The sequence below is a fragment of the Hyperoodon ampullatus genome (genome assembly GCF_949752795.1).
Source record: "Hyperoodon ampullatus genome assembly, chromosome: 11".
Taxonomy (NCBI): Eukaryota; Metazoa; Chordata; class Mammalia; order Artiodactyla; family Ziphiidae; genus Hyperoodon; species Hyperoodon ampullatus.
Genome location: NC_136924.1, coordinates 8411656 through 8700013, shown reverse-complemented (window position 1 = coordinate 8700013; position 288358 = coordinate 8411656). Strand labels below are relative to the sequence as shown.

Below are 288358 nucleotides of genomic sequence, written 5' to 3'. Positions count from 1 at the left end.
GTCACTGTACAAACACCACAAAATACCAAGCAGCCTCTCTTCCACTTAATAAGACTGGCTGTTGTTTCTTTACTAATTATAGCTTTAGCCTCATTCTAGTCTGCCCTCCCTCTAGATAAGATTAATTGAGATAATCATAGACTTGTCCTGACTTTCTGACAGCACCCAACCTAGTTCAAAGTCTTACTTCCTTTGACTCTCCCCAAAAGCAACCAATCAAAGCTGAAATCCTATAACAGGGAGTTAGAAATGAACCCTCTTACTGAGGCACCTCATGGCTCCCTGTGGTATGAACTCTACTTTGCTATAATGAGTCATAAATCCAACCAGTTCAACTACATGTGCATTCCTGGTGCTCCTTGACTGAAAGTCATTGACACATATAATCCTTGAAGTTAAATTGTGTAACAGTAAGGTAGTACAATTAAATTTTGAGCAATGTTGGTACTTGTTCTTTAAAAAGATTGCACCCATCTAGGATGGGTGAGGAGGTCTGTTTCCTCACAGCTTTGCCACATTGTATAACACCAACTTTTTTGATCTTTGCTGATCTAATATATAAAAAAATAACATCTGCTTCTTTTTTTTTTCGGTATGTGGGCCTTTCATTTTTGTGGTCTCTCCCGCTGCGGAGCACTGGCTCCGGATGCGCAGGCTCAGCGGCCATGGCTCACGGGAACATCTGCTTCTTTTGATTTACATTTCTTTAATTATAACTGAAGTTAAGCATTTTTTATATTTTAAGTCATTTTTTTCCCCTCTTACTCAGTTTCCTATTGGGTTTATCTTTTCTTTTGATTTGTAAGTATTCTTTAAAGATTAAGGCTATTATTTCTTTGTGTGTTATATGAGTTGTAAATATGTTACCAGCTTGTTACTTGCCTTATTTTTAATAAAATTTTGTTATTGTAGTTTTACGTAGTCAAATTTATTTTGCTTCTTTATGGCTTCTGAATTTTGTATGTTAACTAGTTCTCAATTTAAAATTATAAAAATAAAAATTATTCCATGTTTTCTTCTAGCACTTTTAGAGTAAGTATTCTCTGTTCTTCCATGTTTTTTCCCTGTAGCAATTGCCTTTGATCCCCACACCTTCCACATTGAAGATTTCACATTTATTGGTACTAACTTTTCTTACTTTTTTCCCCACTAATTTGTATTTTACTTTCAGTTTCTTTAATAGTTTCCCCCTAATCTGGTGTATAATTACTGTTTGTGACTCTATTTCCCTTTCCCTACAGCAGTAATCCCTGAAGAAAATGGTGTGAAACTACCCTTGCTATTCTCAGCTATGTATTATTGGGTTGGGTTGCTCCAGAGAAGCCCCTGAAACTCTCAGTGGCTTAAGTTAACTGGTGATTCCATCTCCTGGCCATTATGGTCCAAGGTAGGGCCCACAACTTCACTGGAGGTAGTTACATACAAAGAGACACATTTTGCCCTTTATGGAAGGAGAAATTTACTCTCTCTTCTGCAGGAGCTAAAGAACCTATCATCTCTCAGTAGGTAGAGTGTGAAGATGTGAAGTTTAGAACATGGCAGCTACTTTTCAACTCTAATGGACAAGCCTGAATATACTGAGGTCACCATGTAAACCCTGAAGGGTGAAGCAGACACCTTAGAAAGATGAGGGAAGGACTGGAGAGAAACGATGCTGACATCATTTGAATTGCTAGATCCAGCCCTGCCTGAATCCAGTCCTACATCTGGATTTTTCACTTAGGTGAGATAATAAATAGGTCCCCCTTTAAAAAGCCAATTGGAGTTGAATTTTATGTCATTTGTAACCAAAGAATTCAGGATACTTTTTTTCTTTCTGCCTGTTATCTTTTAATGTTTCTAACATTTCTGTCTTCTAATTTCATTTCACTCTAAGTCAGAGTTGCACCTGGTAGGTTATGCCCTGATTTTGGATCATAGCTAATTTCTTGCTGGCCCACACAGAATAGACCTACAGAATATACTTTTTTCTTTTAATTTGAATTAGTTACCAACATTTAAAAATGGAAAAGAATTCTCATAAATATGCAGATTTTTCAAACTGGGCTGGCCTTTAATTTCAATTTGTTGGAACTAAGTAACAACTATGATATCAGGCACATGTCCCTTTGTTTATTTACCTTTCTGGTTTCCCTGGGCTTTTGGGTATGGGATCCTCATCTACACCATGATAGATAATAGGGATGAAGAAGAAGATAGGGGTCTAGGATTGTTTCCAAGTAGAATAAGAAAACTGCGACCCCCTACAGGATGTCTTCACTACTTTAGACTAATCTCTGTTTTTCTCAAAGTATTCAGTGAATTGCCAGTCATACAGGGAGTCCTTAATAAAAAGATTAATTGAAAAATTAAGAATTACTTTTCCAAAACCTGTAAAATGCAAAGCCAGTTAAAATAAGACGTCTTAAAGTTATTTTCTTCTGCTTAATTTGATATATTATATAAGCATAAAAACCCATCTCATAATTGAATGCTACTTTAATGAAAGCGTTAATGGTGGCTTAAAGCTTTTTAAATTTAAAAAGATCTAAAAATATCACTCCATGCTTATCTCTAACACATTCTACTTTATATCAATACAGCTTGACTGAGTCTAAATGACACTCCATGGCACACTTTAGTTCTTTATAAAAGGCTGCAATAACCAGCAAATGTAATCACAAGATGCTATCAGCCCTTCCAAGCAGGAGAATGAAATCAGTCCTAGGCTGGTGACGTGTCTGGAAGGATTGCCTGCCTTCTCTAAGTCAAAGGGGACAGGCATATTTTCTAAGAGAGTCTGAATTCTGTCCTGGTAAATGACCAGGCACCCTGACTCTTGGTGGATTACAGCTGGCAGTTATAAAAAGAAGCATTATACAGATAAGAGCTTTTATTTTTAAAATAAAAATCTATCACACTTAAAATTTTGTTTTGGTATGATATGGGCATTTTAATAACATGTATATCTAGTAAGTACTTTTAGTATATACTCTCCAACATTATATGTGAAAATGCTCTTTCATAGATATTCTATAAATATTTTATAAATATTATTCATGTTTTATTTTCTTAGAAGGAAGATATGTTTATTTCTTTGTGTTAAAATTCAAGGTCAAGAGCCAGGTTAAAGGCATATAAATTGTTTAGTGTTAAAAGTCTAATCTTTTCACTGATGAATTTGAATATGGAGTTGGGCATGATAAAGAGGAAAAGTGAAGTCAAAGGCTGCTGAATCATAATAATAGCTACCAATCCTGAGTACTTACTATGTGCCAGGCATGGTATTAAAAACTCCATATTTCTCACAGAGTCTTTATAATATATCCTTATTATTCCCATTTTTCTTGCTCAAGGACTCTAGAAGCGTTTGAAATGCTGTTCTGTTTTAGGGGCATGTGGTCTTTTTGAGAAGCCTGGTCCAGAGATCAAGAGGAAGATTTTCAGGAGAAAAGTGCAAGTTGGAGATACATTTATGTACTAGATTGTTCAGTAGTAAGTTACTTTCTGTAGTATTTTCATTTAGTTAAGTCTTAGGCAAATATTTCAGGCCATGTGAGCCTCACTAATTTACATGCTGTCTTTGTGCAAATTAGAAAAAGGACTCCCCTCTGGGCAGGTAAGGCTGGCCAGGGGAATGTGAGCTGTATTTCTACCAACACTAGCTCAGTTTGTCGGGAGCCCTTGTGCAGAACACAACCTAGAGAACCATTTCCTGTGTCTCTGGCTGAGGATAATCCAACAAAGCTGAAGCAGTGGCCCTGAGGTCATAATGGTAGTGGCACAATGATGTGTCATGACATTCAAGAGGAAGCTAAATCTCAGGGTCAGTCGATGGCTCAGTAACCCCTGTTCACATAGAGATTGTTTTCATTTGAGAGACTTGGGAAGCCTGAATTTACTTTTATCAAGGAAGTTATAGCATCCTTTTTAGTTAGGAAGACTGCCTTTTAGAAGATAGGGACCTCAAATAGATTAGGAGAAGTAAACTACATTAATATGAAAAAGCAAAGAAATTGTTAACTTTTTAACTACAAACCACGGAAGGTCACATCATGATCTGCTTGGGAAGCTTCCTAGAGAAGAGGTGATTAGGAGAGCCAAAGAAGCAAAAATAGCAGATCAGTGTGAGGAAATTTTGAACAGGTGCTTTGAAGATATCTGGAAGTGGAAAACTGGGCAAGGATATTGGGACAAAAGAGAGATTACATGATATGGGAGCATTGAACACAAACAACTTGAAAAAAATTTTTATGGTACGGCCGTCTACACATCAAGTCCCATCTTGATTATTTGCTATTTGATCTTAACCAAAGCACTTGGCCTCTTTCTCTGAGCTTTTGTTTATGCACCTATAAAAGAATGTTAAGGATTAAAGGAAGCATCATAACAATATCTACCTCAAGTAGTTCTTTTGATGATTAAATCAAGTGATGTATGTTGAAGTGCTTTGTAACCCATGATGCACTATGTCAAGTGGTATCTCTATTTATATTTTACCATTCATTTAAACAGCCCCTCCCCATAAGGCAGAATGTCAGATCCTGAAGGATGTCAACTGCCAACTCTCAAAAGACATAGATAACCACCAGAATAACCTGGTGATCAGGCAAACCTGGGCCATTATCTACTGTTGTTATTATATTATTATGTCCTTACTGTTAGAGAGAGTATCACCTTGATAGAGTCTTAATAGGGTCTCTGAAGGAAGAGATCAGAGATGGATATTTACAGGGGTTTAAAGTCTGGGCTCCTGTGGTTTAATCCTAGTCTTTCAAGTCAGGGATCTCTTTGAGACTGGAAAAACTTCATGATATAAATAGTTTAAGACTGGTAGTCACAGACAGGTAGAGATGAATATGATTCTTGATGAATAAACGATTATTTGATCAGCAAGCATCTTGCCAGATGAGCAAGCTATTGTCCTAAGAAGGCAACTGGCTGAATAGCTTATTTTTCTGAATGAATTTTCTTGAAGTCCCTGAAGTAAGTGAAAAGTAGCAGAATGTGCCCTCTCCTACCCCTCTAATATGCTTCTTTGGTATAAGGATTATTTTGTGCTGATTATTTTTAAGAAACTGCAGACACTGGAAAAGCTCTGAAAACACAGTAGAGTTACACTTTTGTAAGGAAAATCTATATTTATAAAGGAAATTTACATTAGAAGGTGGGCTTGTATCAGGAAGAGACTTATTACCAGAGATAATCTTTTTACCTGAGAGGCTTATCTGCTTGGCAGGATAACTTTTGTTTACCAAATATTTGCTCTTCTCACCTTTCCAGGAATGGCCTTTCCCCCTTAGAAGCCTCATTCCCCTATCCCTTGCCTTTGCTCAGGATGATGTATAAGTCTCAATTGTCTGGCTGCGTTCTGAGTCTCATATCATTGTGGTGCTCCCCTATGTGTTTATGTAATTTAAAAAATGTTTTTTCTCATGTTAATCTGTCTTTTATTACAGGGGGTTCTCAGCCAATAACTCAGAAGGGTAGAAGGAAAATTAATTTTCCTCCTCCACAAAGCAATGAAGTAATTTGCTGGTTTGTAGCCTTATCTTCCTGGAAAATGATAGTAAAGTCATATTGATGTAGGCAACCTTAGTTCTGTTGCAATAACCATCAAGGCCCAAGACAGAGCTGTCCTGCCAAGACTGCCACGTCAGCAAATTAAAATCTGGATAATTTTTGTGTCCTTATAAATGTTCTGCTTGACCAGAAACACACTATAGCCAGTCAGCCTGAAACTAAGTCCCCCTAAAACTGACTTCTTCTACTGAGTTTATGATTAATCTCTCTATTCAAAACTTTACTCCCTTTCTTGTCCCATCCCTGTTGCCCTCAGAACTGAGGAATAGCAAAGAAAAGAGGGGATTGAAAGGGAGAAGGACCCTATGGGGCCTCCCCAGGTACAAAAGCCCCTGTGTGTACCCCATTTCTTGTCTGTAGAAAATAACTTCAGTCTCCCAGACCTTCCCTCAGTTCCAAAGAACAGACTCAAGCAGTTAATGATTAGAACAATAGAGTCACAGGACTCATAGTTCTTCCTGAAGGGATATAGGTAACAATCGGATGCATATCTTTGAGTTGTTCTGCAGAAACTAAGACCCACCCCCACCTGGTGGAGAATGGTGATCATATGCTGACCTACAAGCACGTAGACCTCAGACTGGTTGGAATCAGAAGGTTGATGATTGAGATACTTGAAACATCACCCAGTTACCTCACCACCAGCCAATCAGAATAAGGTCCACAAGCTGATCATACATCCTACGATCCTCTCCCCTAACACTTTTTTAAAAAAACCTTGCCTGAAAGCCATCAGGGAGTTCGGGTCTTTTGAGCATGGGCTGCCCATTCTCCTTGTTTGGTGCCCTGCAATAAACACTGTACCTTCCTTCACCACAATCTTGTGTCAGTAGATTGGCTTTGTTCTGTGCAGGCAAGGGGACCCGAGTTTGATTCAGTAACAAGCCATTCCTCAAATGCCAAACCAACTCTGGGCTTTTTACTTATTTCCTTGTTCTTTACTCATTTTCTAGTTTTCTCTTCTTTGTCCCTTATTCTTTCCTCTTGAAATGCTTGCTACTTTCTCCCCTGCCTTACTGCTCTCCAAATGGAGACTGTCCACTTCATGAAGTATTAAATAAAGCTTGTTTGTATCACCTAAATTCCCTTCTTTAATTATTTTTAATAGCTTTTAGTCTTGGTGGTGAAGTTATGTGGCTATGTGCAGTCTTATTTTCAGGGATATATAAAGATATTTCAAGGGAAAACCTAGCACCATGGAATTAACTGAAACTTCGGACCTACTGAGTTCTGGTTATAGTCCTTGGAAAATTACTAAATTTCCTCATTTTTGAAAATTGAGACCAACTCTGTCAATATGACTTAACTATTTATTTCAGGTAATTCTTTTCCAGGAAGATAAGAATGTAAACTAATGTATAATTTCACTTTTTGCTTTAGGAAATTCTTGCAAATTAGTTTTCTGGGCAAAGAGTTTGCTTATTCTGGCCAGCAGTTCTTCTATCAGAACAATAGATTACTCATCTAAGCAAACAACTCACCTACCAGAAAATTTTACTATTAAGACTCCTATAAGGGACTTCCCTGATGGCGCAGTGGATAAGACTCCATGCTCCCAATGCAGGGGGCCTGGCTTCGATCCCTGGTCATGGAACTAGATCCCACATGCAGGCCACAACTGAGAGTTCGCATGCCAAAACAAAGGAGCCTGCCTGCTGCAACTAAGACTTGGTGCAACCAAATAAACAAGTAAATAGATAAATATTTTAAAAATAAATAAAGCCTTACACCATTTCTAAAAAAAGAAAAAGACTCCTTTAAAACCTTCATCTAGATGTGTCTTCTAATTTTGAATTATTATGCAACAACTTTGCCCAATTCCGATAAATTTCCTGCAAGGAAAGACCACACTAAACCACTTAATCACAGACTCCAAACCCTGTAAATACTCTTCCCTACTCTTTTAAGACTATGTCAAAATGGTGTTCTCCCTTACTGCAGTAAGTCTATTAACTTAGCTTCACTTAATCAACAGGTTCTTAGAAAGGTCTCCCTAGGGTTCAATAATCAACAACTTAAAAAAGAATGATAATAAATATGTGCCAGGCTGGTTATAAACATTAGAATATGTACACACAAAATAATGAGCATGGTGTCTGGCGTATGACAGACACTCCTTAAATGATGGTCATTATTATTACAGGTAAGTTTCAGAAAGATTCTACTCTGCTCAGCAGCCTAAGACCAGAAAATATGTCTTTTTCCATATATAAGTGTTATATTTCTGAAGATCCCACTGGTAGAATTAATGGATTTAAGAATATAAGATATTAGGAAAAGGAGGATAGAATCTTGGGAGACTAGATTACATGTGAACAATGAAGGTCCTTAAAAATGGTTTGTTTTTTTTCAACATGTTTATTGGAGTATAATTGCTCTACAATGGTGTGTTAGCTTCTGCTGTATAACAAAGTGAATCAGCCATATGTATACACATATCCCCATAAGCCCTCCCTCTTCTGTCTCCCTCTCATCCTCCCTATCCCACCCCTCTAGATGGTCACAAAGCACCGAGCTGATCTCCCAGTGCTATGTGGCTGCTTCCTACCAGCCACCCATTCTATAATTGGTAGTGTATATATGTCCATGCCACTCTCTCACCTCGTCCCAGCCCAACCCTCCCCTCCCTGGGTCCTCAAGTCCACTCTCCACGTCTGCATCTTTATTTCTGTCCTGTCCCTAGGTTCTTCAGAACCATTTTTATTTTTTTTTTTACATTCCATATATATGTGTTAGCATATGGTATTTGTTTTTCTCTTTCTGACTTAATTCACTATGTATGACAGACTCTAGGTCCGACCACCTCACTACAAATAACTCAATTTCATTTCTTTTTATGGCCGAGTAATATTCCATTGTATATATGTGCCACATCTTCTTTACCCATTCATCTGTCAATGGACGCTTAGGTTGTTTCCATGTCCTGGCTATTGTAAATAGTGCTGCAATGAACATTGTGGTACATGACTCTTTTTGAATTATGGTTTTCTCAGGGTATATGCCCAGCAGTGATATTGCTGGGCTATATGGTAGTTCTATTTTTAGTTTTTTAAGGAACCTCCATACCGTTCTCCATAGTGGCTGTATCAATTTACATTCCCATCAACAGTACAAGAGGGTTCCCTTTTCACCACACCCTCTCCAGCATTTATTGTTTGTAGACTTTTTGATGATGGCTATTCTGACTGGTGTGAAATGATACCTCATTGTAGTTTTGATTTGCATTTCTCTAATGATTAGTGATGTTGAGCATCCTTTCATGTGTTTGTTGGCAATCTGTATATCTTCTTTGGAGAAATGTCTGTTTAGGTCTTCTGCCCATTTTTGGATTGTGTTGTTTTTTTTTGATGTTGAGCTGCTTGTATATTTTGGAGATTAATCCTTTGTCAGTTGCATCTTTTGCAAATATTTTCTCCCATCCTGAGGGTTGTCTTTTCGTCTTGTTTATGGTTTCCTTTGCTGTGCAAAAGCCCTGAACTTTCATTAGGTCCCATCTGTTTATTTTTGTTTTTACTTCCATTTCTCTAGGAGGTGGGTCAAAAAGGATCTTGCTGTGATTTACGTCAAAGAGTGTTCTGCCTATGTTTTCCTCTAAGAGTTTGATAGTGTCTGGTCTTAAATTTAGGTCTTTAATTCATTTTGAGTTTATTTTTGTGTATGGTGTAAGGGAGTGTTCTAATTTCATTCTTTTACATGTAGCTATCCAGTTTTCCCAGCACCACTTACTGAAGAGACTGTCTTTTCTCCATTGTATATTCTTGCCTCCTTTATCAAAGATAAGGTGACCATATATGCGTGGGTTTACCTCTGGGCTTTCTATCCTGTTCCATTAATCTATCTTTCTGTTTTTGTGCCAGGACCATACTCGCTTGATTACTGTAGCTTTGTAGTATAGTCCAAAGTCAGGGAGCCTGATTCCTCCAGCTCCGTTTTTCTTTCTCAAGATTGTTTTGGCTATTTGGGGTCTTTTGTGCTTCCATACAAATTATGAAATTTTTTGTTCTAGTTCTATGAAACCTGCCATTGGTAGTTTCATAGGGATTGCGTTGAATCTGCAGATTGCTTTGGGTAGTATTGTCATTTTCACAATGTTGATTTTTCCAATCTAAGAACATGGTATATCTCTCCATCTGTTTGTATCATCTTTAATTTCTTTCATCAGTGTCTTATAGTTTTCTGCATACAGGTCTTTTGTCTCCATAGGTAGGTTTATTCCTAGGTATTTTATTCTTTTTGTTGCCATGGTAAATGGGAATGTTTCCTTAATTCTCTTTCAGATTTTTCATCATTAGTGTATAGGAATGCCAGAGATTTCTGTGCATTAATTTTGTATCCTACTACTTTACCAAATTCATTGATTAGCTCTAGTAGTTTTCTGGTAGCATCTTTAGGATTCTCTATGTATAGTATCATGTCATCTGCAAACAGTGACAGCTTTACTTCTTCTTTTAAGAATTGGATTCCTTTTATTTCTTTTTCTTCTCTGATTGCTGTGGATAAAACTTCCAAAACTATGTTGAATAATAGTGGTGAGAGTGGGCATCCTTGTCTTGTTCTTGATTTTAAAGGAAATGTTTTCAGTTTTTCACCATTGAGAACGATGTTGGCTGTGGGTTTGTCATATACGGCCTTTATTATGTTGAGGTAAGTTCCGTCTATGCTGACTATCTGGAGGGTTTTTACCATAAATGGGTGTTGAATTTTGTGAAAAGCTTTTTCTGCATATGTTGAGATGATCATATGGTTTTTATTCTTCAATTTGTTAATATGGTGTATCACATTGATTGAGTTGTGTATCTTGAAGAATCCTTGCATTCCTGGAATAAACCCCACTTGATCATGGTGTATGATCCTTTTAATGTGCTGTTGGATTCTGTTTGCTAGTATTTTGTTGAGGATATTTGCATCTATGTTCACCAGTGATATTGGCCTGTAGTTTTCTTTCTTTGTGACATCCTTGTCTGGTTTTGGTATCAGGGTGATGGTGGCCTCGTAGAATGAGTTTGGGAGTGTTCCTCCCTCTGTTATATTTTGGAAGAGTTTGAGAAGGATAGGTATTAGCTCTTCTCTAAATGTTTGATAGAATTCGCCTGTGAAGCCATCTGGTCCTGGGCTTTTGTTTGTTGGAAGATTCTTAATCACAGTTTCAATTTCAGTACTTGTGATTGATCTTTTTATATTTTCTCTTTCTTCCTGTTTCAATCTCAGAAGGTTGTGCTTTTCTAAGAATTTGTCCATTTCTTCCAGGTTTCCATTTTATTGGCATATAGTTGCTTGTACTAATCTCTCATGATCCTTTGTATTTCTGCAGTGTCAGTTGTTACCTCTCTTTTTTCATTTCTAATTTGATCGATTTGAGTCTTCCCCCTTTTTTTCTTGATGAGTCTGGCTAATGGTTTATCAATTTTGTTTACCTTCTCAAAGAACCAGCTTTTAGTTTTATTGATCTTTGCTATCATTTCCTTGATTTCTTTTTCATTTATTTCTGATCTGGTCTTTATAATTTCTTTCCATCTGCTAACTTTGGATATTTTTCTTCCTCATCCTCTGATTGCTTTAGGTGTAAGGTTAGGTTGTTTATTTGAGATTTTTCTTGTTCCCTGAGGTAGAACTGTATTGCTACAAACTTCCCTCTTAGAACTGCTTTTGCTGCATCCCATAGGTTTTGGGTCCTCGTGTTTTCATTGTCATTTGTTTCTAGGTATTTTTTGATTTCTTGGTTATTAAGTAGTGTATTGTTTAGCCTCCATGTGTTTGTATTTTTTGCAGTTTTTTTCCTGTAATTGATATCTAGTGTTATAGCATTGTGGTTGGAAAAGATACTTGATATGATTTCAGTTTTCTTAAATTTACCAAGGCTTGATTTGTGACCCAAGATCTGGTCTATTCTGCAGAATGTTCCATGAGCACTTGAGAAGAAAGCGTATTCTGTTGTTTGTGGATGGAATGTCCTATAAATATCAATTAAGTCCATCTTTTTTAATCTGTCATTTAAATCTTGTGTTTCCTTATTTATTTTCATTTTGGATGATCTGTCCATTGGTGAAAGTGGGGAGTTAAAGTCCTCTACTATGATTGTGTTACTGTTGATTTCTCCTTTTATGGCTGTTAGCATTTGCCTTATGTATTGCGGTGCTCCTATGTTGGGTGCATAGATATTTACAATTGTTATATCTTCTTCTTGGATTGATCCCTTGATCATTATGTAGTGTCCTTCCTTGTCTCTTATAACATTCTTTATTCTAAAGTCTATTTTTTCTGATATGAAAACTGCTACTCCAGCTTTCTTTTGATTTCCATTTGCATGGAATATCTTTTTCCATCCCCTCACTTTCAGTCTGTATGTGTCCCTAGGTCTGAAGTGGGTCTCTTGTGGACAGTATATATACAGGTCTTGTTTTTGTATCCATTCAGCCAGTCTATGTCTTTTGGTTGGAGCATTTAATACATTTACATTTAAGGATACGTATGTTCCTATTACCATCTTAATTGTTTTGGGTTTGTTTTTGTAGGTCTTTTCCTCCTCTTGTGTTTCCTGCCTAGAGAAGTTCCTTTAGCATTTGTTGTAAAGCTGGTTTGGTGGTGCTGAATTCTCTTATCTTTTGCTTGTCTCTAAAGCTTTTAATTTCTCCATTGAATCTGAATGAGATCCTTGCTGGGTAGAGTAATCTTGGCTGTAGGTTTTTCCCTTTCATCACTTTAAATATGTCCTACCACACCCTTCTGGCTTGCAGAGTTTCTGCTGAAAGATCAGCTGTTAACCTTATGGGGATTCCCTTGTATGTTATTTGTTGCTTTTCCCTTGCTTTTAATATTTTTTCTTTGTATTTAATTTTTGATAGTTTGATTAATATGTTTCTTGGTGTGTTTCTTCTTGTATTTATCCTGTATGGGACTCTCTGTGCTTCCTGGACTTGACTATTTCCTTTCCCATTTTAGGGCAGTTTTCAACTATGATCTCTTCAAATATTTTCTCAGTCCCTTTCTCTTTCATTTCTTCTTCTGGGACCCCTATAGTTCAAATGTTGGTGTGTTTAATGTTGTCCCATAGGTCTCTGAGACTGTCCTCAATTCTTTTCATTCTTTTTTCTTTATTCTGCTCTGCAGTAGTTATTTCCACTATTTTATCTTCCAGGTCACTTATCCGTTCTTCTGCCTCAGTTATTCTGATATTGATTCCTTCTAGAGAATTTTTAATTTAATTTATTGTGTTGTTCAACATTGTTTGTTTGCTCTTTAGTTCTTCTAGGTCCTTGTTAAATGTTTCTTGTATTTTCTCCATTCTATTTCCAAGATTTTGGATCATCTTTACTATCATTACTCTGAATTTTTTTTCAGGTAGACTACTTATCTCCTCTTCATTTGTTTGGTCTGGTGGGTTTTTAACCTTGCTCCTTCATCTGCTGGGATTTCTCTGTCTTCTCATTTTGTTTAACTTACTGTGTTTGAGATCTCCTTTTTGCAGACTGTACATCTGTAGTTCCTGTTGTTTTTGGTGTCTGCCCCCAGTGGGTAAGGTTGTGCAGTGGGTTGTGTAGGCTTCCTGGTGTTGGGGACTGGTGCCTGTGTTCTGATGGGTGAGGCTGGATCTTGTCTTTCTGGTGGGCAGGACTGCGTCCAGTGGTGTCATTTGGGTGTCTGTGAACTTATTATGATTTTAGGCAGCCTCTCTGCTAATGCATGGGGTTGTGTTCCTGTCTTGCTAGTTGTTTGGCATGGGGTGTCCAGCACTGGACCTTGCTGGTCGATGAGTGGATCTGGGTCTTAGCGTTGAGACAGAGATCTCTGGGAGAGCTCTTGCCAATTGATATTATGTTGAGCCAGAAGGTCTCTGGTGGACCAGTGTCCTGAATTCGGCTCTCCCAGCTCAGAGGCTCAGGTTTGACAGTTGGCCAGAGCACCAAGACCCTGTCAGCCACATGGCTGGAGAAGATGGGATGAGTTGGGTGTCAGCCACTGCCCTGTTGTAGCTATGTCTCAGCTGTCTCCAAAGGTTACCCAGATACATTGGGTTATTCCACCATTCCTCAGAACTTGCAGATGCCAGTCTTGGATTTATAGATGTCCTCCTGATACTCTTCATTGAATCACCTTGCATTCACGGTGGTGAAAAATATGCTAATAGTGTTGGTTCTCTTCAGTTCAGAGACTGGGACAATCTGAGCCTTCATGTGGCCAAGTCAGGAGCAGCTGGACAATGGTCCCAAAGTGATAACATGTCACATTCCAACAAGGTTTTCCGCAGTGCCCAAGCAGTAATCCCAAGCAGCTGCTCTGCTCAGCAGCAGCACTCTGACCTGGGAACTTGCTGGAACCCTCAAACGAGGATTTCTGCTGGCCCTAGAACCTGACTTGCCCATCCAGACAAGGAACTGAGGAGAGAATCTCCCGGCCCCGTCTCACCAGAGGAGCAGACACCTGGAAGCTGCATGGCCAACAGCACAGGAGCTGAGAGGTGGGTGGGTGGGGCTGACAGCCTCCCAAGAAAAGCCACAATCACGTGGAGGGTTCACGTGCTACCGTCCAGGTGGGGGGAATTAATTCAGAGCTGAGGCTGAAGGTAGTTCCTGGCCCACCCTGCCTGGAAAGCCTGGCTTTTTTTTTTTAACATTTGCCAAAATAAAACAATGGTAACATATAATACATGCACTAAATTACAAGAGTTATACTTGTATTTGCATGTTTTAAATACAAGAAATTTCCGGTTACCAATCCCAGATGCCTAGAAGAAAAACCAAATTTTATTTCTCAGTTTCAAGGAGGTAATATTCATTTCACTTGGTTGAATACAATATGCTATTCAGAATTATCCAGACTCAAGGTTAAGGCCACAATCTTCCAGACTGACAATTCAGTTCAAGACTTGACACCAACTGCAAGTTTGGGGATTTCCCAAAACTATCATCAGTTTCAATAATTCACTAGAATGACTCACAGAATTTAGGAAAAAGGTATACCTGTGATTATAATTTTATTATAGCCAAAGGATACAAATCAAAACCAGCCAAAGGAAGAGATGCACAGAGCTGAATCTGGGATTGGGCAGGCTCCAAATGTGAAGCTTCTGTGTCCTCAGGGACATCTTACCCTTCCCAGCATCGAGATGTGATAATACGTACATGAAGTTTTGCCAACCCAGGAAGTTCATCTGAGCCTCAGTTTCCAGAGTTTTTACTGATACCTTATTACGTAGGTGTGATTGAAGTACTGTCCATGTGGTTGTACTAAGTGTCTACTCCTTTCCATTCCCCAGAGTTCAGGCTGATAACCCATGGCTCAAAGTCTCAATCCTTTCATCAGATGGTTGGTGTCTGAGTGTGCCCAGACTCCATCTCAAGTCATCTTGCTAACATAAAGTATCCAGGGTGATGGAGACACCTCATTACCATAAAATATCAGGTGTGGTCTGAGAGACCCACCATGAATAAGAAAATTGCTCTTATTACATGGGAAATTCCACGGATTTAGAGTTTACTTCCCAGGAGCAGGGACAAGGACAGACTGCTCTTTGGGTAAAGTTAATTCTTCACTATGCATATGCTTAATACTAATATTTATAAATTGTTGAGCACCTACAATGTGGCAAATACTTTATATATTATTTCTAATTCTCACTAGGATTACTATGATAAAATCTTATGTCACATTTTGATAGTTAAGAAACTAAATGTTTTACCTTACCCAAGACTGTAATCTAGTATGTAGCTAACCTATAATTAGAAGCCTGATCTGTCTAGCTTCAAAGATCACACCCTTTCTACTATCTCTAGCTTCATTTTATTGTCAATAAATATAAACAGACACTATATGTTCCACCATGATCCCCATTCCAACATCTCCTATGGCTGCTCAACCATCCAAATATTCAATACCTTTCTGCCTTTTTTTTAAAGGTAAAAATACCTAAGTTATACTCCATAGATAAGAACTTGGAGTGATAACAATATACTGTAAATTATTGCAGGTAAGGGAAAGTGCATATGTAGTAAAATTTAAGAGATGCATTTTTCAGTGTTCTCTGATTGTAAGGAACAGAAAACACAACTGGATAACCTGCTAAAGGAAATTTCTTGGAAAGCTATGAAGTAATTCACAGAATTAAAGAAGACGCCAAGGAACCAAGTATTAAAATTCCCTGGGCAGAGGGGCCATTGGTTTAGTTTGAGTTACGTCCCTATATCTTGACAGCCACGAGCAGTCTTCACGAAAAGGAAGAGGGGTAATTCCCCATAGAAAAATCAAAGTGCTGCTATTGTAAGGAGGAGGAATGTATGCTTAAGGGAAGGAAAAAAAAAAAGAAAAAGAGATTTTATCACCAAGGGGAATTAGTAATAATGGAAGTATATACACACAAACAAGAGAGACAATAATCACACACTCCATGGAAAGATTAAAGAAAAAAAAAAAGCCCTAACTTTTATGTACACAGAACAAATTAAAGAAAAGACTCACAGTATTAGGTTAGTGGTAGTGGAGAAATTGGCTTAGATAAATGAAGTTCTGAATTACTAAAATATACCAAAACTTGAACTGCTTTGTCTGATTTTTCCATGGTGCTTTAAAATATAAAATCATGTCAGTAGTGAGTGTGCCACAAAGGAGATAGCATCACACCTCCCTTAATAAATATATAATGTACATAAAAGCAGGGTGCTTGCTAAGAAAATATAGTCTTATGATACACCCTCCCTCCCCAGTTTCCATTTCTACCAGGGTTGCTGTTCTGTGTAGTGGATTCATTGCAAAAACTGTCTCAATTTCTACCCATCTCTCTGCCACCCTTTTGGAGATATGACTTTCCAGTTCCTTCCATGGAGACCTAGAGTCTGTCTCCCAGCCTTGGCCCCAGGCTATAGACTTGTGGCTTGCTTTGGTCATAAGTATGTTGTCATAAGCCAAGTAATTCCAGTTCTGAGCCTAGGTCTCAAGGGGTCTTGTACACTTCTGCTTGCTTTCTTGGATTCTTGCCACCACAATGAGAGTAAGTCCCTTTAGCCTGCTAAAGGGAAGTGAGAAAACCTTGGGGGTGAGCAGAGTGGCTCCTGCTGGGGCCATCCTAGGAGAACCAGCTCCTAGCTGGCCTTCCAATTGGCTGAAGAAGCAGAAGCAAGACCAATTCCGATTGGCTGAGCCCAGCTGAGATCTGCAGTACACCAGCCAAGTGCTGTACTCGTAACAACAGAAATCAATGCTTACTGTTGTATGCTTCTCTGAAGTGTCGTGTTTGTTATTTACAGGGCAATATTGTGGCCATGGGTAACTGATTTGCCTCCTGCTGTCTAGCAGCTACTGAGAGGGAAGAATCAGAGGCCTGCTCTGGTTAGTCCATGTTTTCTCTTGCCAATACTCACAAATAAATAAAAAATGAGAAGTAAATTTTACTATATGACCATCATGTTTTCATGAAGCATTAAGAGGAACACAGGCAAACCAACTAAATTTTACAAAGCCAACTTTCATGTACAAACACATAACCACAGCCTAAATTTACTTGATCACTGTCAACTTTCCTCTACACTTTGTGGTTTCCTAGACCCAGGCACAATGTTTACTTAAAATAAAATTCTCATTAGTAGGTATCTTAAAAACATATAGCTGTGAGTACATTTTTAAAGAGATATTTTCATTAAAAATTATTTGCTTATATGATAAGTATAAAAACTGTTCCTTTCTGGGCTTCCCTGGTGGCGCAGTGGTTGAGAGTATGCCTGCCGATGCAGGGGACGCGGGTTCCTGCCCAGGTCTGGGAGGATCCCACATGCCGTGGAGCGGCTGGGCCTGTGAGCCATGGCCGCTGGACCTGCGCATCCGGAGCCTGTGCTCCGCAGCGGGAGAGGCCACAATGGTGAGAGGCCCGTGTACCAAAACAAACAAACAAAAAACTGTTCCTTTCTAGTCCAGACAACAAGCCAAAAGAACCTCCTCAAGCTTGGAAATTACTTTTCCTGAAATAAAAAAAACCATATGAAACTTGAAATCAGAGCTGAGAATTAAAACTTTAAAATTTCCAGGTGATATTTATTAATATCTATTGCATGCTAATGGGACATTCAGAACTATATATACCCATATACTTCCATCTTATTTTTATAGATCTTGGACTCAGCTTCTTTTTTTAGGTTCCTTCTGGAGCAGAAGTTGCTCAGCACCTTGCATCCTCACTTATAAATCTTTTCTGTTTTTATTTGCCCCAGCTAAAATCTCTATAGAGATTTTTGAGTCTCTTCCTTTCCCAACCTTCATCTTTTTCTTAAATACATCAAGATAATTTTAAAAGAAAATGAATAACCCCTCTTAAAGGAAGTGATAAGAGTTTCTAGTTTCCAACTGCCTTTTACCTGAGTGCTCCGTGGCATGCTATTTTGTTCTCTTTACTCCACATGGTAGCAAATTTTTATAACTGGTTAATACATAATCATTGGAAACCAGATTATATTCTGGATAAGCTAGAATGAAAGGAGTCAATTTCCTGAATACAAATAGATGACATTTTTCTCTTTGAATACTATGATACCAAGTTTTTAATTATGGACTTTTTATTGTAGTTTTCACCCTTATCAAATAATTGTTTTCCACCTAATTCTTAGAGCAGCATTCCCAAAGGACTGAATTTGTTAATACACATTTGATAGAGAGCTATTTTGTTTTGCTCATTTACATGTTTAAAAGAAGGGACTGGGATAGAATATACACCCTGTGCCCCACAGCAATGATGAGAAAGAGGAGCTGCTGTAAGTGGGGAGTGAGGGGAGAGTTCATGCGCTGGAATAGGACGTACAAGTATTTCAGAAAGAGAGCAATGGAGAGGTCCAAGGACAAATTGATAATTTGTCTTTTAAGGTGAAAATATGCCTCATGAATATCTGATTTGGGATTTGGGAGGGTGATGGGAATGAAAAGGAGATATTCAGATCTTATGTCGAAAAGGTCCTCTTGGCTGTAGGTCTTTCCTTGAGACAGTTGGTACCCCAGGGTCTACAACTGTGGAATGGTAAAGGTTGTTTTCAAAGAAGGCTTGAAAGAGGAAAATGATAACAAGAAGATAATATCTAGGGACAGTCAAAGAAGTTAGCATCTTGGGAACAGCTGGAGAGCTGGGCCTAAAAATACAGATTGAAAAGAAGAGACAAAAAAAAAGACTATTACTTGGGTCTGGCCTGGGGAAGAATGGCAAATATGGTCAAGAGTGTGAGTGAATTAAAGAAGTAGAAAAGAGAAGTCAGTTAAGAATATACCTGTGACCTTATCTGGGTAGGATCAAGCTCCTATGGAAACCCAAAGGAAGGCTAATAAATCATCACCTGGACCCAGAACAGGAATGAGAAGTTGCATGGGCTATTCGAACTTCTGAGACTGCACTTGCAGAGTAAAGGGGAGCAGATATACAGCATGTGAAATGATTGAACTGTGTCAAAAGGCATGGCATTAATCAGGCTTATGGCCTTGCATCATAACCCTTGGGTGTAGTTTCTTCTCTGATAAAATGAAAAGGTTGCACGAACTCATCCCTTAGGTGTCAGCTCTCATGTCCAAGGAATCTGACACTCTCGTAAAACCCTGGTTGCATTTAATCTGTGGACCCATGTTTCTCAATGGTGGGGGGGATATTTGGCAATATCTGGACATTTTTAGTCGTCATAACTTGGGGAACGCTACTGGCATACACTAGGCACAGGGCAGGGATTCTACTACATATTCCACAAGGAACAGGGTCCCCCTCCTCTCCCAACAAGGAATTGTCTAACTCACAATGTCTATAGTGCTGAGGTTGAAAAACTCTGTTATAGGCCAAAATTTATTTGCATCCAATTCTTGTTTACCAGTCACTTAGTTCTTCAGCTCCTCTAATTGGTGTAGAAAATACTGGCATTAGCATTCCATTAGAGAAAACAGGCATAAGCTGGGATCATTCTGAAGGAAGAAAGCTTACCCTTGAAACTATCCACTGATGAAGCAAAAATGTCAACAACTATATTTATCATAGAATAGCAATGGAAAAATTATTTGTGTCCTTAATTCTCTCATGAGGCCTATTCAGCAGTGGGAGCAGATTTTAGGAGCCAGGAGATATGGATTCCAGTGTGTTCTGTCATTAACCCATAGTCATTGGACCAAGTCACTCAGTCACAGAGATTTGATAGTAGTATAGAATTAATATCTGTTTTACCTTACATCAGGATTGCTATGAAAATCAAATGAAAGAAGATCTGAAAGCGACTTGAAAAGTTAAAAGTGCTAGAACTATATAAAAAGTGATTTATGCTTATGTTTGACATTATTTCAAGCATATTCTCTAGCTAAATTTTGTGATATATGAAACTGAGCTCAACAAAAATTTGAATTCCAATTTGGAAAAGCACTGTAATAGATATTATCCACACTACAAACAGGAAAACAAAACAAAGTTTCTGTTCACTAAGTGCTGAAAGTCTACTGTGGGAAAGGTATCAGTTATCTATTACAACAATAAGGCTGCACAATAAACCATTACAAAACCCTAAGTGTCCTACAACATTAAATCTTTATTGCTCAGCTGTCTAGGATCAGCTGAGGTTTAGCCAGGTGGCTCTGTCTTGGCTTAGCTCACTCATATATCTGAAGCTTGGCTAGCTCTCAACTAACCTAGGACGCCTTGCTGGGGCAATTGGCTCTGCTTCATGTGTCCTCATCCTTGTGTAGATTAGCCTTGAGCATGTTCTCATGTTAGTAGTAGAGGGCAAGCTTCTGCTTACAACTTGTCTGCTACTGTCCCACTGGTCAAAGCAAGTCATGTGACTGAGCTCAAAGTGTGGGTGCAAACTTTCACCCACAGTGAGTGAACACTGTAAAGTTACATGGCAAATGATGCAGATGCAAGGAGTGGTCATGATTTTGGCCAATGATGCAATCTACTTTAGGAAACAAACATAGATACTGGATGATGAAGAGTTACATCCATACCTGATGGAGAGGATTATACGTCATTGAAATTTTCAGAACTTTGAGTTGGATGAAATTACTGAGTGTAACTCTGAGTTGACTTCCTTGAAGGGGTAATGATTTTGTTTCATATCTAAGAAGAAAGGCATTCACAAATGTTTAGTGGTGAAAGGGATGGATGGTGGAAAAGTCCCTTTCTCCCTAAATCTATATGGAATTGTATGACTCACTCTTGCCAATGGAATATGAGCAGGAGTAATTGTGTCATTTCCCCAATAAGATAGTTAGGAAGTAGGTGTACATTCCCTGTTCTTTCTTTCCCCTTCCCGTGGCTGGAGGCAAAGTACTTCAAGGCCCTAGGAGATGATGAGCCACAGATGGACAGAAGCTGAGTCCCTGAATCTCCATATAGAGGAAAGTCAACTGCCAACCATCAATAAACGGCATTGGACCAGTACCTGAGTTAGAAAGAAATGGTTGTGTTAAGCCACTAACATTTTCAGACTTATTTGTCACATTGGCTAGCATTATTCTAATATCACTCAATTTTAATATAACACTGTCACCAATTTAAAAAAATTTTTAAAGAATTAAAATTGTTTTTTCTTAGAAGTTTAATACAGCTTTTCACCCAAACCTAAGAAATTAAATCACTAACACCAAGTGATTAAATCACTTGGTGATTAAATCACCAAATTAAATCACTAACACCAATTTCTCACCAAGTGAGTATCTAATCTGTTTGAAAGTTTCCAGCAATGGTAAGCTTACTAACTTCTGAAGCAATCATTTCTCTGTGAGAAAATTCTGTTTATAGGAAAAAATTTCCCAAGTTTGAGTTGTATATCCCTATATATCTACCCATTTGTCTATTCTAGAATTACCAGGCTTAAACTTATTCCCTTATTCTCTCTTCTAAAAGGCTGGTTTAGGTTGTTTTTTCCTTCCTTTTCTTTTTTTTTTTTTGGCTGTGCTGCGTGGCTTGCGGGATCTTAGTTCCCTTACCAGGGATCAAACCTGGGCCCCAGCAGTGAAAGCGCGAGTCCCAACCGTGGGACTACCAGGGAATTCCCAAGGGCTGGTTTTTTATTTCCAGATATCTATACATTCTACCTCCAAACTATGTCTTTTCTTCACAAATCAATCATGCCTTAAAGAAAATAAATTAAACTTTAAACTATCTTTGGGAAGCCCAGCAGCAGTAATTACATATCAAGCTTCAATACTCTTTGTAAACTGTGATAGCCACTAATTATACTAACTCTGTGACAGGGTAACTTATATTGTTAGTTGAGAAAACTAATACATTAAAAAAAAATCTAACATACAGAATGAAAGTCACAGGATATTTTGAGGCAAAAACAAACATTTGAGATTTTTAAGCATTCCAAACATAGTGGTAGAAAGAGACCACAAAGCCATTTACAAATATACGGATTTTACCATGTTGGGACTGATAACTTTTTGAGGTTTTTGTCCCAATATTTTGACATAAAGAAGGATCTGTATTAACTAAGTCAACTAGAAGAATTTTTAATGTATTTCTAAGAAATTCTGTTTTTTGAAGTTCTATAACACCAGCATCTTGTATCCATTATTTGTATTTATACTTTTTTTTCTCTGACTTGAATATTGATTCAATTATGCAAAACTTCCAAGAGGAAAGCTTCATATTGAAAACTTCTGACCCCTTTGTGCAGTTTTTACTAACCAATCAGACTTTTCAGGAGTTTTTTTCCTCCCCCTAAAATGCTAGAACATGGTACATGGCGACCTCTACTGGTTCTCAGATAATGTAGCCAAAGTCATTTTGACAATTTCAGCAAACAGCAGCTGCTTTTGTGAGGCCTAGGGAAAATTACTAGCATGAATTGAAGAGTAAATATTTAAGAAAAATAACAGATCTCTGCTAGCTTTAATGCAGTTTCAAATTCTATATTCAATAATTTCTTCAGTTTAAGAAATGTGTTGGGTTTTGACCCTCACCTCCCACCTGTGTTTTACTTATTTCTGAGAATGAAAGCATAGTTACTATAGAGTCAGGAAAACACATATTTCAGATTTCAAAAACAATTCTTGATAATTTTACTTATTACAAAAGGAAGACAAGCTTGTTGAAAAAAAATTCAAACATTCATGAACTGATACCAGTAAAAACGTGAAAGTCTCTTCATCAGCATTTCCCCTTCCTAGTCCTACTTTCCAGGATTCAGGTTAATTTCCCATGGGAAAAAAATATTTTTCGTGTGTGGACTACCTGGCTTGGGATTTTAGGCTTAGTTTATGTAGACAGAATTTAAGCATATGTTGGCTTTTAGAGTAACAGGGTAAGGAGGAAAAAACTACACTCTCCTTCCTTAGCCTTTAATCATTTAATACTCAAGAAAATTGCTCACAGATCTTGCCAGAGGAAAGATTTAGCTAGTTTTCTTCTCCTAAAAGTATCAGGGTGCTAACATTAATTTTCAAACAGGTGGGAAAAAGAACTCAGTGTGCTTGAATATAAGTATCCCAAATCAAGGTTTTCAAAATTAAGTACACGGTAAGAATTGTACTCCACCAGAATTAATAAACTTATTTTTAAAATAGGCCAAATTCCATTTAGAAATGTTGCAACATCAAAAAAAAAAAAAAAAAAATCTCTGAATAGGGACTTCCCCGGTGCGCAGTGGTTAAGAATCTGCCTGCCAATGCAGAGGACACGGGTTCAAGCCCTGGTCCAGGAAGATCCCACATGCTGCAGAACAACTAAGCCTGCGAGCCACAACTACTGAAGCCCGTGTGCCTAGAGCCCGTGCTCTGCAACAAGAGAAACCACCACAATGAGAAGCCCATGAACCACGAGGAAGAGTAGCCCCCGCTTGCCGCAACTAGAGAAAGCCTGCGTGCAGCAACAAAGACCTAACACAGCCAAAAAAAAAAACAAATCTCTGAATAATAAGGCTTCTTAATTCTTCACTCATAGGAACATTTAATATTAGACATCTAACACAAACACAAGACAATGCCAAAAAACAAGCAATCTTAGTAGTTTCATGGAGTTCATGGTATGATTTAACCTATAAAAAAGAGTATTAAAAAAGCTTTTTTATTCAGGATGAAAAAAGGAAAGCTAGAATTAAGAGTATTTTGTGCATGTAAGTTAGAAGTTTACTAGCATTTCAAGATAATAGTTTTAACTATTAGAAGATGGGTAAAATCCTAGCTATATCAGGTCCTTGAAAATGGAAATTAAAAAAGAAATTGTTTTTCAAGAAATTTATTGAATGGGTACAGAATAAAACACCATTCTCCAATAACTGTAACATTCACTAGAAGATTTAATCACTTTGCCCTAAATTACAGGAGTTTGCTGGATGTTGGAAGTTTTTGAATTAGATTTTTTTTTTTTTTTTTTGCGGTACGTGGGCCTTTCACTGCTGTGGCCTCTCCCATTGCAGAGCACAGGCTCCGGACGCGCAGGCTCAGCAGCCATGGCTCACGGGCCCAGCCGCTCTGCGGCACGTGGGATCCTCCCAGACCGGGGCACGAACCCGCGTCCCCCGCATCGGCAGGCGGACTCCCAACCACTGCGCCACCAGGGAAGCCCTGAATTAGATTTTAATGGTTGCTTAGGATAGAGAACTAGCTTGTGCTAATGAAGTGAATCAGGCTAGTGGTTTTCAGCTGTGGGTCCTCAGACCAGCTCTGGTTTGCCACAGTATTTCCCCTGGTCCACCATGAAATCAGAACACTAAGATAAACCAAGATGATTTTTCATGAAACTAAGTACATTAAATTTAAAGAACTGCACTTTAAACTTTGTGTTTGTGCTATCAATTATCTTTTTTATGAAAAAGATAATAATGGAACAAAATAAGTAAAAATAAAATTAAAACTGATCTTATTTGGCAAAAGAAAAAGTTGACAATACTCTGGTTCCCCCCTCCCCAAACTTTTGAAATTTTTTTACGTATCTTTAAAACACCAAAGACTGTTGTCACTGCCTTGTCAGTCCTTTAAGTTTTTCAAAATGGTCATTTTACCCTAACATCTCAGGTATGCAACTTCTGAACCAAGTTTCCTCGGGTCAGAGTTCGTATAGCACTTACAAAATCCCCTATTTGACAGTAAGAATACGGCTAAAATAACATGTGACTTATCATAATTCCAAACTATTATAGAACTTCTGCATTTTGTGGAAAGATTTTTTTTTTTGTCCTCTGGTTTTTGAGAAACACTTGTGAAATCCACATGTATATCAGTGGGATTCATCTTTCAGAATTCGGAAGATATGTTTTGCCAGTCATAAATGAACTGTAATCCCCACAGGCTCAAGTTTAATTCAAAAACACTCTCTCCAGAGCTGCTAAATTTGGCAATCCACAGTCTCTCCTCCATATGCTCTCCTTAGGGGATTTTACATACATTGTCCAAAATGGTTTCTACTAAGGATGTCTGGAAAAGTAGATATTATGGACACAGAAGGGCCATTAAAGGGAATTTGAAAACAGATCCATTAAGTTGAAGTATACAATTGTAAGAGTCTTCAAGTTGGATGGACTCTGCTAATTGATATTCAAGGAATAACTCCATCTACCCACAGTTAATATCATAGTGTCTAACTGCTCATGCTTGTATTGCTAACCAACCTGGTTTGGTAGTCTCCCTGGAGAGAGGAATATTAGCAGAACGCGGTGAGCATAAAAATGAACAGCAGATAAATAATGAATTATCCCTAAACGTGGGCCTCATTTCCATTCCATTCTGTTGTTCAGCGCCTTCACTGTTTCAAATAACCATCTTTTTTTTCATTAATTACATCAGCTCTGCCTCTGTTATGTCTCGTTGGAAAAGAGAAAAGAAAGTTTCCATTATTTCCCTTCTAGACTGTGGAATGCAGCAGCTGTTGTGTTCTGCAAACATCCAGTCATATCTTAGAATCTCTGGTCATTTTTGAGTGGATTTAAAAACACTTTTCTGTATTGTTATGCTCACTGTCCCAAAACTTGTGAGCTTGTGTTTCTTTTCTCTCTCTGCTCATCTTTTGTGGCCTTACTCCCTTTTCCTCCACCTGGCTCTCATTTTCAAGCTTTGTCATAGTTCTCAAGAGCAATGCAAGTATCCCAAAGGTTTCTCTGCTGGGCCCTGTCTCAGCCCTACAACACTATTTCTGAGGGGTTTGCTTTGTTTTAATTATGTTACGTTTCCTTCCGTTTAAATGACTTTCAGGACACAATCTCTCTTCTGCCATGCATGTTGGACAACAGCACTGTGGTCCTTGCCATGCGACCCTTGGCAAAGGCAGAGTTTGCAGTTTTACCTGCAGCAGCTGCCTTCACGGGTGGGGAATCACATAGTCATAATGATTCCCTGAATGTGGACAGTACTTTCTGGTTTTGAAAGTTCTTCACCACCCATTGTCCCATTTGACACCACAAGGATCCTACAAAGCAAATAGGATGTCTGTTTTTCTTCCCATTTGATAGATGAGGAGAAATATGGCCCTAAGAAGTCATGGAATTGGATCAGCAAACTCTGAGCACTGGTGAGAGATGGAACAGGAACAAGAAGTCTGGCTTCTGTCTTTGGTGTTTTCTCCCAGTGTTTTTCCTCCGGTCTCTCTTTCTTCATCCGTAAAATGGGAAACATACTACCTTTGTGTTATGAGGAAAGAAGGAAAGAATCCGGGTGAGTGCCACTCAGTAAGTGCTCGGGAACTGTTTATGGTGATCCTTTGTCATATAAATCCAACAGCTAAATTGGCTGAATAACATACATATGCAGCTGCTCTCTGGCTGCATGCATCAGGATGTATTGCTCCTCCAAGGAGAGCTTTTGAGCAGCCACTGACTGAACTATGTTAATTAGAAATTGATGTTTGGTTCCAGCAGTGCAGCAGCAACAATCCTCCTCCCCTTGCTCCCACAAGGAAAATGATACATGTAGCTTGATTCTTCTACACAACACAACCAGCTAACCCAACACAGTATGGTGCACATGTGGATAACAGATTCTGCATTTATAGTATCCAGTCTCATGATTTACAAGCTGTATGATCATGGTCTGGACAAATTATTTAATCTCTCTGTGCCTCAGTTTTTCCTCTCCATAAAATGTGGATATTGAGGCTTATCAAATGGGTTTGTCAAGGGGAATAAATGAGTATAACAGGGATGTTTAATTTAAAAATTTGACCAGGGCACCAAGGTATGGTAGCTACCAGATATAATAGATCTCCAAAATGCAAAATTCTCGAGTCCATTGTAAAGAAAATACTCGAGTCCACTGACGTTATAGCCCTTTACCTGGGTCCTTCACTAAAAGCAGCGATATGAAAACAACAAAAGGGCTGGGATTTGGAGAGGGTCTATCAGGAGATTTTCCTGGGTGAGAGCTGCATTCTTACCTCCCCCCGCGGGGAGGGGTGTGGTCGTGCAGCCTCCCCAAGGCAGACCTGGTGAGAGGGGCTTCCCTGGAACCACTCAGAGAGTATGGTAGGTGTTCCTGGGCCCCACGGACTGTAGCTGACACCATGCCTGAGAGAGTGAGAGCAGCTGATGACAAGAGAGCAGAGAGTTGCCTCTGGGCAGTAACTGCACCTGCCCAGTATCAAGTTAAGGTGTATGGAACCTGGGGACTAGTTGTGGAAACTATGGCTGTGAGGTCAGCCTGCGGTTGTTTTTAAAGGGATTCCACTCGAGTACATGGTCCGCGGGGAAAGGAGACGGCAGGACACGTCTAAAGCAGGATGGAGAGGCTCAGTCAAAGCTGAGGCCCAGCCCATGATAAGAGAGTTTCAGCAGAGGGATCTGGGAGGGAGTCCCCAGGGATGGAAAGGCTCCCGGGAGAAAACGTGTGAGCGCCTGTTGGGGAAAACTTTTCCTGTTCCCTCTTCCTCCTTCCAGGAGCCTTCCTGCACTGTAAGTAGCCAAGCAAAGGCAGACAGACCAATGGGGACGCAGAGGCAGGAGAGTTTTCCCTACCTAGTATAATTGCTTTACATTGTTGTGTTAGCTGCTGCAGCATAACAAAGTGAATCAGCTATACATATACATATATCCCCATACCTCCTCCCTCTTGTATCTCCCTCCCACCCTCCCTATCCCACCCCTCTAGGTGGTCACAAAGCACTGAGCTGATCTCCCTGTGCTATGCGGCTGCTTCCCACTAGCTAGCTATTTTACGTTTGGTAATGTATATATGTCCATGCCACTCTCTCACTTCGTCCCAGTTTACCCTTCCCCTTCCCCGTGTCCTCAAGTCCATTCTCTACGTCTGCGTCTTTATTCCTGTCCTGCCCCTAGGTTCTTCAGAACTATTTATTTTTTTTAGATTCCATATATATGTGTTAGCATACGGTATTTGTTTTTCTCTTTCTGACTTACTTCACTCTGTATGACAGACTCTGGGTCCATCCACCTCACTACCAATAACTCAATTTCATTTCTTTTTATGGCTGAGTAATATTCCATTGTATATATGTGCCACATCTTCTTTATCCATTCATCTGTCAATGGACACTTAATAACATGTTTTAAATCATAAATTAGGTTGTGTTTATGACTTGAAGTGAGTGTAGGACTATTAACTAAATAGAACTTGTAAAGTCACAGGCTGGCCCAGGACGCCATCCGAATAGGGAAAGGAACAGCCCCACTGAGGACTGAAAGGAGAGAAAGAGAGACAGAAACCAGGCTATTCTATAATTAAATCTGATGGCTTCTGATTAAGGTCAGTTAGATAAAGAATCTTGAATATAGAATGTTCACCAAGCTATTAGTATTCTTTTTTCTTTACTCTGAAAGCCTATTTTCTTACATGAAAAGTAAAAAATTTGAATGTGAAAGAATATTAACAAGTAAAGTTTAAATATTTAAAATCTCTGACCCAATAAAAAGAGAGCCATCATTACTTCCAGTAGTAAGGAGCTCACTACCTCATTAAACTATTAGAAACCTACAGATGCTACAAAGTTTGTTCTTATATCAAAACAAAATCCATATTCGTGTAATTTCTACCCATTTGTTTATGTTTTATCCTCTGGAGGAACACAGATCATGAAATTCTGTGGTTTTCAGGTTTTCTTCTCTCTTCCACATAATGTTAGAAAACAGTTACATCTTCCCTTATTCTTTATTTTCAGCCTAAATATTACTGTTTCCTTCTACTCTTTTTCATATAATGTATCACACTTCTCATCTTGATCTCCCTCCTCTGCAGGTTTTCCGGTTTGTCAATTTCCCTCCTCCTGAACTGAACACAAGGCTGGATCTCACCTGAGAGCAGATCTACTTTAGCCATCATATAATGTGCGTGTTAGGTTTGTGGTCAACTCAGACGTCTTAAGTTATTTTCTTAGGAAATAGCCCCCAAAGTCAGGTCTCTTTATTCTGTACTCATACAGTTGGTTATTAAAAAGTGAAGCAAAAAAATGTACTTTGTTATACTCCATTTTGTCAGTTTTACCCTAGTGTTCCAGGCTTCTGAAAATATTTGGAATCTCTCTTCTGATTCAGACCGATTTTTTAGAAATTATTTTTTCTCTATCCCAGCTTTGGCCATTTGATAAGCATTCTACTAATCTGTATTTAAGGCACTGATTTAAAAAAAATTGAAGAGGACGATTATTTTCCAATGAACATCCTTGGGTGTGTAGATACTTGTGCACACTCAGTGCATTTCACCACGGCATATACTCCAAAGTGGAATTATTGGGTGATAAAATATAAGTATTTCATTTTATTAGACGTTGATAAATTGCACATTTTTAAGATGTTAAATACAATTTGGTTACAATTAACTTTCTTTACATGAGGGAGTTGTTGTTTGTGAAGTCACAGTTTACACTGACTGTGTAAAACAGGTCATGGAATGCATGTGACAATGACACCCAGTGTGCAGGGCTGGACGAGCCAGCTGCACGGTCCAGATTCCCATGAAGGCAACAGTGCTGATCTTGTCGCACTGGCCTGTACCATGATTTTGGCTTTGGTCTGACCTTGTTTCTGCCCACATTCTAAGCCTGGTTATTTGGCTTCATGGTGCTTCTATGAGCTAAACTTTATTCATTAAAAAAAATTCCATTTCTGTTTAACTGTAAGGCCAGAATTATTTTCTGTTGCTTACGGCTAAGAGGGTATCGCAACTCTTTTCCTATTTCCACTTAAACGCTCCTTTCCATTTCTTTCCCCAGCAGTTTCAGAGTAAGATTTCACTCTTTTGTTAATACGCATATTCATACATATTTGGATACTCCCACAAACTGAACAACTGCTATCCCAAATGAGATCCAGTTTTTTTTCTATGAATGTCCAGGCTGCTTCTTCAGGTAGGAAATTCAGCAGAATGGGGTTTCCCAGCCTTCCCACACTCTGTATTCTTTCTTCTCTTCTTTTGTACTCTGCTCTTTGTTTCATTTTGATTTTGTTTCCATGCTTATTTCTCACACAGGCAACGAAACAAAACCCAGAAATAAAGGAATATGGTATCAATGGCCGTTAAAGTTAGCAAATTTAGCAGTGATCAATACTTGGAGGAGAAAGTTGCATGTGGAGGAAAAACACACTGTAATTCTTTTCCTGTTGGAAGTAAATATTTTCAGCACCATGCTTAAATGGTAAGTCACAAAAGTAAAATAATAAGAATGCATTACATGCTTGTTGTCCTGCTGGACTTAAGCTTCGTTCTGGCTCCTTTAGTTTGCTTTGCAGATTTATACTCTAATCCACTGATTGTATATCTTATAATTTGTTTCTCAAAGGACAATTTTATTTCCTTTACTTGCTAGTTTTTAGGAAAGGGAATGTCATTTTTGTTATACAGCTGCATTTTAATAGGAGAATTTTACACAAACATTAAAAAGTGGTCGAATTGGGAGTATCTCTAAAAATTCTGGTCACCAATTCTAATGTGTGCATGGGGGGTTTCCACACCAACAACAAGCAATTCTCTGACATCATCTGCATGGCCTACACTTCAACTCCATTCTGACCCTCCCTAGAGAACAGCTTGAGCTCCTACAGATTAAGGGCTCAGTCCCACAAGACCCCCTTCTCACACATCAGATTCCAGTCACAAGCCCAGGTTGTTACCTGTGCTTCTGACCAACCAGCTATGGATTGGAGGTTCCAATGAACATCTCACAGAACTCAGAAAAACGATTTACTCGCTAGATTACTGGTTTATAACTAAAAGGTATAACTCAGGATCAGCCAGGTAGAAAAGAGTGTAGGGCAAGGTATGGAGAAATGGTGAGTGTGCCACTGTTTCCCAATCTCCACGTGTTCACCAACCCGGAAGCTCTCCAAACGCTGTCCTTTACGGTTTTTATGAAGGCTTTATTACATATGTGTGATTGATTAAATCACTGACCACTGGTGATTGATTCAACCTCCAGTCCCTCTCTCCTCCCCAGAGGTGGGGGGGGATTGAAATCTCCAACCCTCTAATCACTGAGTTGGTTACCCTGGCAACCAGCACCATCCTTAAGTGCTTACAAAATTTACCTTATTTACATAAACTCAGGTGTGGTTGAAAGGGGTTTGTTAGGTATATTAAGACACCTTTATCACCCTTATCACTTAGGAAATTCAAGAGTTTTAGAAGCTCTGTGCCAGAAACAGGGACAAAGACCAAATACATATTTTATCATAATATAACATTCTTGTTAGTTTCCAATAAGTTGTATCTGAAAAGACTGAATCTCAGCATTAGGTTACCAAATAAAAAAGAAGAGTATCTCAGACCAGAGCCTCTGGTCCTTACATCCTCAAAAGGCTTCTGAACAAAGCATCTAATCTGAATTGCTGAGGGTAAGCCTCTGCTATCTAGTTTTTACAAACCCCAAGTCATTTCACTGCACAGCCTCTGTTGACAATTAGTGACCTAGTAGAAGGTTAATAACAAACACTGTGGTGGACTTACTGGCATTGCTGGCCTGGCGTCCCTTCTCTCTCCTGGTGCAGCCATCCTGATTTCCTTCCTGGGAGACACGCTCCTCCACGCACAGCCAATAGTTCAAAAGGGGCTGACCCCAGGCTGCCTGCTCCGGGTGTGTGTGTGTGTGGGGTGGGGGAGTGAGATATGTAACTCAGGTTTAGCCAATCCATAGTGATTGGTGCAGGGATAGGTATCTGACCCAAGCAAGCCCTGTAAGGCTTGATTGCAACCCTTCTGTTAGAACTGTGGGTGAAGAGATTCATTCTTCCTCCTGGGATTTCATTAGGCTCATGCGCCAGAATCACTAGGATCAGCTAGTGACCTAGAATTGCTCGGTCAGCTTGAGGGGTGGGGGGCATGTAGAGGAGGCTAAGAATGAAATCAATTCAGAGGAAAGCAGAACAAGAGTGGGCGAAAGGGCAGAGGGAGGGCAAGAGAGAGTGAGAGAGCAAGAGAGAAAAAGCTAGAGGATTATATTGGTATTTGAGCCCCTGAATCCATCTGTATCTGAACGAGATTAGCCCTAGGACTTTTCAGAGCCATAATGTGTCTTAGTCTGCTCAGGCTGCCGTAACAAAATACCATACACTAGGTGACTTAAACAATAGAAGTTTATTTCTTATGGTTATGGAGGCTGGGAAATCCAAGATCAAGGTGCCAGCAAAGTGGGTTTCACTTGAAGGCAAAGTGGGTTTCACCTGAAGGCCTCTTCTCTTGGTTTACAGGCAGCCTCTATGCTGGTGTCTGCATGTGTGTGTGTTTGTGTGTGTGTGTGTAAGAGAGAGAGAGAGAGAGAGAGAAGAAGAAGGAGGAGAAGGGGGAGGGAGAGAAAGAGAAAGGTCTCTGGTGTCTCTTATTTTAAGGACACTAATCCTATCATACCAGAGCCCTACCTTTATGATCTCATTTAACCTTAATTACCTCTTTATAAGCCCTATCTCCAAATACAGTCACATTGGGTGTTAGGGCCTCCGCATTATGAGCTTTGGGGGGATAAAATTCAGTCCAAAGCATGACACAATAAATTCCCTCTCTTCCTTTATTCTGAAGGCATTGGGTTGGATTTTCAGTCACTTAATATGACAGAGTTCCAAATGCTATATAGCCACTGCTGTTGACTTCAGCACTCAACTCATTCCATTTCTGTCCTATGAGTCTGCCTTCCTAAGCAGACCAGTGCAGTGGGCAACAAAGCCTTTAGGACCGAAGAGGCCTTCTAGTGGGGAGGTTCAGAGCATGGTCTCTGGAGTCTGGGCTGGGTTTGAGCTCCAGCTTCGTCATTCACTTAGCCTCCCTCTGGGTGTGTGAACTCACCTATAAGTGGTATGGACAAAAAGGCCCTACCTCTGGAATTATGAGGATTTGATGCAGATTTTTTTTTTTTTTGTCACCACAAAGGATGTCAATAAACATGCACATGTTCTTATATCGACAAAAAACACAAAATGAGATTTCTCTAATGTGCAGTGATTTTAGGGTAATTTCAAGATGACACCACATCCTTCCAACACAGTAAAACGAAATAATGACCTTTGTGAACAGGAGACTCTGAAAAAAAAAAAAAAAAAAAAAGAATGTAAGGAATACATTTAAATAATTTAGGTCACAAGTGATCCCATTCACTTTTGCAATGTGGTGCGTGTTGTATTCAACCTCTGTAAATCATTTCTAGTTCTATGAAGAGGGCCATGAAGTCTCCATACTCATTGGAAGGCCGTGGGTAGTTTCTCAAAGTATGGTTCCTAGAGGCACACTGGTGGGGATCACACACATGTTCACAGTAAAGATTCCACTGCCCACCACCTGGAGTTTTTTATTTAGTGGGTTTGGAGTGGGGCCCCGGTAGCTTCACATTTCAACCAAAAATTCCCAGGTGGAATTCCCAAGTGAAAGCATTGGAGTTTGTAAGCTTGGGACTAGATTGGGGGTCAGCCAAATTCAGCCTTCCACCTGTTTTTTATGGCCTGTGAGCTAAGAATGGTTTTTACATTTTTAAATGGTTGATAAACAATCAAAAGAATAATAATATTTCATGATATGTGAAAATTAAATGCAATTCAAATTTCAGTGTCCATAAATAAAGTGTTATTGGAACACAGCCACACCCATACATTCTGTATCTATGGCGGTTTTTGGGCTACAACAGCAGAGTTGAGTAGTTGCCACAGAAACCATCTGGCCACAAAGCCAAAATATTTACAATCTGGCCTTCTATAGGAAAAGTCTGCCAACCCTTGGACTAGATGGTCTCTAAGGACCCTATCATTTCTGAATGTATTTTATTCACTGTCTTATTTACCTCCTTCCAAATGCAAATGCACTGCCAAACCCTAGAGCTGGCACAGACCCCTGGAGGTGCAGAGTGTGGGTGGAGATCAGACACCGGGATGAGTTATAACTTAGGAGGCAATGTGAGCCACGTAGAATAAATTACACATTAGCACAGTCAGAAAGTGAATACAACTGCACCAGCAAATCCTTTCATGCCACATTACACGTACCGGGCTCTGGTTACAGTGCTCCCACACGCTGGCTCATGGAATCCTTGCAACAACTCTGTGATGTAGGTGCTATCTTTATCCTCCTTCTATAGTTGAGGAAACTGAGGAATGGAAAGGTTAAGTAACTGGCCTAAGCGTACATTATTATAAGTAGCAGAGTGGGAATGTGAACCGAGGTAGTCTAGCTGCAGTGTCTGGGCATAAAACCACTAAGCCATTACTGCAGGCGATAAGGTAAACGTCATTTAAAGGTAAAAATCACCATGTTTGGACTCATATCTCAATTCCAGTTTGAAAGTCAGGGTAGTGCGATGCTACCTTCTGGTGAACATGACCTCACCTTTTTACCCAGGGTCACAAGGTCAAATATCCTCAGGGCCGGTTGGGAGCATCACTGAATGAGGAACACTGCCTTCACAAACACAGCTGTTTTTCTTACTTTGAAGAGGACCGTGGAAACATCCTTTCCATCACAGGAAAACAGCTGTGTGAGGAGTGATGGTAACTGGCAGTCGAAGGGCAAGGAAACAATCACGTGTGGTGAGGCCTGCGTGTGGCTGGAGAGGAAGCGCCCCATCGAGAAAGGGCCTGCTCATCCCCTCTAGCTTCTTACTGACATGTAGAAATGAGGGCAATCCAGATTTGGGTAGTGTGACCTCCCAACATTTCAGAGTTCAGCAATTAATTCAAATATTAAAAACAAAGAAAACACACTGTCTGGGCCAAACAAAATAAGATTTCAAGTCACCAGTGTGGGACCCATGCTTTAGTAATTTTCTCTTTAGGCTAAATCATCTTAATGCGAAGCCTTTCCAAACGGATTTGTAGGCCCAGACCTTTAATCAGAGCATGGCTGCCCCCTTGAACTGGTGCCAAGTTTTGCAGTCAACTGTAGTTGATGAGAGCTACAAAGTTACCTTCAGATGTCCGAGTCCTACCTGGCAGATACTTATGCTGTGATCAAGCTTAATGCCCTCTTTATGTATGTTACAAGAAATGTCTGCTTTATGTTAGTAGACAATCTTTACCAGGACTGGCAGCATTGATAAGTGCTTTTCCTTAATGGAAGAGCATATTTTCATAGCTTTTCCAGGAGTATCTTGGTGCTTTTAATGGAACCATGATCCATCCCCTTAGTTATTCTTCAATCACACAATGCTTATTTCATTGAATATAATGGCTCATCCCCATTCACTGATGGCCCCCAAATAAAAGCTCTTTTTTGAAATTTGAAAGTGCTCCAGAGTAGAGTACACAACAAGGAAAAGAACAAAACAGAAAAATGCCAGTTGTTCAGTTGAAGCAAGAAAAAAAAAAATGTTCGGAGTACTGTAAACTTGAGTGATAAATCACTGTTAATAAAATAATTTAAAAACTATCCGTCACTCTGACAATCTGAAATCGTATTTAAATCGTTTAGACATTCTATGAAAAGTCTACCTAAAGAACTTTCAGATCCCATAGGAAACAATTTTTTATAAAACAATATTTTAAAATATTTTCCGTGAGATTCTACACAGAAAAATAGTGCCTTAAATGGAATTTCAAAATCAATCAAAATTTATTGCTCAAATTTGACGTTTATGTGTTCCAGTTGGAGTTCATGGACTCTGCACAAAGTAAGCATTATTTTGAATATTTTCAGTTACTTTAATATATAGTGTCATAAATAAAGGACAAATTGTCTTCAGAGGCCTACCTAGGAGTTTGGAGTATGAAAAACATGACACTTTGGCACTCAAAAACAATTCCCAAATGAAAACTAAAGGATTATATAGAAGCACAAACAGGACACTGAATTAAGAAAATGCGAAACTTTACAAAACCTCAATTGAAAAAAAAATCACAAAACACTTAACACAATATGGTATCTTGGATTAGATCATGAAACAAAAAGACATTAGTGGAAAACTACTGAAATCTGAATAAAGTCTGGAGTTAATACTAATGTACCAATGTTGGCTTCTTAGTTTTGACAAATGCATGGTCTGAATGTAAGATATTAACATTAGAGGAAACTGGGTGAGAGGTATATGGGAAGTTCATTTTTGCAACTTTTCTGTAAACTAAAATTATTCCAAAATAAAAAGCTTACTTGAAAAAAACCTCCACAAAACAACTGGTAGGAGTATTAATCTGTGCCCTTAAAGCAAACAACAGAATAGGGTAGGCTGATAAAACTTACTTGCCATTAGTGCCATCTGCATACGCACGTGTGGGTGGTGTATGTATATGTCAGGGGACAGGTGGGGATGTGTGAACACAGGTAACATACTTCCATCTTTTTCTCAGTTGACAGTCTGCTACTCCAAGTGTGAAAGGACAGAAATGAGTGTGGGAAGTGAGTTCTTAAACATTCTATTAATAAAAATATGTATAATAAAACATATTAATACAATATATTAATTATATTTATATAGACATTAGGAATTCCTGAGTTAAAAAAGATAGGTCATTGTAATTGGACAATGTCCAACTTTGGCTCTTTTGTGTGTTTTTGATTTTTTTAAACAATTTTATGTCTTTTGGTTGTATCTTTAAAAATATATACCAATGAAAAGGATTAGAGTTTGTTTCCAGACTCTATAAAGCATACTTTTATACTCACTTCTATCCCTTCACCAAAGAAGCTACATTGTCACGTTTCCCTTTTGCTGTACAGAACAGAGGTGTTAATGAGGTCGAGTAGACATATACCAGCATGTTAAAAGTAACTTGAATAGGTCTGCTTTTGGGCAGGATGTAGTAGGTCATAGTAAGCCAACACTTTTACTGCAACCACCAAAAAAAGGGCAAGTAAACTACAAAAAAAAGCACATATTTTAAAAGATATCAGAAAGTAAGGAAACGGCATAAACAAAAATTCCAGAAAGAGGACAATCACTTCCTGAAATAAGCTGGCAGTTGTTGGCCATCGTTTTCTTTAAGGTCTGAAGATTGATCTTGGCTGAGCCAGAGAGCTTCTACTGGGGGAAAGAGATCCTAGCAAATCTTTCAGCTTTCTTCTGGGGCTAGAGGAATCAAAGGGAAACATGAAGCGTCTCAGAGATAGATGATAACAGTGGAACATTTGAAATGCAAGTAGAGAACCTGAACTGTGCCCAAAGATGTTTTGATATGGTTGAGATCTCAAGAATCAGGATTGGGACATCGGGATCCAGCTGACACAGATTCTATACAGAAATGAAGGGTGGAACAGATTTGAGATGGTCGATCCCTCCTACTTCATCACCTCCTATGGCTCCAGCAGCCGATTATGGCGCCCGTCCACCTCTGCACCAGCACCAATTCCTGTGTCAAAAGTTCGAGCAAATGGGAACCAGCAGAAGGGCACCGGGTTCAGCGGTGATGGTGGTGTGTAGTGAACCAGAGCGAAGCTCCTTCCTGGAGACTGAAGGAACCTCAGATGGAAGCACAGGGTGAGCTCATCTACAGATTTACCATTGGGTGCCTAGAAGTTCCATGGTTCACGAGGAAAATGTATGCCAGTTGTCAATTTGACTCCATCCCTGATGACATTAAGACCTGATTTCTGTGCTAGGCCTTCAACACTCTGAGTTAAACAGATATGACTTTTTCTCACTCAGTAAACATGAGTTGAGGACATTTGCCTTGAGGGAGCCAGAATCCTTAATTTTTGCATGAAGCGCGTTACAGAATAACAGAGCAGCTCTGTGCTGAAATTGTCCAAAGGTGAGAGAAAAGCAGCGCTGCAGCTAGTGAGTCACATATGGAATCTTTTCTTGCTGGATTCAGTCACGATTTTTAAATTTGTTTCTAAACCCCACTATTCTTGGCATTATTCTAATGTGCACTGTTCTAAGAAGCTGCAAAGGGAAGGTCAAATTCTAGTTTCTTGCTGTACATCATTTGTCATCATAAAAGAACAGCTTAAACCTGAGTCAGCAGGATCTGTTAATTTTAGTGAAATTGAAGAATTAAAACGCCATGTCATGAAAATGGAGTTTTAGGAAATATTAGGAAATATTTTATCCCCTTTATTTTGTCCTCATCTTGATGTATAATCAGCTGCATTTAAGTTTGGGGTTTATTTATTGAAACAAAGCAGATATAAGGCACATGACTTAATCTATAAACAACTTCATTTTGGCCTATTTGGCATTCAAGGTGTGTGCTCAATTTAGAATGGCTTCTGCTCACTCAACTCTCTCTCTCACGTGCTCAGTGATTAAATATTTAGATTTACAGCAAGCTCTTGACACCACCATAAAAAAGGCCACATTTAAAAGAACTGCAAAGTGCCATAAAGACCTCAGAAAATCAAATATAACCTTGAGAAACACTGTCAATATATGGGAAGACAGTATAGTGTATATTTTTATTTTGTTTTGTTGTGCTGATTATGTATACTGAGTTCTCATAAATGAAAAGAAGTCATATGTTCTAAAAAAATATCTGTCAAAGTAGCCTAGATTTATATGCATCACATTGTTTTCTTTAATAACAGGCTCAATTTGAATTTTGATATAAAGAATTAATAGAAAATTGGGGCCATTTGGGGAGTTAGTCTGTGGCAAGTTTTTCTAGTTACAAGGAAGCATTTAATTTATACACTTTTATTCTAATAAAAGATGCTAGTAGAGGAAAATAAAATACCAAACATCAGTAAATGTGATATTAGCAAATATAATTTCTATCATTCACATATAAAACAGATGGTATGTAAGAATTAATATATTTGAACATCAGCCCACTTAGAAATATTATCTAGATTTAGTAATTTTTACAGTGCTTTCTTCACGTGGGTCAGCTGGAAAGTCTAAATAGTTGCTATACATTAAAAATATAATATTAGTTGCAGATAATTTTTAGAATCAACTCAATCTTTTAGGTTCCCCTGTTACTTCCTTTCATAAAATCCTGTTTAGCTCCTTCATTTTATTTGTTAAATTATAATAATTGACTAATTAATTGTGTAACTTTTGTTGTAGTGCCTTTCTTGTTACGTTCTGGTCTCCATGAGAGCTGAGACTATGTTTCTTGCTCACTATGCTAAACTTAATATTTAGTCCAGTGCTTAAAACATAGATCTGTTCAAAAAAGATGTTCTTAATGGATAAAGGACTGAATGACTGGCACCAGCACTGGGCAAACTATGGTTCAACTCCAGCCCACTGCCTGCTTTTCACCACCTGCAAGTTAAGGAGGTTTTTTCCATTTTTAAATAAATCTACTTTTCAAATGGTTATATAAGTGCCTAAACAGTAACCTCAGTTTTGCCTGTTGGCCCATAAACTCTACAATATTTACTATCCGGCCCTACATGAAGAAAGTTTTCTGACCTTGATCTGGACCAGCACCGTTCACTAGAACTGTTGTGATGATGGGAATATTCCATAGGATAGCCATGGACCACACGTGGCCAGTGAGCATATGAATTTGTCTGGAACTGTTTGCACGGAACTGAACTTTTTATTTTATTCCATTTCATTTTAACCAATTTAAATAATCTCACGTGGCTAGCAGCTAGTGTGTTAGATGGCAGTAGACCTAGAGATACAAAAGAATAAACCTCATGTGAATACAGCAAATAATTACTCAGAGATCAAGTATAGCCGCAGAAAAATATAAAAATATGCACTAATCTAGCAGTTTAGTTAGTCTTTCTGGCAAAAAAAAAATAGAATATAAAAATAAACTAAATTATCTACCGGTAGTTCATTAAAACAATCAATGTTATGACAATACTTTTAAAAAGCACAAAGGTAAAAATTAATTCATTTAATTTGATAGTTACACAGAAGCTCATTTAAAATAAGTGGTGGTTCTTCATCCTATGAACTGTAGTTGAGAAAAGAGCTCTTTTAGATAAGGAAGATAATGTTAATGTTCTATGAACAAATAAAAGAAGAATACTGCTTTAATGAAGATTTTAAAGTTTTTCTTTGCTTTATTGAAGGACACACCACTTATCTGCAAAGAAATTCTTGAAGTACATAGAATTCTATTAAAGCAAAACGTTCTATAGAACAGTAGGAAGACATTAGAGCCCCAAAACAAGTAAAATCAATGATATAATCTGATGTTATCCTCAAATAGCATTGAAGTAGGTATTAAGGTGGATTGAGGGCTTCCCTGGTGGCACAATGGTTAAGAATCTGCCTGCCAATGCAGCAGACACAGGTTCGATCCCTGGTCTGGGAAGATCCCACATGCCGCGGAGCAACTAAGCCCGTGCGCCACAACTACTGAGCCTGCGCTCCAGAGCTCGTTAGCCACAACTACTGAGCCCATGTGCTGCAACTACTGAAGTCCGTGTGCCTAGAGCCTGTGCTCTGCAACGAGAAGCCACCGCAATGAGAAGCACGTGCACTGCAATGAAGAGGAGCCCCCGCCTGCTGCAAGTAGAGAAAGCCTGCCCGCAGCAATGAAGACCCAACACAGCCAAAAGTAAAATAAAGAAAATAAATTTATATTAAAAAAATGGATTGAGAAGATTCAAATGGCTACGTGAAGTTTACAACACCCACATTAATAAATGATTTCAAATCTTTAAGTTGAGAAGCTCTTAAAAGGAAATCTGAATTTTGTGCTATTTAGCATTGAAATTGTTTGCTGCTGTTATTTATAACACTTGAAGTTAAGATAATTAAAAACTGGAGTAATCTCCTTTTCTTGCTTATGCTGTTTCTGACATGTCTATGTATGAAATAATATCTCCCTGAGTAAAACTACTTTGGCTGCCCTCTTATTTCAAATGATTTTATCATTAGGGAAAAATGTGAAATCACAGTGGACAAATAATCCCTTAATGCTTTTCCTGGCTAGCAAGTAATTTGTCAAAACAATCCAATTTCCAAATGGCATACAAAACCAATAAGATACTGAGCCAATACATCTGTTCCTCTCTGTATTTAGAGTATGGACAAGTGCCTTTCATTTTGGGTGGAAAATCCTGATTTTGGATTCTTTAACATGACAATTTAGCTCTAGTAACAAAATATCATTTATCATTTCTCTTTGATAAAACTTTAGAATTTTTTAAAAGTCGGGTTTTATTGAGATACAAGTCACATGCAATAATATTCACCCTTTTAAAGTGCAGTTCAATAAATTTTGACACACACGCAAGTTGTGTGTTCACCACCCAAATTAACATATGGGACATTTTCATTACCCCAGAAAGTTCCCTTATGCCCCTTTGTAGGCAATGCCTCGCTTCACCCACAGCCCAGTGGCAACCAGTGACTGATCTGTTTTCTGTTTCCACAGTTTTGACTTTTCTAGAATGTTGTATAAATGACATATAAGTACAGCATGTACAGCAGGTGTCTAGCTTATTTTGCTTAGCCATTTACTGTAATGCTTTTGAAATTCACCCATGTTGTTGCTGGTATCAGCAGTTCATTGCTAGCTGTTGCTGAGAAGTATTCCATTGTATGAAGGTACCACAATATTTTTATCTATTCTGCTGTTGATGGATTTTTGACTACTATGGATAAAGCAACAATTAACATTTGCTGTATGGACCTCTGGTTTCATTTCTCCTAGGAAAACATCTATGGAATTGTTGGGTCATATGCTAAGTATGTTTAACTTTATAAAAATCTGCCGAATTGTTCTCCAAAATAACCGTATCATTTGCATCTCCATCAGCAATCTTTAAAGCTCGGGTTGTTCTACATTGTCTCCAACAGTTAGTATTATCAATCCTTTTAATTTTAGCCATTCTAAAGGGTGTGTAGTGATTATCTCCTTTTAATTCATCTTCTCCTGTTGATTAATCATGTTGAATAGTTTTACATGTGTTCATTGCTGTTTGCATATCTTCTTTGGTGAAATATTCGTGCAAATCTTTTGCCTTTTTGCTGAGTTTTTGTTTTAATATTTACGTACTCTGCCGATAAGCTCTTTATCAGGAACGTGCTTTGCAAATATTTCTTACCAATCTGTGTCCTGCTTTTCATTTTCTTAAGTGTCTTTTCAAGAGCAGACATTTTAAATTTGATGAAGACCAATTTGTCAGATTTTTTGCTTATGGTTTATGTTTGTTTGTGTCCTAAGGAACCGTTCCTTAACTAAAATATTTTCTCCTACATTCTATTCTAGGTTTTTAGTTTTCTCTTACATTTAGATCTAAAATCCATTTCAAGTAACCTTTTGTATGTGATACATGGTAAGCTTTTTTTTTTTCATTTTGATACCTAATTATTTGTTAGCACCACTTGTTGAAATGAGTGTTTTCCCCCTTGAATAGCTTTGACACCTCTGTCGAAAATCAACCGCCTATATATATGTGGGCCTATTTCTTAACTCATTAGTTTGTTCCATTCACCTATTTAACTCTCTTTAAACAAATACCACACTCTCGATTACTATAATTTTATAGTAAGCCTTATAAATTTTACATTTTAAATATATAAAGGAATACTGATATCCTTCATAAACCTAAGTACTCCTGAAATAGTTGTTTATCATATAGTGTAGGTAGAGGCTTACACTGATTTGGGGAGATATCATTCCTCTAAATATGGAAGAATTGCTATTCATAGTTGTTATTTTAGGTGGTCTGTTTTCCTGTGTTCTACAGGTAGAGGGTATACTGAACCCAGGGGATCCACAGATAGAATTCAGGGCATCCATGATCGTGGATCTTGGAGAAAACCTATTACTTTATTTTCACTAACCTCTGATTGAAATTCAGTGTTTCCTTCTATTATAAACGTGGACAAAAAATCTCAGTATGACTGGTAGTACCTGAAACTCTTGCCAATAGAAGGTGCAGATATTTTCATGTCACATTACAGCTGTGGCTGATATCTTCAAATATTGCTCACATTTATTGTTACTTCAAAATCATAGTAGTTTTTATTATTTATTTTAAAATATTTATTTATTTATTTGTTTGTTTTTGGCTGTGTCGGGTCTTAGTTGCGGCACACAGGATCATTCATTACAGCACGCAGGCTCTTTGTTCCGGCGCGCGGGCTTCTCTCTAGTTGTGGTGACTGAGTGGGCTCCAGAGCACGTGGGCTCTGTAGTTATGGCACATAGGCTCTCTAGTTGTGGCATGTGGGCTTGGTTGCCCTGTGGCATGTGGAATCTTAGTTCCCTGACCAGGGATCGAACCCACGTCCCCTGCATTGGAAGGCAGATTCTGAACCACTGGACAACCAGGGAAGTCCCCATAGTAGTTTTTAGAACTGCTGCTTGATCTTATTATTTAATGAGTAATAAACACACATATTACTAAATTATCATTTTTAAAAGCTCTGTTGTTAACTATCTCTATATGATTGGCTTCCTTTGTCAAATTATGTATTTTACTATATGTTAAAAAACATTGCTTGAGAAGGGGCCCAAGGGGTCTCTGGCACAGAAATGGTTTAGCTCTGCCCTCTGTATTCCCATTTCATAGACTTACTGCTTAGGCTGTCCTCCAGCCTGAGAGGTCCATTCAGAGTGTCTTTTATGCTTCAGTTTAGAACACTGCAATATTACAAGCTTTGGGTTATTTCATCTTATATCATATATAATATAATTATGATATATAATATATTATATATTATAAAGGTTCAATAAACCTTAATTAAACATGCGGGACTGAACAATGCTCCACGTCAGAATCTGGAGATTCAATGGTGTTTCTCATGGTTCCTGCCTGTGAGTCATTCCGGCCCCGAATTGCAGGCAGATAAGGAAGTAGGCCTGGCAATGTACTGTTCACGTGCTCTCCACATGGCAGCCACCTAGATGATGTCCTTACTCCTCACCTGGGTGGCGGTGGAGGTGTAGGCAGAATATCAGCCACTGCTTCTCACAGGAATTGACACATATGAGGAAACCTAGAGAACAAGAAAGCATTAACCAGAATGGGAGGAGACTCACTCAGAGGAAACCTGTGCGAGCATGAAACTTACCTCTGCCTGCAGCCTTGGGGCAGAGGAATGGCCAAGGGGGGAAATATGCATGGCCTGCCTTCCAACTCTCCCGGATGTGTCGGGGAAGACAATCCTTCTCACCATGCACAAGTCAAGCGGCCTCCCACTCTTGATGAGAATATTCAGCTTGCATTTACTATTTTATCCCGGCAGGCGAAAGTTCTTTCTCTCAGGCTCCCTCTTCCCCCCACAGCAGTTATTAGGTGCAAAGCCCTTGGCCGACGCAGCCCTTCCGGAAGGGCCCCTCCCCACTTCTTGTGCCTTCCTCAGCGCCTCTTCCACCCAAGAGCTCTCTCAGTGTGCATCCTTGGCTTCAGCCAGTTCCTTCCCTCCTGGACTCGTGAGGGGTACCTGAGAGCGTGCTTAGATACCATGGTACAAATGGGAGGGACACCTGCGGACAGACTCACGGTCCCAGTTTCTCCTCCAGCACTTCAGCCCATGGGACCCAGTCTAGAGGGAAAGAGGTCTTCTCCCACCTGGATTAATTATGAAAAGACATTCCCTCAAGCCTTTCCTCAGCCGGCCAGCAGCAGGGGCTGCTCAGCTAGTGAGGGACTAACTGACTCTCCAGCACTGTTAGCAGCTGGGAGGGAGCCTTTCCTGCCTGTGTCTGCTGGGGCACTGGGCCCATTCCTTTGTGATGGGCTCTATTTTTCACTTTGTTTACCAGGGTCTAAATGGAGCAAATTCCACCCACACATCTTGGTAAGATAGGGGTATAGATGAAAAATCTTTATATTTTTGAGGGTTTCTGTTTACTTGAGGAAATTGCTTCATCTTGCTCAGTTATCCTTATGGGAAACAGGCTGCCTGTCTTTGAGGGGTTCCTGCTTCCAGTTGCTGACGTGATATTATACTTTCTGAGGAAGAGGATGGTGCTCTTTCTTGCCCTCTGTAGGAGAGGTTTTTTTTTTGTTTGTTTCTTTTCTTTTTGGAGGACATTTTAAATTATGACCATAAAATTTCATGGCTTCACTTATTGGGCACTATTCGATTCTCTCAGAGGACAGGATAGTTTCCTTCCCCCTGGAGGATCAGTGTATTTACTTCCTTCCTTTCCTCGCCAGCATGCTCTGAATGCTTTCACTGCTAGGCACAGGACAAACAGTAAAAATGATAGATTTCCTGCCCTTCTAGGTCAAATAGAGGAATACAAACATTTTAAAATTAAGCGCAATAAAGTGATATTGATGCTGTCACAGTCATCTGTGTGGAGTACCACTGGGGCCTAATAAAAGAAGAGTATTTAAATGTGGGGGCGGGCTCATAAATACTGAAGGACAACACAGGAAAGTGTTGGCAGGAAGAGAAAGGGATGCTAGCCTTCCTGGAAGAAGGATCAGTGAGAGCAAAGTCCAGATGGAGGCAACACTTGAGATGCCGTGGGAGTTGCGGCAAGTCTGGATCATTTGAAACTGGGGTTAGATGGAGTGCAGAGAAAGACTATACGAATTAAGTAGGCAAGGGAAGCATCATGGAAGATTTGGACGCCCTGCTTAAGAGTTTGGATTTTCCTGTCAGAAAACTGGAAAGCCATAGAAGAGTTATAAGCAGGGGTAGGAGACTGATGCCAAGGAAACAAAGGGCAGTTATGAGGCTCTGAACTTAGTAGCAGTGGGACTGGAGAGGAGAGGCAGTGAGAAGAAAGGTAGGAGGTTGAATGAACATGACTTAATGTTCCAACGGATTGGAAGGAGAGAGAAGTCTAGGGTGATTATAGTTTTCAGCTGAAAGTTTACTTCACTGAAAAGGAGTATTAGAGGAAGAGTAGGTTTGACCGCAAGTTTAATTTTAGACATGTTGATTTTGAAGTGCTGGTGGAATGCCCATGGGAGTGGCAGTGTCCATCAGGTAGATGAATAAACAGGTCTAGAGCTCAGGAGAGAGAGGTAGCCTAGAAATTCAGATCTGAGCATCATCAGATACAGGTCCTTTTGGAAGCCAGGACCATGTCCCATGGAAAGTATGTAGAATGAAAAAGGCCCAAGGACAGAGCCTTCAATGGAAAAGACTAACAGTTAAAGGACAAATAGAGAAGAGGCTTCAAAGAAGGCAGAGAGAGAGAACAGATAGTGGAAGGAGAACAGTCTAGGAGCAGTGGCTCTTTTGGCTTCTGGGAAGCAACTCTTGGGGGTCAGATGTTCTCCCCATCTCCCTGAATCTTATGGCCTTCCTGTTTCTGTGTATTGGCTTTATCTCTTCTAATGACCTCTTTCTCTGCTCATTCAGTTTCTGACCCTCATAACTTTGGCTTCACATGGTCAAACACTGCCCCTAGAATCTCTTTATATACCATGACTTTTCAACTTCCACCCCATACTTTTGTCTATTTCAAACTCCTGGGAAAGGGAGACTCTGATAGGTCTAACTTTTCTTCAGGTCACATCAAGGATCTAGGTTGCCTTGACCAGGTGTGTACTCATGCTCCCATCACCTGTGGTCCTGAGAGTCTTGGGTATAAAACATGGCTGTCTGTGTTCACCCCTCTGACAGGAGATATGGGCAAGGAGAAAAAAATGTGGTTAGTTAGGCTGAATGATATCTGTAGCTTTAGAAAGTTTACGGAAGGGGTTCCTCAACAATGGCAGACACCGTAGTATAGTCAAGAAAGTATCCTGTGGATCTGGTGATGTGGATGCCAGTTGCTGGGATGGGGGGAGGGATCTGGCTGCTGTGAGTTGGCAGTGAAGGAGGGAAGGAATTGGAGACATAGAGCTGTGGCTTCCCCTTAATCAGGATCTTTACCTCAAACTTTATAATATAAAGGAAGGGGTGTGATGTTGATACAGGACGGAGTCTAGTGGTGGTTGTCCTTTCTTTTCCTTCTCAAACATGATTATTATTTAGTTATTTGCCCTTGTTCTGTACTAGAGCAGTGGATTTGGACCTATGAACACAGATAACAGAACTACCCTTAGAAAAAGGAGAAGGGATCCCTTTGAATGAGACCGTGGGAGGGAGGGAAGGAGAAGTGACGTGGGTAAATTGCAGGAAAGGTAAGAGGTTGGCAAAGGGCCCTGAAGTCCACTCTGCAAAGTCCTTCCCCCTCCACTCCCTCACTTCTCCTCTCCTCCCTAAGAGTTAACTGATAATTGAATGATCCTGCAGATTCTGAGATATCCTAAACAGATCCCACAGAGAATCCAAAGTAGGGTAACTGTCCTGGTCCTTTAAGACTGAGCAGGCTCTGCTGTTGAGGGCAGCACACCAAGGAAAGCCAGGCTGCTAGTAGGCTTGCTTTATGCTATAGCTTTCTTTGGAATCATCTGTAATGCTGATCTATTAGCAGGGGTTTCTGTCAGCCCTACCAGCATTCTGGGGCAGCCCACCCAGTCTGCATTCTGCTCCTCAACCTAGCGATGGCCATGGTGTCATGGGCTACTTATAAAATATCATAGAACTCACTGACTCTCATTATATAAACTCTCTCATTATGTAAATAAAGGAACTGAGACCTGAAGAGGTGAAGTGACTTGCCCAGGGTCACATACTTGGTGGCAAAACCAGGAATAGAACATAGGCTCCCCAACTCAAGGCTCAATGTTATTATTATTATTGTTTTAGCGTGATCATTTTCCCACTAATTGCTTAATATCCTGCCAATATCCATTATGTGCTCAATGAGAGTCCTGGTTTTTCCTGAGAAGGTGATATTTCAGGTGGGTTGTGAAACGTGAGCAGAGCTCACCAGGCAAAAGGTAAGGCAAAGGGTTTGACTTGGGCTAAGTGTGCAACATCTACTGCCTGGGATGAGGTAATTATCATGCACAGAGACAGAAAGTGACCATCAGAGGCCTCTCATGGCCTCTGTTTGAAATACCAAAAGCTTGGAACTACATGCCTTCACCTGGCCATCCTTCCTAAGTGGACAAAACACACGCACCACCCATCATCTTGTCCGCTCATGCTCTTACATGTAACCTACTGTGTTCTTCCCCCTTCTCACTCATTCTCCCATTGCTGTGATCCTTTCCACCGAGGGCTTCTGGAAATCCTTACTTAGAGAAAACCAATGACCCTATACTATCACCTTATTCACCAAACACCTACCACCCTGAAGCTTGGTTAACTCTCAAGGAACCACTTGCCAGTCTCTCCAGTGCCGGATGCTTATTTTCTCACAACACATGGACCATGAGGAGAGGCTGGGAGGCTGAGTGGAGGAGAGAGGGGTTAGCCTCCCCCTGGTCCCCACTCTCTGTCTCATCGTAAACTCTCCACTGTTGAATAAAAGCTGGATGTTAGCTGGCTATAGCAGTTGCCATCTAAAAAATTCTTTAACATTTGAAGGAGATTTAACATTTGTCTGTTGTCAACTAATGTTATTTTCCTAGATAATCTCTCTGAATGACATTTTTTTTCAATACTCTTCTCTCTCTAGATATGCTTCCTCAGTAACCCCTTGAACAGTCATGATTTAAACAACCATTAATAGATCTTGAGCTCAAAGTTTCCTATGGGTTCTAGGTTGCATATTGGATATCTTCAACATGTGGGTATTTCACAGACACAGCATATCCAAAATTGAACAATAAGCAACCCCTAATTCCCAAGCAACCCCTTAGACCTTTGTTCCTTCTTAGACTTTCTTCCTCAGTAAATGGCTGTGCTACTCAGCTAGTCACCCATGCTAGAAACTTGAGGGGAGGTGAAGGGTGAGTATCCTAGACTTCACTCTGTCTCTCCTACAATATAGAATCAGTAACCAAGTCATGATCATTTTACCTCCTTGACTTAACTTCTTTTCCATTTCTACTTCCTCTGCCCTAATCAAGGCATTATCTCTTTTCATTTACGCTTTTGAAATGGGGTCCTAACGGCTGCCCTGGCCTTCAGCTTGATTCCACTCCAATCCATCCCGTAGGCTATATAGTCAGAGCAATTTTTCTAAAATAGAACTATAATCACATCACTCTCTTCCTAAACTCCCTCAGTGAACCTTTTATGCCTTGAGAGGAAATGTATCTCTTTGGCATGCCATTCATGGCTTCCATGCCTAGGACCCTGTCAACCTGTCTGGTCTTATCTCCATACTCACCATTCACATTAAACAACTTTCAAGCCCCTAATGGAGTCATGCTCTCTCATGTTTTTGCAATAATTGTTGCTTGTCCTTATCGAGACGTTACTATATACAAGGATCTCTATTACTTGATCTCTTTCTGCTCATAACTGCATGTGGTTACTGTTTTTCCCCCAGTTGACAGACGGAAAAACTGAAGCACAAATAAGTTAACTAATCTAACTAAGGTCACACAGCTAGTGGGGGACACAACTGCGATTTGAACTCTTATCAGTCTCTCTCTAGAACCCATTCTTTTTTTTTTTTTTTACAACTTTATTGGAGTATAATTGCTTCACAATGGTGTATTAGTTTCTGCTTTATAACAAAGTGAATCAGGCATACATATACATCTGTTCCCATATCTCTTCCCTCTTGCGTCTCCCTCCCTCCCACCCTCCCTATCCCACCCCTCCAGACTGTCACAAAGCACCGAGCTGATCTCCCTGTGCTATGTGGCTGCTTCCCACTAGCTATCTACCTTACGTTTGGTAGTGTATATATGTCCATGCCTCTCTCTCGCTTTGTCACAGCTTACCCTTCCCCCTCCCCATATCTTCAAGTCCATTCTCTAGTAGGTCTGTGTCTTTATTCCTGTTTTACCCCTAGGTTCTTCATGACATTTTTTTTTCTTAAATTCCATATATATGTGTTAGCATACGGTATTTGTTTTTCTCTTTCTGACTTACTTCACTCTGTATGACAGACTCTAGGTCTATCCACCTCATTACAAATAGCTCAGTTCCGTTAGAACCCATTCTTTCAACCACTATTTACAGCACTATCACTCTGTCCCTCCTCCTGGAAGACCCTTCTTTCTTCCTTCACTTAGCTTAATTCATAATTACCCCTCGGCCATTTATTCTGGCTTCTGCTTCCATCAAAATTCTGAAAAAATCCCTCACAAAAAATGTCAATGATGGACTTCAGTGGGAATTTTCCCATTCTCTTCTTACTGGATCTTTCAAATGCTTCCAACCATTGGTTACTCCATAGGCCTTGAAATAACCTCTTCCTTGATTCACATGATGATCTGCTTCTGGTCTTTCTGCTTTATCTCTGGATGTGCTTTTGCAGCCACGTTTATTGCTCACACTTCTCTATAGAAACTTCATATTGGAGTTTTAGTTTCTCCATTCTTTTCTCCCTATGCTTTTTGCACTGAGTGATCTCATCCATGTTCTAGCTTCAATTTCCATCTATATCTTGATAACTTCTACATTTGTATCCATGCTTTCCCTTTGTTCTACAGACCCTTTTAGACCAGTGCTTCTTTAATATTCCTTGAATCTCTCAAAAGTATCCTGCACTCAACATATCTGAAATGGAATTTTTAGTTTTCTCCCCAATATTGCTCTTCAGTGTACTTTAGCACCACCTTCCACCTAGAGAAACAATCTAGAAACTTTTATAGCCCATCAACCAAAGAGCACTAAGAACAAAACTGTAGTCCGAACTAGATTTATTTCGCTGACTGCAGCCAGGGGGCACGCATTCCAGGAGAATGGGGGGTTGTCTCAGTAAGAGAGAGTTTTTAGGGACTTCTTATAGGATTTGGGCTTGTAATGCACGGTTGCAGGGAGGATTTAAAAACATGAGGTCCAGTTTTGAATTGGAGGTTGTCAAAAAGCTAGGGAAGGGCTTCCCTGGTGGTGCAGTGGTTGAGAGTCCGCCTGCCGATGCAGGGGACGTGGGTTCGTGCCCCGGTCTGGGAAGATCCCACATACCGCGGAGTGGCTAGGCCCGTGAGCCATGGCCGCTGAGCCTGCGCGTCCGGAGCCTGTGCTGCGCAATGGGAGAGGCCACAACAGTGAGAGGCCCGCGTACTGAAAAAAAAAAAAAAAAAAAGCTAGGGAAATTCAATAACTGTCTTACTTATTCTTTTTTTTAATATAGAAGGCAGGAGGATTAAAGTGGGTTGAGAGTAGTCACGGCTATGAAGTTGGAATTACATGTTAGCCAGAAGAGAGATGCTGAGAATGGGCTTGCCTGTCTTGTTCCAGACATGTCACTGAGTGGCCTTCTCTGAATATTGTCTATAATTGTCATTTATTTTGAGTTTTAGTAACTCCCAGTTTTAGTTAGATGATTTTGGAAAAAGTGATTTTAACTCTTAGCTTTAATTTTCCAATATAAAAAATAAAGCAAATATCTATTACTATTTGGAGCAGAAAATTCAAGAACACTTTACTTATGATTTTAGTTGTACACATATTTCCCTTCATTTTAATAATGAAACTCTTTTTATGTGTCTCAGAAAAAAACAAATATTTTTCCTGCCATTTGCAAAAACAGTTCCATCTGACTGGTAGATTATGAGACCTATCCTTTAGAGGCAGGACAACCAAGAAATCATCAGTTACTTGAAGTTTATAGGATTATGCATCCACCAATATCCTGACTGTCTCAAGAGGAAACCAAATAATTAAGACCAACACAGAAGACCCTCCAATAATCAAGAAGTAAGACAGTATCTGTAGTGGCTAAGCAGTTAGACTCTGAAGCCGGATGCCTGAATTTGAATCTTGACTTTACCATTCCCATGCCTCCTCCAACTTGGAGCAAGTTGCTGGACCTTTCTGTATTTCAATTTTCCCTTCAGTAGAGCAGCAGAAATAATATAGTCCCTTCCTCTTACGATTGCTATAAAGATTAAGTAAGTTAATAAATATAAAGTGCTTAGAACAGCACCTAGCATAGAGTAGGCACTCAATAAATATTTAGTTGGCATTATTATTATAATCCATCATGTCATTTGGAGTTTAAAAAACCTTTTAAAATTTGAGTAGTTGCCAAGGACACTCTGTATAATGGTACGTAGGTACATAAGAGAAATATAAAGTTGGAGTAACCTCTAAAATTTTTAAAACAGATCTGGCTACTCAAGAAGACTCCTTCAGAGAGCCCTCAGATGCCAACACACTTGAGAATAGTGAATCTAGAATTATGTTAACATATTGGAAGCTTCCATGGAGACTACAATGGTGAAAGAGCAATTTGAATAGTAGACTTTCAAAACTGTCAAAGAAATTGATGATGTATCCCTACTTGCCAGAAAGGGGCTTATGCAATACCTTTGGACTGCATATAAGAGGAACTACTGGGGGCGGTTTCATGAAATCTATAACTGAAGTGGCTCCTTCTTCTCTTCCTGTCAAGCTGGCCATTCTGACATCTATTAACTAATACATGTAAGTGGGATAAAAATTTTTTTGATTATGACATCTGTTTAAATTGGCCTTCTGTGTCTGTTCATAATTTCAGTTAAACTCTGTGCTTTTAGCATTTACTAGACTGGAGGTGGATTCTTTGGGGAAGAGAAAAACAGAGGTTACAAAAAAGATTAAATTGTAGGTTATTATTATTTTTTTAATAATCAAATGGGGCACATAAAAAAGTTCTTTGTATTTATTCTTATATTTGGTGACTGGTCATTTGTGCAGTTTTGGAGGGTATCTTTGAATTTAATTTATTGGCACACTTATGTAGACCTCAGTTATCTGAACTGATTTCTGTCTAGTCATTAGTAGATTGCTTGCCTATGTTTCCTTATATTTTATGTACAAATATCTAGGCAGGAGCCTATTCAGGGTTTGCAGTTCATTGTTACTGAAGCTGTCTGTGGATTCTATGTTTAACCATCAATGATTTCCCAAGCTGGAAGCTTTTATGAAAAGAACTAAATCCAAATTTGGCCCTGGATTGAAAAAAGCAGAGTTCCTAAATAGTTAATGTATATGATACACTTAATAGTATTATCAACCTTTAACTAGCAATTCTCCTTCTGGGAATGTAGTCATACAGCGTAAATGATTGAAGAGGAGAATGTCATATGCTCATATGTATTCACAACAGTCTGAGGCACAATAGCAAGAGGTTGGAAGGTCTAACAATAAAATAATGGGTAAATAGAGTATATGTCATTAGGATGGACTCTTAGGTCATTAAAAATGATCACGATGAAGGCAATGTAGAATTATAGGGAAATGTTTCTTACATAATATTAAGTAAAAGAGGCAGAATATAAATGGTATGTTGATTGTTAAGGCAGATATAAACAATAAATGCATTTGGACCGACTGAAAAGAACTACTTGGTGGTGGGAATGTGAGTAATTTAACTATACTTTCTTCATTTTTTTTTAAAACCAAAAGAGAGAAAGTAAAGAGTTTTTTTTTTTTTAAAGAGTTTTAAATACCATGATCATATTATTCGAGAGCCAAATTCCTCATTCATTTTTCATGGATTTGTAAAAATGACAGCTTGTATGTTAACTCAATTTGAGGTTTAGCCCAGGAACCTGATTTGTTTGCCTTAATAGATTCACTGTATCTTGATTTTTAAAATAAATTCTATGAAAATTCCAATGCCAACTGGTTTGCTATCTTTATGAATAAGAAAAGATCGCATGGGTGAAAGATACCCTAATCAGAGATAAACAGAAAAAGCATGGAATAAAATGTGGAGCATCTACCAAAAGATATGACGGCCTTTTGAAGAGTTGTTCCTAATTTATATATATAAGTTAGAGTTTTATGGTAAATATACAGATAATACAGAACATTTTCACATTCTTAAATTTTACTTACAAACTAAATCTTTTACATTATATTGAAAAGACATAGCCTTAGTCAGTTGTGAGAAATGGCTGCAAAAAACCCCACAATCCAATCCCCAAATTTATTAACAAGTCCTGTTGGAGTAACGCCTGTTAAAAAATGTCAGCTGAAGGCAGAAGGGATTTGTGAAATTCTGGTATCCTTGTTATTTATTCTTTGGCAGTGACTGAAGAGAGGGAGGTCTAATATTCTTAGGTACAGACCTCTCAAGCGTGAGGCAAGATGTGGTCCATTTAGGGCAGGGCTGTGAGTGAGCACCCTCGGGATTTGCATGCTCCCTAACCTTGGAATGCAGCAGATACTAAGGGGCCTGGCAGGGTCTTCTGTGTTCTTGGGCATAAAACTCTCTCAGAGGAGCCTTAAAGAGGCTGTCTTCTCAAATGTTAAGCATTTGGGGGTCCCTTAAAATACCTATTCTGACTGAGTAGGTTTGGGGTAGGGACTGAGATTCTGCATTTTTAACAAGTTCTCAGGTGATGCTGATGCTGTTGGTCTGCGGAGTGCAATTTTGCATAATAAGACTCTAAGCTCAGCTTACTTGAGGAAAAACAAGTGATGCAGGGAATCTCCTTCTTAATCTTTGCTTCCCATATTATTTCTAGGACTGGAAGCTAATCTTTGGACAGGGAAGCATGCCACTGGCGTGGACTTCAATGTAAAAAGAAGTGTTATTACATACTGGAATAATTTCTTACAATTTTAACTTATCACTCTGGTGTCCAGAAAGATCAGTACTGGTAACTAAGAAATATACTCTGTAACTCATATGTTGAAGTTTTAAGCATTGCTATATGCCCACCAGCTTTTTGGAATGTTATTATCCTAACAATATGCTGTGTGGTCATCTATTTGGTTAGCTGTTTTAAAAATTTTCTTTGGAATTTTCAAATTTCATTTACAGGCCTCTTTATAAAACCCCCTCTCTGATTCTTCTGGGGTGGCCCTTGTATATATGATATATAAAATGTCGAAGTAGTTGGTATTTAATAATTGGCAATTATCTTTAGGTTTATTTTTAGTAATTATCTTAAGATTTATTTTAAATTTTTATTTATTTTTTATTTTATTTATATATTTAGTTTGGCTGCATTGGGTCTTCATTGCTGCATGCAGGCTTTGTCTAGTTGCAGCAAGTGGGGGCTACTCTTCGTTGCAGTGCATGGGCTTCTCATTGCGGTGGCTTCTCTTTGTTGCAGAGCATGGGCTCTAGGCACATGGGCTTCAGTAGTTGTGGCTCGTGGGCTCTAGAGAGCAGGCTCAGTAGTTGTGGTGCACGGGCTTAGTTGCTCTGTGGCATGTGGGATCTTCCCGGACCAGGGCTTGAACCTGAGTCCCCTGCATTGGCAGGTGGATTCGTAACCACTGCGCCACCAGGAAGTCCCAAGATTTATTTTAAAATTAAAATTAATATCATGGGCAGGAAGCTTCTTGATTTTCACTGATCTTCCTAAGTAAGTTAAAACTAACCATTATCTGGCACATATATACAATGGAATATTACTCAGCCATAAAAAGGAATGAAACTGAGTTATCTGTAATGAGGTGGATGGACCTAGAGTCTGTCATACTGAGTAAAGTAAATCAGAAAGAGAAAAACAAATACCAGATCCTAACGCACATATATGGAATCTAAAAAAATGGTACTGATGAACCTAGTGTCAGGGCAGGAATACATACGCAGACATAGAGAATGGACTTGAGGACATGGGGTGGGGAAGGGGAAGCTGGGACACAGTGAGAGAGTAGCATTGACATATATACACTACTAAATGTAAAATGGATGGCTAGTGGGAAGCTGCTGCATAGCACAGGGAGATCAGCTTGGTGCTTTGTGACCACCTAGAGGGGTGGGATAGGGAGGGTGGGAGGGAGACGCAAAAGGGAGGGGATATGGGGATATATGTATACATATAGCTGATTCACTTTGTTGTACAGCAGAAACTAACACAACATTGTAAAGCAATTATACTCCAATAAAGATATGAAAACAAAACAAAACAAAACAAACTAACCACTATCACCGGTGTTCAATTCTTTCAAAAGTGGCCTCGGGCTGCCACTTTTAACTTTAAATTGCAAAGTTCTGATTTTAACTTAGCATATACTTACAAGACAATAAAAGCCAAGTAGGAATCTATTATCCAAAGTAGTAAAAACAAAATACATTATTTGGAATGTCAATGGGATTCTTATCATTGAATCTTTTTTTCTTAAATCTATGAACAGTGAGCTGAGAGATCTCTTAAATGTGTTTCCTGTAAGAACACATTTTTATAGAAATTACATTTACATGGTTATTTGTTTAGTTTTGAATATAGTACTATACACCTCAATTCTTTGACCCACCAAAGTCTGGAGATCACAGGGTTAGACAAAAGGAAAGAACAAGAAGAAAGTCTGTAAGCAGACACTGGGCACTGAAATCATTATGCTTTCAAGATAATAATTAAACCCTAGAGGGAATGAAAAGTGGGTGAACTGTTCTCAAGTATTACTGCTTGCTCCTTGGGTGTATATTACTGTTTGGATACTAACAATCTATATCCCTAATACACGCTATTGAATTAATTTGTTGTACTGAGAATTGAGGTTAAGTGTGAAAACACTGGTTTATAGATGTTCAATAAAGTTTTGTTGGACTTTATATGTCTTACTTGATCAGAAACACATATACTCTGTTTTTGGAAAAGTCACAGAGATTTCATCTTCTGTTTCCTATTTTTCCAAGATGGCATTTCTATTTTGGCCCTGACAAACAGCTATCCTACCCTTCTTATGCATTTGCATCTTGTAGACAGTTTAGAATCTAAAAATCAAGACATAAATTAAATGTGTATTTGATGTAACTCCACCAGGCTACTATGACCTTCAGAAGCTCTGTAACACTGCTTTATTTATTAACTAAACAAAGCTCCAAGAGATATAAAGTTTTAATTTTCATAATAATAGAACAGTAAGGAGATATTGGTTGAATTTACTATTGTTTCATTAATCTTAAAGGTAGGAGGTGTGCTATTAACAGCAGCAATTTTAATGAAATCCTTTCTTCTCTAAGCATCTGCAACCCATTTATTAGAATGAAAACACATTACCAAGAATCTCATTAACAAAAGTGGATATTAAAACTGTGCTAGAGATCTAAAATATGAAGCATATTTTAAAAAATTCAGATGTTTATTTTCAAGAGAAACGGACAGTATTTGCTATTAATTAGAGAAAAGTTATCCAAGAAAATCATTTACCTTGCAAAAGCTTTCAGTTCTTACACTGTAAATGTTGATCCTCAAAACTACTAAATATCACTCTTCAGTACAGTAAAACCTGCTGTGAAGGGATGACTTCCCAAACATAGTATAAGCTGGTAACATGAATGTAAATGTGGAGCCTTTAAAGGCATTGTTTACATACGTAAAAAGATGGTCAACATCCTATACATTAAAAGTGAACCCTCTCCTTTGCCTTCAATTTTATTTTTAGTTCCTGTCCTTTTGGATTAAAGTGGAAATAGAGCACTAACATTTTTTCTTTATGATTTAAAAATCTGTCCCTTATGCCTTTATTCACAGAGGTTTACCTGCACAGTTATATTGTCTACTAAAATTGGAAATAGTCTGAAGTCACCAGAGCACCAGAGATGTCTGTTGTCATAATCAAATGGATCTGGAATTGTTTTATCTTTCCCTTTAAACACATTATTTGAGTATAGTTTGCTCGATGGAAAACCACCATCAACTAATTTTCTTAAAAGAGTTGTGGCAGTATTAGAAGAATGGATTCTTTCCTGAGAGGGCAGCTAACTCTGAATACATGTGCATTTAGTTCAACATGATTAGCTGATGCACACCAAATCCCATGTTGACTAAATGGAAAGCAATGTGTTGAATTTCAGGTTGGAATTTGCATAATTCCTCTATTTTTCTAAAATCCAACATGTTCAATCATAACTGTCTGAGTACAAATTAAAGGCTTTTCCTCCCATGAATTTTAAATACACGCTACTCTGTTCTGTGCTGAAATGTGTTAACTCTTTTATTCTGGATTGTTCATTGGAAAATTCTGATAAAAACAGTACAATTTAAAAAAAAAGGTCTTTCATTGACAGAACATCTGCAAACTTAATGAGGAAAGCCACTGAGATAAATACATCAACTAATAAATTCCCATACATGTAGCCAGTAGTATCACTGGCCAAGTACAAATCATCTGGGAAGGTTTGGAGACTTTCAGTTCCTTTGGTCACAGGTTAACCAGAGCACATATTTCAAATAACAGATAATTTCTTAAACAGTCCTCTCCTCCACGAAAACAAGCCATTCTACTGACCACATTTAGAAACAACCCAAAGGAAACTATAATTAAGGGGAAGAATGGGACAGAAGTCAACAATCTAGGACATAGTCCATGGTAAAGCATTGTGTGTTCATGTAGACACTTTCTTCTTCTCCTCCCAAACGTCATTATCTAACTCTTAACTCTTCCATATGCCTCTCATATGTGTTTCAATGACTAGATTATGAACTCCTGAAGATTAGGAACTATCAACAGCTTTTAAATCTTTCTCCCCAACCTTAAGTGTTATAGTCACATAGTTGCGAACTAACAAGATAGCAGGTAACAATTACATTTAACATCCACAAAGTACTTTTATTGAGATGTAGGAAATTAATAGAGGATTAATTGCAGATTCAATATAACAGTTATATGATTATTTATGTTTTATTTTTCTTCTTTTGGCAATTTTGGCATATTGCATTTCTTTGAGAAAAATTTCCTTTTTACACAAATGTTCAAATTTATCAGTATAAAGCTGTTCAAAATATTCTTACTACCGTTCTAATTTTTGTAGGATCTATAGTGATGTTCCCTTTTATATTCCTTAGTTATTTAACTGTTTTATTTTTTTTAATGACTACTCTTTCAGAGTTGTATCAATTTCATTAGTTATCTAAGAACCAACTTTTAGAGGCATTAATTATCTCTCTGTGTGTTTTTCTTCCACTAACTACTAATCTTTTGATTTTTGGTCTTTTTCTTTTCTAATATGTGTTCACAGCTAGTGTTTCCTTATATCATGGTTTAGCTCATCTTACAAGTTTTGATGTCTAATTTGTAATGAAAATTACAATGATCTGTAATGAAAAATTATAATTTTTTCATTATAATTCAATTCAATTATTTTCATTATTATTCAAAATATTTTCTGATTTCCATTTTCTGCTTTGACTCGAAAGATATTTAGATGTATAATTCTTAAATTTAAAGCATATGGGACCTTATCAAAATACCAATGGCATTTTTCACAGAACTTGGACAAATAATTCTAAAATTTGTATGAAAACACAAAAGTCCCTGAAAAGCCAAAACAGTCTTGAGAGAGAACAACAAAGCTGGGGGTATCACGCTCCCTGATTCCAAATACTACAAAGCTACAGTAATCAAAACAGTATGGTGCTGGCACAAAAACAGACACATAGATCCGTGGAACAGAACAGAGAGTCCAGAAATGAACCCACACTTTTATGGGTAATTAATCTCCAACAAAGGAGGCAAGGTATACAATGAGGAAAAGGCAGTCTCTTCAACAAACAGTGTTGGGAAAACTGGACAGTTATATGCAAAAGAATCAAAGGGGACTACTCTCTCAAACCATGCACAAAAATAAATTCAAAATGGATTAAAGACTTAAATGTAAAACCTGAAACCATAACACTTCTAGAAGGAAACATAGGAAGTAAGCTCTTTGACACTGATCTTAGTAATATTTCATGGATATGTCTCCTCAGGCAAAGGAAACAAAAGCAAAAATAGACAAATGGGACTACATCAAATGGAAAGGCTTTTGCACAGCAAAGGAAACTAACAACAAAATGAAAAGGTCACCTACTGAATGGGAGAAAATATATGCAAATGATACATCTAATAAGGGGTTAATATCCAAAATATACAAAGAACTCATACAACTCAACATCAAAAAAACCCCCAACAACCCAATCAAAAATGGGCAGAGGATCTGAATAGACATTTTTCCAAAGTAGGCATACAGATGGTCAAAAGGCACATGAAAAGATGCTCAACATCACCAATCATCAAGGAAATGCAAATCAAAACCACAATGACATATCACCTCACACCTGTCAGAAATGGCGATCAATGAAAAGAACAAAAGTAACAAATGCTGGAGAGGGTGTGGAGGAAAGGGAACCCTCGTGCACTGTTGGTGGGGATGTAAATTGGCGCAGCCACTATGGAGAACAGATGGACATGCCTTAAAAAACTAAAAATAGAACTTCATATGATACAGCAATTCTACTCTTGGGTATTTACCTGAAGAAAACAAAAACACTAATTTGAAAAGATAAATGCACCCCTGTGTTCACTGTAGCATTATTTACAATAGCCAAGATATGCAAGATATGGAAGCAACCTAAGTGCTCCTCAGTAGATGAATGGAAACAGAAGATGGACACACACACACACAATGGAATATTACTCAGCCATAAAAAAGAACGAAATTTTCCCATTTGCAACAACATGGATAGACTTGGTGGATATTATGTTAAGTGAAGTAAGTCAGACAGAGGAAGACAAATACTGAATGATTTCACTTATATGTGGAATCTAAAAAGCAAAACAAATGAATAAGCATAACTAGACAGAAACAGACTCATAGATAGAGACAACAAACAGGTGGTTGCCAGAGGGGAGTGGGTCAGGGACAGGGAGGGAGAGAAATAGGTGAGGGAGATTAAGAGGTACAAAATTCCAGCTGCAAAACAAATGAGTTATGGGTATGAAATGTAAAGTGTGGTTGGCAAGGGTGGGGGGGTGGGGAAGGGATGAACTGGGAGTTTGTTGGGGTTAGCAGATGCAAACTATTATATATAGAATGGATAAACAACAAGGTCCTACTGTATAGCACAGGGAACCATATTCAATATCATGTGATAAACCATGATGGAAGAGAATATATTGATAAAAAAAGAATATATATATATATATATATGTATGAGTGAATCACGTTGCTGTATAGCAGAAATTAACACAACATTGTACATCAACTATACTTCAATTAAAAAAAAACTATGCATTATCTTTGTATGGTGACAGATAATAACTGGAGCCATCATGGTGATCATCTTGAAATGTATAGAAATATCAAATCACTATGTTGTGTAACAGGAACTAACATAGTGTTAACTGTAGGTAAATTATACCTTAAAAACAAACAAAAACAAACAAACTCATAGAAAAAGAGATCAGGTTTGTGGTTACAAGAGGAGGGGGATGGGGTGAGGGGGAATTGGATGAGGGCAGTCAAAAGGTACAAACTCCCAGTTATAAGATAAATAAGTAACAGGGAACATAGTGCACAACATAAATACAATTAACATTGCTGTATGTTATACATGACGGTTTTTAAGAGAGTAAATCCTGAAAGTTCTTATCACAAGGAAAATGTTTTTTTCTTTCTTTAATTTTGTATCTACATGAGGTGATGGATGTTCACTAAACTTATTGTGATAAATATTTCATGATGTATGTAAGTCAAATCATTACACTGTATACCTTAAACTTAAACAGTACTGTATGTCAATTATATCTCAATAAAACTGGAAGGAAAAAATGAAGCATAGGGAAATTTCATGTATTTATTTATATATGTACTATTCATATGCATATATGTGTATACACACACACACACATATGGAATGGAATACTACTCAACCGTCAAAAAAGAATGACATTTTGCCATTTGCAACAAAATGGATAGACTTGGTGGGTATTATGCTTAGTGAAATAAGTCAGACAGAGAAAGACATATACTATATGTTATCACTTATATGTAGAATCTAAAAAATGAAACAAACTAGTGAATATTTGTTCACTAGTTTATATTTTGTTTAGAATAACAAAAAAGAAACAGACTCACAGATATAGAAAACAAGCTAATGGTTGTGAGTGGGGAGAGGGAAGGAAGGAGGAGCAGGATAGGGGTAGGGGATTAAGAGGTACAAACTACTATGTATAAAATAAATAAGCTACAAGGATATACAGCACAGGAAATATCAACAGTATTTTATAAAAACTATAAATGGAGTATAACCTCTAAAAATTGTGAATCACTATGTTGTACACCTGAAACTTACATAATATGTAAACCAACTATATCTCAATTAAAAAAAAATAAAAACATGTATTAAAAAAAAGCAGTCAGTTTAGCTCATAGACATCTAGGAAAAAATGAAACCTCATGCCTCATGACAAAGACTTTGGAATAACTATGCATGTTAAAGAGGGTAATAATAATAATTATTATTATGCACAGTAGCTAGAAACGCCAATTAAAGAACAATCATCAGATGCATGTAGTGTGGGAGGTCTTTTGCATAAGTCTCAGCATTTATACCTATAGATACAGAGCAATCACTGTTAGAAATTAATCTAAAAATGAATTTTAATCTTAAAATAACAGATTATGTCAGCAAGCAAAATTGCTGGGAAACATACTACTGAGCATAAAGTAATGTTCTTCATCCAGTAATCAAATCCACTTTTTTTTTTTTTTTTTTTTTTTTTTTTTTTTGCGGTACGCGGGCCTCTCACTCTTGTGGCCTCTCCCGTTGCGGAGTACAGGCTCCAGACGCGCAGGCTCAGCGGTCATGACTCATGGGCTGAGCCGCTCCACGGCATGTGGGATCTTTCTGGACTGGGGTATGAACCCGTGTCCCCTGCATCGGCAGGCGGACTCTCAACCACTGCGCCACCAGGGAAGCACTCAAATCCACTTTTAAATGTGGACAATTCCTCAAATTTTGAATGGGGACACTAAAAATCCATTTGTAAGTTGTCTGATTAGAATCTAGAACACATTATTTTTCCCTACAAAATCTATGTCATAACTTATAAATAAGTTCCCATTTCTCTCCCTCTAGGACATTTAAAAAACACAACTATTGCTTTTATATTATGCATTATGTGCCAGGAATTAAGTATTTTACATGGAGAACCACAACCATCTGCATCAATGTGACAGAGCTATGGGGTCTAAGAACTGAGACCACCTGTTTCAACATGATTTATTTGTTTGTTGCAAGAAAACTTTCCCCAGGAAAGATAAGACTGTAAACCAATAAATAACTTCATTGTTTGTTTCAGGAAATTCCCATATATTAATTTATCTCAGACAAACAATCTGATTTCCTTGGCAGAGAGTTCACTTATCAAGCAACAGTTTACTTATCAAGACTTGGTTCAAGACCCTCACCTTGCTATAGATACTAACCATAAAACTTATGTCATGAAATTTCCCCAGTCTGTTCTCCACCTTAGAAAAGCTGCCTTAAGCTCCTTGAGCCCAGACTTCCAAATCTTATAAATATCCTTTCCTGACTTCCTCCTTCAGAGACAGTCAAGACTGTCAAGGGGAAGTCCTCTATTGCTGAAGAGAATTCTAATAAATTTAGTTTTGCTTGATTAAGAGGGTGGCTGGAGATATTCTGGGGGAGTTGAATAACATATATTTAGTCCGTTAATCCTCTTAAGAACCTTATGAGTAAATTCTTTTCTTACGTTATTTTTTACAGATGAGAAAACTGAGGCACACCGAATAGTTAAGTGACTTAGGCAAGGACACAAAACAACTTAAGTCACATGAATCTAAACTACGGTACTAATATTACTGAGTCCTCCTTCCCCCTAAGTCTATGGATTTGAAGATACCCTAAAGAATCCTATGCCCTGATCCTCTCAGCCCTGTTCAGTAATTATAGTTCTAATTAGTGTAATTAGTAATTTTATTGTCTTCCTCACTGAACTCTGAGGACAGGGACATGTCTTGTTTGCCTCCATACTGCCAGTGCCTACTAGCATAATCTCTGACACATGGTAGGCATTCAATAAATGTTTATAAAATAAATATTAAATAAAACCCTACTTTACAAATGAGGCTCTGAGATATTAAAGAGTCTTGCTTTAACTCACCCAGAAGGTAATTGTCAGAGTTGGTGCTCCTGCTAATGCACCACTCTTTCATTCAACTTGTAAAGGAGTTCTCAAAGAGCAGTTCCGTTTTTTTTTTTTTTTTGCGGTACACGGGCCTCTCACTGCTGTGGTCTCTCCTGTTGCGGAACACAGGCTCCGGACGCGCAGGCTCAGCAGCCAGGACTCACGGGCCCAGCCGATCCGCGGCATGTGGGATCTTCCCGGACTGGGGCACGAACCCGTGTCCCCTGCATCGGCAGGCGGACTCTCAACCACTGCGCCACCAGGGAAGCCCCAAAGAGCAGTTTTTATGAGATGAGTCTACAAACAGTGCAACAGGGATTCACGTGTATAAAGTCCTACCAACATATTGTATTTCTTTGCTTTCTCCTGAAATGTTGTCATCTCAGTGTGACTGTACAGATCATCTCATGTTGATTAGATGCTGGAATCTCACATTTGTCTCTGATTAATAAAAAATGGAAAGCTTTAATTGGTAAATGCAATTTCTGACAATGTTTTGAAACACTGGGAAGTTACTACATACTTTCCTTGGTATTAAAACATCTGTAATTCACTTCTCTTTACCCATATAAGTAGCGCTTTACCCATATAAGGTTCTTTTTTTCTTTATTATAAGGAGAAATGAATGTTATATAAATATTTGGGCATCAGAAAAAAAGTTTAAAATTTTACATAGAAGTTAAAATTATGAAAGGAAAGAAGGTAGGCTTGGAATGGTTTTCTGCTCTTGAGATAGATACTCATATAGCAAAGAACATAAGGAAATAAAATAGAATAAAATAAGCAACCTAAAGAGATGCATCAACCAAATGCAAATGTGTGAACCCTGTTCTGACTTTGAATTGAACCAACTGATATAAAAGACATTTTGAGCTAATCACGGAAATGTGAATTGAGGATAAATAATAGATTATTATGGAAAGAAATCCTTAACTTAGAAATATATATTTACGTATTTATGTGAAATAACAAATTGCTTGAGATTTACTTTAAAATTCTCCAGGGAAGGTGAGTATGGGTGGCAAATGTGTGTCTGTGTGCACTTCCATGTGTGTCCTGATGAAACGAGATTGGTAAAATGTTTATAATTACTGAAGTTTGTGATGAGTACATGGGGATTTATTATACTCTATTCTCCACTTCTGGACATGTTTAAAGTTTTCAGCATAAAAAACTTAAAAAATGGCTAATTTTCCCAGTGTTGTACTAGGTATACAAAGCACCTGATCATTCACACATATACTGGCTACAAACCCAGTATCACAACCCAAAGCAAAACATTATTCTCATCTGTGTATAGACTCTAAAACTTAAGAAAGCAGTTACTTCTTCTTCTGGGAGAATATTATGCAGTCTCTAGCTGAGAATCAAGGAAGCTTTTTCCCAGTTGTCCATCTCTTCTGTGTGTATTAGAAACCTCAAGTTTTCTGCTAATGAAAGGACTCCGTACCACACGGGGCAGAGTGTGGGTCTTCTCTTATTCACTCCTGCTTCTCCTAGATTGTTTTTTTACAGAGTACCAGATGATTCATAAAGTGCCAACCCATCTTTTATTTTAGTAAGATAAATAGCCCCAAGAGTCCTTAAAGTGAATATCTCAATTATAAGACACATATTCCTTTAAGGACACAGAATATTTCCTTATGTAATTTAGATTAAAACACAGTATAAAATATGCATTATATTAAGCACCTTTTATGTCCGGCCTGCTTCCTGGGTATTTATTTAAGCGTGACTTTTTCTCTCCTGATAACATGAAAAATCCTTCCAAAATGTGAAAGAAAATGCTAATGATCTTCAGGACCAACTAGTTTTACTGTATCTATACCTATACCTTTCATCTGATTTTAAGTTGGTAAAAAGTCAAAATGTGATATGCAGCAAATAGCAAGGGTCTCAAATACTGAACAGGAAACAAGGCTCAGATTACAATGTCCTATAGACGTACTCACTCAGAAATGTAGGTCAAATCCTTTTATAATATTTTCATGAGTTCTTGATTTTTTTAAATTAATGCATGCTTTGACAATGGAAAATGGATTAAGGCATTCTGTTGTTAGCTATTATTTTATTGCCTATTTAAAATATATAGCAATGTTTTTCAAATATTTATGTAACATGGCATTAACGTTTAGAAAAGCAAAATTAGCAATTGATTCCACAAACAGATACATCTAATACCTTGCTTCAATTGAAATCACTGCTGCTTCTTCAGCGCAATAATGGCATAACATCTGGGAGATTTCACAGGATCAAACAACTTCACGAGCGCAGACCACGCAATATCATCCTGCAAACGGTAAGTGATTTAAATAGGCAACTACTTGTTGAAGATAAAAATGAGAGATGTTAGACTACATACTGGAATATAAAAACTACATGAAAAACAAACTATATAAAAGAAAATTATTCTTTGTTGAATAAAATTAACATTTAGAAATTCACCTTCGGGAATTTATGTTGAGGAAGTAATTAAAGATGTGCATAGAGAGTGAAGCACAAGGCTACTCCTTGCTGCAATTGTGAAAACTGGAAGTGGCTAGAGACAACTGGGTATTACTTAAATAAATTATATGATGAAACATTATTCAGCTTCTGTAGTACATTTAGTGAGATGGAAAAATTCTAAATAAAACAAATGAAACAAATTAGATGCAAAACTGCATTGACAATTTGATTCCAATTTTAAAGTAGAAATAATATGCTCATACATATACATGCAACAAACATATATTAGAAGCTCTAGAAAACATATCAATAATTTAATAGCTAATGCTGAAAGGTGAGATAATCATTACTTTTAATTTTTTTTATATTCTTCATTTAAAATTTTCTAACATAAGTATATATTACTTTTATAATAGTAAAATATTATTTAAAATATTAACAAAATGAACAATTATATGATTTCTATCACTTCATTACCAATCTGTTAAACTTGGTGCATACTGTTTTGCCTACCTATTTTATTTAGGTCACTGGAAATTGTTTTGAAAGGGAAATGATGAGTACCTAGTAAAATAAGGCTGATTCTGTGACCTAACAAGTTGAGAACCAAAAGATTCCAGTGATTTTGAATTAGTTAGTAGCTTAGGAAAGTACATAATTATCTAAATATTTAAAAACTGCCTTTCTCCATAAAAATACCAATTATTAAAATCCATTTGTTCCAAGTAGTTTGCTAAAAACAAGTAAAGCTCTCCATATGATAAAACAAAATTATTAAAATAAAGTTTATACTGGAAACAAGGCTGAATCCACAAATGGGCTTAATTTTAAAGAGCTCAAAAACATAATTTTGATCATAGCTTAGAGTAGAATCTGAAAAACACATTTTTCCCAAAGATAACAAAAAATCATATTTTTTGGTCATTCAACAAAAATAAAACAAATAAGACTGTGAAAAAAACAGAAGCAATTATCACTGATGAGAAGGAAATTTCTACACTGCAGAGTGCATATGTCCAAAAATTCAAAAGTGAATTAAAAGGTGATTCTTACAAAATGAAGCATAAAAATGATATCTTTTACATCTGGCCTTTATTAATTTTAGCTATACAATATGTCATATATGATGGTTTGTGTGCATCGTCTACTGTATAGTAATTACCATAAAATTAAAAGAATGTAAACTTTATTATAGTAGCTTTGCTGGAAACATCTGTTGTACATATGTTTTTGCTTCAAAAGAGATGGAAAGAATATTTAGACTTGGAAAATATAATGAGAAAAATTATCTTACTAGTTTTATGTGAAAGAATGTTATCCTAGTTATAAGCAGATCCATATTACTGGGTTTAATAAATATATTTGTTATGCATTTAAAATTAACATAATTTACCTGCTCTTTGAGGTAGCAAAGTCGATCCAGAAGAATCAATGTCTCTATGCAAGGAGCCAGAACAACTTTCAACTAAAAGAAAGTGTAAGATAGGACAGTGGTACTTTAAAACAAACAAAAATACTAGCTTAACACTTGTTTAAGAAAATGTATCTACAGAAACTCATATAAGGCCAAATCTCCAATACCCATTGTACATCTTCAGAAAATAAATACTTCAGAGATCAAAAGTTTTTCTTTAATAGTAAAAGGAGAAGAATGTCCTTTGAGTGACTTTGGGGTAGAATCCAAAAGCAATCATACGTATGTGATAGAAAGCTTTTAAAGGGGTACTAAGAATGAAATTCATTAAAAGGAATGCTTGTGAAATAACTGCATTGAGACCAATATGTGTTCAAAGAACTCTAAAACTTCTTTCCATGCATTTATAATACACTTTAAGAGAAATCTACCATGTGTTCTCTTTATTACATTACTGACACCTAATATAGTTTTAAAATAGGAAATGATCCAAAACGGTTTTTCTACATTAAGAGAAAAACAACACAGATTGGTTGGCCCCATAAAAAAATTTAATAGGATCCTACTCAAGTCTAGCAACATATTCAATTTAGTATGTTTAATTCTGAGATTTACCATATTAAAAGCCTCCAGCTCATTCATTCTAGGCTTGTACTTCTCGTAGTAGTCCATTATAATTTTTTCTGGCAGCTTCAAGATAAAACAATAATAAATTTAATAAGTTAAAAATACTTTGTTCTAATCAAATATACCCTAAAGTAAAACAAACATAACAATTTAAAACAACCTTAGGTGGCTGAAGAGCTCTAAGGATATTCATGAAGCAAGTCAATATAACTAAATTCTTTCATTTAAATCTTCTGTACCAATATAGGTTATTCAGTATATCCTAAATAAAATCACCAATAACAACCTATTAACTTTGTTTGATTTCAACAAGTAGTGATGAAATACTTACTTTCACTTGTTTCTATGCTTGGGGTGCACAGTATATCCAGTTTCCCCTATTATTAACATCTTACAATACAGTTATTTGTTATAGTAAATGAACCAATAATGATATATTACTATTAGCTAAAGTTTACATTTCATTCAGATTTTCTCACTTTTTACCTAATGTCCTTTTTCAGTTCCAGGATCCCATCCAGTTTACTACATTGTATCTAGTCCTATTGGTTGTGACAGTTTTTCAGACTTGTCTTTTCTTTTAGTTTTTATTGAAGTATAGTTGACTCACAAGACTTGCCTTGTTTTTGATGACCTTGACAGTATTGAGGAGTACTAGTCAAGCATTGTGTAGGATGTTCCTTCACTGGGATTTGTCAGATGTTTTCCTCATAATTAGACTGGGGCTATGGGTTTTGAGAGGAAGACTACAGAATTAAGTATGATATTCCTCACATCATATTAAGGGTACGTACTATCAATATGATTTAACACTGTAGATACTGACCTTGAGTACTTGGCTGAGATAGTATTTGTCAGGTTTCTTCACTGTAATGTTCCTCCTTTTCCCCTTTCCACATTGTATGCTTTGGAAGAAAGTCACAACTTGCAGCCCACACTTAAGGAGTGAGGAGTTATGCTTAAGGAGTGAGGGTGCAATATCCAAATAAATTATTTAGAATTCTCTTCCATGGAAGATTTTTCTCTTCTCGTCCATTTATTTATTAAAATCATCTTTTTATAGATCTATATAAGGGGGCCCAGGTACACAAAGGTGGACCATACTTCAACTTCATGGGGAATGGGTTGTATGATTGGATGAGAGATACATAGTTGTTCAGAGATTCTCCCCACACGCTACCTGATCAGAAGATAGGTTAGCAATTGACCTTATTTTCACCAGTAGATGGTAGGACTGAGGCTGCTGATATACCCTTGGCTAGAACTCAAGGTAGGTGGATGTGGTACCAAATTGAGAATGCAAAGGAAAATTTCTTAAAGGAAATTAAAAGTGCTACTCCAGTGAACATATGAATGATATGAAAACAAAAGTCTTACTGCTGATACTGAGAAAGTTGCAGTGGTCTGGATAGAAGATCAAACCAGCCACAACATTCCCTTAAGCCAAAGTCTAATGCAGAGCAAGGTCCTAACTTTCTTCAATTCTATGAAGGCTGGGAGAGGTGAGGAAGCTGCAGAAGAAATTTGAAGCTAGCAGAGGTGGGTTCATGATGTTTAAGGAAAGAAGCTGTCTCTGTAACATAAGAGTGCAAGGTGAAGCAGCAAGTACTGATGTAGAAGCTATAGTAAGTTATCCAGAAGATCTAGTTAAGATAATTAAAGAAGGTGGCTACATTAAAGAACAGATTTTCAATTTAGATGAAACTGCCTTATATTGGAAGAAGACGCCATTTAGGACTTTCATAGCTAAAGAGGAGAAGTCAATGCCTGGCTTCAAAGCTTCAAAGAACAGGCTGAAATCTCTTTTGTCAGTTAGGGGCTAATACAGCTGGTGACTTTAGGTTGAAGCTGACCTCATTTACCATTCCAAAAATCCTAGGGCCCTTAAGAATTATGCTAAATCTACTCTGCTTGTGCTCTATAAATGGAACAAAACCTGGATGATAGCACATCTGTTTACAATATGGTTCACTGAATATTTTAAGACTATTGTTGAGACCTACTGCTCAGAAAAAAAAGATACTTTTCAAAATATTACTGCTCATTGGCAATGCACCTCAAGAGCTCTCATGGAGATGCATAATGAGATTAAAATGCTGTTTTTATGCTGCTAACACAATATCCATTCTGCAGCCCATGGATCAAGCAGTAATTTTGACTTTCAAGTCTTATTTAAGAAATACATTTTGTAAGGCTATAGCTGCCATAAACAGTGATTCATCTGATGGATCTGGGCAAAGTAAATTGAAAACATCCTGGAAAGTATTCACTATTCTAGATGTAAGAACATTCATGATTCATGGGAGGATGTCAAAATAACAACATTAACAGGGGTTTGGAGGAAGCTGATTCCAACTCTCATAGATGACTTCGAGGGGTTCAAAACTTCAGTGGAGGAAGTAACTGCAGATGTGGCAGAAACAGCAAGAGAACTAGAATTAGAAGTGGAGCCTGAAGATGTGACTGAATTGCTGCAACCTCACGATAAAGCTTTCACAGGTCAGGAGTTGCTTCTTATGGATGAGCAAAGAAAGTGGTTTCTTGAGATGGGATCTACTCCTGGTGAAGATGCTGTGAAGACTGTTGAGATGACAACAAAGGATTTAGAATATTATATAAACTTAGTTAATAAAGTAGCAGCAGAGTTTGAGAGGATTGACTCCAATTTTGAAAGACATTCTGCTGTGGGTAAAATGCTATCCAACAGCATTGCCTGCTACAGAGAAAATGTGAAAGGTCAATCTGTGGGTCAAACTTCATGGTTGCCATATTTTAAGGAATTGTCACTGCCACCCCAGCCTTCAGCAGCCACCACCCTGCTCAGTCAGCACCACCTACATCGAGGCAAGACTCTGCACCAGCAAAAAGACTAGGACTTGCTGAAGGCTCAGATGATGGTCAGCAGTTTTCAGCAATAAAGTATTTTATTTTTTGAATTTTATTTTTTTATACAGCAGGTTCTAATTAGTTATCTATTTTATACATACTAGTGTATACATGTCAATCCCAATCTCCCAATTCATCCCACCACCACCCCCGCCACTTTCCCCCCTTGGCGCCCATGTTTGTTCTCTACATCTGTGTCTCTATTTCTGCCCTGCAAACCAGTTCATCTGTACCATTTTCTAGTTTGCTCATATATGCGTTAATACACGATATTTGTTTTTCTCTTTCTGACTTACTTCACTCTGTATGACAGTCTCTAGATTCATCCACGTCTCTACAAATGACCCAATTTCGCTCCTTTTTACGGCTGAGTAATACTCCATTGTATATATGTACCACATCTTCTTTATCCATTTGTCTGTCGATGGACACTTAGATTGCTTCCATGTCCTGGCTATTGTAAATAGTGCTGCAATGAACATTGGGGTGCATGTGTCTTCCTGAATTATAGTTTTCTCTGGGTATATGCCTAGTAGCGGGATTGCTGGGTCATATGGTAATTCTATTTTTAGTTTTTTTTTTTTTTTTTTTGCGGTACGTGGGCCTCTCACTGCCGTGGCCTCCCCCATTGCGGAGCACAGGCTCCAGATGTGCAGGCTCAGCGGCCATGGCTCACAGGCCCAGCCGCTCCGCGGCATGTGGGATCTTCCTGGACCAGGGCACAAACCCGTGTCCCCTGCATCGGCAGGTGGACTCCCAACCACTGCGCCACCAGGGAAGCCCTTATTTTTAGTTTTTTAAGGACCCTCCATACTGTTCTCCATAGTGGCTGTATCAATTTACATTCCCACCAACAGTGCAAGAGGGTAGCAATAAAATATTTTTTATTAAGGCATGTATATTATTTTTTTAGACATAATGCTATTGCACACATAATAGACTAAAATACAGTGTAAACATAATTTCTGTATGCACTGGGAAACCAAAAAATTCACGTGACTTGCTTTATTACGATATTTACTTTATTGCGGTGCTCTGGAACTGAACCCAGTCTGAGGTATGCCTGTGTTATTAGAGTGGTTGTAAAAAGCAGCAGGAACTTACTTATGGGAATAATGCACATGTTCTTTGCATATCACCAGAGATGACAGGCTTCCTATATATTTAAACTGTATCAGGAATTCGCTGTTTCTTTAGGGTCAGATGACCTCATATAACGTAGATCATTTCTGGACACAGTCAGTCCTCCATATCCATAGATGTGGAACCCACAGATACAGAGGGCTGACTGTACTATACCATTTTATATAAGGGAATTGAGCATCCTTGGGTTTTGTTATCAGTGGGGGGTTCTGGAACCAATTCCCCACGGATACCGAGGGACCACTGAATATTACTACATGGAAGTTTATGAGCTCCTTGTATTTTTTGTTGCCCTCCCACTTGTATTGAAACCACCTAGTGATTATGATTACTGCTAATTAACTTTGATCTAATGTCCAAAGATCAGTTTATTTGGTCTCTCCACATGTGCCTAGTCCTTTGGCCTCGTCTCTCCCCACTGTCTCCTCTACTTGCTTTATGCTCCAGCTGTGCTGAGTCCAGAATCATGTTTCTTACTCTCTGTGGTTTTGTACGAGCTATTCCCCCCAACACACACACCTGAAATTCCCTGCTCCCTACCTTCCCACCTTGTTTGCTTAATGAACTCCTATGCATCCTTCAAAACCAAGCTAAGGCATCAATGTCCTCTGAGAAATCTTACAGGCAGAGTGAGTCACTCCAAGCATACATACTTTATATATGTCTACTGTTGTAAGTTCATGCTATGATTACTTGTTTTCTTTTCTCATGGGTTATGTCTTAATTATCTTTGTAGCTCCAGAGTTTCCACTCTTCTTGGCACACGGGAGATTCTTCAAAATAAATGTTTGCTGGTGAGTAAATGATTTTGGTCTCAAAAGTTTTGCTTTTGCTGGCCAGTTTTGGAGAAATATTGGAGGATAATTTTCTGAGTTATCCTCTATCCCTTCCATTAAGGTTCTAGCTTAGTGATTTTCAACTTTGTCCATTCAACAGCACACACCCCACTCCCGTTAAATCACCAGTTTTATTGTCTATTTCATTCTCAATATCTGAGAGTAATATTTATTTGAATATTCATCATATGTATACAGCACATAAACACACATACATGCAAGCTCTAGAACATAAGCTCCTTTTATTTTCCCTTCTTATGGACAAATGCTCCAGTTCGTTCTTTGTCTAGCAAGCAACAGTAGTTTTGCTGCTTTTAAAATCTGATGCTTCAAAAATTTATGGATGTGTGTGTGTGTGTGTGTGTGTACGCTCATGTATCCGTGTGTGTGCAGTACATGCATGTGGAAGGAGAAAGAGAGAAAATTAATACAAAAGAAGAAAAAAATGCTGTGGACCATGAATATGAAACCTTGAGTACAATTTTAAAGGTTTTCTGAAATCTGGTGAAATGCCAAAGTTTGGGACAGAAGATAAATTTTAAAATATCTAGTTTTTTTAAGGTCTAGGTAAAGCTAATCACTAGGATTTTGTTATTTTAGACAATTGTAAAGTTCTATTAAAATATTTTACAAAGAAGTAATTGAACTTTACTCAATTACAAGGAATATTACTGTAAAATTTCATTCTAAGCAGTCCATCTATTATAAACAGTATACTTGCTGATATAAGGTGGCTGATGTTCTGCCACAATTTATTGTTTTCAGTGGCTTGGCTTTACTGTGAAATCTAAACACTCTTCTTAAACAGAACTGTATCTTATGCAGGGGTGAAACAATATCACCCTTAAACGGTTAAGGCTATAAAAGATTAAAAATCAAGGAGGGGATCATTTTGATAAAAAGCCTTCAAAATATAAGAACAGAATCACTGCTTTTCCCCACTTCCCCACTCTATGTTTCTTGGTGTAACATGGCATTTCAAGATAATATGGGGTCTATAATGGGGATGTTAATGGAATCACTAAAATGACAAATGCTTGAAGACAGCATACCTTAACTGGGGGTGATTTTGACCCTCAGGACATTTGTGGCAATGTCTGGAGATTTTTTTAAAATTTATTTATTTTGGATTGTTACAATTAGGGTGCTACTGCGGACACCTAGTGGGTAGAGGTCAAAGATGTTAAACATCCTCCAGCGCATAGGATAGTTCTCCACAATTAAGAATTATCCAAATGTGCTGAGTTTGACAAAGTCCTGCTCTAAGAGAAAATGTCCAATGCTGTCTGTCACAACTGACTACAGGACATATGGATTGATATTTTAAGCTGTGTATGAACCACGTATATATCCAGCACATGCTGTTCTGTTCTGGTCTTTGGAATGATGATTTGTCTGGGAATGTTGTTTTTCCTCATGTTTACATGATTTCTTGTGACTAAGAAAGTATCAGAGCATGTTAGGAGATTTCTAGGCACTTCACTTGCTTACATAGTTTTGAATATGAAGAGATGTGCTTTGAGAGATCAGAAACACATCAGCGGTATTCACTACACTTTCAACTGTATATAAAAGTTTGTTAATAAATGATTATAGATTTAGTCAAAGATCTTTTAAACACTTTTGTATATCTAATATTTTAAATTTAAGTGGTTTTGATACTTTTTAGTAATTAGAATCTTGTGAAAGTTAATTTCATTTTTTAAATAAAACTATTCATAAATCTCTTCTTATTGTGTTTGTGGTCAAAACCTTCATTTTAGCACTGATATTTCATAATGTGGGAGAAAAATAATAGGATTTTGTATTATATCAGAAATATAAGCTTGGTTTTAATAACTTATCCTATTTCCAAACACTCTGGCCTGACAGACACAACCCTCAATTCCTTTTGTTTAACATAAAAACAAACAAAAACCCCTCAAAACACATACTCATCTATTTGCTTCCTCTCACCCCACTACCTTTGAAATGCCTTATTAGGTTCTGTACTCTCCTCCCCTTCCAGCTTGGGTTTCTTGTTCCTTTTCTTTTCCTCACCCATTTTATCCAACATATTTATCTTTCAATGAACTTAAATAGCTTTAAGAGAAAAATCAGCAGGGCACTATTAATTGTCTTTACTAACTAATAAAGGTAATCATTTAAGACTGATATTTTATGGTGATACTTATCTACATTAGTCTTTTTCCTTTTGTTTTTAATTTCACTTCTCAGTACAGTGGTGGTTGACAGTGGAGGTTCTGACGAAAGTTGAATCTGCGTTCAAGTTCCAGCTCTGCCACTTGCTCTTCAACTCTGAGAAAATAACTTGCCTTTTTGTAAGCCTCTCTTTCTAGATCATTACATTGGGAATAATAATAGTATCTTACTCTTTTAGTGAAGAGTAAATGCGATAATGTTATGATGTCTTTAGCATAATAACTATAACATAGTAAGTGCTTAGTAAATATTAGCTATTATTAATATTCTAATCAGTAATATAATAATCATATTAAGAAACATTTACTATGGTTATTATTAGAGACAAACCTGGGAAGAGAAAGCATCACGAAAAATAAGTAACACTCTTTCTGGATTTTTACAGTTTGGTTTTTGACAAAGGATAATACATTTTTAGTTTAAGTAAAAACTTAGATCTATATTTGTAAAAATTATGCTTAGGTTTGTGTTCCTGATAGTAAATGTAAGACGCGGAATTGAGACACGAAGTAAACATATGCATTAAGAAAGACTAATTGGAAGGAAGACCAGTCGGATTAAAAATATTAAAAAAAAACAGAAATAAAATAAGTAGGATAACACTGTCTATTCTTACTTATTTATGCAAGACTAGAAGGACCTTCATTTTGGTGACTAAATAAAAATGTTTATAGGAGTCATATCAATTGTATTATTATAAGCAGTACACATACAAAGATAAGAATCATAAAAACTAGTATTATTTAGTTAGCACTTACTATGTACATTGTATTCAGCATTTTATGTCTATTACCTCATTTAATTTTTCTTAAATCCTATGAATTAGAAATGCTTTTTCAGAGCTATTTTACAGAGGAGGAAACTTATTAGTACCAGTCTAATTGCTTTAAGTAATAAAGCAACTGGGGAGTAAATGGATAACTGGTACAATAAATAATAATACCCTCTGGCTTTGATATAACTTAATCATATCTGTATAATTTTTCTCTTTCAAGAAGAAACCTTAACCACCTTAATCACCATTCCTTAATCAACTATTTTTTTCTTTATTTCAATTTATAATCAATTCAAAATACCAAAGTGATCCAGATTCAACTTAATATTTTAGTTAATAACTCATTTGAATCATGTTGAGAGTTATTTTTTTCTCAGTGTTAGACTATTTATTACCACTAGTCCATCAGCTTACCTTTTGTGTCTTCAACAATATGTTCTCAATTATTACCTTGGGCTTTCTTTGACATTACCACTTTCCAGGATTCTCCCATTCAAAGGGTTTTTGAATTTAAGATTTTTAATCTTAATGCATTATACAGCCTTTAAATACATGCAGTTTAAAATTAAAACCATCGTCTCCTGATGTACTTACAATTCCCATTTGCTCTTGCTTTTTAAGTCTATTTTGATTTGAAAATTGGTACAAGTTTACCTGAATAAACCTGAAAGGGGAATCACTCTGGAGGTGTACAACAGCAAACTATCCGTATAATATTGACAGAAAAGGTGAACTGGAATAAAGGTAACTGGAGTTTGGTTTCAATATAGTTTAGATGTTTTTCATGAATAAGAGAAAAGTAGAGGGCAAATAATTTTGTATTATCTCAATTCATAACCCTATAGAAGTTCTCTTGTTTCTTATAAAAACAATGGGTAATCATATACCAACCTTGGACTCATCTAATCCAAGCTTCTTTAGAGACTTTCTGACATAATCCAGAAAGGAAGAGGATTTGGAATAAATTTTACCAATATGCCGATCACTGCAAAACAAAATTGAATCACTCTTTAGTTTTTCCAATTTAAATTATAGATGATTTTAAATTCAGTCATGAAATATTTTTAAATACCTTCTGTGCATATGGCACAAGCTCCACATGTGATAATAATGTAGTAATATTTTTGTGAACACTTTTAGTTTACATATTACAAAAATATTCGGGATCTGCTTTTGAGAATTCCTTCAACATACAACAGTGGAAGACATATTATGAAGACAATACTATGAGAAAGAAGTTGTAAAGTTAGTATTAAAAAAGCCTCATTTTTAAAGGGAACTATAGGTATTTCGAAAGGTTCCACTGTGCTACAAAGCACATTTTCACTTTACTGGCTCAACATTACAGTGCACATTTCATGGTAACACCTGCTAATAGTGGTGACATCCAACAGCCATGCAAACAGAACTTCAATGCCAGCCACTGTAAAAGCACCATATGCTGCTGAGTTGGGTCTGACTTGATCTCATTTATGCCCTGCAGATTTTCATTACAGTATAAATAAAATATGAGATGGTTTTAAATTTAAATAATGCAATGCTGGACTATCACATCTCACAATTTTGGTTGCATTTAGGTATAATGTAAAAATCAAGAGAATAAAAAATTTACCATCTCCAAGTATCAAAAACAATGAATAAAAGCTCATTTACTCTTGGCAGTATAAATATTAATCCCTATGCTTAGTCAGACATGAAGCTCTATCAATTCTTCCATTGAAATATACCTCAAATATATAACTTCAGCTCCACTTCTAGATGGCCACTTCAATTACACTTGTTATTACCTCATGTCCTAATTATTACAGCTACTTCCTAATTAAAGCTGATGCTTGTCTCTTCATTCCTGCCTACATTGTCATGCTATTTTGTTAGAAGAGCATTTTCATTTACCACTTTCCTGCTCAAAAAACTGCTTTGAAATAATAGTCATTTGAAAAGGTATAGGTTCCAGGAAACAGAAATTATATTTTTTATTAGTTTTTGTGTAATTCTCAGATCCTACACATTTATATATAAGAGATATCATATAATCGATATGGACATCTTATGTATCACAGTATATTGAAATGATAAACTGTGTAGCCAGAAAAAGGAAAAAAGCCATTTAATATTAACTTCCTGCTCCTCATCTTAAAAGGTTTTTAAACTTTTATTATTATTATTTTTTAATTCAGAGGGGCAAGCAATTCTTTCCCATGAGATAGTGACTTTGGTTATTTTATACCATCTATCACCACCTAATAGAGTAGCTTAAGAGAGAAAGCAGAGCACAGTAGATAAGAGTGTAGCTTCCAGTATGTTTCTATCACCTACTAGCTCCCTGTTTATAAAAACGGGAAATTAATAGTCCCAATTTCGTAAAGTCACTGCGAGGATGAAATTAGGTAACACATGTAAGGTGCTCAGAACTGTGCCACCATGTGAGTCATTTTCTTTGCTATCATGATTGTTGTTTTTATCATAATTGGAATTATCATTTGGATTTTTCTTCGATTACAAAGTTAAAAGAGCCAGAGTGAGAAGCTCACAGGAAAGTGCTAACCATTGTAAGCTGTAGACAGTAGACAGTATAAGTGTAGGTGGTATCGACTTGTTTACTGGGTTTTGTATTTCAGATTGCTTGAAATAAGAGAAACATTTAAAATTTTAATTTGCCCTCATCTTACTTTTTCTTTTCGGAATATACTACCCCTTTTCTGTTACAAAATCTCACAACTGATTATGAGATTACTTTTAGTGTATTAAACAATAATTTGCTACATAAGACTTGTCCCTTAAATCCTTTGTTGAGGTATACTATTTCGGACCTGTTTTTAGCAGCAACCAGTAAGGGAGAAAAATATCATCCAAATAGAAATAGAAAGGTGATTATCTGATCATGTTACTTCTCTTTAAATTCCTCCTGAATTTCCCATGACTCTTAGAATTAAGATCTAAATGCTTAACATAGTATATAATAAGCCTTGTACCACCTGGTCCATTCTGACAACCTCTCTAACACTCCTAGGACACTGCCTCTCCATTCACAATGACAGTCTTTCTAGTTTCTTGAACACATCATGCTTTTGTCTATAAACACTATTTGTGTTACACTTCACCCCTGATCTTTTTGCCTAGGGAATCCCGAACTCATCCTTTCAGATCCTATCTTAAATGTTGCTTCCTTAGGAAAGTCTTCTCTGGCCTCCCAGATGAAGTTAGGCTCCCGACACAGAGAACTTTTCCTTCACATGCTTACTCTTTTTTGTTTCTTTGAGTGTCTGTCTTTATTTTTAAGTCAGTGGACTCCAAAGAGGGGTGAACATACCCCAAGGGAAAGAGAATATTAGAATTTTAATTTCTATTTATATTTACCTTTTTAATTTCAGTTTTTCAGTTTATTTAAAAATTTATACAATAGACTAGTAGAAAGACACATATACCACTTATAAATAATTAAGTATTCATTTTGGGGGTGCATGCTCAAGAATGTTTATGACAGAGGTGTGAAATTTAAAAATATGTTTGAGATCACTGCTCTGAGCAGCTGGAGAGCAGAGTTTCCACCTGTTTTGCTCATGACCGTATCCCCTGTGCCTAGTGTAGACACTCCAATATAGCAGGATCTCAATAAATGGATTAAATAATTAAATAAATATCTCTTGCAGCTTGCAGAAACCAAAACATCTAGTCAGACTATAACATGAAATGCGCTAATACAGTAAATAGATCTATTTGCTAATCAAGTAGAGTTAGGAAGGCAGGCTTAACTATACAAATAAACAAGTGTGATTTAAAAAATATATATAGAGAGAACTACTGAACAAATATATAAGGAACAGTGCAATGTAAACAAAACAAATAGTAACAGTTAGTATTTATTTCATGTTTACGATGTGCCAGGACCTCTAAGTCCTTTGCTGCATTTACTTATTTAATCCTTACTACTACTCCATGTGGTAGGTCCCACTATTATCCCCATTTTAAAGATGGTGAAACTAAAGAACAGAGAGGTTAAGTAAACTGCCCACAGTTTGAATTCAGGAAGTCTGGCTTTAGAATCTGAGATATTAACTACTATTAAATAGTAACTCTGGCAGTTCTTCAACAGGATTTATACTCGATATTGTTAAACTGCAGATGAAGAATGTCTACCTCTGTGTTATAGACAAACAGAAGTAGGCAGACTCCATGGGAACTCAAGACTGAAATAAGTTTGATTCCTTGCTCTACCATGTATTTACCGCTTAAAAACCTCTCTTTGCCTCTCCTTGTTCAGCAGTAGAAGGTTGAAGATGAGAGTCTATGTATGTACCATGCTTGGCTCAGTGTCTGACAAACACTCAATGAATGGAGGTCATTTTCCTGTTATTGTGCTGGGTTCTAGGGGTAGAATCATCCACAGTTTATAAAGGAAGACAGGTGAACAAATGCTATAATTCAATGTGATAAGCAAAAGATGGTGCTCAGAATACAGCACAGAGTAGGGAGTGCTTTAGCTGCTGGAATTGACTAGGGTAAGCTTTCTTAGAGGAGGAATTAAGTTTCAAAATGTCTCAGTTTCCAACAGTACTGCGAACAGCAATACTGATAAAACAAATGATAAAATTATAAAAGTAACATACTAAAATTAGGCCAACACGTAAAATATAGAAATAGGTTACAACAATTTTTTTTAAACTGTTCTCCTTAAGGACTCAAAAGAGGTACTTTAAAGGGTTACAATTTTCCATAAAATATGAAAAGGATAATTGTGTAAGAAATAAGTCCTTTTCTAAAATTTATTAAATTTATTTGGTTCTATGTAAGGCTGTGTTTGAAAATAGAGTGCTATTGTTAAAAAATTCAGAAAAAATGGTTTTATTACTTTCACGGTATAGAAAGAGAAGGGAAGTACCAATAAGTCCATTTTGGTTTAAGAAAAAAAAGTATATTTTACAGGAAACAGAATGTCAATTTAAATATTATTACCAAAGCAACACAAGATTTAGTATAATGAATCAGGCTTTTAGAACTTTTGGAGGTAAAAGGCTACTTTTGCAGGACATGGCACTAATCTCTAAAGTCTGGGTGTCTTACAAATCAACCTTCTTAAAAATAATAGCTGTAAAGAGAGTTTATGATGTAGAATGCAGTCTGCTCTTTTGAAGCTACCAGAAAAAGAATATTTCACTCATCAGACTTTAGGAGGGTCTATAGTTTTAAGGGTAAATACTGTAATTCTAGTAATTAAGAAACAAGAGAAAAAAGAGGCAGGTGCAAGAAAGGTCTGAAAAGTTACCTATATAGAAAGTAAAAGCACAGAATAGGACTGTTAACAAATGGAATATGGGGCAATCCCATTTTTAATTTTAATTTTTCGTAAGTGCCTATTGCATTTTTCTCATTATTTAACACTAAAGATTTGGAGTCTACCTTTTACAGTTATACATTATGACATCACAGAATCACTGCAGTCTTAATTTTTGCTGACGTGTGTGAAGATAAAGAGAAATCCTTCTCTATGTTAATTAGTTAATATAATTAATATAATATATATATAATATAATTGCTTTCTGTAAGAAAATGCCTAAGATCAGGGATCTGGATGCCATCTTGTTCTGCCTCCTCTGATGTATCTTCAACTTCTCTTTACTCACTGAGTCTTTACTCTTATCATCGGAAAATGCTCAAGTTTCTCTGTCTGAAAAAACCAAGCAAGCAAACCAAAATCCCCCAGGCCAAACAAAACTTCTTTCTGATTCTATATTCTAAAACTATCTACTAAGTGGTGGTTGTCACATGACCAAACGACAAAGAGTTGAACATGAGTCTGCCTGTCCAATCACATAAGTTAGTTCACGTGTCTGGCATACATTGTCATGTGCGTTCATCCTCTACAAGTGGTTGTGCTTTTGTGTATTTTACTATACAGTACTGTATAGGGTACAGTAGTACAGTATCTTTATTACAAGCCCAGGATGTCCAGAAGCAAGTGTAAAAGCAGCGGTGATGTAGCTGGTACTGCTAAGAAGCGCCAAGTGATAATGACGGAAACAGGTGAAAATAATCGAGAGAGTGGAGTGACAAGAGGAAGAAGTAACTGAAGAACTGAAGAGATTCATGTCGCAGGGAACGGCAAGGGGATTTTCTTTATTTGAGGAGGCACTGTTTCTGTTTCTGAGGCACAGGACCTGAACGCAGAATGGTACACAAAGGTTGCATCAGCTGTTCAGAATGCAATCCATTGTTATAATGTCTTCTAGGATGAGAAAAAAAGAGCTACTACTCAGACATCACTGGATCATTTTTTCAAGAGGGTAGATAGAATTGAATCCAGCAAGGAACCAGAACCTGTGCCATCAATGTCAGGCGTAGTGAAATTGCAGCTTGCCCTCTGTCTCCGATTGTGATGATCCTTCAGCTCTACCATCCCCCACCTCCTCTCCCTCCTCCAGTCAGTAACTCTTCTTGCCTGTTCACTCGATGCCAGCCCCTGTATGCCAGCTGTTGTACTGTACTACTGTGCTTTTCAAGGTACTGTACAGTAAGATTAACAATGTTTCCTTTATTTTCTGTGTTTGTTTTTTATGTATATTTGTGTGAAAAGTATTATAAGCCTATTATAGTACAGTACTATATAGCCAACTGTGTTAGCTGGGTACCTAGGCTAACTTTGTTGCAATTACGAACAAATTGGACTTAGAAATGCCCTCTCGGAACAGAACTCGTTCATATGTAGGGGACTAACTGTATGGCAATAAGAGCTAATGAGAAGCTGATGACAGAGGAGAGAAAGCAGGTAAGAAATGTTAGCGAGGAGTGATGGTGGATATCATAGAGATAATAATTTTGAGTAAAGAACTAAAGAAAGAGAGTGAGCTAGCCATGTGGATATCTGGTGAGGAGCATTCCAGGCAGAGGACACATTACGTGGAAAGCCTCTGGGGGTAGAAAGTGTTCCTGGTATTTTCAAGTAATACCAAGGAAAGCAGTACAGACATAAATAAATGGGAAAATAGTAGAAATGAGATCAGAGAGATAATGAGTAGCTCCATCATATAAGGCTTTGTAGGTCATAGTGAAAATATTAGCTTTACTTTCAAGTGAATAAGAAACCATGGGAAGACAGTGAGCAAGATCTCACTTAAAAATATTAACAGGATCACTGTGGCTATTGTGTGGAGAATAGCCTCTAGGGGGCAAAAATAGAAGCAGGAAGACCAATTAGGAGGTTATTACAATAATCTACATGAGAGATGATGGTGGCTTTGACCAGGGTGGTGGCCCGGAGGATGGTTAAGAAGTAGTAGAATTTTAGATATATTTAATTAGACAGACTATAAAATTGTTGAAGAACTGGATCCAGGCAGTGTGAGAGAGAGAGGTCAAAGTTATCCTGGCCTGAGCACCTAGAAGAATACGCTTGTCATTAACTGGACTATAGATTTGAGATTCACCAGCATATAAATGGTACTGAAAGCCATGAGACATGATGAGATCACCTAGGCAGTAGGAACTGATAGAAAAAAGCACTCCAAAAATGAGAGGTCTGAAAGAGGAAGAGGAGTCAGCAAAATAAACTGGAAAAAAAAAAAAAAAAAAAGAAAAAGGTGACTATCTTAAGAGGGACTTTCTCTAGCAAATGAAAGTAAAAAGTGGTAAATTGTGTGCAATACATATGGCAGGCTAAGTTGAGGATTGAGAACTGACCAGGAGATTTAGCCACATGGGGTCATTAGTGCCCCTGAAAAGGGGAGTTTGATGGAGTGATGGAAGTAAGGTCTGACTGGAATTCAAGTGAAATGGGAAAGAAATTGGCAGCACTTTCAAGGAGTTTTCCAGTAAAGGAAAGAACAGATATGGGATAGTAGTTGGACGGGAAAATGGTTCCAAAGAGGGTTTTCAGAATCTGTGCTCTTAACCACTATGATAGATGACTTCAATTAATAAAGCCGAAAACTGGCCATCGGGGCTCACCAGGTGGCAGAGGAGCAGACACAAACAACTCATTGTACATTTAGATTCAATAAGAGCAGTGAATCCCAGATTAAGTACTATGGGAGGAGAGAGTGAGAAGAAGAGAAAGATACCAGAGATGTCTTCCAAACTGGGTTTTAAAGAATGCCTAGGATTTCACCTGCCAGAGGTCAGGGAAAGAAAAGATGCAGAAATGGGGAGGAGAATATTTCAGGTAGGCAAAGGAGCTCCAAGGAAGCATATGAGGTCCAAAAATAATTGCATGGAAATGATGAATAATCCAGTATAAAACAGTGTGCATGGGCAGCTGCTTGGGGTGCAGAGAAGGAAGAACGGGGTGATGAATTAGTCTGGAAAGGACATTAGTGGCACCTTAGAAATGGCCTTGAATGCCATAATAAGGACATTTTAGTTTTTGAGTATAAAGAAGAGAAATTATCAAACATTTTGAAGTGAGAAAAGTGACATAACTGTTTCTGAAAGATAAATGATGGGACTTGAAGAACAGATTAAAAGGGTGCCCTCTGTCAGAATAAAGCACGGTTAGCATGCTAAAAAGGAATCAGTATTCTTTCTTTTAATAAAAGTGAATGCACTAGATCTAATTAAAATTCTACTCAAGTGAATCCAACACCACCCACATGCTTTCCCCAAAATACAATTGTAAGAACATGGTTTCCTTGTAGCATTTTCCAGAGAAGCAACATTAGTTTAGGAAATTATAGGAAAAGGTAAAGTAGACATATACTAAATAAAAATAAGCACATGAAGGACAGAAAGTATCAAAGTTCAGTTTCTCCATCATCAGAAAATATTTATGAAGTTATTTATTTTGCATTTTATATGCTAATACCTGCTGAAAGACTTAAAGGACCTTTAAGTATTTCTTAAGACTTAACATAAAATTTTGCTGAAAATGGCAATCACTTAAGGAAGTTACAAAAATCTTCAAAATACTCTTCAATGTAAAAGATACAGACTTGCTAATCTGACCACACACTATGGACTAAAGAAGTAGCTTTAATTTGGTGAGCCAGTTTTCATGGTCTGGTTTTTCACATACTTATTTGATTACTGCAAAATCAAAATGAAAGTTAAATTAATTCATAATTATAGGCACCAAAATTTATGTATTTCTTCTACAGCTGTTTACAGTACTCATTATGAAAGAGAATAATAAAGTAAGTAAAGTATACACATCAATTTCTCTGCTCTCTTTTGAAGTGTTCTAAAGGATTTTTATCCCATATCCCATTAAATGCTTTCTTTGGCATTTTATTCCCTTAGAAAGTTTCCAGATAAGGACTAATTATAACATTTTAAAAATTATATAAATTATTGAGTTTTAACATAAGTGTTAAATGCTAATTCACAATTACAATAGAGTAAAAATGCTATAGTTTTTAAGTCCATGAAAAAAGTTTACTTCTAATCTTATGTTATATAAACAATTAAACTTAAATAAACTTTCAGAACAATATTTCAAGTAGTCTGAAACAGTATATCACTTGAAGACAATTTATTTAATTAGCAAGGCAAGCTAAACAAAATGCAGAAGAAATAATTCAGTGATCTTATTTTCTGTCTTTAGTAATCTTGCTGGCCAGAGATTCCAATCAAGTTAACCTTGTTAACAAGACTAATACAAGGAGACCTATAACTCCACTCATATTAAAAATATCCCAAAGAATTTAAACTAAAAAGAAGCATGGGATAGCAAAAAGAAAACTTTTGTGGACTATATGAATTTGGTCCTAGCTCTGATTCTTTTAGGCTGTACGACTTAAGACAAGCTTTTAACCACTTCATCTTAATTTTCCTTATTACTATAATGAGGTGACTGTAACAGATACTAGGAGTATAATATGTAGTTCAACTAACCCTGGGGTGTAGCCTGAAATGAGTTTACAATTTCACTGCTGTTGAACACAAACAAGTATTTACAAAATACTATGTATAAGTTATAAAGAATGTCCATAAAATGAACACTTATATGCAACACCAAACTTGAGAAATAGAACACTAACAGTCTCTAGAACTTCCTATGTGCCCCTCATCTTCCCCACCTCATCGCTTTGTCTACTCAGTTGTCCTCCCTCCCATAGGATACTATACCACTGAATATTGCTTGTGTTTATCATTCTTATGCTTTTCTTGATTCTTTACCACATATTTACATTCCTGAATTAATTATACCGTTTGTGCTTGTTTCCAAATTATATATGAATTTTTCTATAATGTTTAGATTCACAACACTCATCCACTTGGATGCATGTAGTTGTAATTCATACATTTTCACTATGTCACAGTATTCCACAACAGTTTGTCCATTCTCCTATTAATGAAATTTTTATTCCTAGACTTTTGCTCTTATAAACATTGCTGCTATTGATCATTCTTTTTTGTTGTTGTTATTGCTGTTTTATTTTATTTTTTTAAATTTGGCTGGGCTGAGCCGCGCGGCTTGCGGGATCTTAGTTCCCGGGCCAGCGGTCGAACCCGCGCCTGGGCAGTGAAAGCGCCGAGTCCTAACCGCTGGACTGCCAGGGAATTCCCCTTTTCCGTAGTTAAGAAATGGCATCTGGGGGAAAATGAAGCCCTAAAAGCTGGCTTCATTTCTCTTGGTTTCCATCTTCTCCTAGATATTTGTTGTGTAATTTTTAATTTCCTTGATAGTCTCTGATGTTCTCAAACCAATTAAAAACAAATTTAAATACACACATACTTGCATATACACAAACACACATACTTGTACACACACACCACACACTTGCATATATACACATCTCTAGCATTTTTAGTTTTTCTCAGAAGGAGGGTTAGCCCTAATTACTTAGTCTGCTGTTACTGGAAGCAGGTTTCTATCATTTTCTTTGGTTTCTGCACATGCCATCCTGACTAGAATATGGAAGACTCCTGTGTGGACACTACATCCTATGCATTCAGAACCTGACAGGCTGCCTGCCCCACAATGAACAACCACTGGGTTAAAAAATATAACATGTGCAAGTCTTGGCAACTAATTAGAATGTGTGGTTTGATGATAAGAAAAGAATCGAATATGATTTTAAGATTTCTAAAGCTTGATAATGGTCATGCAATTCCCCGGAAATGACAAAAGAAGTCAAGAGACAGAAGAAAGAGGAACAGAATTGGTGGGAAGCTGACTTTGTTTTCTGGCTGTGGCCGAATCTGGTGTATTTTTAAGGTGCTTAAGGTACTTAAGTGAGGCTGTTTAGAAGCTGTTGCTCTATATTGAGAAATAGAGATTTGAACTTCAGAAAAGAGGCAGGAGCTGGATACATGATTTAAGTTATTTGTTGTGAGGGTAACTGTTAAGAGAAAGAGGAAATATAAAGAGACAGCAGCTAAGTAAAAAACACTAGAGAATTTCTGGATATACCAAGGGGATGAGTAAGAAGAAAAATGCTTACAGAAGACAGATGAGAGTTCAAGGTAGGAAAGGAAACTTAGAGGAATGCAGCTTAATGGAAGACAATGAGGATAGAGTTTGGAGAAAACAATTATTACATGATCAAATATGGCTGAAAGGGCTTCCCTGGTAGTGCAGTGGTTGAGAGTCCGCCTGCCGATGCAGGGGACACGGGTTCGTGCCCCGGTCCGGGAAGATCCCACATGCCACGGAGCGGCTGGGTCCGTGAGCCATGGCCACTGAGCCTGCGCATCCGGAGCCTGTGCTCTGCAACGGGAGAGGCCACAACAGTGAGAGGCCCGTGTACCACAAAAAAAAAAAAAAAAAAAAAAAAAAAAAAAATATATATATATATATATATATATATATATATATATATATATATGGCTGAAAGCTCATTAAAGATCTGGATTCAAAGAAGTCTTAAATAACACCTACTGAGTAATAAAGGCAGGCAGGAATGCGGAGGATTGGAGAAATTTGAATTTTTAAGTGAGAAGAAAGGTTCAGAAAAGAGTGTAGATGATCTTAAGTGGTCATCAAGAGAACAACAAACACAGTAATGAACAGATTTGATGTCTTAAAGGAAGGCAGGCAGTCAATATTTGAGTAGACATGAATTTGCACAATTTTGTGACTTTTTCCAATAAGGTTAGCATCTTGGGGTGAGTTTAGAGAAAGGAACCAGTTTTCAGGAAACCATGAGAAATTCACTTTCAGACATTTTGAAGTTTAATATATGGAAAAGAGAAAGGAGATAGGGACACAGATTTGGGAGTTATCTACATAGAAATGACAATTAAAATCAATGGTATATGTAGATATTTGTATGTCATAATTTCTTTTAGTAAAAAAATAGACTATTTTTCTTAGAGAAATTATACCTAATCTGAAAATAGCTTCTATTTCTGTTAATAAGTTTGGATTTGTTTTTGAGAACTTGAAAACTACCCTATTTTAGTTTGAAGAATAATCCTATTATAACGAAATGGCAATAAGAATTCTAAAATTATAACTAGTATGAAGAAACATTCATGAAACTTGAAGGGACTGCAGATGTATGCTTGAGTATGGCACAGTTGTTAAACCAATATTATGAAAAATTCTCCTAATCCTTGCCTTTCTGTAAAGGCAGCCATTATCTGGGGAAAACAGAAACAAAACATATGCAAGGCTACTATTCTACCAGTACAGACATGAATGGCCAACTGGCTATTTAAGATTGATATCTGTTCTAATTAGTTAAGTGTTTATGCTATAGTGGTTGTCAAATATTTTAAATATAACCCCTGCTCATATTATATTCACTGAATTACTTACATATAACATTTCAATACTTCTCAAATTCTGAAGTACATTTTACATATATTTCTTTATCATCACAACAACATTTCAGGACAAAAGGGAATCATTAGAACCCTTACTTTAATAATGATTAACCTAAGATACGGTTGCTGCATAGTTCTTTGTTACTTATTGAAATCATGCTCAAATTCAAAGCTTCTTCTGCTAATAACAGTGACCCTGAATGAATTCACCTGAAAACTAAAAGTCACTTCACTTCTAATACAGGATAGTTATTCTTATTGAAATGAAATCATCATACCATTTGGTGATGCCATAACAATCTTTAATAATATCCTGAAGTACGGCACGATAGAAGAGAGATTCAGTAGGCAGCTGAAAAAAATGCAGATATATATGAGCACAAGAAATAAAAAACAGAAATCAAATCAATACTTGAGGGTCAGAACCATAAGTGAATGTTAGAAACCTGAGCTCATTGCTAAACATAGGGGATAATTTTATAACTTTTCTATTCTAAGTTACAATGTACTTGGAGGCTAGTTCTCATTGAGAAAATAGAAGAAACTATGAAAGAAGTAGTAGTGAATGAGGAAGACAAGGAATAATCAAAGAAAAATTAGCTAATGTCCCAAATGGAGTGTTTATCAGTTAAAAATGTAGAAATAAACTTCATGACCAACCAAGTCAGTCCTGTATAAGAGAGCAGACATGTAGGATGTGTGCAAAAGAGATAAGAATGTGCATCTTTCCTAATGGTGGTGGATAAGAGATATTACCAAGGATTCACAGCCAGAGAGAGAAGGACATACTAAGTAAGGACATACTAGTATGTCCTAAGTAAGGACATACTAAAATATGTCTGAGGCCTAAAAGATCACAGCATTGCTACTACAGAGTTGAAAAGAAGGGCCTTGGAAAGGACATGTGATCAGAGACTGAAGTCTCAGCAGGACTTCATTTCCTGGGGAAAAAGAGGTGGGAAGTGTCCATGAAGGTGCAAAGGTAGGAAAAAAGGAATGGCTGAAGAGAAGGTCCCTAATGACGCATAAGAGTTTCAAAGTAGAAGGTAAAAAAGTACTATGCATAAAAGAAAGAGTGCTCCACTGTAGCAATGTAAGAGGTACCCTTAGACTAAGAAAATACAAAAAGTTGCCAAAACTCCATCCACATCCCCATCCAACAGAGATATCAGCAACAACCACCTTGCTTCCATGCAAAGTTATTATTGAAAAAAAAGGGAAAAATGAGCAAGTATGGAGGGAGGTTGGCAATATTGAATGCTTTTGAGAAGTCAAGTAAGTTAAAAACTAAAAACTCTCCAACTATGGGTAAAGTTTTAATGATAGAGTTCAGTGGAATGTGTACTTCACTGAGTTATCCTTTTGTAACTTCTATTCTCCTTCTGAGCCCCAAATTGTTATCTTCATTTGTTTTCAATGAGAACACATCTGGATTCAGGTGGAGTTTAACAGAAAACAAAATTTTGCCTGTGTGCTCAGGCAGAAAACCTACTCCACTGTCCCTTTCCCCCATCTACCATCGAGTTCCTACACTATGGGCCCCAGGTGCTGAGACTACAAAAAACCACAAGTTGGGAGTCGAGGGTCAACCATTATTTCTTGGGTCTCCACCCAATGGCACTGCCTTCTTAAGTCACTGGAGAACGTCTGACTCGTAGGGTCCTGACAGAGCACTTTGAACAACACAAGTTATATCCTCTCTGGATGCTCACAACAGTGAGGAGGGTGATTACAGTAGGAAACGGTGTTAGGGATACCACAGTCCCCAACTCAACTTCTAAAATAACTCAATGAAAGCAGATACAAATACACACTTGAGTGCTCACACTCAAATTTATAACCTTCAAAAGGCACGCTCCTTATGTAAGATCTCTTTCCAAATGCAACTTCTTGAGACAAAATCTGATTTCTAAACTTTCCTTTCCTGAAGATTTCTCCAAACATTTCATTAAGAGTTTCCTCTCTCTGGATATATTTTCCATTTGATGTTTTTTCATCTTGAGTAATTTTTTTCTTCAGTACCCCAGATCTCTGCTTTAACATCTGCTCCCCACTTTCCCCAAATCCTTTCAGTTCTCTCACAAAAATGCTGAAATCCCTTTTCATATATTAACACCTACTCTTATACTGTTCTACTGAAATTCAAGGCATTTTGGGAAATAAACTATTACATGAAGTGAAATATTAGTATTATAAATGGCTTACAAAGTTCTTAACTTTTTAGTTGATTAGCTATAATAGGTAGGAATTTCATTTTTATTTATTTTTAACATCTTTATTGGAGTATAATTGCTTTACAATGGTGTTAGTTTCTGCTTTATAACAAAGTGAATCAGTTATACATATACATATGTCCCCATATCCCTTCCCTCTTGCATCTTCCTCCCTCCCACCCTCCCTATCCCACCCCTCATCACAAAGCACCGAGCTGATCTCCCCGTGAGGAATTTCATTTTTATGTAAATTTTATATGAAACTCCTAAAAATAGTCGAGCTGTTATTTGAACTGAAGAAGCCTAGCTCTGATGTCCCAGTAGTACCAAGTCATGATGCTATTTTGCCTCTCTGACACTTTGGCAGGGATAGGGTGTCATTCATTTTTTAATTAAATACTTTCATTTAGGAAAGCAAAGAAACTCTTAAAAATAAAGCTCTCCTTTCCCATGCCTTTTAGAAAAATTATGTAAAATGGTATCCAAATAATTTAGAAATAAATGTATATTTATATTGTTATTAAAAACTGATTGTAGAAAGGCCACCAAAAAAGATCAAGAAATGTATTTTAAGCAAGAGAACATAAAAAAAATGGACTGCACAGAGGAACACAAACAGGATAGAATAAATCATCATTCCCAAGTTACCCTGAGTAAATAAGAGCTTTACAGCTGTTTCCTAAGAGAAAGGAGAGTTATGAAGTGCCTTCAAATGTGCATTCCTGGAATAACTAGGACTATCCATCCTGATAAATACAGATGGGGGTAAGTGGGAAGGAAGTCAACATCTCTCGAGCAGCCTGTGCCTGACTACTCCAGGAATAAGCTAGATGTGGCTCAGAGTTTACTTTCTTTCCTTCACAAGTGATAAATCAACTTAACAGTTTAATGCATTTTAAAATGGGAGGGAGCAGAAAGAGTACACCCTTAAAGTATATATGTGTGTGTGTGTGTGTGGTGTGTGTGTGTGTGTGTGTATATATATTAGACATGCATTTTACAGGTCTAGTGGAAAGGGCACTAAGCTGAAAGAACTCTGCAATTAACTGAGCTAGAATGCACTTCTAAATTTCTGCTGTATATCATGTTCTCATGTAAGTTTGGGGAATACCCAAGTCACAAGATGGACTGTAAACATGAACAAGCCCTTGGGAAATTGAAAAACAGAGCACAAATGCATTGGGGCGCTATTATGATTAAGGCTCTTTCCTCTTCCAGACCCCAAAGGAACCAGTATTTTGATCTGTACTATAGTTAAGAGCTAGGGCTCCAGAGTCAGAGAGTCAAATCTCAGTGTTCACTACTTAATAGTTTCCTCATATGTATCGTGGGCTAACATTCCTGATCTCACAGGCCATGTATGCAGCACTTTAATTGATGAAGAAAACTTTGAACAGTACTTTGGTAAGCTCTGTGTGAAACTTAGGTATTATTTTCATGATCATAATTATTAACCACCTGTAACAGTAACAACAGTTGATATTTATTGAACACTTACTACGTGATAGACATTGTTTTAAGCATTTTACATCTTTCACTCATTTAATCCTCACAAAAATTCTATGAGGAAGGTATTATTGTTACTTATTTTTTTAGTATTATTATTATTATTTGTATTTTACAGATAAAGAAATTAAGCTATGGAGAAATCATGATGTGTCTCTGATCACTAAGCCAGTAACTGATGAAGACCAGCAGACTGCTGATGCAAACCAGCAGTCTGAGACTAAAGCTTACACACTTAAACAATATGCTCAAATGCCTTTAAAAAATCAGTTTTTATCAAGTTTCAGATAGGTATAATGAGTATTTAAAAAAAACCCACACAAAGTTCTTAGCATTGTGTCTGGCCCAAAGAAAGCACTCAGTAAATGATACTTGTTGCTAGTATTATGCTACTATTATTTTTAAAAATTCAAATTGACATATTAATCCTCCCTGAAAATAAGCAAAAGAGAAATTTCTAAAATTCAGGTCCAATAAGAAAACTTCTGTGAAAAATTTAAAAGGAACTCTTAAAAAAATACTTTAAGGGGCTTCCCTGGTGGCGCAGTGATTGAGAGTCCGCCTGCCAATGGAGGGGACGTGGGTTCGTGCCCCAGTCCGGGAAGATCCCACATGCCGTGGAGCGGCTAAGCCCGTGAGCCATGGCCGCTGAGCCTGCACGTCTGGAGCCTATGCTCAGCAGCAGGAGAGGACACAACAGTGAGAGGCCCGCGTACCGCAAAAAAAAAAAAAAAAAAAACTTTAAAATTCCTAATATGTTTCATAAATCTTAAGGTAGAGGAAAAGGCAATTACATGAATATGTGAAAGATACATTTAACATCTGTTTATACGTAAAAACCCATTTGGTTGTTGCAACTAATGACTAATGAAGTCAATAAAGAAGAAAGTTAAAAAACAACCAACTAAAATGTGTGGTTTGGACTATAGTTAAAAAGTAAATTGAATGCTATAACTTGTTTATCTTTGCTTGAACTAAGCCCATAAAAGCCTGACAGTCAGCAATAACATTCTTTAGAAATATTTATAGACTGTTTAATATAGTATGAATAAATGAGACATTAGTACAAGAGTATAATGTGGAAGTTTTCCTAAAAGTTCAATTTACTTTTCCTGAGAATTCACTTCTCTTTTAAAGTAAACTTACAGAAAATGTATAAGTTTGAATATGAATAGGTGACAAGAACAGGTGATATTTATAAAAATCCATCAGGTTTTAGTTTCATCAGCAGGTCAAGTATGAAGAGTATTTTGAGAAAAACTATCACGTTCATCAGTTGGATTAGAGTAAACACGCTCACTCACCCCTTGGCCAACTGCAACGCGCTCCAGTGCCTTTAAGGAGAAAAAAATAAGACAAAGACAGCTGATATATTTAGTCTTGTCTTATAAGACTTATAAACACACTGTATAAGGGCTTCTAAAAGTGACACTTAAAAAGATTAATTAAATGATAACATATAAGTTTATACACTTAAAAGTGTTAATATCATTAAGGAATGTTAACTGGTGCACTTGTGTAATTTAGGGCTGACATATGGATGTGTGTCACTCACACAAACACATACACACCCCAACTGTATACACTCCTTGAATTTTAGAAGGAATTAGAAAACAGGAAAGAAATAAAATGACATATTCTTGGCTCACTTTTATTGCAGCTAAAACAATCAAATCCAAAACTATTATTATGTATAGACATACATAAACATATTTATATACATACTACTTTTAAACTTATTTTCTTCCAATTTTTTATAAATGTATAATTTCATCTTTTATTAAACAAGATTATATTGAACTGATTATAGTTGAAATCTTAGTTTAGAAAAGTACACATATTTTTGGTCTGCATGGTCAAATTCAAATCAAATTCACGTATGATCAAGTCACCATAAGAGAAAGTAATACATATTTTTGCAATTTTACATGTAGCTGCTTTTACATTGATATTTATTTAAAATTCAAAACACTCTTATAAAAAAATTTATAAAATTTTCCCAATATTTATAATATTTTATAAAATTTTCCCAATGTTTCTCATAAATACTCATAATCTAACATACATGAAAGGATTTGTTATAATTTAAAAATGGAATAGGGCTTTCTGAAACTTTCAATTTTTTAGACATGCATTTCTACACTTATGTTGTTTTCTAACTAAATTAGATATAACATTTTAGCTAAAATTTTATTTTTAAAGTTTTTGTTGGAAAATATTTCAAACATAAAGAAAAACAGTAAAATGTAACAGTGCATATACTTCCTACTCAAATTTAAAGTACTCATATTTGCTTCAGATGGCTATGTCTTCATAAATAATACTTTTTAGATACAGCTGAATCATGTACTTTTAAAACTGAAAGAAAATGTGCAGATTATCCCAAGTGCAAATTTCTCAGATGCACAAGGTCACTGACAATGGCGGTGTCTTGACTCAAGCTGCACAGCTAGTTAGCAGGTGAACAGGAACTAAAAACTTGTTTTCTGAACCCCGGTTTACTTTTCATGCCCTCACACCATGAAGAGTTAGTGGGAAAATGAGTTCATGGTATAAAAGCTTGCTTTAGAGAAATTTTTTGAAGAAAAAAAATGTAATTTTTCCATTGACTTCAAGGATACCTTCATGAACATCTAGAACCAGAGTGTTATGAATACAAAAGATAGTTATTATATAATTTTTGTATTAAATTAAGTAGCAACAGGCCCAGAACAAGTATGTTATTGAAGAAAACACTGAGTTTTCATTTACAGTACTGGTTGTGTTCATTTCAAATTAAATTTTTGTGTTACTTGCTTTGCTAAAAGGCCAAACTATCAATAATAAAGAAACAAAAGTTTTTAATAATAAATGATTTGGCATCAATAAAAATATATAACACAGGACTACTTTTTGTTATGTGTTGCTGATGTGTTTGTTTTAGAAATACCAATGATAAAATCTGATTACATAATAAAAGATAATCAGGTAGGTGATAAGCAGTTTCTTACAAACATTAATAATTTTTCTTGGCCAATAAATATACCAAGTGTTCATTTCATACTAATCTAAAATATTTTACAGTTTTATCAGGCTAAAAGTATGCTGACAAGATTGCACTAATGTAATTAATTTTTCCCCTCTGGTTAGTACCCTTAACAATTTATCTGAAAGTGTCACCAGAAAGGTATACTTCTCTCTCTCTCTGTGTCTCTCTCTCAACCCCTTAAGCTTTGAATAGTTGTAGAAAAGGTCAGGTATGGAGCAAAAGGCAATAAAACAAGATGCACCAAAAGAAATATGTTCCTTAGACTTTCCTAGATTACTCTAGCATCAAAAAAAGAAGTCAAGGTGAGCAAAGACAGGGATAGAGTTAAGGAGAGGGGCATTCCATGAGAAGCTGACATTGGTCAGGCAAAGTTCTTAAGTGCGGCACGGTTGACAAATTCTACATTTTGGAATATATTTTTCAAAAACTCTTCTTTTTGGTTTGTTGAATGTTTACTTTTATAGCAAACATTTTTATTTTGTGGATATATTGTATCATTTTATCTTTCTAAGGGATACTAATAGTTATTTTATTTTACTTTGGATAGTATCCATTTCCTCCAAGTTGCTACTTTTCTATTTGTTTATCTGATCTCTTTTCTTTCATGTTAGACTTTCTTAGACAACTAATGATTCTTGGCTTTTTGATAATTAAAATGCGGTAATCATAAACTTGATTAGAAGCACTGTGCTTATGAGTGAGGACTTTTAATTGTGGGTCTCACCACAAAGGTCCTATTTCATTGTGAAATCCCTAATGCCAAAATCTTTAGTCTTTTCTCTTAGGCTAATCAGATTCCCTATAAAAGACTATTTCAATTTCTTGCCTAGAAGGTGTAAGCTGCCAGCATTCTGGGAACCAAGTCATTCCAAGAATGACCTCCCATTCTAACAAGACCCTAAATGAGTATCATTTACGAATATAATGAAAGAAAGACAAATTCCCAGAAAAGTATTTTAAGATGACTCACAAAAGGAAATCATTATTTGAGCATAAATAAGATTTCGAAGTTAATTCTCAGATATGTGACCCAGAACACTGGAACACATTTTTATATTGCTGTGTTATTGGCAATATAAAAAATATTGAGATAATGACCACAAAATAGTTAATTTATCTTGGGATTGGACATTAAACACATTATTTTAAAAGCTATATTTTAAATTTATGATGACAAAGTCCATTTATACCATTTAACTGGCATCTGTTCCTTTTTAAACCAACATAACACCACAAAAAGAGAAGACTGTGGGCTAAAGTGTTCTAGGTCTAAGGACACGAGCTAAATAAAGATTTCACTTAACTAGATAGTTACTTCATATCCCAGATAGCTTAATAATATTTTTCCCATTTTATAAAAAATTAGGAGGCCAAATGATCTGCTACAAACAAACACAAAATACCACAGAGCTGTGGATAAAGCACTAAAGTAATTCTGTGTTTAAGACTTGGTTGTTGGTACATTTTATATGATAATTAAAGTAATTATATGTAAGAAATTAAGTACTATAATGTAGAATTATAGTATAATTATAAATTGTTATCACACTGCATGCAGAGTGAGTAATGTTGGAAAGGTAAGTCATTTTTTTCCTCATAATTTGCAATGCACAAAAACATTAATAATGACACTCTGCAAAATTTGGCATGTAATGAAGCCAAAAATAAATAAATAAAATTCTGCAACATCTGGATAAAGCTCTAAGTCCAGGAAAAAAAACAGTCATACCAAACATGCTGACATTCTGGCATTCCGGCCACAGCACCATCTCTCTTCCTTTAAATAGTGGCACATTGGAAATCCCCACTTTTCTTGGGTACATTCTGCAGATGGAAGAAAAATATGGATTATTTAAATAAAATTCTTCCTCTTTTAGTTAAAGTAAATAATCTATCGAGAAAGCAAATCAGTTATTTGAAAGTCAAACAGTAGTTAAACATGTAAGTGGTAACGTTTAACAGTTCATTCCAGTATGTTAATTAAAAGCATATTAATATTATGAAAATGGTATTTTCTCAACAACAGCTGTTTTGTATTTAAGCTCCAGGTCTGATACCAACCAATTTGCCAAAACTATTTCTCAAATATTTAGCAAAAGCAATTTAAAATGGAAATACTTTGCATGTTCAGTGTAACTACAGAAGATAAGTAATGAGATACTGGGCATTTACTGCTGACCCGACTTCTAATAAAATGGTTTATTAAATGTGACATTTGGCAATTTATTATAGAACAATATTAATTCATTCCTAACAATGTTGAAGCATCAATTTTTTTTCCAGCCACGATGTTCACTTTCCAGAAAATGAACAGCTGTATAGGCTCTTATTTTTTCACTACATTGACAGGCTGTAAGATTTTCAACTGTGATTCAGTTTGGCTCAACTGCATTTATGGTTCAAGTAACAACAAAAAAATCAACAGTTTCTGCTTAATCACAGGTATCTGCTGCCCAACTCACTAACAGAGTTACACGTGCAACTTGCAGATGTGTAAGCCCCTTATGTACAACTATTAACTGCACAGGTTTCTCAAAAGGAAAAAAAAAATTTCTATTTTAAATTAAAGTCTAGAAAAGCTTAAGCCCATCAAAACTGTGGCAATTAAAAGAAAACTGAGATGAATATAAATTTTCTATTAGGTTAAGTAAAACAGAACTAGAATACAAGAAAATGCTTTAAAAGAAAATACTGTTGAGGTAGATTCCACTAAATAAACTTCTGTGTTATGAAAGGTCAAATGATTTTTTATTAAAATAGAGAAAATTTAAATTTCATGCAGATCATAAGCCTGTGATAGTGATTTCTTTCAGGTATTAAAGTAAGATTTACAATAGACATTATTGATACTCAGATGGAAGATACTGACCCTGCCCTAGGAATATAAATAATAATAATGCTAGTATTTATACAGCACTTAATATTGTTAGGCACTATTGTAAGTGCTTTAAATGTAATAACTAGTTTTAAATGCTAAGAGCGCTAAATGTATTAACTAGTCCCCACAGCAGTTCTGTGAAATAGGTACACTATTATTCTCATGTTTCAGATAGAGAAAGTGAGCACAGGGAGGTTAAGGAAACTGCTTAAGTTGCAAATCTAGCACATGGCAGAGGTGGAATTTAAACCCTGGCAGTCTGACACCAGGGGCCATGCTCTTAACCACCAGGCTATATAAACAATTTCACTTTACAAGTGCCCAGGAATCATGGAGCCCTTGAAGCCTATCCAGTAACTAGGGACCCTGGACTACTTCCTCTGTCAATTTCCAAGATGCCTTGAAACAGCGTTTGAGTTTTACCAAAGGCTTTATGATTTAACTGAAACATGATTATTGCTAAATCAAAGGGTTACTCTAAGTACTTCACTTTTTTTCTTACAACTGAAGAAAGAAATATCTAAACTTTACTGTAAAGGGTAAGGGGCTAGAGAAATGGGGTTGTGGTCTTTTATTGAGAGTGTTAGGAAAAGTGCTAACCAATAAAACAGTTAGTTCTTTCCCTTCCCCCATCTGTTCTCTCCTTCTTCCTTGTAGTAACAGCACTCAATTTTTACCTGGCTATTCAGCTGCTCGGGTTAAAGACTGCAATTCCCAGACTCCCATGCAGTCACTAGGATAGCTAGAGGGTAAGTTTTGGCTAACTGGATGTGGGCAGAAATGATGTGTGCAAATGCTCAAAGAGGAGTGGGGGGGCATGATCTTTCCCCCACACTTTCCACCTCACTTCATCCCTCCCCTGTCTGGAATGTGTTCATGTTGGCAAGCAGACAGTGGAGCAACAAAATAGAAGGATTCTGGGTTCTTGGAAGGCTTTTTGGTGCAGAGCTCCTTTACTAACTCTAACTGTCTACCGCTGGACTGAAACAGAAATATCCATCTGTCTTGTTGAAGTCACTGTTACTTTGAGTTTGAACCCATTTTGCACCTAAATCTTTATCTTAATTTAATGCTTCCCAAACTTTTTTTGTAGCTCAGCCCTCTGGTAATATGGCAAATTTTGTATATCGCAGTGGAATAAACAGATAACTGTGTAGAGGCAAAACCCATGGGATGAAGGAAGCAGTATCCCGGGAACTCCCATACAGCATCCACAGCACACTAGTTGAATAGTTCTGCCCTAATTAATACAGAAGTCTTCTTTGAGGATGTGATATTTGAGCAGAGATTTAAACGAGGAAGCAAGCCATGCAAATATTAGGGGAAGACAAGGAAAAACAAACAAACAAAGTGCTTCCAACAGGATACAGTTAATCTCCAAAAACATAATACCAGAACATTTTACCATTTAAAATGATTAGCCAGCAATTTCTCAACTTATAATATCCCAACCAAATACCTACAAAATAAACTTCTAATAGGGGAAAAGAAGAGATGAAAGTCAACTTACTACAGAACACGAAAAGAATCCCACTTAAGAAACAAGCAATGCATTTGTAATGAAAAGTATAATTAGTGCGCCATCATTGCTCTGCAATTCACCTTATGTTGCCAGGAAAAAAGCAGGTCTACTTGTCTGAAAACAGGCAGAAATTTCCTCTGCCAACAGTAATCTAAAAAAACTGACTGAGAAAAATTACAACTTAACATTAGATTGAAATGGGAAGAGTATTTCTGGAAAATATATTACAATGGAAGGGGTACATTATTTCCAGGAAAAAAAAAATCTAAGAAATCCATGCCAAAGTTACTCTCAAATTGTCGACCTACAGAAACTGTAAGAGATAATAAAATTTATTCTGTCTCTAAGCCATTCAGTTTTGTGGTGATTTCTGAAACGGCATTAGATGATGCATACAGTCTTGAAGTAGCAATCGAGAGGCTAATTACCTCATACAAGGGAACCGAGACAGAAAAATGCACTGCTCGATGAGGATGGGAAGTATGCTTCCTCAGGAAAGAGCTAAGTTTTGATTAGACAGTAAAGAAATTTTCAGAGAATAGGCTGCAGATAAAGACACTTTTAGTAATGAATGACCAAATTCCAGAAAATTTTGGAATTGAGGAGAGGCAGAAGACTAGTCAGAACAAAGGACATATAGAGATACATTTGATGAGAATCCCAGAAATCAGGAACGAATCGTGAGGCCAGGGTTTCTGGTGAGGGCTGACATGAATGGGGATCAAAGGCACGATGGGATTGGTCTTTACCATCCCTAGAGAGATAGTGGTGAAGCTGTGAGTGTTGTGGTAGGGGCGGAGGAAGGAATTTTTCAGGGGAATACAGAGTTCTGGGCTTGACAGTTGATAAAGGGAAGATGCAGACAGGGATACACAGGACTCCTGGCATTCCTCTTGATTTCAGATGATATAGCATGGAAGCCAGCTGGGGAGCAGTCACACACTGAGCACACAGGGCTGTCACTGGAGAAATGGAGGCTGCAAGATGGCAAGCATGTTCCCTAACTTGTGTTGATGAAGGTGATGAGGTGGGGAGGAGGGTTACCGTCTTCCTTAGGGCTCATAAAACTTCTCTTTGCCACCACAGTGAGGGCCTACAGAAGGGTACCCTTAATCTGTGTGTAAGAAAGTTCCCCCTTCAACTCTACATAACTGTGTGAAGGACAGCTGAAGGTCAGTCTTACTCCATGCACATGGCTCCCAATCTCCATCCAAAACACCCATGAACTTTAAGGTCCTAGGGCAGTTTACAGCAATTGCTAGCCTTGGCTCAGGGCTATGTGAAACCACATTAGAGACTCACTCCTCTGGACACCCAATGATTGTGTAATCACCTTGAAGTTTTCTGAGTCTGCATCACAGTTTCCTCTTTGATTGAGGTCACAGTAGCCTCACAGCTCTGTTCAATTTGTAAGAGAACAAGTGCAAAAAACTGATACTGAGAGACACCCTCAAACAAAGCCTTTCATATACTGATTCAATATAATCTTTAGAATCTATTTCACCAGCTTCATTCTGACTGCAGTGAAGAATGAGGCTCCCTTCTACGTCCTGAATCAAAGTCACTGTGTTCACCATTTCTATTGTTAAGTCTTGGTCTCCTATTTAACTGTTTTCATATACTTGTATTCAAATCTACTTAAACTGGGCATTAAACTTCCTTATCAGTGAATCAAGTTGCTTTCCTTTACGAGCACTTTCATGCTATCTTTAAATGATAATTTTGGAGTAGATGAAGCCTCTTGTTCTTTTCTTCTATTTCATTTCTTAGTCTTTTTTTTACATGAGATACAATTTGTTTTTATTGGTTATCTATTTTATACATATTAGTGTATATATGTCAATCCCAATCTCCCAATTCATCCCACCACCCTCCTGCCCGGCATTCCCCCCTTGATGTCCATTCGTTTATTCTCTACATCTGTGTCTCTGTTTCTGCCTTGAAAATGGGTTCATCTGTACCATTTTTCTAAATTCCACATATATGCGTTAATATACGATATTTGTTTTTCTCTTTCTGACTTACTTCACTCTGTATGACAGCCTCTAGGTCAACCCACGTCTCTACAAATGACCCAATTTCATTCCTTTTTATGGCTGAGTAATATTCCATTGCATATATGTACCACATCTTCTTTATCCATTTGTCTGTTGATGGGCATTTAAATTGCTTCCATAACCTGGCTACTGTAAATACTGCTGCAATGAACATTGGGGTGTATGTGTCTTTTTGAATTATGGTTTTCTCTGCAAATATGCCCAGTTTCTTAGTCTTTGCTGGCTTTAGAAATGCATTACTCTTGTAAATGTAGATGTTCTACTAGTTCTTCCTTCTTGTATTAATAATATTATCCACTTAATTAAACAAGTTTGAATTTTAGAACAATCTTTTATTCTCTCCTTTAATCTCCAAGTTCTTATATATGCATCCTTTTAATTATATCTCCTTTTCGTTTTCAATCTTCATTAGCTCTTGACTGGGTAAATGTAATACGTGCTAAAAAATTCTTTTTCCCTTTCTTTTTGTCTTCTTGTCCTTCCTCTATATTAAGAGGAACAGTATCTTTCTGAAAAGAGCTACATAGGCCACTCAAACAGCTCTTGTTTCCATCATCACCAGCATCTGAGACCAAACCCAATGGGTATTTTTCTTACTGTAGATTTTTGAGAGCTTCTGATACTCCCTCCTTAAAACATTCTCTTCATCTGGCTTCCATGGCATCATTCTCTCTTATTTGTGGCCTAATGCTCTTCATAGCCCCTTGATAGCTCATTATTTTCTGTCTATTAAATGTTCTTAAGGCTTAATCCTCTCACTCCCCAAGCCCCTTTTATACTTCTTTGAATAAAGGCTTATAAACTCACATGCCTTCATCTGGTAAAAGTATGAAGTGGCTAGGTAGAATGTAATGGATACTAAAAATTTTGTACGGTAACCAAGTGTCACATTTGCCTGGTCCTACTGCTTTTTAAAGTAAAATTTGGGCACAGTAAGTCAATCTAAATTGCCTAAAATTAGTCTGAACTCTTGCCCTATCTATACTCTTTCCCTAGGCAATCTTGTCCATATCTCAATACGTATGGATGATCCCTGTAATACATTCTGAGGGCTGCCATAACAAATGGCCACACATTGGGTAGCTGAAAACAACAGAAATGTATTCTCTCATGGTTCTGGAGGCTAGAGGTCTGAAATCAAGGTATCAGTTGGATCATGCTCACTGCAAATGCTCTAGGAAAGAATCTCTGCTTGCCTCTTCCTAGCTTCTGGTGGTTGCTGGCAATCCTTGGCTTGTAGATGCCTCACTCCAGTTTCTGGGCAATTACATCTACTCCTTTAAATTTAATTCCCACATTATTTCAGTCTGAACTTCTTTCTGGATTTTGACATAAGAAGTTAAACTATTTGCTGAACATTTCTAAAATGAAAAATATGCAAAACTAAACTCATTTCCTAAGCCCACAAATCTGATTTCCCCCATAATGATATATCATTATGTAGTCAACCAACCTAAAACCCTGCCATCATCTTTAGCCTTCACCACCACCCTCACCCCGACCCTACCACATTTCCCTACCATTGGTTACCATGTTAGTTGGTTTTATCTCTGAAAAGGCCTGGTAAATTGTTGTCTCCTCCTACTGTTCTTATCTAAAGTATCCTCGCTTTGGAGTCTTATAACTACTCCCTAACCAGTCTCCCTGTCTCTGATCTAGCTCCATGTCAGTCTATCTTCTATTATGTGAAAAATTACTACTTTTCAGAAATGTAAATGAATGTATGCAACTCTTTTGCATTAAACACTCAAAAATATTTTTATGGAACAAAGTATACTTTGCTTTCCACTGAATAATATTCTGAGACCTCAGTATAGCATTCATGGCTCTCATAATCTGGCCCTAATTTCTTTGTTCATCTTTCTAAATGAAGACCAAATGTCACCTTTTTTAGAAAGCTTTCCTTTATCCCTTAGTTATGAAAAATTACTCTCTCTTCTAGTCTTAATAGCATTTGGTTTATACATCCATCACTCATTACTTCTTTCATTCATCTTTTCAATAATTCATATCTGTAGTTGATTAAGATCTATGGGTCACGAATATATCACTCTCAGACATGCATGAAAGTTTTACGTAATTGCTTGTGAATTCCTCACTACATCATGAGCTCCCTATGGGGAAAGAGAGTATCTCACTTATCATACATCCTCTACTGCCTACTACAGAACCTTGTTGAACTGAATCAACAGAATTACACAGATGAATCAAGATTATCTACACGTCCTCACTCTACTTTGAAAATACACACTTTTAAAATTTCTTTAGACCTAAATGAAATCTGACATATAATTTTATCTAGGAAAAATAAACAGGTATTATGCTGTTAGAGACAAATTTTTGTCACCTAAGTTAATAATCTCAACTTACATTATAGCTTTGTATATAGAGGGTTTTAGACTATCTTATTTAAAACCACAATGACTATTATTGAAAGATAGGAAAATAAAGATAAGGAAAAATATATAAAGTGATTTTTGAGAGATTTTGCTTTACTCTTCACATATCTGACCCTCCTCTCCCTGTTTAGTTTTTCTCCTGTTTATAACCTGACATTATGTATCTATTTATTTGTTTTTCTATTCCCTGATGCCTTCTATCAGAGTATAAACTTAATGAGGGCAGGGACTTTTTTTTGATCAATCTTGTATCCCTGGTCCCTAGAATAGTGACTAGCATGTGTCAGGCATCCAATAAATATTTCTTATATGAAGAAAAAAAACCCCAACAAAATCCTTAGGAATAAACCAAACTAAAACTGGGCAAGATTAACACAAATATCTGAAACAACAACTAAATAAATGAAAAGATAATTTATGTTACAAAGAAAAAAAATATCAAAGACAAAATTTATTCCCATAATGATCTTTAAATTCAATGCATGTCGATAAAAATCCCAACAGGCTTTTTTTTTTTAATGGACTTTAACAATCTGACTCTAAAACTCATTTGACACACAAATTATCAAAATCAGCTTTTACTTTAAATCTGGTCAGCAATGTTTATTATGATTTAAACATTATAAAGAAAATGAGATGATTTAAAAATCACTCTTTTTAAGCATAAAACATTTTGAAACTTTTCTATGAATTTGCACTGTAAACCACATATACTTTAATCCCAAATGAAAGACTCGAGTAAACTTTTCTACCTAAGCCTTATTAAATTGGTGATGTGATCAACATTTCAATTTCCCTCTTGCCAAGATCTCTGGATAAATAAAATATTTCATCATCAAATTTTAAAATGCTTCCTAATTGTTAATATTAAATAAGCTTTTTAAATATTAATTATCTCCTCTAAAAGATGGTCTACCCTTTTTGCATCTACACTAGAAATATTAGAAAGAGCTCTAGCAAAATATGAAACAAAAGCCTTATTGTTCGATTTTCCTATCTGGCATTGTTCACCATACGTGCGTGCACTGAATATTCTGGCTTCCATTGCTGAGCCCAGACAATAAATGAGCTGCAGTCAGCGAGCCCTTCGTGACTGAAATCTCTTCTTTGGGGAAACTTACTCAGTAACCCTATATCTGGTCTCTAAAAAATATAAAATTGCATCTGTATGTCTTACACAGACCAATGAAGTAAAATGGTCACTCTTTTTAAAGTAAATAAATAAGTAAAACTCATATAAAAGAGAAAAATGCATGAGGTTAGCTAAGAAAATTCTGAAAAATAAGAACTTTGGGTGACTTGCTCTACTGGATTTCAAAGGTTTAAATAAACGACAGTAATTTTAACAGTATAGTATTATCACAGGAACCAACAGATTAAAGGAAAAGAAGAGAACCTAAAAATACACTATCTGAGAAAGGTGTCATTTCCTATCAATGTGTGAAAGCATGGATTATTCAATAAATAGCATTCATAAAAATATAAAATTAGAACCATTTTGCAAATCATAAACAAAAATAATCCAGATAGATTATGGGCTAGATAAAACAAAAATTATAGAGGAGAAAATTAGAAAACAAATACCATCAATTTAGCATAAGCAAAATAGAATATGGTACATCCATTCCAAGGAATACTTTGTCCTGTATTAAACAAATTTAGTAAATCTATATATGTTAACAATGGAGAGAGCTCCAAGATACATTGCTAAGTAAGAGAGCAACACTGTACTGTTCTTCCTTATTAGGTCACCGTGCTGGTCCTCCTTATCTTCCCAAACTCCTTTGGAATATGCCTAGGTTCAGTCTCTGTACTTCAACATTTCTGCTCCCTAAGTGATCTCAGTCAGACTTACTATCTATATGTTAATAACTCAGGGATTTATCTTTAACCCAGATTTGTCCTCAGAAACCCAGAATTATCTATCCACTGATAATATTGCCTGCACACTTGAATTTTTAAAAGGAAGGTCAAACTCAACCTGTCCAAAACTAAACAACTTCCACCTCAATTCTATTCTTTCAGCAGTCATAACCAGTTCACTAAATGACAACTCCATTTTCCCATTGTTTCAGGCCAAAAATCTTTGAATTACACTTGGCTTTCTTCTTTCCTTCACACCCCCATTGAATCTGTCAATAATTTCTGCTAGCAATACTTTAAAAATAATCTCGAGAGTTTAACCATTTCTTCTACTGCTCCTCTCTGATCTAAACCACCATCATCTCTCATCTAGATCAGCTTGCTAACTGATCTTCCTGCTTCTGATCTTGACACTTTGTTTCATCCATACTGGTGTCTGCAGTGTTCCTTGAAAAAGGCAGGCAAGCTCTTCCCTTTGGGCTTTTTACTTGCTGTTCCCTCTGCCTGGAACACTATTTCTCCAGAATAAGTGCATTGGTCCTTCTCTCAGCCTTCAAATGTCTGCTCAAATGTTATGTTAACAACAAGGTCTTCCCTGGCTGCTTCATATAAAACAGTGTCCCTTCACAAAAAAAGTCTCAACAAATTTAAGAGTACAGAAATTATTTCAAGCATCTTTTCTGATCACAACAACAGGAAACTGGAAATCAACCACACAAACAGAAACGAGAAGAAAATGATTACATGGTGACTAAACAACATGCTACTAAAAAACCAATGGGTCAACAATGAAATCAAAGAGGAAATTTAAAAATACCTTGAGACAAATGACAATGAAAACACAAACATACAAAACACATGGGATGCTGCAAAAGCAGTCCTAAGAGGGAAGTATACAGCAACATAGGCCTTCCTCATAAAGCAAGAAAAATCTCAAATAAACAACCTAACCTACCACCTAAAAGAATTAGAAAAACAAATAAAACCTAAAGTCAGCATAAAGAAGGAAATAAATAAAGATCAGAGAGGAAATAAATAAAATAGAGATTCAAAAAAATTAGAAAAAAATCAATAAAACCAAGAGCTGGGTTTTTGAAAGGATAAACAAAATTGACAAACCTCTGGCCATTCACCAAGGAGAAAAGAGAAAGGACCAAATAAACAAAAAAAGAAATGAAAGAGGAGAAATAAAAACCAATACCACAGAAATACAAAAAAAAAAAAAAAAACCATAAGAGAATACTATGAACAATTATATGCCAATAAATTGGACAACCTAGAAGTAGTGGACAAGTTTCTAGAAATATACGGCCCATGAAAACTGAATCAAGAAGAAACAGATAATTTGAACAATTATCACTAGACTTGAAATAGAATCTGTAATAAAGAAAAAACTTTACAAACAAAAGTCCAGGACCGGATAGTTTCATTGAGGAATTCTACCAAACATACAAAGAAGAACTTATACCAATTCTTTTCAAACTCTTCCAAAAGACTGCAGAGGAGGGAACACTCTCAAAGTCATTCTATGAAGACGCCATTATCCTAATACCAAAACCAGACAAAGATACTACCAAAAAAGAAAATTACAGGCCAGTATCTTTCATGAACACAGATGCAAAAATCCTCAACAAAATATTAGCAAACTGAATGCAACAACACATAAAAAGGATTATATACCATGATCAAGTTGGATTCATCCTAGGGTCACAAGGATGGTTCAACATACACAAATCAATCAATGTGATACACCACAGCAACAAAAGAAAAGACAAAAACCACATGATCATCTCAATAGATGCAGAAAAAGTATTTGATAAAATTCAGCATCCATTCACAATAAAAACTCTCACCAAAGTGGGTATAGAGAAAACGTATCTCAATATAATAAAAGCTATTTATGACAAATGCACACCAACATAATACTCAACAGGGAAAAGCTGAAAGTCTTCCTGCTAAAATCTGGAACAAGACAAGGATGCCCACTCTTACCATTTCTATTCAACATAGTATTGGAAGTCCTAGCCACAGCAATCAGACAAGAAAATAAATAAAAGGTATCCAAACTGGCAGGGAAGAGGTAAAATTGTCATTATATGCAGATGATATAATAGTCTATATAGAAAACGCTAAAGACTCCACATAAAAACTATTAGAACAGATAAACGAATTCAGCAAGGTAGCAGGTTACAAGATTAACGTACAGAAATCTGTTGAATTTCCTTACTCTAACAATGAAATATCAGAAAGAGAAAGTAAAAAAAAAAAAAAATCCCTTTTAAAATTGTGTCAACAACAGCAAAAAAAGTAGGAATAAACCTGACCAAGGAGGTGAAAGACTTACATGCTGAGAACTATAAAACACTGAGAAAGTTAACTGAAGATGATTCAAAGAAATAAAAAGATATCCCATGTTCTTGGACTAGAAGAATTAATATTGTTAAAATGGCCACACTACCCAAAGTAATCTACAGATTTAATGTGATCCCTATCAAATTATCCATGACATTTTTCACAGAACTAGAACAAATAATCCTAAAATTCATATGGAACCACAAAAGACTCAGAATTGCCAAAGCAATCCTGAGGAAAAAGAACAAAGCTGAAGGCATAAACCTCCCAGACTTCAGACAATACCACAAAGCTACAGTAATCAAAACAGTGCAGTATTGGCACAAAAAAAGACATAGGATCAATGGAACAGAATAGAGAGCCCAGAAATAAACCCACACAGCTACAGTCAATCTTCAACAAAGAAGGCAAGAATATAAATGGAGAAAAGACAGTCTCTTCATTAAGTGGTGTTGGGAAAGCTGGACAGCCACATGTAAATCAATGAAGTTAGAACACTCCCTCACACCATACACAAAAATAAACTCAAAATGGCTTAAAGACTTAAATATAAGACATGACATCATAAAACTCCAAGAAGAGAACATAGGCAAAACATTCTCTGACATAAATTGTACCAACGTTTTCTCAGGTCAGTCTCCCAAGGCAAAAGAAATAAAAGCAGGAATAAACAAATGGGACCTAATCAAACATAAGCTTTTGCACAGCAAAGAAAACCATAAACACAATGAAAAGACAACCTACAGAATGTGAGAAAATATTTTCAAACAATGCAACCGACAACAGATTAACTTCCAAAATATATAAACAGCTCAATATCAAAAAAACAAACAACCCAATCAAGAAATGGGCAGAAGACCTAAATAGACATTTCTTCAAAGAAGACATACAGATGGCAAATAGGCACATGAAAAAATGCCCAACATCTCATTATTAGAGAAATGCAAATCAAAATTACAATGAGGTATCACCTCACACCAGTCAGAATGGCCATCATCAAAAATTCTACAAATAATAAATACTGGAAAGGGTGTGGAGAAAAGGGAACCCTCCTGTACTGTTGGTGACAATGTAAATTGGTGCAGCCACTATGGAAAACAGTAAGGAGGTTCCTTAAAAAACTAAAAAGAGAGTTGCCATATGATCCATCAATCCCACCCTTGGGCATATATTTGGAGAAAACTCTAATTCAAAAAGATATATGCACCCCAATGTTCATAGCAGCACCATTTACAATAGCCAAGACATAAAAGCAACCTAAGTATCCACTGACAGATGAATGGATAAAGAGGATGAGGTACATATATACAATGGAATATTACTCAGTCATAAAAAAGAACGAAAAAATGCCACTTGCAGCAAAATGGATGGACCTAGAGATTATCATACTAAGTGAAGTAAGTCAGAGAAAGACAAGTATAATATGATATCACTTATATGTGGAATCTAAAAAAAATGATACAAATGAACTTATTTACAAAACAGAAACAGACTCACAGCATAGAAAACAAATGTATGGTTACCACAGGGGAAAGGCAGGGCAGGGTGTACATTAGGATATATACAGATAGATAGATAGATATAAATCTATCTATCTATCTATCTATTTGTTTATTACTCTGCTGTCTCTACCCACTAGGATCGAATGACAGGACATGACAGCAGGAACATTTTTCCTTCCATTTCTCTAGCTCCTAGAAAAGTACCTGGCACATTGTAGACATTCTATAAATATTTGTTAGAAGAATAGGTAAATGAATTAGTGACTCATTACATTTATCTTAAATCCTAAATATATGTACATATATGTATTTTTATATGTACATGGATAGAAAGAAGTATGAGAAGGCAGTGTCACTGTGGGTAGTGGTGCCAAAAAAGGGCTTTAACCTTTTATTGTACATGTTTGTATACTGTCAGAATCTTTTTATTAATGATAATATAACTATGTATTACTTACGTTAAGAGGTAAATAAATAATTGCTTAATATTTTTAGTTTATTCACAGTACAAAGTACTTTATTAAAATTTATTTTTGTGTGTGTGACATGCATCTGTGTCACTTTTATAATGTTTTATAATAAAAATAAAATTTAGGTTGATAGGCACCTTATAGTTTCTCACAAAAAAACATTTTTTTAAGTCCAAATATATATCATTTACCAACCCTTTTGTTTTGAAGTTCAGTCTGTTCCTTATTATCCTTTTCAAGGATCAACTAAGACTCCCTAGGCTTCCTTACAAATACTCTTCAAGGGTATCTGAAGACTTGCCAGGTAGAGACTGACACACTCTCAAGTAAAGATAACTTTTGAATTTTAGTTGTAAAAGTTTGGAAACTTATTTCCCACCTTAGAACGTTATAGCTTAAAATAAGCATCAAAGGCTATAGCACAATTCTATGAAAATTTCTTGATATTCATTTTAGCCTTTAAATAAGGTTAACTGTATATGGTATTCAAAATATTATCCAAGGATAACAGGCATATTGAAATTATACTGAACTGCCCAGATTTCTGAAGCATTCATATCTTACCAGTTTCTTGAATATATTAAAACTAAAAGGATAAATATAATTCAACTATGTAAATCAGACCTATACTCTTGTGAAATAAAATGTGTATTGTATGTCAAGACAAGAAAAATTTAAACATAAAAAAGTCTTCTCTGTCCTTTGGCCTCTTCTCTCCCTGCACTGTGCATTGTGTATCTGCATCATGCATCGACCAAACCTCCCCCCACTGGCAGGAATACCTGCTCAACCATAAAGAGCAACATTCTCCTAGCATCAACAAGACAACTCCTTAAAAGATAACTTGCCTTCTTGATCTTGTAAGGGGTCAAGATGACGCTTAGATCTGGATTGTGTAAACTGTCAATAATATGCCATTTATTTATTTATTTAACATCTTTATTGGAGTACAATTGCTTTACAATGGTGTGTTAGTTTCTGCTTTATAACAAAGTGAATCAGCTATACATATACATATATCCCCATATCTCCTCCCTCTTGCGTCTCCCTCCCACTCTCCCTATCCCACCCCTCTAGGTGGTCACAAAGCACTGAGCTGATCTCCCTGTGCCATGCGGCTGCTTCCCACTAGCTATCTATTTTACGTTTGGTAGTGTATATATGTCCATGCCACTCTCTCACTTTGTCCCAGCTTACCCTTCCCCCTCCCTGTGTCCTCAAGTCCTAATATGCCATTTAATGTACATCTCAAAAAACTAACTGTGCCTTGACTTTTAATGGGTAGAGCAGTTTGCAGAGATTTCTGAGATGCTGTTCCCAGGTTATAATCTTCAATTTGGCTTGAATAAAATTTTCCATTTCTTTCTTAGATTGACTAATTTTCATCAACACCCTTCAGTTAAAGAATAAATTCAAACTAGTATAACAAGAAGAGGAATAACTAGATAATTTAAAAGTAGATAAACTCTAAAAATTGATCCACTCTCTTAAAAATGCTTAGAATAAATATGGGTATAAAAATTTGGTAACTTAAAAATATAAAAGTTATGTGTTGCTCTCGATAAAGATTCAAGTCATAAAAGAGGTACAGAGAAAGATCCTAGAATTCAAGACATTTAAAGAAAATCACAGCAGAGCAATCATATGTTCACATTAATTAATTAATCAATTCCATAATATGAACTGAGGCCCTACTGTGTCCTCTCCTTCTGCCTTCACCGGAAAGTATCTTCAATTTAAGTCACTGAGATATATATTCCTTGGTCTTTTGTTTCATAGAATACTCTAAAGAGGATAGCTGGTTAGTCAGTGGTAAAAGAATAATTTATTATTTCTCATTTGTTTCTCTCTAGACAATACCAGGTTTAGCCCTTTTTACATCATCCTTTTTTCTGCTTCTCATCTCCACTTGTAGCTCCATTACATAATCAGTGTATTAATATTTCACTTATCCTTTGGTTAAAAGCACAGCTGGAAATGTAATCTCAAAGGAATATGTAAATTATAATATATACACAAAAGAAAAACACCTAGTTTAAAATGTATATATTGCTTTAATAGAGTCATACCTACATTCAAATATTGTTTCTTAATGAATCAGTCTAGATAGTACTGCCTTGGTATTTTTATGCATGACTATAAGAATGGCAAAGTTCAGCTACTGACAGAAAACACTGCATTGGTCTGGCAAACACTGTGACAGCAACTTCTCACTGTGCATGACAAGTTTCCTCTGCTGCTCTTGATACACTCCTTATATTCAAGACTCCAGTCTTGATAAAAGACTTTACACTGAGACACATATGGACCATCTGAAACATTAAGTCAATGAGAAAATCTTTACACTAATATTATGAATCACATTGTAACTTCATTCCTATGAAAATTTTGCTCATTGTGCCAGACTGATGAAAGAAATTTAGACAACTTGCTTATAATTTATCATGTGAAAAAAGATATGTGAGAATACAATATTTATAGCAAAATATTTTTCAACATCCTTTGCTATGGTATACAAATCCAAATTTGTATATAAAACTAGTAGAATGTAGTTTTTTTTTAAAGCCTGTTTTATATTAGTTTGATTGTAAACTTTCTGATAAGAATTTCTATCAGCTTTGATTTCATATTACCTTATATTTGAAGCATATACTATTTCTCTTTATTACTTCTTTTAAGTGGATATATTAATTTTGTTTTAGATTTAATTACATTCACGAGCACAGGGAGAACTTGTTTTTTGCTGAATAAATACAATCTGCACGAGCTTCTAAAACCAATTTCTATTAGTCACAAAAAGTAACGAAGCGCAAATTAAAGAAAAGGGAAAATGTATTAAAACTCCATGTCTAACTACTTGTAGGCAGCAAGAAGATGTCCTATGGCAAAAGTAAAATCAGTGCCAATACTCTAGAAAATGCACTGACTGAAGATGCAGATACAGCTGTCTGTGTGAGGTGATTGTGCACAGACTGCCAAGTACATCTAGAAATCTCTGCATTCACCCCATGTTAACTGGCAAGAATTTTCCTGAGACATAAGCCCAGCTGAACAGTGAGAAGTAATGTGATGTTGTAACTAAAGCTTATAAACAGCGAATCTACAAGGTCAACAGTAGAGTCCACTTATCTGCTCTAAGATTACAAGAGTGACACCTTCTTCAAGCCAAGATAGCTCCTGATACTTACTGAGTTTCTGAACAGGTTAATAAACTATTAATACTGATAGTTAAGAAAATGAAAACTTAAATATGAGTTTAACTAGGAATTACTGTTAGATAATTATACCTCAACATAAAACTTTGGGAAAATTTATGGCCATTCTTACAATGTCATAGATTTAAAAGTATGATTTTCAAAAACTCCCCGTTATCCTACTCCAAATGCAGAATCAAAGCAGGAAAGCACAGTATTTGTTTATGCAAAACCTATATAATTAAGAAGAAAAGAAACTAGAACTAAATCTAAATGTTGTGACAAATATAGGTGAAGTTCAGTTTAAATAAAAGACACGTTTTGGAAAGCTACATTCAAGTCACAGAATCATATTATTAGAGTCATAAGAGAGATCTCCAAGATCATCTAATTTAACACCTCTCTTTTTACTAATTTACAGGTGATCCACAAAGGCAAACTGATTTATCCAAGGCCATAGCACTGAAGAAACAGAAGTCAAACTCTAGTCAGTTAAAGCATCTCCTCCCTACAGGGTATTTTTGGACTGCCCTGGGCATTTACATATTACTCTCTCTGTGCAGCCAACTCTAAGACAGCACGTATCACACTGTATTACAACTGTCTTTTGTTATTTGTCTTCCCATTGGGTTGTCAATTTCTTTATACTGTCTTATCTAGGTATCCCTGGTGTCCAGCAGAGTGGGCAGTTGGTGGGTACACAGTTTCCTGAGCGTCTCCTACATCTCAGCAATTTCTATGCTGAAAAAAATGTTCATTGATATTCTCAATGCCCAAAGTTGTTGTTACTAAATCAGTTCTTATGTCTTCATAATTTCAGAGAATCTTCATTTTAATTTCAGGCTGATTTTAAATTAGTCAGACTTGCTAAAAAATTTCCATGCCCCAATCTCCAGATTCTGGATCAAACAGTAATGATTTATAGAAAGACTAAAAGAAAGTTCATTGAAAAGAATTAATTTGAAATATTACCAATCATTTATAAATTACTTGTGTTTAAAACTTTCTTTTTGGGGGGTGGGGGAGCAAAGGATCAGGAGTTTGAGAATTAGCAGATGCAAACTATTATATGTATGATGGATAAACAACAAGGTCTTACTGTGCAGCACAGGGAACTATATTCAATATCCCGTGATAAACCATAATGGAAAAGAATATGAAAAAGAATATACACATGTATAACTGAATCACTTTGCTGTATAGCAGAAATTAACACAACACTGTAAATCAACTATACTTCAATAAAATTAAAAAAATCTTTCTACAAAGAATTATTTTGAAATACAATCACTTATAATTTGTTTTAAATAATCATTTGTTTTCATTTTCTCAAATTTTAGGCTAAAATTCTTTTAAAAATTTTAAGTAATGAACATGTGATATAGCAGGAAGTTATTAACAAATCTGAAAAATCTCTGTGAGGATCAGTGAGAAATTGAAGTCCTTATTTGAAAAGTTGGACAACTGAAAAAGAAACAAACTAAGGAAGACATAAATATTCCTTTATATTTGTCAAAATAAAGCAACTCATTCTTTTAAGAAATATATATTCAGCATCTGCTATATACCAGACACTGTTTGGGATGCTTTAAAGATAAGCTGATTTGCAGCTTAAATGAACAAATTCACTTACATATAACAAACATAAATTTATGTTTATTTCAAACTGTGGGTTAAAGCCAGTGGTGCAGTAAAGTTGGCTCCAGAGAGAGAGAGACTGTGTCATCTCTTCCCAGTTCAGCATTCAGTGACAACAGGTTGATAGCTTGAAACTGGCCAAACTGGGTGTATTTATATCATGGAAATCAGGAAACGCTACATATTAGGGCTTTTATTCAGGGATGGAGCAAACCATTAAAACATTTAGCGTCACACCACTGGCTATGACCCACTACTGGATCATGAAATTAATTTAGTGGATTGTGATCAATATTTTACACAATAGAAAGAAATAGAATAAAGAATACCAGCACACATTGTGTGTTGTGAGACCCAGTACCTTTCAAAGAACAAATATTAACTAAAAAGAATAAAAAGTACTTTTTAATAAAAGTTCAGTACCAGTATTATTTATCTATTTATCTATCTATATACATACTAGGTAGTGATATAAAATGTATTTAATGTGGGTCTGAGTAAAACAAATGCAGAATCACTACTAAAATCAAGAGAACAAATACAATTTTCTTCCAAGAACACGGTTTACAACTTTGTGGTCATCATATGCTTTGTGGTTAAAGATAACATGCTTGGGAGAAAAAAATTTTGTAGTTAATAGGTGAATATCTGTAATCTTTTTGTTTCTTCTCAAGGAATAATAAAGAGAAGAGTTATAATTTATAATCTGAGGTTATAGAGATTTAAAGTTCAATAAGACCTCTAATCTCACCAGGGTAGTGTGTTTTCATCATTTTGCTCTAGTGATCTCTGGAATGTAAAACTTCCCTAACCTGTTTCTTAACTTTGCTATGAAGGGCAAAGCCAGCCTAATACCTTTAATTCTCAAACCACTTACTTCAACATAATTATTTTTTCTCAAGATGTCTTATCAAATACTTTTGTTCCTTCTTTAGTTTTAAACAGTGCTGAATCAGTTTTTCCTTAATTTATAATTTCATTTCATGACATTTCTTTAATTGAGCACTTACTATAATACCACATATTACGGTGAGTGTTAGGCATTAAAAGAAAAATTTTAAAGATAAGCTTTTTGTCTTAGAGGAGCTCAGAGTCCATCGTGAGAGATAAAAACTAAACCACCTATGGTTGAATAATGTGGTGCTACCAAAGCAAAAGAATATATGGAGAAATCACTGCACCTCTCCTTTAGAGAGTTATTCCTCTCAACCCCCAAAATCAGGACACAGAGAGAGGAGACAGGGAAGAAGGAAGGAAGGAACTGCTGGTAGGGTGGGCCGGGGGGAGAAGAAAAAGGATGTTTCTGCAGATCCTTTTAGAAGCTATTCAGTCATTTTTAACGCCTGTCTACTCTACTTGCCCCAAAACGGAAACTGAAAAAGTCAAATATTCACTTTGTCAGACTCCTTTGCAGCCAGAAGGTACCCTGTGAGTTATGTCTAGACAATGAGACATGAGGCAATTCTGCTAAGAAATTTCTGGACGGATTTTTTTCCTCCTTGACAAAAGGAGAGAGATGCTTGAGAAGAAAGGCTCTAATTCATACCTACTTCTCATGAAGACATGATGCTTACAACTGCAGCCGTCACCTTGTAGCCCGGAGAGGGAAGGCTAGATGTGAGCCCAGTGCCCTGATGTCAGAAAGCCAGTGAACCAACGCTAGAACTGCTACCTCCTGACTGCTGATTATGTGAGATAATGACTTTATTGCTTATGCCACTGTTAAGTAAATTTGCTATTATTTGTAGGCAAAAGTATTTAAACTGATAAAAGTATGGTTAACCACTCTCTTGCTTTCCAAGATGTGGCTCTTCAGAAGTCACATACCTCTACATTATAGGCAGAATACATCCTGAAGCTTTCTCAACCTCCTTTCTCTCAGTGCCCATGTAGCCCACACAGACAGGAAATGATTAGAAATGAAATAAGAAGCTAATTATGTAGTACATGCAATAAAATCAAAAAAGGAGAAATTAAAATAGGATAGAATTATTAAAGTCATGTCAATTTAATAAAATCTTAATTCTAATAAACAAAATAGCTGATATCTGTATAAAAAGACAGCTTATAGAAAAAGTGGGAGATGCCGCATTTATCTTATGAGTACCTATATTTACTGAACCTTAACACAAAATAAAGGCTTTAAGGATAGTGCTGCTCCTTCAGACAAAAGGTGAGCACTTTTACATGAGCTGGGACACTCAGAGACACCTCATCCTAACCACATTCCAGGGAAGGAAAACGGCATCAGGTCACTTTATTCGACTGTGAACAAGTTATACAGTACAAAACTGAAGAGAGGGAGGCAGGGATTAGGGAACTGTCTTAACCCAAAGGACACATTTACCGATCCCTAAACTGTCTCAGTCTCTGCCAAATCAATGTCCCTACCCAGTTGCTAAACTCAAACTAGCCAAGCTTTTCCATATTTAAGGAGCACTGTTCTTAAACCCAGGTGAGGGCTAGAACTAGTGCTTGGCCTCTATTCTGTACCCTGGAAGAACTAGAGTTTGTGTACTCCCCGAGGAGCATCTTCCCCTACTCTCCCCTATTTATGCCCACACAGTCTGCCTATAATTTTGTCTCAGGTTCTCATTTAGATTCTAGTCCTCTGATAAAACTGGTACCATTCAGAATGCTAACACACTGGGTTATAGCCCTGATGCTTTAAAATTTAACAGAATCTCCCCAGAGGCCAAATCCTATCCCTCTACCCCAGCTCTGAGTTTGAAGAGTGAATCCAAGCCAGAATGACTGGGCTAAAGTTCTAACTCCTTCACTTATTAACTGTGTGGTCTTAGACGGGTTACTTAACCTCTCTGTGATTTAGTTTTCTCATCTGAAAATAAACATGACGATAACAGTACAGTCAGCCTTCCATATCCATGGGTTCCACATCTACAGAATTCAACCGTGGATTGAAACTATCTGGAAAATAAATTCCAGAAAGTTCTAAAAGGCAAAACGTGAATTTGCTGTGCACCAGGCAACTATATACATAGCATATGCATTGTGTTAAGTGTAAGTAATCTAGAGATGATTTAAAGTACACAGGAGGATATGAGTAGGTTATATACAAATACTATGCCACCTTATGTAAGGAACTTGAGCATCCATGAATTTTGGTATCCACAAGGGTCCTGGAACCAATCCCCTATGGATACCAAGAAATGACTGTACTACTTTACAGAGTATTATGAGGAATAAAGTAATTAATAAAAGTAAAGTATTATATTTGAAATAGTACTTCACTCATAGTAAATGCTAATCATTTTTTTTTGTTTTAAGTAGAACTCTTTCATTTTCACTGTCCAAACGTCAGTCAATATACTGGGAGAGCCAGAGAAAGCCCTTGCCATAGTATTTATTAACCATCACGTATAGTTTTACAGCTGATCAGAAACCCCTGCTGCGTGTGCTCCAATTTTCCAATAAGACCCTTTGATAACAGATGTCAGCTCATATCTGACTGGAGTTTGCCTTTTGAATACCAGCGTCAGCATCTAGCTACCTCCTTTGGGGTGAATGCTTCTCTTGCATTAGTTCTCCTAGCCTTGGTCCCACGATTTCAGGTTTCCCCACTGTTCTACTGCTAGGGTCCCAGCGAATCTCATGGTTGAAAAATCACAGGCCTTAACAACGTCTGCTTTTGGTCATGTTATTGTTCTGCTCAAAATTCTCATTTCCAAAATGGACTTTCCATATGAGGTCCTTTTGAACTGACTCCTGCTTTTCTTTTCCACCTCATATCACACTTCTGTACTTTATATGAATCAGGTTATCACCTAGAATATTCAACCATCTCCAATGAGTGCCCTGCCGTGCCTTAACCCACCTTGTTCCTAATACTTGGAATGCTCCAAGTATCTCCACATTTTTGTCTACCTAAACCCTACCCCACAAAGCTCAATTCAAAAGTTACTATCTTCACAAAGCTCTTCCTGATTTCCTAACAGGAAATAATTTTTACCTTCTGGCTGGAATAGCTCTTTTAACACTTATCATAGTCTCTTTTTTTCTTACCTCTAAGAAATCACTTATAAATCGTATATATTCATATATATAAAGTTTGTTATTCTTTGTTGTTGCAATTATTGTTGGCTTGTTGTATATTCATAGTGCCTAACAGTTACAGTCTCAAGGTAAAAGTTTCACCAAAGGAGAAGCATTCAGAACAAGACCTTAGATCTACCTGTACTAGATAGGGTACCACAAAAGAGCTCAGAACATAGGTCTTTAAATAAGATAGAAATCTTTTTCTCTTGTCATAGTACAGAGAGAGGCAGGCAGTATAGAGCATGTTATCCAGAGACCCATATGGGTCAGGCTGCTCTGACATCCTTGAAGAGTTAGCTACCAACTTTAGTATCAAGGTGATTGTTATTCCTTAGCCAGTAGGAAGAGCGAAAAAAAAAATAGGGGGGCAAGCAGTTCCCTTTTAAATAAATTGCACACATTATCTGACTCACATTCTACTGGCTTGAATTTTCTCACATGGAAGACAAGGACTCTAGCTGTGTGTCTGGGTGATGTTTGCTCTACTAAAACTAAGAGGAGTTATATTATTAAAAGAAAGAAGAGGACAATGGATATGATTACATTCTGTTACATGTACATACTGTTATATTACCCACACTCCTTATCACTCTCCCCCTTGCAGGGACCTATTCATGCATTAATATTACACATGTGTATACACACACACACACACACACACACACACACAGAGGCAGACAGTGCTAAATGCCTACCAATATCCAGTTTCTCCTTCTTCGTTACTCACAGAATCTTGATTTCATTTGGAGCTGCAGTGTGCCCATCTAGAAGGTTACATTTCCCAGCCTTCTAGAGATGGCCTATGGAGGAGAGGAAGTTGTTGGGTAGAATTTCCAGGGAAGTTCTTTAAAGGATGCTGTCTCACATGGGAAAAGTTCTTCCATCTTCATATTTCTTTCCATTTGAACTACAATGGCTGGAGCAGCAGCAGCCATTATGTAACCACAGTGAAAGGCCAATAAAACTGCAGAGACCTTGGCCCTCACACCCTTGAACCATATGAACCAATGTCAGCTACTACCTTACAGATTTTCTGGAAAATAAGAGAAAAATAAATCCTATGTGATTATGCTACAACAGTTCCATTGCCATGTATTTAGATGTCTGTATTTATAAAACTTCCCCAAAGTAGGATCACTCATATAAAGCAATCTCAAACTATTAAGCATGTTCAAAACTTTGCCCTGAAACTTGGTCCTTCCTTAGTTTTTCCCATCATGTAAGCTGTACCATCACCTACCCAGTGGCTTGGAACCGAAATCGGATAATAGTCCTTGACAATCCTTCTCCTTTATCTCTACTCCTCTACATAATCTTAAATGTTTCAATCTACTCTATTTCTACTACAGCTGCTCTAACTTTAGTCCTTATCCTTGTGGTCTCAACTTACGAGAGTCTGTCCTATGGGACTCCTCTCTGTGTCTGCCTAAGTGCAAGTTTTATCATCTGTAACCCACTCCTTGCAGGGCTCTGAAACCAAAGCTCAAGTTTGCCACCATGGTATACAAATACCCTTAGTAGCTTCAGCATTTTCATCATCTTTGTGGACTCCTACCTCCTCCTGTATATTGACCTGATAAATACTACGTATCTTTCCAGTATTTCAATGCTTTTAAGAAATGAAATTTAATTACATTCAGTATTATTAGTTGAATGGGGTAAGGGGCAGGCAGGATACCTAGCCAGCCAGATTTGGTGATTTACCTATTTTTTTTTTTTTTTAAGTTCTGAGCTTACATTTGGTACATTTTAATCAGTAGAAATTCCAAAGGCCAGAATTTGGGAAGTATTCCCCCACAAAGATTTGAATTTGCTTCGGCATGGGACTGACGGAAGACTGCCTTGTCTCATTCAAGGTCATGGCTTAGTATGAGCTTTTCAGGTCCAGCTCCCCCACCATGTAGGAGGGCCCAACGTTAGTCTCTAGGTCCCAATGGGACCAGCATTGGCCTCAAGACAATACCATCTGCTATCTTATGGCTCACAGTTCCCTGCTCTAGTTTCAACTCCTCTTCGTCTCTCTTCCCTTTCTCTCCTTTTAATTTTTTGGTTTTGATTTTTCTTGATCCATGGAGATTTCCCTTATTTTTGTAGAGTCAGCAATGCTTAAAAAAATAACATGTTTTAATTTAGGCAGGGTCTAGCTGAACTATAGCAGGAGAATTCCTCAGAAAAATCATACATGGCTGGAAATGGAAGTAAAGCACATGCTCTTTTGAAAAAAGAGACCACACTTTATTCTTCTACATCCTCCAAACTTCTAGCATTAAAAGATGAAAGCAAACAAACAGGTTTGTTTAATAAAATACATATTATATGCGATAGAAAATACTGTTAAATCTTTACTGAAAAGACAGCAATTGTGTGCACTGCTGCAATGATGAGATTAATTCACTGCTATTTACTTGACTAAGAAATCAGTCATATCTTTCTGTAGCTACAATACATGGTGTAATGCTGATATTAACTAGCTAATACTATCTTAGGAGTTTTTAACAGCATATACTGAATATCCAAAAGATCTCAAAATATAAGATATACTTATTTTTAAACAGTATGTTACAATTTCAAATAACATGCTCAGAGTATTGTCCTTCAACATCCAGATACCTTTTCAGGTGAAGTACCTCTAAATTTAAAGCAGTGAAACCAATTGTTAATTCTAAAAGGCACTGAAGATGACTATATAAGAATCTAGCCTCTTGCCTTAAAACTCCTACTGGTGACATATTGAGAAACAATTTACAGTAAGAAAGGTATCATATCCCCTTAACAAGTTTCTATTTGATACAGAAATGGCAGGACCAGATTGAAAGATGCCACTACAGGATGATCTACAGCCCTCCTTTGGTTAAAAAAAACGAAAGGAGATGGAGGACTCTAGGGAGGATCACCTTAATTCCCCGGTAGAACATTAAGGCTGGGGTAAACATGAAGGTAGGCCACAGGCTTTCAAGGGTTACACCACTTATATTTGACTCTGCAGATCTGCAGTATTTGGAGGCCCTAATGACATTAGCAGACTCCCGGACACTGGGCTGGGAAGAGGTAGGGAGAGACCAAGCACAAGTCTCTGCCCAGACAAGGGCTGCTTCTAGAAGGAGCTCCTATTAAGGCCACTCAATAAGCTCTATGAAACCACCTGATCTGACTTTCTAGGACCCCAACTCTTTCTCTACTCGTGTGACACTCCTAGGCCTCAGATATGATCATGTAAACATACAGGAAAAGAAAATTACCATTCATGCTTCGGACTGGGCCTGAATGACTCAGTTACAGCACTAACATCAATTTCTGACAGAATACATAGCAGGTCGATACGTTAGGCTGAAAAAACACATACAGATGATACAGTCCAGAGGCAGAAAAAAAGCGCTGCTTCTGTCTTGTGTTCACTTTTAACAGAAAAAAAAAAATTTCCTAGAAACTCTCTAGTAGATATTCTCCTCATTGATAAGAACCGTGTCTCATATCCTTTCCTAAATAAATGGAATTACCATAACTAATTCAGATTGAGAGTCACGTGTTTCTGAGGCTATAGCAGGGCTCAATCGTCCTAATAATTGATGCTTGAACAAAATCATAGTTCAGTTAGCAAGGAAGAAGAGAGATGTGGATCTGGATAGGTAACCAGTAGTGTTTCCTCAGCATGTTTCTACCTTTATGGGAAAAACAACCAAAAGAAGTTCTCTCCAACTTCAGGGGGAAGAAATAATATCAATATTTCAAATTAATTATGATAATGATAATCAATATTAAGACAAAACACTGAAACAAGTCAAGCTTGGGAAAACATACATATTCTATAAAGCACTGCAATAAATAATACTGTTTCTGGTATTTCGTGTTCTCCTAGGAACTACTGGCTTATAATGTATAAATATTTAAAGCAGTTTTTAAAACATATGGTAGAACTTTGGTATTCATAATTACTCAGAGAGTTTTGAGGTATTTTTGAAAATTAACATTCATGACAGACCACCTCTATGGTCTACCACGGCATACTGGGTAAACATATTCATGTAAAACACGTATTGTTTACATAGTACACATCATCATAAAAAGTTGCAGTGTACATACCAGACTTTTCTACTGTACTATGTTGGGCTATTAATAACTCAAATTTACATCCCAAAGGGCAACACTGCCCCAATCCAAACTTAAAAACAGCTGTGCAAACAAACTGAGGGTTAGAGGCAGGTGTGTAAGATATGAAGGGAGAGACACATGACATACTTGATTATTCAGAAATATAACTCCATGGAACCTAGTCCTAGACATATGACAGGAAATACTCTAACCTTGTCCATGCGAACACCTTGTCCTATAAGTTAGTTATTTTAATATAATGATCAAACTGTACAGTGGTGGACTTCTATTTTAGCAAGGAATACTAGGACTATATAGCATATGCTGTATAAACAAAATAAGACCACATCCATATTCCATCTTTGCAAACAGTCACTGCTAAATAGACAAGAACAAACTGTTTGCTGTTGTCTGCCTTCACACACACAGACATCACTGCTCATCAGTAAAGTTAAGCTATCAAAATTCTAGTGGTGCTCATAATAATTATCTTGGACATTCTTTTCTTGTTCTACATTTTTCCCCTTGATTTTGTCTAGTTTCTAAACTTTAACTTTATTGGGCATTTATGCCCTCTATGTTTGGTTTCCCCGGGTTTTCACTCTGAGCTCTATGTTTCAAGGACTTTTGTGGGGGTGGTTAATTACTTTGCACTCTAGACTCTGATATACACTTCTGGACCCTTCTGGGTTCAGCCTTTGGTTTGGATATGCAAACGAGCACATGAGCAGAGTCCACCTAAGTCTCTGCATGGGAGAGGTTAAAATAACTACAAATAACCTTGAATATATTTCTACAGAACCTCTTCTAAAATTCTGTCTTCTTAGGAACCATAACAAACACTTGTTTTCAACGATGCTGTTCATCAGAATTACCTATAGTGCTTCTTAAAAATACTTATATTCAAATCCCATCCTTAGAGATTATACATTAGAAGGTCAGCAGTGGGTCCCAGGCATCTAGACACCGAAACTGTCATATACGATCCAACTGGGAAGCCAGAATTGAGAAACACTGTTATAAAAATTGCAGGAGATGGTTCATACCTTCTCTCCTTTTACTATAGCCAAGATAAGGCAAGAAAAATGGAAATAGGGGTGTGGGAAAGAGAGAAGGGCGTGAGTTTTGCCATCTAGCTTTTGAGATGAGAAAACGCGGCAGCCCAAAGCTAGGCAAAACTGCAGCATGAACCAAGGTTGCTTTTGTTATTCCTATCACTTATTTTTCTCCTATCTCTTGGCTTTCCAACTGTTTCTTTCCAAAGTATTTGAAGGTACTCACATTGCATACATCTTCACCTAATTCATCATATCACTCAGTCCTGTTTCTTCCTGCTTATTCTTTGCTTTTCTGACAAGCAAGCCTCCCAACCCTCTGTTCTTTTCAGGTATTTATGAGGAAATCAAATAACATTAAAGTATTACTATTAGCTTTAACCACTTAAGTTTAGTATTGTTTACTTGATAATCTCAATGATTCTCAATGGTTAAGATATTTTTGACAGGAAGGCCTTTCCATGAATTAACTCTGCCTGTAAGAAGGGAAAATGAGAGTTTGTAGCTGCCAGTCACTGTCATTAACAAACCTTTCCGACACTTTTTCTTGCTTGAGTCCTGGGCCCAAAGTCATCCTATCGATGCAGTGAACAAGGCAACTGCCACTCAATTATCTATTCAACACACATTGTACAAACATTGATCAACATGAACCATGTTTGAGGCAATGTGCTTAGTTCTGAAGATACAAAAGTGAATAAAAACTAGTGTCTACACTCAACTCATAAATCTATCAAATCTTCCCATGGCAGAAACAAAGTGGGAGAGGCTGAAGATGTGGATGCACTAATCTTTCTTCTTCCTTCAGAATGTGCAAAGGCCTCTCTATTGAACATGCCTAATTCAAAGATATTTCTCATTTCAGTCTGAATACCTGGTCAATAAATACTTCTAAACAATTTAATGCAATAGTGTGTTAGAAAAGGTAACTAAAGTGGTCTCATTACCCAAAGGTCTCTCTCTAATCTTTTTATTTAGCTCTAAAACTATATATCTTCCCTTATGTTTGTTTACACTTTATTAAAACACATTATAAATAAGTATAATTAAGAATATTATGCTCGTCGCTCGCGGGCCGGGCCCGGCATGGTGCGGGGTCGCCGCCGATGGCGCTGAGGCGGAGCATGGGGCGGTCGGGGCTCCCGCCGCTGCCGCTGCCGCCGCCGCCGCCGCCGCCGTCGTCGCCGCTGCTGCTGCTGCTGGCGGGTCTGACCGCTCTGCTGCTCCCCGAGCCCGCGGCCGCAGGTGACTCAGGCCCCAGGAGGCTGGGAGGTCCTGGCTGTTGTGGTCCCTGTGCCACCTTTTACCTGCCTGCTCCGGGACCTGGCACCTGCCACCAACTATAGCCTCAGGGTTCGCTGTGCCAATGCCTTGGGGCCTTCTCCATATGCTGACTGGGTGCCCTTTCGGACAAAGGGTCTAGCCCCAGCCATTGCTCCCCAGAACCTCCGTGCCATCCACACAGACTCAGGCCTCATCCTGGAGTGGGAAGAAGTGATCCCCGAAAGTCCTTTAGAAGGCCCTCTGGGACCCTATAAACTGTCCTGGGTTCAAGACAACGGAACCCAGGGTGAGCTGACAGTGGAGGGGACCAGGGCCAACCTGACGGGCTGGGATCCCCAGAAGGACCTGATTGTGCGTGTGTGTGTCTCCAGTGCAGTTGGCTGTGGGCCCTGGAGTCAGCCGCTGGTGGTCTCTTCTCATGACCATGCAGGCCAGCAGGGTGCTCCCCACAGCCGCACGTCCTGGGTGCCTGTGGTCCTGGGTGTGCTGACAGCCCTGGTGACGGCTGCTGCCCTGGCCCTCATCCTGCTTCGAAAGAGACGGAAGGAGACACGGTTTGGGCAAGCCTTTGACAGTGTCATGGCCCGGGGGGAGCCGGCAGTTCATTTCCGGGCAGCACGATCCTTCAATCGGGAAAGGCCCGAGCGCATCGAGGCCACACTGGACAGCTTGGGCATCAGTGATGAGCTGAAGGACAAACTGGAGGATGTACTCATCCCAGAGCAGCAGTTCACCCTGGGCCGGATGTTGGGCAAAGGAGAGTTTGGTTCAGTGAGGGAGGCCCAGTTGAAGCAGGAGGACGGCTCCTTTGTGAAAGTGGCTGTAAAGATGCTGAAAGCTGACATAATTGCCTCAAACGACATTGAAGAGTTCCTCAGGGAAGCGGCTTGCATGAAGGAGTTTGACCACCCACACGTGGCCAAGCTTGTTGGGGTGAGCCTCCGGAGCAGGGCCAAAGGCCGTCTCCCCATCCCCATGGTCATCCTGCCTTTCATGAAGCACGGGGACCTGCACGCCTTCCTGCTCGCCTCCCGGATTGGGGAGAACCCCTTTGCTGGCAGAAGACATGACGGTGTGCGTGGCCGACTTTGGACTCTCCCGGAAGATCTATAGTGGGGACTACTATCGTCAGGGCTGTGCCTCCAAACTGCCCGTCAAGTGGCTGGCCCTGGAGAGCCTGGCTGACAACTTGTATACCGTGCACAGTGACGTGGTGAGCAGGGCGGCCCAGTGAGACTTGACGGTAACACAGTAGTGCGGACTAGTGCGTGGGTGGACCTTTAGCACTGCTCTCTGGGCTTTGGCCGCCCCGTTATGAGGCCCCGGAGCCCCAAGATATGCTTGCCTCGGGACTCTGCCTGGCTCAGGAAGCCTGGTGACATCTCCCCTCCAACCTCGATTCTGTCCCAGTGGGCCTTCGGGGTGACCATGTGGGAGATCATGACTCGTGGGCAGACGCCGTATGCTGGCATTGAGAACGCTGAGATTTACAACTACCTCATCGGCGGGAACCGCCTGAAACAGCCTCCGGAGTGTATGGAGGACATGTATGAGCTCATGTACCAGTGCTGGAGCGCCGACCCCAAGCAGCGCCCGAGCTTCACATGTCTGCGAATGGAGCTGGAGAATGTCCTGGGCCGCCTGTCTGTGCTATCCGCCAGCCAGGACCCCTTGTATATCAACCTTGAGGGAACCCAGGAATCTGCCGAGGGAGGCAACCTGGAGCTGCCTGGCGGGGACCCGGCCAGCAGTGGGGCTGGAGATGGCAGTGGCCTGGGGGCCGTGGGGGGCACCCCCAGTGACTGTCGGTACATCCTCAGCCCTGGGGGGCTGGCTGAGCGGCCTGAGCAGGAGGAGCAGCAGCCAGACAGCCCCGTCAATGAGTCCCAGAGGCTGCTGCTGCTGCAGCAAGGGCTACTACCCCACAGTAGCTGTTAGCCCACAGGCAGAGGGCATCTGGGGCCATGCGGCTAGCTCTGCTGGCCACTGTGCTGGCTGACTAAGCCCTGTCTGACCCCAGCCCAGGCAGCAAGGTGTGGAGGCTCCTGTGGTAGTCCTCCCAAGCTGTGCTGGAAGGCTGGACTGACCAAATCACCCAATCCCAGTTCTTCCTGCAACCACTCTGTGGCCGGCCTGGCATCAGTTCAGGCCTTGGCTGGGTGGAGGTGGGCCAGGCCTGGTTGTCTAAACCCAGGCAGCTGGCAGAGGGGGTGGTTATGTTTCCATGGTTACCATGGGTGCGGAGAGGAGTTGGGCGAGGGTAGATCCAACCTTGTGGGCCCCTACTCTCCCAGCTGAGCTGCCCCTGCTGCTTTAGTGCATGCATTGAGGCGTCTCTGGCCTGGAGGCCCATCTGTGCCTGTGCTTGGGGTTTAAATGCCCAGGTTTGCCCCTCCTCCCAAAGAGATGCCCTTGTGTTATTCCCCTTTAGGTGAGAATTGGTAAGGGATTGGTACAGTCAGGTCCCAAGCCCTGTAGCGGGAGGCAGTGGGACCCTCAGGGCTGAATCTTCGACACCTTCCTGGTTACCCACCCTGTCTAGGCCAGGAGTAAAGTGCAGCTGACCAGGTCACAGCAAGGCATGCTGAATCACACAGGCTACCATTTGCCCAGCTTCTAAAGGCAATGCACTGAGCCCGGCAAGAGGAAGGGGTGCTGTAAGGCTTGCCCAGGAATGATTGAGGCCAGAGAGGAGTCCAGGAGCCCCTCTTCGAGCCCTCCCGCAGTCTGTCTGAGCATGCTACCAAATCCCAAAATATCCTAAGACTAACAAAGGCAGCTGTGTCTGAGCCCAGTCCTTCCACACAGTGCCCTTTAGTGCCATCTTTCCCTCTAACTGGAGATCCTCTTCTGTCCCAAGTCTCCAGAGATGGAGAGAAAGTAGGCTTGATGGCTGGTGTGGCTGAGGGGGAGTTACTGGAGCCTGGACCCCAGCCCTGGGTGGGGGAGCCTCTGGGAGTGCATGGGGCAGGCCCTTGCTGTTAGGGACTTTTCCAAGCCGTTAGATGCTGTTTAAAAACAGAAATAAATTGAAGACTAAAGACCCAAAAAAAAAAAAAAAAAAAAAAAAAGAATATTAAACAACTATTTGACTAGGGAAAAAAAAAGGTACCTAAAGACTGACATAAAATGGACAGGCACAGGAGCAACTGGTCACTCTCTTAATTTTTTTCCTACCCTGGCAAGTAGCTTCTGCCAACCCCCTTAAAGAACAGAACTGAAGAACCAGACATCAGATGAAAAATGTACCAATGACATTTCCTGGTTGTCATAAAATAACGATAGCCACTTAAATCTGAATTTCTTTACATACTCAACAAAAACCAGACAGAGAATAGATAAAATTACTCATAAGCCACATGTACACTACGTATTTTGATTTAAATGTAAGTGAAGAAATAAACATCTCAAGCCAGCAGAACCAGCTCTGGGGATCACTCCAGAAGGAGAGTCAGATGTAGAAAAATGTGTGTGACAGAGAACAGAGCGCGCTGCCAAAAGAGAGGATCCCTCTCATGGTGTAAAGTACAGAGATTAGGTCTGAGACCTGATACTGAGCAATGGCTGCAAGGGTCCAGCCCGACCAGAGATGGCAGTCTTAAGACGTATCACCTAAAGAGGAGAGGGAGGCCCTTTGGAAGGGGAAGGCATTTGGGGAGGCATGATGATAAAGTGAAAGAAGGAAGTGGGCAACTGAAATTAAAGATCTCACACTGTAAGACGGTATCTCTGAATTGAAAGACACACCAAGTGGCTACACCTACCCTGAACTAAGCCAGTTATTAAAAAAATCCATTTCATTGTACCTATAGAACAAGAAACTCTTGAACTAAGAACAAAACCTTCCCTACCCCAAATTTTATGATTGCTGATCCAGGAAAACACTTTGCATTTAATATTTTATAAGCTGTACAACTGTGATTGTATTAAAGGTTGTTTTTTTTTTTCATTTCTTTTAGGAAAGATGCACAAAAAGGGCTAAAAAGTAATGTAAATATTTGGGTATATACTTTAGAATAAATAATTTTTTAGGTTTACTTTTCCCCCCAATTTTTATCTTGAAAATTTTTTTTTTTTTTTTTTTTTTCAGTACACGGGCCTCTCACTGTTGTGGCCTCTTCCATTGCGGAGCACAGGCTCCGGATGTGCAGGCTCAGCGGCCATGGCTCACGGGCCCAGCCGCTCCACGGCATGCGGGATCTTCCTGGACCGGGGCACGAACCCATGTCCCCTGCATCAGCAGGCGGACTCCCAACCACTGCGCCACCAGAGAAGCCCCTTGAAAATTTTTTTACTCGGAGAAAAGTTGGAAATAATGGCATGACAAACATATATTCTTCATTTAAATTAAACTATTGTTAACTTTTTGCCAATTTGCTTTCTTTCTCTCACTCTGTGTATCTCTATATATTGGCAATTTTACTTCTGTGTATTTTTCCTAAAAGATACTTTTTAGAACCTTGACATAAAAAATTCAATTAACTCTTTTCCCCAAAAACCTTTGCCAGTTTCAAGGATGACCTGTTTCACCCAGGCAATTTTCAGTAGAATCATACAATCATCATTTTTACCTGTTGGAAATGACTAAATGACAAATAATCAAATTTTTACAGTCATCTGGGTTTTAAAATTGAGAAAAAGAGCAAGCAATACCATCTATATTCACACAACTTCCTGACCTAAACATTCTTAGCAAGGGACACTGGATGTTGATAAACACTTCACTAAACTAACAGAAAAGAGAACTGCTAATATTAATAGATAACCATTTAACCTGAACCAGTGGTTTTGAAACCATGTGTCTAATAAGAGATATAACATATAAAATGGATCAAAGAGGAACTTCAGGAGCTGCTCTGGATGAAGGGTTGTAGGTGCTTTCAGTCCTGTCAACGTACTCTGTACTTTGCTCCTCAGGCACCTTCTCAGCCCAGGGAGCACAGTTTGAATACTATTATTTTCATACAATTGCACAGTTTTCCAGCTTTTAAAAATCATAGTATTTTGACCCTTCAAACTACAGTAAGAAACTTTTTGAGGGGACAAATATCAATATTCGTTACAAAATTGAGAAGGCTTTGGAAATGAAAACAAACCTTGCCCGTTCTATATTTATGACAAAATAACTTAGCTTTACTACCATAGTAAATGTATATCTTACAAATATTTTTAAACAAAAGTTCTCTAAAAATACACCACACAAAAATTTCACATATTTGCAGTTTTCGGCATTCATTAAGACCATACTATAACTAAAAAATCTATAATAAAATACAATGCAAGTGATAGTTCATCAAATTTCATTTGATGTAACATTTCTAAAATTGCAAGAATATCAGATATTATCTCAAATGTTAATTCAAAGTGACAATAATGTCAACAACAAAAAAAGGAGAGATACAAAGCAGCCATTATGCTCAAATAAATAAAATTACGGGATATGAAGAACTTGTACCTTTATGTGGGTTTTCAAACTCTTCAGATAAGAGGTGGTAGCAACAACCCACACTGCAAACTCCCTTGATTTCAGACTTGGAAGTAAATATTCGCAGAGTATTTGGAGCAAGATCACCACAAGTATGCAGACCTACCATCAAACAATCCTTAAAAAATGAGAAGAAAAAATAAATTTTGGAAATTAAAAGGAGGGTTAAGAAACATTTAAATGTTTATTAAAAGATGTAGAGCTTTTTAAAATGATGAAATTTTACCTAGAAAGTATTGTATGTCTTTTATTTTCATAACAAATAACTATTGCCTTTAAAGGCAAAATGACTGATCTTTTACCAAAACTGACATAACTTTCAGTTGATTTTCTAGTGTTTTTGGTTACTTACTCATTTGAATTTTCTCTGGTTTCTTTTACAACTAATATTTGCTTAACGACTACTCAAATTAACGCTGGATCAATACAACGTAGCCTGCATTACTAGGACAAACTTATGATTTGAGACACATTAATACCTTACTAGTCAATTTTAAAAATTCACTTCTTCACCCATACCCATCAAAACTTATAAAACATTGTCATAAAAAAAAATTAAGTGTTGCTAAATCGGCATTTTTACTCCAACACCAAAAGTTTACTTAGTTCATTCACTGCATCAAATATGGCAAGATTAAATTCAATATAAAGTTTTTGTTCTAAATTTTATAACATGAATGTTATGTAAAAATTCTATGAAATGTTCTCCTAATTACCCAAAGCGTACTTTAGATGTATACACATACAGAATGGGTGCATAGGCATGCACTCACAGAATCTTGATCAATATACCATTTGTTTGTTTTAACTCTTCAGTTCCTTAGCTTCCTCTTCTGTAAAATGAGGCTAATAATAGTATCTCACCTCAATGGGTTATTGCAAGACTTTAATAAGTTAATACTGGTAAATGACTTAGTACAATCTCTGGCATCCAATAAAATTCAGTAAATGTCTTCTATTCTTACATCATCATCATCATGTTATAAATTCAAAATAACAGACATTAAGTTGTAATCAAGTATATTTTTATAACTACCTTCAGAACAAATACAATTTTTTCACTTAAGTTATTTTACCAAAAATGTGATTTTAGCCCATATAATGTAGACATAGACAGGGCTGACGTGTTACCTTTCTAAAGAAAATAACTGTACCTGTAAGTTGCTTCAACCTGATAGAACATTCTGTTGCTTCAACCAACATTCTCTTCAAAGCACAATTTCTGGAGTGTTGTGCAACTATTTTGCTTTTCTCAATGATTACATAGTTTGGGTAGGTTTTATTTAGACATTATAATGTTATAAATAAAAAAGGAATTCAGAGAGAAAGGGCTTATTGCTAATTAAGGGTAGATAACAGAGACATAAATCTCTTTTAGGCTAGTTCTCCCTAAATATAACACCAAAATATTTAATCTCATTTTTCAGTGTATTAGTTACACAAGGTTAGTTAAAAATACCAGCAGGTGGCAAACAAAAATACGCAATCAGCATATTATCCTAACAGTAAAATATTTAAGTATTGTATGTGTGTGTTGTAGGGTGGGGAGGAGAGGAGATGGGAGGTATTGGTTAATTCTGGTTACTAAATTGCTACTTAACTAAGGACCCAAGAAATAATCTTCCAGCATATCTTTTATAAGTCAAATTCTTATAAAAGTCTGCATATAGTTTTGATCATATATTTTCCAGAAGACTTTTAAAAACATAAATATATGATAATAAGCACTAAAAATATATACATTTTTAAGTCAGGATAAAGTAATTGGGGCCGTTTAACCCTAACAGAAGGTTAAGCTATAACTTAATTACTGATTTCATATATAGGAAAAACAGTTAATGAGGATTAACCAGTTTCCCATAATTAGTGAAATCCTGAAATACCTGGGAAAAAGAAAAATTCCCCATTCTAAAATGACAGAGCAACAAAACATTGGTTAGCTACCAAACAAGGATTTGAATTTATAAAGAATTCTGGTATCTTTTGTCTATTCATTCTTTAGGGAAGAATTTTCAAAAACTTTAACAAGAGTAGAATAGTATAACTTCAAAGGCTACCCTGTTTTTTTAAAACAATGAGTTAGGCCAAATGATTTCTAAAAACTCCTCTACAATATTGTTTTCACATACAATGTTGCCTTTAAGATATATTATCTCTGCATAACTTGACATACTTGTACTTTAGAAAACGTTCAAATTTTTTAAGAATACACAGAAGTTGGTCTTGCTCAAGAAAACTGCAAATTTGGTTACCAAGGCTAACATTAAACGTAATATTGCCCTAGGTACATCTTTACTTCAAATTTAAATAAAATGTAAGAGCTTTCTTGGATTGGAATTTTAACAACTCATAAATTGCATAACGAGAACTTAGCTGACTAGCTTTTGGATTAGTACTTCTGTTTAATTTAGGCTTACAAATGAGTGGAGGGTACTCCCTTCTGGAAAATCATGATTGTCAGATTGTCAGATTTTGACAGCTGTGGAAATCATGAAAGCCTGAATATAATTTTATTTTCTTGGTCCTTTATATTAATGTAATCAAATAAAATATGCAGGTTAAGTAAGCTACCATTAAAACTTAATTCTATGTCTTAGAACCTTTATATATAAATGAAATTAAGGAATTAAAAAAATAAAATTACCTCCAGATCTTTAATAATATCATGTAGTTCTGAATCAGCAGTGATAAAAGATGTTAAAGGTGAATATATATTGGATTCATTTGACTTTGATGTCACTTTTCTTCTCTCTTTATTTGCTTCAGACATTTTTCTCTTGGGTATACGGGATGAAGAAGTAGGTTCTATGGCATTAATAGGCAAAAGGTCCCTAAGAGAAAAGGCATTTTCAAAACACAAATTTTCTTCTCGATATGAATAAACATGTAGGTTTTCCATTTGTTTTCTGATGTTAGAAATTACAGAGCCTGAAAAATCTTGCAGAAAGTCCGAGGTCGACATCTTTTCTTGATTTGCAGTACTGCTGTTACATACTCCCTCAATATCGGCTTTAAATTTAATTTCATCTTGCGCTTTCCTTTCTTTTGTCATTTGTAATGCCAGTCCATTGACATCTAATTTTGACCGCCTACGATAGACTTTCCAGTGTTTCTTCAGTTTCCTGTTTCTCTCCTCAGCTCCATGAGTATTGGTATTTGAGGAATCAATTCCATAAACTTTTAAGCCATACTTCAAGGACAAAAAGGAGCTTAGGTAGCCTTTTCCAGAACCCAGGTCAATTATCTAAAGAAAACCAGAATGAATTAAAAGGATTTTAGTCAGATGGTAACAGAAAGCATTTGTGATATTTTTTTAAAAAGCAAGTAAAGGAATGTATAATTTATACAACCTGTTATGCTTTTTTTAATTTTAATTTTTGATTACTATTAAAAACCAACAACTCTCATTATTTTTATTCAACATTTTAAGAGAAGTTCTAAGCAGTATAATAATAAGTCAAGGAAAAGATGTAAAAGACATAAATATTGAAAGTAAAATTGTCTTTCTTCATAGATGACATGATTGTATCTGTAGAAAATTCTAAGGAATGCATACAAAAGTTAAAAGAACTAGTAAGTCAAGTTAGCAATGTGTGAAGATACAAGCTCATTAGAAATGAATAATGAACCATCAGAACATATGCATTACAGTAGTAAAGAACAATTAGAAAATAAAATTTAAAACCAATTGAATTAAAATAGCATACAAATAGAAATCTAGGAATAAATTTAACAAAGGTTATGCAAGACCTATACACTGAAAACTATAAAACATTGCATAGGAAAAATTTAAAAGAGCTAAATAAAGATATACCATGTTCATGAAATAGTTAGACTCAATATAAAGATGGAAATTCTGCCACACTGACATATAGATTCAATGCAATCCTAATCAAGATCCCAGCAGGGTTTTTAAAAGAAATTAATAAGCAGATATTAAAATTTATATGAGAAGGCAAAGTACCTAGAATAACCAAAACGATTTTGAAAAGAAAAAATTTGAGGATTTACACTGATTCAGGAATCAATATAAAACTACAGTAATCAAAACAGTGTAGTGCTGGTATAAAAATAGATATATAAATCCATGGAATAAACAGAGTCCAGAAATAGACCCACAGTTATATAGTCAACTGGTTTTTGACAAAACAACTAAAGTAATTCAAAGGAAAAGATAGTCTTTTCAACAAATGGTGTGGGTATAACTGGATGTCTGTATGGGAAAAAAAAGATTTTTGCATGTCATATGCCAATCAGGCATATCTTTAATTCCTGCATATCTTTGTGACATTGGGAGGGAAAAAGATTTCTTATGTAGGACATAAAAAGCATAAACTACAAAGAAATAATTGAAAAATGGACTTCATTAAAATTAAAACCTTTGCTATTCAAAATACATAGTTAAAAAGGGTAAGAAATATTTGCAAAACATATATCTGACTAAGGGTTTGTATCCAGAATATATAAAGAAGTCTAACAACTCAATAATAAGACAAGCCACCAATTAAAAAATGGGCAGAACATTTGAACACACACTTCACTGAAGAAGATATACAAATGACCACTATAAAAAGATGCCCAATATCACTACTCTTTTGGGAACTGCAAACTAAAATCATAATGAGATACACACAAATGTAAAATGGTACAGTCACTTTGGAAAACATCAGCAGTTTACCATAGAGGTAAAGCATACACTTATACTATACAACCTACAAATCCCACTTTGGGCTATTTACCCAAGAGAAATGCAAACATGTCCACAAAGTCTTGTATGTGAATAAATTCATAGAGGCCAAAAAAACTGGTAACAACTCAAATATCCATCAACCAAAGAATTGAAAAACAAATTGTGGTATATCCATACTGTAGCATACTACACCCAAAAATGAGGAACAAAGAGTCAATGCACATAAAAATATTGATGACTCTAAAAACTATGCACTAAAGGATAGTCAGACACAAACATCTACACACTACTTGATTCCATTTATACGATGTTCTAGAAAAGTCAAGCAGAGCAGTAATTCCTTGAGAATGGAGGAGGAAATATCTTGCAAAAGGGTATGAGGAAACTTTTTATGGTGACAGAAATATTTTTTATTACAGTGGCTAAACAACTGCACACAATTACCAAATGCATCAAAGTGTACACCTAGAATTGGTGAATGTATAAATTATACCTCAATAAAACTAAAAATGATAAAAGACATATAAAATTACCAAGATTGTTTACTGTATTGTCATGTCATTTCATAAGAAATAAATGGACAATTACAGAAATATTATCATAGGAAATCATTATCTAATCTCATCATATCTAATCTTTAATTCCTAAAATCAATTAAATCCTGATATAAATATGAGCCACTCAAGGAAAATTTCCTATATTTGAAATAATGCATATCATCAATGAAATCCTCAAAAATTTCAATTCAAGCAAAATTGCAATTCATAGGTAAAACTCCAATAAATGATGTCCACTAAATAAGTGTCTAGCTTACAAATAATTCCCTATGCCCCCTTTTTAATGTTAATCTCTAGGCTAGGTATTATGGGAAATACAGAAGCATTATATATCTTGATCCTAAGGAACTACAATCTAACTGAAGATAACACACTCATGAATACAAGGGCTACAGAGTAGAAATTCTATTAATCAATTTCCTCATATCTGAATCTCTAGAGAAAGCAAAGCTCTCCATTCCCTTCCTTCTACAAAAACACATTCACGGATGCCAATGGCAGCTTAATGCTAGCAACCAATGGGTTGCTTGTAAGCACCAGGACATTTGTTCCCCCCAATACAGATGTTTTCTTACCAAGAGGTAATTGAGTTTGTTCCCAAATCTGCATATAACGATTCCACTTGTGAATGAGGAAAATTTTGGCTGCAAGTAACAGAATATCAAATTTCCATCACTGAGAAAAACTCACCTCACTTAAGAAATCTGGCAGTAGAGTAGTTGAACCAACCAGAGGCTCAACCACATATGGCCTTTGGGCCAATGTATTTGTAATTCCTCTGGTTGCAAGATGGCTGGGGAAAATCTAAGAATCATATCTTTACAACATAATATCTGAAACCCTTTTCAGTAATAGGCAAAATTTCCTAGAAAAATCTATCAGCTCACTTATATCTTACTGACCCAAATTGATTTTTATCCCTCTCCAAATTGGCCTTTCAGTAATATATACAGTGTTAGCAAGAGAATGGCAAACTCTGCAATTAAAGGTTACATAAATCATCATATTTTTGCCTTCAAACCCTCTTATCTGAGTAGCAAAACCTCCACAATCCTGATCTCTTACCCCTTACTCACAACAGTCTTTTCCTTCCTGGATCATCTTATAGGTTTGAAGATAGAGGAGTCTCCAGTGTAATACCTGGTGGGAGGTATCTTCCTTGTTTCCTAATTCTGCTTAGAAGACTTTCTCACAGAAATATTGCTACACATAGTGATTACATTTCTTAATATTAGTATTAGTATGGTACTATACTTCAGATAGGAGAGTTATATTTTGTTGACTGACCTGGAGATCTAACTACTATTATAAGCTAATGATTTTCAAATTTACAACTCCAGTATGGAATTCTACCATGAACTTCATACTCATATCCAACAGTGTATAAGTTAATGACTTTCAAATTTATAACTCCAGTATGGAATTCTACCATGAACTTCATACTCATATCCAACAGTGTACCTAAACATTTCCACTTGAAAATGTCTTATGAGCATCTCAAATTTAACATGTTCAAAACTAAGTTCTTGATAGTCTCTGTAAAACCTACCCCTCCCATAATCTTCTCCATCATAGTTAATAGTCTCTCCATACTTCCAGGTGGAGAACAAGACTCCTTTCTTTCTCTCATACCCTCCACCTGAATTGTGAAAAAATCCATAGTCTTACCAAGGGTATTTCATACCAACTGCATCCTAAGTCTAGGTTATTGCAACAGCCTCCTCAATGATCTCCCTGCTCTCACCTTCCCTCCTTGAGTCTATTCTCAAGAGAGCAAAACAAAGACTGATCATACCACACCTCTAAGTAAAATCTCTCATCACTTCCCTAAACTTATCTCCTGCTACTAACCTCCTTTGTTACTAAGCTTTTTGCCTCAACTCTGGAAGCTCATGCTCACATGAGCTAATTTCTGAAAAGAACCAGCTTGAATGTTTACAAAGACTATGGCGAAGAGTGCAAAGGTAATGGAAATATCGGGGTGGCCAAAAAGTTCGTTCGGGGTTTTCCGTAAGATGTTACAAAAACCCGAGCAAACTTTTTGGCCAACTCAATATTTGCTTCATAACACTCCTCAACACGGCAGTCAGAGTGATCCAGTGGCTCCAATGGCTTCCCACCTCATTCAGGATAAAAGCCCAAATCATCATAATGACCTCTAAGACTCTACAACTTCATGATCTGCTTCTGCCACCCCAACCTCAGCTCCTACTACTCGGTCCTTGCTCTCACCACTGGAGTTAATCTGGCTTCTTGGCTCTTTCAAGAATACAACAAGTGGGGCCTCCCTGGTGGCTCAGTGGTTAGGAATCCATCTGTCAATGCAGGGGCCATGGGTTCGAGCCCTGGTCCGGGAAGATCCCACATGCCGCGGAGCAACTAAGCCCGCGTGCCTAGAGCTCGTGCTCCACAACAAGAGAAGACCGTGCACCACAACCAAGAGTAGCCCCCTCTTGCCACAACTAGAGAAAGCCCACACGCAGCAACGAAGACCCAATGCAGCCATAAATAAATAAATTAATTAATTAAAAAAAAAAGAATACACCAAGTATATTCCCGCTTTAGGGCCATTGAATGTGTTATTCCCTCCATCTAAGATATTTTTCATCCGGATATTCTAATGGATAACTCTCTTACCTCTTGAAGGAGGTCTTAACTCAAATGCTATCTTTACAATGAGGTCTTACTTGCCCCTCTCTTCCTAATCAAAAGCTTTAATCCCCCATCCCTGAATCAGCTACTTCCTTTTTATTTTTTTTCTCCTTAAAGTATATCAACATATACAATAAAATATAATGATTTTATTATCTATCTCTCCTCATTAGAGTATAAATGCCATAAAGGCAAAGATATGTTTTGTTTTGTTTTGTTTACTACTGTATCCTCAGCATCTATAACGGCACCTGTCACATGGTAGGAGCCAAAGAAATATTTAATAAATGAACGCATGCATGCAAGTGTGAATGAATGAACATATTTTAGAAATAAAAATTAAGAAGTAAGAAGGCTTGGTAATGGGGATGAGAGAGGCAAAGGTTTTTGGCATGTAGGGAGCAATGTGGTTGAGGCAAAAGTAAGTTGTTTTTTTTTCTTCTCTAGTTCTTTTTGGTCACTAGTAAAGTTAAGATTTTAGTATCTGGGTTTCCAACTATCCCCATGAAACCTACATTTATTAAATCTGCTTCTTAAAAGGAAAAATAGTATACACATAATACATTTCAAACTTAACTATTTTGAGAATCAAATATTGCTATTCAGTAATTTCAAGAGAAAGACCCTGTATGTCTTTAATACAGGTTTTTTTCACTCACTAGAAACAATCTCCATCACCATGAAAAAAGTTCCCTTAGAGAAGGTCTAACATGAAACATTATGCTATTTCAAATTTTTTTTCTCTGCACTTTAGAAATAAAATAAGTCCACTTTGTTAATTTAAAGTTATTTACTATGTAATATTTCATATAAATAAAAGAATAAATGTAGTTGAAATGTAAAGTTATAAAGCACAATAATACCCCTCGAAGATTTAAGTATAAGTGATTTATTTGAGAGGTGAAGAAAACACTGACAGGAAAATAGAGAAGAGAAAAAAGAGAAAGGAAGACAGCCCAGTAAAAGGTATGTTCTTAAGGAAAATACCACTTTAGGACAACCTGGGTTTAATCACACTGAGAAACTTGGAGAGCTACTGTAGAACACATATCTCATAGTCATCCCACCTGGAAAGTCCAGGAGTTGATGTATCTGTTTATCAACGTGTATTAGTCATTAATTCAAGGATGCTCACAGGGAGGAATTAATCCCCAGAACTTGTATGCAGGAAGTGCCATGCTTCAGCAGACAGAGAAAACCCACAGGAAAAGAAATGTAGAAACTGCCAGGTAGAAAGCAGCCTGGCACACCATGAAATGGTGAGGCCCAAGAGTATCTGAATAAGGCATCCAGTAGCGTCTGCTATATCCATGAACCTACTAGCCGTCCTAAGGACTAGAATGTTAGTACTTCCATTCCATATAACTATGTTTTCTTTCCATATCCCATCTCCCTGCTTCCCCTACCAGAGGTAACAACTATTCTCAAATTATTGTTTATGATTCCCTTGCTTCTTTAATGGGTTTTGTGCATATATTTTTTGCATTAAGAATATACCATTATTTTGCTTAAGAGCTTTTTAAATATGATACCATAAAACACGTAGTCTTCTGTAAATTGCTTATTTTTCCCGTTCATTTTTATGTTTCTAATATTCATCCATGTGTTACGTACAGCAGCAGTTTGTTAAATTTTACTGCGCACTTGCCCTTTTTACTCCGGTTGAGTATTACTGTCATGGTGAGCCTGTTACCGATCCTGATAGGTACTGCTTAGATATGATACACTGGAGAAAAGGCTGAAAACTATTACCTCAGCTCTTGCCTTTTAGTTCCTACTCTAGGGATCTATGTTGCCATAAGTGGTTCTGCATACCTGGCGCAAGCTGTGATCGTTTTCTAATCAATCTCAAACTCTCCACAAGTCTGAAAGAATACATGGAAAAGATTCTAACACCTAATAAAAACTGAAGAAGGGAAAAAATCCTCCATTACCCCCATAGATGTTCTTGTAGGGGTAAGAAACATAACTTACTATTTTTATAGGCCAATGGAGGCAATCACTGATTTTATTTTAACATCTATGTTCAGACATTACTAGCCTTCACAAAGGCTATTTTTTTACAACAGGAATGCATTATAATTCTGACACTATGGAAGAATCCAAGTTTCTTTATGTTACAATAATGAGGCAGGTGCCCCAGACCACAGCATGGTAACCAAGGTCCTTGAGAACACCTAGTGGTAAACAATTTTGCAGAATGCCATCTTCATAATGCTGCCTCAAATTGGAGTTACAACATAAGAAAAAGAGAATTACCATAGCTTCTGTCCACTCTGAAAAGAGTGAAATTTGTGGCAAAACATTAACAGTTATATCTTATTTTTAGTATAAATTTGTTTTTATTGCAGCATATTGGGAAATGAGAGCATTTTTAAAGGATCAGATGTGATGTGACATCTCATATCAGCTATTACTTAATGACATTTTAAAGGCTAGACAGTGATAGTAGAAAAGGACATTTGAATGATACCCCCCAAAATGGCAATAATTTTAACACATGAATGTATAGGGAAATACTCTTACCTGCTTTATTCCACAGTAATCAGCAATACTGCTGATGAGCTCTGACATTGCCTGAACTTCATGAGATTTTTTCAAATTCATAAACTCATCTAGCTTCACATTTTCATCTGAACAAAAATAAAACAAAATTAAAGTACTGCTACTAAAGAAACAAAACTTAATAAGAATCATCAGTTGATGCTCATATTTTCTATAAATAAATATGAAAATAATACAGAGATCCTATTGCAGTGTCTGTATGATGGATCTCTATTAGTTTAGCTGCTATGAATCATATTTAAATTAATAAAATGAAAAGACTCATATAACATTATTAAAAATGTTCCTTGAAATATAAAACAATTAACTACAAAGGAAAAGACTGATAACTAGACTACGATGTAGGAAAAAAATGTGGCGATCTATACCTAAGTTTTCTGTTTAATATGGTGCATAAGAAAACCTACTCATTTAGAACAAATCACTCTATCGGGGCTCATGATATAAGGTCTAACAATAAATTAAGAACATGTTGGAAATGTATACACATATGAACAATATATTGCTTCTAAATGCCTAAAAAACATACATACACACACACAAACACACCTACCAGTTCTCTGTTTTTGATTTCCACGAAGGGCTACAAGCAACTGTTCAAAAGGAGTACATATTCCCAAGTTTTGTACAGAATAATATTTAGCAGCCAGAGCGAAGGCTTCCACACTCACCAGCTTCTGGGAAGTTTCACAAAATATTTTTGGAAAATCAGTAATATCTAAAAAAATCAAGATAAAAAGAATTGTTAGCAACAAAATAAATAATCACTAGCTAATTTGTTGGAGATTTAAAAAACAAAAAACAAAAATCACCGATCTTATAACAAACTATAATATTTTCATTTTGGTGTGAATTTTGGCAATATCACTAATGGTTCCACTATATTTGTTATTTAAACTATTAGCTATTTGTAGCAGCCAGTTTCCTCTTTAATACACTATACCATTATACACTTAGATTCCAAATTAAAATTTGTCCTTTTTGTTGTTTCTTTAAAAGCCAAAAAAAAAAAAAGAAAGAAAGAAGTTTAATACCGTGTTAAACTGTAATGTACTCATTAAATTTATGAATGGTCCTGGCTGACGTACAACTGCGAATTTAAAGGAGGTCAGTCCATCAAATGTTGTTACTCCCTGTCCACACTGCAGGTAGAACAACAGCAATATTCTCAATGGTATAAATGTTATTGTAAAACAGCTCCTGCATCATTTGGACCATGTAGAATTGTGTGGGTGTGTGTGTATATGTGTTCAACGCACTGTCAATACGACTTCTAAAACTAATCTGGTTATGATTAGGTGAAAACAGTTCATTTTCTTCCCATAGCCAGTTTCAAACCAGACATTGTCTAAGCTTCATACAGAAACTACTGATAGTTGCTGAATGCTCACTTTAGAAGAGTAAACTGCCACACTGTTTGCAACATCCAGTGTCCCTCTCTGCGTGAGGATCATTCACCCTGTTGAACTCAGATGTGGTTACATCTCCCAAGGTGAACTATGCCATTTTCAGGCAGAAGTTTTAAAAATATCAAAAGAGTCACTACATTTTCTTTGCCCAGAGGTGCAATTGTCAAGATAGAACCTGCCTCAGCCTGAGTCCCCAAGTGACGACAACAAAGGCATCACTGCTGTCAAACTACAATGAACATGTGGCATACATGAATAGTAACCTTCACTGTTTTTAGTCACTGAGTTTTTAGGCTTATTACTGTAGCATAATCTTGCCTATTCTAATGGATACACATCAGTACAGATTTGCTTTTTATTTGTTCAGTTTCATTTTCCTACAGCCATTTTTAATGCATATTAATTTATTTATGAAGGTTTAAAAAAAGGCATTCTGATATGTATTAGTAGTTCAAAGAAACTCTTTGGATGGAGTAGTCCATTTACCGAAAATTATTTTTAATAACTAAAAAAAGTACATCCAGTGGTTAAATAAAGCATTTAAAATGTTCACCTTACAAAAGCATGGTGCAATTCTGGGAACAACTTAGGTCCTATCAGAAAAATCATACTATATGCTATGAAGTTCATTCTAGCTAGCTGATACTCCAAAGTTACCTATGAAATTATAAAAACCTGCTTAAACACAAAAAACAGTGATGCTCCCTGGCAAAAATTAAAAGCAAGAAAATTGAAGAAGGCTTGCAGAATGCTAACTAAATAACTAAAAACTACATGTTTAAGACAGTACCTTTTGAAAGCTAATATCTATTAAGTTGATGGTAGCAATGTTTACCAAATTAATTAACTAGAAAATCAGCAGAGATGTATAACTTCCATTTCTGAATCTATTAAATGGAAATTTAAACTACAAGATTACTATAGTGCGTTTATGTAAGATACATTTTGTGTATTATATAAAGTTCTTTCGACATTTTACAAACTGAATTTACTAATGCAGCCAAAAAGTAATAAAATCCACATCAAAATATTTAGGCATGATACAGAGGGGAAAACTCAGTCCACTATTAAGCGAGCCTCTCAGGTTTAAGGGCAGTCTCAACATCCCCAAGTTCCAGGGTGCAATTTCTTAGCATGTGATAGAATAAGAGTAGGAAATTTCAAAGTGCAGAGGGGCTATTATAGTAGTCAGTTATTGGACAATGCTGCCAACAGAAAGACATGTTATGTTTCTGTTGGAAAAGTAAAGCTTCAAATCAATTTAACTATCCTACTGAAAATATTTGAAAAAATTCCAATCCAAGCCAAATTAATGTTGTTAATTTGCTTTTAATTATAGGCCTCCTAGTAATTTCAGAAATTTGGAGATCTAAACTGCAAAGATATTAAATTTTTAACAATGTTTCCTTTTATAAAAAGGTTAGTGTTCTGATTCAGTCCATTGGTTTATGTCATTTAAGGCTACACCAGTTTATTCAGATAGTCTAGAACTCTGTGAAAAAAATCTTTTTGAATTATGAAAATATAGCTTTTGTAACTTTGTTTTCAAATGATCCAGCTTCCATTACTTGCGATTTTTAGAGATTCAGAGAGATGAAAGGTGTCAATGATCTTGTCTTTACTTCTATCTCTGAAACAGTATGTGAGAAAAGTTCCGTGGTGATGGTAATAGTATCCGTAGTCCTCATAGTGCATTCCCAGATACTTGCACACTGAGTTTGGGTTTGGCAACTAGCAAAATAAAAACCACAGTGTTACCCAACTTATTACTTAACTTCTTAATTAAATTTTTTACACAGGGAAAGCTTCATTTTTAAATTTGATACCCATTGCACCTGCATATTCTGCGGTTTGATTGTTTTGCCAATATCTCCCTCTACTGGAAGTACTTGTTCTGCTTTATTACATGCTCTGTCTTTATTTACTCTTATTTTTTGTACACCCACAGAAGTTTCTTACAAGACAGGTTATTTGGGCATGAGGGAGCAAAGGCACCAGAGAGGCAAGGGAGAAGTTAATTCTATTAAATATGATATCAGTATATCCCTATCCTTTTTTTTTTTTTTTACAGCAGAGATCAATATACAAGGAAAGATAGAAAGGTTATACATACACATGTTGGATTATGAAAATTTCAAGATAGAGAAATGAATAATAATGTTTCTAAGCTAAAAATAAAATAGAAACAATCAATGAATATATAATATTGACATTTAAAATAAATAAAATTTCAAAACTAAATGTCTGGTATTTTACTTGAATATTATCTAGCACTTTAAGGAAGACAGAGTACTGTTAGGATTCACAATTAACTCACCACTATTATTGCTAACATTTATTGCACGTATACTATGGGCCAGGCACTGTGCCAAACAGTTGACATTGAATGGAACGGACTTATAAGCTAGGTACATCGTGCTCATATCCCCACTTACAGAGGCTGCAATTTAGCCAGGTTCACACAAACACTAAGTAGCAAGGCATGTGAACCAAGGCTGTGTGCAGACCTTGTTCTTTTTTTTGTTGTTGCTGTTTTTGTTTTTTGTTTTTGCGGTACACGGGCCTCTCACTGTTGTGGCCTCTCCCGTTGTGGAGCACAGGCTCCGGACGCGCAGGCTCAGAGGCCATGGCTCACGGGCCTAGCCGCTCCGCAGCATGTGGGATCTTTCCCAGACCAGGGCACGAACCCGTGTCCCCTGCATCGGCAGGCGGACTCTCAACCACTGCGCCACCAGGGAAGCCCCAGACCTTGCTCTTAATTCCCACATTTGATCAACACGCCACTGCAGTGAGTAACAAATGAAATCAGGAAAGACAGCAGTTAAAAAAGTGCTAGGCAGACTGACTGTCAGAATCAGGTCTAACAAGAATTCCCTCTGGCAGAGATCAATACATGGTAATATCTTAAGACAGTTTCAAACTCATTTATCTTCTTAATTCTTTCACTTCCCTCACTCCCCTCAACACCTCCCTCTTTACCAGAAGTGATTTTAAGATTTCATGAAATAAAAAGAGTAATTTCTACATTTAAAACAACTGATAAGTCTCTGAAAAGAAAATTAAAAGTTTTTATGATAAGATGTTGTTGTAGTTATCCATTTCTAGAAACAAAGTATCCCTACTGCCTCACGCCCAGTTGTAAGGCAACAATACCTTGCATATACCAGGTATTCAGTAAGTAGGTAACCAATGAAGGGATGAACGAAAGAAATTCCTCAACACATTTACTACTGTAGCATCACCAGGTACACTGAGAGAAACAAATGCTAAGATTCCGGGGTAGTAATTTTCACTGAGGCTACTACAGGGACTCCAACAGCACTTCTGAGCCTGTTAGAAGAACGTAAAACCTCATCTCAGCCCTAATGCTTACAATCACAAGGTGAGACAAAAGTGATTTAAAACATTTAGAATGTGATATAAACTACAATTATGTGCTAAATTCTGACGTTTAACTGTGTTACAGGGGTTAGGGCAAAGGTCACTACTGTTATTATCACACACCCTAGAAATGTCCTGTGGTCCAGAATTTCAAGAAGTCAACAGTGCCCTCTTAATACCAATCTTCACAAGGACATAGAAATGTTACGGACTCATTTCTACGTGTCCTACAATGTCTCCAATTCAAAACGCCCAAAACGGAGCTGAAAGCTCTCAAGCTCACCAAACCTTTCCCTTTTCCTATTTGCTATGCTGTTTCACAGTGTCATCAGTGGCCCAGTGCTCACGTGAACAGTCTACGCCATCTTAACTGCTCCTTGTACCCTCAATGCATACCCAGCCGCCCATTACACCTAATGTGGGAATGTCTTTCATTTGGGACCCCCACCACCGCCGTGGGTCCAGCTCCATTAGTACCGCCAGTGTTACCACAGTAGTGATTTCCTTCCTTATCAGGAGAACTCCCATAGCAGAAAGCTCAGTAAGTGTTGGTTGAGCTGAGTTGAACATGTTTTCTAAAATGGAAATCTACTTATATTCAATGCAAGTTTAATTATACATTTTAAGGCTTTGGCTTCTACCAACGGTTGACTTTAGGCTTCAATCTTTTATACTTGTTTAGTAGACTTCAGTCAAAAGTTAAAGCTGTCTTGCTGAACTATGAAAATTATATATAGGATGTGTTAAATTTTATGAATGCTTAAGTATATCCATAACCCTATAATCTATTTAAGAAAGAAACAGAATATATACTGTTGCTTTTTAAAATAAGTCAATGTATATCACTCCATTATGTGCTAGGAAACTTTTTGCATAAGCTCCAACATAATTTATGGCTGCATATGAAATGAAAAAATATGTTATCTCAACATGTAAACCATGCTCTTAGAAAGAATGATATGATTAACAAAAATTGACATGCATATCCTTATTGTGCCAATATTAACATTACACTGAATGTTCCATTACATGGAACCATTTCAAAAGCATTTTCACATTTAACTAAGTTTTTATAGAAATCAAATTAAATATAAAAACAGGAAAATCTAACCACAGTATTACTACTCTAACAAACCCTTTTCATAGTTTAATTAGAAGGAAAGTAAAAATATACAAAGAAACAGAAGTTTAGAAAATTGATTTCGTATATAAAAAATAAACTTGTTAAAAAGTAAACAATTCTGGGATGCCTACTATGTGCAAGGTAATAACTGAACCTGATAAAGCTAATCTGTTAACAACTCGTGATCCATCTACGGGATATAGTGTCTTATCACTTACGAGGCATGTGGGCAACGAATGTTCAGTGTGGATTCCAGGGGGCTCAGCAATTCCCAGTTAGAATTCTTTTGAGATGCCACATGGGATGCGCTTACTCAGGTCTTGGCACTTGTTTTTTCCTCTGTCTGATACCATCTTCTCTCAGATAGTTTCATGGTTCTCTCTCTCACTTCCTTTAGGTCTTTAATCAAATGTCACCATTTCAGTGAAAACTTCTCTGACAACCCTATTTAAAACTGTAACCTCACTCAACTCTCATTCCTCACTGATCCTGTATCAATGTTTTATAGCACTTATCACCATCTGACATAGTAAGTAACATGAAGGAGGACACAGATTTTTGTTTACTGCTGTATCCTGAGAACCTAGAATGATGCTTGTCATAGCACATACTCAATGAATGAATGGGTAAATGAATGAGCAAGAACTAGGTCTGAATTCTGGTTCTCAGACTGCCTCTCCCTCTGTGGCCATGAGCAATCTATTTATCTGCTAAGACTTGATATCTTCATCTATTAAATGGGGGCAAATATCTACTTTACAGTATTTTAAGGAATACACATATATATGCACATAGGCATATATGTAAATATGTACATATACATATAGACATGTAAGTATTTAATTACACACACACCCGCACACACACACACACCATCCTAAAACAGTGCCTAGAATATAGTAGGCAACTCCCAAAGCACAAAGCCCGAATTAAGTAACTGAGTGTCCTAACACAGCACTTGGGACTTTGTTGGAAGAATGTAGGGCAGAAAATACTCAAATATTTAGGCCCAGAATACCATATAGGCTACTAGAGAAGAACTTGAAACAATGATCAATACAAACATTCAGTTTCTAAACACGGGGCCTGCTGGGAGAAAGGAAGTTTGGGCTCTGGAAGTTGGATGCAAGCCCTCCATTGTTAGAATGAAAGCATGACTAGGGACAGGTAAGTTGCAACTTGAGACACAACGTGCAAGTCCAACAGCCAGCACTGGGTTCTACAGTGTAAGTAGGTTGAAAGCAAGAATTTCTCAGTGTTTGGGAGCCCAGTGGTTAGCAGTGGGCACCATGTCCTAGAATCAGCTTGAAAGCTCAAGGGAGAATTCTATTACCAATGATATTTCTTACTAAATTTGAAGTGAAATTCAGTAGATAGATTATAATCCTGACCATGCCTTAAAGACCTAATATAGTTTCAAGTCTGCTTTACTATAGTGTTTTAATTTCCTACATCAGAAGTCTCTATTTTCAGAAAATAACCAAAACCAAGAGATAGATTACTAGGAATTCCACAACTTCAAACTCCATTTAAAATTAGAAGCACTGAAGAATAAATGAAATAAATATTTGTAAATATTTTCTGAAAAATAAATTCAATTTAATAAACCAAATATGATTTTGTTAGCAAAATACAAAATAAATTTTAGATTCTAAAACTTTAAAAATTGCTTTATAATTGTAAAGAATAAAAACGAACCTATTTCAGTGCAGTAAGTGCTATGAAATCAATCTCTCTGTTCTTCTCTTGTTCCTACCACAGAGATCTCATTTCCTATTTTCGCTGCCATTTTCTGACCACCACGGCAGGCTCTGCTGCCCCACAGTGCCTCAAGGATGGCAGTACCTTAGTAACTAACACTGCCATTGATCTCTTACTGAGAAGACCAGTATTTCCTTTCTATACACACGTTGACTTGGGCCTAGACTTCCAGGCTTTCAAGAAAAAAAAAAGACTTTACAGTTTGTTTATTACTGAGGCAGGAAAAATAAAGGACTTTTTGTCCCAGGTAAACAGTAATTGTAAGTAAAATTAAGTTACTAATAAGGGACTTTGAGAGTAAAATTAAGTCACACCTGTCTCTTAAAATTGCACTTCTTTCCATTGTACATTTCATTAACTTGAGTTTAATTTCATCTGCTATTCTTATTCTAAACGCCATTACTTACATTTCAACATTAACACAAAATAGATGTGTGTCTATTCTACTCAGCTGAATTCAGTTATAATCATTTGCCAAGTAAAAGGAACTTGCAAGAGGAATTTGCATTAAATATACACTTTCTCTAGTTCCTACCGTACCTCCAGCAGATCTTGCTCTTTACTTGTTTAATTTTTGTAAATGATGTGTATAATTCATAAAAACCAGATCAATTTTATTCTTTAGGGACCATTATTTAAGGTGACTGCAATAGAGAAAAAACAAATACAAGGCCCACCTAAACCTTACATTCGCCACTCTGATTTTAATGATCAAGAAAGAGGGAAGAATTCATTTTCAGTAATTGTTATTGGTATTGCCTAAAGATACCAGTCTAATACTCTGCAGCTATATCGGAAATGCAGTTCCCCTCACAAGGGAAGTTTCAGAACTTCATAAAGATTAGTTAAAGAAATGTTTGAAAATATATATCATAATAAGGAACAAAAAGCGACAAGGAAAAAAAGAAGAATGCGTACAAGTGCTGGTCTAAAGCAAGATGAAGTCAAAGAGCTTTGTAATACTAATAATGCTTTCAACCAGCGGTTCTTATCCTGAGGTCTAAGAGCTACAGAAGCTTATGAATCACCGAAAGCTATCTGTAAAGTTTTACATCTATGTGTGAGCATATATGCCTCTTTTTAAGGAAGAGGTACGATAGTGTTCATTTGAATTAGCCTTTTATGGGATTTGTGACCTAAGATTAAGAATCACTATCTTTTACTCTTCCTCACCTTTTACTTTACCCAATGTTAATATTATAACAGACAATTCAACTAAGTATTTTTTCTCTGGCTTCTAGAGATCATTTTAAATACTTAAAACAACTTAAAGTTATTGTTTTATTCGTTGGTAGATAGCTGTTAATTCTTAATATAAATTTCATAGTTTTAAAATTAATCTAACTTTGAAAAGATAACACTTTTCTCTCCAGTATTTTTAGTACTAAACAGATCCTCTCTTATTGTTGATGGTCTAAGTTACTAGTCTGAGTTTTTTAGATAATGCCCATCTAACAAAAATAAATAAATAATTTAAAGTACCAAGCGACAGGGCTTCACTGGTGGCGCAGTGGTTGAGAGTCCGCCTGCCGATGCAGGGGACACGGGTTCGTACCCCGGTCCAGGAGGATCCCATATGTCGCGGAGCGGCTGGGCCCGTGAGCCATGGCCGCTGAGCCTGCGCGTCCGGAGCCTGTGCTCCGCAACGGGAGAGGCCGCAGCAGTGAGAGGCCTGCGTACCGCAAAAGAAAAAAAAAAAAAGTACCAAGCAACATAAAGTGAATATCTAAACAAAAAGAAGACACATTTATTCTGATTGGCTAAATATAAGCATAATTTAAGTAGAATGAGGGAAAAAAATGCCATAGATAAGAGGAATTTCATGAACTTTGTTTTACTAAACTTCTAAATAATTGAGTGATATGGGGGAAATCAGAAGTTGGGGGGGTAACCATTAAAAACTAGAATATAAATTCAAGTTCTAAATGGCCCTATCTAAAAGGAACAATCGGAAAGCACTTTCTATATATCAAATAAATAAAATATGATGACAAATTATCCTGAGTTCCCAAAGATTTGCTTGCATTTTTGTCACCCTTACCCATAATTACAGCAGCAACCCAGGAACTGGGCTGACAGCTGCCACTATCTTTTTGTTGTGTGAAATTATTTCCACACTTGAAGTCTGCTAAAAAGACCCAGAAAAATATAAAAAGGGAAAATAGAGTTCAGGAAAATACATATGGAAAGTGAAAGGATAAAAGTTAAATACAACAGAGTAAAACAGATGACACTAATTATTTCTCTGTTGTTCTCACTTTCTACTTCCAACGTGCTTTCTGGCTTCATGTGTTTCAAATTAAATGTGAGCACAATTTCAATGCACCATAATCACCACCATCACCACCACCAAGAAAAAATTACTTAGAATGGCCAAGAAGCAATTTAATTTATTGAGATGCAATAAAAATACTTTAAGAGAAACCGCAACAAAACAGTCTATCATAGGCAAAAACTTCCTGTGTTGTTCAATTAAAATGATAGTAAATTAATTATGCAGATGCTCACCAAAAGGAACCAATTCTAAACATTTATTCAGCACCCAATCCTGGTAAGGATCATGTAAGTGACGATAACAAGAAACAGGAGAAGTAGCATATGGCCTCAAGAAGCTGAAAGAAGAGAGTCAAGAGAGGCCCTGGAGGCTCTGGCAGTCTTAGAGCAGCCCTGGGCTTTGGCAGAGTCACAGAGGATGGCTTCGCAGGCACAGAAACCTGGATTTCCTGAGAGCTAAATAGGTTTTCCATAACTGATTCTAAGCAAAGTTATAAGAAACTGACTTTATAAACTTATTACTTTACACTGAGATAACCCATATCATTCATTTGATGAGACACTGTCTCCTAATTTTAGAATTACAACTAGAACAAATAAAGACAGATATTCTTAAAGAAAATTTTAATCAAGCTGGGTAGCTGTTGGAGTGGCCTGTGTAGTCATGATCTATTTTGGTTTCATAAAATATTTTGGCTCTCCCAGCTCAGAATCTCTTCCGTTTTGCCTTTTGGAAGATTTTTCTATACTTATGAAGACCAATTAACTCCTGAAAACCAAAAGATAATTCACTTGAGCATGTTACAGATTCATATATGTAGTCATTACTTCCTAAGGACACAGCCTAGTTCCCCTGAAGTGGGGAAAACAAAATCTTAATCCCTGAGATGAGATATAGGAGATTGTTTGTTTTATCAGTAAAGTATTTAGAAGCTATCACTACTGGCTTTTTTCTCAGATGGTTAATCTCACCCATATATGTGATAAACTTTCAGAAATTTTAGCCTGAAATGATGCCTGCCTTGATTTTATCTCCAGATTCTCATGGTATCTTTCTGTAATTTTTTTTTTTTTTTTTTTTTTTTTTGCGGTGCGCGGGCCTCTCACCGCTGTGGCCTCTCCCGTTGCGGAGCACAGGCTCCGGACGCGCAGGCTCAGTGGCCATGGCTCACGGGCCCAGCCGCTCCGCGGCATGTGGGATCTTCCCGGACCGGGGCACGAACCCGTGTCCCCTGCATCGGCAGGCGGACTCTCAACCACTGCGCCACCAGGGAAGCCCTCTTTCTGTAATTTTCAATGTACTGAATGAAGTGCTGCATTTTCACACAGGAAAAGAATAGAATTAAGTTAAAAAACCTATAAGTTGGATCGAGTCATACAAAAACAATGATGACAAACATAATATGGACAGAAATCACACCACAGCTATCTAGTTCAGTACCATATTTCCACGGGTACCTTCAATAACATTCTTTATAGGTCTATGCTTCACTTCGATCTTTAAGAATAATTTACTCATCGATATGCCAGAAACTGTTCAATGTGCTAAGAACACAAAACTGAAAAAGGCAAACACTGTACTTTTGTTTTTAGAGAGTTTATAATCTAGCTGCAGATAGGGACAAGCCAGTGGACAATGACAACAGGATGACATGTGTGGATATGGGAGAGTATATGGGGTGTTATAGGAGCACATACATTTCCAGAAGTTCTTGACCATTTATTTTTTCCAAGGAAAGAAAGACCTAATTACACCATCACCACCAACATCATCATTACCACAACCCTCATCATTTATTAGCCACAACTTACTGAATCCATGCTATATTCCCAGTTCTATGTTAGGAGCCATATTACATCATTTTTCAGCTTTACTACAACTTTGTAAGATAGGTAATACACTGTGAAAAAGGAAAAAAATAACAACAGTAACAATCAGCTGTGACAGAGAGATAGCAGCTTATAGCTGGGGTGGAACTGGCGCTGGCACACAGACCACACTCTTCCCTATAAAATATGAAAGCGTTTACAGTAGTACACCAATATCAGACCAAGTCTGTGACCATTCGAAGTCCACAACCATGACTGAGCACAGACAAAAACAAGTACATTGTGCAAACACAACGCCCTCCATGAAAGGAGCCCCACAGAGAGGCTCACATGGTGAGAAGCTGAGGCCCTGTGCCAACAGGCAGCACCAACTACCCCCCTATGTGAGTGAGACATTGTGGGGGCGAGTTCCCCAACCTCAACCAACTTCAGCAACTGCAGCCCCACCAGCAAGTGGACTCTGAAACCGTGAGACCCTAAGCCAGGTCCATCCGTTAATCTGTTCCTGAATTCCTACCCCACAGAAACTGTGTGACAGCGTGTTATCAGCAACAGGTCATGTGTAACATTAATATAATTGTCAATGAGTGTGTACTCTTCCAATGAAAACAATTATAAGGGAGGTCGTATAATTAATATTAATACTGTGTTTCCCTTTAACTCTTAGGCTGTTTCCTTCTATTTCTTTGAACATATTTACGATACCTACTTAAATCCAACATCTGAGCCCAATCAGGATCGGCTCCTATTAGCTCATTTTCTCCCCCCTTGGGTCACACTTTCTTTTAATTCTCCGAACACAGCTACTTAAACCCAGCATCAGGGATCACCTGGAATCAGTTTCCTGAGTATGAGTCATACTCTCCTGTTTCTTTGCACATCTAGTAGTTTTTGGTTGAAAAGCAGAATTGTGGATAATTTATGGTAGTGGATCCATTTTGCTTTTCTAAGGATTTTGTTGTTGTTATTCTACTAAGAAGTGAACTTGCTTGGACTCAGACTGAAATCTATCTCCCCCTCAGCGTGCAGCAGCTGGTGGCTCTGCTCAGTTGCTGATTAGCCTGGCCCCTGAGGGTATCCCTGAGCCTGTGTAGTTCAGCAGGCAGATAAAGATTTGGGTGGATTTGAGAGTCAGACGGGGGGGCCCATCCTCTCTGTGGTTACATTTGTTTCCAACGCTCCCCAGCCTAAATTTCCAGTTGCTCTGCCAGCCCTGAATTCTGCCCATTGATACAGAAATTCAATCAGGCTTTTGATTTTTGCCACCCAAGCTGTGTCCACAGCTTGGGGAATATACTCTGTCAAAGGTGCAGCAAGTCTGCACATCTTGCCAGGAGCTCTGTCTTTCAAGGGTTCACCATCCCCCTAGTTTCGTCAGTGTTTTTGCTGGATTCTCTTAGTCTCCCGTGCCCGCATGTGCACATGTGTGTGTGTGTTTGGGAGGGGGGGTGTGTCTATACTTCATCCAGGGTTTTAGCCAGAGGTTATCCTCACATCTTAGATCTCAGCCCTTCTGTGGCCCTCCTTCCACAATGTGCTCCTTAAATTTCCATCTGCTCTCGTCTCTGAACTCTGTTGTGGCCATCTTGAGCTGGGAAGAATGTCGTTTTCCACTGCCAGATCTAGGGGGGGTTGGAGCACCCCCAGCAAGAAAGTCATGAATTCACAGTTCTTCCCAATCAGTAGCAGTTTTCCAACAGCAAACTCTGCTCGTATTTCTGTCCCGCTTTGGTCACCTTCCAGAACCTTCCAATAGTTTTTAATAATCCGGTCAGTGTTTGTCACTGTTACCTGCTGGAGGAACTGCCTGACCTCTTCAAGCAGCCATTACCTGAAGCCCACCCTGGACTATTTTCATAGCCTTATCCTGTCCTCCTGCTTCCACCCTCACCTTCTCCACAAAGAAGCCAGAGTCATCTCTCTGAGACATAAATCACACAGCATACCCCCTCATGAAGTCCTTGAAGAGCATTCCATTCCACTCAGAGGAAAAGCCAAGCCCTCAGTATGGTTTGCAAGTCCCACATGAAGTTGCCTCAGGCCGCTACGCAAACCTCACCTCTGATCAGTCTCACCCGGATGGCTCTGCTGTGCCCCCAGCACACACAGCATGTTCCCACTTGGTGCCTGCTATTCACCTGGCCTGACATACTCTTCCCTCAGATAGACCATTTTTCTCTTTCCCTTCCTGGAAAACGAGTGTGTGTGTGTGTGTGTGTGTGTGTGCGTGCATATACAGTTTTCTGGGTATCAACCTTCACTAAAACATAGGCTCCACACACGCAGGGATTTTATTGTGTGCAGTATCATAACAGTAGGGTCTAGAACAGGGCCTGGTAGGTAGAAGGCACTCAGTAAACATGAGTCAAGTGAATGCATGGGTTAAGTGCTGCTCTTTGTTAGGCATTCCGCTTAACCCTTACCATGTATTTACTCACATAAGTTTCAGACTGCCCCATCAAGTAGGTACTGTAATTATCCCCATTTTATGGATGAGGAACTGAGGCACAAAGAGTTGTAGCCCAAGCTAACCAAACGAGTAAGTGGTACGGCCAGGACTTGAGCCAGGCAGTCAGTCTGCAAAGCCCATTGCATTAGTGTGCTCGAGATGCCATACAAAATACCACCGGCTGGGTGGCTTATACAACAGAAATCTGTCACAGTCTGGAAACTGGAAGTGCAAAATCAAAGTGCTGGCAGAGCTAGCTGGTTCCTGGTGAAGCCCCTCTCCCCGGCTTGCAGACAACTGCCTTCTCACTGGGTCCTCACATAGCTTTCCTCTGTGTGCACCCTTCTGGTGTTTCTTCCTCTTCTTATTGGATTAGGGCACCACCCTTTTGACCTCTTTTAACCTTATTACCTCTTTAAAGACTATCTCCAAATAGAGCCACATGGGGGGTTATGGCTTCGAACTATGAATTTGGGGGGGGACACAATTCAAACCACAACACCCATAATTTATGCCCTTAAAATACAGTTATTTTCACCATCTTTCCTTTTTAATTGTGGAGAATTAAGATGGTTTTCTCTCTAGTTCTTTTTAGATGAACAGAGGAAAAGAAACTTTCAGGACTCTGACCAGGCCAGAATATCACCTGGCAAGAGAAATCGACTGAAATGGCTACACTGAGGATTTTCAGAAACAACTTGGTCTCATAAAATGCCAAATGACTTTCACACACTGTGCATTAACTCAGTGCAGCTCGGGGAACTGTGTTTATCTGTCACTCCTCATATCAAGCTGGCAGAAAACCACACTTCTTGGGAGACCCTAATGGAAATCCATTCAGGGCTCCTTGTTGCTCCTGGAACACACCACGCCTGCTCCCGCATCAGGGCCTCTGCGCTCCCCGTTCTCACTATCTGGAATGCTCTGCCTCCAGATAGCTTCATGACTCAAGTTTCTCCTTGTTGAGATTTTTTGTCCAGAGTTATTTCCGTGAAGTGTTGCTAGGACGACCTATTTACAATCGCAAACATATCTTCCTCCGACCCATCCCCTTATTTACTCCTCTCTTTGCTACTTGATTCTTCTCTGTGGCACTTTAAAAAAATTATTTCTATTCCCTCTAGAATGCAAGCAAGAGGAAGATACGGAGTTTTATTTGCTTTATTTACTACTATTTCCCTAGCTCCTAGAAAAGTACTGGCACACAGCAGACACTAAGTGAATGTTCCCTGAATGAATGGATGAATGAACAAACTTCCAAGGTCACAGAGCTGGTAGAATTGGAATCTGTACCCTGTCTGACTAAACAGTATAAAAATTAAGTGCTAAATTATACTTATAGAGAAACTAACAATTCTTTAATAAGATACAAATCTGGTCAAAGAGCAAAAACTACTCTTCTCTGACACAAACAATAGACTTCATATAGTAATGGAGAAAATGTCCATATTTACATAATCTTTACATAAACAAAAATTAATATTCCTTACAAGCATACATTATAAAAAATTCATTATTTTTAATACTGGAGGTGGCAGACCATTTGTATAACTGAATATCTTGTATATAAAATTTGGCAGGGTCAGAGACATTTCAAAGGTGAATAATCTAGTCTGGATTCCATTATTGTTGAATTGACACAAAATTGGTTGTGTTTCCCAAAAGATGTATTTTATTCCTAGCTGAGAGAACAAATAAGTGGTATTTTTCATTTATTTATTCGTCAAGTATTTATCAACCACCTACTCTGACCAGGCACCATTGTAGGCATTAAAGATACAACAGTGAAAAAACAATTCTTACATTCTTGAAGAGAAAACAATAAAAACAAAACAAAAAATAAGAAATGTATCCATGTCATCAAAATACCAGATTTGATAATAAATGCCCTTTGTAATTCAATCTTAAATAATCCAGAAAAACCTTTATCACAGTGGTAAAGACCTCAGACTGTGGAGTCCGATGACCCATGCTTGCATCTCCATTACAAGCTGTGCCCCTAGTAAATCACCTCCTCAACTGGCAATTTCACAAATGGGGAAAACAGAACACATCTTGCCAGACTAATGTAAATATTAAAAGGGAAAATATGCAAACAAACAACACACTGCAGGGACAATAGTAAATATCAATTAATCCTATTATTGTTATTATTAGGATATATAAACAATCTAATTCTTCCATTGTATGAAGCCTAGGCTAAACCCATATGAAAGTCTTGGGTTTCATATTTAATTAGTTTCTTTTACTCTTTTGAAAGCCAGACTGAGTCATTCGTTAACTCATTCAACAAATATTCATTGAGTATTTAATTATGCATGCTAGGTATTTTACTAGGTGCTGGAATACAGCAGGACAGACATGATCTTAAACTCTTTTGGAGTTTAAGTTGCCATGTTATCATAGGTATTAGGCATTATGACAGTAAACTGAAGAAGTGCCTGGTTGTTTGGCCTGAGGCGACCCAGCACTGGAGCCTACCCGACTCTTTGGTGGGGCTAATGGCAGACTCTGGAAGGGCTCACGCCAAGGAGTACTTCCCAGAACTTCTGCTGCCAGGGTCCTTGTCCCCACGGTGTGCCACAGCCATCCCCTGCCTCCACAGGAGACCCTCCAACACTAGCAGCTATCTGCAGGACCCTCATCCCCCGTTACTTGAGCACTGTGTTTGTAATACTGACCTGTATTACATTCTCAAACACTCAAAAGAATCCTACCACAGCTCATCCATCACAGTGGACTGCGACCAGCGTGCGATGGTCACCCAGCACGGGAAGCCCATGTTTACCAAGGTGTGTACAGAAGGCAGACTGATCTTGGAGTTCACCTTTGATGATCTCATGAGAATAAAAACATGGCACTTTACCATTAGACAATACAGAGAGTTAGTCCCAAGAAGCATTCTTGCCATGCATGCACAAGATCCTCAGGTCCTGGATCAGCTGTCCGAAAACATCACCAGGATGGGGCTAACAAATTTCACCGTCAACTACCTCAGGTTGTGTGTAATGCTGCAGCCAATGCAGGAACTGATGTCCAGACATAAAACTTACAACCTCAGTCCACGAGACTGCCTGAAGACCTGCTGGTTTCAGAAGTGGCAGCGGATGGTGGCGCCGCCAGAACCCACAGGGCAACCGACAACGAAACAGACAAAAAGAAAAAATTCCACCAGCAGCACCTCCAGCAGCAGCACTGGGAACACTGCCAACAGCACGGGCGGCAAGAAGAAGACGCCAGCTGCCAACCTGAGTCTGTCCGGTCAGGTACCTGGGCTAGGAGCGATCCCGAACTGCAGCCTGAACCCTGGGAGGGATGGAGGCCTGTGTCATTCAACAGCAGTGACCCCTCCTGGCCAATTTAAGGAGAGGCATTGAGGGGCCCTGAAGGAGTCACTTCCAGTCCTCCTCAGAGGATTTGATGGTGGTAAGAGAGCCAACTCTGATGGGAGGGGAGTTTGGGGATGAGGACAAAAGGCTAATCACTAGATTAGAAAACACGCAGTATGATGCAGCCAACGGCATGGACGACGACGAGGAAGACTTCACCAGTTCACCAGCCCTGGGGAACAGTAGCCCATGGAACAGTAAACCTCCCACCACTGAAGAGACCAAATCAGAAACCTCCCCACCCCAAGCTTCCCAGTAAGATTGACCAGCTCCAGAATCCACTGTCAATAGCCCCTGTGAGTTACAATCACTATTTCAGATCCTTACTCACAGCAGAGAAAGGAAGAGACATTAAAACTTTTCCATGCAAATACCTATTTCTAAACCACAGGGATCTGAGTTTCTTTCTTTCTTTTTTTTAATCGAGAGGATCATTCCAAATAAACTTCCATGACCCCTCCCTGGAGGCCTTCACAGGTAACACAGATACAGGCAGTGATCGTAATTAAAATAAGAGCAAAAGCTAGGCTTCTCCTGGCTCGGTTTTTACCACATTTGTTAATTTCACTCCCCCCCCCGCCCCACCCAACCATCCAACAAACGCCATATTGTTAATAAACCCTCAGTGCTCAGGATCTCATTCTATCCCGAACCCAACTACAGACAGACTTTTTAATATTGTAAAATATTTCCTGCTTTTTGACTTGCATGTGAGAGTTACTTGTTTCAGTAAAAAAAGAAAAGGAAAAAAATCCACTTTTGGAAAGTAATTTAAATGTACCTTTATTTTTTTTTTCCCCTTCACCTTTTCTTTCATTGGGTAACAGCTAAGAGGGCCCAGCAGGGTAATTTATGGCCGAGCCAATGTCAATTGGTCCTCCATCCTGAGTTGGTTCAATCGAGCCGAGTGCTGAAACAAGAAATGGCTTTTTGTCATCAAAGAAACCAAGGCAGATTTTTATGTAAAGAAAGGCACTTGGCCCCTTGAGAATGTAGGCGTTTGTAAAATTTCTGCTGATCCAAATATTTTCAAGCCATGTAATCCATTAATTTTGTGGGCAGTTTAATAAATCTGAAACTCTTTTGTGTTTTTCTTGTTGTATCTGAGTTGACTGTTGTTTCTTTTCATAGTATATTTCCTGTATAATATTTTGTAAAGCCCTAACCTGGTTCTTTTATGGGGACTTTTCTTTGGGAGCAATTCCAGTGTATTTATGTGAAACTTTATTAAAAAACTAATTTTCCCATTTGCATATTAATGCGTTTCTCTATACGTGTAAAGACACAGTGGCTCCATGTATTATAAAACAGCTGGATTTTATGTATGTTTATTGTTAAGTGTGCCAATAATAAACTGTTAACGACCAAAAAAAAAAAAAAGTACTTAACTTTCCAACAATAAACAGTGACTTTAAAGAAACCAGTATTTACCAAGATCTATCATAGGAAGGCCCACCAGTGTTGCTTTGCCTTCAGAGAATGCTCAAGTGAATAAAGTTCACCAGCAAGGGCAAGGTTGGGACCACCTGGAAACAAAGTAGAAGAAATCCCAGGATCCTGCTGGTGTCTTCTCATCATACTACTTCCAAAATGTACTTGCCTTAGCAGAATCTAAGTTTCAGTAGTAGATATTTTATAAACAGTTTTCAAAAGAGATAGCAAATATTCCCTGTCTTCACTACTACCATCCTAGCCCACAATCGTCTCATCTCTTCCTTGTATTACTGAAATGGCCTTCTAACTGGCCTCTCAGATTTGCCCCACTAGTCTGTTCTTCAAATAACTATCACAGTTATCTTTTCAAATGTAAAGTATATTAAGGCACTATATTGACTAAATTGCCCAAAGCTTTCTCATCCTACTTCAAACCCAGTATCCTTCAGAGGCCGAGAGCCCCGCGCGATCCGGCTCTGCCTACTTCCCTGGCCGCACCTGCCACTGCCCGGCACCTGGCTTTAGCCACTCAGGCATCTGAACCTCAACCCACCCCGCTCTTTCCTGCCCAGGGCCTCCGCGATTCCGTGGGCCTGAAATCCCTTCCTGCGGCTCACTACAGGCCGGCGCCTTCTCAAGCTCATGACCAACCAGGTGAAAGCAGGCTCCTCACACAGTCGCTATCACAGTTGACTGGTTTTATTTTCTTCTTGGCCATAATCACCATTTGAAATGATCTTGATTGTTAGGTGTTGATTTATCTTCTGCTGTGCTCCACATGCAATCTATAAGCACTGTTCCCCTCCAGTTAAGAAAATGATTGTTTAATTACTAAATAAAGAAAGGTCCTAGCAATGTTTCTTGCTCTCCTTAAACTGTGGAAATACACAAGCACCCATTGAAGACAGGGGATTCGGGAGGAGCGTCCCGCCCCACGCCGCCAGGAAGCGGAGAAGGGCCTCCGCTCCCTACCAGGCAGCGCATCCCTGCCTCGCCAGTGCCAGCCGCGACGCGTACCAGTTTCTGCTCGACTTCCGCTAAGGTATACCACCCTTCACTGGGCGGGACGTCTCTCCGCCTTCCTGAACGCCCCGCCCACCCGCCATTCACCTGATCCACTCTCGGCTTCCACCTGGAGGCGCGCCTCCGAGGGCTGGGCCTCCGCCTCCGCCGCCGATCTCAGCGCCGCCAGCACCGTCTCCGGGGGCAAGTCGACCACTTGCTCCCACACGGACTCCGTGTAGAAGTCCACTGTATGTGCACTGGAAATGGACAGGGCTTTCTTCAGGAACCGCAGCAGCCCCTGCAACTTGGCACGCAACGTGGACAGGTCCTGGGTCACCGGGAGCGGCCCAGAAGCCGCCATGACGCCCACCCTCCCGGGCTGTAGGTGGCGCAAACGTGGCCGCAAGGCAAGGGCTCAGTGGAAAGTATAGGCCGGATAAGTAGAATTCCGATCTGGATTGTGGGTGGGCGGCTGATTGCTTCTGCCTGATGACGTATTTTTTACCGCGCCAGTTGTTTTTCTGGCGCCGCGGCTGGTGTGCCATGGCGCCGGTAAGGCATGCAGCAAGGGGGCAGACAGGGAGCTTTGGGTCGCGTGGCGAAGGAGTTTCACTGGTCGGATTCAGAAATAAGAATATGAAACGGAGGACGTGGCGACCTAATCATCCGCAAGCCTTCGCGGGGAGCGTTCGCGAGGGTATGTATGTAAGGAGGCAGCCTTTTACAAGTCCTCGGGCCTGCGAAATCTTAGGATACGCGGTCCGCCCAAGCTGGGAAGGATTTAGGAACCAGACCGAGCCGTACTTGGGGCAGAGAAATCTGTTCTTAAATCTGCTGAAGCCGTGGGCGTCTCAGAGTTCTGGATGGGAAGGCGAGGCAGTGTTGCTCTGAATCTTTCAACATTTCCCTGGACTTAATCCCATCCCTCTTTTCCTCTACATTTTCCCCGTGAAACCGTAAGCAGAGAGAATCTATGAGTCCATTTGTGCACGTATTACGGTAAAGGATAGAAGTCGGGGCCGGAAATGTACTGCCCCACACTCTTTCTGATTACAAATACCCCAGAGCTCTCCAGTCTTCTCTTACTGTGTTTATTTGCTTCGTTTTAGTTTGTGTTTTTCATTTTGTCTTGCTGTTTGTAAGTACTTTAAAAACCCATTTGGAACGTATAAATCTTAAATAGGTAGTTTTCTGATAATTGCTGTTGAGTAAGTCATACACCGTCTTTCCTCGTTTGCGTTGAATTGCTTGAGAAAATCAGTCGTAGAGTATTTTCTCTAACGTAAGGTAATAGATGTGAGGTTTTTTTTCCCGGAGGTATTTAGTGAAGACCTAGGTTAAGTGTTTTAGATGAATTAAGAAATCTGTTTGATTTGTGAGTACAATAAGTTGGAGTTGTGCAACACTCTAGTCTTTTTTTCTTCTTTGAGATTCTTTAGTTCTGCACAATTACTGTTAGCCTGGTCTTTTTGCGAAGGACCAGTATACTGTTCATTCCATTAGCTTAAACTTGTTTTCTTGAAATAACGTTTTAACGCAAAACATAATGTAATTCTAGCATCTAAACGTGATGATATAAAAAGTTTTTAATTTTAATTTAGCAACTACATTTTTCATGCAAATTATTTTCTCAGAAAGTAATTCATGACTGATATATTCTTCAACAGGACAAGGCTTTGCATTTCGAAGAAAACTAAAAATTCAGCAAAATTACAAGAAATTGATATGGAGGGAAAAGAAGGCTAAAACCTCACGGGAATCCCAGTTCACAGATCGGTACCCTGATCATCTGAAACATCTCTATTTAGCTGAAGAGGAAAGACTGAGGAAGCAGCTTAGAAAAGCTGACCAGTCTTTGTTAGAACAAGTTGACCAGCCTCTGTCAGAAGAACAAGTTGACCAGCCTTTGCCAGAAGAGCAGTGTAGCATTGACCAGGCTTTGTCTGAAGAACATTGTAGCATTGAGCAGCCTCATCCAGAAGAACAATGTAGCATAAGCATAAAGTATGTATTACCATCTTTTGAAATCCTTCATTGTAGATGTAAGTAGGGTTTTAGGAAAGAGATTACAGAACAATTTCTGTAGTAATTGGGATTTTTCTTAAGGCATATTAGAAGTCACAGGTAATTATGTGAAAATATTTTCATGGAGGCTTTCATGTTAGCTTAAATGACTATAAATTAAGTCAGGTAGGCTTAATAGAAGAAGTAATGGAATGGGAATTAAGAGACCTGGGTTTTAGGTTTCAGCCTCTGAAGTACATTTAACTTACTTGGACCATGGTAACTCCTGTTATTAATGTATGTTTTTTAAAAAAATTTAATTTTTGAGAGGTATTGTAGTGCTTAACATCGTGGACTTTGGAGCTGGCTTTAATATGTTGGTGCCCAATGTCCTCTAAAGTGCAAATAATAATAGTAAGTATGTAATTTATAGCTGCCATGTTGTACAACCCCAGAGTGGATTATTTACAGACTATGGTATCTTAGACCTATCTCAGATGTTGTGAAGATTAAATGAGTTCATTTATATAGGTATTTAAAAAGGCATGTGATACATGGGAAGTGCTACATGAGTTTTAACTGCTACTACTACTGTTACTATTAACCTGGATTTTTTTTTTTTCCCAAGAGGACATAGACTTGGTTGCAATTAAAAAAACAAATGAAATGGAATAGAGACAAGTTGGTCAGAGAACTTTGGGATTAAAGTTCATGTACACCCACAAGGTCCTTCATAACGTCCTTCAAATTCATGCCTTTTTCAGTCTGTCATTTCTACCATTCATATGCTGGTTTCCTGTTTTTAAACATTTTCAGATCTTTCAGAGCTTTCTGTATTTTCCCTGGTTGAAATATTTCTCCAAGACTTTCCATTTACTATTTTCTATATCTTGAAAGCTATAACAAAATTGCTAATATGTTATTTGGACATTTTACTAATAAAATTAATGTCCTCTTTCTTTCAAGTTCTCTTCACCCCCACCCCTTAAGTTGCATTAGTGAGATTTGACTATACAAGTACTATTTGACATAATTGTGTCATAATTTTGGTTATATTATTTTTAATACTTGTGATTTGTTTTCATTTATCTTGCAAAGTTCCATTACTATTCCAAAGAAAAATAAAAAGAAAACATCAAATCAAAAAGCACAGGAAGAGTATGAGCAGATACAAGCTAAGCGTGCTGCTAAGAGACAAGTAAGATCTACTTTTAAAATATTTAGATTCATGTTTCTTTATCCTAAGTGTATATGTAAGCTTTTCTTCTTAATATGGGGCACATAGTATGCCCTCTGTAAATATTTGCTGAATAAATGAATAATCTGAGAAGAGCTGGAGAATTTCAACATTCAGATTCCTTGATTGTTTATATTACCCTTGAGAGGTGATAGTAGTAGTCAAGAATAGGATTTTAAAGGTACTGCTCATAGGTTAATAATATGAGCATCTGGGACAGTGTTTCTCAAGAGTAAGGTCCAGATAGTTGCATTTTTTTTAACAAGTGCCTCAAGAGATTATGCATAATAAAATTTGAGAACTACTAATTTTTTTTAAATGTAGATGATTTTCATAAATTTACATTAAAGAGTTGGTCTTGTTTATTAAAAACCTTACTAGATTAACTTAGCAAAAAGTTACCACACTTTGTTATCATTCAGAAACCCAAAATTATAACAGCCTTTTTCAAATGAGCAGAACAAAAGTATCCACAGCTTCAACAAAATTATTTTATTTGTGGTTAATTCTTGTTTCTTATATTGAAGCTATATTAATCTATCACTTTAAAAAGGAGAGCACATCAATCAAAAATACCCCAAAGATGGCGCTGACATATAATTTCTTTTATGTCTTAGCTTTACAAATTGTGTAATTAAGAAATCTGGAAGTTTAACATCTAAAATTCGTATGATTATTCTTAAACTGATGACAGACTAGGGTAAAGCAGAAACATTTCTCCATGGAAAAGCTGGACCTTTGTTTCGTAGTTTGTTAAGATTATGCATTTTTTTAACCAACCTTCTGATACCTGCCACCTTTGGAAATAGTATACCAGATGAAATATGGACCATTATACTGAAAAAACATTTACTATTTCAAAACAAACTTCCTTTATGTATATATAAATGTTACATCTTTGTAATCGTGAAAATTGAGCATCAGCCCTTTATTTGTAAGGTGAAGATAAATCCTAGCATAAAAAGTTTTAAAAGAATGGAATATGCTGTGACGTATATGAAAGCACTTTGTTAATTATGTCACCGTACAAATGTAAGGCTGTGTCATTTGGGGGCTATATGCGTTACAGGAGAAACCGAAAAACAGTTCACATATTGCATTATTTAAGAATTTTTAACTTTTATATTTAAGAATATTGTATTTCAAGTAGTGATTTTCAGGTCTATATAACTTCAAATTATTTTTCTTTAAGCTCCAGTGAATTTGAGTCTTTATCTTAGCAAATCAGATGAGCATGATAATTCTTAAATAATCAAAACCATAATACCTAGCATAGTATTTTACATATATATAGTTTGTAGTCAATAAATGCTTCTTGAATTAAATCTGGATCAGATGGCAAATTTAAAAGAATACGAGATATTCTGGAAATGATTTGTGTTACATGGACTAGATAACCTCTAACGTCACTTCTGACTCTTCAGTGGATCTAATTAAATGTGAAACCATTAAATAAATGTGCCTTCTTTCTTCTGTGCTTTAATTTTATTTGTATACAAATAATTAAAATTGTTTAATAACTTTACATTATTCTATGGCATAGCATGTATCATAGCAGCAAAGAGGGTACACTGCTGCACTTACGAGTAACACCTCACATTTTGCAAAATATAAGACAAACCTGAAGTGTTTGCATGGTGATAGCTATTTCAACAAAATTATTGAACAATATCTATTGTTTGTTACTAATGAAAGTTATATATGTTAATAATTTCAGGAATTTGAGAGGAGAAAACAAGAGAGAGAAGAAGCTCAGAGGCTCTACAAAAAGAAGAAAATGGAAGTGTTCAGAATATTGAGCAAAAAGACTAAAAAGGGGCAACCAAACTTGAATTTACAAATGGAGTATCTTCTAAAAAAAATACAAGAAAAAAATTAGGTCAGACATGTTGCCTGATTAATCAAGGGTTAAAATATCTTCTGGCTATTGAGTTCTCTTGTATATGTACTGTTCCTCCTAACAGTTAACTAAATTTGTCAACACGGACTGGATTGCTAAGCTATAATAAATATAAAATGTCCAAATATTTTTGTTTTTCTAAAAGAAAATTTTCTATATATGCTCTGCATTATATATGATTTCTTTCTTAATTATTTGCTGCTGAATGAAGGTTGGCCTTAAAAACTGAAAGAGGGAACTTCCCTGGAGGTCCAGTGGTTAAGACTCCACGCTTCCACTGCAGGGGCCACAGATTCCATCCATGGTCGGGGAACTAAGATCCCAAATGCTGCTTGATATGGCCAAAAAAAAAAAGGAACTGAAAGACCCTGCTATTTGAGCAACGGGTTCAAGCATGTAATAACTTTTATACCATATGAAATTCAGATGAAATAAAGTGTTTTGAAAATAAGGGAGCAGAACTTTCAACAAATCATTTCAATCAAATGTTTAAATTTAGCAATCGACTATTACGGTTCAGAAATTCCATAGTAATGGAATGGTGAAGGAGGCAGAGACTCCCCTTCGACTTCTTAATTTATTTTAAATTAAGTACATTTTATAGGGGGATGGTCTTTCCAGAAACCTGTAAGCAGGTTTCTACCTTCGGCCCCCACCATATTATAGTGAGGTCTTATAAAGCAGAGTTTGATATTTATAATCTTTTCCTTAAGTGGATGTACATAGCTTGCTAGTGTAATATTTTTTGAACGATGATGGTAACCCAGCAGTGTCACAGCAGGAATTAAGCTTTCCAGGTCCTGTGGGACCCTATCATGTAAGAACATTGTTACTGGACCTTACCAGTGTTGTCTCTGGTGGTAGGTTTGTGAGCCAAGGGAAAGTACTGGAATACTGCTTCTCCTGCCTCCTTGCAATCACTGCAAAATGAGAAAGGCTTGGTTATCATCATTAAAACAAAAGAACTGCAACCATATTTGTAAAACGTTGCATAGTAACGTGCAATCCTTTATAAGTGGTAACAGATGCAGCCCAATATTGCATTAAGGTTTTGGTAAGTCCTCCCACTGTACTGAGCATTCTGCATTTAAAAAGTACAAGGAGGGAGACGAAAGAGGGAGGAGATATGGGGATATATGTGTATGTATAGCTGATTCACTTTGTTATAAAGCAGAAACTAACACACCACTGTGAAGCAGTTATACTCCAATAAAGATGTTAAAGTCAATAAGTAAATAAATAAATCATGCCAGTCATAAAATGCAGTGTAAAAGAGCAAATTCCGAATATAAAGAGATTTTGATAATACTAGATAGGAAAGATCAGGACCACAAATGACACCTTGTGACTGGGCCTGCACCACAGCAAATCTATACTTTGCAAGATAGTATCAGTGTTTGAAATGCCAGAGAGAAGATACAGTGTGCCATGCTAAATGCATGGTGATAAATCTAACTTCTTGCTGAAAAATTTCTTGCAGTTTATTTGAAGTGTGCAGGGCATGGACCCCTGACTATTGGCATAAACTGGTTGGCATTTTGATGAGGCTGAAGCCATCCCCAGCTATCCTCCTTCCTACAGACCCATGAGTTTCTACTGTAGAGTTTGTACTATGAATTGTCTCTGACAATAACAACTGCTGGGTTCTGGGAGCATAGTTTTGTCCAGGGTAACTGCTGTGTAAATCTGGTGAGTGTGAGGCACGTGTTAGAATTACTTTGGATGTTCTATTCTTTGGACCTTTTAAAAATTGAGACACACCATAGACTTGATGTTGAATTAATATTAACTTTTGAGGAGCTGAATGAGCTACATCCATTTCCCAGTAAAACACACAGGCTGCCTCTGCTGTAGGAATCCATCTAGGCATTTAACATTTCTGGCTGTGAGTGAACAAAATAAGAAACTGGAAGGGACTTGTTGGGCTTTTACCTTATAAGGGCAAGAGAATTGGATTTTGGGTTTTGAGTTTTTTGCCTTTGGACATTAACTTGAAAGGTAATTTAATATATAGACTTTATTTTCTCCCTAGGAGTTTGAAAGGGAAATATTTATACTAAAATGTGGGACATCTGCATTTTACTGGCAGTTTAACACTGGGCTCTCTTTAAGTATTTGGATAATTGCCATTGAGAACACTTGATGGAGTCACCCATGGAGCTGAGAGCCTTACATCCGAGATGCACACTTCATGGGCCTAGTGACCCTGGGTTTCACAAATAGATATATTGAGGTATAATCAATTGAACATATTTAAAATGTGTAATTTGGTGAGTTTGGGCACATGTATACACTCATGAAACCAACACCACAATCACAAATCCATCACCATTATCTCCAAAAGTTTCTTCATGGCCCTTTGTCATCAATCCTATCAGGGGCTCCCCAGATGGGTCCCTAGCAGCCATTGATCTGCTTTCTGTTACTATAGATAATTTGCATTTTCAAAAATGTTATAAAATTGGAATTATCTACTGGGTACTCTTTTCTGTCTGGCTTCTTTCAGACAAATTTGAGATTCATCTGTGTTGTTGCATTTATCAATAGTTCCTTTTTATTGCTAAGTACTCTATGGTATGGATGCATCAACATTTGTTTATCCATTTGCCTGTTGATTGACATTTGGGTTGTTTCTAGTTTGGGGCTCCCACAAATAAAGCTACTATGAACATTGTGTATAGGTCTTTGTGTGGACATATGCTTTCATTTCTCTTGGGTAAATGCCTAGGAGGGAAATGGTTCAGTCACATGGTAGGTATAAAACATTCTAGGAAATGTGACATCTCTAAAGAGATTAAGGCACTGGAAAAGTGGCTACCTGCTGAAACTGAGAAGAGCTTGTGCAGTCAAATTAGGGACCCAACAATGACACTCAAGATATAGCATTGTCTGCGTTACATCTATTTGTATGCAGGCCTTTCAATGAGGATGCTTCATTTTCTGTTTTAAATCTCACCACTTATCTCAACCTGCTCCTTGGAGTACTAATAAAATAACTGGGGAGGCTGTCTCCAAAAGACATTGAAATCTATGATCCTACTAGTCTTGCAAGTTTTACTAATTTCCATTGTCTGCCTCTGCTCCAGCAAGCTTAATTGAGACTTGCTCTGTAACAGCATCATGAAATTAAAGGTTTGCCAGGTGGCACCACATCAGAACAACCCAAATTATAGCAGTTCATTCACATGTACCGTCCTCTCCGGTGCAATGTTAGATTCCTTCTACTCTTTGGATTAGACGTGAATAGAATATTGACTCTACTGACATGAGTAGAATATTGGAAAATGACCTACTAAGATTCAAATGAATCCTTATAACCCCCCACTGAGGTCATCCCAGTATCCATTCAAACTTGAAGAAATCTCAGGAATAAAAATTCATTCCTCTGAGCCTTTATTAGAATAAGGATGGCCACATCTTAGTCCTTGCAGTACTCCCACACAGCCAGGTAAGAAGCCGATCAGAAAAGGCTACCCCTATTTGTTCAGGATCTCAAGGTGAGCAATAGAATTGTGATCCCTAGATTCCTAGTAGCTCCCAACACAAATATGCCCTGTCCTCCGTCCCTGAAAAAGTAAATATTTCACAGTGGTCAGTTTATATGCAGCTTTCCTTACTAGACACATAGATAAAGACAGTTAATATTTGTTATTTTTGTGGGAAAATTAACAGTATATCTAGATGGTTGTACCTCAGGGATTTACAGAATTCTCATACTTCCTTTCATCTAAACATCTAAACAAAAGGATTTAATTTTTCTCTGAGAGTTCATCCCTGTACAATATGTAGATTACTGCGCCCTCTTAATCTAAGTAGTTCACAAGAAGACTTCATATAGCTCTTTTCAATATCAGCTGAAAAGCTTTACAAACCATGTAGAAAAAAAGCTATAATTTTGTTACGAAATTGTATAAATTATTTGGGTCACAATCTGTCAGCCATGGATGTTTTCCATTCTCCAGAACAGAGATGGTTCCATTTGACCAACTTTCTAAACTAAAAAACAATGAAAAGAATTTGGGGGGGATTAACTGGTTATTGTGAGCAATAAATGCCTAATTAAAAACAAAAGTAGCTCAGTCCTCTCATGAACTTATTAAAGCAACAATTCCTGAGTCTCTTCCATGTGAAGCAGAAGTGAAAGCAGCTTTCTCCTCTTTCACTGCTTCTCTTCAACAATCCCCCACTTTGGGTACCCCTAACCATGTCGAACCCTTCTCCTTTTGTTCATGAGAGACAGGATGATATATTAGGAGTATTAGCTCGCCGGAGCCTGTAGGTTGCCTCTCTTAACCTAGTCCTTAGTTTAGTAACTGAGGCATACTTTTTATGCTTGCAGAACTCAGCAGCTGTCAAACTGGTTGAAGCCTCTGCCAATATGTTGTTTGCTTCTCACTGACTCTGTGGTTTGCACCTGCTGAACCATCATTGTTACTTTTAGACAACACTCAAGATTTCTCTATCAGCAACTTTTCCATTTATGAAGCCCTTTTTATCTCTCTTACACATCACTATTTAACATAGTTCAAACCTTACTCTTGTAATTTGATTCCTTTTCAGGATGAAGGGGAAACATGTGACTCTAGCAATAACTGAGGAAAGCATGCCCAGGACTGATCTTACAGAACCCCTTTTCGTTCATCTTGATTTAATACGGTTTATAGATGGATTTTATTTTAGAAATTACAAAGGCCTCCTCTTTTGTTGTATCTGCTGAAAATGCAGCCATTAAGGGGCTCCATTTCATAATATTTGATCTTCCCAGGTAGCAGAATTAATAGCTCTGACTGAAGCCTTTATTGTGGCAAAAGACAAAAGATACGCTTTTAGAATTGCTCATGATTTTGAAATGTCATGAAACCTAAAGGATTTGTGACTTCTTCAGATATTTTGACTAACTGTGGGAACAATATCAATGATTTAGTAGAAGTTATTCAAAACTCACAAAGAAAAAATGGTTATTAAATAGCAGCACATAGGCAGACCAAAAGCCAATGGCAACGCCCTTGCAGGGCTACATGATAAATGAGCAGCTTTAACCACCCCAGCTGTATCAGATGCTTCTCTCCCCACCAAGTTGACGTCCTTCCCCATCAAACCTTCGGATGGATAACTGCTCAATTTAAGCCAGCTAGAGTTGACTCACGGCAATCAGACCAACCTTCTGAAAAACAGAATTGTCCATCACAGGGATGGAGGCTAGAAGTCTGAAATCAAGGTGTTGGAAGAGCCATGCTCCCTGGGAAGGCACTAGGGAAGGATCTGCTTCACGCCTCTCTTCTAGCTCTGGCTCCTTGGCATGTATTAGCAAACTCTAGTCTTCACGTGGTGTCCTACCTGTGTGCATGCCTTTGTTTCCAACCCTTACGATAAAGACACCAGTTGTATTAGGACTCACCCTAATTACCTTATTTTCACATGATTACCTCTGTAAAGACCTTACCTCCAAATAAGGTCACATTCTGAGGTCCTGGTGGTTAGGACTCCAATATATCCTTTTGGGGGGATACAATTCAATCCATAACACATATCAACTTGAAAATGCTTTTCGACATTACTGAACACCATTTCTGTTCTTATTACGGGCTCATGTTTCACAGTGCAAGCAAACTGCCAACCAAGCTACCAACTACCAAATTTCTACTCACATGAGACCTTAAACTGAGGCTGAGTCAAAAAAGTCTCCAGAAGCAGACAAGAAGCAGTCACTTTGCCCAAGAACTGTGAACCAAGGAGATGACAGTGGATATATAGCCCATGCCTGAAACTGACAAGATAGCTGAATGAATTTCTTTAAAACAATCATTCTCTTTTTGTAATTATTGTTCTGGTATTCTTGGTCATTTAACCCAAATATCACTAGATCATTGTTTTCTCTCAGCATAGTTGAGTTTAACCATATTCAGTTCTTGGTGTATTCGAAATACATGGTTATAGTTAGCCTGTGCCTTTGCAAAAGCATTTAGTGCAGAAACGCTTGGGTATATGGGAACTTTTTTTTTTTTTTTTACAGAATATCTCCATGCTACCAGTATCTTGTAATTCTAGTTATTATGCAAGGCATCTGTGATTACTCTAGTCCCCAATGACCATGATCCATATGAGGTTTGGGAAAACTTTCCTGTTTCTCTGCAGAGGCCCAGTTTACCTGATCAAAAACCACACAGGCCATGAGGTCTAAGTGGGGACAACTTTTGTTACAACTCAATTTCAGAGGCTAAAAACAGTAATAGATAATGATCAACACAAATACGTGTCACTTTCAGGTATGTTCAAGAAATAAAAAATAATATAAAAACGACAGTGGGATACAATACCAAGGGTCTTCAGTGCAAGTTTTCTAAGGACTGATTTTGAGTAACTCCTTCTTCCCTATATCAGGTTGGTGAAACCAGGGCTTATTGCATGTTACCTGTTAGCTGATTAGGCTTAGAAATTTAGCCTACCTATGTCAACCTTACAGATTGTACAGAATCCATTAGTGAAGGCAAAGCAATATTCCATCCACCAAAATTAGTTCATCACTGGCTAGAAGGGTTGCTTGGGTCAAGGAAAATTTCTACTTGCAGTTGTGTTTATGGTAATACAGTACAGTTGTATAGGTTTCAGAGAATTGTTATCTTAATGAATCAGCTTTATTGCTAAACCTCTGATATATAGTGACACTCAAAGATGATTCTGTGCTACAGTAGACTGAATTCCTTATGGTCAAACTTTCTCCTCTGGGATAGAGGGATAACCACAAGAAGGGACAGATGAACTTTGACCTCTTGGGCACACTACATACAAAGCAAAGGCAGCCAAATGCCATAATCCTGAATTGGGGAAATCACATATAATGCAGAGGTGCTTTGATGGTGGAATCCTAAAATGGGCACCATACAAACACTCTAACCAGCCTAGGCCTTACTTAACCCACCAATCCAGATAGAGCCATCCAACAGACGTCACTGAGAGATCTTGTTTTCCTAATATGGAACAGAGATTGTTCACCATCTCAGGGTTATAGAAGACCTAATTCCATTTCTTATCCCCCCAAACTTTTTTTGTGAGAACCTCCTATATTTGGTCTTTTATCATTATATATATGCATACTAAAATTATTTTATTATCATATACTATTATTATAGTATATGTAATATTAATACACTAGAAATAGAGAAACTAGTAGAAGGAGCTGGTTTCACAGAAGTGGAAAAAGTCAAGTAGATCTTTAATACCATCCACTCCCACTTGCCATCCTTAGGAGAAAGTCTTTTAGAAATTCTGCTTGAGTTAATACCATGGCAGTAGGTTTTGAAGGTGACTTTTTGTGCTTTTAAATGTAGATTAAAACCTGAATTTGTTTAAAAAGCATTAGCATATCTGTGTGACCTGCATTTTATGCTTGCTTTTTGAGAAGAGTAGTTTGGATTTCTTTTTTTCCTAATCTACATATAATTTGGTGTAGTATCAGTATATCATTTTAAATTGTAAACATTCACAATAACTGCTTCCTTTATTAAAAAGTGATAAACTACTGCTAAATTCACTTATTACATTTACCCCCAAACTGCTTTTCCAAGCAAATTTATTTTTGGTATACTTTATTAACAAATTAATTAAAAAAACAAATCTAAGTTTTTTTTTTTTTTTATTAGTTTCTGCTTTATAACAAAGTGAATCAGTCATACATACACATCTGTTCCCACATCCCTTCCCTATTGCGTCTCCCTCCCTCCCACCCTCCCTATCCCACCCCTCCAGGCGGTCACAAAGCACCGAGCTGATCTCCCTGTGCTCTGCGGCTGCTTCCCACTATCTATCTACCTTACGTTTGGTAGTGTATATATGTCCATGCCTCTCTTTCGCTTTGTCACAGCTTACCCTTCACCCTCCCCATATCCTCAAGTCCGTTCTCAAGTAGGTCTGTGTCTTTATTCCCGTTTTACCCCTAGGTTCTTCATGACATTTTTTTTTTAATTCCATATATATGTGTTAGCATACGGTATTTGTCTTTCTCTTTCTGACTTACTTCACTCTGTATGACAGACTCTAGGTCTATCCACCTCATTACAAATAGCTCAGTTTCGTTCCTTTTTATGGCTGAGTAATATTCCATTGTATATATGTGCCACATCTTCTTTATCCATTCATCCGATGATGGACACTTAGGTTGTTTCCAGCTCCGGGCTATTGTGAATAGAGCTGCAATGAACATTTTGGTACATGTCTCTTTTTGAATTATGGTTTTCTCAGGGTATATGCCTAGTAGTGGGATTGCTGGGTCATATGGTAGTTCTATTTTTAGTTTTTTAAGGAACCTCCATACCGTTCTCCATAGTGGCTGTACCAATTCACATTCCCACCAGCAGTGCAAGAGTGTTCCCTTTTCTCCACACCCTCTCCAGCATTTATTGTTTCTAGATTTCTTGATGATGGCCATTCTGACTGGTGTGAGATGATATCTCATTGTAGTTTTGATTTGCATTTCTCTAATGATTAATGATGTTGAGCATTCTTTCATGTGTTTGTTGGCAGTCTGTATATCTTCTTTGGAGAAATGCCTATTTAAGTCTTCTGCCCATTTTTGGATTGGGTTGTTTGTTTTTTTGCTATTGAGCTGCATGAGCTGTTTATAAATTTTGGAGATTAATCCTTTGTCAGTTGCTTCATTTGCAAATATTTTCTCCCATTCTGAGGGTTGTCTTTTGGTCTTGTTTATGGTTTCCTTTGCTGTGCAAAAGCTTTGAAGTTTCATTAGGTCCCATTTGTTTATCTTTGTTTTTAGTTCCATTTCTCTAGGAGGTGGGTCCAAAAGGATCTTGCTGTGATTTATGTCATAGAGTGTTCTACCTATGTTTTCCTCTAAGAGTTTGATAGTTTCTGGCCTTACATTTAGGTCTTTAATCCATTTTGAGCTTATTTTTGTGTATGGTGTTAGGGAATGATCTAATCTCATACTTTTACATGTCCCTGTCCAGTTTTCCCAGCACCACTTATTGAAGAGGCTGTCCTTTCTCCACTGTACATTCCTGCCTCCTTTATCAAAGATAAGTTGGCCATATGTGCGTGGGTTTATCTCTGGGCTTTCTATCCTGATCCACTGATCTATCTTTCTGTTTTTATGCCAGTACCACACTGTCTTAATTACTGTAGCTTTGTAGTATAGTCTGAAGTCAGGGAGCCTGATTCCTCCAGCTCCGTTTTTCGTTCTCAAGATTGCTTTGGCTATTCGGGGTCTTTTGTTTTTCCAAACAAATTTTGAAATTTTTTGTTCTAGTTCTGTGAAAAATGCCAGTGGTAGTTTGATAGGGATTGCATTGAATCTGTAGATTGCTTTGGGTAGTAGAGTCATTTTCACAATATTGATTCTTCCAATCCAGGAGCATGGTATATCTCTCCATCTATTTGTATCCTCTTTAATTTCTTTCATCAGTGTCTTATAATTTTCTGCATACAGGTCTTTTGTCTCCTTAGGTAGGTTTATTCCTAGATATTTTATTCTTTTTGTTGCAATGGTAAATGGGAGTGTTTTCTTGATTTCATTTTCAGATTTTTCATCATTAGTGTACAGGAATGCCAGAGATTTCTGTGCATTAATTTTGTATCCTGCTACTTTACCAAATTCATTGATTAGCTCTAGTAGTTTTTCGGTAGCATCTTTAGGATTCTCTATGTATAGTATCATGTCATCTGCAAACAGTGACAGCTTTACTTCTTCTTTTCCAATTTGGATTCCTTTTATTTCCTTTTCTTCTCTGATTGCTGTGGCTAAAACTTCCAAAACTATGTTGAATAAGAGTGGTGAGAGTGGGCAGCCTTGTCTTGTTCCTGATCTTAGTGGAAATGCTTTCAGTTTTTCACCATTGAGGACAATGTTGGCTGTGGGTTTGTCATATATGGCCTTTATTATGTTGAGGAAAGTTCCCTCTATGCCTACTTTCTGCAGGGTTTTTATCATAAATGGGTGTTGAATTTTGTCAAAAGCTTTCTCTGCATCTATTGAGATGATCATATGGTTTTTCTCCTTCAACTTGTTAATATGGTGTATCACATTGATTGATTTGCGTATATTGAAGAATCCTTGCATTCCTGGAATAAACCGCACTTGATCATGGTGTATGATCCTTTTAATGCGCTGTTGGATTCTGTTTGCTAGTATTTTGTTGAGGATTTTTGCATCTATGTTCATCAGTGATATTGGCCTGTAGTTTTCTTTCTTTGTGACATCCTTGCCTGGTTTTGGTATCAAGGTGATGGTGGCCTCGTAGAATGAGTTTGGGAGTGTTCCTTCCTCTGATATTGTTTGGAAGAGTTTGAGAAGGATGGGTGTTAGCTCTTCTCTAAATGTTTGATAGAATTCGCCTGTGAAGCCATCTGGTCCTGGGCTTTTGTTTGATGGAAGATTTTTAATCACAGTTTCAATTTCAGTGCTTGTGATTGGTCTATTCATATTTTCTATTTCTTCCTGAGTCAGTCTTGGTAGGTTGTGCATTTCTAAGAATTTGTCCATTTCTTCCAGGTTGTCCATTTTATTGGCATAGAGTTGCTTATAGTAATCTCTCATGATCTTTTGTATTTCTGCAGTGTCAGTTGTTACTTCTCTTTTTTCATTTCTAATTCTATTGATTTGAGTCTTCTCCCTTCTTTTCTTGATGAGTCTGGCTAATGGTTTGTCAATTTTGTTTATCTTCTCAAAGAACCAGCTTTTAGTTTGGTTGATCTTTGCTATTGTTTCCTTCATTTCTTTTTCATTTATTTCTGATCTGATCTTTATGATTTCTTTCCTTCTGCTAACTTTGGGGGTTTTTTGTTCTTCTTTCTCTAATTGCTTTAGGTGCAGGGTCAGGTTGTTTACTCGAAATGTTTCCTGTTTCTTAAGGTGGGATTGTATTGCTATAAACTTCCCCCTTAGAACTGCTTTTGCAGCGTCCCATAGGTTTTGGGTCGTCGTGTCTCCATTGTCATTTGTTTCTAGGTATTTTTTAATTTCCTCTTTGATTTCTTCAGTGATCACTTCGTTATTGAGTAGTGTATTGTTTAGCCTCCATGTGTTTGTATTTTTTACAGATCTTTTCCTGTAATTGATGTCTAGTCTCATAGCATTGTGGTCGGAAAAGATACTTGATACAATTTCAATTTTCTTAAATTTACCAAGGCTTGATTTGTGACCCAAGATATGATCTATCCTGGAGAATGTTCCATGAGCACTTGAGAAAAATGTGTATTCTGTTGTTTTTGGATGGAATGTCCTATAAATATCAACTAAGTCCATCTTGTTTAATGTATCATTTAAAGCTTGTGTTTCCTTATTTATTTTCATTTTGGATGATCTGTCCATTGGTGAAAGTGGGGTGTTAAAGTCCCCTACTATGATTGTGTTACTGTCGATTTCCCCTTTTATGGCTGTTAGTATTTGCCTTATGTATTGAGGTGCTCCTATGTTGGGTGCATAAATATTTACAATTGTTATATCTTCTTCTTGGATCGATCCCTTTATCGTTATGTAGTGTCCTTCTTTGTCTCTTCTAATAGTCTTTATTTTAAAGTCTATTTTGTCTGATATAAGAATTGCTACTCCAGCTTTCTTTTGATTTCCATTTGCATGAAATATCTTTTTCCATCCCCTTACTTTCAATCTGTATGTGTCTCTAGGTCTGAAGTGGGTCTCTTGTAGACAGCATATATATGGGTCTTGTTTTTGTATCCATTCAGCCAATCTGTGTCTTTTGGTGGGAGCATTTAGTCCATTTACATTTAAGGTAATTATTGATATGTATGTTTCTATTCCCATTTCCTTAATTGCTTTGGGTTCGTTATTGTAGGTATATTCCTTCTGTTGTGTTTCTTGCCTAGAGAAGTTCCTTTAGCATTTGTTGTAAAGCTGGTTTGGTGGTGCTGAACTCTCTCAGCTTTTGCTTGTCTGTAAACGTTTTAATTTCTCCATCAAATCTGAATGAGATCCTTGCTGGGTAGAGTAATCTTGGTTGCAGTTTTCTCTCCTTCATCACTTTAATTATGTCCTGCCACTCCCTTCTGGCTTGTAGAGTTTCTGCTGAGAGATCAGCTGTTAACCTGATGGGGATTCCCTTGTGTGTTATTTGTTGTTTTTCCCTTGCTGCTTTTAATATGATTTCTTTGTGTTTAATTTTTGACAGTTTGATTAATATGTGTCTTGGAATATTTCTCCTTGGATTTATTCTGTATGGGACTCTCTGTGCCTCCTGGACTTGATTAACTATTTCCTTTCCCATATTAGGGAAGTTTTCAACTATAATCTCTTCAAATATTTTCTCAGTCCCTTTCTTTTTCTCTTCTTCTTCTGGAACCCCTATAATTCGAATGTTGGTGCGTTTAATGTTGTCCCAGAGGTCTCTGAGACTGTCCTCTATTCTTTTCATTCTTTTTTCTTTATTTTGCTCTGCATCAGTTATTTCCACTATTTTATCTTCCACCTCACTTATCCGTTCTTCTGCCTCAGTTATTCTGCTATTGATCCCATCTAGAGTATTTTTCATTTCATTTATTGTGTTTTTAATCGATGCTTGATTCATCTTTAGTTCTTCTAGGTCCTTGTTAACTGTTTCTTGCATTTTGTCTATCCTATTTCCAAGATTTTGGATCATCTTTACTATCATTATTCTGAATTCTTTTTCAGGTAGACTGCCTATTACCTCTTCATTTGTTAGGTCTGGTAGGTTTTTATTTTGCTCCTTCACCTGCTGTGTGTTTTTCTGCTTTCTCATTTTGCTTATGTTACTGTGTTTGGGGTCTCCTTTTTGCAGGCTGCAGATTCATAGTTCCCGTTGTTTTTGGTATCTGTCCCCCGTGGCTAAGGTTGTTTCAGTAGGTTGTGTAGGCTTCCTGGTGGGGGGGACTAATGCCTGTGTTCTGGTGGTTGAGGCTCGATCTTGTCTTTCTGGTGGACAGGTCCACGTCTGGTGGTGTGTTTTGGGGTGCCTGTGGCCTTATTATGTTTTTAGGTAGCCTCTCTGCTAATGGGTGGGGTTGTGTTCCTGCCTTGCTAGTTGCTTGGCATAGGGTGACCAGCACTCTAGCTTGCTGGTCGTTGACTGAAGCTGGGTGCTGGTGTTGAGATGGAGATCCCTGGGAGATTTACGCTGCTTGATATTATGTGGAGCTGGGAGGTCTCTTGTGGACCCGTGTCCTGAGGTTGGCTCTCCCACTTCAGAGGCACAGCACTGACTCCTGGCTGCAGCACCAAGAGCCTTTCATCCACCCGGCTCAGAATAACAGTGAGAAAAAGTAGAAAGAAAGAATTAGTAGAAGAAAGAAAGAGAGAGGGAAAGAAAGGAAGAAGGGAAGAAAGGAAGGAAGGAAGGAAGAAAGAAAGAAAGGAGGGAGGGAGGGAGGAAGGATGGAAAGAAAGAAGGAAAGAAAGGAGGGAGGGAGGGAGGAATGAAAGCAAAAGGAAGAGTGAATGGAAGAAGGGAGGGAGGGAGGGAGGAAGGAAAGAAAGAAAGAAAGACAGGAGGGAGGGAGGGAGGAAGGAAAGAAAAAGAAAGAAGGAAAGGAGGAGCAGAGGGAGGGAGGGAGGAAGGGAAGGTAGGAAAAAAAGAAAGAGCAGGTAAAGTAAAATAGAATAAAGTATGAAATATAGTAGCGTTATTAAAATTAAAAAGTAATTATTGAAAAAAAAACACGGACCGATAGAACCCTGGGACATATGGTGGAAGCAAAGCTATACAGAGAGAATCTTACACAGAAGATTACACATACACATTCACAAAAAGAGAGCAGGGGGAAAAATCAAAAATCTTGCTCTCCAAGTCCACCTCCTCGATTTGGGATAATTCGTTGTAAAAAGAGGAAAAGGGCGAGAAGTCTGAAATCTTGCTAAGTCCACCTCCTTAATTTGGGATAATTCGTTGTAAAAAGGGGGGAAAGTCTTAAATCTTGTCCTCAAAGTCCACTTCCTCAATTTGGGATGATTCGCTGTCCATTCATACACTCCACAGACGCAGGGCACATCAAATGGACCGTGGAGCTTTAATCCACTGCCTCCGAGGCTGCCCAGAGAGATTTCCCTGTCTCTGCTCTCACAACTCCCGGGTCTCAGCCTTGGACCTGGCCCCGCCTCTGCGCGTAGGTCGCCGGAGGGCGTCCGTTCTTCGCTCAGACAGGACGGGTTTAAAGGAGCCGCTGATTCGGGGGCTCTGGCTCACTCAGGCAGAGGGGAGGGAGGGGAATGCCCTCTCCTCGCGCACCAGGCAACAAAAGGGAAAAAAGTCTCTTGCCTCTCCGGTAGCTCCAGACCCTTTCCCCGGACTCCCTCCGGGCTAGCACTAACCCCTTCAGGCTCTCTTCCTGCCGCCAGCCCCAGTCCTCTCCCTGCGCTCCGACTGAAAGCCGATACCCGAGCCTCAGCTCCCAGCCCCGCCCGCCCCGGCGGCGAGCAGACAAGCCTCTCGGGCTGGTGTGTGCCTGAGGGCCCGATCCTCTGTGCCAAAATCTCTCCGCTTTGCCCTCCGCACCCCTGTTGCTGTGCTCTCCTCCACTACTCCGAAGCTTTCCCCCTCCGCCACCTGCAGTCTCCGCCCGCGAAGGGGCTTGTAGTGTGTAGAAACCTTCCCTCCTTCACGGCTCCCTCCCACTGGTGCAGGTCCCGTCCATATCCTATTGTCTCTGTTTATTCTTTTTTTCTTTTGACCTACCCAGGTATGTGGGGAGTTTCTTGCCTTTTGGGGGGTCTGAGGTCTTCTGTCAGCGTTCAGTAGGTGTTCTGTTGGAGTTGTTCCACGTGTAGATGAATTTCTGATGTATCTGTGGGGAGGAAGGTGATCTCCGCGTCTTACTCTTCCGCCATCTTCCTCCGGCTCCCAAATCTAAGTTTTGAATCAGAGAAGAGAGGCCTAAAATTTAGAGCAACCCATGCCTAGCCCTTTAAACTTATTTTTTGAGATATATTCTGCAATATGGATTAACACAATTTATAATTCTGGATATTTCTATATGCTTCCCAGGGTGTATACTCTATCATCAACTCTGAAGGCTTATCCACATTATTTGATTTAATAGAATGTTTTTACATTAGTGGCCTAAAAAGTAAGCCATCCACAGGAGTCATGACAACAACCTTTTTGTATACAAAGAAGTTTTAGCAATAATGGAATATGTATTGTTCTCAAAATCAGAAACCACTAATTTGTGGGAAAGGAGAGGATAGGTCTTTGCTCTTGATTGAAATAGTTTAAGAGTTTGCAGTGTTCTACTGTCCCAATAATGCCTAAAGCTGGGAAACATTAATAATTTATGTAAAGTATGACAGTATGAAAGTATGTTTGAATTATCAACTTACATATTTACAATTTGACTAAGGATGGAATTTATGTTTAGAGTTGTGATTACAAAATTATTGTTGGGCTTCCCTGCTGGCGCAGTGGTTGAGAATCTGCCTGCTAATGCAGGGGACAGAGGTTCGAGTCCTGGTCTGGGAAGATCCCACATGCCACGGAGCAACTAGGCCCGTGAGCCACAACTACTGAGCCTGCGCGTCTGGAGCCTGTGCTCCGCAACAAGAGAGGCCACGACAGTGAGAGGCCCGCGCACTGCAATGAAGAGTGGCCCCCACTTGCCACAACTAGAGAAAGCCCTTGCACAGAAACGAAGACCCAACACAGCCAAAAATAAAAATAAATAAATTAAAAGAAGGCTCAATATTTGGAAAAAAAATATTGTTTTGCCACTTTTTAAAAAGCTATTAAAGAGTTGGAGAACTAGCTTATATGTTCAATCTTGGGACACACTGTAGATGACAATTTCTAGTTTGGCTTCTGATACTATGAAGTGGGACAAAGTGCCTCAAGATTACACATTGAAATAGTAATAAATACTGCTTTTAGACCTTACTAAAAATGGCTCAATTAACTGTACTCATGTACATTTATTTCATTTATATTTCATAGAAACAGAATTCTAAATATAATTTAGAAGTGGGAATCTATGAAGTAAAATACTGCTTATTTGCTCAAGGTCACACAACGATTTGGTTTCTAAGCCAGAGACAGAAACTCAATTTCCTAACATATACCCCAAGCTGCTACATGGATAACTCTAGAAATTCCATCTGTGAAATTTCAATCAAGACAGATATTTAAGCCCTTTGAAAAATTTGCTTACCCTGTAATTCCACGTTTCAGACTGATTATTATACAGTAAGCCACAGTTGGGTTTTTTTTTTTGGATAGTACATGCTGGCACAGCATTTTGCACCACTTTGGAGTAACCATGACACACACACATTTGAATAAATTAATGTCTAGTCTCAAATGACTCTTCTCGGTTGACCAGTATAATCTCCTCTCTAGAATATAAAATGATTTCTTAGCTAGTTTTTCTTTCCTTTTAAAATGACACTCATATCTATAGGTGTCCATCTAACATTCCACGTCTGAGATTTTGGAGTCAGTGGAAAAGGAAGAAATGATGAGAAAACCATTTAGAACCATGTTAAATGTTTACATGAAAATTAATCACAAGTCTACTCCTTACAAGTTGTGTGAAATTACAAAATAGCTACTGCCTCTGTGTCCCAGTTTACCTTTTTGTAAAATGAACATGATAATATAGGTTCATAATTTATTTTCCAAAACCCTTGGGTCCAAGGGTGTTTCAAATTCAGAATGTTTTGGATTTTAGATAGGTAATTCAGTGCAAACACTATATATTTACATAACAGTCACAGTAGGGTTTCAAGCAGTATATTAAAATATTAAAATTGCTGCAGCAAAATGAATAAATATTCAAACTAAGAGATAATTCAAGAATAAAAATAGCCTCATATCAATTCAGGTCAGATTTCTGCCTGTGTGAAAAAAAAACAAAACCAAACAAAGTTTTCAGAGACTTTTGCCTTTCAAAATTATAGCTGAAAGATCGTAGATCTGATATAATATGTAAATCATAGAGTAATTTAAGTGGATAAATAAGTTATTTCATGCAAAGCACTTATACTGGTAACTGACACATAGTAGTTACCTAATTATTATTTTAATATTGTGTATCTTATTTTTTCTTTGAGATGTTACACATCGATTAAATCAACTTGTTTGCAATAAAATATAGTCAGTTGCCCAAAATTATACTAAGATCTTTATATACACTATTTCGTTTACTCCCCTTATCAGTCCTCTGATAAACATTATTATTGTTGCCATTTTCCATTGAGGAAATTATCATTCTTTGTAATATACTCCCTTAATCAAATTTAATAAATTGATGTGCAAGCCATGCTTCATACATTTCATACAGAGAATAGTATTCACCTCAAATAAATTCCTCAAAATTTGTTCTTTGTGAAAAAAGTTTTCAAAATTGCACTTCAGTTGATTCAAGCATCTTGTTTCCAAATAGGAATTTATTTGATGAAAGTTTCTTTTAAGCCAGTGACTCATTTTAAAATTATAAAAATGAAGAAAAGATATTCAAAGTTATCAAACTCGCATATAACATGTTTCTAAAAAAATTATAGTTAAGAAATATCTATACTTGTCTTTTCTTATTTTCCAGTATCAGATGTATACACAAAAGTGTTCTCTTAGCTATCTGGTGGCCAACAAATTTTTGTATAGTATGAATTATGCTAAAGAATAAGCCAAGTAGCAGTACGTTTTAAAAATGTATAAGTAAATGAATATTATAGATTTTCCCTAAATATTAGATGAAAATGCAGATTTTTTATAAAGGAAAATTATGTAAAATTATGAACTACTAATGCATTGGTATACATCTTCCCTGTATAGTGTCTTATATTCCACATACTATATTACAAACATATTTTTATATCATTAAATAGTCTGATAAATCCTTATAGTAATTATTTATAGGTAAATAATATTTAATAATGTTGAGCCATAATCTTCTAATTAATTGCAAATTATTGACTTTTAGATTATGACTATCCTAAAATGAAAAACAATGTAATGAAATTTGTGTATTAAAACCTTTAAACACTTTTTGAATAAAATTTTCTTTAGATTTCTGTCTTACATAAAATATCTATACAAAAATTCATAACACATTTTATGTTAAACTAAGCCATAATGTGTACCAGGTGGATGTTACAAAGTATTCCTTTTTGTGCTTTAAAAAAACCTCTTTTGGATCACACAAATATTCAATTTTAGTGGAAATAAAATATAGAAAAAGAGTACTGTATATCTTTCAGATCTGAAAGAGAGTGAAAAAAATATGATTATTTTTTCCAACTCCTTCTTACATAGGCTTATTGAAAGATGAAAGCTCCTAATTATATTGTTTTATCATAAAGCTATGATAATTACCACCATTTTTTTTTAAAGACGATGTTGGGTGTAGGAGTTCATTAATTAATTAATTTATTTTTGCTGTGTTGCGTCTTCATTTCTGTGTGAGGGCTTTCTCTAGTTGTGGCAAGTGGGGGCCACTCTTCATCGCAGTGCGTGGGCCTCCCACTATGGCGGCCTCTCTTGTTGCGGAGCACAGGCTCCAGATGCGCAGGCTCAGTAGTTGTGGCTCACAGGCCTAGTGGCTCCGCGGCATGTGGGATCCTCCCAGACCAGGGCTCGAACCCGTGTCCCCTGCATCGGCAGGCAGATTCTCAACCACTGCACCACCAGGGAAGCTCCTAATTACCACCATTTTTAAAGAAAGGATATTTTGTTTTAATTAATTTGAAATGGTAGTTTGTATAAATGGGAGATAGAAAAAAAAATCACTTCATGCACTTGGCTCCAAAAAACATGAAGCTCCAACATCTGGATTCAGATGACATGATACTATACATAGAAAAATCCTAAAGATGCCACCAGAAAACAATTAGATCTCATCAATGAATTTGGTAAAGTTGCAGGATACAAAATTAATACACAGAAATCTGTTGCATTTCTATACACTAACAATGAAATATCAGAAAGGGAAATTAAGGAAACAATCCCATTTACCAGTGCATCAAAAAGAATAAAATACCTAGGAATTTATTCCTAGGAGGCAAAACACCTGTACTCCAAAAACTTTAAGACACTGATGAAATAAATTAAAGATGACAGACAAACAAACAGATGGAAAGATATACCATGTTCTTGGATTGTAAGAGTCAATATTGTTAAAATGACCATACTACCCAAGGCAATTTGCAGATTCAATGCAACCCCTATCAAATTACCAATTGCATTTTTCACAGAACTAGAACAAATAATTTCACAATTTGTATGGAAACACAAAAGGTCTGGAATAGCCAAAATAATCTTGAGAAAGAAGAACAGAGCTGGAGGAATCAGACTCCCTGACTTCAGACTATACTACAAAGCTACAGTAATCAAAACAGTATGGTACTGGCCCAAAAACAGACATATAGATCAGTGGAACAGGACAGAAAGCCCAGAAATAAATCCACACACTCATAGTAAATTAATCCATGACAAAGGAGGCAAGAATATACAATTGATAAAGGAAAGTCTCTTCAATAAATGGTACTGGGAAAACTGGACAGCTACATGTAAAAGAATGAAGTTAGAAGATTCTCTAATATCACATACAAAAATAAACTCAAGATGTATTAAAAGACCTAAACATAGGACCAGATACTATAAAACTCCTAGAGGAAAACATAGGCAGAACATTCTTTGACATAAATTGCAGCAATATTGTTTTGGATCTATCTCCTAGAATAATGGAAATAAAAGCAAAAATAAACAAATAGGACCTAATTAAACTTAAAAGCTTTTGCTCAAGAAAGGAAACCATAAACAAAATAAGAAGATAACCTATGGAATGGGAGAAAATATTACAATCCAACCTATGGAATGGGAGAAAACAATGAGGCCAACAAGGGATTAATTTCTAAAATCCCAACAAGGGATTAATTTTGATATTAAGCTCATACAGCTTAATATCAAAAAAACAAACAATGCAATAAAAAATGGGCAGAAGACCTAAATAGACATTTTTCCATAGAAGACATATAGATGGCCAACAGGCACATGAAAAGATGATCAACATTGCTAATAATTAGAGAAATGTAAATCAAAACTGCACTGAGGTATCACTTTACACCAGTCAGAACGGCCATCATCAAAATGTCTACAAATAATAAATGCTGGAGAGGATGTGGGGAACAGGGAACCCTCTTACCCTGCTGGTGGGAGTGTAAATTGGTGCAGCCACTATGGAGAACAGTATGGAGGTTCCTTAAGAAACTAAAAACAGAGTTACCATATGATCCAGCAATCCAACTGCAGGGCATATATCTGGAGAAAACTATTTGAAAAGATACATGCAACCCAATGTTCATAGTAGCACTATTTACAATAGCCAAGACATGGATGCAACCTAAGTGTCCATCAACAGATGAATGGATAGAGAAGATGTGGTATATATATACAATGGAATACTACTCAGCCATAAAAAAGAATGAAATAACACCATTTGCAGCAACACAGATGCACTTAGAGATTATCATACTAAGTGAAGTAAGTCAGACAGAGAAAGATAAATATCATATGATATCACTTACATGTGGAATCTAAAAAAATAATAATAATACAAATAAACATATTTACAAGACAGAAATAGACTCACAGACATTGAAAACAAACTTACGGTTACCAAAGGGGAAAGGTGGGGAGACATAAATCAGGCTTTGGGGATTAACAAATACACACTACTATACATAAAATAGATAAACAACAAGGACCTACTGTATAGCACAGGGAACTATATTCAGTATCATATAATAACCTATAATGGAAAAGAATCTGAAGAAGAATATATATATATATATATATATATATATTTATATCTGAATCACTTTGCTGTATACCTGAAACTAACACAACATTATAAATCAACTATACTACAGTAAAAAAAGAAAGAAGCAAAATAATTACCACATTCCTTTTCAATAATATCCTGATATATTACAGTATGTTTCTAGAAACTTTCAGTTCTCTAGAAGATTCAATCTTATACAGATATTCTAGAGAGGAAATATGCTTTCAGTAAATATGTTTTTTTGTTTGGTTTTGTTTAAAGCAATTAACATTAGGTCTCAAAATGACATTCTGGAATTATAAGTGCCTTAAATTTAAAAAACAAAAAGAATGGATATCCAAATTGGGGAACCCAAGAATGTGAGTTTGATGGGCAGAGGTTATAGGAAGAATGGGGACCTGGACCATGTATTTCTTAAGTCTGATTTTTTCCCTTCCTGTGCATATAAAGAACCATTAACAATGTAATGATTAATTTCAGAATAACAAAAAAGTCCAGCTATCATCCTGAGATTTAATGAGCCCTTTTCTGGAACACATGACATTTGTTCTTTCCTTCTAACAGATAAGTCCTCTTTGAACCAAAGCTAGACAATTGTAAAAGGCTCTCTGGCCTGAAGAATCCCTTATGGACTAAGTAAAAAACTTGAATTTAGCTTACATTTAATTTGTAAGTAATGTAACAATCCACACTTTATATTAACAAATGTTACTACAACACAGGTAGGCAAATAATTGTTATTTTTTTACCCTCACATTTTGTAGTTAACGTAGTTATATATTATATTATAGTTAATATAAATAAACAGGCAATACAGCATAGGTAGGGAGAGCTGTGGACATGTTTCACCCCGATACTTTATAGTTAATAAATGGTACTATATTTGAGATAGGGAGATCTTTAGACAGGTTGGTCTTCTTCATCTCATGTAATGCAATTGAACATTTCCCCAGTAATACTGATCAAAATAAAGAACAAAGTCTATATGTTCTCTGAATTGTGTTAAAGTTTATAATTCCCCAGTTATAATACAGATTGACCTTTAATATAATGCATTTTGTTTTCTAAGATGAGATGAGAACATAAAATTTGCATTATCTAAAGTCACAGCATGAGACTGCTTAAACTCTGCAGCTGGATGTTTATAGCTGCTTTTCTCCTAATTCTCTTTGTAGTGCTGTAATTGGATGTGCTACATATTAAAATTCACATCTTTTGTGCTGATGTTGTATTAATGCATTTTCTTAAGTTGAGTGTTCAACTGCGACAACACAAATAATATAAAAATATAAAGGGCTCTGCTATCCCCGTTTTCTTCCTTTTGCTGTGAATTAAAGAAAATGACCTCATTATGACAATGGATTCCTCCATGACCTACTACTTTCTTATTTCTTTAACGTCCTCTCCTGATGCTCCTGTATATGCAATTTATGTTGTACTAAAATTCTCATGATTCAGTAAGAATTGAACCGTGATGCCACACTAGGTAGGAACAATGTTGTAGGGAAGAGCAGTTATTTTAGATGTACTTAATTAATGGAAAGTGGGATGTAAAAGAAAAGGGATAATCTTGGATGACTTCCAAATTTGTATTTTGTGTGACATAGTGAAATGAAGTCTTAAGGGCAGGGTGGGAGGGTAAGAATTTGGAAATGACATCAATTCATATCCTGTGGTTTCTCTACACCTTGCCTGTACCTGTGTAAATAGTTTCCTTATGAACCTCTTCTCCAGTTTACGTCATCTGTTTCCTGCCAGGACCTTGACTGGTCTAATATCTGGTACCCAAATTGGTCTCAGGAAGCAGAACTTCAAATTTTGGAAATAGATTGCTCACATATTTGAGGAGTGCTGAGAATGGACATGGGTAATCCATGACATGCAGTGACATTATGATTACTCACATGATCACTTATTTTAGCATGTGATGAAGTATATGGGCAGGCAACAGTATTGGGAATTCAAGTGGATGTAAAACTCACTTGCTATAGCAAAAAACAGTGATTATAAAAGTTGTGGTGTCACCTGGCTCTTTCTGATGGCCCTAGAGAGTATATACATGGAAAATGAAAGTTGAAAACTAAAAATATCTGGCATGGATGATTAGAAAGTTTAAAAAGAAGTCTTGAAGGAGTTCCTCATTTCCTATGGCCAGAGGGTGAGAACCAAGTCCAAGGTCCAATTCTGAGGATTTCAGAATTCAAATAAATTCTCAAGTGCACCAGGTCTCTTACACTGATAGAAAAGTATTGGTGGCAGAAGGGCTGGAGTTTTAACCCATGAGAAAGGGTCATTGAGTAGCAAGGATGAAGCTGGGAACTTTGATGTTCTCCCCACTCCCACCATCAATTCACTCAAATATAAGACATAGAGGAAAAAAAAAAAACAACTCGTCTGTATAAAAGCCTTTCAATGACTGCACTTGCATCACAAACTAATTCCCCTCACAACACACCCATCATTGCTTCTGGACAAGGATTGCTCTATGAGGAGATGGCCCACACACCCAAAGGAGTTCAGGACCTCTCCAATCTTTATTGGCAAGAACTAAAGAATGTGTGTGGGAGTGGATTTTAAGGGATTAGACCAAGGAGGATAAAATATAAGGCATAATCAGGCTGAATCACTGTCATGGATGCATTCAGCCAGAATATGAAATTTAATATATTGGCCTAAGCATGTGAAAAGTTGTTAATAATCTGATGAATTGGCTCACTGAAGCCTGGACTCATCAATAACCCACATTTTACACGTGGAAATGCCTGACCTTTGCTGGTACACTCTAAAGGAAGAAGTCCAAAGGCTCAAAAAGACAGAAACGTTGGAATGAATCCACTCAGCCCCTTCCAACCATATCCCAAAGATGGATACTTGAGAATACTTCCTTCATCAAAGCTCTAAGAAATGTATTTATTACTGAGGAGGCTGCCAGCCTGGTAGGTGTGGAATTTTAGCTGGCTGCTAACCACAGCCATTATGAAAAATTAAATTAATTATCCCAAAAGGCTATTAAAATAATTCTTCTTTCCCCAACTATATATATATGTGAAGCAGGAACTCCTTCATATACTTCAACCAAAACAACATATTGCAACAAATTGGATACAGAAACATATATGGGATCCCAACCGTCTTTTTTTAAGTCTGAAAAAAATAAAGAGATTTGCAAAAATATGGAGTAATGCCACTTTTCTTATTATATTTTTTATTTTAGAAAATAGTTATTTTTCACAAACTGCATTACTTATGTTAGCATGTAAGCCTCTCTACTGTCTGATTTATTAATTTTAAATAAATAAATATTTTGAAATTGTGTGATTTTAACTTATAATACAGTGAATGGTGAGATATACGTGTAGTGTCTATGTATAGTAAAAGACTTCTTTCCTTAATATATCTTAAGAGTTTAAAAAGAAGGGGTTCAGAGATAAAAAAAAGTTTAAGAACCAGTGCTTTAGACCATTTTTCTGCCAGATAGTCAAACAGCTCCCTCTCTCGTCTTTCCTTAGGTCTTTATTAAAGATCACCTACAATGACTATCAGAAGTAAAATTGCAATTCTTTTTCTCCGAATATATATCTCCTCCTATCTCCCTCCTTTCCCTTATTTTTAAAAACTTATCATTAACTTACATGTATCTTATTTATTTTATTTACTGTGTGTCTCTCCAGGTGAATATTATAAGTTTCCTCAAGGCAGGGAAATGGTATGCCATATTTACCACTGTATCTATAATGTCTAGAAGAGAGCCTCGTATGTGGTAAATGTTTAATAAATATTTTAAAAATATATATTATCTTTTGAATAAGTATTTTGTTGAATGAATAAGTGAATTTCAGTTATCAATTCTATGGATAGACTTCTCTGACTTCCCTAATTAGCTAGAGCAAGAGTTCCAGTTTTGTGCCATGGACATGTCAGAGTATATTTTTCTAAAGTTTAAGAATATTATCATAAAATATCAAATGAACACTTGTCAAAATGTATTCAATTCATTAATGAGGTAACTAGCAGGAAGGTTAAGTTTGTTCAAAGGAACAGATGTTGGGTTGTCATTGGAAAAACAATACCAAATAAGCTTTCTGGTTAGATGCAAAACTGGTTAATATCCTACAGAGCAATAAAACCATAATTTGGAGGATTATATTTTCTACTGAAAGAAAATAAACAGACAAACATACACAAGTTAACATGTAAAATCATACGGTCTGGGTCTTTAATTGATAGGTGATAATGACAAACAAGCAATAGAATTATTGATTCCTCTGGGTAATAAAATATTCTTTGGATTTCTCTGTTAAACAATATTCCAATATGACATCGAAAGGATATATTGCTCTCCCATCATCTTATTTCCAAATTTTAGACAGTTTTTCTCAAGCATTGTCCTTGTATGATCATAAGTAATCTCCAAAGACTATGCCTAACCACAAAAATGGTTGGTGTCATTGTGTTTTGACCTGATTATTTACATAGGCTTACTGTACTGAGAAGTGTTAATTAATAAAGGCTCATAGAAAATACAGGGTTGAGCAAATTTAGGCTAGAAAATTAACTTTTATCTAGAAATTTCATAAGGAATATAGGATTGGACTTTTAAAATCTTTATTTGCTCTTTTGTTCTGAATCTAGAAAACCAAGCACAAAAGTCTCTTTGTATAAGATTTCTTGCAGTCCCTATGAATTTGGGTGAACTCTCTTTCTGAAATCACCCAAATAGTCTAAGAGCCCTGGCCTACCAGTAAGTGACTTTTCTTATCAGTTTGGGACTGGGATCTTGTAATTCATATAATAGATGCCAGTTCAGTTTGGTGTGAGTGTGTTGTGGACATTGGTTCCATATGTGAAGTGAAACACTTATTCCTTAATGGTGAGCTTCTGCGACATATTATCAAGTATAATACTCTATTATGACCTTGGTTGCACTGTCAATTTGTCAAATGTGTCCGGGTAAAATGAAAGATGGATTTTTATTGAACCTATGAAATAAATGAATTGTCATGAATAGTAAGACTCAATGAAAGCATCTATTTCTAAATTCTAGAGGTCAGTGAGACTAATATATCATTTTCTAAAGGTTTCATTTCAATTTACAAGAGCATAGTCTACTAAATTGAGGGCTAGAAATGGATTAATAAGGAAAGACATCCTCATAAACCCATCAGAAAATAGATATTTAGAAATAATAATAACAGTATGCCCAAAGAAATAACCACAAGTAAATATGCCTCATTAGTGTATTTGATTCTATGTAATTAATTCCTGTTCTTCTGGATCTGTTTCCTTGAAATCTTCTGCTTCTGAATGAGAATGATTCCTGAAAATCATAATCCAGTCTTCCAGGCTGCCTAAAAATTGTCTGAGCAATTTTCACTTAAACTCCAAAGGCTGTAACCATGAGTTTGTCCCTAAAAAGATTACCTGGTATAGTCCCTTTCAATGAGTCTCTGAGACTGCCTCAATTTTTTGTATGTAGTGTATAGCAGAGCCCTCAAGGAAATATGAAAGGAAATAAGAAATTATCATTTGATGATAAGACTGATGAATGGAAGTAGTTAATTATTAGAACAACCAAAAATATCAGAATGAGGAGAGATTATCAAATAGACCATAAAACCAGATTCCCACTTATTGATGCTGCAAATTGAGTAAGAATAGACATAAAGATGAATGGAATAGCATGGAGCCCAGAAACAGACCTATGTAGAAATGATCAGGTTTCGCTTTTTTTTTTTTTTTTTTTTTTTTGCACAAGTGACAAGATAATTCAATGGGGAAAGGATTATCTTTTCAATAAATGGTGCTGGACCAATGGGATAACCATATGCACACACAAACACACACATACACTCACAAAGAAAAGAAAAAGAAAAAGAAAGAAAAATCCTTGACCTATATAAAACTTGAAATGGCTCATAGGTCTAAATGTAAAAGCTAAAACTATAAAACTTCTAGAGGAAAACACAGGAGAATCTTTGTGACCCTGGCTTAGGCAAATGTTACTTGGACATGACAACAAAAGCATGATCCAAAAAAGAAAGGATTGATAAATTCAACTTCATCAAATTAAAAATTTTGTTCTTTGGGAGACCTCATTAAGAAAATGAAAACACAAGCCACAGAAAGTATTTGCAGGTCATATATCTGATAAAGGACTTGCGTCCAGAACACATAAAGAACGTCCACAACTTAATAATAACAAACAACCCAATTAAAAAGGGGGCAAGGATTTGAATAAAGACATCACGAGAGTAGACATAAGGATGGCAATACGTACATGAAAAGATGCCCAGTTTAATTAGTCACTAGGAAAATTCAAATTAAAATCACGCCTATTAAAATGGCTAAAATCCAAAAGGGAAAATGCCAAGGGTTGATGATGATGTGGAGAAACTAGAACTCTCTGCCAAAAACCATGAAAGGCCTGAGATTTTACCCTACATGAAAGCTAACAAAGTAGCCTTCCACATTTTGTGGATGCTGGCAGAAGACACAAGACCCCTGACTCTGAGATAAAGGACAGTTTATCACTTAAAACAATAGCAGTAGCCAGAGTATTATTTTCCTGCATCAGGTCCCTGAGCCCTAATTCCCACAGGGTGATGGCAGTAAGGGCCAGGTGGATGCTGTGAGTGCAGCGGATATTTATCACAGCTGAAGAGCCCTAAGCTTAGAGAATCTAAATCTTCTGAAACTGAATCTTCAAATCTGCTGATCTTTGCCTCAGAGGAAGACATTATCTTATTATACTAGGTAGTAAGCAAACATGCTCCAGGCTTTTTCAAGGCTGTTCACTATAAGAAGATACTTAAAAAGAGATAGCCTGAGACAAAAGATCAGTCAATTGCTCTGCTCACAAAATGTGCAGAAACATGAAAGATACATGAAAATTGTCTCAGTATCCTCAAACATTACCGGTGAGAATGTAAAATGGTACAGACATTTTGGAAAGATTTGGCAGTTTTTTAAAAAGTTAAACATACACTTACCATACAATTTGGGGAGTCTATTCCAAGGTATCTACTTAAAAAGCAGAGAAAAAATATACAATATATCCATACAGAGACTTGGATATGAAAGTTTATAGAAGAATCATTATTCACGATAGCCCCCAAATTATACCTCAGTAAAACTGTTTTTAAAAATTTATGGAAAGAAAAAAAAATACAGCAGTGTGTCTAAAGTTCCTGGTTTCAAATTCTCTTCTATCTCTTCTATCTGGCAACAACCATCTTCTTACCTCCTTCAGGCAGTCTGGCCGAGGCATGCAGTGGATTCTAGTTAACTGTTTCAGCACCAGGTTTAAGGCGCTTAACCCTGTTAATGGTTCTCAAACCCCCTGTGCTTCAGAATCATCTGGAGAGCTTTTAAAATGTACTAGCAGAGGAGAAACAATCCTCAATTCTAAAATTTTGATTCAACCAGCATGAGCACACTATTCTTTTGTTTGTTTGCCCCCCAGTTGACTCTAATGTGCAGCCAAAGATGAGAAAAAAATACTACACTACTTTTCTAGAAAAATTGTGAAGCTATTTTGGGAGTCAGTATTGCTGGCACCTGTGATCACAGCCAGCCCCCCCCCCCCACAGTGAAACTCATGGTAAGCAACTGAGGAGAAGGTTTTCCCTACCTAATCCGTAAAACTGTAGTTCTCAGCACGGGATTGGGGTTCAATACCCCTTGGGGAGTTTTCTCAAATATGTGTGCTTGGCGTGTCATTGTTCCCCTACTCCACACTGGAAATTCCCCTGGCATTTTTCACTTCTCTCCACCCGTATTTCATGGACACACACTGCCGGGTGGATAGAATTTCTTTTACTTTTTTGAGGGGCGGGGAGGAGGGAAGTGGAGAAAAACAAAGAGGAATTAAGACAGAGCCTATAACTTAAATATGTACAGAATGTACTTTATGTCCTGAAAGATAAATACTTCGTATTAATTCTTTCTTTTCAATTTTATCTTCTTTGTTAAAATTTCAAATTATGAACGTATTGGTAATCATTTTAACTAATTAAAAATTCAAAGATATGTAAATGAAGTTAAAATTCGCTCCCACCCTCCTTATTCCTACCACTTGGTAGCTACTCTAAAGGGCCTAGTTCTTTTTCTTCCTCCATGTCACACAAACATAAAAAATCGTATCTAAAAAGCCTATTGCTGTTATGGCTTTTCTTAAATTCATCTTAATGATTCCTTATGATCAATACATATCTCTTTCTGATCAATATATATGCGTATAATTACATCTTCCTTTAAATAATTGCATAAGAGAACGACTGTACCAAAGTTTTTTGATGGATATTTGAATGCTCCCTAGTTTTTGCCATTACAAATATATCACCTTAAATGTCACTAAATACATGGCCTTACATGTTTGTACTGTGGCACTTTTATTTTTATTGGATAGACTCCCCCAAGAAGGATTACTTCATCAAAAGTTGTGCCTGTGTGTGTTTGATTTATAGATATTGCCAAATATTTTTTAAAAGATTGCAGCAGCTTGCACTGTATGTTACTGTATTTTAAAATTTTGCTAATTAGCACAAGGCTGAAGATAATTATATTATTAATGACTTGTAACCCTCACGGTGCATTTCATTTTCATTTTTTGTATGTTTCAGGTGTACAGCATTATGGTTCAACAACTGTATACAGAGTGATCACCACCACAAGTCTAGTTACCATCCATCACCATACATTAACACCCTTCACTCATTTCACCTACCCACCAACCCTCTTCCTCTCTGGCAGCCATTAGTCTTTTCTCGGTATCTATGAGTTTGTTTTTGTTTTATTTTGTTTGTTCCTCTTTTTTTTTTTAGATTCCACATATGAGTGAAATCATATGGTATTTGTCTTTCTCTGTCTGACATTTTTCATTTAGCAAAACAATCTCAGGTTCCATCCATGTTTTTGCAAATGGCAGAATTTCATTCTTTCTTTGGCTGAGTAATATTTCATTGTGTATATATACCACATCTTTATCCTTTTATCCATCAATGAAGACTTAAGTTGTTTTCTTATATTGGCTATTGTAAATAACGCTGCAATGAATATAGGGGTGCATATATCTTTTCGAATTAGCATTTTCTTGTTCTTCAGATAAATGCCCAGAAGTGGAATAGCTGGGTCGTATAACAGTTCTATTCTTAATTTTTTGAGGTATCTCCATACTATTTTCCACTGTGGCAACACCGATTTACATTCCTACCAGCAATGTATGCGGGTTCCCTTTTTTCCACATCCTCTCCAACATTTGTTATTCCTCATCTTTTCGATAATAGGAATTCTAACAGCTGTGAGGTTGCATTTCACTTCACTTTTCTCGACTACCTGGGAGGATGAGCAACTTTTTGTATGCTTATTGACTATTTGGATTTCTTCTTTTATGAATTTCCTTAGAGTTAAGACTTTGGTTTTTTTTTCTATTAGGTTCCTTGTATTTTTCTTACCAACTTATAACCCCTTTTTGTGTCTTAGGGAATGTATATCTTTACCTATCATATCTGTTGCCATATTTGCCCCAAATCACTTGCCTTCGACTTTGTTTATGGCGTTTTCCTCTATGACAATGTATGTGTAGTTAAATATGACTACTTTTCCCTAATAACTTCTGAATCTCCTGTCTTGTTGAGGAAGACTTTTCCCATCGAGAGCTATGAAATTTTCCAAAATGTTATTCTAGTATTTATATGGGTTTAGAGTTTATATATATATATAATATATTTATTTATTTATTTATTTATTTTATTTATTTTTTTTTTTTTTGCGGTACGCGGGCCTCTCACTGCTGTGGCCTCTCCCATTGTGGAGCACAGGCTCCGGGCACGCAGGCTCAGCGGCCATGGCTCACGGGCCTAGCCGCTCCGCGGCATGTGAGATCTTCCTGGACCGGGGCACGAACCCATGTCCCCTGTATCAGCAGGCAGACTCTCAACCACTGCGCCACCAGGGAAGCCCTAGAGTTTATATTTAAAGTTTTAAAATTTCATCTGGAACTTGCCTTTGTACAGAGGTAAAGGTTTAATCTTTGCTTTCTTCCAGAAATCTGACTAAGTATGTCACCATTCATTGTTATCAAAGTCCTCATTCCCCACTTGATTAAATTGTCATGTCTGTCGTTTATTAAATTCCTAATACACTCTTTTGGATGCTCTACGCTACACTTTTTGTCTTTTCTTGTGCCTGCCTCAAACTGTTTTGACTACTGTGATCTTATGTTAATATTCTTTCAACACTCACTTCTTGTGATACTAAACTGTAATTTTTTAGCCTGAAATAGAATAAATATGCTTATTTTTACTTGAATTATTATTATAGTTGAAGTCTTTATGCAACATTTAAAGTGTTTCTGTTTTTTCTATTCTAGATTACTATACAAATATATGAATGTCTTTTTAAAGTTAAACTATTTCTTCAAGCCAGCAGAGGGTGTACAAGGTACTGTTTTACTAGTGAGGAATAAAAAATCATTTAAACGTGTTCTTTTACTGATTTAGGGAATAAATTTAAGAATTCAAAATATTTATTCCATCAAATATCTTTATTATTAGAAGTTTATGCCTATATAATCAAAACTTGCCTAGATATTTGTTGGCCCACCGTAAGTCACATAATTTTATTATTATTATTATTATTATTATTATTATTATTTTGGCCACACCACGCAGCTTGTGGGGTCTTGATTCCCCAACCAGGGGTCGAACCCAGGCCCTCGGCAGTGAAAGCACAAAGTCCTAACCACTGGACCACCAGGGAATTCCCACTTTTAAATTATTATTTTTATTATTATTTTTCGGCTGACATCACATAGTTTAGAGAAGAACCTAAATTTTCTTTTGAACAAGGATAATTTTTGGCATAAATTTATACATACAATGCAGATAATACAAAACTGAAATAATGTACGGAGTAGAGTAAATGTAATTCCAACTTATTTTTGAAAATCAAACTCATGAAAAATTCAGAGAAAGTGACTGTAGAATAGTTAATAACCTTATTATTTTGTCACTTATTTTTGATCACATGAGCACTCATCTAAAATGCTAGAACGTACAGGTAAACACAGGAAAGTCTTGAATGAATAACGTTTCTAAACATTTTTGATGTGCTTCTTTCCTTAAAGTGTAAGAAATTGGAAAACACTGCAAATGTGTAAGATAAAAGGGGGTTGATAATTTAGTAGGAACTTATAAAGGGGCTAGTTTATGTTGGATGTTTTGAAAAAGCTGTGTTATTCCAATGAAAGATTTTGTCTGCAGGCTGCTGCTCTTTGATATTTGTAAATATCAGGATGATGGAGACTGCTGTGAAGTAGAAAATGCTTCACTGAATCTCTCAGTAGCAGTAATCCAATCAAGCAAAGGTTACAAAAGCCCTATGGGCCACTTGTTATGTGATAGCAGAGGTAGACCTGATTTTGTTGTATCAAATATTTTTTAAGCCAGGAAGCTTAGTGTTAAATTTGAAGCTCTATCAGGGTAACTCTATTACTCTGAGTTTGATATATCCATTTCATTTTTGCTCCACATTTTTTTCCTGTTTGTTGTCAGTATATATTGTGTGCTGTGTAAATGATGTAATGTCTAATTAAGAATGATGAGGCAAAACTGTTTAAACATATGTTGTGTATTTGTGTATAGACATATAGCTACTGACACACATACCCTCAGTAAATAACCCTAATTTTACTTACATTTGTGAATTAAAAATGTCCAGGAGGAAATATACCAAAAATATAAGGAGAATTTAGCGCTGGAATTCTGATTGTCAAGAATACAAGTGGTTTATTTTTCTCTTCATAATTTTCAGTTTTCCAAAATTTCTACAAATAAAATAGATATTAATTTTTATATTTACAATTCTATTATTATCAGAAAAATAAATAAAAATTAAATAGAAGCACTCCTAAGAATTCATTAAAGTAAATCAATGGTGTTGCTACTAATTCCTGTCCTGTAGAAGAATTATTGGTAGTGGATAAATAAAATACCCTGGGCAGATAAACTCAACCTGGTAGATAAAAGTTTGCTTTGGTCACAGTTGCCTATGAATATGGGTTTCAAAACAAACATAAAGGCTTAACTTAGAATTTCATTATGTTTTAGAATCATCACTGCCTTAACGTTCAAACGTCTATTTAAGTTCTCCTAATAAGGAGAAATGCATGTTTGTTTATGGCTTTTTGTAAATATATATGCAGTGATCTATGGCTTTAAAAAAATTCTGTGTTTCTGTGACAGTGTTTGTTAATCCAGCCAACGGAATTATTTACAGAAAAATGGAGCATGTAATAGTTCTTTATGTACAAGTAAGAACTGTTTCCCCCCAAAACCTTAGTTACCTGAATTGTTCTAAGACTATTTGTAAAATCTGAAACTCACTGATTAAAGAGAAGTGAGAATTCTACCTTTTGTGTGAATTCTTCAACATACTCATAAAAAAAAAAGAAACCGTCCTTATAAAGGATTTACTAGGAGAGTAAGAAAAATTAAGTTTCAAGATGGCACAGTGATTAACCACCAATTTTATATCTAACACCATTAGGTTTATTCTCATGAAATTTTTATGTCAATCTGCTCAGGATGATGTGGAATCATTTGTCCCTGGAGGTTTTCTAAAAAAGATGAGAGAACCATTCTGTTGGAAAGTTGAGAAATTCACCTATCTGAGAACAAGGGAGTGGGGCTTATGTCCTGTAGACTCCCTTTAGTCAGTCTAAACTGACATGATTTCAGCATATTGCACATTTTATGATTCATCAAAGGCATATTAATTAAATAGGAAAGTCTCATCATCTTTTCTTGACTCTTCTTGCTTTGTTGTTTTTAAAATTTGACACTATTATGCTCACTTTTTGGATTCTGCCACTTTCCCTTATCATTAGTTAATCAATTAAATAGGTATTCATGGAGTGCTCCAACAGTGCCAAGCTCTGTAAAGCCATGAGTTTGAATTTGGGAGATTATCCTTGCTGTTTGGGCACAGGTGCTCACGCCGGGGGCTTGCGTTTGGGCTGCCTGAGAACCAGCATCCTCTATGCACCAGGCTCACAGCACATGCATGGCCATGTCCCCTGAGCACAATAGGCTCCACACAAGGGTCTGGCCTGTGTCAGGATTGCATGGGAGCCTTGGAGGGAATTGTTGAGAACAAAATCGTTATACAGATTCCTGGGGTCTTGTCCTCATTTACTTGTACGTTGATTGACTGGCATTGGTTTGTGACCTTGGAAGCTTCCCAGGTGAAATCTGAATGCTCCCTGCCCCAACACACACAAAAGGAGGCAGCTTTTTTTCTCTTTTTTTTAAATTTACTTTTTATTTAGGTAACATTGGTTTATAACATTATGTATTATATATGTGTACAATATTGTATTTCTACTTCGGTATACACCACACAGTGCTCATCACCAAAAGTTTCGTTTCCACCTGTCACCACACAGTTGAACCCCTTACTTATTTTGCCTTCCATCCCCTTCCCCTCTGATAACCACTACTCCGCTTTCTGTATCTATGTGTTTGTTTTTGTTTGGTTTGTTCATTTATTTTGTTTGCTTGTTTTTCATATTCTACATGTGAATGAAGTCATATGGCATTTGTCTTTCTCCATCTGAGTTATTTCACTTAGTATAATACCCTTCAGATCTGTCCATATTGTTGCAACTGGCAAGATTTCATCTTTCTTTATGGCTGACTAGTATTCCGTTGTACATGTATATATGACGTATATATATACCACATCTTTATCCATTCATCCATTTATGAGCACTTAGGTTGGTAGGTGGCATTTTTTTTTAATAAAGCTGTGGCTATCCTGAGAGAGATCTGTATTTTCTTTTTCTTTTTTAAATATTTATTTATTTGGTGGCACCGGGTCTTAGTTGCAGCTCACAGGCTCCTTAGTTGTGGCATGCAGTCTCCTTAGTTGTGGCATGTGAACTCTTAGTTGTGGCATGCATGTGGGATCTAGTTCCCTGACCAGGGATAGAACCCGGGCCCCCTGTATTGGGAGCATGGAGTCTTAACCACTGTGCCACTAGGGAAGTCCTGGTAGGTGGCAGTTTTAATAAGCGAGGGAAATTACATATGAGGCTTGTCTTCGGTATCTGCAAGATGAGTAGATCTCCACATCCACACACCAGAATCTTAAAAGTTTCTATAGAAGCCTTAACTGGATTCAGTCAGGTACATGGTCCAGATGGTCTCAACAACACATTGTTCTCTCAAGGCGTTGTTCTTGAAAACTGCTCTGGGAACGGTATGCAGAATGGACATTTTTAAAAACAGGGAAGGGGTTGGGGAGTCTACAGTTGCCTAGAGCCAGCTTGGGGTCAAGCAGTGGTCACATCCTCTCAATGACCTCCAACAACCAGGGTCTTAGTGCAAGAAAACTGTATAGAAGCATATTCTCCAAGATAATTGGCCATATCCATTAGATAATTCTGAGAGGAGGATAAAGATAGAGAATTGAATTAAAAAACAGTGAATTATTCCCCTTTTACTATTTTAATTCTAATGTTTAAATGCTGTTTTATGCAATTTGTAATGTTTTGACAAGTGATATATATGTAAGAGATTTCCCTGAGATATAGAGTACAATAAAGTCAAACATACTTTTAAAAAGATACTTTCAGGTTTATTAATAACATGAATTCATTGAGGCAAGGAAGACTTGATTTGAAAACCTTACCTATATTATTGGAGGCATAAATGAAAGCATTTTTTAAAAATTTGCTGATTGTTCTGTACTACTGTGGACATTAGCCAATATTAGGCCTTTTGTCACCAACATGAACACTTCCATTTTTAGCAACACTGTTCCTCAGGAAAATCTACTAGTGTACCTCTAGGGAAATCCATTGGACTGCCTCTCAATTAGCTTTCTAAGTCCATTTCTCCAAAAGCCATTTAGCACATCAATGATCCCGAGAAGCTATTTGTATCAAATCACATTTAAGATGGTAAGAAGAGCCACTTCCGTCGTCCTGCACAGGACGCTGAGTACAACTCTGCTGATGACCACTAGGGCTGTGGGAAGCCCCACCTCAGTCTTCCAGCGCGACTATGTCAGTCATGCGTGCGGAAAACAAGGGTGTCTCTGCTAATGTTCTCTCTTGAGCTGCTCTCTGGTTCTTCCATTTATCTTTGGTGATATTTATAAATTGTAACAAGGAAGGTTCAATCTTAAGATGGAAAACCTGAATTTTTTGCATGCAATCTCTGATGGTTTGCAGGTGATACAGTCATCTACCAGAAGGAAGACTGACAGAGACTAAGCCTCTGACTTATTTCAGAGGATCCTATGTTTTCTATGGGTTAGATTTCTTTCCAGGTTAATTTTAGTGTCTGTACCCAGGGATTAAGAACAGTGAACCATATCCTGGATAAAACACTCAAGTCAGGAATATGCCATATTCATTGTTATAATATCCATCATGTGCCTGACATAGCAAAGAACTGCAATAAAATTTTCTACAGTGCACTTGAGTTCAAGTCCCTGCATGTCACATAGACCTGGGCCAGCCATTTAAGGTCCCTGAGGCTCATTTTCTCCATTTTAAAATGGGTATAAAAAAGTTTCTCTTGCTCCATTTTGAGGAAAAACCAAGCTAATGTTAATAAATATATTTTTTAAGCTATGGTTTTTCATGGAAAACCAGTTATTACTGTGTACACATGTTATAGATAAACAAATACTGTAATGTTGAGGTTATGAAGTGAGGTTAAAAGAGGCTGTTGGAATATCCAATCTGAGTCCTGAGCAGCGACATTGGTGCATTATATGTCTGTAATTTTACTCCCTTTAACTTTTCTTCATAGCACTTATATCCCATATTTTTGTTTGTTTTAAAATATCTTTCTAACAAGTTATTAACATTTATTAAAGTAGAGACCTTGCCTGTCATCTTCCTAGCTGAATCCCAAGGATTTAAAACAATGTCTGGTACTGATCAGACACTCAACAATTTTAAAAATAAATCAATACCACCATGTTGCAGAGAGCCACTCACCACTGGGTCTCCGTCTGCTAATGTTTATGGCTGGTCAGTATTTTGGATCTACTTGAGACTACAGATTATGAATGATAAGAAAATCACAATTTTTATAACCTATGTAAATAGAAAAGAAAAATATTGTAAAATACTGTGCTTAGACAAGTATGATTTGCTGCTACAAATTAGGGGGATTATGCGGGAAGATATAACGATTGAATCACAATCTTATCATAGGCAGTATGTGTTTTACTTCAGATCATCAAACTTAACCTTTGTGTGATTAATATCATACTTTTACTTATGCTGCATTTTTGAAGAAATAGATTCCAGTGTTTGATATTTAAAAACACTGTTGGCTATCCTACAAAGAAAAAACATTTTTGAATGAAATTTTATAAATATATAACAAAATCTTATTTTTGATCAGTAAATCCAAATATTGTTTCATGTTTATTCAAGCATGCACTTAAAGTAGTTGCACATTTTTGGCAGTTCTGGTCAAATTACTTTGTCTTTTCAGAAATGTTTAGACCAAGTTGACAGTTTGGACTATCTGACAGCCTTTATTCATGACTGTCTAATTTTTTCACAATATGAACCAAATGATTTTCTTGCATATAAAGTTAACAAAAAAAGGGTTGTGTACCACAATTGTTACTTTGCAACTTGAGAATATATGGAAAATCACAGTTGCACTCAAGGACATGACATATGTAGCTGTTATGAAATGTTCCTGGAAGAATCATGTTAAGAATTTTAGGAACTTTAGGAATTTTCTCTTATATATTCTACATTCTCTGGTAGGAGTAATTTACATGTCATTCTGAATTTGAACATTTTGTTTGCTTGAGTTGAACAGTGTTCCACTTCTCTGAATATCATTATACATTCTAATAATTTGTTCTCTGGCTGATATGAATTTTATTTTAATATTTTAAATTTTAGATGACTTGATTGGTCATTTGGTACTTTCTCAGTTCTTAAAAAAATCTCATCATTGTTTGTTTCTGTTTTGGCAAAAAACTTTAAAAAATTTAAATTTATTTTCATTGGAGTTCATATAGATTAATGGAATTCAATTTTTTAACTTTGAGAAAAATATCCAAATTCTTTAATACCATTATCTTCCTTTCTTTAATATTGTGATAGCAATTCCAGATCAAAATAATTTTCTGTATCCGTATGTTGTGGGCAGGGAAAATAAAGTAAGGCCCATTAATGTGAGAAACTAGTATATTGTGTTGGACTCTATATTGCATTTTACTTGATAGAGAAATACTATGGAATTAATTAGTATGATTGCTTTAATTAATATTCTATTGATTGCAAACAGAAACCAACTTGAGTGAATTTAGGAAAAACAGGAACTGTAATGATATATATTGAGTTACCCAATGGAACTCAAGAGCAGCTAGGGGGTCTCAAATCACTTATAGTCAAGATCAAGAAAGCCATCAGGACCCTGATCTATAATTTGTCACTTTTCTCTGTTTTGCTCTAAACATTTGCCTCACTTTTTTTTCCTTTGTAGACTGGCTTCTCCTACTTCCCTATGACCATAATGGAAAAATGGTTACTCACAGATACCAAGTTTATATCAACATTGCTTCATCTACCTTAATTGGCTGTCTCTGACCTTCAGTTCCAAGTTCTTGTTAAAAACTTCCTTTATTAATTTGGCTTTGACATTGTGGTAGACATTCATTCTATTTCCCAAGTATTTACAGCTTTCTTTCCACCTTGCAAGCATGTAATAGGATTGCACTTCCTAGTTCCACTGTAGTTGGGTTAGACCATGTGCTGTCTCCTGGTCAGTGACGTGTGCACTAGTGAAGTGCGGCATTTAACTACCAGTAAGAAATTCTCTAGAGTGTGCTCTTCCTCTGGCTGGATGATCTGCAGTGTTACAGTTAATGGCTACTTCATTGGCTTGAGTTCCTGAATGAAGATATGCCAGATTAGGGTTCCCATGTATACCTCAATGGAGCAAGAAATAAACCTTCATAGTTTTAAACCACTCAGATGTTGAGGTTGTTTGTTATCTCAGCATAGCTAAGCCTATCTTGATGGATATACAAATATACCTAGAATTGTATTAGATTTGCAACGGTTTCATTTGAATTTGATCGTTATTTAAAACTCAGCCCTAGGCCCCTGCTTTGTTCCTATTTGCCCTGCACTCACACTATTTTCCTGGCTCAGTACCCATTTTCTTCTATAATGCTGTGTGTTGTAAGAATTCTCAGAGGACGTATAGTCAGGCAGTAAAGTGTGTTGGAATAAACACTGGCCTAGGAGTTAGAAGACATACATTCTTTTACTTATTATTCAGCTACGATCAGGTGGCAATCTATTATTTTGAGACTTGGTTTCTTCATATGAAAATGCATATATTATACTCTACTTACCTCAATTATAGTGTATAGAGAGTAAAGTACTATATTATACAAATGTAAGTTATTGCTATCTATCAATCAGTTATCTATTTGTCATCTTTATGTAAATTGCTTAGGTGTGTTTTCCCAAGGTAAAGCTGGGCATTGTTTTACTTGTTCAAGTTAGCCAATGAAAATGCAAGTATACAAATTCATAAACGATGATAATGACGTGTAGCAAATTAGTTGTGATTCTTTTAAAATTCTTTTAAATTGCCTCTAAACCTTTGTTTCCTCGGTAGCTTTTTTTTTTTTTTTTTTTTTTTTGTGGCACGCGGGCCTCTCACTGTTGTGGCCTCTCCCGTTGCGGAGCACAGGCTCCGGACGCGCAGGCTCAGCGGCCATGGCTCACGGGCCCAGCCGCTCCGCGGCATGTGGGATCTTCCCGGACCGGGGCACGAACCCGTGTCCTCTGCATCGGCATGCAGACTCTCAACCACTGCGCCAACAGGGAAGCCCTCTTTGGTAGCTCTTAAATTATGCTTTAAGACAGTGATGAAACCAAATGATAATGCTAGTTACGTACTTCAAAACAGTATAGATCATGTCCAGGTAGTGATTGAACTATGATGCCCATTGGATGCCAGGGTCAGCACTAAGTTACTCCCATGTAGCCATGTTTCTAGTTGCACAGGGGATCTCTCCATGTGCACTGGTGTCAGATTTGGGAGGCAGAGGCAATCTTCCTGTCCGCTTTGACTATTATTCTGTGAGAAATAAAGTCATGGAGATGTGAGGTGCTTCTGCTGCTGCGTCTCAGGCTCCACTCCACAGCTTCTGGTACTGAGAGGCACATAGGTGGAAGCAGTAACAGTGGTTTCTGAATTTCAGCATCCTGAAGGTACAGCATATGTTCCTGAGATCGTTGTTCCAGAAGTGGACCCAGAGGTGGTCATTCCCTAATGAGTCAGTTCTGTTCTGTTCTTTATTTCTGGAGACCCTGTTCAGAGCTTGCTCTTGTAGCCTTCTCAATGATTCTGTAAGCACCTAACCTGTATTTCATTCACTCTTACATAAAATATCTAGAGCAGTGGTTCTTAAACTTTAGTGTGACTCAGAGTGACCTGGTGGACTTGTTAAAACATAGATTACCTGGCTGCACTCCCAGAATTTCTGCTTTATTAGGCCTGGGGGTAGGATCCAAGAATATCAATATATAAGAAGTTCCTGGATTGCCGAACAAGGGACCACACTTTGAGATCTAGAGTATTTTCTGTTTCCTACTCAGAATCTGTAGTGAAATAGGCCTTGTCCCAGAGTGTATCAAATAATCCAGGCTAGTTACAATCATTGCTCAAAGTTCAATAATTGGACTCATTAAATGCTGCATCACAAATGGAGAATATAAATTGGATTTACAACGAAATGTATATTAAGCAGTGTTAATACATATCTGATAATTAGTAATGTATATTAGAATGGCTATGTTATGTTGAGTATGTATTTCTAATTTTATGCTTTGGAAGAAAGCCTGTCTGGTTGATATTATATAGTAACATTATCATACAGTAACATACACTTTTTTCCCCCTGTCTGAATGTAAGTTCAACACAGACAGATCATTTGGAGCTTTTCTATAATTTCTGATTTGAAAATAGAAACTTAAACAGAACTACCATTTACATTTAATTATTATCCTTTTATATTGCATATGTTAGAGAATCTTTTTTTAAATTTTAGCTTAGTCCTCTATTTAACTTAGTTCAGGTCAATATTTTTTACACAAACTATTTTGAGGTCCAAATATATAAGAATTTAGAGAAAGAGTTAAAGCTAAAATCTAAATCTTTTGGTACCTATTCCAGTTTTCCTTTTACAGCTGCTATCAACTCTCTGGAGTGTAGGTTTCATTGTTACCTATTTTATGTGTGTTCAAATCAACAATGGAAACTTCTTTGCCATATTTTTAACAAAAGTTTAAAAATATATTAGTATGAATTACATTGACAAACCCATGCTAATAGATAATATTTAAGTATTAGGTAGATATCACTAGTTGCTATCAATTCTTAAGTCGTTATCTTAATGCTATTTAAAAGATCATTTCATGCTATTTCAAGTTGTTTTTTAATTTTCAGAAATAAGTAATATATTTGGATGTAATCCAATATCTCCCTATGAATTAAGCTCCCTCACTCTATAATCATGTTATTTAATCAAAAATTAACTTCCTGGGCTTCCCTGGTGGCGCAGTGGTTGAGAGTCCGCCTGCCGATGCAGGGGACACGGGTTCGTGCCCCGGTCTGGGAGGATCCCACATGCCGCGGAGCGGCTTGGCCCATGAGCCATGGCCATTGAGCCTGCGTGTCCGGAGCCTGTGCTCCGCAACGGGAGAGGCCACAACAGTGAGAGGCCCACATACCGCAAAAAAAAAAAAAAAAAAAAAAAAAAAATTAACTTCCTGCCAGAGTGGCTTGTTAAGGACTTGCTAATTCTGACTTTCTTCTCTGAAACTTAATTGAACTCGGCAGTCAATAGTTCCTCTCCCCAGGTCTCAGATAACAAAATACATTTTGTGTTTTTCTTTTTTTTCTCCAGACTTATCATTTCTCAAACTTTTTTTCTTTAAAAATTATTTTTTTTTACAATGATTGAAGCAATTGAAAAAGATAAACAAGTCACCATTAATTGACGATTCTAGAGGCTTTGCTATTTTTCAATTTGGGGTGACTTTCAATTTCTTCTAATATGATTTTGCATCTATTAAAATATATATAATACAGTCTGGAATTTTCTAATGCAGTCTAGCCTTTTGGGCAACTCAAAGACATTTGGTTCATTCTTGTCTAGTTGTCAGTTCAGTCCATGGAAAGTATCCTTTCAAGGTGTGGTAGGCTACTCATATGTACCAGTAAAATAGTGAAAGTCTCTCATGGAGTTGAGAAATGCTTTAAAAACTTAACTTTCAAGTTAAATATCTAATTTAATTGTGTGAGGTTTGAATAGTTTCTGATTTAGAATTGATTAGGTAACTGATGATTGTCAAAGCTGGGTCATGGTAAAAGGGTTTATTAGACCAATATCTCTACATTCCTATGTGATTGAAATTTTCTGAAATAAGAAGCTTTTAAAAACAAGATGCGAAATGATATAAGAATTGTGTGGCAATAGTGCATATAGAGAGGTTTAGTGCATAATACATAGATAAATATTTAGGATATAAGTGAAAAACAAAACAAGTATATCTTTACTGGGATTTATTGTGTGCAACTAGACCATGACTAGGAGAAAATGGGTTAAAAAAGAAGTTTATATGTCAGAGTAGGGATAAACTATTTCTTTTGTTGTTGTCACTACTTTATACTATTGTTTACTTCATAAATTTTTTGTTATCCCTTTTTCATAAAGTTCAATGAAATAAAATTAAATTCAAAACATGAAATTTAGTTCTTGCTCTTATTGCCAAATTACAATTAGTAGTGAAGGTCACATTCTTGCATTTAAAAATGATGACAGAGTTTTGTAGGACAAACAAGAGCAAACACTGCAAAGTCTGAATAAATTATGCTGTCATTCACGATGAAGAAGTAATTTTAACTTTTTTAGGGTAAGATCATAAACCACTGCCCCAGAAAAACTGGCATAAATGTAACGCAAATATTGCAATATTAGTGTTTATGGAGCAGACCTTGAGAGGACAATGTGTTGTTGAGACCACGTGACCAAGTGTCTGTCTGAACCACATTAAGGCCTCTGCATAAACTCTTAAGATTCTGGCAGGCGGAGCAGAGATCTACTCATTGTGCAGTGCCCAAGTCAATCCTCGCGTTCCTTTGCTTAATAAATCCGCCACCTACCAATCTGGAGTGTCTGCCTCTTTCTTCCGCTCTCCATGCTCTCTCTGTACGAGGGCCCATTTTGGATTTCATCTGGGAAGCCCCTGAAGGTACAAACCAACAGTACTAAATAATTGGAAAAGTAGTAAATTAACACATGGAAACCTGTTCTCCTTTGTACCAAGGCTGGTACTAGGGTGAAGCAAGAAAGGTGCCTAGGGAGCACAACATACAGAAGTACTCCTTCTCTGGGTCACACAACTGCAGGGTAGGCCCCTGGTGCCTCCTTAAATTTTACCCCATAGACACCTCACTTGCCTTGTTTTTGTCCCAGCCCTGCCTTGCATTAATCAAATAAATTCAAATTACAGTTCTGATCGGCAGTCTCCCAGGTGGTTCCCTGTGATCCTTTGCTCCTGATACCCATACCTTTGTGTATGGCTTTCATAAATACATGGCATTCTGTGTGACCAATAGATTATGCCTGAAGTGATGGTATGGGACAATTTGGCTACTGTTTTGCTCTCTCTTCTGGGGGAAACTTTCACTCTGGGAGAAGCCAGCTGCCATGTGGTAAGGCTAACCAAACTGCTAGATGGAGAAGTTCAGGTGGTAAGGAACTGAGACCTTCTACCAACAGCCATGAGAATGAGCCATTTTGGAAGCAGATTTTTTTAGCCCCAGCCAAGCCTTCAGGTGACTGTAGCCTCATTAGGATTTTTACTGCGAGCTCATAAGAAACCCTCAGCCATAACATTCAGCCCAGCTACTCTGGAATTCCTGACTCACAAAAACTTTGAAATAATAACTACTTATTGTTTTAAACCATTTTTTATGCAACAATAGGTAACTAACACAACAGCAGACTTGAGGCATTTTATGATTTGAATCTAAAGAAAAAAGAATTCTGTGTGGTAATATAGGCTTATCATAGTAATTAAGAATACAGACTCTGGAGCCAAACTGTCTCAGGTTGAATTCTGGATCAGTCATTTATTAGCTGCATGGCCTTGAGAAAATTACTTAACCTATTTGTGTTTTTAGTTCTTCATTTATAAAGAGGGAAAATAATAGCACCTATACTACAGGGTTGATGGAAGAATTAAGAAAGTAAATATATGTAAAGTATCTATTAAATAATAAGCATTATAAAAGTATTTGTTATTATTATTTCTAACTATTTTTGTCCGTGCTTATTTCTCACATGGATAAATGTATTATTGTTAACATTAAATTAAATGCAGCTTCCCTTATGTGCAAATATATTTCACTAATGCCTTACACAGTAATGCCTGGGAATAGAGGTACATGGTTTCCAGAAAAAGGTGTTTTGTATCTCCAGAGGAGAAATCAGATTTCTCCCACCTTGGTTTTGGGTGGGGAAAATAACTTTCTGGATTATGTAGCCAGGAAAAATATCCCCCTATTACTCACATTTTATTTTATAGGTATTTTCTTCTTGCCATATCGGAGGTGCTCCCAGCTTCAGTAGTTGGGGTTAAATTTCTGCATGCCTCATATAAGAAAAGAGACTCAGAAAGGTTTTATTATCCAAATTTTGCGTGCCTACAACATGCAGCTTGCACTTCCCTGTAAATGAATCTTTTATTCTCTGGCATCGTGTTTGTATGTGTGTGACCTGCATGCATTCTTCTCTCTTTAAAGGAATGTTCTTATGCTCTGCAGACGTCATCCAGACTGAGCTGGAGGTTACCATGGTGATATGGCCATACAGGATGACTTCAAGACTACATCTTACTGAATTGTTTTCTGGAAAATTGAGGACTGTTGTCTTTTGCTGATAGGTTATACTTAAACTTGACCCTCCCTGCCATTTCTTTCAAGAATAATTAAAGAACTTTGCTGTTGGTGGATGACCAGGCCAGCTGTTTTCAAAAGTGTAAAGTTGGTAACATTTATTTTTACATTTCCCTTTTCTGTGACCTTTTCCCCAGTAACAGCATCCTTCTTTTTCTCTAGGCATTTGATGACCTTATATTACCTCAGATCTTCCTAACAAACTAATCTGATAAGCTTAGCCACACTATGATTTTTTTAAAAAATCATATCACTTTTTTGATTTGCATTATTTAGACTCACCTCAAGAGTCATGACTTCAGAGACAGTTACTCTGAAGAAAAAAAATAATTTTGGGGGGAAACACACATATGTGGTAGAAATCTCTGCAGTTAGGAATATGCAATTAACTCTTTATTTTAAAATTACAACTATGAAACACATAATTAGCTTTCAAATAATTCCTCAAATATGTATATGAGGCAGAACCACCAAATGTGTCCATTTCTGCCCCAAACAGCACAGGTTTCTTTTCCCTCTGTCCCAAACACTTAATCCTCCTGAAGATGACTTCAATTTAGTTATTTTTCTTAATAAGTATCATTAAAATTTTTGTTTTTATTTTTCCTGAATTGTCTGAAATAGTTTTCTAAGAGTTTCTCAAAATTTTGTTACCAGATTACATATTCAGTTGGGCATCAAAATCTTTAAAAAATGCAATTACATTTCAACAATGAAGAAAACAAAAATAACTGCTTCTGATTATTATCCTGTGAAGTACATGCATTTGAATCTTAAAGTATTTCTCCTTATTCATATTTGTATCATTCTTTAGCATTTAATGTTTGCTGCCTGGTAGTTAACTTTTTATGTATAGTTATTCGCCTCATCTAAATTTAAAACACCTTGATATTAGGGATCATGCCTAATGTTTTGTTGTTTATTTCCAGACAACACTTAATTCGCAATTGAATAAACATTAATTGATTGGTAAATTTACTTAGAAGTAATTAAAGAATGTATGCAAAGTTTCAGGGAAAGTGATTACTCTTTTATTTTTTTGCCCAGAGATATTTTACACTAGCTCTTCAAGTTTTAGTTTTTCTGTCATAAAGAGAGTTAATAAGTTTGTGTACACATTGAACAAATTCTTATTGAATACTAGGCTCTGTTCTTTGATAAGATCAGAAAAGAGCAGACAGGATTTGGTTTAATGTAAGACATCGGTGACTTTGACATAAACAGTATTTATGACATGATGGAGACGAAGCCTGACTAGGGTGCGTTTATCTATGAAAACATGAAATGAATTATCAAATGATAACATGTGCCTCATAATATATATAGCAGAAGGTAATAACAATAATAGAATGAAAACACCTATCACTTAATGGGTGTTGGCTTTATGTGTGGCATTTTGCTAAGCACTTTTCATATATTATTTCACTAAATGCTTGCAACAACACTTTGAAATCTATATTATTACCTTAATTTTAGAGATAGGGAATTTGAGCCAGAGAATTTAAGTGACTTGCAAAGGTCATGTTGCTTTATTACAAGCAAAAGATTTGTAGCATCAGTTTTAACCTAAAGAATTAAAGGAGTAAAAATGTTATTGTGTATATTTATTTTCTATACATCTTTACAGATTGAAACAATGTTTAAGTGGTTGTCTCTACTTAGTTTAGCAAAAGGCAGGAAAAAATAAATACTAATAATATCTAATGTTGGCAGGGTGTGAGGAAGTAGACACTTTTAAACACAGTGGGTAGGAGTAACAAATATTTGCTATGGGGGAATTTTTCAGGAGAATCTCTAATTAATGTCAGCTGTGTAAATTTTTTTTTTCTTTTAATGGGTCTGGAGAAAAACAATACTATAGACATTGTTTATAAGTGAGGTTTTCCAATTGTTACCAAACTCTTTTCTCTAAGGTAGAGGTCTCACTCAGGCTACATGTGAGAAACTCCTTGGTAACTTTTAGAAAATACCCCCAACCAATCAAGTAAAAATCTCTGGGAGTGGAGCATAGACACTACTAATTAAAACATTTTTCCCAGTGGAATCTAATATATACTAGGTTGAGATCTTTTTTGTAAGTATATATCTTCACCTCTCCTAATAGGGAGAGTGAATAACAAATCTATAGCCCATTCTCGAGTCTCTATTGTTCAGGAAAATTGCCCACCTACCTTACTTAATGGAGAGAAAAGCATTTATCTCTTAGCTAAGCTCCTCTAATGAGATTTTGCTTGAGCAGAAGGCTAAAGGGAATAAGGCTGGGGACGGTGGCTAGATTTCATCGGCAGCATCACTCTCAGTCCAGGGAAAATAATAATGGATCTGAGCACCACTTCTCCTTTTTCCTCATTTACCTTCTAATATCTCTGGAGCTCAGGAAGCTTCAGAGGGGTGGACTCCTACCTTCAGTCAGAAATCCCACATCAGAGTGGTCATGTTCAAATAATTTAGGTACATTATGCTTAATTTGGACTAGAGGACAGGTTGAAGACATTTGATTTAGCTTGGTTTTTCTGTGACTTGAAATTTCCTTCTCATTGATCTATAAGAATCAAAGTATGATCCATCCAGGAGAGGGTTGCTGAGCAAATTATGGCAGACTCCAAAACAATATTTTTAGTCTGTTTGTAGGCCGTTTGGCAATATCAATTTTAAAAATGTTCATATCTTTTATGTCAGCATTTCCATATACTGGGGTATATGGTATATGGCTTCCAAATATGACTGTCAATACTTTCTCCCTTCACAGTACATGCATAGAATCTAAGGAATGGGGTTTATTTTCTCTCTCCTTGAATGTGGGCTGGACTGTGACTTACTTAGACCAACAGACTGCAGTGGAAGTGCAATTCTGGGATTTTCACACTAAACTTTATAAGAGATACTGCAGCTTCCATTTCGCCTTCTTGGATCTCAGCAGACATGATGTAAAGAAATCCGGGCTAGATGACTGGATTAGCAGCATATGGAGAGACATTCTGAAGGTTGAGAAGCTCTTAGACGAGCTTCCAGTTGACTGCAACTGCATCTGAATGAAACTAGTCAATATCATCTAGAGCAGAAGAACCACTGAGATGAGTGTTGCCTGAGTTCCCGATCCACAGAGTGGTGAGAAATAACAAATCATTGTTGTTTTAAACCACTAAATTCTCAGTTGGTTTGTTACACAGTCATAGAACCATTCATTCATTTTTTACCCTTTCATTTACTGAGCACCTATTGTATACGAGGTACCATTCTATACACCAGACAAACCAAACTTGACAGAAACATCCTTTTCTTTTGGAAATTATCTCCTAATGAAGATAAATAAGATAATTTCAGACTGTGATAAATGCTAAAGAGGAATTAAATATGTTGATGAGATAGAGTCAATGTATTGAAGATACTATCCTAGATCAGTGCTGAAGGAAGTCTTCTCTAAGAAGATGACTTTTGAGTTGAGATCTGAAGAAAGGATAGGCTCTAGTCCAGAAAAAACTGGAAGGTTCCAGACAGAGAAACTGCAGATGTAAATGGGAATGTTCTAACAACAGAAGAAAGGATTATGTGGCTGGGTGCAGTGACGGATGGGAAGAGGATGCCAAGAAGTTGTCTATTTAGCATTTTGCTAGCCATATTAAGAATTTTAAATTTTATCCTAAAGTTGAAAAATGTTAGGCGTACTATGGACTCATTTAAATATATTTAAACATATGAATACAATAAGTTGGAATATGTAACAACCCTTTACAGTAATTATCTCTAAGGAGTGGTCTTAAGTACAATTTTTAAGTATAGTTTATAGTGTTTAAATTTTGTATAAATATTTAAGAGACTCTTTCTTCCAAAATCATTCTCTTCTTTTATATTAGTAAGACTGTAGTAATGAATATATTTAGATTATGTTAGTTCTCTCGTGATTAGAGTGTAGTTATATGGCTAAATATGTGAAATTTATAAATATGTCAAATAATATGTGTCATTCTCATCTGAAGGTTTTTTTAAAATTTATTTATTTTATTTATTTATTTTGGGCTGTGTTGGGTCTTCGTTGCTGCACGCAGGCTTGCTCTAGTTGCGGCGAGCGGGGGCTACTCTTTGTTGTGGTGCGTGGGCTTCTCTTGTTACAGAGCAGGGGCTCTAGGCGCGCGGGCTTCAGTAGCTGTGGCACACAGGCTCAGTAGCTGTGGCTCGCGGACTCTGAGCGCAGGCTTAGTAGTTGTGGAGCACAGGCTTATTTGCTCTGTGGCATGCGGGATCTTCCTGGACCAGGGCTCGGACCCACGTCCCCTGCATTGGCAGGTGGATTCTTAACCGCTGTGCCACCAGGGAAGCCCCTCGAGGCTTTGGCAACAGTAGGGTTGGCCTCTTCCATGCTTTCTTTCCTCTTGTTTTGACTACTTGCAGAGGCTGATGAGAATGATAAAACCGTAGGATGGAAAGAAACTTGGTCTTGGATGCTTGCATGAAGAAGAGCCACATTGATACATGGGCAATAAAACTTCTGGTGTGTTAAGCCTCTGAAATTTTGGAATTTGTTACCGTAGCTTAGCCTAACTTAACTAAATACAATGAAATACATGTATTGCTCTCGTAATGGGATTACATTGAATATAATAATTTCAATTGTACTGCAGGTTAAGAAGACTAAAGTCCTTACGAAGCTTTGTTGCAAATAGGTCAAGGAATTAATTGGAGCACTAGAACAAGAGAGTATTTAAGAGTTTTTGTGAAACAGTATTTAATAATTTCAGTAAATGATCTTATAGTGTATGGCAGATACTTAAGAATTCTCAAATGATCTTACTCTATCACTTCATATGTCATGAAGCCTCTACTCGTCTCTGTCAAGGGCTAGGAAGTACCAGTGGATTATACATTTTCAAATAATGCTTTACTCAGTGTATTACCAAAATGTGATAAAATAGAATATTTTTACATTGTCAATTTTCTGACACCATTATTAGATTATTAAATTTAGAGAAAGTCTCTTGCTATTAAAATTAAATAACTTGTGCTCTAATGACCAGGCATGTTAAACTGCCTTGATATGAACCTTGCACTATCTATTTACAATATCTTATTAGCATCTGTAACATGTATGCACAGAGCTTGAGAACATAATTCTAAGTCTGCATGTCCATTTAGAAAACAATTCTAGAGTTCATACAAAGACAATTCAAAGACACTTCTAGAGGTCATGATAAACTCTTATTCTCCCTTTAATTTATATTATTTCTGCCAAGTCCATCCACACTGAGAAAGTCTTTTCTAACATCCATAGCATTGCTTTTGGAAAATTGCAGCAAACTGGGGTCATATAATAATAAAAAAATTCCTTATTCCCAACCTAATATTACCCAACCTAATATTACTGATACAATATCCAACCTAGCTCTGTTCACTGCTAAAATATTCAGACATTTAAGGGACATTTACTGTGCTGTTACTTCTAATACTGAAAAATTTGATTTAGAGAAACCTCAACAATTTAATAAATTATTCTATATCTCTCTCATGAAACATAAATACCACTAGAAATGTATAATCTGAACATTCTATGATAACCTAGAAAATTTTTGTGTTAAGTTAAAATTAACCAATAGAATAAAAATTGTATTTGTGATGTTGTGACTAAAAGTATATAACTAAATAATTTTGTAAGGATGTAGCTAAAGAAAAAAACAATTTAAAGATGATTTATTGGGATGGCAAAATTGTGGTTGGTATTTTTCCTATTTCATTCATATTTTATTAATGGTGCTATAATATTGTTTATGTATTAGTAAATTCTTTTATTCAAAGTCATTCTTTATTTAGTCAAAATTAATTGTTGATTACCTATCTTACCCTAGATTCTGTTTTGGGCATTGGGAACTATGTATGTCTTTTCATACACAGTTGAAAAGACAAACTCACTGCTTTTATAGAACTTACATTCTATTGAGAGAGAGATACAATAAACAAGTATATGCTATAATTTGCTGTGTCTCTTGGGTGCTCTAGAAAGTAGACACTGAAATGGACACAGGAGTGAAAAGGTTTAGTGGGGACTAACATTAGTGAACAGAAAAGGAAGGAACCTGGGTTGAGCAGAGGTCAGCTATGATGCTGCCCCTGACAATATTCCTACCAGTCAATTGAGGCACTCTAGAGCAAAGAATTCTCATTAGAAATGGCTGGGTCTTTGTATTGACACGTTGGCTGATGTCACCCAGAGAAGCATATCACCTGTACTCAAAGCTGAGGCAGATTCTGAAGGAGTTAATAATGGGGCTGTTGGCTAAGCCCACTCTTCACTTTTGGGCAATGGATCCTTTCTTGAAGGGAGGTCTGAGAGGAGCATCTTTTTGTTCATTTCTTTTTTTTTTTTGTAGGTTAAAATAGCATAAGAAGAAAAAGTGGGAAGTTTATTTTGAATAGGTTAGTGAGGAAGGCCATTGATAAGATAATAATGGAGCAGAAATTTGGAAGTTAGCTTCAATCATTTTGGTGATCTGGGGTAAGGATATTCCAGGAGAGGGGATAGTAGTGAGAAGATCCGAACATGGGAACGAGCCAGCGTGGCTGAAATGAAGAACATTCACAGAAAGAGTTAGGGGGTGGGATTGTGAAGATAGGCTAGGAAAATAAATAGGAACATTAAGACCATGGTTAGGATATTTTCTGAGTAACATGGAACGTTTTGAACAGGTGGGTGTCATGATCTGATTTACATTTTGATAAAAGTCACATTGGAGAACTGTGGTTTGCACGAGGGTATTAGTGGTGCTGCAGTGAGAAGAGGTAGGATTCTTGTGTATTTTCACACCATGGCTTTCTGATGAGTTGAATGTAGGTGATGAAAAAAGAGAGAAGTCAAGGATGACTTCTGGGCTGGTGGCCTGAGGAAACATGGGGGAAAGAACAGGAGAGGAACAGGTTCATGGTCCTAGTGGGGAGATAAAGAGTTGTTTCAGATATATTAAGTGTAAGTGTATGTTAGATTTCTAGTTGACATTTAAACAATTAGTTTAAGAAGATTATCATGAAGCTGAGAGAAGTAGAGTGGAGATTAAATTTGGGAGCCATCTGAGTATAGATGAAATTTATAGCAATGAGATTGGATGAGATTACATTTGAGTATAGATGAAATTTACAGCAATGAGGTTGGATGAGTATAACTAGAGAAGTATACCCAATGCACTCCACAATCTAAAAATAGAGATAAAGAGGAATAGGTAGCAAAGAAGAAAGAGAAGGAGCAGTCGGACTGTAAGGAAGAACACCAGGACATATGGTGTCCTAGAAAACCAACGTTTTTTTGATTTTGTTTTTGTTTGTTTTGTTTTTGTTTGTTTGTTTGTTTGTTTTTAAAGGGGGAGATGATCAACTATGTCAAATGCTGCTAAGAGATCAAGTAAGATGAGGGCTGGGAATTGACTTTTGGAAATGGTAAAATGGAAATCAATGGTGACCTTGACAGGAGCAGTTTCATTGTGTTCATAGCAGAGAGGAAAGTCTTGTTTGAAAGCAAGGTTAAGAAAAAGGAAATTGGAACTTGAGAAAAGAGAAGCAATGCAAAGGTGTGTGTGTTTGTGTGTGGGTGGGTGTGTGCCTGTGTGTGTTTACATTTTATCCCTAGAAGAGATTATTTTTTAAAAGACACCATACATTGTGCTCTTTGGACTACATTTTTAATTTTCTCTTACAGATGAGAGATCTGAAATAAGTTAGTGAGTTGATGAAGCCAGTCAAGTTCTACTGTTACAGTTTTAGAATACAGGTAGTGCTAAACTCTTTATAAATACTGTGTTTGATAAAAAGAGTTGGATAAATTTCATTAATGCAAAAGTTTCTACCTTAGATGCCAAGAGCTAAATGTATCAATATAAATCATATAAACTTTTTTGTTTGAGACAGCATCCAATTTACATTTCTGCATCTATAATTAACCAAGTAGAGGAAAAATTAATTGGTAGTTAAGTTATAGTAATTGCTATGGGCTCACACCTGCCATTATTATTAGATTGTTTCCACATACATTATCTCATTTAATACTAAAAATTATCCTGCAAAACTCCTTTATAGATGAGAAAAGTGAGGCCCTGAGTTTCAGGTAACTTGCTCAAAATCACATAGCTAGTTTCAGACATAGAATTTGATTGCAAGTCTGACGTTAGGCTCTTGCTTACTCTGGTATGCAATGCTATTTCTTAATTTAAAATTACCAAACAGCTTAAAAGAGGTAATCATTTATGCCTGGTATGACACCAATCAAAACTTTTAAGTTCTTCAGAATGAATTACAAGACAATAATTAAAGATCTAGGAATTATACATGTAAATTAAGGTCAAATTTTTTGTTTTTCCTAGATAGAGAGTGGTTGGTTAAATAATTATGACAGTTGACCTAATTAGTAGAAATAAATCTTATATTAAAAATATTTTGGGGATTTATATGTTCTATATATATTCTTAGAATAGAATTTCACTTGTTATTTCTTTTTTATATAAATTCATTTGTATAGCTATTAGCATCTTTAAGACCAATACACGTGTAGATATACAATTATGAAATTTTATAAAATTCTTGATCTTGAGGGGAATAGGCAGAGAAGAACAGATTATAAATTGGCACTTGAAATATTGACCCTGATGGAATAAATAGGCATATTTGGTACTGATAGATAACACGAAGGTTAATACACTTGTTTATGACTGTATTTAAAATAGTGATCTGAAGCTATAGTGTAGCACCAATTATGAATAAAATGTTAAACTGATTATGCATTCCAGAGCTATGGCAACTATTACTTAGGTAACCACAAAAACATATAATATTGAATTGCATTTATTAAATGAAAAGTTTTCTTTTGGGTTCCTACTATTGTAATATGTAAAATGAGAACAGAATTTAAAGTGATTTGGAATTGCATAAAACAGATTTTGAATTACATTTTTACATGATTAGAAAAGATAAAATAATTACAACATTTGTTTCAATTAAATATCCCAAACAACATGTGGTGATGATTTACACTTTATAACACATTTTCCCCTAAAGAATTTGAATATGCTTTATACTGTTTTTAGAGAATTCTGAGAATTTTTATGTGAATTAGCTATTGGTAGACATTTTTATATTATACCTACTTTTATCCAGTGAGAAAAAGACACAAAAAAATCCAAGTTAGATAGATGCACATCTTTAATTCCCATTTATCTTTCTTTCTAGTTATTTTAGCATGATTTTGTTGCCTTGATATTGAGGCAGATTCCATTCTCAACTCCCCTAGACCCCCCAAACCCCACAGCTAGTTCTATTTCCAAGTTAGGTATGGTCATGTGACTAAATTTTCTCTAAAAATATGTGAATGGAAGTGATGTGTGTCACTTCTGGACCTAGTCTAGTGTCACTTCTGGACCTAGTCTAAGGTATGTCCCACTACAATCTCTTCTGCCTATTAGCCAAATGTAATCTTAATGTGACAGTGACCTGACTTTAATCATATGATAAAGACCAGGCATGAAGGTTTCTTCTTTATGTCTTTGGATGTAGAATATCTTTTTTTGGTAGATTGCAGTCTTTTTTTAATCCATGGTTGTTGAGCAGTTAGTTGTGATTTTGGTGTGCTCATGAGAGGAGGTGAGCTCCAGATCCTTCTACTCTGCCATCTCGTCTCCCTCCCAAGCTCAAGACCAGGCACTGAGGAATGGTGGATGAACATGAAGGAAGGATCCTGGGTTTCTGAATGACCATATGGAGCAAAGCAGCCTTTTGACCTGGACTGCTCCTTTCAGACTATCAGATGAGAGAAATACACTTTTGTCTTCTTAAAGCTACTCAATTATTGTTACTTCTCTTTATTTCAGCAGCCTAGCCTAAATAACAGTGAGAGAAGGAATAGGTCCAGATGGTTTCTCAAGTTCACAGGTTCAAGTTAGTCCATTTATACATGGGTCATATTCTCCCCCATAATGACATCAGTCTTGGTGATACAATCTTTCTCACACTCCTCCCCAGTTCTTTCATTATAGTTTTATGGATCTACTTCTAATTAATGCTTGCTCTATTTACTTGTGCTTTTTCTTATTTTAATGCTATTGCCATAAGTAGGAGTGGGGTTGGTGTCTATTGCCAGGACAACCAGGAGAGGCTTTTTTGTACATTGCAATTTTGCAAGAGACATTTAGCTCAACTTGATTGGTTTCCTTGTTGTTCTTGGCTACCCTTACTCTCGTAAGTAAAAGAATCCACAGTATTCCATGGTCTATCCATATTCTTTCTTTGTTTTCTCTTTTCTATCTCTGATAATTTACATAGATTCTGATGAAAATATGAAATTAATGACTTGATGCCTTTTTAATGTAATATATACAATTTATATTTTCCTAAACATATATATATATATATATTTGTACTATATATCACATTTACATTTTTGTATACAATATATTTAATGTATGTTTTTCTATACAATATTTATTATTTTTATATTTTTTCCATACAATATACTTCTTTTCTTAATTTATTTCCTGGCCAGCACTCCCTGAGTTTACAGAGCAATAAGCAGAGAAATAGAAGGAATAATTAGCTTAGGTGATTTCACACAGCTGCCAGTTCTCAAACTTGGTTCTTCTGACTCCAGTTCTTTTTATTCCCCCTAAATAGTAATGGAGCGAGGTGTTAGAATGTACAGTGGAAATAGTGGAGTCAACAGCTTGAGGGAAGAAGGAACAGAAGATTAGCAAAGAAAAATAAGGGATAAAGAGAGATTTGCAGACATGTGAAGAAGCTGGCCTTGTTTTAGGTGACCTAGGATTGCATGGCTGAGAGGCTTCATTGGAAGTAACTGTTCTCAGATATGCCAATACTGGAAGAATAATTTTATTGTCAGAACTGGTTGAGCATTCCTAATATACGCATGGATTAACTTTCTATGTCCAGAGTAGACGTAAGTGTCTCCTCCAGCCTCGGTATGTGGCTGTGGATTGTAAAAATCTCTTTACTGGGTCTTGCTAATTTCCAAAACGAAAGCGCTAACAGAAGGAATCTTTTCCTGGTGACTGGCCATGGTCTAGCTTTCATTTATAGCTTAGTTACAGACTTATTTATGGCTTTATCATCCTTCTATTCCTCTTTAACTGTTCTCCTTTTATCCTCACTATGTGGATTATATCATATACTAATTTAAAGGCATGAAGCAATAAATGTATACTTTTATATACAGGTATATATAAGGTGGAATCTGTGAGGACAGGAGGAAAGAGATCTTTATGAGAAGCTTGAAAGAAATCAACAGTTAAAAAATCTAAGAGAAGATATCAGCTCTTAAAAATTGGAAAGAGTAATTTTGCGTTCTCTTTCAGTATCTCATCAATATCTTTGTGTACAAATTTTAAGAGTTGGAAACAAATTTGTAGGGATTGTTCAACCACTAGTAATGGCTAACATTTACAAATGTGTCTGCATTAGTTTGCTAGGGCCGCCATAGCAAAATACCACAGACTGGGTGGCTTAAACAACAGACATTTATTTTCTCAAGTTCTAGAGGCTGGGAGCCCAAGACCAAGGTGTCAGCAGGTTTGGTGTCTTCTGAGACCTCAATGCTTGCCTTGCAGATGGCCACCTTCTGGCTGTATCCTCACATAGATTTTTCTCTGGGCACATGCAGCCCTGGTGTTTCTCTATGTGTCCAAATTTCCTCTTCTTATAAGGGCTCCATTAAGATTGGATTAGGGTTCACCCTAATGGCCTCATTTTAACTTAATTAACTCTTTAATGGCCAAATCTTCAATAAAGTCACATTCTGAGGTAATGGAACCATAGCTAACATTTAATAAATGCTAATGATGAGTCTGCACTGTTCTCAACTCATTTCACATACTGACTTATTTAATCTTTGAAACAAACCTGTGAGCTAGATACTATGAAAAATTCTCTTTTCTTTGTATCTAGCTCATACTACGTGAAAACTGAGGCACCGAGAGGTGGAACAACTTTCTCAAGGTCACAAAGGTAGTGAGTGGCAGAAGAGAAAACACATGGAGGTGGCCTGGTCTCAGAGCTGCTCTCTCAGCCACCATGCTGTTTAACGTTAGTTTGTACAAATTTAAGGGTGAACATACTAAGAATGGAATCTCAGTCCAGAATACGACTTCATGTTTCAGCCCCACTAATCTGTGCCTTTTGGAAAGCCATCTGCTCTCTTTAGGTCATCCATAGTCTTCTTTTTGTGAGGAATAACAGAAAAGATAATATAAAGCTCTTCTGTAAATAAGGACTACATAAATGTTGACTGTTGTAGTAATTTAATTAGTAGGGGTGTGCTTGTCACTTATATTTATAGGCAGGCTAGTTACTGAGCAGAGGGGATTGTGTTGATTTCCAGAGAAAACAGATCTATGATAATGTGAACAGAAGAAGATCATATAATGTGTCGTGGTAAATCTTTTGCTTCATATGGTAAATCCAATATGGTACCCAAAGATCTCAAGCCTAGTTCATATGTACATTCTAATTTCACAATAAGTAAAAGATTTGTTATTCCAAAAGCATTCAGAGGTGAGAAAGAAAAAAGTAGCCCTTGACATTGGGGAACTGTTGTGACACAGCTCTAGGCTTCAGAGTTATTTGGTGCTGGCCTGGTACTTACAGCTAGTGGTTATCCCATTGTACAGAAACAATAAAACACCAACATCCGACAAGGCCACTCTGAGACCACGACAGAGTGAGACAAACAAGGACACCTCATAACTTTTTAAGCACATACGAAAACAAGGTCACTGTGCTATCCACAAAATGGCAAGCATCCCCCTCCCCTTGCTAACATGAGGGCTGCTACTTCATTACCAATTACAGCTTTAGCCTTGCTTTGGTGGGCTGTCCATATAGATGAGCTTTATTGCGATCCCGACCACAGAAACATCCCTGCTTTCTGATAGCATCTAGAGTGAAGCCCTGCTTTCTTAGACTCTCCTCAAAAGCACCCAACCAAAGCCCAAACCCTCTAATACATTCTAACACCCCCTTACTGAGATGATCTACAGTTCCCCATGCAGCTTCCCTCTTTGCTTCAGTGAATAATAAACCCAACTTGTTCAATTACAGATGTGTTTCTGGTGGTCTTTAGCTGAAGGGCAAGGATAAAGGCAGTGCAATTGCTCAACCAGATTTTAGGAAAACAATTTCATTTATATTACTATTTTCCCAAGTGAGAAAAATTTTAAAAGAACTTTTTCAGCATATAAAGCTTTGGGGTGTTTTGGGGAATCTATTTCGGTAGGAGAGGAAAACTTCCATTTGAACACCTCCGTTTTGCTTTTGCCTTTACAGATCATGTAGGCTCTGTTCACACATATTTCTAAGTGTATCCTTAAATTTTGCTTGCCTAAAAGTGTGAGGTTCTGAATATCATGAATTCCATCTTGTTACAATGACTGTCACACATGGTTTAGTAAAAATTCTGGTTCTATATATTCTTACACTCTTCCTACCCACAATGGAAGAAGAAAAAAAAGAGTTATACTGGTGTGTGCTGCCTGCCCAATTTAGTTGCTAACTGTCCACCCACTGTTCTTTTCTTTTCGCCTTATGCCTATGCTGCAGTTTGAGTGATCAAATTAAAAGATAGGACTAATTAACTGTAAGAACTTTATAAGCTTCTAACTAGAAAATCTGCTTCTTCTGGCTCATTTTGTTTCCTCACAGAAAAACTGCTTTATACTTACAGCTTATTACTGTTTGATAATTTAAACAGTATTTGCCTGCACACACATATACACATTCAACTAATTTTATTCTAACACCTCAATTCGTGTGCCTATATCCTATGGCTTGAAACCCCTCTTTTCCTCGATGTGGTTGCATAGCAACATTTGCAAGTTGTGAACAACAAAATGCTTTATTATTGGGTTCTAGGAGAGAGATTTCCAAGTACCGTCAAGCCAGGAGTTCCATGAGTAAATATTTTTTTCATATACTTTGGTGGAAGCATATTTAAAGAGGGAGGATTGGAATCTGTGATCAATCAGAGAAAAATAGAATTTACGGACATCAAAGAGAAATGTTGAGACAGGTTGATTACCAACTGGCTTGATGGGTTCAAAATTTTTTATCCTTTGTTGAGCATGAGTTTCAACGTTTGACTTGAGTTTCAAATGGTTTGAGTATAGATGTTTATTTTTAACATAATTAGGCTAATTCAGTAATATACTGAAGCAGCAACCCTGCTACATATGATGCCAGGTGCTGGCAGTAAAGATGTATCAGACACAAACACTAGTACAAAGAAATTTCATCAAATAGATTAAGTTCTATGTTTCATAACAGTGGATAAGCTTCCCCCAGTTTTGGTTTACTCCTTGGATCTGACTGAAGGTAAAGAGGTCAGAAGGCTCAGGGCCTGAGAACCCTTCTCTTTTATTATAAGAATAGTTTATTCTTTCAGAATAAAATCTGTAAATCTGTGGTCTTGCTGTGGGAGGTCCAATCTAGAGAAATCCAGTTTGAAAATATGCACTTTTTTTTCTTATTATTCAAACAGGTTGCTATTTGTAGAATTCGTAGTGTCAACAACCCAACTTTATATGCACTATCTGCCTAAATGTACCTAATTAAAATACACTCAACTCACACAGAAAACTCTCTGTTCCTGATTGCAGCACACTAGGGTGAACTTGCTGGTGCTGGAGTTTTCATCTGGCTGCATTATTCTCTACCTTTTAGTCATTCTCTGTCATCTTATTCCTCTAATGTTTCTGAAGCACTTCTTTTCTGTGTGAGCTGCTTATTATTGTCTAAGTAGCTTCAGTTTGCTAAAATGTAGTGGTCACAATAACTATGTTCATCCATTCTGAATTTAGATCCTGTCAATTAAAATTGTGTTTCAAAAAATCGTTTTGGTGTTAATGGACTACTGCTGATATTTTGAGACTGCGCTGTTGATGAGATCTGTGTTTCACATTTCATACTCAGGAAGATATAAGGGCAATTCTCTTGTTGACTCTGGACCTAATGTCTGTAATAAAGTGTGATGATTAATTTTACGTGTCAACATGACTGGGCCATGGGATGTCCAGATAGCTGGTTAAACCTTATTTCTGGGTGTGTCTGTGAGGACATTTCTGGAAGAGATTAGCGTTTGAATTGGTGAACGGAGTAAAGCAGATGGCCCTTCCCAATGTGGGTGGGCATCCTACAATCCACTGAGGGCTTGAATTGAATTCTGGGACTTCCCCGGTGGTGCAGTGGTTAAGACTCCGTGCTCCCAATGAAGGGGGCCCAGGTTCGATCCCTGGTCAGGGAACTAGATCTCACGTGCATGCCACAACTAAGAGTTCACATGCCACAACTAAGGAGCCCATGTGCCACAACTAAGGAGCCTGTGAGCCACAACTAAGACCTGGAGCAACCAAATTAATTAATTAACTAACTTTAAAAAAAGAAAAAGAGGCAGAGGAAGGTTGAATTCAATTTTTCTCTGCCTGGAACATTGATCTTCTCCTGCCCTTAGTGCTCTGGATTCTCAAGGCTTTAGACCTGGAATCTATACAATCAGCTCTCTGGCTCTCAGGCCACTGAATTACGCCACTGGCTTCCTGGCTCTCCAGTTTGCAGGGCAGATTGTGGGACTTCTCAGCCTCTATTGGTTCTGTTTCTCTGGAGAAGCCTAATACAAAACTCTAGGATGGAGACCGTATAAAATCAGTTTTCAAATGGAGGGAAAGTATAAGTAATATTTACTGAGCTCCTACAATGTTATCAATGTCTATTCACACACTATTCTCATTAATGCTTATAGCACTAAGGTGGATACACTGTGTGACTCTTAACGGATGAGATAACCACATTTCAAAGAAGTTGAGAAAATTGACCTATGTCACAGATCTGAGTAGTAGCAGAGATGGTATTCAAACCTGTCTGCCTGACTTATGAAACTCATTCATGCCACCCCATTTTGAGGTCCAGAGAGCTAACATTTATTGATTACCTGCTGTCTGTCAGACACTGGCTGAAAGATGTATATATAGTTTATGTAGAATATATTCTATAAGGTACTCTGGATGCAACAAAGAACTCAAAGCCATGGCTTCTAAACTCAAAGACCTTGTAATATATTTAAGGTGATTAACCATATGAGGCAACAGTAAGGTGCCAGAGGAGTGGAGATAGTGCTATAGGAGCTGAGAGGAAGGACTCCATGAAAACTCTCAGGTCAGTCTGTAGCTTGAAAACCAGGAAACATATGTTCATTTTCTACTTTTTGTCTAAAACCTCAAAGAAGAATTTGTTGTTTTTGTCATAAATTGTGGGAGTTACTTTCCACTCTATTTTTTTCTATGACCTTTTGAATCTTGAATGACTGTGGTACAAATGGGTATGTCCCAGCTCTATCATGTACTAGATGTGTGAATCTGGGCAAATTATTTACCTCTTTGTGTCTAAGTTTCTCCATTTGTAAAATGTGCACACTAACAATACCCAGTTTATGAGTTTGTTGTGTCAATTAAATGAGAACTTAGAATGCTTTGAAGTTATGTTATTAGGTACATACATATAGTTTAGTTTATAACTATAACAACTTCCTGTCAAAATCCTTCTTTTTATCATTCAATCACTCTTTATGCCTGATAACACTTTTACATATTTTTCTTTTGTCCATAAATTCTGTTTTGTTTTATGCTATTTTTCTTTTTATTAGTATTTCTTGTTTTTATTTGACAGTATCTGTTGTCCTTTTTTCCTTTATCTTTCCATCTGCAATTTTGGGGGGCCCATATGTTTTAGGGATTTAAAAATTACATTTATGTGTATTATAATAGTTATTTTCATTTATTTTGACCATTCTATTTTATGTTATTTTTTTCTATGCTTACATTTTCCTTATGTGTTCTATTGGATTGACACAGATTAACTTAAGTCTTTTAATCTTTCTATTCATTTGAAAATTATGTACTTCCACTGAAATGAGATTATTTATTTCTTTTAAATGTTATCCTTAAAATTTTAACATATATATTTAACCAAGTTTAAAGAGATCCAAATTTCTGCATTTTCCCCAAAGAATATAACCGATTTAGAATGTTTTCTCTTTATTAACTCCCATCATGTTGTCCACGTTATTGTGATCAAATGTTTTACTTCCACCTTGACTTTATATCCCCTAAATTAACATTATTCTTGTCTATAGTCATTGCTTTCTTTGTAATTTTCTCAGCATTAACAAATCATTAATCATGTTTTCAGCTTCATTTAACTTTCGTTTTTACTCTCGATTAAAATTTGAATTTCTAAAACTTATATTTGGAGAGGGCAGACAGCAGAAGCAAGAAGAACTACAATCCTGCAGCCTGTGGAACAAAAAACACATTCACATTAAGACAAACAAGATGAAAAGGCAGAGGGCTATGTACTAGATGAAGGAGCAAGATAAAACCCCATAAAAACAACTAAATGAAGTGGAGATAGGCAAACTTGCAGAAAAAGAATTCAGAATAATGATAGTAAAGATAATCCAGGACCTTGGAAAAAGAATGGGGGCAAAGATCGAGAAGATGCAAGAAATGTTTAACAAAGACCTAGAAGAATTAAAAAACAAACGAACAGAGATGAACAACACAATAACTGAAATGAAAACTACACTAGAAAGAATAAATAGCAGAATGACTGAGGCAGTAGAATGGATAAGTGACCTGGAAGACAGAATGGTGGAATTCACTGCTGCAGAACAGAGTAAAGAAAAAAGAATGAAAAGAAATGAAGACAGCCTAAGAGAACTCTGGGACAACATTAAACGCAACAACATTCGCATTATAGGGGTCTCAGAAGGAGAAGAGAGAGAGACAGGGTCTGAGAAAATATTTGAAGAGATTATACTTGAAAACTTCCCTAACATGGGAAAGGAAATACCCACACAAGTCCAGGAAGTGCAGAGAGTCCCATACAGGATAAACCCAAGGAGAAACACACAGAGACACATAGTAATCAAATTGGCAAAAATTGAAGACAGAAAAATTATTGAAAGCAGCATGGGAAAACAACAAATAACAAGGGAACTCCCATAAGGTTAACAGCTGAATTCTCAGCAGAAACTCTACAAGCCAGAAGGGAGTGGCATGATATACTTAAAGTGATGAAAGGGAAGAACCTACAACCAAAATTACTCTACACAGCAAGGATCTCATTCAGATTCAATGGAGAAATCAAAAGCTTTACAGACAAGCAAAAGCTAAGAGAATTCAGCACCACCAAACCAGCTCTACAACAAATGCTAAAGGAACTTCTCTAAGTGGGAAACAGAAGAGAAGAAAAGGACCTACAAAAACAAACCCAAAACAATTAAGAAAATGGCCATAGGAACATACATATCGATAATTAGCTTAAATGTGAATGGATTAAATGTTCCAACCAAAAGACACAGTCTTGCTGAATGGATACAAAAACAAGATGCATATATATGCTGTCTACAAGAGACCCACTTCAGACCTGGGGACACATACAGGCTGAAAGTGAGGGGTTGGAAAAAGATATTCCATGCAAATGGAAATCAAAAGAAAGCTGGAGTAGCAATACTCATATCAGATAAAATAGACTTTAAAATAAAGAATGTTACAAGAGACAAGGAAGGACACTACATAATGACCAAGGGATCAATCCAAGAAGAAGATATAACAATTATAAATATATATGCACCCAACATAGGAGCACCTCAATACATAAGGCATATGTATACATAACATAACAGCTATAAAAGAGGAAATCAACAGTAACACAATAATAGTGGGGGACTTTAACACCTCACTTACAGCGATGGACAGCTCATCCAAAGGGAACATTAATAAGGAAACACAAGCTTTAAATGACACAATAGACCAAATGGATTTAATTGATATTTGTAGGACATTCCATCCAAAAACAGCAGATTACACTTTCTTCTCAAGTGCGCATGGAACATTCTCCAGGATAGATCACATCCTGGGTCACAAATCAAGCCTCAGTAAATTTAAGAAAATTGAAATCATATCAAGCATCTTTTCTGATGACAACGCTATGACATTAGAAATGAATTACAGGGGGAAAAAAAAGTAAAAAACACAAACATATGGAAGCTAAACAATACGTTACTAAATAACCAAGAGATCACTGAAGAAATCAAAGAGGAAGCCAAAAAATACCTAGAGACAAATGACAATGAAAACATGATGATCCAAAACTTATGGGATGCAGCAAAAGCAGTTCTAAGAGGGAAGTTTATAGCTATACAAGCCTACCTCAAGAAACAAGAAAAATCTCAAATAGACAATCTAACCTTACACCTAAAGGAACTAGAGAAAGAAGAACAAACAAAACCCAAAGTTAGCAGAAGGAAAGAAATCATAAAGATCAGAGCAGAAATAAATGAAATAGAAATAAAGAAAACAATAGCAAAGATCAATAAAACTAAAAGCTGTTTTTTTGAGAAGATAAACAAAATTGATAAACCATTAGCCAGACTCATCAAGAAAAAGAGGGAGAGGACTCAAATCAATAAAATGAGAAATAAAAAAGGAGAAGTAACAACAGACACCACAGAAATACAAAGCATCCTAAGAGACTACTACAAGCAACTCTATGCCAATAAAATGGACAACGTGGAAGAAATGGACAAATTCTTAGAAAGGTATAACCTTCCAAGACTGAACCAGGAAGAAATAGAAAATATGAACAGACAAATCACAAGTAATGAAATTGAAACTGTGATTAAAAATCTTCCAACAAACAGAAATCCAGGACCAGATGGCTTCACAAGTGAATTCTATCAAATATTTAGAGAAAAGCTAACACCCATCCTTCTCAAACTCTTCCAAAAAATTGCAGAGGAAGGAATACTCCCAAACTCATTCTATGAGGTCACCATCACCCTGATACCAAAACCAGACAAAGATACTACAAAAAAGAAAATTACAGACCAATATCACTGATGAATATAGATGCAAAAATCCTCAACAAAACACTAGCAAACAGAATCCAACAACACATGAAAAGGATCATACACCATGATGAAGTGGGATTTATCCCAGAGATGCAAGTATTCTTCCAGATACACAAATCAATCAATATGATACACCATATCAACAAATTGAAGAATAAAAACCATATGATCATCTCAATAGATGCAGAAAAAGCTTTTGACAAAATTCAACACCCATTTATGATAAAAACTCTCTAGAAAGTGGGCATAGAGGGAACATACCTCAACATAATAAAGGCCATATACAGCAAACCCACAGCAAACATCATTCTCAATGGTGAAAAACTGAAAGCATTTCCTCTAAGATCAGGAACAAGACAAGGATGTCCACTCTCACCACTGTTATTCAACATAGTTTTGGAAGTCCTATCCACGGCAATCAGAGAAGAAAAAGAGATAAAAGGAATACAAATTGGAAAAGAATAAGTAAAACTGTCACTGTTTGCAGATGACATGATACTATACATAGAGAATCCTAAACATGCCACCAGAAAACTACTAAAGCTAATCAATGAATTTGGTAAAGTTTCAGGATACAAAATTAATGCACAGAAATCTCTTGCATTCCTATACACTAATGATGAAAAATCTGAAAGAGAAATTAAGGAAACACTCCCATTTACCATTGCAACATTTACCTAGGAATAAACCTACCTAGGGAGACAAAAGACCTGTATGCAGAAAACTATAAGACACTGATGAAGTAAATTAAACATGATATCCACAGATGGAGAGATATACCATGTTCTTGGATTGGAAGAATCAACATTGTGAAAATGACTATACTACCCAAAGCAATCTACAGATTCAATGCAATCCCTATCAAATTACCAATGGCATTTTTTACAGAACTAGAACAAAATATCTTAAAATTTGTATGGAGACACAAAAGTCCCCGAATAGCCAAAGCAGTCTTGAGGGAAAAAACGGAGCTGGAGGAATCACACTCCCTGACTTCAGACTATACTACAAAGCTTCAGTAATGCAGACAATATGGTACTGGCACAAAAACAGAAACATAGATCAATGGAACAAGATAGAAAGCCCAGAGATAAACCCACGCACCTATGTTCAACTAATCTATGACAAAGGACGCAAGGATACACAATGGAGAAAAGACAGTGTCTTCAATAAGTGGTGCTGGGAAAACTGGACAGCTACATGGAAAAGAATAAAATTAGAACACTCTCTAACACCATACACAAAAATAAACTCAAAATGGATTCGAGACTGAAAAGTAAGACCAGACACTATCAAACTCTTAGAGGAAAACATAGGAAGAAAACCCTTTGACATAAATCACAGCAAGATTTTTTTTTTTTTTTTTTTTGCGGTACGCAAAGATCTTTTTTGATCCACCTCCTAGAGTAATGGAAATAAAAACAAAAGTAAACAAATGGGACCTATTGAAACTTAAAAGCTTTTGCACAGCAAGGGAAACCATAAACAAGATGAAAAGGCAGCCCTCAGAAAGGGAGAAAATATTTGCAAACGGATCAACGGACAAAGGATTAATCTCCAAAATATTTAAGCAGCTCATGGAGCTCAATATTAAACAAACAAATAACCCAATCCAAAAATGGGCAGAAGCCCTAAATAGACATTCTCCAAAGAAGATATACAAATGGCCAAGAAGCACATGAAAAGCAGCTCAACATCACTAACTATTAGAGAAATGAAAATCAAAACTACAGTGAGGTATCACCCCACACCAGTTAGAATGGGCATCATCAGAAAATCTACAAACAACAAATGTTGAAGAGGGTGTGGAGAAAAGGGAACCCTCTTGCACTGCTGGTGGGAATGTGAATTGATACAGCCACTATGGAGAACAGGATGGAGGTTCCTTAAAAAACTAAAAATAGAATTACCATATGACCCAGCAATCCCACTCCTGGGCATATACCCAGAGAAAACCATAATTCAAAAAGACACATGCATCCCAATGTTCATTGCAGCACTATTTACAATAGCCAGGTCATGGAAGCAAGCTACATGCCCATCAACAGGCGAATGGATAAAGAAGTTGTGGTACATATATACGATGGAATATTACTCAGCCATAAAAAGGAATGAAATTGGGTCATTTGTTGAGACGTGGATGGATCTAGAGACTGTCACACAGAGTGAAGTAGGTCAGAAAGAGAAAAACAAATATCGTATATTAACGCATGTATATGGAACCTAGAAAAATGGTACAGATGAACCGGTTTGCAGGGCAGAAGTTGAGACACAGATGTAGAGAACAAGCGTATGGACACCAAGGGGGGAAAGTAGGGGTGGGGATGGTGGTGTGATGAATTGGGCGATTGGGATTGACATGTATACACTGAAGTGTATAAAATTGATGACTAATAAGAACCTGCTTATAAAAAAATAAATAAAATAAAAATCAAAAATTAAAAAATAAAAACTAATACTAAACTTCCTTTGGGTTATTTGTATGGAAATATGTTAATATAAATGTTTCAGACATTACATGAAATTCCTAAAAATCTTGTATGTTCTGGTATAATAAGTCATAATTCTAGTTATTATTTTAAAATGCATATCTCAGAAATAACTAAATTTCCTTGTCAATTGAATTATTATGAACTTTCATTAAATCTTTAACCATGGTCATTTTTAAGTCTTTTGTCATATACAGACAGTTCTGGGTGTACTCTGATGCTTTTGCAATAATGTTCCTATAAAAGGGTTTCATCTTCAAGGAATTCATGGAAAAGACTCCGAGAAGTACAGGTTTCTGGTAACTGACTATATTGCTGAACTGAATGAATAAGCATTTTCAGGACTCTAATGGAAAACTGATGAATTCATAAAAGTGCTAACAAAAGATCAAGATGAAAAAAAATTAATTATATGGGAATGAGTGAACTGATGAGGATGATTATATTTTTGTAACTTTCTGTTTGAATAAATAAATAAATAAATAAATAAAACGTATATTTGGCTCTTTTCCAAATCTGCTTGGATTTTTCTGATTGTATTTGTTATTTCTATTTAGGTTTTCTATTCCCTTCTATATACACTTAATCATTTAAATACACTTAGTATTTTATATAAGATTGTTCTATTATCTGAAGTCTTGGGGGTCTTACCTGCTGTTTATAGTATCTGCTGATTTTTGCTCTCAATGGATGGTTTCCTTGTGTACTTTCTAATTTTGGACTGCTCATCCTTTGCAGGCAATCGTCTATTGCCTGGACTTGGGGTGTATCCTTTAAGAATGACTTTTGCATTTAATTCTACCAAGAGTCTTAAAAATTTATCAGCAACTGGGCAAAATTTTATATTAATTTCAAGCTTTGGAGATTTGGATTCAGCAAGTGATGGGAATTCAAACACCAAACTTGGACTGAGGTCAGGCCTGTGATCACAAATTCTTAGCACAGATTTCTTTTCCTCTCTCTTACAGAACCAGACTAGAAGAACAGATATGCTACCTCTTCATCTCCCTCTCATGGGTGCATTTTTATAGCTTTGCATTTTGCATGAAGGTGCCCCCGTGAGGATACTAGTTTTATAGGGGAGGGGTAAGGGCTCAAGGCAGGTAATCCATAAGGCTCTTGGTTAGAGCAGCAGTACATTCTACCAATGCACAGTACCAACTTGGTGTTTACAGTTTTGAATTTTAGTTTACTCCTCATGTTTGAATTACTCATTTTTTCAAATTTCCTTGAAATGATATTTTCTTCTGACTTACTATGTATTTAAAAATGTTTTTTATATCTATTCAATGTCTTATGGGTTTTGTAGTTTGAGGGCTTTTAGATTTTCTACTTTACCATATTGCAAGAAATGCATTTACATTAATGGGCAGTAGAAAGTGGATTCAAAAAGCAGTGGAGTTTATTATGGCAGTGATGAGGATAGTTCCGTGTTCTTATAGGATATTTTCCACATTGTATCCATGCCATCCTTTCTGAATCACAAATCTTATTATACCATTGCATAAAAACCCTTTAGTGATTTCCCATTGCTCTTGGCATAAATTCTAATTCTCTTAGCGTGTCTTTTACTAAATGAATTTCATTATCTTCCCCTTACTTGCCCATCCAGTTCTTCCCTTCTCATGCGGTTTTTTTGTGCCGCTAGAATGAATTTCCTTAAGTTCTCCAAGTTTGTTGTTTTGTTTTTCACATCCAGCCTTTTTACCACACTGATCCCTCTGCTTGGAACACAGATTCTTTCTCATCTCTCCCCTTCACCTCAACTCCTTTGATAATTGTCTAATTTTTCAGGATTGAATTTAAGTACCACTTCCTCCAAGGAGCTTCTCTTGACCCTCCCTCCCCACAATGCATTTCCATTACGTGCTCTTATAGCATCCTGTACTTCTTATTTCCTCTATTATGCCACTAAAAAACATTTTTTTGTACTTGACTGTTCATTGGTCTTTTTTGCTAGTCTCTAAATTCCATGACAGTAGACATCCAAATTATTTCATCATTATTGATTCTCTATATTCTAGCATGATATGTTGTAGGAAATTCGTAAATATATGCTGAATATTTCAAACTATAACTGCCATGGTTATTATCATTTTCAATAGCTATTATTTATGTGCCTAGTCCTGGGTAGAAATTATTGGCATTATGGTGTTATAAGGAAGCTTTAATTTGGTTTTATTTATGAGAGCATTTCACAAATAGAAAATGACCATTCCTGTAATCCTAAATATCTACTTTGTGAGGCTGTGTATTCAGATCTATCATACCAACTAGAGAACATTTTGACTACAGTGACTGATTTCAAGCAGGATATCAAATGGTCATTTTGTGGAAAGAGTCCTTGATGATGATGCTGGCACAAAGGCAATTAAGTTCACTAATATATTCCCCTGTGGTTGTGCCATGTATGTTGGCATGAAGAGTAGGAAAAACTTTGGAATTTTTCAGGGTAGTCTTTCCCCCAGGTATGGACATCACAATTAGTACTTATTGAATTACTAGATGGCAAACATGGGTGAAGAAAAGTCCAGACAGCTTTGTGGAGTGTGTTATGGCTCCAGGTAAGGCTGTGGCATCATCAGAAAAGGTGTCCATGGACCTTCGTGGAAAGGATCTATAGACAGAAACGCACATACTGAAGAATACCAGTAATGGAATATGTTTATGGGTGCAAATAGGAGTTCACGTGGATATCAGTGAATCAATTAGGCAACTAGATCAGTCTGTGTTGCTGGCAGGTGAGGAAGATGAGGTTCAAGGTAGGCTGAGTGATGGTGAATTCCTCATTCAAAAATAGGGCAAAGTCTATTTTTAGGGATTGAAAGTTCCAGCACAGTCAGGTATTCTTATTTTTAGATTATATACCTGGCTTAAATATCTAGGTTTTAGGTTAGATTTCTAGGTTTATCAATAGTCTTGCAGTTGAGATACACAAAGAACAGCAAATACCATCTTTGTCACCACTTAACTACACAATTTATGGAGTGTTAAGCTGTGGCAGTTGGTTGCATTTGTTATATTGTGACATACCCACTCTCTTAGTAAAGACATCTCACCTTAAATGTGGTTCTTGAGGTTTTATTGTCTACAAGGAGTGAATAGTTGTGTTCTGTTGGACTGAGCTCCTTTAAGGATCACATGCATAGGAATAAGAGCCAAAATTTAGAGTTCTTCTGGGCTTCTACAGCAGCCATGGTCTTTTAGTTCTATCAATCTCAATCACAATCAGCTGGGAAAGTTTTCAAAGTGAAATTTGAATTACAGACACTGGAGAATATATTATGCTATTAGGAATCACTGAAATGATGAATTCTTCAGGGGATGTGTGAAAAGGACTAGGGGATGTCAAAGATGGAAAATAAGAACCAATATTAAGAACCAGTGATTTTTGGAATCATTGAATGCTCTCATTGGTAAGTGCATTACTAGAAAACTAATTTTTTCCAGAAATGTTTGGACTCCCTTAAGGAAGTATCAATACATATGACACTCAACACTAGGAAAATCAAGTACATCTTTCTCAGCTCTTATAAGCAAATGATACTGACACAAATAGCCCAAGATTAACAGGTAGAAATAAATTTTTTGAGTTGGGAGTATGTGAGTGAATTAAGTTAAGTTGTCATTCAGAGATCAGATTATTCCTTGGCCTAGAATCTTCTCTGTGTGTGTGTGTGTGTGTGTGTGTGTATGTGTGTATGCGTGTGTGTAAGTAGGTACATTTCACAGGCCAAAAGTCACCACTGGACATTCAAATGTTCCAATGATTTTTGTAAGGTGTATTATTTTGTTTGGATATAATGAACCCCAGCTTATACCAACTTATGGAAAAAATATTGGAAGGATTCTGGGAGAGGTTTTAGACTCCAAGGTGTAGTCAAACATCAGCTTCAGGAAAGCAGGGATAGGATAATTCTGGGGTCCATAGGTACGGATTCAGGGGATTGAATGTCATCAGGATGGTTTTGTTTGATCTCCTAGGTCTTTTATCTTGCCTTTCCTCTGCGTTTTGGCATGCAGGTGAGTTTTCTATGCCCAGGAGCAGGCGAGGGGTGTACACGATGCCTAGCAGTGTCTAGGACTTCTTGCAGCTTAGTCATTAGGTATTAAAACTCTGTGTCCCACATTCTGCTCCAGTTATTAAGAAGCCCAGGGAAGGGCTTAGACTGGTCAGGTGTGTGTCCTGTGACTGCCCCAGAGAGATGGGGGTTGGATCTCACTGGAAACATATGTTTCTTTTACTGTGAATTTACTCTTACTCTGTGACCTTCTCCCTTCCCTTTAACTCCGGCTGCTAAACATGATTCATCCATCATTTGGGGGTGGGGGGTGAGTTGTCATGGAACAGAGAAAAAGTACACATTTTTACTTTTAAAGTTAGACAAAAAGCCATGATCCAGACATCTGAATGCATGTGTGGGAGAATTCTTGCTAAACCAATTTTTATAGTTGCAGTTCTGAGGTCTCATGAGAGAAGGGTTGCAGAAGAAAGAAATTGCTGAGAATGAATGATTTCACTGGGAAGGACCCTCATGCTTTGCCTCCCATTCTGGTGTTAGTTCTAAGCTGGGTGGTAAAAATCATCACCCTCTCTGAGTTTGGGAGATTAAAGCAGACATTCTCCCTGGTTGCCTGGGTGGCAGAATGGCACACCCATCTGATAACCATGGTGTTGGAAAATAGAACTGGAAGAATTGTATCAGATGCCTGGGCAGAAGAGGGTGTGGTAGGCCCAACAAATTGATGTAAACCCTTTTACAAGTGAGGTGCTCCAGAAGCAGATGCAAATCTTTGAAAGGAAGGAGGGAAGAAACAGGATAGGATAGGATAAGTCTGTGATACAGCCTTGGCCAACCTCATGGGAAGCTTTGGAACAAGAATTGCCAGTCAGTTTCCTAGACTGGCTGAAATGGCTGGGTCTCTATCTCCCCACCTTGCTCTTCACTGGGTATAGACCATCCAGCAATATGGGTGACCTCAGGCAGGACAGCTCACTGAGTCTGAGACTGACTGAGAAGGGGTTGACAGCTAGAGACAGTCTGCTGTCCATATTCCCTACATCTGGGCCCCAAACCCTCCTTTGAAAGGAGATTTGGGGATGCATCTTTTATCACCACATACTCTCAAAGGATAGGGGAAGCAACCAATGTTTTCTTTTGCATCTGAGAATGATGAGGACCTAAAGGATCTTTAAAGTGATAACAATGATACAGAGCAGAAAACAACCATGGGTTATGAGGTTGTTGACTTAATGAGAAGGCAGAATTCTTCTGCAATTGCCAGTGTCATAAAAGGAACATATCAAAAGACCAAGCAGGAATTTGAACTTCAACAGATGAGAAAATAAAACATTCCTACTTCCTACCTCTCCCTCCAACCTCCTACCTCTGTGTCATGGTGTTGTGTAAGCCTTCTTGAATTTACGTCATTCAGGGAGAGGGTCTGAAATAACTGACTTGGAATTGAATAAGATTATGCTTTTCCATCAGGAAAAATGTTGACTCAAAATGAAGATGAAGGTGAGTTATAGAAAAACAAAAACTTTAGTTTGTGTATCCAGGGACATGGCCTTGAAAATTCATAACCACCTCAAAGTAATTGAAATAAAACTATTAATAAACTCTTGCTATTTACTTTAATTAGGAGAATATGGATGGTTCTCAAAGTGTTTGGTTAAATTGTAACTATGTTTTATAAGAAATCAGTGACTGCCTTCAAAATGTTTTATAATTTTCAGTCTTATATACTTACTTGGCAAAAGTACAATTTACTGTTGTGATGTTATTTGAATACATGCCCACCTCACAGCCATTTCCCACTGTATACCCTCATTCTGGAATGTTCTTCAACAACACCTTATTCCTCTGTATCATTTTGTTCCTCGCTCAGATGTCACTTGCTCAGAGACATTCCCTGGCCAACTTATTTATAATATTCCTTTAACATGTTTTAATTTTCTTCAACTCTTTTCACTGTCTGACATTATATTCTTTGTTTATTTGTATGCTGTCTCCTCACAATAAAGGAAACTCTGTGAGGGCAGCACATTTTTTTCATCATCCTTATATTCCCAGTTCCCACCACTGTTATATGCTCAATACATGTTTATTGAATAAATGAATCAATGGTATTTACATATTTGTCAGTGCTGGAAATTCACTTAAACTGCATCTATTGGGGAAAATTATGCAAATTATTTTTATTCAGATATCTTTCTATATAAAATACTTCTGTATCCATTTAAAATAATGCCTCTGAAAGAAATTTTAAAATATGAAGGCACTAAAATGGCCTCATTCTGAACATATTTTCAAACAGTATTAAATTGGAGCTTCAAATACATGTCTTTCTAGATTGCTGCATTAGAATGAAATATTGTCAAATGCAATATTAGATTAGCATTGCTAATCAGACATTTGTATTACTAGGATTCCTGCCCATAGCAAGATCACAGTCTGTTAAACAGAGGTCATACACTTTTGGGTATAGCTCAGCAGTGGCTGTCCTTGGGGAAATGGCACTGGGGTCAAGGGTAGACACTCAGGTTTTCCAACTGTAAGATTTGAAAGAAAAAAGTGCCTTTTTTCTTTTTCTCCCTCTTCAGCTTCCTTGTCCTCCTCCTTGTTCTTTGTTCTCCTTGGCCTCTTGTTATTCTTCTTTTTCCCCTTCCTTCTCTTTCTCCTCTTCTTTCTTTAATCCTTTTGTGAAGAATCCACACTGGGTGGAAGCATGGAGCTAGTTTTTCCAGAAAAGAGCAACAGAAAACAAAACTTAAAAATAGCATGGCTGTTTCATGATATTAATGCTACTATTCTTAGAAAGTCTTTTTTGTATTTTTAGAATTTCTACAAATTGAGAGGAGAAATGACAAATGGCATCAGGGGATGTAGATACATGACAGATTGTCAAGACTTGTCCAGACAGGACAGTTGGTGCTTTATTTCACTGAAAAAGTCTTCAGCTCATAAGAAGAGGACCAGTGAAGAAAGTATTCTAGAATTAACTGTGCTTTGATGATATATTTCCTTAGCTTATTTATTAATTTCCTAGTCACATAAATTATTCAATTTCAGCTTTTCTTTCATCAAGATTTGAGAAAAAGTGATAATGAGTTACTGAAATAAAATAGCTCAAAGGGGTTAGAAACTGGGTAAAAGTATGATGTACTGCTTTGAATTGATGCCTTAAGCAGACAATCACGTTGATCTCTGAAAAAAAATCTTAAGTGTGTTACTTACTGAGCATGGGATAATATTTAGTTATTTCCTATTTCCATGTATTAAGATATATCTCAAAAACAGTACAAATGTCTTAGCAATACAATTTAAAATTGTTATACATATAAATGTCTGTCTATTGACTGGGATTCTTACATGTAATTAAATGCAATAATCAGATAGGTGTCAGAATAAATATATGAGTTTGCATTTTTCTTAGAAAGCAAAACGTAGATTTCATTTAATAAATTCCAGAGGGAGACACCACCAAGAGAATCTTGCCACTTAAGATTAGTTGATGTGATGGTATGACTGTAGACAAACCATCTCCATGGTAATTTAAACAGCTTTAGGCATGACAGATGGGAATAAATACCTTAAATTCCATATAGATGTGAAAAACAAGTCACTATGTACTCTGATGTATTCAGTGTGATGGAAGAGTAAGTTGCTTTAATCCTCTGCAGCAACAACTCCGAGCTCCAAAAAAAAGGCAGACAGTTGAGGATAGAGCTCAAAACTGTAGCCAGAGTGATCTTTGAAAACATAAATCTGTTAATGTCATGACTTTGTATTTTACAGAGACACAAACCATTATCTCTTTGTATTGCTTTCAGGTTCAAGACCAAAATCTTTATTCTGGGTCTATAAGGCTCTTTCTGGTCTTATATCACCTTCTTTTCCAGTCTCTATTTCTATCACCCTCTCTTTTCCCTCTGTTCCATTAACAGTGAACTTATTTTATTTGGTCAAATGAGCCAGATCTCCTCCAGCTACAAGCTCTTCCAGCTGCTTGGTAGCCTGGGAAGGCCAGAGTTCCCTTGCCCACCGAACTCCCATTTATCTATCAAAGTATCACTTTCTCAGGGAAGCTTTTTTGGCCTTTCAGGTTGGTTCAGCTCCCCAGTTGCAAACTCTCAAGACATCATGTACGTTCCTTTGCTGGATGATTATTTGATTAATGTGTTTTACCTAACTTGACTGTGAGCTTCAGGTGGGCAAGGACTGAGTCAGATTTGGGTCATTATTGTACTCACAGATCTAGTATTTTGTCTGTGACCCCACTCCCTCTCTCACCCCTTCATTATATGCTGCCTATTTTTGAATACTGACTTTGAGATTATCATAATACTCTATACCATACCAGTTCCCCCCCTTCAGCATACAACCAGAGATTGGAGCTATGCATCAAACCCTGAGAGATATTCTACCACCAAGAAAAGTAAGGTGGCATTTGAAAGGAACTTGTTAGCTATGGGTGCAAAAGGCATAGATTTTCACGAACTCATCAGAGGACAAGAAAATAAATGTAGAAGGAAATCCCACTCCAAACCAAGAAAACCAGAGCACTTGAAAATTTGCAAGCCACATTTTGGGCTGTGCATGTGACACAAGACTTCTATGCTGAATTTCCTGTAGTTGTCTATTTTAAAATAAATACAAACAGAATAAAGTGTTAAGATTGGTACCCAAAAAAGTGAAAAAAAACCCTCCCTAATTAATGCTTAGCACTTTTTTTTCTTAGTAATAAGGCCACCATCTGAGACCAAAATGACACCTAGGAGAGGGTCATTGTGCCTTAATTGGGAGGAAACAGTGAGAAAAGGAAAATAAAGTCTGTGGTTTAATTACCAGTGGCATCAATTGTTATCCCCTCAGATATAAATAGTTTCTTCATCAATTTCCTCAAAGTCCCTGATAAAAGAGAGATGATTACAGTGCTTCATACAGCCAAGTGTGGGAAATTTATGTAATGAGAAGTTGTTTCTTTTTTCTTTTCATAGCTTGCCAGACTAGAGGTCATCTAATCGGAATTCTTCATTAGCAGGTGAGAAAATACACTTGAATTGTGAATGCACAATATCAAAATAACAAGGTGATTTGTTACATTTTGTTTGCCTCTGCGTGTGAGTATATGTACATGTGTACATATGGCATTTTTTTTAGTGAGATGATGCATAGTTTACTAATTTTTCAAAGCTGTCTATACATCAAACCACACTTTTAAGAATAAGACATTGCCTTATCTTGTCAGGGTCAAAAAACCAAAGAAATCCAGTAAAAGAGGGGAAAGATAAACAGAGAGAACAATTGGAAAGGGAAAACTTGAGAGTGCTGTGTATGTTACTCATCCCCTCCTAAAGGTATTTACATTACTGCCTATAAAATCCAGGCTCAGTCTGGATTTGCTAACATTGCTATATATGGATATTGATACAGTATATTTTATTATGATGAACCAAGAAGCAGTCACATACACTGAGAAAACTGGGAGGAAGTACAGCTGCGTACTGACATTTGGGTGGGGATAGAAAAATGTTCTGGACTTAGAAAAAGCTACAGGCAGAATACAAATGATGCCATGGACATATGATGTAACTCACTGACTGCCATTTTATGATGAAAACCAAAGCTGTGCTAAAAAGTGACTACAGTGATGCAATACATTATACATGGACAAGGTTTTACATTTTAGAAAAAGTGATGGAATGGGATCATTTCAATTAATTGTCTATAGCTATATTTGTAATTCCTATAAAAATATTCTAAATTCACAGAATGTGTGTGAATTTAACAGAGAATTTTATTTGTTGATATTAAACTTTTTTTCCCTTAAAGCCAGCTAACATCCAGACATTACTTAGGGTGAAGGTAATCAAATATTTCCTGTTTTACATACAGACGTATTCTAAAAATAAGGTTGAAAATGTTCACTTTTGTTACTACATCATACAGGTGATTTATAGTACAGTTATTGTAAGTTTTCAGACATATTTTGTTGACATTTGTCAGTTTTACTTGATGTGATGGTTTTATGAATTTTTTCACAAATAAGGTCCAATACAGTGGTTTAGCATTAGGAAACAGTGGGAGTAGTATAAATTACAGCTCTAAGGGGATCTCAAACATGAAATTATGGCATCAATAGAAGTAAGTTATATTAATAAGATAGTGACTAAGAATTTATTTACCAATTTAAGTAAGGTTGAGATGCTAGGTGGATAAAGAAAATAATCAAACTTAGTATGGTAGAAACCTGGTGTGATCTTAGTGAGAACTAAGATTAAAAATGACCATATTTTGAATTATGCCTTATAGGACTAGGGTATAACTGAAGGGACTGCCTGCTATATTACGTTATTGCACAGTAGCCCAGAGTGTGGGCTCCAGATTTAAGATGCTTTTGTCTGGGGCAAGTAACTTGTCTTCTCTGTAACTCAATACCAAATTTACAGGGTTGCCCTGAGGATTAGATGACTTTAATATATTTAAAGATCCTAGCACAAGCCTAGCACATAGCAAGTTGCTCCAAAATATTTTCTGCACTGTTACAGCTGCCGCCAGTATTAATATTTATAATCTGTGAGGAATCGTGGAGAGGATCTAGAAGGCTGAAGAAAATTATTGATATATCGAAGAGAAGAAAATAGAATGCATAACTATAGCCTTGAGACCTTATGACTTGATATTGATTCTTGACCAAAAAACAAAAGAAAAAAAAGAAAAGAAAGTGGCCATCAGGAGCCAAGATGGAGTCATTTCAAATGAATCATATCAGTCCAAATAAAATTTTTTTGACAGAAATATGACAGAAATACTAGACTGATAATCAACCTCACACCCTCCCCTCCAATATCATTAGGTATAGTGTTTCTGAACCTTAGTAAGTCAATAGACAAGCTCTTTTATCTTATACTTGTGAACAAGATAAAGGAAGAAAAAAAAAAGACATGCTTGAACAGTTAATTAGAAAAATAATCAATCAGGGAGCACTATTAAAAGGGTCCAGATTAATGAAGTAGTATAAACATATAAGAGAATTTCTAACAGTGTTTCAGGGTTCAGCTTTGGCTGTCTTCTATGAAATACATTTTATCAATTAATATATTGAATAATAATAATAATAATGATAATAATGAAAAGTAAGAAAAACAAGATTATTTATTTCTACCCACAGCCAACTCCCTCCTGGTCCTTTTAATAAGACCCTGGTTTTCTTCATCTATTAACTATCTTTATAGCAGCCATGTGCTCAAGGGTAAAAACCTCACCCCCAGCCCCAGAATCATGACTGGTTTAAGACAATCATTGTGCCTCCATACCATTTTACCAATGATTGGTTTGGAAATGGGCATAAGAGAATATTTTGACCTGTAAGCAGAGTTGGGTGGGAAAGTTTCTTAGAAACATGACAAAGAGAATGTTTCTTAAGGTCATTGGACCTTACCATGAAGAAAAGATGGCTGAAGGTGCCAATGTCATCTAGAGACCATGGTGGGAAGAAGCCAACACACTGAACTATAGCAGGGAAGAAAGATAAAAAGACCCCAATCATTGACAACGTCCTTGAACCACTGAATAAACTAACCTTCAGACATATGGGTGAAGTAAAACTTCCCTACTGTGACAGTTGAGACTGGGTTTTATCAGGTCACTTTGACTTTAGCATTTGCATTCTTAGCTATTATAATATACAGCCTTTCCGGTTAAGATATAGAAAGAATAATTATAAAGTTTTTAGAGGAATAACAAATGTGTTGAGTGGCAAATTAAGATCCCAAGAACTTTGAAAGATAGGCTGCACTGAAGCTGCTTTTGCCCTGAGGCCTTTTCCTGGGCTAGGCTATCTTGAGTTTCAGATCTGACAACCTTGTGAGGAACTAGGTGTGAAGTCAAAGCTGAGGATACAATAAAACATGGTGGGGTGGGGTAGGGGCGGTGTGTGGATTAATGCAGGAATTCTGAGGCCCCAAGGCCTACAGCTTCAGGGTAAGTGTGAACAAGGAGCTAAAGCTGCCTCTACCCACACTCTCATCCTCAGATCTTACAAAAAAGTTTCTCTGCCACTTAGCAGAGCAGGAGAAAAGAAAAACAAGTCCTTCAGAAATTATGGTCACATGTGGAATTTTGAATTGAGTTGTAGTAAAAATTCTCATCACTTGGGGAGTAAAGACAACAACAACAAAATAATCCTCCAACCATGAATAGTTTACCATGCCAATAGTAACCAAAAGCAAACAGGTGCAGCTCTATTACTATCAGATGAAACTGACTGTGTATAAACGGATTGCTAGCAATAGAGCCAGCCACTTCATAGAGGTAAAAAATTCAATTCTCAAGGAAGTTATAAAAATTATACATATATGGGCATCAAGTACCCATATAGGCATATATACAAAATATACGAAGGAATAATTTTTAGAACTACCACAATAAATACATATATCTCCAGTCATGGTAGTAGATTTTAGCAGACATCTCTCATTAGTTGATAGAACAAACAGACCAAACAATAAGTATGATATGCACAATATGATTAGCATATTGTTGACCTAGAAGACCCTGAAACTCAAGAATATACATACTTTTAAAGCATATATGAGAAAATTCTTAAAAATCGACTGTTCCCTAAGTAAAGTTTCAAAAAATTTAAAGGGACTGAAATGATGTGCAGCATGTTATCTCACCAAAGTGCATTTAAGTATCGAAAGTAATTTTTTTAAAAGTTAACAAGAAAATCTTCATAAAATGGAAAATTAGGAAACATGGTTTTAAGTAATTCATGGTTCAAAGAAAAAATCATAAGTGGAAATTCTGATTAGAAATGAGAGGAAATTAGAGGCTATTTTAAATTTAATTAAACAATACTAAATAGAAAATCTAAGGGGACATAGTTAATGTAATAATTATAAATTTGGAGCTGTAAATATTACCTTAGGTAACAAGACTGAGTATCAATGTGAACTACATGTCTCCAAAAGTTAGAAAGGTACAGCAAAATAACCCCCAAAACTATATGACAGAATATAATAAATATAAGATCAGAGATTAATGATCTAGAAAACAAATATAAAAGAGGAGGTATCAACCAAACCAAAAGTTGGCTGTTTTGAAGAGAAAAGATCAATAAAATTGACAAACTTCTGGTAAGTTAGATCATGAAAAAAGGAGAGGAGGCAGAAAGAATCTCTATTAAGAATGCAAAAAGTAACATAAGCATAGGTGCTACAGACAGTAAACAGAAAGATGGTATTATGATAAATTTATGCCAATAAATTTGAAAGTATGAAAAAATGTTCAAATTCCTAGGAAAATATAGCTTTTCAAAGTGAGTCAATGCAAGAGAAAACAGGAATTGTTCTATAAACATAAAATGAGTTGATTAATGATCTTTTGACAAAGAAAACCTCAGACCCAGATGGCTTTTATCAGATTAAATAAGGAAATTCCTGTCTTATGCAAACTCTTGGAGAGGCTAGAATTGGAGGAAACATTCTAGTTCATTTAATAAGGCTCATGAAATTTTATTACCAAATACCAATTTTTTTTTTTTTTTTTTGTGGTACACGGGCCTCTCACTGTTGTGGCCTCTCCCGTTGCGGAGCACAGGCACCGGACGCACAGGCTCAGCAGCCCTGGCTCATGGGCCCAGCCGCTCCGCGGCATGTGGGATCTTCCCGGACCGGGGCACAAACCCGTGTCCCCTGCATTGGCAGGCAGAATCTCAACCACTGCGCCACCATGGAAGCCCCCAAATACCAATTTTTCATGAGATATTGAAAGCTTTCTCTTGAGATCTGCAATCTGGATGCCAAATAATACTAATTCTGTTTCACATTATACACATAAATTATGCAAATAATGAAAAAATTCAGCAAAGTTTCTGGATACAAAATTAATACCCAACAATAAATCACTATACGATGCTATATCAGCCACAAACAGAAAATATAAGTTTTGAATATAACATCACAATAGCAACAAAAATATCAAGTACTTAGGAACAAGTTTAACAAAAGTGTGCAAGCTATCTATGGATAAAATTAGGACTTTTTTGAAGGTCATTATATATGTAAATAAACCGATATATTATGATCATGGACTGGAAAACAGTATTGTAAAGATATCAGTTCTTCCCAAATTAATCCATGGATTTGATGCAATTCTCACTGAGGTCACTATAGATTTGTTGCTGCTGCTGTTGTTGAATTTGAGGAGTTAATTCTAATGTTTTCATGAAATGCAAAGAAGCAAGACTTTCTTGAAGAAAAAGAATATGATTGTTGGTGAACTTCCTCTAACAGATATTGTCTCCTTATAAAGCTATAAAATAAAGTGTTGTATTGGAACAAGTTTAAATACATAGACAAAAGAAATAGAGCAGAGTCCAGAAACAGATCCAGGCATATGTATCAGAGGTGGCACTGCAGTTAGGAAAAAAAAAAATGATGGCCTTTTCAACTTATGGTAGTGGGGTAATTGAATGTTTGTCAAGAAATGAACAGAAATGATAACCAGTTGCTCATACCATTTTCTGCATTTGTACAAAAGTCAAATGCAGGTGACTAAAGTTAAGATTTTAGAATATCCAATGAATATATTTATGTAATACTTGATATATAGAAATATTTCTTTGTTTAGATGTGGAAACCCCTAACCATTAGTCTCACTACATTAAAATTTCTTTACATAAAAAGAATAAAGACAATTACTGAGTAGAAGTTGCAGTGTATATAACCAATAAAATACTCATATTCATAATGTATACAGATTCCTACAAACTAATGAGGAAAGCCAGACATTTCAATAGACAAATGGGTAAGAGGCTTGTACAGAGACTTCACACAACAGGAAATCTAAGTGGTCAATGGACAAATAAAAAGCTGATCAATCTCATTTATTATTTAAAAAATACAAAGTAAAGTCATAACTAGACATCATTACTCACCAGAGGAGAACATGAAATTTAAAAAAAAATTGTGGGGCAAGAATGTGAAGTATAGGTTTTTTTGGTAAATATTTTGGGAAACAGTATGACATTTTCTAGAAAAGTTCAAGATATGAAAATTAGTTATTCCTTTCCAAATATATTCCCTAGAGAATCACCTGCATGTTTGTATCAGGAGATAACTGTAAAAATTTTTATACTGACAGGTTTTAAAAATAACTCCAAATTGAGAGCAACACAAATGTTCATCAACAGGAAAATGAATTAAAAAAAGTGTGGTATACCCATAGAATGGGTGTCATGTAGCGATGAAATTGGATGTACAGTTAGATGTAATAATGAATGAATGAATCTGACAAATATAATGATAAGCAAGAGAACTAATTTAATAGTATGTACAATATTATTTCAATTAAAGTAAAAAACAGAAACTAATTACATTGTTAAAAGCAAGGGTTATTTTTTTTAAAGTAAGAACATTGGATATCTCCAGGCAGGAGGGGGAAGAACATGATAGAGGAAGGCATAATTTCAGACTGCCCAGGATGTTGTCAATGTCCTATTTCTTCAACTGATTAAATTAGGTATCTGTTTTATTAATATACCTTAAACTATACAAGTATACTTTATATAATTTTAAATATATGGTATATCTCATAGAGCTATGTTCAGAAAAATAACAAACTAAATGTTTGGCAGTGACTCAAAATGTTAAATGTAGAGTTAACACATGACCCGGAAATTCTACTCCTAGGCATATACCCAAGATAAATGAGAATATATGTCCACAGAAAAACTTACACACAAATATTTACAGTAGCATTATTCAAAATAGCAAAAATGTAGAAACAATTCAAATAATGATCAACTGATTAAAAGATAAATGTGGCATATTCATACAATGGAATATTATTCAGCAATAGAAATAAATGAAGTACTGATATATGCTACAATTTGGCTATATCTTGAGAACATTATGCTAAGGAAAATAAGCCAGTCCAAAAAAAGAAAAAAAAAGTCCACAGATTGCATAATTCCATATTTATTAAATGTTCAGACTAGGTCATTTACAGAGACAGAAAATGGGTTACTGGTTGCCTGGGCTCAGGATATTGGAACAGAGAGATGGGGAGTGATTGCTGAAGGGTACAAGTTTTCTTTTTGTGATGATTAAAGTATTCTAAGATGGATTGTAGGAATGGCTGCACAGCTCCATGAATATACTTGAAAGGACTGAATAGTACACTTTAAATGGGTGAATCATATGGTATGTGAATCTCAATACAGCTGCTAGAAAAAATGGCCCCCAAATTAGGATAAAGAAGTAGAAGATACAGGAAAACAGATTTTGGCTCAACATATGAGAAAAAGCTATCTAAATAAACTCCCAGCTGAAGGAATGATCTGCCTCTGTATATGCAGAGTTTCTCCTCACTCCAGATGTTTAAACCTAGATGTAATACAATGTGTTTGGATTTCATAATTAATATTGTCTGAACAACTCAATTCCTTTGTGGGATGAGAGAGGGCCTAAATATATGAATAAAATAGTTAATAAAATATGGAATGACTATATAGTCTTTGTTAAATTACATTGTGAATCAACTGTCTTTTCTAAAAATTGTGGTATAATTGACATATAACATTATTACATTATACCCTCATGACTTATCTATTTTATAAGTTTGTATCTTTTGGCTCCCTTCAAGCATTTTACTCACCCCGCCCCTTCGCCTCTGGCAACCACCAATCTGTTCTCTATATATGAACTTGGTTTTTGTTTTGTTTTGTTTTTCTGTCTTGTTTTTTAGATTCCACACGTAAGTGAGATCATACAGTATTTGTCTTCCTCTGACTTAATTCACTTAGCATAACGACCTCAATGTCCACGCATGTTGTTACAAATTCCATTCTTGTTTATGGCTGAATAGTACTCCAGCATGTGTGTGTGTATGTGTGTGTGTGTGTGTGTGTGTTTCTGTGTGGATCACATTTTCTTTATCCATTCATTCATTGATGGATATTTACATTATTTCCATATCTTGACTACTATAAATAATGCTGCAATGAACATGTGGGTGCATATATCTTTTTGAATTAGTGTGAGATAATCCATTTAAACCATTTAGCACAATATTTAACATACGGTAAGGGCTCTATAAACATTTATTTTAAAAGCCCAAACAAAAACTTATGGCTCTGTCATCAAAATGGGTAGTTTTTAAGCAAAGTTTCAGGAATGCAGTGGAGAGTTAGTAAAGAAAACTGGATTTTATCAGAAGAACTCACTGTTGGGATTTATTTATATTTATATTTACTTTGATCTCAGCACAGTTTTCCTCCTTCCTGTTACCCAACTTGTTCTCAGTCTACGAGGTGTAGAGGATGGGTTGCCAAACAGGGATTTCTAGGTATATATAAACATGTCACCTCACATATGCCCCTTGAGGCCAAGGATGCATCTGTGTAGTGGACTGGCAGAAGACAAAAGGGAATAATCTGATAGGTATATTTATCAGAACACATTACTATCTTTCTATGGACATATGTGGAACCTCACAGGGCATTTTATAGATTAAAGTTTTGAAATAACTGATGGGATTTGTCATTTTATTCTTGACGCTTAAAGTACATCCAAGATAAATCCAACAAAATAGTGAAAATTTCAGCTTCAGTGCTGATACTAAAAATATAAAAGCATGAAAAGTCATATCTTGGATGTCTGTCTACCTTAAATTTTATTTTCAGATTCCTACAACAGTCTTTGGCTTTGGGCTGATAGGGCAGTCATAATCTGAGTTCTGAATTTATAGCTTGGGTGAAGGTACATTTCATATTCAGATGTTAGTTCAATAATGTTTCCATTAATCTTCAACTTGAAACGAACCCGAGTTTTAGAGACTAAGGTATTGCTTAAATTAGTAAATAGCTGTGATATCTAGTGATATTCTTCCATTTTCTGAAATTTTTGGTACACTCTAAAAAGGTATACAGGGAATAAAATATTTTTAGAATAGCAGTAGGTCTATATCTTTTTAATTGTTTTATTCTGATGTTGAAATACATTATAAAATTTAAGTATAGAGGAAGCCACCAAGATTTATAAATATCTTGAGGGATTTCTCTCTTATTATATCTTGCTGTAAAGGCATTTATCTCCTCTCATCATTAAAACTAAGTTGTTCAAAAGAGGTAAACACCTATCTATAGAATTTCTGTCTTCTCAATCTCCACATTCAGTACCTGAGTTCAGGTTTTCAGAATTGCTCACCTTCTTCCTAACCAGTTATCTAGCTTATTTTTTCTTCTCTCTACCAGCCTTTGTATTAATATTACTTTCCCCTAAATATTCTCCATCAACACATATATAGCCATTATCAGAGTGTACCTGATAAAATTCTACCAATCCTTGTAAGAAAATGATGAGATATTTTTCTCATGGTTAATTTCTCTTACTACCAAAACCAGAATTAATTTATTTCTTTAGTGTTCCTTAGCACTACAGTACTTTCCTTAAATTTAGCATGTACTATGTGATCTTTCACAGTTTAAAAAATGCATGTGTTGTTCCATGTAGTTAAATTGAGAGCACTTTGAGAAATGAGATTGTGTCTATTAAAAAAAAAATATGGCCCCCAAACCTGCCATGATCCTGGTTCCTTGGAGATGAAATGAGGTAGAGGTAGTAGAAATGAAGAGAAGTAAACAATTTTGAATATATATTAAAGGCAAAACTTTGGAAATTGCTGACGGATTAGATGTAACAGACGAGAGAAATATATCAAGATAAATCCTTTGTTTTTGTCTCGGAAAACTGGAACTATTTAGTAAGATGTGGAAGCATAAGGGATACTGCATTTGTGTGTGTGTATGTGTGTGTGTGAATCAAAAGCTCTGTTTTGTAGATACTAAGGGAGCAGTTGATCAGGTACAAAATGTACATTTGGGAGTCGTTAAATTACAGTTAATATGTAAATGCCATTGGAATGGTAGAGATAAAGTACGAAGATAATATATATATATAGAAGAAAAGTTTGCCCAGAAATATCTTAGGAATTCTTCAACATTAAACAGGAAGAGGATGAGGAACTGAAAAGAGACTAAGAGAAGGGAGTCGATGAAATGGGAACAAAATCTGAAGAGTGTGGTATCTCAGAAACTAGTAGATGGTATCATTGTGCCTAGCTATCCACTCTCTGTCTTCTAAGAAGATTAGTCAACCCTGCCTGTTGCCATATAAGTCTTAGAGAAGGGTACTTTCACACTGCACTACTTTGGACTCGGTCATATGACTTGTATGGACAAATGAAATGGGAGCAGACATGATGTACACCCTGTCCGAGGAGAAGATTTAGAGGCAATGCAAGTTTCTACCAGGTCTTTTGTTCTTGACTCCTCTGCCAAAGGAAGGGTATGTCCCAGAGAGAAGCTGCCCATTTGATCTGGGTCCCAGAGTGAGAAGACACATGTAGCAGATAAGAACTCAAAGTATAATTTGGAGCAGAGCTCTGGCTTGCAAAGAACAGAAGCTGGCATGTAACTAGAATCAGAAATAGTTATTCATTTTCTTAAGTCAGTATAATTCTGCAACACAATTTATACAGTATAATGCAGCCAAAAGAGACTAATACAGAAACAAAGAAAAATATCAAGGAGGACCAGTGATCAATTAAGCCGAATATTCTCGAATTGTGTAAGATAGGTATATGCTGAAAGGTGTCCTTTAGAGTTACAACATGGAAGAGGGCTTCCCTGGTGGCACAGTGGCTGAGAATGTGCCTGCCAATGCAGGGGACACGGGTTCGAGCCCTGGTCTGGGAAGATTCCACATGCCGCGGAGCAACTGGGACCGTGAGCCACAACTACTGAGCCTACACGTCTGGAGCCTTGCTCCGCAACAGGAGAGGCCGCGACAGTGAGAGGCCCGCGCACCACGATGAAGAGTGGCCCATGCTTGCTGCAACTAGAGAAAGCCCTCGCACAGAAACGAAGACCCAACACAGCCAACTAAATAAATAAAATTTATTAAAAAAAAATAGAGTTACAACATGGAAGTTTGTTGTGACCTTGAAATTTAAAGCTTGACTGAAAGGGGGTTAACAGTAAGCAGAAAGTAAGGAAGTGGAAATGGTGAATGCAAATATATTTTCAGACTTCTTTTTATGGCAATGGATCTAAAAAGTGAGGTGGTAGCTGTAACTGGATGTATATCAAGGAATGTTTGTTTGAAGACAGGCGATAGTACAGCATGTATGTTCAAGGCAACAATTAGTGTAGAGAACAATTGGCAATAAGAAGAAGGAGAGAAGATAAGCTCAGAAGCAAATACATGAGAACGTTAGAGGTCATATGGTTGAAAGCCTAGGGTGAAGAATTGGCCTTTGGTAAAAGGATGTACTTTTGTAACAAAGGAAAGGAAGTCAATGTAAGTACTGCTTATGTTGTAAGTATTGCTGCGGTAGGCTGGCGTATTGAAGGGTGGGAAGATGGAGGAGTTCTCATTTGAAGGCTATGAAAGAGGTATGAAGTGAGTTTGTTGGTTGAAAGTGGGGCAATAATGTAATGTATGAGATCTGAGGAGAGAGGGTAAAGGACACAATTGCCATTTTCAGAATGGGGAAGCAAACTTACTAGGAAAAGAGGGTAGGATGACTAGGCAGAGTTATATGTTTATTTAAGGTTTAGGATCAAGAATTTAAAGTGAAACCATTCAGCCCAGGTATGTACCTTTCTCAGCAACATTCAGCTTCTTGACTGCAGGTTTGGAGAAGGCAGATACCTGGGCTCAATCAAACTTGGAGTTTTGCCAGATGTGTATGTCAGTGGGAGGGAAGGATGAGGAGTGGAGGATGCCTTCAAGAAGAGATTATAAACATGATCAAGGAGCATAAGCTTAGTAAGGAATGAAAGGGAGAATGAGGTAACAGATAATGGAATTGAAGAGGAGTGAATGGACTGCAAATCTCAATGAATAATTAGTGCCTGTGCAGTATATATGCTGTTGGACATTAAATTAATAATTAGTAATGAAAATGAAGTTCTATTGCTTGTGGTTAATGGTGTTAGATAGGAAGTATCATGGGTCCAGATAATGTTTTCTTGAACACCAAGTAGGAGGTGACTCATTGTGGTAAAAACATTAAAAAAAAAAAGAGAAAGAAAGAAAGAAAGAAAAAAAGGAACAAAACAACTCTCTTCCTCTCCTAAAGTGTGCAGAATGCTGGTAATGGCCAGGAAATTCAGCTTCTAAAAAAAAAAATACAGTCACAGAGTATTTCAGATTAAAGAATAAGTGGACTGTAGCTTTACAAAAGAAGCCAGATGTGGTTTTGGAGACTATTATGAAAGAAAGAAAGGCCTTTCTTTGAAATCAACTGAAAAAAAGGTTTAGTACAAAAAGTTTGTATCTTGAGCATGTGTGTAATCATATTCTAGGGATAAGCCTACAGAAGAGATGTTTATTTTGCTACAACTTTATAAAGAGGATAAAAAGACCTTTAGAAAAGGTACTTAGCTCAAATTTCATGTTTTCTCAAAAATAAAGCAATATGAGTGAAAGCGTGGAACGTAGGGATGTTTTCTGAATAACTCAAACCACCATATATTAACTTAAGAAAAGCCAATAGTTAGAAGCCTGCTAAAGCCACAAACCCAGAAATGTACTTTGTGAATCTAGTTTATATGATTCTTGTCTCTTATAAATACTATTATAATAGCATCTGTCCTCTTTCTCTCATAAAAATCTCAAGAACAGGGCTTCCCTGGTGGCGCAGTGGTTGAGAGTCCGCCTGCTGATGCAGGGGACACGGGTTCGTGCCCCGGTCTGGGAGGATCCCACGTGCCATGGAGCAGCTGGGCTCATGAGCCATGGCCGCTGAGCCTGTGCATCCGGAGCCTGTGCTCTGCAACGGGAGAGGCCACAACAGTGAGAGGCCCGCGTACCGCAAAAAAAAACCAAAAACAAAACAAAACTCAAGAACAAACATGAATGGAAAGCAACTTTCTAATATGTATTGTTACAAAGTCAAGATATTTAACATCCTATTGCTATTTTCTTAGTTTATTTTTTGTACATTTTTGTACTTTTTAAAATGTATTTTTGTACTTTTGTTTTAGTACATGTAAAATGAGTTCATGTCTTCTATATGTTTACTCATAAACTTTTTCCATTTAACAATATTTTTCTATATAGATTTTGGGCTCCTCACCCTGATATCTCCTATTATGGTTTTAAAAAATTAACACTAATGTATTTTCAAAAGTCTCATTTGGAATTTGAGCTATAGTTACTATTCACAGCTGTGTGTGGGGTAGATGGGAATAGGTTGCCAGGTCAAATATAGGACACTCAGTTTAATTTGAATTTCAGATAAAATTTGAATTTCAAATATTGCCTGGAACATACTTAGACTGAAGAATTATTTGTTGTTTATCTGAAATGCAAATGTAATTGGGTTTCCTGTATTCTTATTTGCTAAACCTGACAACCCTAAATGGGAGGGAGTGTCAACAACCTTCCTCCCTCTTGTCCCTTTCCCAGTGCTGTCTCAGATCATATGACCAATGTATCTTGCTGTGACTTATGTCATAGAGTGTTCTGCCTATGTTTTCCTCTAAGAGTTTGATAGTGTCTGGCCTTACATTTAGGTCTTTAATCCATTTAGAGTTTATTTTTGTGTATGGCATTAGGGAGTGTTCTAATTTCATTCTTTTACATGTAGCTGTCCAGTTTTCCCAGCACCACTTATTGAAGACACTGTCTTTTCTCCATTGTATATCCTTGCCTCCTTTGTTATAGATTAGTTGACCATAGGTGTGTAGGTTTATCGCTGGGCTTTCTAACCTGTTCCATTGATTCATATTTCTGTTTTTGTGCCAGTACCATATTGTCTTGATTACTGTAGCTTTGTAGTATAGCCTGAAGTCAGGGAGTCTGATTCCTCCAGCTCCGTTTTTTTCCCTCAACACCGCTTTAGCTATTCGGGGTCTTTTGTGTCTCCATACAAATTTTAAGATTTTTTGTTCTAGTTCTGTAAAAAATGCCATTGGTAATTTGATAGGGATTGCATTGAATCTGTAGATTGCTTTGGGTAGTATAGTCATTTTCAAATTGAATGATCTTCACATTATTTTTTGTTGGGAATGCAAATGAGTGGGCTAAAATCTATTATATTTTAAACTCTTTAAATGTAATTTTTAACACTGTGGGATTTTAGAATGATCACGCCCTGGAAGCAATATTGGTGGGGAAACTCTTTGAAAACCAGCACCTGCATTAACATTTTTAATAAAAATAATTATTCAAATTTCTAAAATTGTATGCAGTATTAGAACTACCTAAATAATAAGGAAAGAATGTCATTTCTCTACCTTATGATCTTTTGGCCAAATCCCAACTAATGTTGAGTTTTGCATTGTCATTCAAAATGCCAATTCATAGCTAATTGTTGCCATTTCACCCTTAGTTCTATTTGGCATTGTCAGAGAAATTATTTAAAAGTATTGAAATTCAAGATGCCTGGGGATTAAGTAGAGGAACGAATAATTTCAATACTCTGTAGGATTTTGAAATTTCTGGCAGATGTTATTTCTAAAAGATGCATTGTTCCACTTGTATATTTTCATTTTAACTGATTTTATAGCTGATTTTGCCCAGTACATTACAAATTCTTGAAGAAGAACAAAATAATCTGTTTTCTTAGGAAAAATATAAACCTAATTGAAATAATGAGCTACAGGATCCATCAGGTTACTTTGTTGCTATGGTAGCTTCAGTTTTAAAAAATAAAGAAAATAAGATGTGCTGTAAGTTTTGAGTATGCTTTTATTATGAAAATTTTATCTCCTATAGTGCTTAGTATGCAAAGTACTTGTCTTTAATACAACACGCTTAATTCCATAGGGTGGACACTCTCAGATTTCTATCTGCAGACAAGGAACCAGAAAAAAAAAAGAAAGAATAATTGCCTAGATTTAACTAAAACTATCAAAGCATATGAGACAAAAGTTTTTTTCTTTTTATACTTCCTAGAAAATGTAAGACTGCCCTAGACTGTTGGTTTAAGAACAGATCATTCTTTAATTTGAAAATAATCACAGAATTTTGTCTAGTGTTGAAAGGTACAAGATCTCAAAATCTGCATCTGCCTGTCAAAGATTTCCATCTAACTAATGGAGTATTGTGACAGACTATTACAATACATTTTCTTAAGCTAACATGAATAATTAATTTTAGTGGCATCAAGTTTTCATCAGTTTTAATTCTTTGCAATTGAAAATTTTACTTTTCTTTTTTCCTGAATTAACTAAAATGTCACTTCTTCATGAAGATGCATCTCAGGAAATAGTCTGCACAATGCCTAATGTTAATATAGTGTTCAAAAATTCTGTATTTTATGAAAATCTCTTAACTATCCCAAAGTCTCAAGATGATATATTTAGTGAGTATTAACAATGGGTCAAATCCTGATTTAAGTTTCTAGGAGCACATTGGTTAATAAATCACAGCTCTTGCCCTCAAGAAGCTTATGGCTTAAGGGGGTAAAAGACAATTCAATGGGCCATTAATATATAGAATGAGGTGTGATATAGAAATTAGGGGACGTGTAGAATTCTGTGGGAGCAAGGGGCACCTATTCAACCTCAAGAGACCATGGGAGGTTCCCCAGAGGAGGCAATTTATAATCTGATTTCTAAAATACAATTAGGAAAAAGGCAAATGGTGTCAATGGAGGCATGTTGGAAAAGGGAAGCACTTCAGTGAAGAGCTCTAAAGGTGCATTAACAACTTTATTGCTGTATTGGAGTTAACTCCAAATTGTGCCTGTGGAGAGACAGTTCTCCACAGGTCTTTCACATTTCTGTACATCTTGTGAGCAGAAATTAACTGCTATTTTTCTAGACTGTCTTTTCAAGAATGTATGTATAGTAAACAGCTTTGCAAGATGGAAGTAGTGTTTTCTTCTTGGAGCAAAGGACAGGTTTGTTTATTGTCCACTATAGTAATATCTCCTTCTGAACAAAAGTCAGGCTCACTTACTGCCCATTATCAAAGAGTCAAGGTCCCTAAGCTTAGGGTTTCTCTTCTGTAGTGCAATGCACTGGATGGGTAGGCATCACATGGCCCCTTTCACATCCCTCTTTGGGAACCCAGGATCAGAGAACTGGCTCAAATGCTGTTGCTTTCATTACTGCCATTTATGTAGTAATAAAATTATTTGTCTCTGAACAGTAATCTTGTGTATTATGTCAGCATCTATGAAACTGGCAGGCAAACTTGTTAGCTAGCAAATAGGGTAAATTTCAGGCCAGTAAAGGTTACAATCTCAGACTCCTTAAAATAATTAGAAAATAATTTCTCTCTATTTTCTTCCTGAAAGAGATGGAAAAAAAGAAAAAGATTCTGTAACTCTGTCTAACAGTGAATGGTTGCTAACTCATTATATGATGATTATTGTGGCTAGATCATAACGTTTTTATTTAGGTAAACAAATGTTATTAGTCAGATGAAAAATGCCCCATTTGTTCAAAGTTTAATAAACATATTCTTTGTTATAAAGTATTTTTTTTTTACAGAATAGAGTGTTTATGGAAAAAGTAATGGGAACTATTATGAAATAAATGGGGACAATTATTATTGTAATAGTAACAAATTTCTTTCTGCTCTGACACTTTTAAAAATGAATTGTCAGAAATACTGTTTATAAAAATACACAACAGAAATGAGAATTATTGTGCAAAATATGGCTTAACTGCATCATTCATCTACTCATGTTTATTGTTATCTGTTGTGTACCAAGCACAGTTCTAGATATGGGGGACACAGAAATGACCAGCAGACAAAAGCCTTGCTCTCATGGTGCCATATTCTAATGGAAGGAGAAAGATAATAAGTAAGTACAGAGACAGTTGTATAATATGTCCAGCGGTAGTTAATGCTATGAGTAAAAATAAAACATGTTTAGTATATAGAGAATAACAGCAGGAAAGTGCCATTTTTTTCATAGAATGGTTAGAGATGGCCTCTATGCTAAGGTAACATTTGAGCAGAGAACTTAAGAGTGGAGGGAGCAAACCCTGCAGGATTCTGAGGAAGGCGGTACTAGGCTGAGGCAAGAGCAACTGTAAAATCCTAAGGCAGGAGCTTGCTTGGGATGTTTGAGGAGCAACTAGAAGGCCAGTAAAACTGCAGGACAATGAGCAAGAGAGTTGTAAGAGAATGTGGTCAGAGAGAAGTAGAGTATGAAATCATGGAAGGCCTCTGAACTTTGAATTTCACCTTGAGTTAAAAATCTTGGCTCTGCCATTTACCAGCTAAATGTCCCTAAAAAAATTCTTCAAAGACCCTAGATTAGTGAGAAGACCAGGCAGAGAGAAAAGAAAAATATTTCAATTCTACCCACAGTATAGTTGACCAAATTGCTCTTAAGTCATAACTAACTTGAGGAGAAGGGCTTCCCTATATATGGAAAACACAGATCAAAACCAATAATATTCTAGATAAAAACCATAAAAATTATAACTATATTCACCAGTTCACTCAGTAAACAACTCTTTTGTTGATTTTAATGAAGCCATCAGGTTTTTCACTAGGATTCTTTAATTTCATACCCAGTTCTGTGGTATGATCTGAAATTTATCAGAGACCTGTAGTTTTCAAAATGTCCTTGCTATGAATCTTCTTGAAGATGAAGCACTTTCACAAAAGCATCAGAGGACAACAATAACTGTCTATAAATGACAAAAGACTTTATTTTATTTGTTTATTTTTTATTGAAATACAGGTGATTTGCAAGGTTGTTAGTTTCTGGTTTACAGCAAAGTGATTCATATATATATATATATATGTATTCTTTTTCATATTCTTTTCCATTATGGTATATCACAAGATATTTAATATAGTTCCCTGTGCTATACAGTAGGTGCTTGTTGTTTATCTATTTTATATATAGTAGTTTGTATCTGCTAATCCCAAACTCCTACTTTATCCCTCTGTCTCCCTTTCCCATTGGTAACCATAGTTTGTTTTCTATGTCTGTGTGTCTATTTCTGTTTTGTAAATAAGTTCATTTGTATCATATTTTAGATTCCACATATAAGTGATATCATAATGATATTTGTCTTTCTCTTTCTGGCTTACTTCACTTAGTATGATAATCTCTAGGTCCATCCATGTTGCTGCAAATGGCATTATTTCATTATTTTTTATGGCTGTGTAATATTCCATTGTATATATGTACCACATCTTCTTTATCCATTAATCTGTTGATGGACAATTAGGTTGCTTCCACGTCTTGGCTATTGTAAATAGCACTGCTACAAATGCTGGGGTGCATGTATCTTTTTAAAAAATAAATAAATAAATTTATTTATTTTAACATCTTTATTGGAGTATAATTGCTTCACAATGGTGTGTTAGTTTCTGCTTTATAACAAAGTGAATCAGCTATACATATACATACATCCCCATATCTCCTCCCTCTTGCATCTCCCTCCTACCCTCCCTATCCCACCCCTCTAGGTGGTCACAAAGCACAGAGCTGATCTCCCTGTGCTATGTGGCTGCTTCCCACTAGCTATTTATTTTACATTTGATAGTGTGTATATGTCCATGTCACTCTCTCACTTCATCCCAGCTTACCCTTCTCCCTCCCTGTGTCCTCAAGTCCATTCTCTATGTCTAATTAGAGTATTCTCTGGATATATGCCCAGGAGTAGAGCTGCAAGATCATATGGTGACTCTGCTTTTAGTTTTTTTAGGAACCTCTATACTGTTTTCCATAGTGGCTGCACCAATTTACATTCCTACTAACAATGTAGGAGGGTTCCCTTTCCTCCACACCCTCTCCAGCACTTACTATTTGTAGACTTTTTAATGATGGCCATTCTGACTTGTGTAAGGTGGTACCTCATTGTAGTTTTGATTTGCATTTCTCTAATAATTAGCAAAGTTGAGCATCTTTTCATATGCTTTTTGGCCATCTGTGTGTCTTCTTTGGAAAAATGTCTATTTAGGTCATCTGCCCATTTTTTGATTGGCTTGTTTGGTTTTTTGGTTATTGAGTTGTATGAGTTGTTTGCATATTTCAGAAATTAATCCCTTGTGGGTCATATTGTTTGCAAATATTTTCTCCCAATCCATTGGTTATCTTTTTATTGTTTGTTTATGGTTTCCTTTGCTGTGGAAAAGCTTATAAGTTTGATTAGGTCCCATTTGTTTATTTTTGCTTTTATTTCTATTGACTTGAGAGACTAACCTAAGAAAACATTGCTATGATTTATGTCAGAGAACGTTTTGCCTATGTTCTCTTCTAGGAGTTTTATGGTATCATGTCTTATATTTACATCTTTAAGCCATTTTGAGTTTATTTTTCTATAGGGTGTGAGGGAATGTTGTGACTTCGTTGATCTACATGTGGCTGTCCAGCATTCCCAATACCACTTGCTGAAGAGACTGTCTTTTCTCCATTTATATTCTTGACTCCTTTGTCAGAGATTAATTGACTACAGGCGTGTGGGTTTATTTCTGGGCGCTGTATTCTGTTCCACTGATCCATATGTCTGTTTTTGTGCCAATATCATACTGTTTTGATTACTGTAGCTTTGTAGAATTGTTTGAAGTCTGGGACAGTTATGCCTCCGGCTTTGTTATTTTTCCTCAGTATGGGTTTGGCAATTCTGGGTCTTTTATGGTTCCATATAAATTTGAGGATTATTTGTTCTAGTTCTGTGAAAAATGTCATGGGTAATTTGATAGGGATCCCATTAAATCTGTAGATTGCTTTGGGTAGAATGGACATTTTATCAATATTAATTCTTCCAGTCCAAGAGCATGGAATATCTTTCCATTTCTTTGAATCATCTTCCGTTTCTTTCATCAATGTTTTATAGTTCTCAGCATATAGGTCTTTCACCCCCTTGGTCAGGTTTATTCTTAAGTTTTTTTTTTTAATGCGATTTTAAAAGGGATTGTTTTTTACTTTCCCTTTCTGATATTTCATTGTTAGTGTAAAGAAATGCAACTGATTTTTGTATGTTAATCTTGTATCCTGCTACCTTGAAGAATTTGTTTATCAGTTCTAGTAATTTTTGTGTGGAGTCTTTAGGGTTTTCTATATACAGTATCATGCCATCTGCCTATTTTAGCTCTTCCCTTCTAATTTGGATACCTTTTATTTCTTTTTCTTGAATGACAACAGACTTTAAAAGGCACAGTTAAACACCTGATTACAATGTAATCGATAAAGAAACTTGGTTACAATAACCAGTTTTATGACTGATTATAATATTAACCCTTAAAAACTTTAATCTCTGGCAAAAACCAAGAAGTAAGTAATTGTGAACTGTTTCTCATAACAGCATTTCCTGATTGGGACACTTATGTTTTCATCTTCCTCTCCTAAGAAGGCAAAGGTAGGTAAACTTAGACCTACCCAGCAATTAATGTTCCAATATTTTATCCTATTTGAAATGACCCAGATAGTCAATGAATTCTCTTCATTTAACTTGGTTTGGTTGCAAATTAACAAAATCTGGAGCAACTATTATAGATAGACATTCCCAAAAGAAAATTATTTGTATAGAGTTTACCCAAAAGCTCTTATTTACATTCACTTAAAGTTTCATCATATCAAGTCACTTTACTTGCTAAAAATTTTCAACAGAAATAATAAGGTCTTATTTGCCCTTAATAAACCAAGATACAACAGAATTATTATACTTAACACTGATGACTCTAAAGAGCTCATCACAAACCAGTCTTGGCAAGCCATCGGGAGGCAGAGGCATGCCATATTTACAAGGTACACATATACGCACATATATCCATATAGACACAGAGATCTCACAGTTTTCCTGCTAGAATTTAAAAAGGCGGCTGTCTTTTCTGTTTTTTCCTTCAAGCTCAGGAATTAGATGCAAGTTCCTGAGATTCCCAGATAGACCATTTACGTCTCAAAGGCACAGAAAGAGAAATACCAATTCCTTCTAGAAAGCTAACTTCCTCAACAACATATACAAAAACCAGTTTTAGAATGTCAAAAGAGTCCCATCTTGGACATCTTCAGGGATTTTTTTTTTTTTCAGTTTCTAAATAGCCAATTCGGTTTAAACAAATAACAATATTAGACAATAATACATATCATTCACTCACATTCACATGCCTCACTTTCAGAGGAACATGAATCAGCATTCAAGTTACTAGAACACCTTAATGAAGGTCAAAACCAGGGAGAGAGAACAGGATTTGAACTCAAGGTACTCTTGCACACACTCCAGATAAAAGCCAAACCAATTACAAAAGGCTCACTTTGATACAACAGTGGAGCCATTAGAGGCATTGTTCTCCAGATCTCAAGGAGTACTGAAGCCAAATAGCCTTACAATAAAAATATCATTTTCTTTCATTTATGAGGGCATACCTGAAGGTCTCACAGTTTTGCAAAATATACCCTAGGGGAACTACAAGATAGAACAGAGCTCTGATCACCCCAGCACCGTATTTCTTCTGTTTCTCCTAAGTCTACTACGATTTATGCAGCCTGAGCAACTCAGTGACCTACTAAGGAACTGAGGATGGAAACTAAAGCCCCAAACCATCCTCCAGGAGTGTGCTGTAGTATCGTGTCCTTCATTCCTGTTATAAATAATTCATTGTATGTGCCCAGATATGGCTGAGCATATACAGCGTGTTTCATGCCTAGCTCTCTTCATACATCCTGTAGTTCTCCCATGGTTTACCAAGAGAGAGGAGTAGTAGGTACATCCCCTTTGTTAGGCCAGGTGACACGACAGGTGGCCATTGTCCAGGAGAGCAGGGAAATCACTTCATCCTCATTGATGGCCCCATATAAGTACTGCTGCAGGGCTGGGTGGCTAGTCACAGAGGCCAACTTTAACATTTCGTGGCCAGTTAACACAATGTCATCCCAGTGCTGGGGCGCCTAACCTTCACCTCAGCTATTAGCTCAGCATCTGTGGGCTTTCTTAACATAGAAAGCAATAGCCAGCCCCCAGCCACAGCCATCAGCTTATTGTCTAACTTCCTTTTTCCCACTGTAATGGTGTCCAGTATCTCCGCAACAGCCTTACGGGTGACTGTGAGTTCTCTGTACTCTCTTGCAAGCCCCCATTCCTCAAGGACAGCCACCACTGTGCCCTACATACTAGTGGACAGCCACAAGATTACCCCTATAACTTTTGGGATTACCCCCACACCTTTCAGGTGACGGGCTGGTGCATGGCCCCCGCAATTTTCCATTCCCTGTCCTTATGAGACAGGAATTTCAAGGTGGGCTTGTACCCACCTTGGGGGGCAAGGCACAACCATTAAAAGAATGACACAGCCATTAAGAATAACAGGATATGACAAAAACTGGTTGGAGCTCATTAGGCTCAAGGTAGCAGAAGATTTGACTTCCAGAAGACCTCGAGCCTCCTTATACGCTCACTGTAATATATTAGCATCCTAAATGACACACCCACGAGCACCATGACAGCTCCGAGGCCGGCCCAATTCCTGGAAATCCCTGCCCCTTCTCCAAAATAGTTAGAATATTCCTCCTACCCATTAGCGTAAAAGATTGCCCAGCCCATAAAAACTAAACTCCCAAGGCGCAGGGCCGCTCTCACCTTCCGAGACAGACTGCATTCTGCCTAAGGATAATGTGTCTTTCTAAATAAACCTGCTTTCACTTTACTGTGAGCTCACTCTTGAATTCTTTCTTGCCCGAAGTCAAGGACCCTCACTTGGCGGGCTGTCCCAGGGACTCACCCGGGACCTGGGATGTGACCATTCTCTCACACCCCGTTTTCCTGCAACACGTATTTCCCGACATCTCGGCGCTCACGGGGGTTTCCTCGGTACCCCGGCTGGCTCCGCCAACTGCTGGGCTGCACCTCGCTGCAAGCCCTGTACTTGCCCAGCTTCAAGACTGAAGAAAAAGCCCGGAGTCAGCAACGGAGACATCAATGGTTTAATGGATAGGGGTAGCTTACCTGTCGGAAGCAAGGTCCTGGAGCAACGCCTCACCGTGTGTGGAGGGCGAACAAGACATGGCAGCAGTCTTCACTCCCGGGAGAGGGGCGGTTACCTGTTTTAGTGGAAATTGACATCAGATTGGCTCATCCCTCGCCAGGGAAACCAGCAGAGGGGCACGCCCCTCACCGCCCCTATGATAAGCTATCATAGTGGAGATGTTCTGATCTAAAGCTAGAACAATCATTAGCTGGGGACTGGAGCAAGTACGTAGGAAGCAAAGGGTGAAGTTATTTATTGGTTTACAGCTTTATTTTTCTCTCGGCAAAATTTCTTGGAGCTAAGTCAGGTTAACAGGTGATCTACAGGCTCTTCTGTCATAGTGACACAGATGCCTTCAATTCTCAGTTCTTATTTGTTGTCATTCTTCCTCTCCGGCTGGAGGATAGATCATTGTTATCTGGGGAAACAATCCGTCTAGATCTATACCACATTTTGTAAAGTCATGATTGCATAGCAAGTTGCTGGTGGTAGTTAGTTCAACTGCTACACATATCAGGTTTTCTTGTTCTTTTTGTAACATGATCATTTTGGGGGATCACTTGATAGGATGGTGACTGCAGAGTAGGGGATTGTAACCAAAATTGGGGTCGGGCTGCTCGCCGCTCAAAAGCCAATAAAGAGGCAAGTTTGGTGGACAGGAAAATGTGCTTTATTTTGGTTGCTGGCAACGGGGTGGGGGGGCGGATGCCTGTCCAGAGGCCGACTTCCCTCCTCCTACAACCAGTGGGCAAGAGCTTTTATTGCTGAAGGGAGGGGGTTCCATGCAGAAACAGCACAGTTGGCTCTGACAGTCATCTTGATATTGGTCATGCGATGGTCTGATCAGCGTCATCTTGATTTTTTTAAGTACAGTTAGTCTTCAGTCCCAGGGTCGGTTTGTTCCCATTTCCTTGAGGCCCATTCTTGGAATTGTGGCAGCTTAAGTCATGGCTACAGCCTGGCCATCATGTAGTTAACTTCTTCCACCTGCTGGGGGTTTCAGTATCTACAAGACAGCCCACAGGATATGGCTCAGAATATTATCTATAGCCCTTGAGGAGGAACTAAAGTCCTTGACTATGCTTACTGACTAAACTATTATTATTTGGTCTCCTGTGAGTGTTTTCCTTTGTTTCTGCATTTTCTCACTTCTCTGATTAAACTTATTCTTTGGCTAAGGTTTTTCCTAGACAAAAGTTTTTTCCTAGGCTGGTCCGTTTCAGTATAAGATGTTGGAGATCACACATTTGAACTGCACCACTCAGACGAATTAGAGGAGCCTAATTATAATCAGAGTTTATAGACTTCTAAGCCTAAATCCGAGAGTACCTAAATTAAACAAAGAAAACAGATCCCATTTTCTTTCTGAAGAGTCTACAGAACCAGATTTGGAGGTATTAGCCAAATCAATTAATTGCATAATTTCTTCATTGGTTTTTCAGATCTTCTTAGTAATTTTAAAGGTCTCATAAATTTTGTAGAGATGAAGGTACAACAATTTTTTCCTCTCAAATGGCATATCGACAACCTCAAGATGCCAGTCAGTATTCTGTCCAGGGCTTCTCTGTTTCAAATCATCATATTTCCAATCTCATGCAGTTCTTAGTGAGATTGTCTAGCTCCTCTGTCAGTCATTGAACCATGGCAGGTAGGAGCTTCCTCACTTTCTGTGTCTCCTTTAAAGCATAATATGAAAAGCCCTGAGGACAGAACAAAGCTATCTAGAATTTCCATTGAGTGACTAAGGCTTTGAACCTCAAACTGAGGCCCAGTGTTTTTCCTTCTTGTATGAAGCTATAAAGTGAGCTCTTTTTCAAAGAAGGAGAAATAGGGGGCCAAAATGGACCCTGTGTGACATCAGAGATCATCCTGAAGACAGACATCACTGTACTGAGATAACTAGACCCCGTCCAGCTTTTTGAGAGTATCCAATACATTATTATTATTATCATTATTATTATTGCCATAAACTCAATACCAGGCTTTCGAGTCTATCCAATGATGTGGTCTTGGCTATAATATCCTTATGGGGTATCTCAGTTTCATTGCATGGTTTCAGCCCCATTCAGAAGTAGTTAGGTGCTAGGCAGGAGATTATAAAGTAGAGAAATGATTAAATAGATAAATGGTTAGATCTGATAGGGAATCAGACGCTTACATATTAAGCCTTCTTTGTAAGGTCTGTAAAGGTGACAGAGGTAAAGTGCAAGCCATTTATTTCCTATTTTCTTTCTGAGTCTTAACTCTGTGAAAGTTTGGTTATAGAGTCTATTTATTACAAATGGACCTTGGCTATTGTTTCAGTGGAAGCAGAAACCTTCCATTATAGATATTTTATGATAGGGGGTTTTACATTTTTGATTACCTGGATTATTATGTTATCTACCAGATTAAAAAGTCATGTCATGTTTGAGTCTAATTACTGATGAGAGCAAATGTGTTTTTACAAAGGATTGATGCTTAAAGAAATTGGTTGGCACTCAGAGGTAAATGTACTCAAACCAAACAGTTCAATTGTACATTTTGTTTGAATCATGAAAAGATTGCAACCAGGGATTGGACTCATACCAAGGAGTATATGAGGATTCAAAAAGCAACGTGAAGTGTAAAATTTGTAAGTATTACGGTTAAGAAAAAAAAAACATATTTTTGTAAAAATTCAAAACCTTAATCCAGCAGAGGACAGAAATCATTCAGGAAAATAAAGAACAGAGGCATGAAGATTAAAGCAAGACAATCTGTAGCTCTGGTGAACTAGATCTTGTCCTGCAGGTTTTGGGTGCATGCTGTCTTCATCCTACAGTTATCCTCTTGATATGAAGCCCTTGGTTGATGAAGTCTCCTTCTGATGACTAACTGCTTCTGAAGTATTCTTAAGAATCCTTTAGGGCTTCCCTGGTGGCGCAGTGGTTGAGAGTCCGCCTGCCGATGCAGGGGACACGGGTTCGTGCCCCGGTCCGGGAAGATCCCACATGCCGCGGAGCGGATGGGCCCGTGAGCCATGGCCGCTGAGCCTGCGCGTCCGGAGCCTGTGCTCCGCAACGGGAGAGGCCACAATAGTGAGAGGCCCGCGTAACGCAAAAAAAAAAAAAAAAAAAAAAGAATCCTTTATTTTAAATCTCTCAAAGGAATAGCAGTCCAAGTATTGAAGTATGAAGCTTTGCATCTCTTTAGTTGAGATCCATGAATCTGAGGATCTACACCACAGATTTTAATTGCTATGTTAGTGGTTAGAAGTACCTAATACAGTTGTTTCCAAAGTAGTTCCAAGGCATTTTCCATCTTATTTCTTTTTCAGAAGATAAAATCTCTGAGTTCTATCATGTAAAGTTTGAGAGGATGTGAAGGAAAGGCAGCTTGTCCGTGTTGGTGATAAAACTAAATTATTGCATGAGTTCTTTGAAGTAGTTTGCCATATGCTGATGTCTGACTATGTAAGTTAGAATAGAACATCAGAGGATAAATACCCACTCTCATATAGTGACATGTAATAACTTTATATGGTGACAGTTGATGGGTCTCAGAAAGTATGGATCTCATTGTTATGAGAACATTCTTAGTGAAGTCAAAGAGTGACAGATAATTTTGCCCACTTGAACTTAAATGTGCCATTGCCTCTCTCTGCTTTGTTAAGGATTGAGTGTAATCTGAACAATAAAGTTTCTAATTACACAACAAGGCTTTCAAAGTTCTATAATATCAGTCCCAGGAAACTGAGTACCTTTATCACTGGAGAAGTAGGTTGGAATTCCCCACACTGAAAACATGAAATTAAGTAACTTTTTGCTACTTCAGAGCCATGTCTCTTTAGCAAGGCTCATGCTGAGAATAAGCAATGATCTGGACATGCTATAAACTTATAGCATATGTGAAATCTATTTGGAAGTGTTCAATGGGACCAGGAGGCTTGGGTTCTTCTTGACCATGTCTCACGCTTATACTGGTGACAGAAATGATAGGCACTGGAGACATACTCAGAAATTTTAGTAAAATTCTCCCACCTCCAAGTGTCGGCTGAGTACAAAGGCTATTTTGTCTTCAATGTTGTGGGTTAATTTTGTGTAAAATATTTGCAAATTTACACTTGAAGACCTCTGCAACCACCAAGGGATCATCTTGGAAGCACTAGAGATTATCCTCCTGTAATGTGCCTCTAGATTTCTCTCAATAACCCTTTTGTCATTTGGCAGATGGTATATATCTATCTAGCCATTTATTTTATTTGGTAAGTCATTTTTTATTTTGGAATAAATCATATCAATAGCAATGAGATAAAAAAGTGTATGTATAATGAAAACTTACAGTCTGATTCTCTCTTATTCAAAAGGTTGATGAGGACTATGTAAACTATACAAAATGTTGGTAAACATTTATTATCCACTACGGAGGCCATAATGATATATCTGACCAGAAACCAGAAAACCTAAATCTTCTAAAAAAGCGTAAATCATTACCTACTTCAAAACTTATCAGATACTTGAGACTGTGGAAGGCACATTTAGATTAAATGAAGTTAGTTTTGCTTGTTCTTAACCCCAGATTTTCTTTTTCATATACAAGAAAAATGATATGTTAGGTTTAATTAATTGGATCCATTAGCAGCAGCAGAATTTAGCAAATAGTTAAATTATGCCAGTTCCACAAAAATGTCATTAGATGCTTAAAATAGGAAATAAGTTAAATTTTTATAATGGCTTGCGTTTAAACAAAATACTCATTCCATGGAATCAAAGTAAGTCTATTGGAAGCTCATCCTGGAAAAGGAGATATATTTAGCATTATTAAATTACTGTTGTAAATTTAGTTTAAAAGTTAAGAAATAAATTTAAAGTTTTTGGGGTTGATAATGCAACTAAAAGTTTTTGGGTAGAGTACAGTGTTGTTATAAGAAGATGGCTATTAACTAAATTAAGAAACCTACAACGTGGAAATGTACTTGGGATATGTTATGGTACACACAAACGTCCAAATTTATGACTTTTAAAATATATACATACTTAAAGTAACTGAGTAACCAATTGTCTGTGACAAAACTGATGTCAAGTAGAAGTAAATACTTCAGCATGGCAGTGAGTACCTTTTATTTTATCGCCCAGTATCATTCAGAGTTTAGAAATGTTTGAACCTTTGAAGAACTATCTGTAATTGAATGTACCTTACCATGATATTGAACTTTTAAATAAGTGATTTCTCTAAATCTTGGTTGCACTTCACTGAAAATCAATGAGGAATCTTTAAATACTCAACAAACAGAATGCCAAGAGTCTCTATTTTTTGAAGCTTTTGGAGAATTGCAGTTATTGAAAACAAAGTTTACAAACAGAAAGACTTGGAAATTTATCCATAAAAAGCAAATGAAGAAGAGAACAAATTAAATAGTAGGAATTCAAACAGTATATAAGATTTAGTTTGAAATTCTAGAATTGCATTTGGAAAAAGTTGATTTTGATAGAGATCTCATTTTTCATTGGTTAATTTAGATTCTGTACAAGAATGCTAAGAAGGCCTATAATTTTGCACGATCTAAATTTGGCAAAACATCTAAAGCAATTATAAATAGAGATAACTTACTTGATAAGTTTTTCATGTAAATCTTTGTCAGAGATAAATTTTCTGACTGCAGGTAAAAATGATGTGCTTATGCAAATATTTACCATGAAATATTTACTCATTTAAATAATATTAGAATTGAGAATATCCTCTTTTTAGCAGAATTTGCTTTGAGCTTATCAGTTATCCCAGTTCTGTAGAGAGAATATTTTCTTAGTGAAAAGTATTGCGATTACAGAAAAGATTCTATTGACGATATCAACATCAAATTTATTAACCCTCTATTTGGTTTTGAAGAAGATTGCAGAGAATTTTATTAAAATATTAAATAATGAGACAATTAAAAATACATTTTTTAGAAAAATACCAGTGATATGGTGTTGGGACAGTTACAACTAAGGAGCTGTTTAAAAGCATTTGCCTATGTACCAGTAGTATTTCTGCTGTTTATGCTATTTTTTAGTATTCTGATAATCAAGATAGTTTCCCCCTTTATTGAACTCTTGTGTTATCTTTACTTTCTAAATAGAATTTTAATTTTGAAAATATCTTTCAATAGAATTTTATACATCCACCAGCATAGTAAAACCAAACTTTAGGCAAGCAAATAATATTTCAAATATTTATATTAGTATAATTATTTTAGTGACCTGTATTCACTCTTAAAATGCTTTCAGTTTGGACAGTAGATGATATGGTCTCCCCAGCTCATGGGGTAAATAAAAGAGAAAGGTAGGAAATAAAGTTAAAAAGGGAGGCAGGGGTCAAATTATGAAGGACACTGAAGGTGAGGGTAAGGAGTTTGGATTCCATGGGAGAGACAGACAAGGAAAGAATTATTTCTGTCACACATTTAAGGTGCAGGAAATTGAGCTAAAATTGATTTACCCTATGCCTTGAATAGTCTATTACACCATAAGATTCTATTTTTAACATGAAAATAATGATAATCGTGATGCTCTTCCAACTGTTAATTGGTTGTAGAATCACATACTTTTAGGAAGAATAAGTTTTTCCTGAAAGCTTATTGTATTTTATGAGTTTAGTTTATCACAACGTTGAACTGCCAACACCTTTTCGGTGAAGATTAATTTTAATCTTATATGATGGCTTTGCCGTCTGGCAAAGAACTTCCATACACTTAGTCAAAATGTGGTATCCACACCTGAATTCAGTTCACCATTTTCCCTGCTTTCCCTATTTGGCTTATTGGATTTAAGGTGTTTGAAAATTCTTTTCTTTATTCTTTGTCTGAATAATCCTTTCCTTCAGGTGTTTGCCTCTTTATTTCACTCAGGTGTAGGGTCTCAACATAATGTGGTGTTCATTCTTATCCAGCAATCTCTCCACTTGTCTTTTGCTTAATGCTTTTTTCTACGTGGTTGACCCATAAGAAATTATCAATATTTGATCCACAGAAACAACAATTTCAAAAGTTTTAACCTATTGCATCTCCTCTTGCTTCTTATCCTTCTTGTCTTGGATACCTAGATCACTTATCTCTTTTCTCTTCCTTCTTCTTCTCCAGTTAATTCTATGGCATCATTTCATCCAAATAATTTTTATTATTTTAACATCCTGGGGTTTTCATAGCATATTAGATTGGCTTCATATTGTATTAGATTATCAGTAAGCAACATTTTTGAGCACTTTCTACATGCCAAATATTTTCTATGGGCTTTACAAGTATCAACTCCTTTACTCCTTCAAAAAACCCTACGAAGGGCTTCCCTGGTGGCGCAGTGGTTGAGAGTCCACCTGCCAATGCAGGGGACACGGGTTCGTGCCCTGGTCCGGGAAGATCCCACATGCCGCGGAGAGGCTGGGCCCGTGAGCCATGGTCACTGAGCCTGCGCGTCCGGAGCCTGTGCTCCGCAATGGGAGAGGCCACAACAGTGAGAGGCCCACGTACCACAAAAAAACCCCCAAAAACCAAAACAAACAAACAAAAACCCTATGAAGTAGAGGCTGTTATTGTCCTCATTTTACAGATGAGGAAACAGTTACTTATGGTTTAAGCAATGTTGCCATAGCCACACAGATAATAAATATCCAAGTCAGAATTTGAACCCAGGTGCTCCTTACTACTATACGATACTACATTTTATGATTAATAAAGGTGGAGGGGGGATTGTGAATTAACACAGTATAGGACACAATAGGGCAAAAGCAGTAATTCCAGTGAAGGGGCTAAAAATAAGTTATTTGGTTTAAATAGGAACGTGTCAAATTTAGACTATTTCTGGCAAACATAACGATCACAGAGGAGTTTTAAAACGATGAAGAACTTTGGGGACTCGGCTTCTGTGGTACACTGTGGAGGTTGTGGAAGCATACTATTGGAAAGAGTTCCATCCAGAGATATTTATTTTGAAAACTATTTAGGAAAGAGTGGGGGCAAGTCTAGTCCTTGAGCTAAAGGACTAAGAGGAAAAAGGAAAGAGAATATGCACCATTCAGTAATCTGAAGTATCCTTCAGGGATGTTCCTGCTCAAGGTACCAGTCATCTAAGGGACAAGAGTTGAGGGAAGTTCTGAAATAACAAAAGGAGGGGCTCATATAGAGGGGCCAAGTTCCTCACAGAGACATTCCAGAAGAACTGCCATTTATTACCTAGGTTCAATATTTGTTGATGCAGCAGGCAGTTTCTACATTGTTGTTGCTGATTGCATGCTCATCACAATCAGCTGGGATGAGGTTCTGATTGTGATAATTATGACATCGCTAAGAGAATCTTATCACACTTTCAAAATAATCATATCATATTCCAAACATCTCAAATTTATGCATTATGTTGTTAATAAATGATAATGTAAAATTCTAAGAAAACAGAAATACCCTTAATAAATCATTGTGTATAGTTATAGGGTATGGTAGAAAATAGATTTGATATGAATGCTGACTCTTTGAATGTGGGTAAATTGAATATGTATGATAACTAGTTGTGTAAAAGTTTAATTTCTGGCCTCATAGCACATAAATCAATTGTAATTTGTTGAATATAGTTTCAGTTCATATATAACTGTAGCAAATGAAAGAAAAGTGAGATAAAGATCCTTAAAGAGACTTTTCTCATGATCCAATTAGATAAAAAGAAGTTGCTTTGCAACAAGAAAATGTTCCACTTTTAGCCTGTAGGAGCTTTAAATCTTGGCAATGATAACATGGTGCACCAAATAATACTAAATTAGGAGTTTTTTCTCTTTGAGCAAGATCAAGAGAAGTTAAATCCTCAAGGTATGTTATGTCCTAAATTCCTTGAAAATTTAGGGGACTTTTACAGGCAAAATTTATACATTTACTTTAAATCACATGTTTTCCAATTGTCTAAGACAAGTCATATATACAGTATTTGTGTTAAAATGGGCTGCTCTGATACTTTTATGGATATTATACCTATTATATAGACTATATAATAGGGTGATTGCACAGCATTAGTTTATAAATATAATTATTATTACAGCTTATAAATTTATATCAGGATAATTTAAGGTATTTCAAAAATTGTTTTTGACTAATGATATATCCTAGCAGGGGTTGATAGCTTTAGGACACAGTATGTAGGCAGTATGTGTATCTGCTTGTACTGATCAGGGTGAATTCAAATGATAGGAAACTGAGATCATATTTCCTAGCAGCATGCTGCTGAGCTGCAGAAATTCGTAGGCTTATCCTAGTTCTTACAGAAAAAAATTGGGGGAGTTAATAACTCATGATTTGCGGTGTTTGGAGTTAAGGGTAGTGGTGAAAGGTGTTAGGATCATAGAAACCAGTCTCCTTTATGCCTGGAGAATTCTGAAATCTCAAAGTTGGCTGATGGTAGGGAAGGCCTACAATCCTTTCAAGTTATGTTTAAATGTTGAAAGTGTTAAACTAGACTTGCACTGTCCAATATGGTAACCTGTAGACACATGCCTTTACTGAGCATTTGAAATATGGCTGGTCCTAATTCAAATGTGCTAAAAGTGCTAAATACAAATAGGATTTTGAAGATTTAGTATTTAAAAAGAGTGCTATATATCAGTTTAAAATATTGATTACATGATAAAAGGGTAATATTTTGGAATACTGGATTAAATAAAAATACATTAATGAAATTAACTTCAGTTTAAAAAATTTTTCTTTTTAATATTGTTACTGAAAAATTTAAAATTGTATATGTGACTAGCATTTGTGGTTCATATTGTATTTCTACTGGACAGCGTTGAGCTAGCCTAAAGTCTTGCTTCTCTCTTCATTACTCATTCATTTTTTTATTTGGAAAGAGGATAATTGAACTGTTAAGTCTGGGAAAAGGAGCTGACTACCCAGACTCAGTCCTTCCCTCTCTCCATTCTTTGGGAGGCAGCCTGTCCATCAGAAGCATGCCTTATCATCTGCTTTTCTGCCAAGGATTAAGGAGCCTGCTCCTGGGGGGGGGAGAAAACTACAGTTTTCCAGCTGTGCCTATGACTGGGTAGGTAATTCCATCTCGTTTGAGGTGATGTATTAGCAGGTTCTACCAGCACAGTTCTAAGCCATTTCCTATAAACAAGTTTTTAAAAATAATAACACATATCTGATCTCCATCTCCATTTTTTTTTTTTTTGGACTCCTGTATCTATCATGTAGTTTGATTTTACCTCAGATAGGGAAAATTCTCCTTTATATTAGGACCTCTCAAACTCTTAACAGCTGGAAGAGAGAAGGGATTGCAGAGCAACTGTCTGTATCCTGACAATCAACATGGCACAGATGCATGAGTTTACTGTGTATTAATTGATTGTCATGGAACATAACCAGGTTTGAGCCATCCCAACCTAATATCAATCAAGAGGGTAGAGTCTGGGGCCAAGAGGATTCTAGCAAAAAGAGGCTGAGCAGTAGACTGTCAAGGGCAGGGGCTGGAGAGGCAGAAGATGGGGTTTGATGGAGTGGGAAGCCACAGGAGGTCAGTCAGAGAGTGCCCAACCCCTCCCGTGGAACCGTGCAAATTAGAGACGCCTGTGGAGGTCTTCCAGAAAATCCGCATTTGAATGCCTGTCTCATCAAGAATCCTAATGGCTGGATTACAACAATACTAATCATTTAAGAGATGGTTTTTCCTTTTCCCCAACTATTCTCCAGGTCTTAGGTTTTCAGAGAAGAAAGAGAGATACAAAAGTAGCAGAGTGAGGTGGGAATGACAAACAAGAAAAGTGCAAGAATAGACAATCTCCTCCTTCCCTGCATACTAAGTCATGGTTCAGGCCTTGAATTGATTGTGAAATCAAATTTTCTGGTGAAACTCTATGAGATATTTTAATGCCTGAAAACACATAGTGAAATGGAATGATATGAGAAAGCAAGAGACCTGTCTGAGGAGTCCTCAAGGAGTAGGAATGGGAGAGGTATTACAACAGGGATTATTAAATGTTACTCTGCATCAGAAGCACTTGGAGGGCTTGTTAAAATACAAATTGCAGGTCCCATCTCTAGAGTTTTTAATTCAGTAGGTTTGGGAGGGTCTCTGGGGCCTGAGAATTTACATTTCTAAATTTCCAGGTGATAAAAGAAATTTTCCCATATTGAGATATGGGGAAGTCATTCTGGCTTTTACGTGAGTTAACCTGAATGTCATGCTAATTAGAACAGCCTGTTTTTGGCCTATCGAACATATGTTGTACATATGCTTTAATTATTAAAGAAAAGAGCACACTGACCAGAAGTAAAAATTGTCCATGTTAAAAATAAAGATTCAGGGGCTTCCCTGGTGGCGCAGTGGTTGAGAGTCCGCCTGCCGATGCAGGGGAAACGGGTTCGTGCCCTGGTCTGGGAAGATCCCACATGCCGCGGAGCGGCTGGGCCCGTGAGCCATGGCCGTTGAGCCTGCACGTCCGGAGCCTGTGCTCCGCAACGGGAGAGGCCGCAACAGTGAGAGGCCCACATACCGCAAAAAAAAAAATAATAATGATAATAATAAATAAATAAATAAATAAATAAATAAAGATTCAATGCCTCTCTTCCTGGGACGCCAATGCTGGTACTCCCTTGACGATAAGGCTCAGTTCCCTGGTGCCAAGGCCACACTGACTCGATGTGTACGTGCTGGTCTACTGTTTTTGGAACCTGGAAGAAATGTATCCCTGACTTGTTTAATCTTTATTCTGACAGGATATAAAACTGTGCTGAAAACCATGCTTCTCCAGAGCAGTTTCTTAGAGTAATCTGGGAAATTGGCTGCCAGGCTATCGTCGTCAGTTTGGCTTAAACAAAACTCTTTTCTATTCTTATTATTGATTGTTTATTGATTATTTTCATTGACACAGGTGATATTGATATTAATATTGATAGTTCGGAGACCTACTTTGAGAACCACTGTTAAAGGCAGTTGTAAAACAATTCAAAACAACAATAACAAAACAATCTTTCTGTTTGAATCCATGAAGTTCAGTCTATTTCCTAAACCAGTTTATAGACAAAGATGGGTGTATAAGAAATGTTTATTGCAACTTTATTTGGAGAAGCAAAGCATACCCATAAATATGGGACTGGAAAATTATGGTATATCCCTAAAATGGAATATTACATAGTCACTGTAATTACATAAAAATATATCTCAGAAGTATTTTCAAATTATAAAAATCAAGTAGCCCAGCAATGTGCATTTTTTATAAATAACACATACTTGCGTATGAATTAAAATCATATGGAAGAAAATACAATAATATGTTAACAGTGGTTATATCCTTGGCTGAAGTCAGATGGTAGAGAGTCTGTGGAAGGAATTTGACTTTGGAATTTAGATTCTTCCAAAACTCTTCCATCAACTGTTTGTATCAAAGAAAGAGTAATAGTTTTACAGAATCTGTGCCTTTGCATATGGTAGTCCACCTAAGTTTAATGTTCTACCTATTCTTTGCCTGAAAAATAGCAGCCTGCTCAAGTATCTAATCTTCTTCATGAAAATTTCTCCAAGTTTTTCCTCACTCAGTAACCTCACTATTGTGGGCTGAACTGTGTCTCTCCCAAATTCCTATGTGGAAGTCTTAACCCTTAGAATGTGACACTATTGGGACCTTTAAAGAGGTAATTAAGGTAAAATGAGGTTATATGGGTGGACCCTAATCTAACATGACTGGGTTCCTTAGTTTAGGACACAGACATATGTGCACATAGGGGAAACACCATGTGAGGGCACAGTGAGAAGGCAGCCACCTACAAGTCAAGGAGAGAGGCTTCAGAAGAAACTACATTTGCCACCACCTTGATCTTAGACTTCTAGCCTCTAGAACTAAGTAATAAATTCCTATTGTTTAGGCTACCCAGTCTGTGGCACTTTGCTATGGCAGAGTCCCAGGAAATAAGACACCACGGTGCTTTGTTCATACCACCCCGAAACATTTGCCACATCACATTTTAATGTGCTTGTATTTCTTGTTATCCAGTAGATTATAACACCTCTGTATTAGTTTTCTATTGTTGTTATAACAAAGTGCAACAAAGTTAGTGCCTTAAAACAACACTATTATTTTAGAGGGCCAGTACCAATCTCACAGAGCTGAATTCAAGGGGTCAGTATATTTCTGAAGGCTCTAGGGGATGATCCATTTCCTTGCTCATTCAGAATTCATTTCCATGTAGTTGTAGGACTGAGATCTCTTTTCTTTGCTGTCTGTCAGCTGGAGACTACCCTTGGTTCCTAAACACTCCCTGCATCGCAGAACTAGCAACAGAGTGGTGAATCCTTCTCACTGCCATTTCTTTGATGTCATCACATTTCTCTCTAACTGTAGCCAAAAGTTTCTCTGCTTTTGAAAACTCATGTGATTACATTGGGTTCATCCAAATAATCCAAGGTAGTCTCCTCATCTCAAGGTTTATAATGTTAATTGCATTTGCAAAGATTTTTTTTTTTCTTTTGCCATGTTAGGTACCATATTCACAGGTCACAGGGATTCAGCCATGGACACCTCAAAATTTAAGGGCAGATTTCATTCATTTTTTGCATCCTTTACCAAAGCTTGACAAATAGATTTTACACCAAATTTCTTACCCTGAACGTGCAAATGAAAGCCAGAAAGAAAGAGAGAATGGGAGTGTGGGGGGGGAGGGGAAGGAAGGAAAGAAGGAAAAACAGAAGAAAGGAAATAATATATCCCCAACAGAACTACACCTTATCAGGTAGAAGTCCTAGCATAATGTTCAATACATAATGTTTAGTTCAGTTTAGTTAACCATCTACTATATTAGAGTAGGCATATAAAAGGCATTTAATAAATGTTTTGAACAGATCTGAATCATAATGGTTATGAATTTAGCTGTTAATCAACTCACCAATGACTAATATACAGAGGTAATAACAATCAATTTCAGTAAGTTGTATTATCTATCATGGTTGGAAATGAAATGCTTTTGCTAGTCAATTATTCTGGTTACGTTATAAATCATATGATCCTCCGTAATTTTAAAGTACTAAAATAAAATAAAATACTCTTTTTAAAAAAAATAACTTTGTTTTACAATAAAGAAAACCCTGAAATTCTTGAAGTGAGTCATATTATAAATATCTTTCAGAGCAATGTCACCAACCAGAGAGACTACTTTTAACCAAATTCCAGAGAAACCAAAATCTTTATCCTTTCCTGGAAAAACTGACTTATTCTACAAATGCTATTTGACCTTGGAGATGCCGCAGTAATTTCTAGATATAGGTATAGTCTCCCTAGAAAAAAAACTTAGTGAGTAAGTGGAATTTGTTATGTATTACTTTCAAAGCATACTGATGAGAAGATAATCTGTTTTAGCCATCTTGGTTGAGTTTTAAGGGGACATCCTTGAATAAAATGCAAAGGCCTTACTCAGCAGCAGATAATTACCAGAGTGCGATGGTTCATAGACCATCTGAGAAAACATGATGTCCTTGATGAAAGCATTGCAGGATTTCTCAGCAAGACAGGGATTATAGTCATAAAGCTGCTTTCTTGACAGTTTTAGATTTTCTTCAACTAACTAAATTCTCATAGATCTCTTAGTATGGGTGTTGTCAGTGCATAGGTTTTCCTGTCAATTGTTTTCTTGGCAGTCAATCTAAACACTTTCACTTTAAGCTAAGCCCCTGGCAGCTATATATCTACTGGCAAGCTTTTTTTTTTTTTTTTAAATCTGAGAAAAACAGTATTAAGTTCTTTAGATTAATATTCCAATTCCAGACACATTACATCAGTACACCTGAAGTGCTTTGCTACTATGGCAACCCACAATTCTGAAGTGCACAGATGATATTTATCATGCTCTATTTCTCACTTTGTGTACAGGAGGAAGCTCCGTGCAGCCTCCGAAGAGCAAAGGTGGTGGCGCTGGGCCAGCGAAGGAAATGGGAGGACTGGAGATGGATTGCCTGACTTTCAGTTTCCTCAGTTTTCTCCCTCCTCAAGTGACTATCCAGTGAGAAGCATTTTTTCTTAATGCCATAAAGATGGATCTCAATTATCCATGATAATTAAGTTCAGAGTCAGAAAAAATGAAATCCACTGGTAATCAAAAACACTAATTTAATTACGAGTTTCAGTTTCCCCTCCTAACAATATTGAACAAATTTGCTGCAAAGAAACTAAGTGGAATTATTTCCTTTTCCCACTGTCATTCCTTTCCTTTTTCAGTTTCTACTAGAAGTGCCAAAGAATATAAGGAGGGAGTTTTCTGGGTAATTCCCAAATTGGATAATCAACTTCTGAATGGCCTAGATTGAGAATAAGTTAAATTTTCTACACCAAAAGATATGTGCACCACACAGTATTTTATTTTAATTATATATTTTCTCATCATGAACTGTGTTTTTTATGTTACACATTTCATGCTCATCAATTTGGTGTGTATGTGTGTGTGCGTATGTGTGAGGAGTTGACAATGATTAGTATGACATGGTAATGCTACAATTTAATGACCTAACACTCATAACATTTTTTTGCTATTAAATTTTTATCTGGATGAAACATCCTTAATGTTCTTATATTAGCAAAGAACAAATAGAATTGTGACTTTATATTGCAGTTTGGTTACTAAGTTCATGTGTCATGTTTTGTTATGGTTCCAATAGTTACACCTGGCTTCTCTGTGAGTTGAGGGTCCAACATTGAGTTATTTCCTCTTGCATCCTTCTGATTTTATATTTAATACTAGATATAACAAACAGGTAATAAGCCCAGTCTCCTACACATAATGGATGAGGAAAATTCTTATTTTATTCTTTTTCCATTTCTTTAGAAACAGAGATTTATTATCACTCCTGAAGGTGTCATTTCTATGATTGCAAAATAAAAGCAAACATATAAACTCTATAGTTCTTAGAAAAGTCTTGATAACATGTTTATCAAAGCATCTCTGGAGGGTTAAATTGCTGCTTTAGAACTTATTTGTCCTTAGGAAGTAGAATTTTATTTTTAAAACTTTCTTTTGTAACAGTGATTTTTTTGTAATCTGAAAAGAGTGCAACATGGGTGGAAAATTCTCCTTATTACCATGTTTCCATCATGCACCAGTATTTAAAAACAAAAACTTGATTTGCTTACATTTTCCAGATGCTCATTCTTTTCAAAACTATTTATTAACTGATTAGTGTAAGTGAAAATTAATCATACATAAACCCTGTTTGAAAGAAATCGTATGTGAGGAACATAGGGCATGCACATAAATAACTAACATATTAATACATAGAAGATGGAAACAAGCAGAAGAGGATATAGATAAAACACTGTGGAAATTTAGAGGAATAAGAAATTATTACAGATTAGAAGAGATTTTGGAGGAGGAGATTAATTAATAATTAATTAATCAAATATTTACTATGCACTTAATCTATGCTAGGGAAAGCAGATGTAATTCTTTCCCCTTACAATTAGATGGGAGTTAGCAGTTGAGTTGGGCTTTGAAAATCAAGTAGGACTTAGAAGCATAAAGCATAAAGATAAATGAGGGCTTCCCTGGTGGCGCAGTGGTTGAGAGCCCACCTGCCGATGCAGGGGACACGGGTTCATGCCCCGGTCCAGAAAGATAAGATGCCACATGCCGCGGAGCGGCTGGGCCCGTGAGCCATGGCCGCTGAGCCTGCGCGTCCAGAGCCTGTGCTCCGCAACGGGAGAGGCCACAACAGTGAGAGGCCCGCGGACCGCAAGATAAATGGAAAGATGGTTACTTGAACTATGGTTCACTTTTTCTTTATATATCTATCATCTATCTATCTATCTACTATTTCCAAAGTTGGACTGTCTGGATTTGGAACTTCAGTTTGATTTTATGAATATTAAAAAAATACTGGCTTGAAATGACAAATAGACAAGCCTCTCTTCTCTCTCCTCAAATGTATGGGTGTCTTCAGTAGAATCACAGTGTTATCAGGAAAGCCTTTTTACTCCAAGAATTTGTTGCTTAATTTATAAATCCTGGGGGCATGAGTGACCTATAAGGTTCCCTTCGTCATGCATATTCTGAGAGGTCAGATGTTGTGGAGTCCAGGACCACCTGCTTGCTACCTTATCTTCCCTGACATTAGCTGCCACCAGTATTTTAGTATGGGGAGACATATTTCTGTCACCTGAATTTTAACCTGAAATATATACTTACATGACAAAACTATGAACCAGAGCTTTATAGAGTTGAATCAATGCTATTAGTATTTGTTTTAGCCACATTGTGGTGAAACTGACTTTTTTCAGGTGGAGACAAACATTAGTTCTCTAGGGAAACAAAGTTCCAAATAGGCAGGTTATAAGCAAACTTTTGGAAAATACTTGTACTCACAAATGGTGGGCTGCATATATTTGTCAAGAAAATATTAAATTTTGACAAACTCACTTGTTTGCTATCTTTCTCAGAATAAAGAATGTATCTTGAACAGCAGTGAAATGTCTAAATATAAACCATGAGCATCTTCTTTCAGCCTTGTCAGACACTTTTATTCAGTAGGTAAAGAAGACAATGACATTTATTTATTGTGATAGTTGTTTTAGCAGCCTCAAGGTTGATATAGCCCTGGAGGTATTTTTTTTCATTCCTCTCTGTATGACTCAATATATTTCTCTTTCTTGAGTCTCACACAGAACTATAAAGAATGAATAATACATGTAGGAGGTGTTTATAATTTCTTCTTTTGGGACAATTTTTTCATCAATTATTAAGGGCTGATAATCAATGTTGATTATCTGAAAATGGGCTAAGAAAATTAGAAACTTGGCAGTTTATGTACTAAGGGAGATTAATATAAATTAAGGAGGCAATTAAAAGATTTAAAAAGGGCTTTGAGGCTTATTTATCATTTCAGTTAGCCTTTGATGTTTGAGATGAGGATGCTGTCAGAGCAGCCTGTGGGACAGATAAGCATAGAGTGAGCTAGATGGTTAGTGAGCAGCAAGTTAAGCTAGTATAGCCAGAGTTGTTAGCAAGACCAGAAAGGATGAAATGATCGATAACATCATGAACCATGTGGGGATGTGGCCAGGCCTGAGTTTCTAGAGGATTGAGAGGATTTAGACTAATGTTCGGGGGGGCAGACAGCCCAAAGAGAAAGCATTTAGCCTTGAGACTGATTGCAGAATGAAACAGAAAGGTGGGAGTTTGAGGGAAACTACATCCAACATAAGGTAGTGTCAGGTAATAACAGAGTGTTGCAAGAGCAACACAGAAGCAGCAGAAGTAGTAGCAATAATAAGACCTGGAATGTCAAAAAATTACTAGTAAGGACTAATAATTTAAAAAATTAGCCCCTTAAAGATAAACATATATGTAAAGGTAGTAAGCACAGTGTAGGATATATGGTAAGCATTCAATAAATAATATTTGAAGTTGAATCTGAAATTCAGAAGGATTCCAGCAATCTGTAGCAGCCAACTTATAGAGACTACTGTCATATAAAATGAGAACAGCGAGAAAATATGTGATAATCCTAAAGGATTATCGTTTCCAGTCACAACTACCTAGACAAAGACTTAGAATATCCTGAGAATGTTTTGATACCACCAGGATGATTAGTTTGCAAAAGACATGGAGCTATAAAAGGGTCTGATGTGGTTGAGGAAATGGTGAGAAAAAAGTCATGTGGCCAGAGTCTAGCAATCACCAAAATGAGGTTCACTGGCATGGACCATGAAGCCCCTCAGATGTTGAGCTAAGAAGTATGGGTCTCATTCTTTACTCTGTCAAACCAACAGATATTCTGAACTACAGAAGTGACTTGATCTGAATTATGTTCTAGAATGTTAACTCCAGCAGTAGTTGAAAGATAGACTGGTGGGACGAAAAACTAGGTCTAGGAGGGAGGAAACAGAGATAGCTATCAAAATTCTCCAAGGAGGAAATAAGGGCTTAAATATAAAGGTAGTGAAGATGGAAAATAGAAACCAGATTCAAGTGTATTTCTTAAATAAAATTCATGGGATTTGTGTCTAGTTGGATATGGGAGGTGAGGGAGAAGAAGTAATTGAGACTGGTTTGGAAGTATTCATCCTGAGAAATGGATTCAATGATGATATAAATGAAGATTAATAATAGAAGAAGCTGTTCCAGGTGGGAGGCAGAGAACATTCTGGATTAGCTGTGCTAGATCACTGCTTCTCTAGGAAAACATTTGTATCCCACTGGCATCCAAACAGGGAGTAACACTGTCAGAGTACTGCTTGGTAAGCCAGACTTAAACATAAAATAGAAATCACACATAAGAGATATGTTCAACTACTTATGCTTTGGCACGAGTGGCAGGCAAATTTCTTATGCAGTCGTATGAGCAATGGCAGCATCTCTTGTTTCCATATTTTTCCTCTAATGTTTTCCCAGGCATGGCAAGCTTTCCATATGCTCTGCTGGGTAGATTCTTGTTGCCATATGGCAGCATGTAATATGAGAGAAAAATCATAAGGAAGATCCTTCTAAATGTCTAAAGGGATTGCTCCTGGAAAATCATAACTCCATGCTGGGTTGCAAAACTATTCTTATTAAGCAGAATGTCTAGGTTAAGAGGTAGGCCAATGCAGGAGCCATTCATGTAGGGATGCTGAAGATCTAGTAAGTTTCCTATATTTCTTACCAATAAAAATAGACAAATTGAACACAAAATCAAAACAAAATTGGTCACAGCTTGATACTCTCGGGGATAATTTTACTCTTGCATAGGGGAAAGTTAGACAAAGAGATACAGTGGCTGCTTTTGCTGAATTATCCCTTGTAGAACTGAATATCTATTTCTTCTCAGTTCAACTCAGCAAACATTTTTATGAGTATCTAGGTATCTGGAGTATTAAAAGATGAAGACACTGTGTGAGTAGCACTGTGGTTATGGTATCAGACAAATCTTTTGTCTGAAGCCTGGTTTAGTGGCTGTGTGCTCTCAGGCAGATCGCTTCACTTCCTTGAGCTTCAGTATCCACATCTCTAAGATGGAGGTAATAGTGCCTACCCTGCAGAGGTATCAAGAACATTAGAAATAATATCTGTATATGTTTTATGATACTACCTGTCACAGTAAATGGAAGTCATTGTTATTTTGGCTTTCACCTCTATACATACACCAAGCCTGGTAATTACCTTCAATGATAAACAACTTCCAACTGTACTTGGATTTTATTCTTTTGTTTTGTATGTATTGACCAAATACATTTAATGTGAATTTAGAAAGTTTTAAACTGCTGTTTTCACTAAATTTGGGGCTCTATGTGACGTTTTACTCACTGGTGATAAAACTAAGTAGTTTAAAAGATGGACATTGTGTGATCATTCAAAATGTTTCTTATTCTTCCAAATGATATGGTTTTGAATAATTGTACAGTGGAGAGGAAGTTTATTAACAGGGAGATAGTGACTTGCTTTTAAAAATGAATGTGCAGATTCTTAAAAATTTAATTCACTGAAATTAAAGATAAATGTTCAGCTATTTAACATTTCTGGTAGCACTGAAAGGATGCATGGATGTTTTACTTATTACTAATAATGTTGAAATACAAATTGGCATTACTCCGTTTTGTTTTGTTTTGCTTTGTTTTCACTGAGATAATGCTGGTAACAAGCAACCACAAGGATCTCAACAGGTTCCAACAATAAACATTTATTTTTCTCTCTCATAGGTCTCCGGGTCAACTGCTGTTTGGCTGATCTTGGCTGGGGTCCTCTGCTTGAGCTAGTGTAGGCTAAAATCCCAGCTTTGGTTTGGATTCAATTCTACTCCACATGCTCTATTCTAGGATTCAGGGGGGAAAGGGCTACATTGGGCACATTTTTCTGGCAGAGTCTGAAAATTCTAGGAGGTCAAGTGACACAATCACCTTTACAGCCCTCCATGTTATGTGGTGTGTATATCTTCACTTATACCCCATCTGCAAAGGCAGGCCAAATACCTAGACCAAATGTTATTGGGATGGGGACATATGTACCATGTCAAAGGAAGGTACCACAAAATCAAATGCCAAAGGGTATGGATGTGACTCTGTGAGAGGGCAGTAATGAAGAATTGGGAACGAAGACCCAATATTATACAGTAAAAGCTATGTTGACTCAACCACACAATGAATCAAATAAGCTTTATGTTATTCTCTTTAAAAAAAGCTAACATGAATACATTTAATAATTTCTGCCCGTTTGTACAATGACTATATAGTTTTGGTTTGTTTTTTTTTTGCGGTATGCGGGCCTCTCACTGTTGTGGCGTCTCCCGTTACGGAGTACAGGCTCCGGACGCGCAAGCTCAGCAGCCACGGCTCACAGGCCCAGCCGCTCCGAGGCACGCGGGCTCTTCCCAGACCGGGGCACGAACCCGTGTCCCCTGCATCGGCAGGCGGACTCAACCACTGCGCCACCAGGGAAGCCCGACTATATAGTTTTTATTTCACATAATAGATACTTACTGAAAACCTACTTCCAGGACTGCTTCAAAATGTAGGGCCTGTTCAATGCAATCCCTATCAAACTACCACTGGCATTTTTCACAGAACTAGAGCAAAAAATTTCACAATGTGTATGGAAACACAAAAGACCCCGAATAGCCAAAGCAATCTTGAGAACGAAAAACGGAGCTGGAGGAATCAGGCTCCCTGACTTCACACTATACTACAAAGCTACAGTAATCAAGACAGTATGGTACTGGCACAAAAACAGAAAGATAGATCAATGGAACAGGATAGAAAGCCCAGAGATAAACCCACGGACATATGATCACCTTATCTTTGATAAAGGAGGCAGGAATGTACAGTGGAGAAAGGACAGTCTCTTCAATAAGTGGTGCTGGGAAAACTGGATAGGGACATGTAAAAGTATGAGATTAGATCACTCCCTAACACCATACACAAAAATAAGCTCAAAATGGATTAAAGACCTAAATGTAAGGCCAGACACTATCAAACTCTTAGAGGAAAACATAGGCAGAACACTCTATGACATAAATCACAGCAAGATCCTTTTTGACCCACCTCCTAGAGAAATGGAAATAAAGACAAAAATAAACACATGGGACCTAATGAAACTTCAAAGCTTTTGCACAGCAAAGGAAACCATAAACAAGACCAAAAGACAACCCTCAGAATGGGAGAAAATATTTGCAAATGAAGCAACTGACAAAGGATTAATCTCCAAAATTTATAAGCAGCTCACGCAGCTCAATAACAAAAAAACAAACAGCCCAATCCAAAAATGGGCAGAAGACCTAAATAGACATTTCTCCACAGAAGATATACAGACTGCCAACAAACACATGAAAGGATGCTCAACATCTTTACTCATTAGAGAAATGCAAATCAAAACTACAATGAGATATCATCTCACACCAGTCAGAATGGCCATCATCAAAAAATCTAGAAACAATAAATGCTGGAGAGGGTGTGGAAAAAAGGGAACACTCTTGCACTGCTGGTGGGAATGTGAATTGG

General features: G+C 37.0%; 4 protein-coding genes across 4 annotated transcripts; 3 read left to right on the top strand and 1 right to left on the bottom strand.

Annotated features, from left to right (window-relative positions):
- Window positions 1–63335: 63335 nt before the first annotated feature.
- Window positions 63336–162021, bottom strand: METTL25 (methyltransferase like 25). The gene is made up of 13 exons (XM_079714395.1): window positions 161742–162021; window positions 142135–142299; window positions 141543–141649; window positions 133762–134361; window positions 131088–131235; window positions 97003–97097; window positions 93550–93579; window positions 88805–88878; window positions 76716–76809; window positions 67971–68045; window positions 67335–67406; window positions 65675–65783; window positions 63336–63934 (listed from the first exon to the last, which is right to left on the bottom strand). The coding sequence occupies exons 1-12, from the start codon at window positions 161995–161997 to the stop codon at window positions 65691–65693; spliced, it is 1809 nt and encodes a 602-aa protein (XP_079570521.1). The 5' UTR covers window positions 161998–162021; the 3' UTR covers window positions 63336–63934; window positions 65675–65690.
- LOC307059943 (tyrosine-protein kinase receptor TYRO3-like) lies at window positions 113191–127731 on the top strand (the record flags this gene model as incomplete). The annotated part of the gene is given in 4 exon segments (XM_079714225.1): window positions 113191–113273; window positions 125581–126684; window positions 126686–126845; window positions 127043–127731. Coding segments are annotated over 4 exon segments (1875 nt in total). The 3' UTR covers window positions 127571–127731.
- On the top strand, window positions 155312–159456 carry LOC307060902 (LIM domain-binding protein 2-like; the record flags this gene model as incomplete). Its single annotated transcript, XM_079715745.1, is given in 4 exon segments — window positions 155312–155482; window positions 158395–158481; window positions 158484–159074; window positions 159217–159456. Coding segments are annotated over 4 exon segments (1089 nt in total).
- A 72-nt stretch (window positions 162022–162093) lies between the features above and the next one.
- CCDC59 (coiled-coil domain containing 59) lies at window positions 162094–167228 on the top strand. Its single transcript, XM_079714396.1, has 4 exons — window positions 162094–162333; window positions 163304–163640; window positions 164739–164838; window positions 166595–167228. The coding sequence occupies exons 1-4, from the start codon at window positions 162126–162128 to the stop codon at window positions 166754–166756; spliced, it is 807 nt and encodes a 268-aa protein (XP_079570522.1). The 5' UTR covers window positions 162094–162125; the 3' UTR covers window positions 166757–167228.
- Window positions 167229–288358: the final 121130 nt, after the last annotated feature.

What these genes read in the sequence shown, in the direction of transcription:
- CCDC59 (XM_079714396.1), top strand. Translation starts at nt 162,126, where the DNA reads ATGACGTATTTTTTACCGCGCCAGTTGTTTTTCTGGCGCCGCGGCTGG. An exon ending in CGCGGGGAGCGTTCGCGAGG is followed by an intron (nt 162,334 to 163,303) that starts GTATGTATGTAA and finishes ATTCTTCAACAG; the next exon opens with GACAAGGCTTTGCATTTCGA. An exon ending in CAATGTAGCATAAGCATAAA is followed by an intron (nt 163,641 to 164,738) that starts GTATGTATTACC and finishes TATCTTGCAAAG; the next exon opens with TTCCATTACTATTCCAAAGA.
- METTL25 (XM_079714395.1), bottom strand. Translation starts at nt 161,997, where the DNA reads ATGGCGGCTTCTGGGCCGCTCCCGGTGACCCAGGACCTGTCCACGTTG. An exon ending in GGAAGCCGAGAGTGGATCAG is followed by an intron (nt 142,300 to 161,741) that starts GTGAATGGCGGG and finishes TGATTTTTTTAG; the next exon opens with ATATTACTGATTTTCCAAAA. An exon ending in AAATCAAAAACAGAGAACTG is followed by an intron (nt 141,650 to 142,134) that starts GTAGGTGTGTTT and finishes ATTTTTGTTCAG; the next exon opens with ATGAAAATGTGAAGCTAGAT.